Source organism: Rhamphochromis longiceps, linkage group LG8 (genome assembly GCF_057381845.1).
Source record: "Rhamphochromis longiceps isolate RC_006_pf linkage group LG8, R_longiceps_female_GT1.1, whole genome shotgun sequence".
Taxonomy (NCBI): domain Eukaryota; kingdom Metazoa; phylum Chordata; class Actinopteri; order Cichliformes; family Cichlidae; genus Rhamphochromis; species Rhamphochromis longiceps.
The window spans coordinates 24,215,851-24,473,096 of NC_140564.1; the positions used below are offsets into that span (position 1 = coordinate 24,215,851).

The following is a 257,246-nucleotide window of genomic DNA, read 5'->3' on the forward strand; positions in this document are numbered from 1 at the left end:
CAGAGAGATGCAAAGCAGCTGCTAGTCTGCCCGGCAGCTTGCGGGAAGAGCAGCGTCTGAAGTGTTCGGATGGTTAAAAATGAGCACACAAGTTTCACTTCACCTTTTTTTAAAAAGATGTGATTAATCTGGGAGCCCTGTGCAGCTCTAACAGAACTAAATCAACCCTGTCTGTTTCTTTGTATTTCAAAAACTATTGTTTTTCATTCAGTTTTGTGGGAAATGAATGCAAAAATTACACTACACTTCCTCTTTCTAGCTGTGGGTCCAGGTTAGGTATTAGGGCTTCTTTTAAATGGCAAGTAGGCGGTTGCAAATTCCAATTCTATAGAAGTGTGTGAGAAAACTACCCTTCTGCTGATTTGAATTCTAAACACTTTTCTGATTTTCTAGGGTCTGAGGTGTTTGTTTTAAGTCTTATTTATTTTGCTCATTTATTACAATCCCATTTATGCTAAAATAGATGATAAAGCAGGGTATGCTTGTGGCGACTGACCATTCCCTATTGTATGAGTGTGCAACGTTCTTGGCTTCTCACTCCCCCATCAGCTCTCCACTCTTACTGTTTTAAAAAACTAAAAATGAGTGACGCCGAGGGATCTTCATCCTTTTTTTAATACATAATTTATAAGTCTAAATAACACACTTAAGAATCTGCTACAATGATAAACTACTCCTTCTGCCCTTAGATTATCAAAAACATATCACGGAATACTACCTCTACCTTTCAATTACTGTTCATTTACATCTACATCTTGGGTCTCCGAAGAACATGTTTAGAATGCCATCCATCCATCTCTTTAACTCCTTATGAATCTTAGTGTCACAGGGGTGCTGGAGTCAGTCTCAGCTGCCAGGTGCCGAGAAGCCTTCTGTGCATTTCTGATAGTCTTGCATGTGTAATGAGACTCACTGACACTGACAGTGGCAGTGATGTGACATTGCTGTGACCTGTTCATGTCTGAAACAGAGTTATCTTTTCAACAAAGTCCAAGTTTGTCAGAGCAAGTCTTAAATCTCAAGTTCATGAGGGAAAGTTTAAGTTAAGTCACAAGTCTATAGATAAGACTGTTATCCAATAAAGCAAAAAGCAACAAAAGAATGTTGCTGATCTGACACCAAGGGTTGGTTTCATAAAAAGTATTTGTGACTATAGAAAGATTGAATGAAATTCTGTGATTGAATGTAAAGTTCACTGTATTGAATCACTAGCTTATACAATATTTAAAGGTTGCCAAACATTTGAATTATGCTCCAACATACAGAACATATCACTAAACTGAAGACAGCTTGGAAGAATAGCTGCTAAATCTGGTGCTATGTGAACTTCTATTTGTTCACCCGAAGTGCCAACATAGTTTTAACTCACTGGCTTAACAGCTTAAGCTTATTTGACTGATGTTGCACAGCTGAGCCTAAAACAGAGGACAAAAATACAATGACACATGGGATGAGTTATGACCAGAGGTGTGGACTCGAGTCACATGACTTGGACTCGAGTCAGACTCGAGTCATTAATTTTATGACTTTAGACTTGACTTGAAAAAATGTTCTAAGACTTGTGACTTGACTTGGACTTTTACACCAATGACTTGGGACTTGAATTGGACTTGAACCGGTTTACTTGAAAAGACTTGATATTTTACCCCAAATATAAAATTTAACATGCATATTATATAGAGATTGAAAATGTGATGTCATTCACGGGTAGAACCGCAAAGGATTCTGGGAACTCGTGGCAAGCGGTACTAGCGCATGCAGGCTTTCAATTGAAATCAGTCACACAGCGATAAAAAGAAACACAAAAATGTCAAGAAGCTGTTGTATTATTAACTGCAATAGCCGGTCGCATGACAGCCACGGGAAGCTGACGGGTAAAGAGATCAGTTGTTATCGGATTACGTCGTTGAAGAGAAATTGTTCGAGCCATGTTTCCGAAGTGACAAAGACGCGACGGATGGCCTGGATTGCAGCCATTCAAAGACCAAATATAACGTCCCAGAACACTCCAGCTCACAGGTTAGTCTGCTCCAAGCATTTCCACAAAGGTCAGTCTGCTGTTGTAGTTAATGCGTCATTTTTCTTAACATAATTGGTGATATAGGTTACAAGCAAGTCTGGCGCTGAACAGAAATTGTCGCGCTATGCTCCTTTATTTATTGTGCATAAATAGTAAATTGTCCTGACACAATATGGCGTTTCGCTTCTGTTATTATGGTACATTAACAAAAACATATACTTTTATTCACAGGATAAAACAGTTGTTTTGTATCACTAATTGTCCAGTACGATTACAGCATACAATATTATTGTCACTGCTACATTTCTGTGATGCATACCAGAAATTATTTCCACTACTAATTAATTACCGTTGAGCTCAAAGGTCCTATTAATAAACGGTTAACGAATGTGTATTTATGACGACGATTTGTGAGACTGGTAAACTTATGATACGTACGATGGTCTTCACTTTCTACACGGTGCATTTCAAGGTCCTGCACCCATCCGTCGGTAAACTGTACCTGGGCTTGTTGCAGTGACCGGAAGTTACTAAACTTCATGAGTGTGTGCACTCACTCCAAGAACCGTATGATTATAAATATGCATATAAATATGCTACGATGAGATAGCTGACTTCATCTAACTAGCAAATGTTTTCCAGGCTACGTTGGTGATGCAGTTTTTTTTTTTAAATGATATTTTTAAAAAAATATCATTTATTTATGTATGATATTTTTGTCATGCGATTTTAAAGCCGGTCCTACAACCGCATCCAAGAATAACATGCAGCTTATCTCAGAACTGTCGGTGAAAATTATTCTTGGAGCTAGGTTTAATTGAGCTGCATTTTAAAGAGGTGCAATTTCACAATTTGTGTATATTTTCTACGTTCACTATTTTGTCATGTGTTGAGAAAAACACAGATTTAAAAATTACATGGTCTAATATTTACATTTAGCATAACTGCAACATGCTTTTTTTCGGGGTTTTTTTAAAGACTCGAAAGGACTTGAAATTCAAAGTTTCAGACTTGTGACTTGACTCGGACTTTTACACCAGTGACTTGAGACTCGACTCTGACTTGCCTGACATTACTTGAGACTTGACTTGAGACTTGAGGATAAAGACTTGAGACTTACTTGAGACTTGCAAAACAATGACTTGGTCCCACCTCTGGTTATGACTGCAGCGCTGTTTGTGTTCCTTGGCATCACAACAAATAGAACATTCTGTTTCAGCTTTGAATCAGCTAATCAAGCTTTGTATAAATTAAATACACATTGTTAAGTTAACATTCAGGTATTGTTTGAAATAAAGGTCTAACTTTGCAATGTAGTTTGACTGATTACTATGCAGTATAAATACACTTGCCACCCACTTTGTTAGGTACATTTTGCTAGTATCGATTGGATTCCCTTTTGCTTTCAGACCTCATTTAAGTCTTCGTAGATTCAACAGTTTAGTGTTGTTTACACAGTTCCTGCAAATTTGCCAGGTGTACATTGATGATGCAAATCTGCCATAGTACCACATACCAAAGGTGCTCTATTAGATTCAGATCTTGAAACTAATTGGCTATTTGTTTTATTATTAAATGTTTTGAGCTTTACATGTGTTATCCTGCTGAAAGCAGCCATCAGAACACTGTTGATATAAAGGGACAGACATGGTCAGCAACAATGCTAAGGTGGGTAATGGGATTGATCTTCAGTTTTAAAGTGTCTGTGGTGGGGCGTGGTCTGTGGTGCCGTGCGGACGCACCTGCATGGCATCTGCAGATCCCGCCCGCGGTGGTAAATCACGGGGAAGCAGGGTTGAGAGTGTTGTTGTGGTGTGATGCATGTAGAATGAATAAAGATGGCTCAAAATGCAGATCTGTGGTCCCGCCGTGCCTTATTCACACCACAGTGTCCCATATACACTGGCTTGCAAAAGTATTCGGCCCCCTTGAACTTTTCCACATTTTGTCACATTACAGCCACAAACATGAATCAATTTTATTGGAATTCCACATGACAGACCAATACAAAGTGGTGCACACGTGAGAAGTGGAATGAAAATCATACATGATTCCAAACATTTTTTACAAATAAATAACTGCAAAGTGGGGTGTGCGTAATTATTCAGCCTCCTGAGTCAATACTTTGTAGAACCACCTTTTGCTGCAATTACAGCTGCCAGTCTTTTAGGGTTTGTCTCTACCAGCTTTGCACATCTAGAGACTGAAATTCTTGCCCATTCTTCTTTGCAAAACAGCTCCAGCTCAGTCAGATTAGATGGACAGCGTTTGTGATCTTGCCACAGATTCTTGATTGGATTTAGATCTGGACTTTGACTGGGCCACTCTAACACATGGATATGTTTTGTTTTAAACCATTCCATTGTTGCCCTGGCTTTATGTTTAGGGTCGTTGTCCTGCTGGAAGGTGAAGCTCCGCCCCAGTCTCAAGTCTTTTGCAGACTCCAAGAGGTTTTCTTCCAGGATTGCCCTGTATTTGGCTCCATCCATCTTCCCATCAACTCTGACCAGCTTCCCTGTCCCTGCTGAAGAGAAGCACCCCCAGAGCATGATGCTGCCACCACCATATTTGACAGTGGGGATGGTGTGTTCAGAGTGATGTGCAGTGTTAGTTTTTCGCCACACATAGCGTTTTGCATTTTGGCCAAAAAGTTCCATTTTGGTCTCATCTGACCAGAGCACCTTCTTCCACATGTTTGCTGTGTCCCTCACATGGCTTGTGGCAAACTGCAAACGGGACTTCTTATGGTTTTCTGTTAACAATGGCTTTCTTCTTGCCTCTCTTCCATAAAGGCCAACTTTGTGCAGTGCCCGACTAATAGTTGTCCTATGGACAGATTCCCCCACCTGAGCTGTAGATCTCTGCAGCTCGTCCAGAGTCACCATGGGCCTCTTGGCTGCATTTCTGATCAGCGCTCTCCATGTTCGGCCTGTGAGTTTAGGTGGACGGCCTTGTCTTGGTAGGTTTACAGTTGTGCCATACTCCTTCCATTTCTGAATGATCACTTGAACAGTGCTCCGTGAGATATTCAAGGCTTGGGAAATCTTTTCGTAGCCTAAGCCTGCTATAAATTTCTCAATAACTTTATCCCTGACCTGTGTGGTGTGTTCTTTGGACTTCATGGTGTTGTTGCTCCCAATATTCTCTTAGACAACCTCTGAGGCTGTCACAGAGCAGCTGTATTTGTACTGATATTAGATTACACACAGGTGCACTCTATTCAGTCATTAGCACTCATCAGGCAATGTCTATGGGCAACTGACTGCACTCAGACCAAAGGGGGCTGAATAATTAAGCACACCCCACTTTTCAGTTATTTATTTGTAAAAACCATTTGGAATCATGTATGATTTTTGTTCCACTTCTCACGTGTACACCACTTTGTATTGGTCTTTCATGTGGAATTCCAAAATTGATTTATGTTTGCGGCTGTAATGTGACAAAATGTGGAAAAGTTCAAGGGGGCCGAATACTTTTGCACTGTAAAATATCCCCACACAGCATCGCACTGCTAGCAGTAGCCTCAACTATTGATTCAAGGCAGGATGGATCCAAATGTTCATGTTATTAACGCTATATTCTGAGTCTACCATCTGGATTTTACAGCAGAAACGGAGGCTCATCTAACCTGGCAAAACTTTCGAAACGTCTATTGTCCACTTTTGGAGAGCTGGTGCAAATTGTAGCCTTAACGTAGTTTCCTGTTCCTAGCTGACAGAAGTAGTGCCGAGTATGGTCTTCTGCTCTTGTAGCCCATCTACTACAGGGTTCAACATGCATTCAGAGACGATCTTCTACATGCCTCATTCAGGGGTACTTGTTGTCTTACTATTAGCTAGAAGCAGTCTGACCATTCCCCTCTGATCTCTAGCATCAATAAAGCATTTTCACCCCAAAAAAACGATGCTCGTTTGCTATTTTCTCCTTTCCAGACAATTCTCTATAAACGCTCGCTGTGTGGGAAATCCCAGTAGATTCACACAAGCCTGTCTGACACCAATAACCATACCATGCTCAAAGTCACTTTAATAACCTTTCTTCCCTTTTCTGATGCTCAGTTTGAACTTCAGCAGGTCATCTTGGTTACGTCTGAATGCCCTGCAACCTAATGGAGACTTACTATAACGAGTGTTACCAGTGGCTCCACTATATTACTTTTATTTCCATGTAGTCTGCTTAAACTCATTCAACAATTCAACAAATCACCCATGCTTTGAACCTTGCCTCTAAATAAGAAAACCTTAGTCATGGGGATGTATCCCAAAAGATCAAATGGGAATAGGAATAAGCATTTAAAAGCTCACTATCAATCCAATCAGTACTTTTTATCATGCCAGTTGATACTTTACCTGGATCAGTAGTGTGTGTAATAACCTAACAGGGATTGTGTATTATTGCTCACGGTAAATGAAGGCCCAGACACGTATTTGCCAGAGAAGATTTAAGAGCAAGGTCTTAACAATCTTATTAATATTGATCAAATCCCTGAGAGGTTTGAGACTTGAGTTCCCGAGGTGTTTTTTAAGGCGGCCTTTATACACACAAGAACAATCAAAGAGGATGGCAATGCACCCATGAACCCCTTACACCGGCATGATGCCTCCTGTCCTCAGCAGCTCTCTCATCTGCAGGGGGAAGCTTTTCACATGAAGTTCATTACATCCCCTCTTGCTGCTCACCTCTGAATGCCACTCTTTGTCTGCTGCAATTTCTGGATCCTTCAGAACCACTAGCTTGAGTTTCACATTGGGGAGTATCTCAATGAGTTTGGAAAGAATTTCAAAGGCGAGGGGCCGCTATATCATCCAAGCATGGTCCTCATGTCCTGGGCTTATCTTGACCTGGAGTCCAGTTGGCCACATGCTGCAACTGAATAGACCTTCTCCATATCTGCCAATTTTTCTCCATTGGTAAAGAGTAACAGTGTACAATAAGTGTTATGGTGAATTTATCTGTGCCTCAGGGCCTGCCAACCCTCTCACTAAGAGGGATGAATTAGCTCATAAAGTCTCAAACTCTACAGGAAGCCTTTCAATCTGGCTCACTTTGTTTCCATTTACAATAATTCAGGATAGGCTGTGGTGTGATAAAGTCCTAACAACTTCCGTAGTCCCGAAGATAAGCCTGCTATGCACTTACAAGACGGGAAGTGATCTGGGATATCAGACTTTCAAAGCAGGCCAGCGAAGCCAAGTGTGCTTCACTGATGTGCCGGCTGGTGGCTTTTAATCCTCACACAGGCCTCCATTGTTGAAAGACTGACCATATTTTTTTAATTAAGACCTTACCTGTCCACATCAAAACGCAACTCAGATTAGTCTTTTGATCTGCCTAAGCTCTTTATTACTGTGTATGGAATATGTTAAGATTTCAGCCCAACAATGAATCATCTGTTTTGGGTAAATGTACGCTGCTCGATGCTCATAACCTGTCCTGCTCTCCGAGGTTGGCACCGACACAAAACAAAGAGGCCTCGCGGATATACGAGAGGGTTCTCAGCGGTGCGTATCTGCAGCAAAAGATGATGCTGAGATAAGGCGGAAAAAAGAAAGGAAACCGAGGAGGGAAGACAATCATTTGGCTCCATCGCAGGAGACTTCAGAAGCTTCAATAAAACAAGGCACAGAGGACAGTAGTGTGCAAAATAAAATCATAAAACCCTCCTACACACAAAAATCCGAATCCTTGGTGCAGATGGATAAGTTTTAGTTTTCTCCACGTAAAAAAAAAAAGATATCAAAAGCAGAAACTCTGTTAGATCTATCTGAAATATTTATTTTAGCTTCCAAACAAGAAAATAATTGGTACATACAGCAAATAAAAGACATTTACTCTGTGAAGAGCGCCTGTTAAAAAAGAAAAAAAAAACAATTAAATTAAAAGCCTAGCTAAGATATCAGGATCTCTTAGTATACAACCTCCACATTTGTGCGTTTAATCAAGAATCACAAAGATGGGTATTAGATGTTCCAACACAAACTGTGTATTTTAAATTTCTTCCCATTTTCAATCACTGCAATGTTTTTGATAACTTGAAGGGTGCACTTTCATTATGCAATGCCACACTGAAACAAACAAGAATGACAGGTATCTGGAGGAACGATTGATAATTTTTGATCCTTTGATTTTTGCTTATCTTTCTGGTTTTAAGGCAGGATTCATAATATAGCGGTAACATGCTCAAACAAAGAACATGTCAAGACTTTAAAGAAATCCTGCAGGGTTAAAGTTACTCTACAGATCTGGTGTTGTCATGCATTCAGAGAAAACAATGATGTAAATGTTTGAAAGACAATGCAACTTTAAACTCTTGTTCTAAACAGTGAATCATGCAGCTGTTTCCCTCCACTGAAGAAATGAACATCAGCTGCAGTTATGGAATGGTGTATTTATCCACATCAATAAACACTAAGTGTATTTAAAAAAAAAAAAAATCCAAGTCACACCAAATATCTGCAGATGCTGTTTCCATCCATAAATTTAAGCTCCCCAAGCCAAGATGGTATAAAAGTAACACCTCCAAATGTACACATCAAAGGTGCTTTAAAGCTTTGCGGACTTCTATTGCATCAAGCTGCAGGTGAGCAGCTTGAGGCTGTGTAGGAAGGCGGATTTGCATTATTGGTAATATGTATGTGGACCATGTTTTGACAAGAAGGAAGAATGCAGAATCACATCACATGACAGAAGTAATTTTACAGCTTTAAACAAAGTTTAAAAACAAAAAAAAACCACAGAGCGCTTCAAAGTCAAATGTAACACATAAAAATGTTAGTACCTGTATCATGACAGATATAATCAAACGTAAAAAAACAAAAAAACTAAAATCAGGTACAACAGAGGAACATATAAGTGCTGTCATATTTTAGCATCTTTGCAACGCTCAAAATCCTCTTATCAAATAACGTTTGGAAAACTCAACAGCACAGTTATTTAAATACTGACAGCTTCCATATGTACATAGGGACTCTTCTGAAAAAGTGGAACAGATGCACAGTGACATAAATTGTTAGAATTTTCTGATCTCCTCCTCCATAACAACATTTAACTCTAGTTCCAGCTGAAGTTTCAAAGAGCTGTCGCAAGTGAGCATAATTTTACTGGGATTTTAAGAAAAAAAATAACCTAAACATGTACAAATTAGTACATTAATAAATTCACTGATGTAAATGCACAACTTCCAATACAGAAGCAGAATCTTGCTGAGATTTAAAGCTAAAAACTGTTAACATCACAAGTGAGAAAAAAAGGAAAAAAGCAGTAACATTAAACAACAGGTGTTGTGAAGATATACAGAAAATAAGGGTAAATACAGAAGGCATAACTATGTTATTGGAAATGTCTTTTATTCTGAAAAGCACAGTACTGTTTTGGCGTATTCACAGTGATCCCCTCTCAGATGAACTCCCCGCGGAAAGGAAGTGACAGAATGTTTTGCTGTTGCCAGCGGCAGCGCAGCCTGGCCAGTGGCGTGTCCCTCGGGTTTTCAAACTCAGAGAAGCCCAGCTGGTTGAGGATGTCATAAACTCCGGCTCTGGCAGCCACCTACCACAGAAACGCACAAAATATTAATGAACAGGCGATATGGCGTGCCAAGATTTTTTTTTCTCTTCTTGTCCTTTGTGACCACACAAACACATGGACTTCCACTTTTTCAGCATGGTTTCTGATGGCTGCTAGATGCTCAGCTGTTATAATGAAAGACCAGGGCTCAACTCCGGGTTTGGAGAAGTGGCTGAAAAAGAATTCGGTTGTGTCACTTGGGTAAAAATATTAAGACCGTACTTATTTTCAGGCATAATCAGAGCAATAAAAAAAAAAATTAAGCGGAAACCAAATCAGCCTGTAAAATCAGCTGAATAGTGTCCTCATTGGTTCTGGAGGGAGCTTTAAAAAATCCTGATGACATTACGATGACATCAAGGTCATCAAGGACTTTTACTAGGAAATAAAGCGTTTAATGAAATTATTGAGAATTACTGACTTTGGATTGTGGGAAATGTAGGAACAAGCATTTTTCCCAGAACATAGCAGGCTCTGCTCCTTTAATTCCAGCATTTTTTACAGTTACAATACTACTGAAAGTAACGAAAGTACCCTTTTAGAGAAGCAGAATTGACTTTTTAAGAGTTATATTATAACATATCATCCATCCTCTTCAGTCTCAAATACTCAGATCATCTCATTTGGCAACCCCATGCAAATAAGTGAGCAGCCAAAACGAGCTTCCAGATGTTTAAAATGTAAATCATTTTAATTACTTTAAGCTTAATATAAAAATGTAAATATATACAAAATTGCATGTGGCACTGAGTACAACTAGTTATTCATTTAAGAGTCTTCCTCGGATATAGTTAATTAGCCCCACATTTATTGCATTAAACTTCAAATAGTTTGTAAAAAATAAAAAATAAAAAAAAGAATTGCTATTGAAGTCAATATAAATAGCTTGTATTTATTTTTTTAATAAGTGCAAGTAGCATTTGTACCTGTAGACCTGAGTATGCCCACGCATGTTCTAGTCAGGCTGAAGCAGTGATGGTGGCTCAAAGAATAGGGTGATTTTTCAAATCATCATAACAACAGTGAGTCACCCCTTATGCTTTCTGTCCACATCAGTCATCTCAAAGTTTCCACAATCATAAAAATCAAAAACTTTACCTCTTTCAAGGCCATTTTTAGATAATATGAACACTTGTGGTCTCATTTCCTTTGCAAAAGCGTGACCCCACTGCCAACTTGAATTTCATTTTGGGGTAAGAGGACAAAGTCACAGAGAGCCCAATCTGGGCAGTAAAGGTGGTGGCATAAAAAGATTGTCTAGATGTCACAAAAAAAAAAAAACACTCCTGCCTCCTCGGTCTGCTGAAGCACAATGGCACACACCACATTTCACATGGTTTCTAAAGGACACGCTCCCTCAGGGCATTACAGTTAACATCACGGTAAAAATCTGACTTTGAGTGACGAATTCACAGAATCTCAGCCCTATCCAAAAAAAAGAAAGAAAGAAAGAAAATGATGTTCTTCCTCCACGCTTGAAGTGCTATGTATTACGTGTTTCGTTTGTAACTCATTACAAAATGAGTCACGAAATGAAGCTCTGGTAAGTTTGACACAAAGTCAATATTTTCTTCCTGAACTCATGAAATTGCACAGTTCACATGCAAGTGGTCAGAACAAGGCTTCCAGGTAGGGCTCTATAAATAGCAGCCATGCTTAAAACTCACAGAAATAATGGAAGTTTGCACTAGGTGTTTTTTCAGAGTCCGTTAGCAGGAGATTTTCTTGAAATTTTTAAAGCCAATAACTCGCATGTCAGGTCACCACCAACAGTGTTTGTGTGAATGAAGTCAACAGCAAAAGCAGTCCAATATTTATGTGAGCCTAATTGAGTGCAATGCTTTACTTAATTTACACCAATTACCTCACTTATAAGTACCCAAATCCCTGCTGTAATGGAACAGCACCACGGGAAGAGTATATGCTCAGTGGACTTTGTCTGAATCTTTCCTGAATGAATGAGAACATATCTGCCTCCTGAGAGTTCGGTGTTAAGCAGTAGGTCATACTGACTCACGGTCTGCTACGACTGATGGGAAACACCAAAGACAACCAGAAACATCTGGCCATAAAGGTAAGCAACATAAACAAATAAAAACAAAACCCAGTCAAAGCCGACTTCCCTGCAAAAGCCTTTAACTGCCCTATGACGAGTGCCCCAGTTTGCCCATTTTACTTTGAAGGAGAAGCCTCAGTGCAATGCACTGGACTGTGAAGTTCAATTCCCACATGTAAAAAAAAAAAATAGTAATAAAGAAAAATTGTGCTGGATTCCTTGAAAGGCACAAAAGCATTCAGAGTCATCTCTTCCATTATGCAGGCTGAGACTGAAATCGATACAGGACTCAGCTGAACCTAAATCTGGTCTATATAGCCCTAAAGGACATCCAGGGAATGACTCAGTGGAAGTAACGTGGCCTAAAACGCATTGCCAATTTAACCTCTCCCTTTTTCTCCTGAGGCAGTCAAGGAAGCTGCAAATTTTGGAGTAGAGAGAGAGAGAAACTTTTTGAACATCAGGGTAAATAAGGACAGTGTTTGAGGGAGCAAATTTGCATACTAAACAAAAATGAGCAATATAATTGTGGTCATATTCTCAGGGCTACGAGGGAATCCTGTACGTACATGCTGCTGGAAACCCTTTTAAAAGTAGGCTGTCAGGTAAATGCTGAAGAAGACATATGGGAACAATGAAGAGGAATAATAGTATCAAGATATCCCTTTCACTAACAGTGATTACAGCTTAGCCGGCCAGCTTTGTGCAGAAATAAACACGTGCACCACAAAGTGTGGTCTGGATTATCTACTTGCTTACAATGCAAAATTCAAACCTTAAATACATATCACATAACTTCTGCTTTTGTGCAGTCGGCACTGGCTTGGTTCTTTAAGTTGGAAATGAGTGATCACGTAGCCTCTATTGTCCCGTCTTAATACAGCTTTTTAATAACTAGCTCATGCAGTCATGTACCTCTAATGTTTGTGTGCTATGAGTTCGTGGACAGCTAACAGTTCAAAAGCTGCACGAGTATTTTGATAGGAGAAACTGACTTAGTGCAGCGGAACCATTAGTCAGTCGATTTGACGCCCACATGAATCTCTGGATTTGTGCTGTTAACATGCATAGCCTGACTCATCCACCCCAGAGCCTGCCTGTCTAAATAAGTAATGTATGAAACATCAGAAAATACAAAACGTCAACTTAGGGAGGCCCAAAAGAGCATATCAGGGGGATGACAGTGACTGCATACGGTCTTTGTGGAGTCAAAGCTGTTGGTGTTGATCCAGTTTTCTTCATTATTCTCTTGTTTTACAAAAAAAAGATAAATCCAGTAAAGCGTGTGACTTCACAGTGGATGCCAGCTGCAGTCAGACTAATTCAGCTGTTGCAGCAGAAGGAATTTCAATGTGGCAAACAAAAAAGAATCCACTTACAAAACTCTTACAGCAAAATCCATCTGTCTGTTTTCTTCTGCTTATCCAGTGCAGGGTTGTGGGGGAGGGCGAGGCTTATCCCAGCTGTCATGGGGCAAGAGGAGGGGTACACCCTGGACAGGCTTTAAACTCTCACAGTACTCACACATAAAGACAGACAACTATTCACACCTACAGTAGATATAGAATCACCAATTAACCAAACGCCATGTGTGTTGCTAAGAATGTGGGAGAAAGCCAGAGTACCAGGAAAGAACCCCCAGACATGTGGAACACAGACATGGAACCTAAACCGAAAAAGACCCCAGACTATACTTGAGCCCAGGGCCCTCTTGCTGTGAGGAAACAGTGCTAAGCACCGCTTTAATAAAGTCCGATTCTGACACACTCGGTACTTTTAAAACTGACTCTCTAATCTGAAGAGGTTAATACATGACCACGTTCCTATCATCATCTATAGCCACAAGATGTGGGTAGTCACTGAAAAAGTAAATCAGGGTAGACCCAGTACCTTGAAGAAGTTATGTTTTTTGGCTAAGGAGTTAAGCAAGTGTAGGGATGCTTAGTTTACCATCTCCAAAAAACAGTCAGGCTCATTAATATTACTATATACAAATATTACAAATAATTTGTAATGTAAAGTAACTTTGTACCCAAAGACAGGACGACAAGTCAACGTAGAATCTAGTGTGGCAAGATAAAAGAAAAATGAAGTAGTACTGCCCTGAAATCAAATTTGGCATCTTGTTAATTATGCTGAAGGACGGCAGATTGAATGAATGAAGCGCTTGATGTACGATCACTGGAGAACAAGGGAAAGGGGGAAATCAAGGCTGTGTTGCTGCACTTTTTCTTCCTTTTGTACTGCTCACACCATTCCCTGCCCACACCACCAACATTAAGCAATGCAGAGGGCTGGAGGTCACTGAAAGCTGAGGTCATTTAACAGTGTCTATGTCATAGCAATTAAAGAAATAGATGCAAGTGTGAAACAATAGCGATCCCCTTCTGCAATAAGTAATTCCAGATATTCCAGATGTAATATTTATCTTCTTCAATCTCAGAAAACATTGCACACTGACATTGTGACGGTTTTCTTTTCATCACATCCTTTTCAGTCTCTGTACACCTGGACACAAAAGTGCTTGAAAACAAGTTGTGATACCCTGACAACTTGCTACTAGGGCTGCCACAAACGATTATTTTGATAGTCGACTAGTCACCGATTATTTATGCGATTAGTCGACTAATCAGATCATCATCCACTGGACGTAAAACTACAGCTTATTGCACCAGCAGCATCTGCTCTTATATAACTATCATTAGCTTACAGCTTTAAGCTTTTAAGGTGCTAACTAAAAATAAAGACAAGATGATAGTTTATTCAATTTTAATGAAATTTGCAGATTGTTTCGGTAAAGTTTAATAAACTCCTTGCTATCTAAAATATAACAGGACACCGGAGTATATTCTCCAGCATCTCACACTTCTGATAATCAGCTGTCTGCTTGACGTTTATTCAGCTGTGTAAAAACTACAACTTTAATCTCAGCCAAACCGATTTACTCAGGAACAAATAAAATACAAAAAAAAAAAAAAAAAAAGCCAAACAACAACATTTTTAATTTATCTAAGTGACTCATATATATTTAACCTGAGTCGCGAAAGACGGCGGTGGGTTTGAAAACAATTTGCCGGGAGTCCGGTGTTCTCACGGCGCTAGTGACCTAGCCCCCGGCTAGCTATCGAGCTAGTGGGTAACAGACGTCTCCGAAAACGTCGGAGCGCTTTTGAAAATATGTGGTGTCCTGATAAACTGAGCCGATATTTGAGGTTTACACAGCTACATTCTCGCCTGAAAATATGTTAAACGTTTATTTTGTGACCCAGAAAGAATAATAAGAGTAATATTAAAACTAACTAGCTACCGCCATTGTTGGAAACTAAGCTGGGCCGCGCTATGAATTCTGGGACACAGCTGCTTCTTCTTCTTCGGGGTTTAACGGCAGCTGGCATCCTTGTACATGCTGTGCTGCCATCTTCTGTTTCAGTCCGTTATTACACTCTTAAATCCTGCTATTATTCCTGCGTCTTTTGCGATCTTACAAAGCTTCAAACGACACGTCGACTATTAAATTAGTCGTCGACGATTTTGATAGTCGACGTAATCGTGACTAGTCGACAAATCGTGGCAGCCCTACTTGCTACCACACAAAAATCATTTTGAGGATTACAGTAACTCTTCTTACTTTTAGTGACTTTTATAACTATAAATAAAATGAACAACTTTAACGTTCTCATGGATTCCTGGGACATTACTGTAACAAAACTAAATTAAGTTCCCCTCCACACTGTACAAAAACAAAACAAAAAAACTCAAAGTCAAACAATTTAAATCAGATTTGTTATTTGAGGCTAAACTGTAGCATCATGCCTCCCTCTGGTGCTCTCTGTTTGTAAAGTGGCCTTGAAGTTGTTGGCGTGTGGCGACAAGCTTCCTGGGTGACAGCAAGCAGAGCTGCTGGTGAGATATCTTTCATGTTTCATTGAAGAGCTCACAAATGGTGCTGTGGAGCGGTGGGGGGCAGGGCAGCGAGGAGGTCTTTCCCACAGCCGGCTATCTCAAAGGCTGCACATACCAGCCCGGTGCAGGGGGGGACAGGGAGGCCTCTGTGCCACACATCAAAACAGCTGGAGTGACTGATAGGGTACTATTTCTGCAGGCATCTGCGGTATGCACTGTACACAAGTCGAGCTATTGTGTAAAGGCCCGCACTTTTGATTAGCAAACATAGATTTCAATTTCAAAATCTAATCTGAAGTTTTCACTCTCATCTCAATACGCTGCCATGGCCATTGCCCAATGAAGTACAGTATTTGTCCCAATGTGCCAATTTAACCTCTGGCTCTTTTCCAGTGAGCAACATCTATTTAAAAACTTTGACAAATATGCACGTTTATGTTTTTTATCCATCACACAATGCATAAATGTCACGGAGGCATCAGATCGCTCCCAAATTTCTTTAGCAGCATCACAATAAACCCGAAAATCCTGACACAGAGAGTCACAAAGAACTATCTTTAGCTAGAAGAAGAACATGGAGTCCTGCACCAAATGTTATGCCTATATCTCAATATCATCGAGCCGGTCTGGATTAACATGAAGTCACAGAAAACTCTGAAATAGTCTAGCTCAGAATAAATTCTCTGCCAAGTACCTTGAAAAATCTGCCTACAAGTGTAACTGTGGAAATAGTGGGTAGTTGTAATATTATATTGTGAAAGCATCCTCATCTTCAGAACATATAGTTATGACAAAAGCAAAAGGGCAAAATATATTAAATATATAAAAAGCAAAGGATGCTACCCTGAATGACTGGGAACACTGTGCTCTTGCTTTTAGTGGCTGTAGAGATCAAATTAATCCACACACATACCCACGTACATACAGCCAATGTAGGATGCAGGACAGAATGTACCACTCTGAGCTGACAGGTTGTGTAACCATGGCTTCAAAAGCGTGACCAGCGATAGTGATGACCCCCCGACTGCTGCCTGTGGCACTGCAGTTTGTCATTAACGATCCTGCCACGGTCACTGGTGATAGGCTAACGATTATGCCCCGAGGTTGGTTGGGGCCGATTGGCTGGGCTACTGCCAGATTGTGCTCCAAGTAGGCTAGTAAACACATCACAATACTGATGGTGGTGACAGAAATACTGATATTTTGAGATAATTCTTTAAAAAGAGGATAAAGGAAAAAACTGAGATATTTGGATGTTTGAATGTCTTTGTCACTACCGTCACAGCTGTAGCTGACATCACTGCAATATCTTCAAGCCTTCAAGTCCTTCAAGATCTCTTTAAGATGACATCTAATTCCCACCTTAATACCAAATGCTGCTCAGGCCCGAGTCTGACAGGTTTAAATCAATATCTGCCTTTTGTATGTATGGGGTGATAAAGGAGTGACATCATTCATTTTAATGATATACTTGCACTTCCCAGATATCATCTGTCACTCAAACTATGTCTGGTGCTGCGACAGTCATTGTCAAATGTTATCCCACATCTGCATATTATAATACTTTCTCACAGCTTCTGTAAATATACATATAAAATGTAAGTAGGAGAATGAGAAAGGCTAAGAAAAAACATGCAAAAAAGTTTCTGAGTATGTCAGTGCTGAAAATGCAGAGAAATCATCCACCGTTTGGCGTAAGTTGTTAACATGAAGCAAAGGAACTGTCACATTGATTATGCTGTCAGTTCTGGTCATCAGGGAAACTCGATTTATGTGAAGTAGCAGCTCCCAAAAGCGCAGCAGCAAAGAGAACTTTCTTTAAGATGAGTGTCAGTGGAGTGATCCGCATATTAACACTGCACTGTATGTAGCACTGATATGAGTTAGCAACAAACAAATTATCAGCTAATTATCAATAACGTGCCACAAGTCTGTAGTTTTTCACTTGTGATTACAGAATCTCACTTTCTGTTAACAACACAAAGTAAAATACATCTAAAACGGATTAAATAATAAAAACTGAAAAAGTGCCATTTGTTCATATCAGTGACAATTCAATTCAATTTGATCACAACAACAGTCACGTCAAGGTTTATTTGGTAAGGTAAAGACTTTACAATAATACAGAGGAAAACACCAACAATCAGACGACCCCTGCCGAGTAACCACTTGGTCACAGTGTGAAGGTAAAACTCCCTTTTAACAGGAAGAAACCTCTGGTAGAACCAGGCTCAGGGAGTAACCTCGGTTTTATCCTAATTTAGAGGCAAGAAATTAGAGATCATCTAGGTCTTTATGTCTTTAAGACCATCCTGTAGTTAAACTAATTGGTGTGTTACATGACTCCACAGCTGGATAAAGCTGGGTATCATCGGCATGAATGATGTATGCTATGCAATGAAAATGTATGCTATGCCTTCTAATAAAAGTGCCTAATGAAGCGTGTATAATATAAATAGAACTGGTCGTAGCACAGAACCCTGTGGAACTATCAGGCTTTTATTTATATTTTCCTCTGTTCCCAGTACGTAAAGTGCCTGTCTTTTTGAAAAATGACTATTTTCCGCAACACAAATCAATCATTATAGCATGAGATTTCATGTACTCCAGGATTTTCACATTATCTTGGAGATACTGGAGCTATGTGTAGGCTTTTTAAATGTACAAGAAAAACAAGTACATATATTGTACTAAATTTACATTGTTGATGCAGCCCCGCAAATTTTCATTTTATCTGATCTTTATATCTTGACAATGCTTTACATTTTAGAATGTCAAAAAGGGGGTTTGAATGTTCTAGTGAAAGCAGACAGACCTCAACAAAAGTCTGTGGCTCATTTGATGGCAGAGGTGTAGTTGAAAAATGGCTGTGATATACCTATCTTGTTTCCTTCTAGACCTGGCCACTGCCCATAGAGGTGACAGTTTACTGTACTGGCTCATCTAAATAGATGTGCTCAGTCATTTTTGGTTTTCTGCTCAGGCAGGCCCACAGCCATCTTATCACTTAGGTTTTAAGGTTGTGTTTTAACAAACTGAACCACGTTATAAATTATGACAAAAAGTCAATTTAATAGAAATCCTGATGACGCTGGGTTATCCTTTTATTAATCTGAAATTAATTTATAAGAACATTTATTATCTGCATGGAACTCATCCCAACTATTTTTGACTTCACAGCCTCTGTGGACAAGCTGCCACTGTAAGTCAGTGGGGTGTTAAAAGACAATAAAAATACAACCCATTCATCGCTTATCCAGTTGAGGGTTGCAGGAGGGCAGGAGCCTATAACCGCTGTCATGTATAGCAATGTGGGGTAAACCCTGGACAGGTCACCAGTCTATCATAGAGCCAACACAGAGATACAGATGACCATTCAACATCGCATGCCTCAATTTTATCCCACAACTTAGACATTCACATTACTCACACTCTCATTACACATACATATAGGATCTTGGGGGTGGGCACGATACACGGAATCCAAAGTACCATCAGGGTGTACACCCCACCCCTGGCGTCATTGCCCACCTCTCAATGTTAAATACACGTAGACATTGAGGGCCAGCAGGAGGGACTATGCACTTACCTGCTGCTCTCTGGCAGGTAGCTCCATGCCCTCCTGGGTTTTAAATGCACCTTAGAACACACATGCATCAACACTACAATGAGCGGGTGGAGGGAGGTTTGGAGTCTTCTCTCACCCCCATTCTCTGCGACCTGCTGGAGCGGGGGGGCTAGGAGGAGGAGTTGGCCGTCCGACTGCGGTCTGGAGTGTGGGGCCTCCCTGCTGCTGCGGAGTCGGGGCGGTCTGCCTCCCCCCACCGCAGGGAAAAGGGTAACACCACCTGGGTCTGGGTGCAGTTCCCCCCCTCCAGGGGCAAGGGTACCTAGACCCGGGGCTTAGAGTACGCTTGGGGAGTGTGATCGTGTGTACAGCGTCTCTTTATGTCTGTCTCCACGTTGGTTGAGTGTGGAGTAAGTGCATATGAGAGCATGAGGGTGGGAATGGATGTTTGTATATGTGTGTGCCTGTATGTCTGTGTCTATATGTCAGGTTGGGTGTCAGGCGCCACCTCTCTGGGGACATCTTAGGCCCTCCAAGGTATGGAGGCCTATCTCCCCCTACCACCACTTCCCCTGCCAGTGGCGGACTCCCTCAGACATCGGTGCGTTGGTGGTTCTTTGTGTCCGGGGATGGGCGTCTGGGTACACACCGGCTCACTCCTTGGCGGCCGCTTATCGGGGCCTGGAGCCTGGGGCTCGCTCGGGCCACTTCGGAGGTGGGGTGCCCCCGGCCTCTCGGCCTGGGGCTCGGTCACTCAGGCACGGCTGGCTGCCGGCGGAGCTCACGGGCGCGTCACTGCAACTCCCCCTGGCTTCTGCTCCGTGGCTGCTGAGTGAGCCCTCATCTGGGACTCTCCTCAGCTCTTACTGAGACAGTGGCGCGGCTGCCCCTCTGTTGGTCTTCCTTGATCTCTTGTGTTCTGGGGGCCTCTGGATGTCTGGAGTTTTGATCTCCTCCATACCTGCTTCATGCCCTGGAGGACGGGGCTGTGGCCCCCCCACACCCTCTAGCAGATTATTACATGAAGGAACCTTTTAAAAAAAAACAAGCGCGTCCATGCTCACAGGTGTACACACGGGTGATCACACCCACAAACTACACCCTTTTTGGCTCCTACCTCAAAGCACACTGTGTTCTGTTGATCTTATGTGCTGCACAATAATGTTTAATATTTAGTATTTACTGTCATATTCCCATATATCATTGTGATGTTGTTTATTCTATTACTCTTGTTCTCTTCTGCTAGTTTTCTTTTTTCTTTCTCAGCAGGTGACCCAGGTGATTGATATATGCATTTTTTTTTCTTCTTTTTTTTTTCTTTCTGCTCATTCTGTTGGTTTTTGTCTTTTGCCCTTCTCCCCCGTCCCTCTTCTCAGCTGTTTCTCTTTCCCTCTTTCTTTCTCCCCTTCTTTCCCCCAGTCAAGTCTGTCCCATATTCAGTAAGTGAAAATAAAATAAACAATAAAAGGTGAATCAAATGGACCATTACGGCAAGGCTGGGATGGTCAATTTGGTAAAGTAAATCCGTTGGGCATCTTTCTTTGCCTTTAGACAACAATTCTGATGGCAAAAGAGCCAAACGGGACAGGCAAAAAAAAAAAACAAAAAAAAACAAAACATCGCATTCATACATCTGACAGTCTTCAGACTGCGGAGGAAGCCCTAGTACCCAAAGAGAACCACAAGCCACGGTGAAACATCCAAACTCTGCACAGAAAAATCCTTAAAAAAAGATCTTCTTCTGTCAGCTGGTCCCATTTGGGGTCGCCACAGCAGATCAAGTTATGTTATCCCTAGCACTCACTTTTGTGACACCAACCTTCAGTGTGTCCTCCTTCACCTGGAGAATTTAGATGGGATGTCTTTCCTGATGCAACCCTCCCCATTAATCCAGGATTGGGACCCGCAGTAGCTACACACTACACTGCTACATGTGTGAATGCCCCTTCAGAATGAATTTAAAGAAAACCTTCCAAAGGACTCTCTGTTAAATAGTAAACAAAATGCCTCAAATCTCACTGCAAGGTAAAGTTTAATTAAAAAAATAACTGAAAGCCTTCATATTTTTTTTCCCTTTTTTGTAATCTGAAAAATGCTCTTTGGGACATACAATAAACTGAAGGGTGCATTTTCCTCAGTATGGTAGACATTTAAAGTAATAGCACAAAATGATTGTTTTTTTTATTATTTTTCCAACTCAACAGGTACTTTGGAAGGTATTTTTGGAATATCAACGATTACCAACAGGGTTAGCTATACATCAAAATACAGAAACATCATTTTTATATGATATTTTAACGGCATTAATGTGTCCGTTGCCAGCTTTGCAGAAGTATCTCCATATCCCTAGTGTGTATGCCTCTATTTTCTCATGGCATAACTGGGCCATTAGAGTCACCCTGATGCACCACATATATTTGCTATTCATAACAGGAAGAATATGCCCCGATTGACCGCGCATATTTCTGTGACAATTGTTTTCACAACGATTGTTCCAGTCTATTTTGGAATTCTCAGTTTTTCCTTTGAGTCTAATCCACCCCAAGAAGGACAAAGAAGGAAGAGATTTTCATTCAGCAATTTTTAAACATTCCAGGGCCCACCTCCAGACTGTCTCCTCATGAAGAAGAATGGGAAATAGCCTTTGAGCTCAATGTCGAACATATCATGTCCAAACATGACCAAGGCTTGTTTGATTGCTTTTGATCATAAGTTTTAGCGACTTCATTCTGACACGGTGATTCTAGACATTAAACTTTCATGATTTAGCCTGAGGACACAACATATTGTGACGTTGACAATGATGCCTGCTCCGTGGAAGGAGGCTGCAGGTTTTTGAAGAGCTTAGTGAAAAGGCGGGCAAAAAACAAGACATCTAACATCTTTAATTAAAACCGAATGCAGGAAAATTATAAATTAAACACAATGTTCCTTTATATTTAAAATCCTCCACCCGTGGGCTGATCACAGTAAAATTGCTTAGTCCGTTTTTGCTTTTCCTGTTATGTGATTTTAACATATTGCAAAATAAATTTTAATTGCTGTGTGTGTGTTTTGTGTAACACTTACAGACTACTCGTTTGCTTGGAATGCACATAAATTCTCGACTTTTACTGTAGAGGCACAGCTGGCTAAACGATTAATGTGACAACAAAAGCACAGAGCTGAGACAATATGAGGTTGAGTGTGTCAAGAATCAGGCCTCAAAGGAATCAGAACCAGCTTGTAAATTCCTGGAGGAAAACTATTATGAATCTGTGGTAACAAGCTTACAATGTGCAAAAATGGAGCATGCAGAAAAAAACATCTGTTACTGATTTCCTGTTTCCTGCTTTTTCTATATTAGGCTAATGATAAATGTCATTTGCATGTTACTGCGTTATATACCAACAATGCTAAGGTGCATATTAGACTTGAAAACCTGCATGTTTGAAGGCACTGCCAGACTAATACAGTAATGGCTCAATTATACTAGACTAAGAACAGAATGGTAATCTCCTTGTGACTAGGAAAAATTAGTGGTTGCCTCGTCATCAAATTGACTTTTTTTTTTTGCATTCAGTAATTGATTTCAGGTAGTTTCTGGGAAAGCTGGTTGCCAAGAGGGGTACGCATGCAGCATCCATAGCCTCTGAGTGACCACTTTCAATCATTAGGCGATTTCACAAGTCACTTGGTAGGAGCCAACCTCTCTCCAAAAAACTGCAGTCCGACTGCAATTACGCTCACAAAGATTGGAGAAGTCTTCCAAATGACTGCCATTTATTTATAAACGCAGACATATTGCCAACAAAATGCAGTCAATCTGAGTCAGTTTGCACCTATATTATCACAAATAGATTGCATGCAATTTCTAACTTGACCCCATTCAATCTCAAACTGATCGCAGACTGATAGCAGACTGATTGCTATCAGTCTGCTATGGTTTTATCCCCATCTTGACGCACAAAATTTGCTGGGAAGACAACAACTGACTGACTGTAAGTGGTCCCTGTCTTCAAAGCAATGATGTCAAAAATGACAAGATCGCAAGGTCACTGGTTCTCTGTTAGAACAATATTAATCGTGCTCTAACCACTGTTTTCCTTAGTGGGATATTAGCATTAGCAGATTCACAAACTAATGCTTCTGATATTCTGACTGTTTTTAAATGCAGTTGATTGTTGAATGAAGGAAACCATGAAACAAACAAATCTTTTTTTCCTTGCATCTCACTCACCAAACCTTTTAATCCATTGATGGACCTAAAACGAATCCAATCTCATGTATATAAAATGCTTATGTATAGACGAGGAGACAGTAAAAGCAGGGCAGAAATCTTGTACCTGTTCCATCCAAAGTGTGAAAGAGCGCTGCCACGAGTCCTTCTTCTCTAGATGCAGGTATGTGTTGAAGAGGATGAGGTAAATGTAGCGCTCCAGATACTGCAGGCTTTTCAGGAGAAGCTGCTGACACTCCTTCTCTGTCTTACCACTTTTGATCTAAAGAAAAAAAAAGAGTAAACAAAAGCATATTAGGGTAAGTGAGCAAAGGACATGACATTTTACCAATGTGGAAGAAACTGTTGTAAACAGCATCCATTTTTAGATTGTATTGTATAATATTGAGCATTCTTGCCATCAAATCTGCCTTGATGGAGGCACAGTTCCTTCAAATCACTGAAGGAACATCTTTAATGGAAATATTTACAAAATTTTACCGAACTACAGAAGACAATGACAGAAAACATGATAAGAACAGCAGAGTGATTTCTTGCGTAACTTTTTCTGATTCATTATCATCCCTGCTCACAAACTTCAGTTCTGCATGACACACCGTTGTTTAGTCACAAACTCCATCAAGTTATCACTTTCACCGATAGAGTGTATATCCTCTAAACTGCATCGACAGCAGCATAACATTTGTGAAGATTAGTTATCAACAGTTTTCTAATCTTGTTGCAACGGGCACAACATCCCTACACAATAATTTAGTCCAATTTGAACTTTTGCAGTTTTACATTTTAAAAATAAAATAGGTCTCAATTAGTGTCATGCCTAAAATAGCAGATACATGTTGCTAGAAAACTGTCCAAAGGTTTTAAATGCCAGACATTTAATATCTTCAATTCTTTGTGGGTTTCATATAATTTGTTCCGAAAAGTGGCAAGCTGTCATATCACAGTGTTCAGCTTCCCTAATTTAATCACAAATGGAATTAAATGTCAGGTTGCAGCCTGCGGATCACAGGGAAGAGTGGTGTTTCCTCACTCCCACAATTATCAAATCTCAAATGAAGGATTTGTGAGAAAAATACGTGCACAAAATGTAATAGAGGTTAGTGAGTGCAGATTAAGGCTGACATTAATATGAAGGCAAAGCAAAAGCAGATTATCATAATGGATAAGGGGTTCATATCAGTATTCCAAAGGGTAATTTTTAACTTCTAAAATTAAATAAGTAAATTTTAAGCCTTTAGTTAAAGTAACTCTAGTCCTAGAAGTCCAGCTTTGGTGAAGTGTTGACAAATAATACGTCATATATGGCCAAGGCCCGCCTGTTCATGGTTAGGTATTTGCGGATTTGCCTATTCAATTTTTTCTGTGGAACGTAACTCCAAATTATTCACGGAAAATTTGTCTCTTCGCCAATTTTTACATCGTCTTCAAGAAGCCATGAAAATTATACCAGCAGTTTTCAACAGCGATGTACAGGAAGCAGATTTCTAAGGCTTTCTGCCAAAGAAGAAGAAGCAGGACCACAGTCAACTCCTAAAGGTTTTCAGGTTAGCTTCCACCATTATAGGAGTGTTCGTGCATAGCTGTAAGATGTATATTTTTAAGGGTAATGTTGTAAGATGACTTTGAAATTATATTTAAGTGTTTAGAATGATAGTTTAAGATATATTTGGTTTTGAACTGTTAGAATAGGCATTTATAAGCGTTTTCAGAGGGGGTCTCAAGCATTCGCGGATTTCAGCTATCTGCTTGGTAAACAAAGAACCAGCTGTCAAAAATTATAATAGTCGTGTTGAACGATGCACATTTAACCCTCTCCTGCAGTATAAAAAACTTCAGTGGGATACAAATGTCAGGACACAGTACAGATTAACTAACTAGGGTTTGCACTATTAGTTGTGGAGGGGGTTGTTTTCTTCAGCCATTCTTCTAGAGAATTGCTGCTGTGCTTGGGATCACTGTACTGTTGTATGACTCAGTTACATCCAAGTTCCCATCGGACAAATGGCCTCACAGTTGACTCAAGAATATTTTGGTATACAGAAGAGTACTCAATGACTACAAGCTGCCCGAATCTTGTGGCTACAAAACAAGCACAAAATCAACCCTCCATCACTACGCTTGACGTTTGGTATGAGCTAATTGTGCTGATATGCTGTGTTTGGTTTTCACCAAACATGGTGCTGAGCTAAACACCTCCACTTTGGTCTCATCCGTTCAAAGGACATTTTTGCAGAAATCTTGTGGTTTGTTCCAATACAAACCAAAGAAGTACTGTGCTGGGTTCTGCTTCCTCAAGTGCATTTGATTAGCAAGCACCTGGCTGCTACTTACTTACTGTCTTAATTCCTATGGAAGCAGTAATAGTGTTTTGAGTTTTTCACAGGACTGTGTTAAATTAAAATACCTACTCTCTGTTTACTTCTGGTTTGGGTCATTCACTTTGTCTGTTTGTCAGTAAGATTTTAATGGCAGCAGATTCAAGCTAAGAAGGCTAAAAGCAGCACCAAAAACACTGAGGTGAGTTGACTCATTTGATTTTGTGTTAACATGCAGTATTGTAATTCATATAAACCGTATATGCATATAGAAAAAATATAAACTTCTTGAAGTTAAATTGTGATGAAATGCATCTATCCTGCTCATTCGTGACATCATATACAATGAAACAGACCAAACACCCAAAAATTCAATCTTAAATAGCCTTCAAATACCTTGCAATTAAACAATTTGGGTGACACATAAATTACTTGTGCCTAGACAGCTTCATGCTGTGTGTGATATACTTTCTCAACAGATACAATACCCAATGATGTTTTTCCATTTTTTCTTCCCTTTTATCTGCTGAAGAAACCCATTACCAGTTGGCAGTTGGTAAGTCATCAGGCGAAACTGCTCAAAACATGCAATTATCAACAGGTACAACCTAATTTTCACAATAGCTGTTTACCCCTGTGTTTTATCCAACTCTTCACCTCCACTCTTTTTAAATAACTACAATAGTTACATGGCTATTCTTGTGATAATTACTTTCATAGAGTACACTAGAGTACTTAGCAATCATCTAAAGTATATGATGCTCCCCTGTTGTTATTCAAGAGACAAGAAAACAGTATTTTCACAAATCCAATTCACTGTCTCGAGGAGGGAAAGCCAGGCAAACGTTGGACATAAAATGTATAAAAATGAATGTATTAATTAAATTCTTCTTTTGAAAAAAAAAAATTGGTTTATTATGTTTCTGACTAATCCTCTAAAAACCCTGCAGTAATTATTGAACAAATTAAAATACAAAATATTGGAGTTAAAGATAGACATAAAACAAAGACACCAAACAAAGGCAGACCTCTGTAGCAGATTTTGAGCTATTACATGCAATCTCTTTCAAAGTTTATTATTTGAGTTGTTTTTTCAATTATAGGCTGGGTGAATGCTGAAAGGCTTTCATCAGAGTGCCGAGACAGTGTTAAGGTGCTTTCCCTTTTTGGCTTCTTCCTTCTGATTACTTAGAAGCCTTTAGCACTGCCAGAAAACAAAGTGACAAGGTCTGCCATCCAGGCACATACTGGATTGAATACCATGTCAGTGGGGGTTAAGAGAAAGTAAGTGCTTGGAGAAGTGCAGTATGGTTTAATGATGCTTTTTCGCAGTGGTCTTTGTTTTTGATGAATGAAGCTGAATTAAAAGGTTATCTGTTCCCGGTGTGCAACAAAGGCATTTAGGGAGCTGTACAGAGAATATGAGTAGGTGGGCTAAAACTTTGGGTACGGTAATTTGAAATGTGCACACCATAATGCAATCATTCCAGAGCTAAATGACGCAGCAGACAGAAAGGGGGGTGAAAGGGGTTTCCTGTCCATTCCCAAACAGCTGTGGTTGGATCCCGGTTTTCCAAGCATCTGCAGCAGAGTGGTGGAGAAACCAGACCTAGGCAAACAATGGATGTGCTGTCTGTTTATCAACTCCCCCAAAGGAAGGGGAAGAAAGACGAAGAATATGCACACCTAGTTTTTTTCAATATTCCTAAGTTAACACTGACTACAGCCAGAGGGCAGGTGAACGCATGTGAACCTGATTACCCTGTGCACCCTGCACCCCCATGGGGCTTTCAGCATTTCCTTTCTTAGCCTGAAAAACTACAATGCCAAAGCCTGGCACCTACCACTGCAACTGACTCTCTCTCTCTGTGTCTCTCTCCCTCACTCACACATGCAAACACACACACTTACACACACAAGCTCAGTTTGCAAGGATTACATAATTCACACCTCAACAATCTCCTGAGCTCTAATTTGCTGGCTGCCATCTGTCTGTCTGCATCAGCAGTGCCATGTGTGCGGTTCAACGGCCTCTTGAGCACAATCAGAAATTCCATCAGAAGACAATGTTGGAAAGGTTGTGGTAAAGAAAGAGAGCTTTTTTGTGGAAACAAGTCAGTCTTGAAGGTTTTAGATTTGCGTATATAACATTTTTAGCTACTGGGACAATTCTTTAGCATTTTTCTTTTTTTAATCTAAGAACTACTTCTTGCTCGCTTTGTTGAGAAGAAGGTAGTCAGGTTTCTTAAAATTCTCCAGCTATTGCACGTTAAGTAGAAAGATTTCTCCTGAGTTGATGGCATTAGAAAAAAGGGGTGTAACTGAGAATTACACCAAAATCTCTGGTTTTTAAGAACAAAGGGGGTGACTGGTCAGCCCATTTGGACTATCAGAGGTTAAAGCTATAATTCAACCAGCTGCTGAGGTGCAATAATGAATGTCCTGAGTGATCCTCAGCCCTGAATGAGAAGGGAGACTGGCCAAACACATACCATTGTTGAGAGAGTCCAGGAATGCTGGTTGGCTGACTTCTGAGCGAGGACAATGTGAAAGTGGGAAAGCGTTTAAAAAATGTTATTACTGCACAAACACTCACAAGGGAGACACACAGTTAACTGCCTGACTGGAAGTGCCTTATCTAGGTCTTCTCAGCACTAGTATCCCAGATAATAAGAATTTATTGGGTTATGTCATGTTAGATGCATGTACAGCATGTGAAACACACTATATGCATACCCAAATCCACTGTCACCAAAACATACCTGAAAAAAAACAACAACAAAAAACGCATAACACTATGAACCACATAACACTGATCTATGAGTCATTCAAGCATAAAAAGGGCACCGAACTCAACGGATGAACCAGTGTTGTGATAACAGACAACACGCCAAACAACCAATTTTAAATGTTATCGTCAGGCTGTTAGTAGAGCCTGTCAGAAAAACACTTTTCTTTCCATTTCTTTAGTTGTAATTTTGACTTTCAAGGTTATTCAAATTATACAAATTCTGTTTTTGTCTTATATGCTTTATTTCCATGTGTGTTTGCACATATTTCAGTAAATCACTGCACCCGGCTCCTATTACTCTAGCAAAATATAAAGAAATGAGGGCTGCAGTTTTGTGTTACTCTGCAGAAAGTTTAAGTATATCAAAGAAAAGTGTAATATAATAGGAAATTTCCTCAACACTTTTAATAATTGTAATAGCACCCAAAACTTAAAATCTATACCAGAGGACAAAAAATGTCAAATAATAATTACCAACACCACAAGAAAAAATAATAAGACCTGTAATTAAAATCCAAAAGAGAAGCAGATGGGAATACACTATTCAGGATGGAGATGCTGTACGTGGCAAGATGTGGGCACAGTATATTAAAAAAATGACTCAAACATAGCCACAATATTTATCAAAACATCTACTGCAAACCACTATTCAGTAAGTCGTTCACCCTGGATGGGTCAGCAGTCTATCACAGGGTTAACAAGGGCTACTACAGCGAGACAGACAACCTCACACTCTCACATCCACTCCTACAAGCAATTCAGAATCACCAATTTACCTAACCAGTGTGTCTTTGAACTGTGGGAAGAAACCTGGGCTCAAGAAGCGAGCATACGCCATAAAAGAACCTTCTCACTATGAGGCCACTCCACCACTGTGCACGCACAAAGTCTCAGCAAAACAACTCCAAACTTCTCAGGTAATCTGACGCACACTCTGCTTCTTAATTAAACATTTGAAGTGGATGCAAATGCACTGTAACCACACCTGCTTAACATTTTTGAGTCAGATGTCTTACATTTCTTCTTTAAGTGGCACATCAATCAATTTAACAATGTGTTGAATTTTAAAGGAGCATTAAGCAGTTCATAAAAGGAATCCCTGTGTTTTACAGCATTTGTGATTTCAGCGTTTTATTCTTTGTCTCTCTTATTAGCTTTATGCTTTAGAAAGATGGTGCGTGCTGTAGGCAGCTTCAGCTCTATGCAGCAATTTCTTTTTGCATTGTCTGAAGTGAAACGTGCACTGATATGTGATTGTGAGTGATTTAATACAACAGCAGACACGTTTTTTCTGTCTCTGTTTTCAATTCTAACACATCAGACGAGGCTCAGACAAAGGTTCACGATAATCCCTGTATAAGCGTCATAGCCTGCAGCTGTAGTTACACCACCAACATGTGAAATATGCTGCCAGACCTGTGCCTATGTGTTGTGTAAATAGAAATACTGTGCCTCATAAGGTTTGGTATAAAAGTGTTCCAGATGTTGAGCAATCCCACGTTCCCGACGAAGGGTCAAATTGTCAATCTGAAAATCTAAACACAACACGAGGCAGCAATGATTGGATCTGTGCTTGCTTAAAGACTAAAATCACAGTGATAATGTGCACCTCCAGTCACACCTACACACAAACACAGGCTGACAGGCAAGTCAATTACTGTGTAGCTAGTGTTATTCATTTATCAAACCACTAACATTTTGCCCGCCAGGGTTTTTCAGGGTGATAGAATTTCTGTCCATCTCTTGCCATGAATCTCTCAGGCAAAAACTCACTGACAGTACTGACACATCACAGGCCAGCGTGCCATACAGTCTCTTAACCCTGACAAAAACATCAAGCAGTTTGAAAATGATTTTTCCCTTTTACTAGAGGATTAGAAAAGCAATTATTGGATATGTCGTCCTGATAGTTGTCTTCAAACGTCCATTTACTGGCCTGAACACACCAAGACGACTGAGCCATCGGCCTCTGTGGGACTGTAGCTAGGATGCTTCATCATCCATAGTTCTTGAAGCGTGACCAACTAATCTAGTCTTACTAGCGGCCATTCTACCAGCGGAGCATGTTAAAGGCAAATGACTTCACACATTGAAGTTGTTCAATATCATACAAACAGTAATAAAAACACCTAATATATTTTAGGGGTTTTGTTTCTAGGTTACAGCTGCTTACAAGTCGTGATGGTAAGGCTGGTTTGTGACGAGTGAAACATTTAAATTTGTGGGTTTTGACCATTTTCAGCAGAAAACAAGCAAAACAAAATATGTACACTGGTATTTTTTAACTTTCAATAAAGCATGACTTATCTAGTTTGGGAGTCCAGTGCTGAAGGTTGACCTGTCTCTTGACTCATATGGGTAAGGACCAAGCTGAGAAGTGCATATTATGGTCTGCCTGTCTGACATATGGTGCCAATTACCAGCTGATGGGGTTGCAGGGGTAAAAAGGCCCTCACCACACAAGTTTGCACAAACAGCCATTCATCAGATTCTACAAGAAAAACCTCCCACTCAAATCCTAAGCCAAACTCCAACTTGTCCAAGTGGACAGGCAGCCTACACACGGCTTCTCAACTCAATGCACAGACATCTCAAAGTCAAGCAGGCTGCACATGCTGATTTTAAACCAGAGGTGGACAGCAATTTAACAAAACTGCTTTCCATCCAGGTGAATGTTTTAAAAGATAACTTGAAAGTTGTTGGCACAGCTTACTGAAAATGTATGCTAACAGAAATTAAGACAAAGAAGTCTTATGTTCTTTTTTTATAGTAGAAGTAGAGCCAGGAAATACATAGGAAACAATATGAGGACACGCAACAAAGCTCCAGCTTTCCAGGATTTACACAATGTTGTGGGTATCCAAACCATGTCCTCTAACAATCAGGGCTGCACTAAACTAGGCTCTTTGTTTATACACACAAACAAATGCGGCGTGTGTGTCTGTGTAGATAAGCACACATACACACAAAAGAGACTGCATTAGAAAGTCATCCCCAGTAAGATCTATTGCTCTTGCCTTTTCTCAGATGCCACCATCTAGAATTCACTAGAGGTTGGTTCATAGTCAAACATGAGCACAAAGCATGTTTTTACATCTAATATGTTAGTTATAATGCTCACAAGGCTACAATGAGTAAGGCAGGTTGGTATGTTAGACCTTGATCTAATTAGAATAACAATTAATATGTCCTATAAGATATCTGAGTTGTAACATTGTAACTACTTAACTCTTTGATCTGCTCTAAGCCTATTGGTTGGTTTAGTTTTTATGATATCTTTCATATAACCTTGTGCATTTAGGGATGCTTTTCTGCAGACCTGGGTTGTTATACATTGCTTATTTGAGCTATTGTTACCTTATTATTAACTCAAAGCAGTGTGGCCACTCTCCTCTGACCTCAAGTATCAGCACGACATTATTGGCTGGTCACTGGATGTTTTCTCATATTTTCGGATTATTGTCTGTAAACCTTAGAGATGGTTTCTGAGGGAAAATCCCAGCAGATCAGGCAAGTCTATCTAGCATAAAAAAACATCTCACATTCAAAATCAACTAAATGACCTTAATTCTAATGTAGCATTTGAACTTCAAAAGGTTGTCATAACTATGTGTACATACCTAAATGCTTTGATTTACTGCCTTGTGATTGGCTGATTAAAAATTCAGCATTAGCAATCAGCTGAAAAGGTGTACTTAACAAAGTGGTCAGTGGGTATATTTTTTTCAAAACCACGCTTATTCATCCTCCAGTAGATGTAAAAATGAGAGAAGTATATGAATGCATTTCTTTTATATTCCTTTAGGCTGCTTGAGCCTCAGAACCTTTTTTTAACTTGCACTTTTTTATGAACACCTGAGCATCCATCCAGAAAGCCTCTGCCAGTTTGGCCATGGCAAAACAATCAAAGCTATACATCATTCGGCCTCCAGTCTCAGGACTGGATCAACATAATATGAAAAACTCCTTTTTAAAACAGAAAAGAACCCATGCCGCAGCCAGAGAGAGGAGGAGACGAAGGTGCCTTTATGTTAATGGTTTCTACAGATTCTAATCCTCCTTTTTTCCCAGTCACTCAGAAGTTAAAAGCAGTTTCAAGCCACATATTGTACAGTACATATATATCGGTATTCAGTCTTTCCATTTAGCCTTTAACAATCCATGAGGATTTTTAATTGTATCACAATACAGATTTTATTTTACTTGACATTTACACTGAACCTATAACAGTTATAGTTAACAATCAAAAGGAATTTAACCCCAAATTACACCTTAAAACAGAATTAATATGATGGAGAACTAAAGAAAAGAATGCAAAATAAACAGGCTTTTGATTAAGCAAGGTCAATCTTTTTGACAATAGAGCAAGCAGAAATACATGATTCGTCTGGGGAGCAGAGATTATAGAAGCCACAGGAGGAGACAGGGCTCATCAGCAGGGCCTACTCAGAGACTGGAATATCTGCCCACAATAACCACACCCATTATGGTACATTCTGTACGTGCACATGCCTGGCAACACAAGTGGTGACTCCCACACTGATCATTTACTGAGCTACCCAATATCTTATGCACGCAAACCCAATAGTGAGGCATTAAGATGCTATGTTGTTGAGCTAGCTAAACAGACATTCAATATTTTCAAACTAATTGGAGTTCTTTTAATCAAATTTGTACTTTTAGTTACTAATGACCTTCTACATTGATGTTAGTCAGCAACAGAAAGCATTTTGATGTAATTGATGTTTGAGGGGGGTTTTTTTTCTCCTTGTTAGGGAGCCACAAAGCTGCTTTAAAGACCACGTTGTTTGCTAACCACACTGCAGAGGGATTAAAACCTCATATTACTATTTAAAATGTGAAAACAGCCACTTTCTTTGGGCCTGAGCACCCTTAAGATGCACAGAGGGACACAGATCAGAAGCCATAATCTGTGACAGTGTCCTGTTTTTCAGGAAGGTCATATTTATTTCAGTTAAACAAGGAACAACCACATATTTTCCCCTCAACACGTCTGAGAGACGCGACTGACAGGTTGCAGTCCAAATAGTGACCTCCCATGTCTTTTTCTTCTCACTATTCCTCAACGTTGATGGAAAAGAATTCATGAGGACTGCACTTACACTAAGCTCCTTAATAATACTGTTGAAACTCGGACGACTACAAGCTACAAAAAATATATATATATACATTTTAGATACTTCCCCTCGTGTGGCTAACTGAAACAGGACAACCAAGTAAATATTATGATATTGCCATCACAACCTTTTTTAAAGGAAATGAAATGTATGCCGCGTAGCTATTAGTTGCTTGTTCTGTCTATTTATATTTTTCTCTTCCTCTTGAAATGATGATCCAGTATAACTCCTGCTTTTATTAAGACTTTCTCTGACAACCCTAAAAGCTGGCAATACTGCAAAGCCCAATATGAGTACATAACTGTTGCAAAGACTCATAATCTGTATTTGTCGGGCTTCTTTTTTTGTTCTTCGTGCAAGGTTACAACCTTATTAGAAGCAAATTTTACTACTGCGGTGTAATGTTTATAGTTCACCAGTGGGGTTAATATCCTATCGCTGAATGCTGAAAAAATCAGGAGCAGGAATTAACATTTGAATGATACGCATCGTTTACAACTCATGCTGATTGTTCACTTTCATTGGACACTACAATGCTAGAATACAATTAACTATGAACCATTGTATGCTATTGTAAAGAAGTCAAAAAAGGAAGCACAGGAGTAACTTTTATTGGCTATTATTATGGCTGGCACACAGGTAATTCACTCACTTTGGAACCTTTTTAAGCAAATCTGACTATTACACTGCAACCACAGGATGTCTGCAGCAGCACTACTTAAACTTACTTTTATGTACGACTGCTACAGGAACAAAGAGCCATTATGAGATCAGAGCAGCCGCGTGTAGCTGGCCAGCATACTAAACAAACCTTTTTAAATTATATGCCTTAAACGTATTTTATGTCCATACCTTAGGAAATGCATCTGAGTTCAATTGCCAGCATGTATAAAATGCTTTTTACTATGAAGATTGTGACGGCTCTGTGGGAGAAGGTATGCAATTGTTGACATTGCATTCATTTGCTGCACAACTGTCTTCACGTATGAAACATGGCTTCCCCAGTGAGGCATTCTCAAAGTTTGATTCCCGGAGCAACTCGACCCAGTAACGACTTCTTGCATAATCCACATGGTTGGCATTTAAGTCACTTCAGCAGTGAAATTGCGTTCCCAGTTTGTTCAGTGCCAGTAGCTAGATGGCGCAAATGCCAGAAAGGTGGACTTTTTCCTGATGAAATGATTTGGGACTGAGCTGGAACTCACACAGACCATGACCACAGCTACTGGGAGCATGCTTAAGCACGCTTGCATGGCTTCGGAGGCAGTTATTCCTGGTCTTTTGGCCTGAGGCATCGACAGGTTTAGTGTGTGAGGGGATGTAACCCATCTGTGCGGTGCCCAGGTCTGATGCACTGTCCCCGATTAAGAGGGAGACTGGAGGGACAGTCGGGGCAAAGGGCAGACGAGGGTAGTTCAGTTATTCAGGGTGAAAGCATGCTGAACAGTAATAATCGTTACTGATCAGCATGTAAATTCAGGCAGAGCATAATCTCTATTAGAGCAAGTGAAATGAGCAGACACAAGATAAGATGCAGTGTTTGGTCGAGGTTGCAAGATAAGAAAGGAAAAATAAATAACGCTAACACCACCTTTATTATACAGTAAAGTTAGCAAACTAAAGTATGAATGTTGAGTACAGAGCCGTATCTATCTTACATTTACAACAACAGGCTAGCCCCCATGGAATATTGATCTTATGCGATTAAACAAACCTGTCGCAGTAAAACTGTAGAAGGCATTTAACTGAGCAACAAGGCAATTTATTGCTTGAGCAGTTTTTTATTTGTAAGAGAAAGACTATGTTAAAAGCTGGGCTGTGATAGCAAGATGTGTTTATAAGGTATGCCAACGAAACTAATTAGCTTATCAGTTTTTAATGCTACAGTAAGTTAGTAACAAAATGAAATAACTCCCTTATGGCGATCCCAGCAGCTGTTTGCAGCTTTCCCTCGGCCGTATGTTTTTGTTAGCCGGCAAAAAAACAGAAGCTGTGCTGGTTCATGTAAATACCACGGTGAGCTGCCTGCTTTCACATCTCACACAGTTCCCACGACACAGCTTAACACTACCTGCCCAGCGTGAAATGGCAGTTGAAGCAAACAGGTGGCTGACGAGATAAAACATCTGGCGATACAAAGAGATATATATTTTGCTCAGGGATCGGAGAACAAAATAATGATACAATATTGAATTTCAAAATGCAAACAACAGGTGGGAAAAACAAAAAAAGTCACTATAATGTTGTGCATCATCTTACATACTGCCAGTTTACTCCTAATAGATGTAATATCCAATGTGGTAGTTAATTTAGGGAATGTTATCTAATATAAGGCAGCATAGTGGTGTGGCGGTTAGCAATTTTATCTCATAGCAAGAAGGTCCTGAGTTTAATTCCACCATCAGGCCAGAAAACTCTAGGTACTCTGGCTTCCTCCCACAGTCCAAACACATGCAGTTAGTGGGGTTAGGTTAATTGGTAACTCTGAATTGGCTACAGGTGTGAGTGTAAATGGTTGTGTGTCTTTAAGTGTATGCAAAGACTGGCAACAAACCCTTTCACAAATGTTTTTCTTTTAAGAAGCTCTTTGTTTCAACGTTATGGTCATATTACAGTGCGCTTTCATTGCGCTGAATACTTGATATTTATCAAGACAATTGATATCAGCCTAATGCAATTCAATAATCCTTGCGAACTGCATTTCAGGTAGGTGGGCTGATCTAATGGGAGGTCATATGAGCTGTTTTCCCACATGAACTCTGGACACTGTTGGGAGAATCTGGGAAACTATTCCAAGTTCATGCTTCTCATGAGTAAGAAAGAGTAAGTCTGCCTCAGAAACACCGTCACTATCAGCAGCACAAGTTTTGGTTCAGATAAAGGTGGTGCATGAGTAGAGGTAGAACAAATAATCCTAACTCACTGTACATCCTCTTTATAATTAGCTCCCATGTGCTCTCGTGGCTTTAAAAGGACATTAGACAGACTCTATAGTCAGATGCTGGCAGTTGAAAGAATATGAAGGCTTTATGACTAACTTATCAAAATGGCAAAAAACTGAAAGTGCACAGTTCAGAAACTGTGATTACAGAGTCTTATCCAGTTGCAAATAACATTTACAATCAAGTATGCCGGAAAACCTGCTGGCTTTGGATTCAAATAAGAGGTCTACAAAACACAGCAGGGCAGTATAGTACAAAGTAAAGATGTAATTAAACTTTGAACAAATCCAAGTAAGCCGCAAAAGTTATATAAGAATAATATAAGAGCTATAAAAAGTCTGAGAATATAATTCAGGTGGCTGAATCCTTCACTGGAAATACTTATCTGTTTGCTTTTTTTCCCCTCGATGACGCACTGCAGCAGGTGATTGTACTCATTACTTTTTCCTCTATACTAATCAGTGAAGTCACCTGGCACGGCACATGGTGCGAACAAAAACCTGCATATACTCTACCCACCATAGTATGTATGGCTATAAATACCTCAGAATCATCATTCAAAGGGAGTGTAGTCTGCTGAAAGGGAGTGAGACACGTACAAGAAGATCATTAAAGTCATCACTGAGCCAACTCTTTGCTGCCACTCGCAAGGATACGTGAAAATCAGTCTACTCTCTTCAGTTTATAAACGACAAGCATAAATCCCTAGTGGCTGTAACATATGAGGTTATATTAAAATCAGTGATGAATGCAGGCCTAGCTGCTAGCTAGACTTTAATAAACACTTTAAACATATAAGGGATTGTAATGCGCAGTTATTTACAACCATGGGAAATCCTTTAAAAATAAATCAGCTTCTAAATAGCAAGTGAAGGACAGCAATCGCACATAACTCATCAAACAACTTCAGAAACTCCCCAAACATGCGTTATTTCCCTCAGTGTGTATCTCCACACATTTACACAGCTATATCTCAACTCTGTGTAATAAGTGTCTGCACAATAAGGTCACCACATCTGTAATTTTGTGGACAGTCGCTGCTGAATAATATATGTCATTAATCAGGCTGGAAGTTATTAATAAAAACAACCTCCGGACCTCCCACCTCGCGCTGGATCTAAATAGAAGCTTCTTCTCAGTTCTTTAAGCATCTCACTCTGGTGGGCTCCCCACTTTTGTCAAGTGGTACCCTTGAGCCAAAAGAGTATAAGAGATAGGTGACGTTGAAGTTCAAACTTGCACAATATTAACTCCAAAGCAAAGAATCTTTGCTTTAACCTTACAGCAGGATTCCTCAGCTCACTAGTTATTTCACTTTCTTTCTTACTAATCCTGTGCTCTTAGTAAAAATTAATCCTCCTGTCAGTGCCTGCGGTGGTCCCTTCAACCTCTGTGAATTTGGAGTATTTAGCCAGTTACTCCCCCTTCTTCTTTCCTAAAGACATTCACTACCTTACCTCAAAAAAAAATCCTCACAGCAATCTCCTCTCCCTAGAAATATTTTTCCATTGCCCCGTCCAAACCATGAGGGCCTTTCTTTGAACACACAAAAGGAGCCTGATTTGCCACTCATTCAGTCTAGTTCTGTGCATCTCTGTTTTCTCACCACCTGTGTGGGAAAAAAAATCAATATGGATTAGGGGTTGGGTTTTTGGACAATCTCCAATTCTGCCACTCACTCCTCTTTCCCTTTAATACCATCTCGATGGAGTGGATGGAGTTTAGTGATCCTCGGTGATAACATTTTCTGTGAAGTCACTCTTTTAAGCTGCTTGGACCTATAAATCAGACAAAGTTATGCAACCTGCAGTCTTGGGTCTGAAAGGTAAAGCATGGAATTGAAGAGCTAACTGATGAACTTGAGACATATAACCGTTGGCAGAAATGGGGTTCGGAGATAAGGCGCATAACCACGATGCAGCCCACAATAGGCAAACAAACAAACAGAGCCAGAGGGTGGACAGAAATTATATCTTGACTATATAAATTAATAATTCTTTAGTGATAAACAAATTGTTAAAAAAAAAGCCCCACTAAATCCAAATAAGACTGAAGTGTACTCCAGTGTACACAAATTGCCAGAGGTGATTTTCTAATAAAAACTAAGCTGGACAACAAAAATCAAGGCCACAGCGGCTGCAGGAGACGAGACGAGATAAGTAAGAAGAGAAGAAGAAGACAGAGGAAGTGAGGGGGAAACTTCTGGAGTGCGCTGACCCTGATGTTGCAGAATGCATCTGCAACCTGGGGTCAAGTCTGGTCAGCAGAAGCAGTTTTGCAGGCCCTTTGAGAAGAGACATCCCCTTAGCCTTTGCTCCCCCCAAAGCCTCCACCCACCTTCCTTACCCCTCTTCCCAGGCCCCTCTGTGAGCTGGTGAATGGTTTGTGTCCCAGTGTAAATATAGTTTTTCTCTATCAAAGACATATTTTCCAACCACTGTCAAAAGGAGAGGAGGGTGCTTTAAGAGAGGGGGAGGTGAGGATAGAGAGAGTGTATGTGTGCGTGTGTTTTGGGAATGGGGGCTCCCCCCCTTCTCTCCCCCCTCTTTAGTCTGCTGCTGCCTGCCAGTTTTAGCCACATCTGGCACTGTTTATCACCTGGCCTGCTGGTTCAGGCAGAAGGAAAAACGCTGGAACAGGAACACAGTGCCAATCTGAGGTCCACTGTGGCAGCTCTACAGGATAAATCTGATTAACAACATTCTGGTTCTTTTTTCAGACTGGCCATCATTTACTCCTGTGACAATGATACCGTATGATACTACCTGCAGAAAAGTTAAAACCAGTACACTAATCAAAGCATAACAAAACATAAAAGGCTATTATTGTATGTGGTGTGCATGAAATGCAAATACCATTTACTCTTTACTCTTTTATGTAGCTCTGACTATCACTTAGTTAGTTTTGAAGTCTTTTCTCTTTGGTTCATTTCAATAAACCCTTACCTGCTCCAAAAACCCCCGTTGCCCACTACTCTGCAGGATGTATTAGTATTCAATGCAGGGCTATAAATCCTGCAGCCATTTGTTCAGTTGTTTTTTCTTCTGAATACGTTTGGCTAACACAGGACCTTGTTTGAAATATGACTGCAGTTTCTTGCCCCGAGGGAGATCTTTTTAGCAGTGTGCCCACATGATCAGCAGCTACAGTTATGATGTAGAGTTTTCAAACCAACTGTGTTTATACGTGAAAGCTAACAAACATGCCGAACGCATTGTTTTTATTCCTGTTTTTTTTTTTATTCTCAAGTTTTATTACCTCACAAATTTAAACTGCAAATTAAATTACATTGAGCACTTTTACTAAGTTCAATCCAAATATACAGTTACATTGATCCAAACGTTTATAAAGTGAGCTGAAGGGAATCTTTTTTTTTTTTCCGTGGAGCCTGACACCACAGAGTGACAAGCAGGCAGAGAATACACGTGAAAGACAGATTTAATCGGACAACGAGGCCCATTGAAAATGTGGAGACAGCACTGAGTGCAACCAGCATGAAGGGAACAGCTGACAGTGCACAAAGGCACCATGATTTGACTGCATTACAAATAGCTAAAGCACAGCATGAGGACAGACCCTGAAACCCCTTTTACAAACTGCTTCTGTCTTCTTTATATTTTGCATGGAACACCTTTCATATTGTTTTTTTTTCTCCTTATGGGGCGATCGTGGCTCAAGAGTTAGGAGTTCGCCTTGTAATTGGAAGGTTGCCGGTTCGAGCCCCGGCTTGGACAGTCTCGGTCGTTGTGTCCTTGGGCAAGACACTTCACCTGTTGCCTACTGGTGGTGGTCAGAGGGCCCGGTGGCGCCAGTGTCCGGCAGCCTCGCCTCTGTCAGTGCGCCCCAGGGTGGCTGTGGTTACAATGTAGCTGCCATCACCAGTGTGTGAATGTGTGTGTGACTGGGTGGATGACTGGATATGTAAAGCACTTTGGGGTCCTTAGGGACTAGTAAAGCGCTATATAAATACAGGCCATTTACCATTTATTTCTTGTTTTTAAAGGGTCTTTTTTTCTTGAAAGGCATTCAATGCAAGTAGCAATGAAAGCAGATTAGAGCCACAGGATATGTAACCTTACACCAAGTGGACCATTACTCTTCATCAAGAGATAAAGAGCTCATAATATTGTCATTTCCTGCCTTTTCTGGTCCCACTCTATTCCATTAAGACCTGAAAGGAAGTTCACCGAGTTGCACAGTGGATCCTTCTCATTCATCTCTGCGGGTTTAAGGTGAAGCTATAAAAACTAGTTTGTGCTGCCATCTATGGACCACGTGCAAAACTACACCGACAATCAATACAGCACACAAATCGACATTTTTGCCGATTTGTTTCAGTCTCCTAAGAGAAAGAAAAATGTTTCAGATCTATTTCACTAAAAATGGATGCCCCGTGTCTTTAGGACAGAGTAATGTGGCGTACCTGTCTGTAAGTGCAGATGATGATCTCTCTCAGATGGTAGTGCATGGGAGTCATGGTCTCGCTGACAGTGTCCAGGGCCGTGTCCACCTCCCGCTTCATCCTGTGGCCATCAGGGAGCAGACGCACCAGCTGCATTACAATCTGGAGAGAAGAAAAAATAAAAAAGCCTTGTTTTAGAGTACGTTTCCAACACAGATATTGAAGTTATGATAAGACTGAAATATTTAACCAGACTGGCTAAATCCACACCCGCCTAAGACAGATAAGAATAATTTTTTTATTGAATCAGCATGATACTGCAACTAGATTCTTTTTAAACAACATTGTAGAAAGCTGTTTAACTCATTCAAATAAAACTGGGATTGGTGCTTTAATACGTTATTTTTACTCTGCATTTGTGTTTGAAATTCAACACTTTGCATCACTGCAATGAAAAAGCATTAAAACGAATACTATGACTAGCTTTTAGTCTTCTTGTTATTTTAAGCAGCAAGAAAACTAACAGCTCTTTTTGCAACACACAGCTTAGTTTTTAGAGCACGGCCTGTCAGTCCTGACCTAAATGAAACGTTGCTGTGAATGTATGTCAGCATGCTGATTTGTGTGTTGACCTAGTGGAAATATGGAATGCTTCCATCACCATGTTTGGATGATGTAAAACTACAGCGCTGTGTAGCAGGTCAGCTAAAAGCCATCTTACTAAACTTTGTTTGTAGCCCCTCTGTGACTTTTATACTAACAATGACATCAAGATGAATACAAAGTTAAAAATAGGGAGAAAACTTTTTGTCCTATTCAGAGTCATTGGCGAAATACACAAAGAATGCCAGTTTACACCACAAAAAGAGGTGACCTGTTATCAGTCCCATATTAACTAACATGCCTTTTAATTAACTACAGGTCGATGGTTTGTTTGCTTAATGCAAAGTAGGCTTGTCTGTCCTTTTAGGTCAACACGCTAAGTTAATTCCTGTTACATAAAATATGCAAAGATGAAAAACCTTAAAATGATTATTGAGCTCATGTTGATTCAGACGAGCCTTTTAGCTAATACTGACACAGTCTCACTTTTTACCTGATGAAATGATGCTGCCGAGTTAGAGGTTTCATTCATTTGGAGTTATGTTTGGGTTCAACTAATGGCTCTTCAAATAGTGAAGATACAAAATATTATAGCTTTTTAGCGTCTAGATGGATCACTAAAGGCTGCCTCCATAGTGGCTCCAATCAAATCCCTCAAAATTAGTTGATTTTTTTTTTTTGTTTAAAAAATTTAATTAATTCTACCTTCCTATTAAGAAAGTCTTTTGAGTTATCTTAATATTTCATAAATGCAATGGCTTATCACACACGGTCCTGCAAAAAACAGCTGTACCCCTTCCTGATTTCTCAGTTTTTGTCACAATTACATGTTTCGTGTTTCATCATGGAACTTATTTTAATATAAGACAAAGATAACCTGAGCAAATAAAAAATGGAAATATTTAAATGACGATTTCATGTTTTTTAAAGATGAAAGCTAACTAAACCTGCCTGGCAACGTGTGAAACACGAACTGCATCTCTTGTTAAATCATTAATTAATTGTGATCAATCATATTTTTTTGGAAAACTGATTATAGCTAGAACTGTTGAAACCAAAAATCACTTAGACAGATGATGTCTGATAAAGTGGAGTAGGTTAAACGAACCCACAAAGCAACACATCATGCCACAATCTAAAGACATGCGGGAACAGCTGAGAAGTCAATGACATCAGCCTGGAAACTGTTACAAAGCCACGATAGGTCATTATCCACACTTGGACAGCATTTGGAATTGTGGCGAACCTTCCCACGAACAGCTGCCCTACCAAAGCTACTCCAAGAGCGCATCGACGACTCATCAAGGAGGTCATAAAAGAACCCAGAATAACATCTTAAGACTTGCTCAACAACAATGGCCAAAAACAGCATCCATGAGAGAGTTCCAATGAGAAAACCACTGCAACAAATGTTCAACTTTTTGGAACGTTTGAGTCACATCATTACATCGGGAATAAAACGAACACAGCTTTTCATAAAAAAGAACATCACACCAACAGTCAAACATGGTGGTGGTGTGATCATCTGGTGCTCCATTGCTGCTTCAGGACCTGGACAACTCGCTGTAATTGATGGAACCATTAAATGTGCTCCCTACCAGAAAATCCTGAAGGACAAAGTCTGGCTATCACTTTGTGGCCTAAAGCTCAAGCGCACCTGGGTTATGTAGCCGAACATGATTTGATGACCTTAAACAGGCTTTTTAAGCTTGCAAACCCTTCAAAGTGGAATTAAATTAATTCTACAAAGAAGTAAGGGCTAAAATTCCTCCACAGCAATGTGAAAGGCTCATTGACAATTATCAAAAACACCTTGTAGCAGTTCTTGTTGCCAGTGGTGGCTCAACCAGTTACGCTGTTTTTAGATAAACTTTCATGGGGTTTTATCAGTAAGGTGCCCAAGCAAGTTAGGGCATATGAAATGTCTCCTCTGTATCATCATTTTGATACCAGGTTCATCTTCTGAATGCAATTCCTTCCAGATTTTATTTATAAGTAATTACCCAATGCTAACCTTTTCTTCATGTCCTTTGGTGCTGAACTGAATGTGTAGAGTGCTTTTTTATTGAATGATGGAATGGAATTTATAGGATTCAGTTTTGGAACATTTGCCCTACACACTTGCTATAAAGACCTATGAATAATACCTTATGTATAGCAGTTTTTCAAGACATTGTTACAAAATGCTTTACACAAGGCAAACAACAAAAGTGGGGATAAAAAGCAATACAAAAAAAATTAACAGAAGGAACACTTAAAGAGCTTATTCTGCAACTTTAAATGCAATATTTTAGGATCTTATTTTGCCTCTTTTTCTCCACTTCTCCATTAATTTTCATGAAATCTGGCCTAGTAGTTTTTGCATAATCCTGCAGATAGATAAACAAAGAGTCACTGTTTCAGTTTACAGGGGCTTTGGGGAACTGTTAAAAAAAAGGATTGCTGAGTGTAAATGCTTTTTAAGGTGCTTCATAGACCTGAGGAGGGGATCAGAGGATTACCAAGCAAGACATCAAACCAGGAGAGGATTATTAAACTCCATGCCAGTTCGTCTGTTGCGTAATGCTTTGGACCTCACAGACGTAGCAGCACCTTTCTTCAGAGGCTAAACTGGAGGCAGACAAGGTTTCCGTGGTGACCAACCAGTGTATCCCAGAAACTCCGGCAGACATGCTGCTGTGATTGGCATGTGGTATTGTGCGCCTGCCGAGTATCGCCTCTTTCTGTGCGTTCATGTTTAGAATGCTATGGACTAAGGCAGCAGGTTCCAACCACTGATTCATTGTCACAACTCTGAATCACGAAAAACAGCCAGAGGCTCCAATTCACAGACACCATTCAGACCAGTAAAGAAAAGCTTCGGCTTTTGGCTATGCTGGGCCAAAGATTTCAATCACATGTGGAGAGAAAAAACTAAAGAGAAGTGTGCAGTACCTCTTTGTGAACAGACAGCATGGCATACTGGTGATGTGATTCATTAAAATGGCCACATGGGGGCAGGAGATGTTTACAAAAAGCATTACAATGCCCAACTAGAAACTGCCAGAGCTTTAGCAACAAAAAAAACAAGTTTAGACAAAAGAAAATTATCTCAACTCTTTTGATAAATAGACTTTGTTTCAGTAGGACGTTTTGCCAAAGTAGGGCAGTTTGTCAAAAGCCAGCGTAAAATTATCCTACTGGTAGGACGGTTTGCCAAAGTAGGATGATTTGTCAGAACACCAGCTGTGATTTAACGCTACTCCGTTTTCATATTTGGAAAATAGGTAAGTATTAGCACTTTATTGACGTGGATAGTTGATTTTCTAAGCCATTTTGAGTGTTTGTTCATTTTAAAGTGAAATCCTTATCTGCTTTTTGCACAAAACTGTCGAATTTGCAGCTTTGGTTAAGTCTGCTGTCAAGTTTTTGGACAAATTTGATGTTACCGACAAAGTTAGCAAGTTTGCAGTGCATTCTTGCTGAGTGATAAGACTATTAAATTCTAATTCATTAATATCTGTATGGTATGTTAAGTCTATTTAGGTAATGTGGTTATTTAATAGGTTATGTGCATTGTTTGCTGCACATATTGAAGCTCAAAAGAAAATGTCTATTTACATATTGAGAAGAAATGGGAAGAGATTTACTCGTTCATTTCTGCTGACTCCTAACCTTCCGGCTATGACAAGGCTCAGAGGCAAAACCTCGGACAATATGTCTCAAAATTCAGACTAAATGGTCAGAAATTTATTGTTAATACTAACAACTCATATATTTGGTTAAATTCATTTGTAAATATTTTTGATGAAGATGGACAACTCTTTTCTGGAACCAGAAGATTAGTAAAAACTAGGGATGGACCGATCCAATATACAGTATCAGTATCAGCCCGATCCTGACCTAAATTACTGGATCGGATATCGGGGAGAAATAAAAAAAATGTGATGTAACTATGACAAAATGCTGCAGGCCCGGATGCACTGTCTACACTGGCTGTCTCTCACCCTTTACCCATCCCTGTTGCTTGTCATGTGTTTCTTTGGTGTATTAGGAGTTTTTTCATGTGCTATGTGCAGAGGTGTTTTTTTCTGTTCTCAAACTGATCTCCCTGTTGGAGCTCAGTCTGGAGGGAGTTATTTTTTTCTCCTTATCTTTCCTCATGTTGTGCATTTTCCATGTTATACCCCTCTGACCTGTCTTCCCCATGTGATGTTTGTGTAATGTACAGTGGGGCAAAAAAGTATTTAGTCAGCCACCGATTGTGCAAGTTCCCCCACTTAAAATGATGACAGAGGTCAGTAATTTGCACCAGAGGTACACTTCAACTGTGAGAGACAGAATGTGAAAAAAAAAATCCATGAATCCACATGGTAGGATTTGTAAAGAATTTATTCGTAAATTAGGGTGGAAAATAAGTATTTGGTCACCTCAAACAAGGAAAATCTCTGGCTCTCACAGACCTGTAACGTCTTCTGTAAGAAGCTTTTCTGTCCCCCACTCGTTACCTGTATGAATGGCACCTGTTTGAACTCATCATCTGTATAAAAGACACCTGTCCACAGCCTCAAACAGTCAGACTCCAAACTCCGCCATGGCCAAGACCAAAGAGCTTTCGAAGGACACCAGGAAAAGTATTGTAGACCTGCACCAGACTGGGAAGAGTGAATCTACAATAGGCAAGCAGCTTGGTGTGAAAAAATCAAGTGTGGGAGCAATCATCAGAAAATGGAAGACATACAAGACCACTGATAATCTCCCACGATCTGGGGCTCCACGCAAGATCTCATCCCGTGGGGTCAAAATGATCATGAGAACGGTGAGCAAAGATCCCAGAACCACACGGGGGGACCTGGTGAATGACCTGCAGAGAGCTGGGACCAAAGTAACAAAGGTCACCATCAGTAACACACTACAACGGCAGGGAATCAAATCCCGCAGTGCCAGACGTGTTCCGCTGCTGAAGCCAGTGCATGTCCAGGCCCGTCTGAAGTTTGCCAGAGAGCACATGGATGATACAGCAGAGGATTGGGAGAATGTCATGTGGTCAGATGAAACCAAAGTAGAACTTTTTGGTATAAACCCAACTCGTCGTGTTTGGAGGAAGAAGAATACTGAGTTGCATCCCAAGAACACCATACCTACTGTGAAGCATGGGGGTGGAAACATCATGCTATGGGGCTGTTTTTCTGCCAAGGGGACAGGACGACTGATCCGTGTTAAGGACAGAATGAATGGGGCCATGTATCGTGAGATTTTGAGCCAAAACCTCCTTCCATCAGTGAGAACTTTGAAGATGAAACGAGGCTGGGTCTTCCAACATGACAATGATCCAAAACACACCGCCCGGGCAACAAAGGAGTGGCTCCGTAAGAAGCATTTGAAAGTCCTGGAGTGGCCTAGCCAGTCTCCAGACCTCAACCCCATAGAAAATCTGTGGCGGGAGTTGAAAGTCCGTGTTGCTCGGCGACAGCCCCAAAACATCACTGCTCTCGAGAAGATCTGCATGGAGGAATGGGCCAAAATACCAGCTACTGTGTGTGCAAACCTGGTAAAGACCTATAGTAAACGTTTGACCTCTGTTATTGCCAACAAAGGTTATGTTACAAAGTATTGAGTTGTATTTTTGTTATTGACCAAATACTTATTTTCCACCCTGATTTACGAATAAATTCTTTACAAATCCTACCATGTGGATTCATGGATTTTTTTTTCACATTCTGTCTCTCACAGTTGAAGTGTACCTCTGGTACAAATTACTGACCTCTGTCATCATTTTAGGTGGGGGAACTTGCACAATCGGTGGCTGACTAAATACTTTTTTGCCCCACTGTATGTATGGTCGGAAGGGTAAGATGGCGCTTGCACAGCTGGCAGCCTTAACCCAATTTCCCTCGAGATGAATAAAGTATGATCAATCAATCAATCAATCAATCAATCAATCAATCAAAAGCACTTTCACAAAACTTGCAACATGGCGTAACCCAGCTCATGACCTTAGACACAAAGATGAAGTTATTCTGCCTTTATGCTGCACAGCTGCCTCTTCTTCTCTTCTTCTCTCCCCACTCCCTCTCCTGTTGCTACTTCAATCATGAAACTGTTCAATGATCAGCTTATCGGCTTTTCTGTCGCAAGTCCCGTCTCTCTTGTTTCTTTATCGCCCACTTTCCACCAGAAAGAGGAAAACAGTGAATGAACAACAGCAGCACGTTTAAGCTTGATAAGCTGTTGCTAGAATTTATTTAATATTACTTTCTAGTATCAGCTGATGTTTGCTGGAGCCACAGCCGTACAAGCTGCTGGGCCATGATATTGGTTTGGATATGTGGTGCGAGTGAAACATGAAGATCATCTGAATCATCTGAATCATCAGAGCATTAAGTTTATTAGATTGGTCAGCATTCCTGAACTATGAAATATTTTGGGTGCAGAGTATTTTTTGCATGAAGGTATAACAGAATAGCTTTAGTGTTTGGTTTTTTAAAACTTGAGTATGAACTTATACAAAATGCAGCAAGATATATTTTTTTAAAAAACAGTTTTATTGATTATAAAATACACTATATCGAATTCATATCGGTATCGGCAAACTTATGAAATCGGTATCGGTATTGGACATAAAAAAGTGGTATCTCTAGTAAAAACCAAGGACGATGCCACGAGGATCTTTCATGAGTTTTATTCATGTCCAATTGGAGGACACGCTGGCATACACGAAACGCTAAATGCAGTGTGTTCCAGATTTTACTGGTTTAGTATGACAGTTGAAATTAAAAAATGAGTATGTATTAACTGTTTGTATTGTAGTTAAATAGTGTTTAAAATAAGCAAAGGTTTTTTGCTTCGGAGCGGATAATTTTACGTGTAGGATGATTATTCTATCGGTAGGACGGTTTGCCAAAGTAGGATGATTTTTCAGACGTCGTCGTAAAATTATTCTACGGGTAGGACGGTTTGCCAAATAGGATGGTTTGTCAGAACACCAGTCCAAACTCCGCTACAGGTCCCAAAGTCAAATGAACACTGCCGCATCACTGAGAGTTACAAACTGATTTCATTCTTTCGTCTTTCAGCTGGATCAGTGTAGCTGCTCTACCAGGTGTAAGAATTAAGTTTAACATCCAGGCATCCACTGTTAAAGTTCATAGAGTTAGAAGTTAGCAGGAAGTTAGCTCACTAGTTTCCACCTAAACATGATATACCATGATCTAACTGAGGGATTTCTGAAAGAGACAGAAAACTAAACAGCAGTGACCTTTTTTGTAGGGTTACTGAAGTTGGGGTAGCTGGTATATAATGATGTGCTACATGATCGCTAGCAACACAGCTATGTTAGTGTGATATATAAACACAGTGAAGCTGGAGGATAAAAGCTTCCTGATGGTTAAGGACAAATGCAATCGCATGGCAGGATGCTGTAAACGGACCAAACTTCAGTCAGGAGAACAACTGAGATAATCCATCCACAATACATGGTTAGTCATTAATATACCAATGCATGGGTGAGCTGTAGTTATGGTACATCGTAGGGTTTTAAAACTGAGAGAGGCCGACAGTCATGACTTTTTTTAGGGACTTGTTCAGATTGAACAGAACCAGATACAAAGCATTAAAACATGTTAAAAACCAGAGCTGTAATAAACACAGAGTAGTTTGGACCCGGACGCAGGGTTCATACGTCATCACTTAAAACCCGGATAGATAGCTGTTATTTCCCAGTGTATTTTGATTCCATTAGTAGCATGCACAACCAAAAACATCTCACCTACAGGTGTTCTAGCTTCATTAACCTGTGTTTAAACAAGTATTCAAGTGTTGCATTTGACTGTCAAGATTTGATTATCTTGTAAATTCAGCACAACAGCAGAACACGTATCAGGTAAGAGTAGATCTTAGCAAATTCACCCCAAGGTCAGACCACTCGGAGACTGCTCATAACAGTTAACATATTAAATGTTAAAAAAAATAGTTCATGACAACACAATTGGAAAATGACTCGAAATGAGTATGACTAGTTTGGAAGAGTTTCCAGGAGAAAATATCTTCTTCTGAAGTTTGCAAAGTCACATTTAAATAAACCACAGGACTCGTAGAGTATTTTTTAACTGGCCTCAGCATACCAGCTCAAACACCTCATCACAACTCAGTTTTGAGTGAATAAATTAGTTAATTTCCAAACAGATATATTGTTGTAATACAGGTAATTCAAAGGGCTGCTGACTAATCTCAAATTCTCTGTTTTAGTTTATGTAAACTTGTGTTCATTATGCAAAGAAATTGAAACTTCAAGATGTTTTTATGCGCTTACAAGCTGGTGAAGATACTGTTTTTTAAAGTGCACATACCTCAAATTCTCCTTTTGTGTACTTAGCATCAGGAACACTCACAATCTCATCTTCAGCAAACTCAGGAAAACCCTGCAAATGGAAGCCAAGTTTTTATTAGTTGAAGTGGTTTTATACAGAGTGGCTCTCAGTAAACATGCAGACAACTCAAATATTCAGCTCACATTAAAGTGCCAGAGAGTCAGAACGGCGACGACCATAGCGGTTGTGGTCCTGCCTTTGCCATTGGAGCAGTTAAAAACAAATGCTGAGTGGGAATCCTCGGCCAAGGAGCTCTTCATGCCCTCCAGTAGCTTATCAAAGTCCTGCAGATGGTTAAACATACAAATATTACCACAATATGTCTTTATTTATGCAGATTTGTATTGATATCACATGAAAAAAATGAAAAAAAATATTAAATATAACACATAAACAGTTTTGACAAATTGAAATCTGGTTCTACGATTATTAACCACTAGAGGGAGCAAAAGTCTTAATCATTCTCAGCTGTCTTTAATCCAAACACCTATCAAATGAACCAGAAGCTGTTTCTGCCTCTTGAGACTGCATGTTTGAAAGGACGCGTGTGTTTGTACACACACGTGTTTACACGCACAGGCTGACACATCATTACCTCCTCTCTGGGTGCGCTGCAGTCTGGCAGAGGGATGCGTTTGCAGACAAGGCCCTGGTGAGAGCTTTTGTGCTGGTTGAAGATCTCCTGAACAGTCAGGCAGGTTTTAAACATCTTCATCTGTTTCTCCTGCTCAAGGATCACCTCCAGCCACTTCTGCGCTTGCAGAATCTCCTCCTTTAGGGATGTTTCCAGTTTCTAAAGGAGGAGGATACAGAAATGTTTTCACTTGTTTTGAAGAACAGACTAAAATCCTTGGGACATTCTTTATTTATTCAACCTAATATAAAAACCATGAAAAACATTTAAAAAGACAGAAAAAATAATAATTTTCTCTGTACCTCTAGCAGCTCTGGGTCAGATGAGGGGATGGAGATGTGTTGGTCCAGACACGTGGGCTCCCTCACAGCAAAAATCTGGCCATTTCCTTCTAACACCAGCTCTTCCTGTAGGTTGACCCACAGCACGTGGGTGTGCTTCCTCTTTTCATCCGTCAGATGGGCCAAAACAGCTCCAGTAGCCTGCACGCAGCAAGTTAAGACGATTAGGGCAAGAAGCTGGAAGTCCAGTGTGAGCGTCTTGAGGTGGGCGAGTGGGAAGTAATCATGACTCATTCTGCTGAGTCTGTTTGTACTTATGAATAAATCCGACTGCATAAATGCATACTGATGATAACTATTACAAAACTGTCGGCTGAATGTTTAAATGATTTTATTTTAAGACAACTAAAATATCAAAGTGTGTCTTTTAGTAATTATAGCAAAGATTACAAAAACATTTCTTTCTTTCTGGATCAAATTAAAAAATCTCCCATTTTTCTTGCATTTATTTTGATTAAAGTAGGACATAATCTGCTGCACCTCAGATGTTGGCTGAGCCACTCCATAAACAGGCATCTTGGGCACTCGTCTGAAGTTAACCGCCTTCATCTCTTTTACTGTGCTGAGCACGTCAGGAGCCAAGTACTCATCAGCAACCTGCACACACACAGTCATTCACAGCATGTAATATACGGTGCTTTTAAAGACAGATAATCACAAATACAGATGAGGGATCTTGGATGAATGCATGAAATGTGTTTTCATACCAGCAGCTAGCATGGTGGCTTCTATGTGGAAATGTATTTAGTTTAAAGGGGTAAATGTAGGGAGATGATGATTAGATCATAACAGATTTAGGGAACTTGTTCAGGAATATGTTTACAAAGAAAAAGCTAGCCAAGGACATAGACTGAGAATTTCAGCTTCATACAAAAATATCCAAGCAATGATGCAACTCAAAACAAGCAGACTTTTCAATATTTCTATTATTTCTTATTTTATCAGTTTCTTTTAAGCTCAGTCTGCCAACATGTCTCAAAACTATATCTGAAATATGCGTTTTATTTAACAGCTTCTGATGCAAAAACAGGAATTAAATGACGCACTATTGCCCCAAATCCTCATCTGCTCAGCGCAGCCACACAAACCTAGCGACCTGGTCAGTTAGTGTGTCGCCTTAGTGGCACTGGTGACTTTTCTGTCTTTAGCCTGTGGCTAAATGTTGTATGGATTGTGACTGATTCTTGTAAATGTGTTCTGTGAAACCTAGTGGTGTTTTTATGAGGTTTAATCATTTACCAATGTGCTACAAATGACCATTTACCTATTTGCATTGTTATAAAATCACAATAACTGAAAGAACGGACACAGCTTGACATTTTCAAGTTAAAAGTTTACAGAACACGAACAAAAAGATCTGCAATGAAAAATAGCCTATAAATCAGGCTCTGAATGAAATGCGAGCAAAGAGCACATCCTTCCCCATCATCAGCAATGTTAACAACAATGATACTGTTAAATATAATAATCTGATTTTCCCACCAGCACTCGGGCTCCTTTAGTGACCAGCTCTGCCGGAGCGGACAGCTCTGATAGATCCATGCAGGCCAGTAACCTGTACAGCCAAGCATGGCAGCACATCCACTGGCTGAAGTTCGACACAAAGGCAAGAGGATACTGCAAAAAACAACACATAGTTACGACTTACAATTTCTTTTTCATGGTCCCAGAGAAGACATGTATGCTGAAAAAACTTTTTACCTGCTCATGAAGGTATGCATTGAATGCAATCAAGTAGAAGTATCGCTCCAAGCTCTGCATTGTTCTGTTGAGAAAGTAGTCTTTGGTACTGCTTCCCTAAGAGAGGAATAAAAGCTTGATTATCTGGTCACAGTAGCAGCTTCTGCAAGGTTTTTATAATTTTTCTAGTCAAACACTTTAACCAAACCTGCTTTAATAATTAAGCTTATTTCTTGAAAGACAGGAAAGAGATCAATTAATGATATCAACTTCTCAAGTCCTCTATCAGCTCGAGAGCTCTCACTGGTAAAAGACGTTTATCAAGGCTGATTGTGCTCTCACATGTCTTCTATTAAGCAGGACATAAACTGAGCAGTTTATGAGCCATTTATAGTACAAGCTGCTGCTTTTAAAGAGAAGTTCCAAGTTACAAACTTCAAAAATCTATATCATTACTAACCTGAATTTGATAATCTTCACCAATTCCCTCCAGCTTACTCTTGTTCTCATATATTGCTTCTTTTATGTTGTGCATTTCTGAACACAGGGCAATCGCCTGGTCAACCTGTGAAGAAGAAAAAGACAATGAATCACATATATGAACAATTTGTTTTTAAATACCTGTTTGGGTAATAAAATACTCTGTACCTCTCGTTTTTGCATAAAATCTTTATTTGGGACCTACGTGTAATTTATTATAATTTTTTTTCTTTCAAATCATTGTTATGTAGACAGACATTATCAGCTTTACCTCTTCCATGACCTGCTGTCCATTAGGCAGCTTGTTGATCAGAGACTGGATCACCTGGAACAGTGGTCTGGGTTCTGAAGCAGCTGGCTCCTCAACTCTGACAAAACAAAACAAATATTTTGCCTTTATAAAAAAAAAAAAATTAATTAATAAATACTTGTCATTGATTTTCTATTTGATCTAGACTTCTTACTGGGGTGGAGGCTGTGAATCACCCCTGAGGCGATTCATGACAAGCGTGCCCAGGATCATGGCTAGGTTGGTGCGTCCAACGCCCACCTGGCAACTGAACAGCAGAGCAGGCAGCTTCTGGGATGCACCAGGGCCCAGAGACAAGCTTGGGCTCTCCTGGAAAACGATGCACATAGATAAGAGTTAAGCTATTTTCACACATGAATTGAAGACAATGTCAGAAGTCCCAAATGCCAAGTTGTGCAACAGATCTGCTCTTACTACCAAAAATAGTAGGGTACTTCCTGTATAGGGTGCATTTTTTAACGTAGGACACGAGATGCCCACTTGTCACGTGATAGATAATACATACTTTGCACTGGAAAATGTCAGTTTACAGAGAAATCAAATTCGTTTCCAAGAAGCTATCCATTAAAATTCTACATCTGGGGCCATCAAACCAATGATATCCGGCTCACCGCATTGAATTGATCACTTTGGAAATATCAGTGAGTGACTAAGATTTACTAAAACAAAGCTCTGATCCAAACAGAAAAAATGAATCCGCTTTCAAACCACAGGGAATGGGAACGGCTGCTGCAAGCCACTCCAAAAAAGGTCACAACAAGAATAAAAGAACATCCTGTATGAGTGAAGGGAAGGACGGAAACCAGACAAAGTGGATGACCAAAGAATGGACATGAAGTGAGTCCTTACTGCCTTCTTTTGGGGGACTTATCAATAATTGATTACACATACAGGACAGATAATGGCATACATGTGGATTAAAAAAGCTAGCGTTACTTTCTCACTACCTCAGTGAAAAACTCCAGGCGCTCTCCAAAGCTCTGGCCATGAATAACTTTAATGGCGCATCAGAACAAGATCCAAATATAAAAAACAAGCCCAAAAAAGGACTATGTAACAGCTGGGTTTGTAGTGTGATTGGCATTTTTACATCTGCTTACCCTGAGTATGTTAACAAATGCGTCAAAGTCTTCTTCCAATGGTGCTCCCTCTGTGGGCAGCGGCAGTCTGTAGTACCTGCAAAACAACACACTGTCACCCAGAGTTGAACCCGTCCCTGTGTATGTTGTGTCAATACTGCCCTTATGTAGGTCAGAGCACATAAACATATAACCTTAAGACTTTACAGCCGAGCTCCCTAATGTTGTGTTTCCTAATCTCATCAGATAGAAACTATGCCTTTTCCGGCAAACTGCAAAGGATGATGGGAGAGATTGAATCACAGGATGAGCCCAAACACCTGCACTTTGAATCTATTTATAATAAAACATCCTATCGTTTACGAAACATAAAGATTAAGAGTAAATGCTTTAGGGCTCTCCTATGGAAGTAATACATTCTCTTGGCCTGGATACGCAGCGAGCGGTTCACAACATCTCAGCAAAGCCGACACCGCAGATCTGATTGCAAACAGGATGTTTCAATCTGTAGTTTTTACGCCCCCGTTTCTTCTCGTTTCCAAAAAAACGCAGGGCAACCAGTCTTTGCACAAACAAGCACCACTATTTATAACCTTCCCTGCATGTTCAGCAGCAGGCAGCCGCACGCTGCTTCGTGTAAACTTGTGCGTGTGACTTGAGGAGCTCAGGCATAATAAAGGAACAATGTAAACAACCTGTAGGCCGGCATAGTGAACATCGGCCTCTTGTAGACCTCTTCGGTCACATGGATGTCCTCCTCGCACGTGATAGATATCTTCTGCGGCTCGTCTTTAAAGAACTCGATGTCATTGTAGACGTAGAAGACGTTTTCGTTGAGCTTGGCGAAGTCATGGAGCTGTGGAGCGTGGATGAAAGGAGAGTTTTAGTACTGTTGCAAATGACACAAAAAAATCAGGGATTACGCATGAGTTTGTCTCTCACCTCCTTTCTGATGGTGAGCTCCAGGCTTTCCACCCTCTCCTCTTTTTCCAGGTCATGAAGGTTCTCATGTAGATTTTCCTTCCTCCTCGGGGTATATGGCACAAAGTCATTGTCCTTGTGCAGGAAAACAACGGGCTCCTCTCTTACACAGACGAATATAACCTCCTGTAGGAAGAAATATGGGAAAACAGGCCTCCTCCTTAAAACGACACTACTTTTAAAAATAGCTGGAAACAATTTCTCGTCATATGACACTGAGCACATGAATACAGAGTTTTAAAAACCCGATGTATAATTTTGTCAATTTCATTTTAATTGCGGCCGGTTTCTAGCTGCTCTAAGTAGAAAGATTCATTTTCCACTGGCGCACATGACCACAACTTTCTGTTTGCTCAGTTCTGCAATCCAGCCACAGCCTCCACCGAGCACTTGACTCCTCAAATATTTACTGACAACACGGAGCAAAAGAGGCCAAGCAGAGCTAAACTGGCACCAGCACAGGAAAATAGGATCTACAGAGAAACCTATCGAAGGCTTAAGAGGAGCACAGTGAAATTGTGCACAAGTTATAGCAGTGACCTCTTGTCCTTGCGCCTGGAGTCTCTGGAGAACCTGCTTGAACCCAGTCAAGCTGGGCTGACCCATGCCATACAGGGGGTAGGATCCTTTCACTTGGCGGAAGTTGGGCGCCCCATAACTGCCCGTGGTGTTTAGGACATCAGCCTTGCTGTAGACATCCTGGACCATGAAGTACTCCCCCTGGAAAAGAGAGCACATATAAATCTGAACTGAGCCAAACTGTTCCAACTTCCAGCACAGCCTTCATTGGGAGAGTAGCAAAGTAAACATTACAGTGGTTGACACGGTGTTTACATGTGGAAGTGCTTTGTGTCATCGCTGCAAGATTAAGCTAGATTTTTGTCCTCTGTGTTTGCAAACAACACCAAAAAGATAACGTGCGGTTACTGTGTCGTCTCAGAAAGTTCAATCTATGCCCTCCCGCCCAGATCTTTAGTAGACCTGTTCCCTGCACTGATCCAGAGAGCTTAACGCACTGAAACAACAAATACAGACACCCTCATGACCATTGGACTTTCCAGATTCTTCTTATATTTACATTATATACATATTTACGTGTCTTTCCCATTTCTAGTTGGTATTTCAATTTGTTATATCAATATGAGTTAACAGAGGAATAATATCAAATCTACTGTTTTAAAAAGAGCTCTAACTTCCTATGTGCACAATATACAAGTATATAAATATATAAAGAAGATTGATTAGTAGTTTTACTACTTTCAATGTCAGCATCAGCCCCAGAAATCAAGTTTTAATCAGGTATTAGGCGTTCATAACATTTCAGACAAACATTACTGGTAGAAAGAAAGGAAGTCACTTTTTAAGGAGATGTTCTCAAGACTAAACTCCTGACCTCTCTACACATATAAAAGGAGCTGTGAGTTAACACTGACAAAACACTGCATGCTTGAACTACCACAGCACAGTTGACAGAGCAGATCAAAGCCTTGAGAGGAGGGTGACAACATTCCCGTTTTAATGGCTGCCTCTGATCATAAAAAAGCGCATGACAATGTTCCTACACCACTCTGCAATTTGGACATGTAAATGTGAAAAAGAAAGAATGGTGAGATGACTCCACAGCTTGCTGTGACAGTGTTGTTCTTTGTCGCAGCTACAAGAAGAGCACGGCACCCTTACCTGCACGAGGTAGTGCTCGGGCAGAGTGTCTGATATCCGACCGACTTTGTAGTTGGTCTTGAGGATGTCGTCGTGAATCTGAAATTCCTGTCTGCAATTATATCTGCAATGCAAAACACAAAACAAGGTGTGGATGGTGCAGAGAGGCCAATTTAATTATCAGCTGCTATTTGCTTGGCCTGGGTTGACAAAAGAGATGATAACGGGGGCAAACACCGTGGCTGGAGGGTGAGGGCGGTGTCACCTCAGCGATCAAAAAGGTTTCACACCCGACTGTGAGGACGTAGATTCGGGGAGGGACTTACGTGATGACGACAGGTGCAACTTTGTTGGTGATGATGGACTTGGCCTTGTTGTTGTGGATGTTGACTGTCTGGAAGGGGCTCATGCAAAGAGACTGCTTGCTGTCAGCCATCGCGTTGCCATGGACACTCTCAAGCGGCGACGCAACAGAAACGGGCTGTGGTGCGGCACTGGCAGTTGTACCCATGCTCCACAAGCTGCTGTAAATGGCATCGCAGTGGACTTAGAAACAGGAAGCAATCACACACGAACGCACGCACACAGCGGCGGAACATACAATAGTGTGTATTTGGAGAGTGACATCATTTACAAACATACTTAAGGTGTGAAAAGTTATTCAGTACTAGTCTCACACTAAGACTAGGAATGGGTTAGAAAAAAGTGTTACTCACCAGCGTATGCTACATAAATAGAATTTTGAATTACTATGCAGATTTTTTTTATTTTTCACATCATGAAACATTTTTTTCTACGCTAGCATCACGGCTGAGGATTGCCCACCAGTGAGCTCATTAAATGTGACACACAGACAGACAGCGAAATTCCTGTAATAATAAAGAAATACATACATTTAAAAGGTGTGACGAGTTACACTTGAGCAGGCTTTGCTTGCTTGCTTGCAGGTAGGCCATATGTGTACAGGGCAAAAGAGGACTGGATTTGCTCAAAACCATGCACTTTATTAGATTTTTCAAATGTATCTGAATTAATAAACAATAAACAATAAACAACAAGGCTAAAAATTCTTAAAACTGACGGTGGTCTGTTATATTGGCCCCCAAAGGCCTTCTCTGTATCTCTCTTGTGTTTTGATACAGTGCTGCCATGAGGTTATTTAGGGTTTCAGGAAATTAGGTACTGACATTCATGGTCGCCAGAGGATTCGCTATCTTTGTGAGTGCTAAATAAGAAGACCGGTACCATTCTCATATCTGTAGAATATAGAAGAAGTGGAAACACGGTTAAAGGCTATTATGATCTCAAAGGGTCTGTTTGGAAGGTTTTTAACATGGTTAACCAGAGCCATGGTAATCAGTATGTTTGGATGGCACTGCTCTTAACATATAATCAGATTGAAAGAATCTACATGTTGAACTATATTTTTTCTGATTATCATTGCAGTTTTGCAATTCTTACATGGCAAGCATTCAAAGCTGGATATAGAAAAAATCTGCTTTTATTTTAGCCAAAAAATTGTTTTATCACATAAAAACCGCAGTATAATTGTATTCAGGATATGTGATCAAATAAGCTGAGCTATCATGTATTATGAAAAATATTATCAGTGGTAGTTTTCCGATGCATAGAGCAAGGCTCAGCCAATAACTCATAAAATCCGCCTTTTTAGGCTTAACCATTAATTTCATTTCTCTACAGTTTCATCGTGGTCATAGTGGTAGGGGTTCAGAGTCTCCAATGAGAGCCAGCCAGGTTTCAACAAAACCTTTTCTCCTCTGAATAAAAACCAAGCTTTCCAGGGAGCTCTACAGATAAACAAACAAAACTTCTGACAGCCTAGCAGGCCACACCATCAGTGCTCATTAACATCGCTTGTAAGACACAGCTGGCTGGGAACCTATTACCCCTAACTTAAATGAACAGAATAATACATTGAGTCCCCAAACACAATCAGAGAGAATGAATCCAACAAACACAAAATCTACCGAATGTCACACAGTTCAGCCGTATGGAAGCTTAGCCTTCTAGCTGAGCTCAAAGCACCTCTGTGTGATCATCAGTTTTGAATAGAGTGGGCTCTCAAGGTGCAGAGAGGCTGTGGGTGAGAGAAGTGCCGCATGAGTCACAGCTACTGTCTTCTTTGTTGCTTCTGAAGGTAAGAAGGTAGGTCAAGCCTTGTACTCGGAGACTTTTTGATTCAGCAGAAAGATTCTTCTCACAAGCACAACGTGTTTCCTGGTTTGGATTTTTTTTAATGTACAGTATAAATGGTTTGTAGTTCAAAGAGTTCAAATAATCATAGGATTTCAGTAATTATGCTTCTATCAAATAACAGCTGCGGGAAAAGACTGAAGGCAAAAGAGTCAGAAGCCCTGCCCGAGTTCAATAGGAGGAAGCCAAGTTTTCAATGCTGTGCTCCAGCAGCTTCACAAATCTATTTAAGTCCCCGTCACATACCAAAAGGTTCTCTGTTAGCATAATTTTGTGGCCACCGCAGGAAATGTAACAAAAAACACTCCTTGGCGTAACAATTCAGTAAAATATAATATCTTACGCATGAGATGAAGTGCAATCTGTGCTTCCAGAGCCCTTTCTTTGCTGCTTTCTTTCTGCCATGGTCCAAAGGAGTGTGAGAACTTGGCATCACATCCAAAAAAAGAAATCTTCCTTCTTTGAATCCACTCACCCACCCCCAGTCGGAGGGAAACACCCCTTGTGGGAGTTCAAAGTGCCAGGCTGCTTGGCATTCAGGCAAAACTTCAGAAGTTATACTTTTCAGACAACGTACTCCTCGTCTTTGCTCCGTCTCCTGACTGATGTTGGGGAATAGATTCATGCAGGAGACTGGAGTCTCAACGGAGGAGACCAGGGGAAGTAGCAATACATCTGGCAGCCAGATGGCTAACGCTTAGCTTTCTTTCACATGGGCAGGCTATGCACAAAGATAACACACAACTGACTCTTTCCAACGGACAACACATGAAATGATAACTTTATTATTCACTTGACAGAAGCGGATCCACAGAAATATTTTCATTTTTTTTTCAAAGCTTTTTAACTTCTGCTTTTATCTCATAATTTTTGCTTATGTTAGCAGGAAATTGCAATATTTCTTCTCTTTCCTTTGAAACTTTTATTTTTAATGAATAAGGGTGGCATGAACCAATCTATACTTGCAAATTCGACGTGTAGGCTACATAAATGATACAGAAACAAGCTGTGGTAAACATTGTACGCCCAAGTATACCACAAGATGTAGCAGATGTAAAAGTGTTGCCAGTTTTGGATTATCCATGTAAGATATGCCCATTTTTTTACAGAGCATTCAAGCTAGGAATACTGTGGCATCATGCCACCCCACTATTCTGTATACAAGCTACGAAGACGGAAAGGGGGGTGGCTTTGTTGCTGCGCATTTAAGCCCTTGGGAGAGATAGTAAAAGAGCCAAATTGACAGTAGTAGAAAGACATAGCCAGCACTCCGAATGCTGATGGTTTGGACATCACATGGATCTGATTCCAAAATAACGACACACGATGAAAAATGAAGCACATTTTGCAGGCCTGCTGCAGATTAGTGTGAACAAGCAAAGGTGTCATTAAGAGAGGTCTTTTTAACACTTTTAAGGCAAACCGTTCACCTTAACGAGTTTTGCTTTGTTCTTCTCTTAAAGTAACGGGTAAAAAACAGACTAATTTCAATCTCTGTCCCTTTAAGGGCATTTAATCAGTAGGTTTCTTTTACCCACCACCACAGTTATGCATGGCTCTGTGGTTTAGTGGAAGGCCATAAAACACTGAAAACTGATTCTCACATTATATTCAGCCACGCACTAGAACTTCCTAAATCTTATCGCATATGTGATGTGGTTGTTTGCGAAACATCTGATAATTGAGGATACGTGATACGTTGCTTTGACTTTTCAGCAAGTTAATGGTCACACTGTAGGCTCTGCTCTCTTACTTTGCAGCCTGTCACCACTGCTGCAAGACCACGGTGCACACACTTTGATACAGACGTTCTTGCTAGACGCAAGGGCAGCTCTTCAACTGCACTAATTTCAGCATGGGCAGACCTGGTCTCCGCCCCCAGGCGGGCAGCCGGGGTGGAGGCCTGTGTAGAAATAGCCCTCAGTCATAAACATCCTACTGGCAAGCCAATCAAGGCAACTCATTAGAGAGGCTGTTTATCCCACACATCAACCAGAGTAGTACTGCACACACACTGAAGCACTGCACTGATGCTGCACTGTGTGCGGGTCCGATGAAAGATAAGTGGAATTCAATGAAATAAGTAAATGCACACACAAACAAAAACAATAATCTTGAATTCAGCTTTCTGTGTTTGTGTAGGAATCTGCCAACAAAGCTGTGATCAGCTGGTGAAAGTTAACCAGCGGCACTAATATTTAAATTCAAAGACAGCATAGTGGGCTTACGACCATGGAAACCAGAAGCTACTGCCAGCCTATCAGTACTGCTCCATTCAGGACAGCCCCATTTAAATTCAGCCGGTGTCCCAACTTTGCTGTAGCAACGTCTTCAGACAAAAGGGTCTGAGCGCAGACAGGAAGGAGCTTGCAGCTGCAGGATGCATCTGTTGGTGGCCCCGAGGAAGGATGCAGAGCACCCTTTATTCATACGAGATGCAAGGGTTTAAGAGAGATGGGTATCACTTTGTAGTGCGCAGGAGATCTTTCAACACAACTTCCCACATTGAGGTTGAGAGGAGAGCCGCCAGCGTGTCAACAAAAGCCACATTAAAATTCTAAATTCAATACAAATTGGCATCACCTAATTCATAATCAGGGATCCTGTGTATTTTCTGGTCTCCATGGAGGCCACTCGTTCAGTCTGAAAATGTTTAGGCTAAAAGCATGCTGGGTACACAAAAATAAGCTGATTTAGTGCAATGCAGTCATGTCGTGTCTGGAAATAGCCACACAATATCCCCATCAACCATCTGATCTTCTGTGCACTAACTTAAAGTATGACATCTGAATGCTAATTTTATTTAATAATAACAATGACACATTGTCCCACTCTCTCTCATCACAGGCTAGACCGAGAAAACCCTTCGACCAAACTCAGTCACACCCCCACACAAGCTAAGGAAGCATAAGCACACCTTGACAGGAAACGCTTACATGTACTCTCTGAAACTTCCTCCCTGCAGCTGTACGCATATTTCACCAACGAGGTTAAGGGTTGCAGGCGTGATTCCACAGGACATTGCTAGTTCCTGCCCTAAAATGTCAGTTCTGCACGGAAATGAGCTCAGTGCTTCCTCTGCAAAAAATCTTTTTTGTGTTTTCCTTCAACTGTTCCAAAAACCTCATTGTGAATTTGTGTCAACTTGTGACTTTTGCTAATTATTGTACAAAAGAAATGGCCCGGCGATGTGCTCAGAAAGAGCACACTGTGGTAAAAAGAAGTTGCGTGCTGATGCATGGTGAGAGGATGCTATTTTCAAATCTGATCAAATGTGTGAAATAGCATTTCCACTGCAAGAGTTAGCATCCAGAGTGACAGCCGAGGTGCACACACTGACTGGACGACATCTAAAGGAAATAGCATGTAGCACTAGTAAGAGCTGAAAATCCACTGAGACACAAACAAACTCTGCTTCTGTTACTGCAGTGAGACAACATAAATCACGAGTAACCTTTAGCCTTGTGCATTCTTGCTTTCATCACAGCTTGACAGTGAGCTCCAGCTAAAAAGGGTTTCCAAATCTATTTTTAAAAACCCTGTCTGTAATTTATTTCATCTCAAGGTGCCAATAATATCTTCTTATTTCAAGCCTGCAGTGGTGTGGTTTTCACTTTTTGTAAACCTCAGTGTCTGGCCACAATATTCTGGTAGATCTGCCGGTTCAAGTGACAGCAGATAGATTTTACACCGAGTTGTTAACATGTTACATTTTGCTTGCAACTCGAGCTGAAGTGCTAAACTTGTGTAAGTGCAAACAGATCTTGACTGAGCAGCATTTTGTAAGATGGTCAAGGGTGTCTGAATCATTTCAAACAGGTGCTGGCCACTCCGGCAGAAGAATGAGAGTGGATAAACACTTAAGAGGAGAGCTTAGGCGTCACATGCCATTAAGAATGCAGTCCATGTAGCTATGTGAATGTCAGCCATGACTGGTATTATCAAAGAATGTTGTAAACAGATTAAAAAGATATTTTACATCTCTTAAGTCTCATGTAAAATCACAGCGTGCATCTAAAGAACAGCGCATGCCATTTCTTTTGTACCTCTTGAAAACATACTGATGACACGTTTTGCGACCACAAACCAGCAAAAGGAGTCAAGTGTCACAACAAAGAAAATGCAAAGTATGACAACTGTACCTGACATTCAGCTGCTCATTCCACCGTCTGAGAGGTGCACGAGTCTCAGAGAAACACAATCACAAAACAGAAAATAATGGGTTAAAAAGAACCAAAATGACAGCTCTCCGGCAGGCAAGCAGTCTCACTCAGACATCCCCACTGGCATCTCTGTTCTGTGAGGCAATGTGTCTCTGCCTCCTGATCAAACTACAGCAGGCGGCAGTCTTGCATCATTAACATGTCCTTATAAAGCAAGTCAATGAACATGTCCTTCAGTAAGGACAGATCCCAGACAGCCACTGAGTAGGAAAAGACGGGAGTGTGCAGGGAGGTGGGGTGGGGGGTGGGGGCTCCACTGTTGGTTTGTTTGTTACTTTTTTGTATGCATCCCCTGCACATGAGGTGCAAGGTTGCTGGGATTTGTGTGTGTATGAAACTGATTGCGCATGTGTGTGTGTGTGCGTGTGTGTGTGTGTTTGGGTGGGGGGGGGGGGGGGGGGGGGGGGTGAAGAGGATGTGGAGGCGGACCCAGAGGCTTACTCACCATCCATTTCGCCATCCAATCATAAACCGGAGCCTCCTGCCAGCACAATACCTTCTGAACACACAGACCTTTCAGCAACTGTATCAAACTAAACCATCACTTCTTACACAAATTACGAGCAGATGCAGCAGTAAACCCTCACTGTAGAATGTAAGGTACACTTGCAACACCGACAACATAAGCCTAATTCACTGCAATGCGCTAATTACTCCATTCATTAGCAGTTAACACATGTCATGCCGAAAGTAAACAAGCTTACAGCTGGGCAAATACTTAGATTTAAGCTTGAGTTTTAGCTGTAAATGCCTGCGTGCTGTACCCTTTGTAGTCATAACACTGAGGGTATGTCAGTTCAAACAGCAAGCATCCTAAGATTTGAATAAGGCACGAACACAGCCAACAGCATCTGCTTGCAAAATACCTGTATCGAAATTCTGCCAAACTTACCCATTTGGGTAAGATTTACACTTAGGACTCCAAATTATTAAACAAAACGGCCAACAACATCGGGCTTATCGTCTGAGTGAACTGCATATGAGAATGTTTTCTTACAAAAGTATGTGCGATCACAAATCTGTCACAAGATAATGTCCACATCAAGCTGATTTGCAAAAGTGGTAAGTGGTTTTTTCGAGATATGGATGTAAAATCTACTGCTGCCACACCTGTTCCTTCCTTCCTGCAGCCGCGCAGGCCAAAGATTCTGACGTTCTTGCAACACAGTGAATGTGAAACCAAACCCTCCCGTGGCCCGCAAACCTCAAAACATGAATGAATCCACCCAGGAAGTGAGAAGTAACAAATATTCGTTTGTTTTTCGGGGGGGGAGATTTTGTAATAAACTGTCATAAAGCTAATGAGCCTAGGCACATTTTCACACAGTTTGCTAAGAGACTTGTAAGAGCAATTGTAAGGAAGGAAGAAGTATTTCACCTGAGACAAGTTCTAAGCTTCCAAACACATTAGAAATGAAATTAATGCTTTCAGATAGTCTTTTCATCTTTCTCACAGCACAGGGACACTGTTCCCAAATCAAAATGTTTCCCTAATCAATCACTGTCAAGTTAAAAATAAATCAGCAGCTCAAAGCTCTTGGGAAGATGAAATGATAACTAATTACAAATACACCTTGGCATGTTCTGGGTGGACGTCCAGTGCAATATTCTCTTGAGTCCATTGATCAAATATGACACCTTGTGGTAAGAATTAACAACTGCATTTAGATAATTATCTAATTTCCAAAACACTTCTTTTCATTCAGACAACTATTTAATCACAATCAGAAAACAGTGCCCACTGGGAAATTAATTAATTTACATCAAATGTCCTCTGGGTAACTTTGGATATGACCAAAATTATATTTACTGAAAGGCATGCCTTCAAATATTTTGATATTATCAAATTTTTTTTACATCAAATTTTTCTTAGAATGTAAGAAGATCAAAAACATTTTTGAATGTTTCTTAGCAGGTCTTAAAATTATGTAAATACAATTAAAGGAACAACAAAACATTGGAAGCAGTACAGCCTTACTGCTTCCAATGGAATTAAGATGATTAGGTGCTTGTAATAAAAAATTAAGTGATAATTAGCAACCTTCTCTCTAAAAGCACTTTTGGCAGTCTGCTGGTGTTCAGCTGTTTGTTAACACAATGCAAAAGAGGAAGGAGGGTTATGTAATTTATAAAGATTATGAAAATGTAGAAAACAAGCTGGTGTGCCAATTATCCCAGGAGTGGTCATTGCAACAAATTCACCCCAAGGTCAGACCCTGGAATGCTCAGAGAAATCACAAAATAACCCAAGAGCTACAGAATCATGGGGTGTGCTAGTTTGCTAGTGTGGTAGTTTTCCACACACTGCTTCTGCATTTTGGCTTAGTTTGACACAGTGTAATACATAATTTTTATTGTTCATATGAGCATGTATTTACCTCGTTTGAAGACTTAGAAAGGACCAGATCATGTTTAATTATGTCCTCACTGAAAAGTACACTTTTTTCAGTTCTAAGGTCTTAGGGATCACTAAGACCTTAGAACTGAAAAAAGTGTACTTTCTTTTTCACATAAAAGCATATTATGACTATTTCACCTGCACTGCATTTTTAATTTATGTAGATAGTAACGGGCTGTATAACTAAACATGCATATGGTAGATTATAAGTATTTGATTAAGTCCTAGCAGTTTTATTGTAGTCAGCTGTTATTTATAGTTTCATTATGAACATGGGGAAGGTGAACAGTCACAGCTATTTTATTGTGCAACTTCAGAAAATAAGAAAAGAGAGTTGGGACCCGCAACACCCCATCCCGAATTTGGCCCCTCTCAGTATTGACTCAGTTGACCTTGGCACAATACTCTTATAAATGATTGCAAATATGCATCCAAATCAATTTCAAAACAAGCAGCGCTGGGACTTAAGGAAACTTGAACCTAACTGAACACCTGTTTTACATTTCTCAATCCCTATGAACAGATCTACTATAAATCATTTTGGAAACAAAGTGGGGGCTTTTCGTGGGGCATGTCCAAACAAACAACTTTTAAAATTGCACGTAGGAGTTAAGTTTCTCATCCAGCCCTCTTATCAAGATAAACTGAGATTAAAAGGCTCACCATTTAGTATTTGGCTGCTCAATCATCCAGGAGTTTCGTTCTATCACTCTTGATTAACTGATACTCGTGGTTTGATCGAGTCAATCAGAGGCAGTTTCAGTGCACCCCATCGCCACTCCCACCGCCCAACCCCACCCCCCATGACATCAGGTAAAGCGATATAAACAGAAGAGCCTGAAAGGATAACCAGCTGGAAGGACCAAAGTAAACAAAGACCTTGACACAAAACAAAATAAATCAAAGAACATCATGTGCTTTATATCAGGCCTAGTAAAATCTTACGCAGATGCAGCATGACGTCACTATTTGCCTATTATATACTGTATATGCTATAAATGCACATGTAAATACATGACGTGGTTTTAGATTAGGTTTCTGTTAGTGGTATTTGTATGTAGAAGTATTTGTTTTGGTTCATTTTCCTGTCTTATGAGCGCTAACATATAAAACACACCTATTATTAGTACATATCCAGTTTTTGCATAAGTGATGCAAACGCATTACGCAGAGCATAACACATTGTTTTTCTCAAACCTTTTATCATTTGCATGCATGTACTGTAATGTAATTTTCATGCGCGTGTAATCGTTGCACTGTAACACATCAGGACATCCTAGAAAATGTTTGTTTTTTATAAGCAAATAAAAACATAAGTTAACGGTTATCCATTTATGCATTTCCATAGTAATGAGCCCCAACTGCCTATCGTGCTTTGCACAACTTGTTTTTATTATTATTATTATTAATTATCACTGTCAGCGCCCAAAACACCAGATTGAATGCACAATGCAGTGCAGGCATGGAGAGATGGGGGGTGGGGGTGCCAAGCACATGTATGCCCCATCAGCCACACAAGCACATCATGAAAATATCCTTCACTGCGGAAGTCTAGTCCAAGCAAAAGTCCAAAATCCATATTTGTTGAAGATTGTAATCTAGAGGGACACTGGGGTCCAAAAACGGCACGAGTGCCAACTTTCTTTTTAGCTGCCATGACTCGTGCAAGAAAAGACCCGTAAACTTTAAAGCTACTCACCATTTCAGCACACGGTAGGTGAAAAAGCGACGGGCCAGTTAGGAAAACAGACCTCGGACCTCGGTAATTCCGGTGTAGACGTTGTCGACAAAGTGCACCGCTTTTTAACTATACAGGTGGATAAAAAATATCCATTAATTTTTATCCTTTCTCGGGAGATTCTCGAGGAAAAGGATTTCATTATGTGAATGGAGACGCATAGCGCATGCGCAGTTTGCGACAACCATCCACAGATGCTCTATGCAGGAACCAAGATTTTTGACGTGCAAACTTTGCGAAGATTTAAAAGGTTCATTGCTGTTATGCCACTTTGAAATTAAGCATTCTTATAATAGGTGTATACAGCTACTATTAATAAAATGAAAGCTTATATATAAACATTACAAATAAAATTAATACGCTGTTTAAGGAATTCTAACCAGAAAAACACCAGTGAGCTTTATATAATAGTATAGCTTTAAAAGTAAACATCTTAAAGTTAAATATGAGCGAGATAAGACGTGTTTCCTGCTTCATTCTATCTGTGCTGCTTGATAGTGTCCCCGAGGTCTATATTAAGTTTCCAGCGACTTTATCTCAGTTTGTGGTAGGCCTGTTTTATCCGTCTCCATCTTTTATCGTAATATTCTTGTCACAAAAGGCCATTTGAGGTATAATTAGAAGTTAAATTAGGCCAAGTTATTAACAAATGCATAATAAATATAGTATAAATGTCATGTGCGTTCCCTATATTACTGGTTGCAGTGATGTTTTAACATTAATAGTTCTGTTGCCATTGTTGTTGTTGTACGAAGACATGCCTGATGGGTAATAGAGCCCATTCATTGTCCCTGATGTGCATTTCAAGGGGCCCGTAGTAGACTAAATTAGACTATGGGAAAGCCTAACAATTAGTGCAAACCAAACAGATGAAACAATTAGTCTGAGAATGGGGAGTCAGGCTGCAGAAGCCCAAAGAACATGGTGCAAACAAAACCTGTGCGTCTTGTAAACACCAACCCAGGCGCCTCATTACCAATTGAATAGATGATGAGCTGTCAGGTAGCAAGTCTTGAGGACTCATGTCAATTTCCTTTAATGTTCTCAGCTACTTGTTAAACGTGAAAGGGGGTGGGTGAGAGTATAAAAGGCTCCCCTGCTCTTCCAGAGGAGGAATTTGTCATTAACCGACCTAAAACATGCGCTCATGGGGAGCTTTGGGTGTTGCGCTCCATGCATCTTTGCTGGCGCTGCTGGCTCAAGGGATTCATAAATCCAGCGATGGGGTGTTTATGAGGCCGCTGCACCGTTTTGCCGTGATGGACCGAGGAACTGGATATCACCTGCCGAGCTACATGATGCAACTTTACAGGAATTTCAAGTCGAATTTTTCCGGTCTTATGGATACGATGGAGCAAGATGCCGCAAGACAAGCGGACACCGTGAAGAGTATGATGGCTAAAAGTAAGATCTGGCTCATTGCTTCATAAAAAATATTTGGTTTGTTTGTCAGAAACGTGCAGGGAATCGTTTGACATTCGTGTTTTATAGCTTTGGTTCGGGTCAGATGTCTTCTCTACCATTAATAAATCCTCTCAGATGTTAAGGAGTTTAGTTTTTCTGTCAACGCTGCGTGCCAGACGACCTCAGAGGTTTTCAATCCACATTCCGCTTAGGGGGTGAATAACCATGCAGAGATCAGCGTGTGAAAAGGCCGGTATTCTCTCTAATTCTCAAAGCAAACCTCTTCTTCGCTAAATAGGTGATGTTGATTAGATACCTCGCCAGACATCCCCCTATACAAATCTCTTGCTTAGTCAAATCAACAACCTCCTTCAGTTCTTTTTCGCACTTGGTTTGATTAAATTAGAGCGCTGGATTTAACGGTGGCACAAGCAGCCAGCACAGGACACCCCCCAATCCCTGCTGCAGAATCTAATTTCACATCTCGGTAAAGTGTTAGAGTTACTACCTGTTTGTTTGACAGAGGATATGCAGAAGCCGTGAGAAGCAGGGATGTGTTAAGTGATTGGTTTCGGCTACGTGTTTGGTTTGAGTGGATTAATAGCGCGGGTGGTTTGCACTTTTGATCAAGAGTCGAACTCAATAGGCAGCGGACAATGCAAAAGTTAAATGTTTTAAAGCCGTTCATCCCTTAGATTAATCGGAACCACACCTGTTTAGAATCACAATGGGTCTCTTTACAGATGTGGGCGCAGAGCAGGGTGTCCATGGGTAGCATAATGAATGGGTTATGTTGGGGAAAAGCATAAGCAGCTTTGATTACTGAAATCCCCTAATCACGAAGTTCTAGATGACATATATTGTTATTTTCTCACCAGATGAGCCTGCATGTTCATTAAAGGTTTCATTTTTTGATTTTATCTGACTTCTGTTATGAGGTAAATAAACTTTCAAAAAAACATTTTAGGTTAAAATAATTCCTGTTGGCTGATTAAATCCACTAAACCAGCAAATTATATAAGGTTGAAGCTGTAGGCCTTCTTATTGATTTGCATCTTCTTTAATAAAGCTGTTACAGGCTGCACACTGAAAATGTCATGTCATAGTTAAGATATATGTTGCACTTATACCTTCCATAAGTTTATTTAATTTGGCGAGACCCTACATTATCAGAAAAGTAACCTTTAACAATTCGGTGATCACCTTTCAAAAGAACTTGGAGATTTTAAGGGAGGAGAAACGCTTAGAGGAATAGATTTCCAGCAAAACCAGGCTCACAAAGTTGCAGCTATCTACCACCTGTGTGGTGAGGAGGGAAAGAAAGCAATCTAATGTTTGGTAATATAATAATGGTGATGTTTTGGGGGGTTCATTTCCCGCACAGGTGGTTGTTTGTTGGTTTACATGCATCAGTAACACACAATCAGTCATTATAATCTGTGTCATACAAAGTGCTCTTCAATTATGCTAATTCTTCCATTTTTGCTATATCAGATTTGAAGTACAGACATAGATCCTGGGTGGCGACATTTGACCTCCATGCGCTGGGAGCTGACAAACAAATCCAGGCAGCAGAGTTGAGAATCAAGCTACCTTGGACAATGAATGTTTCCAACATTAGTGTGGAGGTGTATCACCACCATGACCAGGATCAGCATCTGCTGGCACTGCTCACAGAATCGTCACTAGTCACATCATCGCAGAGCTGGAAAGTATTCAACATGACAAATCCCCTCTTGAGCTGGCTTAAAGAGAAATCAACAACAAGAATTCGACACAAGCGAGTGTCAAGAAGAAGGAAAGTGATAAAGAAAAAGCGAGGCCTGCCTCTTCCCGATGAGCCTGTTTATGAAACAAGTTTGACAAAAGACCAGGATGTGAGTGACCGGGCCTTGCTGGTTGTCTTCTCACACACAGGGTCTGATGAAAACTCAAAGGCTAAAGCGAGCTTACTCCATACAGCTGAACAATCCAAGTTCTTCTCCCCTGCTGAAATCAAAAAGAGGCGAAGGAGCAAACGGGGCCAGAGAGAGCAAACAGCAAGAACCCCACAGCTGTTCAAAAGAGTGAGTGAAAAATCGCTCTGTCGCAAAGTGGACCTGCATGTCGACTTTAATCAGATTGGCTGGGGGTCCTGGATTGTCTTTCCTAAAAAATACAATGCCTACCGCTGTGAAGGCTCCTGCCCTAGTCCTCTGAGAGAAGACTTAAACCCAACCAATCATGCCTACATGCAGGTGAGTGCCTATCTAGAGTTTCTGTTCTTACACATATTCATATTATCATCATAGGAACATTGTATGCAGACCGTTTAAAAATTCATATGCACACAATCACTGGCAGATATATGCATCAGGGACAATTTGGGATAGGGACAATCTATCTATCTATCTATCTATCTATCTATCTATCTATCTATCTATCTATCTATCTATCTATCTATCTATCTATCTATCTATCTATCTATCTATCTATCTATCTATCTATCTAATAAAAATACCAATTACTTCACAATGGAAGCGGCTGAACTGTAGCTAAACCACTAAAGTACAACTTATGGAAACAGTACTTCAGACTAATATGTAATAAAATAAACTTTACGTGATCAAAAATGATAACAACTATGAAAAATCTGCAGGCAAGCAAAAATACCACTTAACTCAATTTACCGGAAGTCCTCAGTGGCTCTTGAGTCAAATAATGTTTATCTAATTATGTAATGTAATGTATTATGTAAGTAATAATGTAATAATGTTTTTTGTTCACTAAAAAGAAAAAATTGAGACATTTAGCTACAGTAATGTGTTAGATCAGAGACATATCATTGTGAAAATGCACTACATACTGGTCAAGTGTGTGGTGGTGGCTGTCTGATGGATGTCTTAACAATGTTAACTTGACACCAGTTAGGACTGAAGAAAAAGGGTGGAGGGCCTCTCTAAGGGGTTTCACAAACAGTAGAGAACAGTAATGGTAAACTATATATTAAAAAAAGGAAATTATTCCTGTGTTTTTCTACCCAAAAGTGTTGTCAATTACTTTCAAAATGACAAAACAAGTATCTCAAATACTTGAAACACTATGCAAATATGAATCGTAGTTACTAGGTTTTTTTTTTGTGTGTTTTTTTTTTGTTTTGTTTTTTTACATTTGTTCATTCATTCATTGGAGCTTATTCCAGCTGTCTTAGGGCGAGAGGCAGGGTACACCCTGGACAGGTTGCCAGTCTGTTGCAGGGCTATAATAATTGTTTTATTATTTTTTGTTTTGCTAATTTAGTAAAACGTGAGGATTTGAAGCGTTTCATCATAACAAATCTGTTAGTACTCCTTTTCCACACTATGAAAAAGGGTAAAACAAGATATCATTTTTTATCAGAACGTCTGTGGTTTAAAGTGGTTCAAAATGTTACGTTAAAAACAACAAAACATATAACAAATAGCTTAAATGAACAGAAATGTTCAACTTACTAAATGAAGTGAAAAGCAGAATAGCAAATATCAGATGACAGTAAGTGGGTCAGTATGTCAGTAAGCTAAGATAGGATAACGCTATTACTATATTTCTTTATAGAACTGCAGTTATCTACAATTGGCCTAAAGCCTCTCTCTTTCTTTTTCCAGAGTCTCCTGAAGCATTTCCACCCTGACAGAGTGGCCTCACCCTGCTGTGCACCAACCAAAATGAGCCCACTGAGCATGTTGTACTATGAAAATGGAGAGATGCTCCTTCGACACCACGAGGATATGATTGTGGATCAGTGCGGGTGCCAGTGAAAGCTAAAACCAGCTGCAGAGCAGGCTTAACACTGTACAGAAATTTTGACAGAACCAAGTAATTTCTGAAAATAAAATAAAATAAAATAAAATAAAATAAAATAAAATAAAATAAAATAAAACATTTATACAGAAGGAAGAAAGCACTGCAAGGCTGTGTCGGAGCGTTGCACGAAGACAACATTTTGATGTGTGATGTAGGCTTTGGTTTGTAAGAATAGTTGCATTTTGAGATGTACCAAAATGTGAACTCAAAAATTGGGTTCACCTATTGTCACAAACGGAAGTTCATTCACTTTAAATTATCAATTGTTATAATTGTAAATATTTAATGGTAATGTTGATTAATATTTCAGCACAGTTTTATTGTCGACTACCATTTGTGTATATTGTTATAATGGCTATTTATATTGTTATATTATTGTAAATATTAAAATAAAATTACATATATGTACATGTTGCACCCTTAATATGTATTTTGCTATGTTGGTTTAAAATTATGTGGTGTATTTGGTTTTTAAGATGCTACAGTTTCATGACAAATAGCATGGTGAAGCTTATGTTTAGCAACAGGATTGTGTGTGAACTGTGTTTCACAAAAGCACTCACACTCAAAATAGGTAGACTTTTCTAGCTGTTTCAGTCATCTACAGTAAGTGACTGCCAAATTCCTCTTACATTGAAAATATAGCATTGTAAAAGGAATATCCAGCCAACACTCTAAAGTTGCAGTTTGTTGTAACAATGAAAAACTAGGTTCTATTCTTCTAAAGCAATAGAGCTCATTGTATTCAAATCCTTTGAAAAAATACTGACTAACCAGGAACTTGCCAGATTCATGACTATGGCAGAGGTCAGACTGGCAATAGCTGACCAGGACTCAGAGGTAAGACAACATTTAACTTCGTAATGTCAGTTTCCACTCAGGCAGATGTGGTTAACTATTTAATTATAGTTGAATTAACCAGCAACTATTTAAAAAAATATTTTATACGTGTTCAATAAATTTTAAAGATGGTTTAAGTTATTTAGTTGTGGTATCTGCGCCTTATTACTCATGGAATTCGTGTATGACGCTATTTCTTTTGTTTTATATTTTAAATTTTCGTGTTCTGCAATTTCAAAGCGCAGGACTGACGCTCGTGAATATCACTTATGTTAGCTAGCAAGCTAACCGAAGCTCATGTTTTCCTAACCGAAGCTAAGCATTAACTTGCTTTTGCATTGTTTGATAACTTCTTTGCTTATATGAGGTGATGCTAACGTATCGTACTGACCGAAAAAAATAGCGCAGCAGCAAAGAGGTGAGCCAGCCAGCCTCTCCTCTGGTTAAAAATACACACTCATTAAACTTGCCTGGTGGGTTGAGAAGCTGAAGCTAAGTTAGCTAACACCGGCAGCTGCACGTTTTGGTAACACTAGCAGGCTTTTAGTTGAGGTAAGTGACTTTTTTGTATAGCTTCAATGACACAGAGCATATCTATATGTCTGTCAACCGGTGAATTTATATTAGTCTGGTAGTGTAGGTCTGAAGTAAGTCTAAAGATTTTTATGTTAGCATACATGCTTTATTTACTAGCTTTATGGTTAACCAGAAGTGAAAAGCGATCTTCGTGAAGGCTCAACCGAAGCAGCGTTTCTGGGGTTTTATGTTACTATTTCCACTTTGAGGACTTAATGGGTTTTAATAATGGGCAAAGGCAAAAGTTGAATTTCTCTCAAACACTCTGTAATTCAATGTAACAAATGTTTTATGAGTTGTCTTTAATTTACCACAAATTTTATATAGATACTTTATTGATCCCCATGGGGAAATTACTTGTTTTTCTCTGCATTTGACCCATTCACTCAGTGAAGCAGATAGTTTCAAATTATTATTATTATTTTTTATTTAAAGAACGGCACTGTGTCTTTTTCTAGATCTGGAGAAAGCATATGATAGAGTGCCAAGAAAGGAACTGTGGTAGTCTTAAGAGGAAGTCAGGAGTGATGGAGAAGTATGTTAGGTTGGTGTAGGACAGGGGTGCCCAATCCCGGTCCTCGAGAGCTACCGTCCTGCAGCTTTTAGATGCATCCCTACTCCAACACAGCTGAATCAAATGGTTTGGTTACCTCTTCAGCATGCCATCGTGTTTGGCAAAGGCCTGATAACAAGCCATTCATTTGATTCAGCTGTGTTGGAGTAGGGATGCATCTAAAAGCTGCAGGATAGTAGCTCTCGAGGACTGGGATTGGGCAGCCCTGGTGTAGGACATGTATGAGGACAACAAGACAGTGGTGAGGTGTGACAGAAGTGAGAGATGGGTTAAAGGCAGAGGTGTGATTCATCAGGGATCGGTTCTGAGCCTCATTCTTGTTTACAGTGGTAATGGACAGGCTGACAGGTGATGTCAGGCAGGAGTCTCCTTGGACTTTGATGTTCGCAGATGACATTTTGGTCTGTAGTGAGAGCAGGGAGCAGTTGGAAGGGATTATTTAGAGGTGGAGATATGCACTAGAGAGAAGAGAAATGAAAGTCAATAGAAGAAAGACAGATTTCACATGTGAGAGAGAGACGGGTGTAACAGCGAACCTGTAAAGGTAGTAAACATAGATGACTTTAAATACCTGTGGTAAACCAAACAAAGCAACAGAACAGGCAGTGGACAAGAGAGCTGAAAAGCAAGGGCAGCTTGATGGTGTGGGTGGAGACCAGTGTTAGGGGGGATGTGTGACAGAAGGATAGCCGCAAGAGTGAAAGGAAAGGTTTATAAGATGGTAGGGATACCTGAATGTGGAGCTGCCAGGCAGGAGTAAAAGAGAAAGACCACAGAGAAGATTTATGAATGTAGTGGAAAAATGGCATGCAGAGAGTTTGTGTGACAGAGAAGGATGCAAGAAGTAGGGTGAGATAGAGGCAGATGATCCACTGTGTCAACCCATAAAACAGTCAAAAGAAGAAGACAAGTCAACTGTTTAACCTGAGCTGTCTTTCGTTTATATTAATTTCTAATCTGTTTATTCAAAATTGTGAATACTGGAGCAAAACAAAAAACTCTTGACATGTCAAATATATTCATCAGTGGAGTACTTGAAAGTACAATATATGAGAAGAGCTAGTTATTTTCTGATCATTTTTTTGAGTAGGAATTAGTGCTAAACAAACATAACTAGTTATAAAAACTCAACCAGTTCAGAATGTAGATGTAGATAAGCAAAGAACTAAGACCTTAATATTGTGCCAGTACTAAGTTTATTAAGCTAGAAAAGAATATGAAGAAGAATATGAATCCATCTGACTTTGTGCTGTTAATACACTTGCAGGTCAGGTCTTTACATTAAATTCTGTTAGAAATTGCCTTAATGTACTTAAAACCAAAAGTGCACAAAAATTTGGAGTGTGTCCACGTTAAACAACTAAAGTGTGACATTTATCAGTGCTAGCAATCTTTAATGAGATTTAGCCTTAGAAGGTTCATTTTTAGCCTGTGGCTAAATTTAAAACAGGCGTCGACTGTGTTGTGCTGACTTCAGTGGGATGTCAGCATGGGCAGCAGCTTTGACTGATAGTGTAGTTACTATTTTATCATCTTATCATTTATATGTGGAGGTATGTGTAATGTTGTATTATGTCTCTTAGGAAAAGTTAAAGCAGAAAAATGGCTGAGGCTGTTGCAAAAGTGGCCCGGAGGATTAATGCTACTGTAGAGGAGGGAAAAGATAGTGTGGGTAAGATACACTTTAACATATTCTTTCCTTTGTCTCTCACTTAATCTTTGTTCAGAGCATATAAATGAATTTGTTGTCAGAGATAGTACCAGCAGGTGGCGACATAGGCTTAAAGTTGACTGCTACATAACTTGAAATGCCAGAATGTAATAATAAGAATAGTAAGTAATCATGTGTAATTATCAGAGTAATTATAGATTTACACTGTGTTAATGTTTGATTATTTTATAACTATGTTCTTCTTCTTCTCCGCAGACCTGTCAAAATGCATGCTAGCTTCTTTCCCAGACGGTGTGTTCAAAGTCCTGAGGACTGTCACAGAAAACATCCGAGTTATCACATTGGCTGACAATGAGATGAAGGTCGTTTCTAGCAAGTTCTTTACAACTTTCACTCAGCTCAGAGGTAAATGATGTATTTTTTTAAATCTCACATGCTATTCACCTCACAAACATTGACAGAATGTCTTCGTGCTCTGATGGGAAAAACAGCCAAGTGACCCTTCGATTTACTCGTGTCTTGAAATACCTTGCAGAACTGGACCTGCAAGGAAATGTGCTCACCAAACTGCCCGATTCTGTGTCGGAAATGAAGCATCTGACCAGCATCAACCTGGCTAATAACAAGTTCTCCATCTTCCCTGATAAGCTTACTGAAATAGCCACACTGGAGCGTATTGATCTTCAGGGAAATAGCCTTACTGGTAAAAAAGAATTGTTAATGTATCCTCTTTGTGAGAAAGGTACATATTTACACATCTCAGTCTTTTTGTCTTTTAAATTTTCCTCTACAGAAGTACCACTGGAGAAGTTGTCTGACATGCCATCGCTGAAGTGGCTGAATGTGAAGTCAAACCCTCTGGACTCAAACACAAAGTCAGCTCTGCAGTCTCCTCATAAATTTGACATTTTGTCAACAGCAGAGTCCTAAAATGCACGATAAATGTATTTCACCTCCTGTAGCATGGAGCTGTGTGCCTTTACTTGCTTAAATTGAATTAGTTTTGTGTTACAGGTAGGACAAAAATACTTCAGGATATCATTATACTGTACAAGCAACAAAAACAGAGTTGTGCGGAGACCTCTTTCTTTGACTTTTCAATGCTGCTGGGAACCCTGTAGGCTCTGCGTTTGGTATTAAGACTTCTGGAAATTAAATCACTCATTCTTGATACACCATTTGACATTGTTTCAAATTATATATTTATTATGGCTTATTTATTCTTTTTGATAGGGGAAAAAACAAATATACATTGAAAACTAAGCAGTCTCTGTGTATTTGTCCTTTTTTTACATGGTGACTTTGCTGAGATGGTTATGTTATATACAATACTGAGTTTGTATTAAATGACACAGAAGTACAAAAGTGTTCAGGATTGTTTTTAAATGTTTTAATGTTTCACAAGTCTCTCTCTCTCTCTCTCTTTTTTTTTTTTTTACCATTTTGGGTGAGTGTTTTCTTATCCAAATCAAGGATCTAAGTACAGATTGTATTGTATTAGTGAAGCACTTGGCTATGCAAATACAACTGACTGGAAGCTAAGATTGCACCTGAAAAATGTTTTGCAAGAAGAAACATTTGGCTAAATATTATACATAAAATCTAAAGAATTGGACTAGAACATAGATTACAGCTGGAGCAATAATTTAAACAAGCAAGAGAAAAGCAATTGCTAAGATAATAGTCTGTACACACAGAATGTCGTCTGTAGTTCACCCTCTGAGTGCAGGTACTTCTCACACAGGTAGATACAGTATGAGGAGCTCACAGAATAACATCCTTTCAAGATGCCTGAAGGTATTGTAGCCACATTCAAAGTTGGATAATTCCAGTTCACTGTAACTGTAATAGAAGCTCCAGAAGACGGAGACAGGTGCTCAGAAGAGCAACTCAAAGTATTTTACTCCTCAAGAACACTTTAAATAGCATCCCTGCTGAGTCTGGATTATTTCACCTGATGTTTGAGCGCAGAGTTTCAAGTCTGCGTGTATCATTAGAAAACCAAGAAGATCTGGTGAACGAATAATCCAAATAAACCTTTTCTAGGGTGAAAATTGGTTTGAATACACATAATTTCTGTTGGGAGAAGTCATCAGATACAGCATCTACAAGTCTGCCAAAGGAGAATGTTCTTGGGACATTTAGCCTGGTGGCAAGCTTTCAGTGCCACGTGACTTGTCTGCTTCCCAGAGTGTGACCTCGCACTCAGCTTCACGCTCCTCTTTAATTCACTGTGTTTTAATTACCTTACCTATAGGCAGAGGAGCATACTTTCTTTAGTGCTATTGTGCAGTTTGACAGGTTATATTAAGCAGTTTTTGGCACTGCACATTTTAGTTAGGTTTACAGCAGGATTTTTCATCTAAATAGCTGAAAGTTAATACTTTATATATAATAAAGAACTGTACAGTTACATGATTTTAATATAGAAATTGCACGACAAAGATATAAGACTACTCCCACACATGTATATTGTGTTTTTCTTCCTTTTTTCCCATAAGGTGCTTTAATGCACTTTTACTCTGACACTACTTTTTATTTGGATAACAATATATAAATGAAATGCATGATTTAAGTGACATAAAAAAGTTCAGCCAAAACAAAACAAGCAAATGAAAAAAAAAATTAAACTTTGGTACAAAAGATTAATATAAAAACTTAAAGGCATTCATGTAGAATAGGACTCGGTGCTCAAATGTATTACATAAGCATGCAAAAATCAAAACTAATTTAAATATTTTTTCTCAGTGTTTCCGAAAACAAGCTCATAAGTATGTTATCGAACAGTTAAAGTGAAACTTGAGATGTAAGAAGTCACAACACTGCACACCACCTAATCCTGCTGTGTTAATTGGCTTACAGCTAACACCTGTCAGCTCCATCTGTTTTTCTGTGAAAAGAACTCTCGGGAGCCACAGCTTGTAACGGGGAACTCGAAAACAAATCACTTCGCACACAGACAAGGCAGAAACTTCACGTCTGTGCTGCAGAATGCATGTGGCAGGCACGGAGAAGTGGCAACAGAAAGGATTAGTTGCTGATTACTATTCTGAGCAACTCTGCTTCACACGGGTTACTTTTGTAAGCTACAGATGCCAGTGCTAGGTGTGATTTGAACACAGCAGCCATACAGGAACAGGCAGAAGCCAGCATGGATCTGTCACCAGGTGTTTACGCCTTTCCCACAGCAGCCCCATTGTCAAATACAGGTAGTTGTCTGGGTTCTAACCCCATAGGCTTAAGAAGTGCGCATGTCTGCTCCCCTGTCTTACATGACTGCCTGTCTGCCGGGAGCTTCTTAGTCCTGCTGAATTAGTGAACAGACCACACTTGGAGGGGTTTAAACCAACAGCAGACATGAGCTTTACCATCGAGGAGAAGGGCAGGCCGAACACCCAGGAGTACAGGGTGTATTTCAGTAAGCACAGCTCTTTGAATGAACTAGTTTGACTGTTTGTGGGAAATAATTCCTTCATGGATTCTGTATAGTGTAATAGCTGCTTGCATAACATGTAGCAGTATATTACAGGAGCACTACTGTTAAGTAGATGTAAAGATCCCATATTATTTATTTGAATAGGGAGATGAAACTGTGTAATTCTTTTCATAGAAAACTCTGAGGGCAAATACATCTCTCCCTTTCACGATGTACCCATCTATGCAAATGAAGCAGAGGTGAGCATCATGTGTGGCTGTTAGTCTTTTGGGATATTAGAGAAGAACTTATATCATTGAAAACCTGCTGATTGTGCCGTATTTTGCCTTGTAGGTTAATTTATTCACATTTCTTAAATACATATGTCCTTATTTTGACTATTTAGACAAATCACTGAATAGATAACAAAAACTGTGGTAGCTGCTGGGTTTCTCTTGAAACTCCTTAGGCATATGTGCAATGATCTGTATCCTACCTTAGATAACGATTATGCCAGTCTATAAGTAGCACAATAAGCCACTAGGAGAATTCATCATCAGGTACGACAGTAACAAGGCTATGTCTCTTACCATTTTTAGAATATTTTTCATGCCATTGTTGAAGTTCCAAGGTGGACAAATGCAAAGATGGAGGTACATAACATATCTTGCAAAAATATGTATTTGTTGCTTTCTAAGATCCCTCCCATATTTGTGGTAATGTAGTGACTACAATCTAAGTCATTGCTTCTTTCTATTTTTATTTTTGTACTTAATGTCTTTGTTTCACAGATTGCCACTAAAGATCCTCTCAATCCACTGAAGCAAGACGTGAAGAAGGGCAATCTTCGTTATGTAGCAAATGTGTTTCCCCATAAAGGTTATATCTGGAATTATGGAGCTATACCGCAGGCGAGTCCCACTCAGATGATATATGTACAGCAGGAAACTAGGCCATGTCTCTGTTCAGTTAACCCCATACACTTCTCCTTAACAGACATGGGAAGACCCCAACCACAAGGACAGCGACACAGGATGCTGCGGAGACAATGATCCCATCGATATATGTGACATAGGAAATAAGGTACTGGAACAAGTCTGGCTGAAGAGACTTACTGAAATGGTGCTTTTTGCAGCTTTTTCAAAACAGTATCTTTAATCCTCAGGTGTGCTCTCGAGGAGAAGTAATCAAAGTGAAGGTTTTGGGAACTCTGGCTTTGATCGATGAGGGTGAAACAGACTGGAAGGTCATAGTGATCAATACTGAGGACCCAGAAGCTGGCAGTTTTAACAGTAGGGATAACTTAAAAATTAAAGTTATTTATGTTGCTGGAAAATACGCGAAGACTGTGCAAGCTTTTTGGAATTTTTTTTTCATTTTCTCCATTTCATGCAGATATTGATGATGTGAGGCGACTTAAGCCCGGCTACCTGGAGGCAACTGTTGATTGGTTTAAAAGATACAAAGTACCAGATGGGAAACCTGAAAATCAGTTTGCTTTTAACGGAGAGTTCAAGGACCGGGTACAGCGTTCAGCATTTTAGTCTAGGTCTTGGTTTGACAATCAGACTACACTTCTGATATTATATTTTTAGCTATACTGAATCCGTCCCAATACATACATGATTACATTTTCAGTTTAGAGACATATAGCTGGGGATCTTTGATTTTGTATTTCTTTTGTATTCTCCAGGACTTTGCCATTGAAACAGTGAAGAGCACACATGAGTTTTGGAAGGCACTGATTTCTAAGATGACCAATGCCGGCGAGTTAAACTGGTAAACAAGTTGATTAATTTGAAAAATAAAATGCTTTGTGCAAATATAAAGCTCAGCAACATTATGTGACAGATACTATTAGAGGCACTTCCTGCCCTAATTTTCTCCAGCCAATGATTGTGCATTGCATAGATGATAGAGCAGGAAGACAACAGAATATAATGTACAGTGTTGTGAAACAGCATTTGGCCCCCTTCCTGATTTGTTCGTCAAACAAACTTTAATTTGAGTCAAACCGAGGGAATGCAAAATGCATTAAACAATTTCATTTATTAACAGGAATATGCTACCCAATCTATATAAGAAACAAGGGAGTGGGCAAATACTTTTTCACCGCACTGTAGCTGCTTTGGTAATGTGTTTCTTGGAGCAAATAAAACACTAAGTAAACACTGTAAATATGTGCACTTTTTGGGGGGTGAGAAAGACATGCGTATAGGCAGAAAATTGCTCTATTTAAAAAAGTCTTCCTTTCTTTGATTAGCATGAACACCAGCGTTTCAGATAGTCCGTTCTGCTGCTCTGCTGGGGATGCCGAGGCAGTAGTTAAATCTGTAAGTCCATTTTATTTTTAAATTCATGTTAGCATTCATACCTTCCTATTTGATTAGTGAAGAAACTAGAAACAGAGAAATGCTAAAGGCAGTTTCTTTCATTTCACTCCAGCTGCTCTCTATAAGAGTAATGTTTTTGAGATCAAAAAGAAACCAGCATCTAATGGCTTCCTGTAAAACAGAAAATAGGCCCTGAGAACTTGGCAGCATTTAATTAGTCTATTAATGACATGCACATGTATTCCTCGTGAACTTTAAAGGTGATTAGTTAAGCAAATAAATATATCACCATTTAATCACGCTTACAGGCATGTGCTTTTGGAGCTGAAGAACCTATTCCAAGTTCAGGTGGGTGTTTATAGATATTTGCAGCAACTCTGTTTTGTTGCCTCATGGAACTTAAATCTTATGTTTTACTTTTTTTCAGTTGACAAATGGTTCTACTATGACAAGTGAGAAGGTAAAGCCTGGGTGGAAACAGGAAATATGTGAAGCCTTCCCATATCCCTCCTTCCTTGATTCCTGTGGATTTGATGTGTCTTGCTTATTTCATATAACATTTACTTGCCTGGTTGTTCAACCTTCATTGGCTGATGTGGTTATTTTTTAATCCAGATCACATGAAAGCTCTCATTATTTTTTGTCATTTAACTTTAATGCAATTTGATTTTACTTTGAAAAATAAACACTATATTAAACCATTTACCTGTGTTTATCAAAAGAATGTGACTCTAAAGTGGATAACAGCATTTGTTAAGACAGACAGAAAGAAACTTCTTTAATATTTGATAAAAGGCATATAAACCCATTTCTCTACAGTCTTACATTCAATAATTCATTGGGTTATATGACAATATTGACAATTCTACTACATGATGTATGTACTGTTCCTAAGATGTAATAGCTGTTTAAGATTATAAATGACTTCCTATTAAAGCCTTTAGCTGTGAGTGAAAAGGTCTCATGCTGTTTTTTTCTGCAGCCTGCAATTAAACAGTCACTTCAATAAGAACTGAAGGCATTTACAGTGTGGTTAGAAACTATACTTGCAAATAAAGGGTGCTCTAAACGGTCAAGTAATAGAGGCCCTAGCGCATAATGTATGTGTAACTTAAATCAGATATGGTGAAACACTAAATATAGTTTATATAATATTATAATATGGTCAAGAGATTCAAAGACTACCTCTAGCTGTGTCCTGCTTTTGCTAGAACAAGTGCATATCTAAACCCGGGAGCTCTTGCACCCCAAACGAGAAGCATACCCCTTAAAAATGAGCAATGCAACAGATATCACCTTATTGTGAAAGTCTGCAAAACGTTTTTCGTTTTTAAGCCCTGCTTTGGGTTCTTTGAACATACTCCAGGACGAAAGGCTAGAGTTTTATTGAGCTATAAATTATTCATTGAGACTGGAGCAAAGCAGACTTTACAAGCACAGTATTTATGGGTAGAGTCTTACTTGTAAAGTCTTACTTTATGAGTAAAGGAACAAGCTGCAACAGCTGCCAAATAAAGGTATAAGAGTATAAATACAATAATTTCTTCTCAATTCAGTATAAGTATAGAACAGAACAAAGTGAAAGTACTGACAAAAACTTCTGAAATTTTAAGAATAGTAACCTTTTCACAGCGCAGGACACATTAATAGCACATTTTGCTTTCAACACCATCAGGCCGACCCTCCTGGGTGATAAGTTAGCAGCGATGCAGGTGGATGCTTCTCTGGTGTCCTGGATTGTTGATTACCTGACAGGAAGACCACAATATGTACGTCTCCCACAGTGTGTGTCTGACAAGGTGATTAGCAACACAGGGGCACCACAGGGGACTGTCCTCTCCCCCTTCCTCTTCACCCTCTACACCACAGACTTCAGCCACTGCACAGAGACCTGCCATCTTCAGAAGTTTTCTGATGACTCTGCGGTGGTTGGATGCATCAGCAGGGATGATGAGACAGAGTACCGGGCTGTGGTCGACTCCTTTGTCACGTGGTGTGAGCAGAATCATCTGCAGCTCAACGTGGCAAAGACCAAGGAACTGATCGTGGACTTCAGGAAGACCAGGAAACACTTGACCCCTGTTTCAATCCAGGGGGTCAGTGTTGACATTGTGGAGGACTATAAATACCTTGGAGTACACATTGACAATAAACTGGACTGGGCTAAAAACACCACAGCACTTTACAGGAAGGGCCAGAGTCGTCTCTATTTTTTGAGGCGACTGAGGTCCTTCAACATCTGCCAGAAAATGCTGAGGATTTTCTATGAGTCTGTTGTGGCCAGTGCGATCCTCTATGCTGTTGCATGCTGGGGGAGCAGGCTGAGGGTCGCAGATGCCAACAGACTTAATAAACTGATCCGTAAGGCCAGCAATGTTGTGGGGATGGAGCTGGACTCCCTCAAGGTGGTGTCGGAGAGGCGGATGCTGTCCAAGATAAAGACAATGTTGGATAACACCTCCCACCCACTCCATGACATGTTGGTCAGTCACAGGAGCTCGTTCAGTGAGAGACTGAGATTACCGAAAAGCACCACTGAACGACACAGGAAATCATTCCTGCCTGTGGCCATCTCCCTGTACAACGCATCCACTTAACACACTGTTTGCTGCTACAACTACACATGTTTCTTTTCCAAATATTTATTTATAAGTGACTTATGTATGTATGTATGTATGTATGTATGTATATATATGTATATATTGTACTATTCTTAGTTAGCGTATTGTCTGTCTTGTCTTAATGTTCGTTTAAAATGGAGCACTGTAACAAAAAATAATTTCCCCCAGGGATCAATAAAGTATTCTGATTCTGATTCTGATTCTGATTTTGCAGCATCGGTTGCGTCTGGTCGACGGGAGGGGGCACCAATGCAAGTCATGCGATAAACTCTAAAGCACGAGGAAGAAGAGGAGGCCCCTGATTGACTGTTTCCAAGGAGACCAGCGATACTACCGAGAACTGTCAGCTTGTCAGTGCTGCAGGTAAGCGAGCTAAACTCAGAGAGTACTGTCGTTTTTATTTAACAAGTCAATGGGAAACAGCCTGTTCTGGTGTTGCTGTCTCTTATGTTGGGTTTCACTCGCGGTTTTTCGTTTCTTAAACAGTGTCTTGACCCACTTGTGGTCAGATTCTAGAAAGAGCCGGGGCTAACAATGTCAATGCTAACTAGCTGACCAGGGTAATCTTTCACAAGACTTGCCGAAGCAGGAAGCTAAATACTGCGGTGTCCTTTAAAACTGCACCACTGTTTCTGCTTTCGTTTCATGGGGAAACATTAAGTCAGATCTAACAATTAGTCTTTGTAAATATTTCATTAGGTACAGATGGGTAGCATCGCTGCTAGTTGCCTTGCTACACCTGTGGGTGAAGGAGATAACAGTTTGTTATGTCACAGATATGAAAAAACCCTATCGATGCCTCATGTTATGAGCTGTAGACTCATTTCGACCAGTGCCGAAAAGGGATTAGCTGTTGTAAGTGACTTGTTAACCTATAATAATGGTTAAACATATCTCTAATGAATGATATCAAGTAATTTTGAACCAGAAAAATTCCTGTCACATGGTAGAAGCTGCAATCAGCTTTTGGCAAAGTCACTTTATATGATTTTTTTTATTTATCCAGGTAAAAATTCTAATTGACATAAAAAAGTATTTTTCAAGGACAATTTGAACAAGAGGACAGCATAAATTGCTAAAATGCTAACAAAAACAGTTGTATACGGATCTTTTAAGTGGCCAAAAAGGTCTGGATTGAGCACAGTGTAGAACACAGAATAGGTATAATAACTCAAAGTCATAAAGACACTTGCAAAATTTCTTTATTTGATATATATTTCCTTTGTAAATCCTGTTCACTACCAATATAAGCAAAGATATTAGACTTGGCAGACAATCACTTTTTGGCATGGCTCTTACAGACATTATTACTTGCCCAATTTTAGGTATGATGACTCAGTTTGACCAGCCAAAATGGCATCTGTTAGAAAGATATGTTTCTTTGCAAATCAGAAATCCTGCAATAAATACTACTTTGCTTAAACATTGTATTGGGAGTTACTTACATAAATGTTGATGTATGTTTATAAAATTTATTTGATGCCATTATTGATTCTGTGTAGGTCAGAATCCTTATAGACTCCCTTATAACCGCTCCACTAGCATTAGTTGTACATCATTTCTCTGCTATGTGGAAACGTTGCTAAAAGAAATCGATAAGCTTGGAGTCTCCAGTCCACTGTGGATAAACAAATCAAACCCACTATGCTCTTAAGAAAATATGTAAACATTGCATCATAATGCTGGCATCTCTATGCTTTTCATATTTTAATTTGTCTAGTAAACTGCTTTGTTTCTTGTTTTAGGTGCACGCTGTCAGGATGTCATTTTTATTTGACTGGATCTACAGGGGGTTTAGTAGTATTTTACAGTTCTTAGGTGAGTACTGTGTGCTGCTCTGAAATGATGTACCCCATTCTAAGTACTCCCATCCTAAGCTTGGTGCATTTTGTTCAGGCACTGACATGTTACTATAATGATCACAGCATATGCATATATGTCTGTTCCCTAACTTCTCCTACACCAGTTAATCAATCTGGTTGAAGCTTATATAAACTGCCTATAGTAGCAAGATTTTCAACATATAGATAGCTTTGGAAATCAAATCCTTACAAACATGGGCATGCAATTCTTTAAGTGTTCCAGTCTGGGTTAAAAACTCACCACAGCACTATAATCACAAATTCAGGTCGGAAAATGGATCCTACTGTACAGCTCCATTCTCACGTAAACACGGTGGTAAAATCCTGCTTTTTACATTTGAGGCTGCTGTCAAAAATCAAGCCTCTTCTGTCAACTTTGTGCAACCTTGAAACAGTAATACATGCTTTTTTAAACATCACATTTTAATAACTATAATATACTTTTTATTTAAATTAGCCAGGCCTCCAATTGTTCGCCTCCAGCTGGTGCAAAATGTAGCCGCTCGATTTTTTTAAGATCCTTTTATTTGTTTTTAAGTCCCTTAATGGTCGTGCTCTTGTCTGAGCTGTTTCACCCACATGTCCCGTCTCATTCTCTGAGGTCAGCAGACCAGCAAACTCAGAGGTGATAGAGCTGCAGCGCAGCGTGAAGTGGAATAAAATAAGAATTCTTCTGAATCCTTTCAGGTCTTTACAAAAAGAGTGGGAAGCTAGTTTTCCTGGGCCTGGACAATGCCGGTAAAACAACGCTCCTACACATGCTGAAAGATGACAGGCTTGGGCAGCACGTTCCAACACTGCATCCAAGTAAGGGGATACTCAGAGTGCATATTACCCATGTGCTGTTTTTCCAGGTTTTGGATTTTTCTTTATATTAGGCCACAGGTTGTGATCGCGCTGTCTTCTAAAAATACCATGCTCCTAAAACCATGTGATATTGGCCTTGTTATTGTGCTGCTTATACAGTTATTATATGGTAAATAGATAATGGCTGATTTATTTTTAAGATGCAAGTATTTCATTAAAGTGTTGATAGTGTACTGTAGTGTTCCTCAACATATACTTTATTACTTTTATACATTCTCTTATAAAGGTGTCACCTGTCATATAGACTGTCTTATGTGTTGTGTAATAGTAAAAAATTGTCTTTATTAGTTAAGCGATTGACACCTTTAAGCCTTATCTTTGCATAAAGTGACCCCGCCTATTACTTTATAGCTGGCAGTCTTCCCACCCTGCTGTATGTCACCATCATTGGGGCTCCTTTAATTTGTGGCCTCAAAGTTGCGATTAGTCTAACATCATCTTTTAGCAGTGCAGGTCTCTGCATGTCATTGACATTCATCTGTCTGTGCATCTCAAATTTTCTCATGTGCGAAAACATCTCAGGTGTATTTTCTTTCACACAAAGCTTCTGAAGAGCTAACAATCGGTGGCATGACATTTACTACGTTTGATCTCGGAGGACATGTACAAGGTGAGATCTATTTCCATTTTTGCTGGCAGTGAGACGCTATTGAATTTTTTGTATCTATTTTGTTTGTGTTATTTATTTAAGTTATTTAGCACAGGATAGCAACAACACTACATTTCTGTGGGCTTAGAGCATCTGATTGATTCTCAAACCTTTAGCATATGTGTTCACATCGCCCCATTCATTTGGTTTTAATGTTTATTAAATACAGAAAGGAGAGGAAACGGGTTTACTAGATCACAAAATACACTTCTACTATTGTAAGTTGAAAAGTTGAAGATTAGTGACTGTTGCCTATGTTATCTTCAACGGTAGCACCTCCTGTCATCAGAAACATGTATAACCAAACTGACAGGTTGACAAATCAGTGCACATGGCTGCCACATGATGTCTCTGTAGACCCCCGTCACACTGATCTGTTGTTTTTCTTCAATTTGATATTTTTAGCGCATGCATTCACGCTTGAATGCTGAGTGATCTGATTCATTGTACGCATGTCAACAGAAAATCTAAAGGCAGGATGTATTGTAATTAGAATTTGTACCAGTGCTATTAAAAATAAAGATAGAGAAAACTAACCCTCTATAGTTTCATTTGAAAATCATTATCCAAATGATCTAAATCCGTTGGTAAGACAAAACCCATATTTGATTTGTACAGTCAAATTAAAATGCTATTTCCACATCTGTCCATTGCTGTCTAATTAGACTTTAAAATTAGATAAGTAACACTGTTTATCAGTGCTATTAGTGGCAAGCAGCTTAAACTTGACTTGAGGCGTAATTAGCCATATTAGCTGAAAATAGTTAATCTGTATTTGTGTGTATTTAGATGTGAGGATGTGTAAACTACCGCTTCTCTACAGGAGAAAGGACATAATTATATTTTCAAAGGTTTATAGTTAGACTGCTGCATTTCAGAGACTCATGTTGAGTTGTTGCAATCGCAGCTAATTCACAGCCGTTTTCCCTTCTTTATAGCACGAAGAGTTTGGAAGAACTACCTGCCAGCTGTGAATGGAGTCGTCTTTCTTGTAGACTGTGCAGATCATGACAGACTCACAGAATCCAAGACTGAACTTGATGTAAGGTTAAACATTGCTGTTACAAACGGTTTCCACCACACAGGACTGTTTTTGTGTGTTAGCAATGGATTGCTGGTTAGTTTGTCTCTCTTTTATTTTTTCTAGGCTCTCCTTGCAGATGAGACCATAGTCAATGTACCAGTGTTGGTGTTAGGTAATAAAATTGACCGCCCCGAAGCTATCAGCGAAGGAGGACTTAGAGGAGCTTTTGCTCTTGATGGCCAAGTTACCGGGAAGGTAGGCATGTCTTGAGGATTCTTTCTTAATTCACAGAAATATGCAGGAGCACATATGATCGTCATTCTAATTGATCCTTGTTGTAACTGACAGGGAAATGTGTTGCTGAAGGAGCTGAATGCTCGACCCCTGGAGATTTTCATGTGCAGCGTGTTGAAAAAACAAGGCTATGGGGAAGGTTTCAGATGGTTATCACAGTATATCGACTGACAAAGAGATGAGCTTAACCAAAAAGGATGTAGAAGTTTGCTCCTTAGTGAGTGTCAGCCCATCCAAATTTCAGGTCTTACTACTAAGAATATTTTAATTCCTAAATCCACATGAACTGTCCTAAATGTGTTATTAATTTGAGAGACAATTGAGTTGCATGAAATATAAATTAGGTTGCGTTATACCAGATTACAGCCATGCATTATGCAGTAATGCACGGTTCAGTGTTGCATTACTTCTGTGTTTATCTTGGAATTTAGTAGTGAGCGAGTGATGAAACAGAAGGGCTCAAGGGGATCGTGAGGGGCTAGCTAATTGCGTTAAGACGGTCTAGTTTAGATTTTCAGATTCTTGTAGATAAATAAGAAACTACAGAAGATATTTTTTAGTTCGTTTTGTCTGTTAGTGCACAGCCTTAGCATTTAAAACATAAAGCCAAAGATGTATGCTAATGACTTGGGATTAACAGGCCCAGATGTTGGGACTTCAACAAAAAAACATCTTCAATGCTGAGTGCTGAGCCAAAATAACATAAAAATCTCATTTTTGGTCATCAAGAAAGGTGAAAATTGTTAAATGAAAAGATGATGGCGTACACTGAGTGAAATTAGACATCATGTTGATAAGTGTGCTGTGATTAATGTGCTGCTTGCTTTCGGCATCTTAATGAAGCTGGCTTGTTGGTTTTTGTGAAATCAACCTGTACGCGTAGAGATCTGGGTTGAAGGCAGCTAATTTGACAGGAGGACCGACTTATTTATGGGCCGTCCAGTATAGAATTGAAAGATAAAAAAGCTGTCCTTTGCTTTATTATATTACAAAGACTGTAAGAAAAAAACCATCCCTCATAGAATATAGGTCAGACTAGGAAAGAATATATGTATTTTTGAGTCTTTTCATCTTCGTCTTAACCAGCACCCACTAAAAGAGTGTCTCATCTCTCTGCTCAGTATTTCCTCATGGTCTTACTTGAATCAAGCATAGAAAAAAGTCCAAGTTAAAGCAGCAATATTTGAATAAGAGACTGAAAAAAGGGTTTTATTTATTTATTTATTCATTCATTGTATCTAGAGCCTGAGATATAAATTAAATTCAATAACTACCCAGGTTCAAGTGTTGCAGGTACTTTATGACTGTCTGAAAAGATACAAGAGTGCACATGCAAACGTTTACATGCTTAACTACACAAATTAATCTGATCTTATTCAGCATACTTGAAATTTAAGTTTGCTTTTGATTCATTTTTTTGTTTTTTTTTCTTAGTCGATGCATGAAAATATTTTATTGATTTTTATTAATTAATTTTTTACAACACACTGTATACATTTATATCCTCATTACGAGAAACATGAAGTACAAAAACAGGAAGAGAGGCATGTGATCTTTGCACCATATTTTCAGCAGCCCTTGTTTACAGTTTAGATATGTGGTTTATTAATATGTGAAGGAATATTTACAACCCAGATTAAAAGATGTGTATAAAAACAGACTTCATACAGGGAGTCTCGTTTGTTTACTAAAATGTAGCATGCGTGTTAACAAACTGCTTTTCCTTTCAACAGCGTTGTGTACCACTTACCGAACACATGTAAATTATGTATAATACTGATGTAAATGCTTGTACAGTTACTGCCCTTGAAAAAAACACTATGAAGGACTTATTTGTAACTGTATAGTACTGGATTTGATATTTTCAGCAGTTATCAGTGAATATAGGTTCATGTTAAATAACATCACCCACACAGAACGATGTGAAAGTTTGATCTACTTAATAAGCAGTTGACATGTAATAAAACCTGCTTTTTATAGACCAAACTGGCCCTGTCTCTTTGATTGATTCTTTTTCCACTGGTTTTCACATGCTAGTATTCCTTTTTCAGGTGGAATTGCTATAAATATGGATTTTTGGAGCCAGGATTTAACTTTTAATTTAATGCCACTGGGAAACCTGATCTTTCCAGATGGAATACAATTACAAAACAGAATTATTAATATAGTTATTACAAGAAGTAATAAACCTCCTTTCCAAACTGTAATGATTAAAAAAACATTATTTTACTAATAAAATAAGAATGGGGATAGAATCGCAAGACTCGGGACTGCTGCTACAGATGGTTCCTAAATATTCATTTTGTGTGTGTGTCTAAGTTATCAGCCAAAATGAAGCCCCAAGCTGGTAATCTTGGAGTAATTTTTGATTCAGACCTGTCATTAAATACCCCAAGCAACTCAAGCAGATGCAGTCATGGTTTTTTTTTTTCAGCCGAAGCACATCACGGAAATTTTCCTTTCACTCATCGACGTGTAGCAAGGCTTTAATGCTTTTATCTCCAGGCTTAATTATGGTGATGCACCCCGTAATATCAGCAGACTGCAGCTATTTCAGAGCGCTGCCAGACTTCTAATACTCTCCAAGAGAAGTGACCACATTAACTCAATTCTTTTGGCCATTCACTGGTTGTCACTTTTCTGAGAAATTACTTTGAATTTTTTAGTCCTGGCTTTGAAATCGCTGCACGTTTGACGCTTGCATTTAGATTCGTCAGACCCTATTCACAACAAAGTGGTTTGATCCAAGGATTTTAACTGAGCAGGATTGCTAAGTAACGAAGTTCAGATCCATTCATTCCCAATTGCGTAATCCGTTTGACCTCAAACAGTGCCGTCTTAAACATTTATCATTCATTTAGCAGCCAGCTGCTGTAATTTGTTCTTCTAGCATGAGGTGGGACCCAAATATGTCTGTAAATATTCCCAGGCTGCATGATGACATTGGTTTTTGTCAATGCCTTGTTAAACATGATTAAATGTACTGACAGCTTTAGCATGCCTTAGCTGTGACAGCCTTCTGTGTTTCATGCACTATTTTGGGGAAAGTTGATAAGAACATAGTTCTATTCATGTTTACACAACCAGCTCATGATTTAGTATAAGCAGAAATGGCTGTGTGTGGCAGGCTAAGTTTCAGGTTATTTTCTCCCAGTATAATGAGGACAGTTAATTTAGCTTTATCTTATACAGTAATTTCCCCACAGGCACCTGAGCACAGTTTTCTTTGCATGTCTTGCAGGATCATCTAAAAATACTCACAATCAAATATAGTGAAAGACAGCGTGTGACTCGGTGCCACCGTCACTACGATTCCTAACACATCCGTCTCTAAGTGGTCATTTTAATCTGTGATATACTGTGTAAGAATAAAAGTCAACATACGACTTGGCTCCATTGCCTTTATTAGTAAAGTGCTCAGCCAAGAATTAAATTCTTATTTACTAACATGCAATACTAAAAACAAACAAATGTGTGGCCTATCGATAGCAAGAATGAAGACATGGCAACAATATTTTCATAGAAAAAAAAAATACAGTGTAAATTCAAGTATACACACAGAACTTCAAGTAATGCACACTTCCTTTTAGAAACACAAAATACAGTATTTCAAGTTGCAAAGAAAACAAATATCTGTGTCACATTCTTTGACATGATTTCAGAGTCAGCAGAGGACAGCGACTAGTGGTTTCTACTGTGGGTGACGTTTGGGTCATTAAAGTACATTCTTAAGGTTTTCAATAATCCATCTGGGAATAAAGGTACTGTATATAGTTCTGTGCATCCACTTAAATAGTAAAACATGTACAATTTAAAAACTGCTTTGACCTTCACAAAAATAGTTTGAAACCATAGTGACCTGAAATCCTCTAAGCTTCTGTCACAGTTGATTCACTTGATTTATATACATAATCAGTTTGGAAATACATAACTACATTGTGCTGAGCTGCTTCGAAGGAAAAGTTTGACATTTTGGAAAGCAAACTTAAAAAGCATTAAATAGGCAAGTTGGAGATCAGAATTACTGTGAAATTGTTTAGCCATCCGAGGCAGAGGAAACAAGCTGTGGGCACAGCTGACATAGTGAACTTATTTACATAACCAATGATAGAATATTAGCGTTTATCACATTCATGACTATCTTCTGGCAAATGTAAATCCAGTATTTACTCTGCTTTAGTAACTGTGTGATTTTGATCTACCAACTCCTAAGGGAAATATCTGGTCCTTTAGCTGCTAAATGCTCCACTGTTATCACCAGCTGCTACAGTAAATGTGTATATCTGCTGTTTGGTGCTGATCAGGAGGTAGTGCCTGCTTTTCAGGTGTCTCGGAGACAGGAAATGGTGTCATGAGAGTGGTGAGAAGGAACCAAAACAGATGTAGAGCTACTGGGAGAAGCAGATCTATAATTCTCTTAATGTGATCACTACTGGTCCATTTGTCAGATTGTTTCATGTCAGACAGGATCAGCTAGTGTAGCTACTTTTAAAGGTATCCTGACCCAGGCATTAGCATTTTTTAAGGTAAGTAATTATCACATTTTCATTTGTAGACAAAGTGGGAAAAAGAAAATGATGTGTCAGACTGTTTCTTCCCCTAGCGCTTTTTAAAATAAGGTTCAAACAAACTTGATATAAATGTTAACTTTTTTGGTCTTGTGATGTACTGGAGACCCCTTTAGATGGCTGGGATTGAGTCCAGCTCCCTGCTAGGCTATTAGGATGAATGTTAAATGTTTGGCTGTTTCTTTTTCTATACAGAAAGATCAAAGCAACTGTCTTCCCCTGGTCTTTATTCCTGTGATAATGAGCTTCTCATCTAACCTCTGCAAAAAAACCCATAAATAAGCTTATTTCCCAAAATGTCAAACTGTTTGTTTAATGATCTCTAGTCATTCCAGTGGGACAACAACTCTAATACTCAAGCAACAGTTTACACAATACAAAATTACTGGTAATCTCTATATGCATAGATGGCGCTTGAACAAGATAGGAATTCTGATGGACTTCAGCTACCAATGGTGCAGTAGTCAGTGGGTCCTGGTTTTCAGGACAGCAAAACAAACCAAAAAAGCTCTGTTGCTCAAAAAACAGAGAATAGAATGAAGCAATTACACATATCTAAGACAAAAAAAAAACTGGTCATCGTTTCATCACTGGACCTGCCAAGCACTACACATCCCACCAGGACAATCCCGTACCTCCCGAGCACGAACCCCATAAATTTTAGCTTTTAGGAGAGAGCCGTCTCTGTAGATTTTCAGGCCAGCAGCCATGCTCTCCATATAGGGGTCACACAGTTCTACCAGATGTATCCTCCATCATCTGCCTCACCTTCCTCCTCTTCCTCCTCTTCTGCCTCCTCCCCGTTGTCCTCCGCCTCCTTCTCCTCCTCATCTTCCCATCCCACTCCACTTCCAAAATCTCCAGAATATCCCATCACTTCATCTGTAAAAAGTGGATCAGATCAACTTAATTTCAGAAAGAAATTAAAAAAACAAGAACCACACAGACACGACAACACAAACAGGACTTATTTCCTGAAATAAGAACAATATTTTATGTCACTAAAGCTTTGATTTTTACTCTCTTGCATACACGAACACAGACAGCTGGAGACTTGATGGCCGAGTAGTCATTCCTGTTATATGTCTCTGAAGTCTGCCGCCTGGGGCATATTCACAATTGGTGCATTGTAATGTAAAGTCTCTCTGGGTAAGTCTGCATGATCACAGAAAATTGGCAAGCATGCAGACACATCAAGGACACTAAAGCTCTCCATCTGATGATGAAACATCACTCAGACCAAAGCAGAACCTAGTGGACTCATGTATATGGAAATTATATTCAAGGCCTTGCTGTAGGCTTAGTTAAAACCATTTTAGCTATAGTTTTAGAATCTATTAATTGCCACATAAATAACCAGTCATAAATGTTTGGAGTGCACCTGTCTATCTTATTGGCTTATTGTGTTTTACTTTAAAAGCATAACAAATAATCAGTATAATCTGGAGTAGGGGAAAGATAAAAAAAATCATCTGTAGACATGCAAAACAAGTTTGAAAGCACATTTGCTTCTGCGTACAACACTGGAGCTACACAGAATCACCATCATAGAGCTCAGTCCTGATGATCTGGCCCAAATGCCATATTTTAGTCACTGCTTGGTCTGCCAAATAGAATGAGAGAAAATGTTGCTTCTAGTCCTCAGTTGCAGCAGAAATCACTCCACTCTTTTACTACGGCATGATTAAGATGGTAAATAAGACTCTCCATACAATGCATATATATCATATTTTCACTCAATAAAAAGAACTGATGAACACCCCCGCCTGCCAGGATTCAAATATGCTCCTACCATATTTGTTGTTAATAGATTGAATACCAGTGATACATGACCCTTATAAGATAGTGTAGTGATAAACAATTCGCCTGTCCAAACTTTTTCATGCGTCAAGCAGAAACTGTTGTATCTTTGGTTCAGTACACATAAATCTGCATTTTCTTTATTTTTCTTATCAAACCTATCCAAGAGATTTGTTCTAATACTCTGGACAGTGTTCTGGTCCAGCCAATTGACCTGTATTTTTCTGCAGGAAGAGCTGTTTTCCATTAGTGCTGAATTGCCTGTTTTCTTGTCGGTAGCTGATTTTATTTGGATTTTGACTTTTGATCAAACAAAACAAGCAGTACTGACTGTATCTTGGATACTATTTTTCTTCCTCTGACACAAAACTAATAATTTGGTACAGCTCTTCTGACTCTAAAATCCACAAAGGGATTGAATGAGCGAAGCAATTAATTCCTGCACTGCAGAAAATGTAAAAACTTCTCAAGTTTGCAAGTGAGAGCTCAGAGCGTGTAAAAACAAATGGAAAACTATAGAAATGTAAGGAGAAAATTACAACCTGTCTAATCTTAAATATGAAAAGTGAAATTTCAAGTTTACCAATAATAAAAAGAGATAAAATAAAAATGGCTTGAGAAATCTATTTGAATAAAGCTGATTTTCATTAGAAACTGCCTAAAATCATCTTACTTGCGATAAGTACCTAACTTTAAGGATTTAAACAAAACACGACTTCAAGAGATGGAGATTGAAAGTATTTGTTTGCCATCCTCTTACCACAGTTGGGGTTGCCATGGATTCTGGTGCCCATCATCTCTCCACCGTGCTGGTCCGCGCACCAGCACTCCCCTCGGCTCTGGTCGCACTGCACTTTCCTGTAGTAGCCGTCCTCATCGCAGCTGGGAATGTACATCCCTGCAAAGACCCACACATACAAACACGCAGCCATTTCTTGAATACTGATACCCTGAGCACACACACAGCTGCCTGATACTGATGCTGGAAATGAGTGCAGCAAACGAGAATGCCAGCACGCTTTAGTGAACCTGTGATAAGACCATCAGTTAGGATAGAGAGGCAGCTTTTTGGCAGAGAATGCCATGGAGACAGTGAAAACTTTCCCTGTTTGTTTTACACAAACACACATATGTTTGGTGGATACGATTTGGTGATGTGGTGTGTTTCCTTCTATTGCCAGAGTGGCATATAAAAATATAGTGACAGCCTCTGTGACAGAGCTCCACTGTTTCAGCATCCCTCAGGACACTTGTCAAACCCAAAGCAAAGCTCTCTAACAAGCTCCAACCCTCCCCACCCCAATTCTGTGAAAAAAAAACCCAATCACAATAAGTAAGACGAGTGGGCTTCAGGGATTGGAGAACCAATCTCTAGGTCTGGAGCTGAAGAAAGAAAAGCCGCTGTGTTGTACAGTATGTTGAGCACGCAGTATGTAGAGCCTGTGTCGTGGTGTTTCTTGCTGGGCCAGACGGCCTTGCTCTGTGTCAGCCTTGCTCTCTCCCAAAGCCAAGTGCTGCCCCCTAATCCCCCCCCCCCCCCCCCAGCCTGAATAGGGCCTAATCCTAGCCGTGTGCTTGTGGTCTCTTTAATGAGCCTTCTACAGCTTCTTGCCTGCTGCTTCCAGTGCTTTGTTACATAAGTTCACCAAGAGACTCAAAGCCAATCTGAGGGCACACACCAGCTTGATGGCTGAGCTGTATGTCTTTGAAAGGATCTGAGTTAAAAGAGCAACAAGATCCTGCTCAACATATGTTCCTATGCAAGCGTAGTGGTTAAAAACCTTCAAATATATATTTAACAGCACAGTATTGTAATGAAAAATGTATTTACCCGGCTTCTTTTTGGCTGCCTCCTGCACTTGGATCCGCTCCAGCTCAGCAAGGCATGGCGGCTCTGTGAGAATCAAATGAGAAAAGTGATGACAGACAATACCTAAAAGTATTCTGCCTAAACTTTATCTGAATCAATGCTCTTCATAATTACACTTTTTGTCCATATCGATTTGCGTAAGAAGTCTTATATTTCATTCCCTTGAGGATGATCGATTGTCAAGAACTTGCCTGAAAGAACATATGGATGTAGCCCAAGAGTGACAAGAAAGCAAGCTGAACCTCAAGAACAGACAGAAATGGAAACAAAGAAGAAGACACTTTGTATTGACCCCCAATCTGATAAACCTTTCTCTGTACTTCTTCACAGAGTTGCTCTTGTGTTTGCACAAAACTAGGTGCATTATTAGATCTTCTTTACTCTATTATCAAGTCACACCGCAAGGAGAAAATATATAAATGTGCTGTGCTTTTAAAAAACAGCTTAAAGAGTAATATATTGCAGGTTAAACACTTGATCGATGGGTCAATCAGCCTGCAAATGAGTGTAGTCCCAGAAAAATCCTGTTGCTTAGTAAAGGTCAGATGGGGCACGTGTGGGTAGCTGAAGGTAAGGTTATGTGTGAGATAGCATCTATGAAGATCCTCAAGCTCCGAAAAATTTTCTGAGCACACCACCTCATTAATGTCAAACTCTTTTAACCCAGTTTGACCTCAAGCTGGCCAGGCAAGAAAATTAATGCATATTTACTTATATTAATAAGTGGAATTTTAACAAAAATGTCTCCGTTTTTCCACGTTAATTGAGTCTACTGTGATTACATGTTCATTAAACCTTACTGATCAGAGCGCAATGGCTCAAAACCAGTACAGACTGTTTGTGACTAAACAGAAATAGTTAAAAAAAACCTTGTCCAGCTCTATAAATAATATCTATGTGTTATTAATTACTACTGTAGTATAAAGAAGATTGTACTTTACAAACCCATATGGAAAAGATATATATAAATCTTATAAAGTTTGTATCTGTCTTGTGTGAAACTTGTATGAAAAGCATATAAGAGTGAAAACAGATATAAGATCCCTTGAAAAATTACATAAATGAAACTTGTATGTTTTGGATACTTACTAAAACAATATATGAAAGTAATGAGAAAGTGGCCACTTTCATGAGTAAATCATATAAGTTTTTACTATTTCTTTTCCATATGGGAAATAAACATAATGATGTATTCAGTAAGGCTTGAAATGATTAATTGAGGGTTCATTCCCATGAACCCTGTAGAGAATAAAATCAGATCTTTTTACAACAACACGACTCACCCCCTGCTGGCCAATTAAAGAAAATACAGATGTCTATCTTTTAGATACAGTCTGTATTTTATGGTAGTGACCAGCAGTGAGAGATACTGACAGCTAAAGAAGGGTTTTGAGGTTAAACCAAGTGAGGAATACATTTTCTTTAACAAGGTAGAGAGACAAAACTCATTTGTGGGCAAGCTTTAGGGAGGCATGAAGAATTACCTTCAATTGGTCAAAGACAGAAACACCACATGACAAAAACAGTCCCAAATTGGACAGCAGGAGATATGCCAATCATGATGGGGAGTTTTGTTTTCTTAGATCCGTCTACAGTTTAGTGATGAATAAACAGATTCAAACACATCTTATAAACTGACAAAGTCTAAAGTGAAGAGGACCTTGTGCTTTAAAGTATGTAGATGAAGTTAAAGAACACCATGTTAAATGTTATTGTTTTTTAAGTGCAAAAATATTCAAACTCTGGATTAAGAAAAGCTCTTTGCTTTCCCCCACTACAACATGCTAAGTGTGTCTGTTTTTAGCAGAACACTCTGTAGAGTATTTCCCAGAATAATGTTGGCCATGAGTGTGGATGTGAGTGTGAATGACTCTTTTCCTCTGTTGGCACAGTGATGAACTAGAAACCTGTTCACGGTGTATGCCACCTCTCGCCCAATGTCACAGATTGATGATACATTTATTTTACCACCTTCCAATATGTGGCCACATTTCAATGTGTTAATCCTTAATCCTTGACTTAGAATATCATGCTGTTTTTTAACAGATTTTGTGTATCACACTTCATAGCATTCATGAGCAGCCCATTTCATCACTTCAGTGCATACCCAGTGTTTCCTTTGATTAACCTAGCTTTTATTTCACCCGTTTAGAGCTTTGACTCAAAATAGACTCCGCTCTCTGTGCTTCTTCAGAGAAAATCAATCCGCTCACTTTCTCTCCAGAAGCAGAGGCACCACTCTGCTGTAGAGACCTTCCCATCCTTGTAGCTGTCACAGGAGTTGAAGAAGGGTCGGATGCAGACCTCATACTTGTCCAGGTTAATAGCCGCCAGCTCAGCGTGGTCAAGATACAGATCGTTGTTGGTGTCCAGCTTCGAGAACATCCAGCCGATGGAGTCCTTGCAGCTGGCCACCAGGCTCTTGTCCAGTGCTGTTGGTTATTAAAGCATTTTACTTTGATTTCTTTCTGTCTGCACAATTGAGTCGTAAGTTTGGAGGATGCAGAGAATAAAGCTGTTTCGTGCGTTTCTAACCTGAAGCGGTGCCAGCTCCAGGCTTGCCAGAGTTGTTCTGCTTCGCATTTCCATGAAGGAGTTGGAACCAGTCTCTCAGACGGTCACCCAGGTCTGCCAGGTCCTGCCCAGTGCAGCTCTCTGAAGGAGGAAAAAGGAAATTCCTACATTCAAAATCCTGGCAGACACTTAACAGCATCCTGAGTCACTTTCCCTAAAGGCAAGCACAGACTCAGTACTGCTTTATAATGCCCCTACAGTGAACAGAACTAAAGGGACAGATTTTCCTCACAGTAGAGTGGTTGTTGAGCTGTACAGCTGGATTTTCACACTGTGATTTATTTAAGTGCGTGATGTGCTAATCAAAGAAAACATTATTTCGCAATTAACTCTGTGGCCGCAAATTGCTGCTATCCAACAGAAATCCACTCTCAGTAGCTAAGCACTCACTCAAGACTACAGACGAAAAGCAGGAGTAACATTTCATTCGTTGGATCAATCGGCATTTTCACATGCTCAAGAATCTAGACAATCAATACTGTTTGGCTGCAATCATAGATAGTGTACACTCTAAATAATTAATTAGTACATGATTGAAAGACCAGTTTAACCACAGGGTTGGGGGGGGGGGATTTCAGCTAACAGTAATCTCTGAAATTGGTGAGTATTGATGCCAAATATTGAGCAAGCATCGGGCTGAGCTGTTCTGCGAGGCCTATCCATAAAGAAGAATGCGTGTGTGGCCTTTTTTGAATTATTGACTCACGAAGATTGACAGCGATGATGCTGGCTCCCAAAATTGAAATGCACAAACACGAAGGAGGTGAAGAAAAGACACTTGCCGTGCTTTGTGTCAGCATTCGTTATGGAAACGGAGGCTGTGGAGCAAGGGCAAAATCCGGAGCACATGACGCTCAGGTCTTTGCCTGTGAGGCAAGCCTGCTGCTCCAGCTTGCACTGTAAGGAGAGAAACAGACAGACAGAGCGAGAGAGGAGGATGCAGTTAAAATATTTATGGGGGTGACCGCAGGAAAAGAGATTGGTCATTCAGATGAGACACTGCACTTAGAGAAACACAGCAAAATTGAGTTGTCATTTTTTTGCTGTCTTCTCATGCAAGGTCAAAATTAAAAACTATACATAAATCAATAAAGTTTCCTGGCACTGGCCAGTATACAGTGATGCGCTCAAAGCGACGTCAGTCATTAATCACTTGGCCACATTGTGCCTTTGCACTCATCCTCCTGCTAACAGTGATGAATTGTGCTGCCCTGCTTCACCCACGTATATGTCAGTGTAGCAGGAAACAGCGCTTGACTGGCCTCATCTCATTATTTAAAATGATGTCACGTGTTTTTGGTAATAAATCAAAAACAAATAAAGCAATTATGTTGAGTGGGTGCTTTTACCTCTGAAGCGTAGTTATGTCCATCAGAGCCACACACAGGTGAGGAGGCTGCCACAGGACAAGGCTTGCAGCTGCCTTCGTGCACCTCCATCTGCCCTGACTGTTTGCCTCTGAAATCCAACGCAAAAAAATAATATATCAGAGGTATCCGTCCATTTCTGACTCTAAGAACACAAGTTGGGAGTAGCCACAGCTCACTAACCGAGTAGTTGGAGCTAAATGTTAGCATGGCACGCTAACATTCTGAGGATCAAATTAAAGTCTTTCTAGAAATCTCACCATCTTGAAACAAATCTGAGTACTTTTTGGGGCAGATATTATAAAGCATTATCTAAATCTACTTTAATTTCATTGGTCAGGACATAAAAATGCACATACACAGAATCAGCAAGCACATCAGATAAAAGAAACATCTTCATGTTTGTCCAAAAGTAAGGCATTAAAAAGTCTTTTCCCTCACTCTGGAAGTAGTGATCTGGGGCAATTCTCTCGGTTCCAATTCTGGATTGTTTGACTGCCATGTTGCTCTTAGAAAATCTTACAGCTGAAGCTGATGCCATTACTTTCACAGCTATTCGCTTTTTAGTCAATCATAAACTATCACCGAAGACTAGCAGTTTTGAGGTGAATTCCAGATGTCTGTTTAAAATCCAATATTTCTATATAGTAGCCAATACTTTTCTTTCAGACACACAAAATATAAACAGATTTTTTTTTTAAATGTTTTAAGTCTGGTTATTTATTTACTCATTTATCCTCTACTGGACTGCTGGGACCAGCTGGTTGTTGTATTTGTGGCTTTATAACAAGAGTGCCCCCTGGTGGGCAAACTCATAACAAGGTTGAAGGGTGTTTCTTCTTCTGATTTATCGGCTGCTACAAATGCATATAAAAAAGATCAGCAAAGAGGCAGTAGTGGCCAATAAGTTAGTCAGCCTCTACTGTATGATACTTTATCTATCATATAATTACAGCTAAACTAAAAGTTAAGTAGCTTTAAACTCAAAGTATGGCTTCTTCATAGTATTTCACTGGAGGTATTTACTTTTTGAACAAAACATTTCAAGCAACTACATTTTTATCTGATTTAGGTGCTTGATGAAAATTGGAAAAGGATTGCCAGCAACCGCAGATTCCTCTTCCTCATGTCTTATTTCTATTAAGTTTGAATGCATTTAAACTTCCTTGGACAACAGAGTCTTCACAGTGTGTGAAATGTAATGTAGCAGCAACTGCTGCTGAATGCATTAGGTGGAATTTCTCAAAGTTGTGAGCAACACAAAACAAATTCCATTCCAGAAAGCTCAGGGGCAAACTTCTGAGATCCTTGTTAAAAGAAACAGAAAATTTTCTGTATAGCTACATGTTATAAATCTGAAAGAGTGAGTGAATATGTTTTCTAATTTGGATGAATTGGCCCTATAATATTTGCCGGCTTGTACAGGTCAAACACATAGCTACAAATCTTCTGTAACAAGCTGTTTTCATTACAACTCTGTCTCATTTAATACATCCTGCAAGCTACAAAACACCACAAGGCACTTTTGATTATAACTGCTAGAAAGTCATAATGTGCCTGTTAATATTTGGATGCACCGTTCATGAAATCCCCCTCGGTTGCTTTGCCCTCACACATTGATTGACTTCATGTTTGGCGGGCACAAGCACAGGGCCTGCTGTACGACTTCTGCGGCTGCTACTTAATGATGCTAGGACGGTTTAGTGCGGTTGCGTTCCTGCTTATTACCCATTATTCGACACAGTCTCTCTCGTCTCTGGAGTGACTCTGTAAATGAAGCACTTTATTGAAAAAGATAAATGCCTGTCGCTGCAGATAGACTTTGCAGGTAGTAATAATTCACTCCATTAATTCTTTTCAGCCTCCAACTCTGCTCATTTGTTTTTCAGAGAAAGTGGAATGAATGGGTGAGAGAACAGATAAATGCTTCTCGCTGTTTCTCACAGACAACTAAAGGGTCTTTGTGCAGAGGGCAACATTTGAAATCAGAATATAAACCCTACTGACACATCACTATATTGGCAAAATTACAAAATTGTCCCTAGGACTGCTTTTGATCAAAGTATCTGGTACAAAAAATGATTAAAAGATCTCGTCTTTCAGCTCCATAACGCAATATTACAAATACAAGTGGCTAATGTTTAACCAACTGCAGCTACGTGCTCTGTCAGTCAGATGTGCATGTAAGATAAGTCACGACTATTATTATATGCAGCATATAGTGCTCTGAAATATGTGACAAAAGTATCTCGTACTGATTTAGAAAAGGACAACACGGGTCCATTTAAAAGATCAGCTCTTGCCATTTTTTCTTTAACATATCTACTAATATCTCTAATTTCAGAGCTTCAGCGCAAACCATCTTTCTCCTTTTGCTTCATATTCTGGTATTATCTCCATGGCGACTTTCATAAAGCACATTGAGGACCACATAGTGCTCACGTTTATCTGGGCCAGTGAAACTCCCCTTTCTGTTTTTGTAAAAGATATTTAAACTACACATTTAATCCTTGAGATATCTCAATATGCAATTTCAGCATAATGTCTCAGTTTTTCTTCATGATAAAGAAATGCTGCTGTAGTAACTGAAATAATCTATCAGCACAACTTCAATTGTAAGAAATAAATGTGTGAAATTACTTTAAAAGTTCTCATAGCTTATTGCCTAAATAAGCCAAATATTCCATTGTAGGCAGTGTACAAGAAAAAGCAATCCCATAAATTTCTATAATCGATAGTGAAAAACGAACTTTTCCGTCATTTGTTTATCTATTCATTCTATACTGTAGTGAAATTGGCCACGGGGAAGGTCTTTATCAGTAAGAAAAGCTGTAAAAACCTATAAAAACACAGTTAAAATTCCAAAACGTATGCCCGCCTTCCTTTTCCAAAGTCATCCAATTGGCCGGAGTCTTACCAGGCCAGTTTTGACTTTCCTGTTCTAAAGCAGTGCAAAATATAAATGTCATTAAAGCTGTTTGAGACATAAAAATAAAAACACTTTTGCTAAACAACACAGAGGATGTTTATTTCCATTTAAAAGTTGTAACTCATAGATTGTTTTCTACATGTCAGTGTTGCAGTGGGCAATGAAAACAACTTTTAAAAGTACCTTCAGTGGGCTTGAGAATTCTTTCAAATACCAGCAACACGTGAGTCTCAGCTGAAAACTTGTTTTCTTAACCTGCTCTTATTCATCTCTTCTCCCACTCACCAGCTGCCCAGGTTTTAGTCATTTCCACCAAGAAAGTGTTGACGTTACAAGTATTAATACATATTCTCACTCAACTTTATACACTTCCTGGACATTCTGTCACTTTCTCTTGTGTGAATCTTCCTCCCGAAGTCCTGAGCCATTTCTAACTAGAGCTTGCTCAGCAGGAGAGTTTAAGCTCCACTCATGGCACTTCACAGAGCCTCTTAAATTTGTTAGCCAATCAATTAGCCAATACTTAAAGCTTTATTTACATAGCCCTTTTTCAAGACAATAAAATTAAGGTGATAGTGATTTACAAATGACCTATGTACACCGAAACCTACAGAATTTAATCTGAGAACATTGGAAGAAAGTCCAAAATCAGCAGCAACAATGCAGAGTAAGACAGTAAAAGATTGGTAGATGGCCTATTTAACCATGAATTTTTCAAACATTATATAAAAGCTACTTTTTGTTCATTAACTCTTCACCTGATAATTCTAGTGCTTTTAACTGCTGACATCATCCTGTCCACTTGGAAATCTACGACACGTTTGAAAAAAAAAAAAAAACAAGCATCGAAGCTCTGCAGCTCGTCCTACCTGTGCTCCAGTTTTTTGCGATTGACACACATGGCCCTCTGGTAGCCCTGAGCAATGCACACCTTATGGCGACTGCACTTCACATTCTGGCATGGATCCTTGGTGGTGTCCAGGGCTGCAAACACAAAAACACGAAGAGTGAAAATCCAATGGTGTCGTTCACACCTAAGGTGTTGCAGTTTCATTCTCTATTTCGGTCACCTACAGCAGACAAATGGAGAGCTACCGGCTGTTTTTGTTACTTTTGACAAGGAGCATGCCTTCAGTAGATTTATACCAAACACTGCAACCCCACAAAAAGACAAAGCTGCTTTAATCAAGTTCTGTGTTCTTGCGCCATTTCAAATGATCCATTCTCACAAACCTCTCTCTGACACAGGCGTATACAATAAAAATCATGAAATGTGTATTTAAAAATATTCCACCAGTGTGAACAAATGAGTCCATTGATTATTTAGTCAGCACTACTGGGCGCCTAGCTGTCATTAGGCAGCCTATCATCAATAGTACAGCCTGCAGTCTCCAACTGCAGGCTGTCTGTGATTGCGAGAAAACCTGACAGCACTGATTGAGCATCTCTTTCTCTCAGCTTGTCACATCTCACTTCCCCCATGTCAACCTATCACTGTCTCTCCCCCGCTTGCCTTTTCTCTCTCACACAGAAATACACACTCCATCTTTGTCTTCCACGTTCCCATTCTTTCTATCCTCTTTCCCCTCCGCACGCTGTCTCCCTTAATGTCTCCTTCTATCTTCAGGGAGTTGAATTGTTCGATGCCAGTCTCCTTCCCTCTAATAGACTGAGATGGAAATAGAACTGTGTCCTCCACCTTTCTCAGCCAATGGTCAATGCCATCCGAAAGTGGATGTCACACCGTCCCAGTCCATTTAACGCCTTGCCGGAGCGAGCTGGGAAAACTCAAAGGCACAGATAAATTTAAGAGTGGCAAGCGGCAGTCGGCAGTCGCTAGGAGAAATTTAAGTTGTGAAATCCTGAGTCAGCTTCGAGCAGCTGCTTTGTAGTCAACACGGTCAACATACAAGGTGGCTGCCAGCCAGATTCCTGCAAATCCCACGACTAGGTAATACTTAGATGCTAGGGAAGTATGAGGGAACATTGTACTTTTATAGAATCAGTGGATGACAAGACAACTCACAGAGAATCTAGAAATACTGTCTGCCTGTGGTGTTTTTGTACTATAAGACCATGCAGGAGACCAAGCTGCTGACAGTAGTTAATAAAAAATAGAGTCTGGCAGCACTTTTGTGCTAGCTTGTCCTCCACAGGCCTTTGTTCCACAATGTACGCTTTGTTACAGAGAAAATGTGTTTGGTCCTATTGGCTTATTATTATTATTATTATTTTGTTGTTGTTGTTATTTTTCAGGAGATACAGTCATATAAAAGAGTTTTTCACACTGCATAGGGTCCTTTGAAAACCAGGTACATCTCATGATTCTACGTACAACCACCTTTAGCAGCAATAATTTGAAGTAGTGATGTTCTGTATTTATCAGACTCTCATATCATTGTTGGGGAGTTTTAGGCCCACTCTTCTTTACTATATTGTGTCAATTCAATGAGGTTTGCAGGGATCATTTAGGCTCAGCTCTCTTAACGTTCTGCCGCTGTGTTTCAATCAGGTTGAGATCTGGATTGCAACTCCTTTACTGTTTTCTTTTTGAGTCATTCTGTTAAATTTGCTGCTGTGCGTAGGATCGTTTCCTGCTGCCTAATTTGCACCGAACTTTAGCTGTTGGACTCTGCCGTTCTGTAAAACTCCCTCGAGCAACAGAAGTCGATAAAACAAAAACTAACCTCAAAGTAGAGCAGGATTCCAGATGCATTATCATTTCAAAGGGCAACAACTTGTAAATAGCCAAAAAGAAAAGAAAATGAATACAAGTGGGATAGGGCTGGTATTATTTTTGCTGTTTGTCTTAACTGAATTACAAACCAATTTGTCCAAACTGTTCTTCTGCTGAGTGGAAATTCATGACATAGCATTTATATTCAGCAGAGAAGCCCGAAGACAGATAGCAAGACTCTGTCAGCAGCGAAAGCTCATAAACTTTCCGTCATTCCATATAACACTTTTTGTGACCACTTGACTTTTATTCGCTTCATCTGGTCCAACAGGTAGTCTGCTCTGTCATTTTATTTAACCCCAGCAGCTGAATAATAGACAGACTCTACTGCTGATAGTACATTTGTCTCCAGCCTCTCTTTTGATTTAGGACATAAAAGCTCAACAAAATTCACCCCAATCTGTCACCCCATATATCATTTTGACTATTTCTTGACAATAAAGAAAAAAAAGCGAAGCTATCTAATATCTTCAGTATGACTCAATGTGTCACATCAGCTCTCCTTAGCACAAGTCATCATTCAAGTTTTCCCCAGGCTTTGTCTGGTTTGTCTTACATCATCTGTCACTGTGTATTTGCTGAGTGGTTACTATCAGGAAACTTTCATGGAGGCAGGAAGCAGAATTTGGTTTGTTTTACTGGTGTAATATACCATAAACTGTTCCCACTCAGCATCTGAGTATTCACTATGACCTGAAAGCACCTGAAACCACAGCTATGGGCTTTGCAGTGAACTATGCATTGCACCAGCTAAATGTTTGGTAGGAGATACCAAAAAAACAACAAAAACCACTAGAAAACACACACAAATTGTGTGGCGCAAATAGTAGCCCCTTCAGCATCCCTCAGTTGTAACAATTGGCTATTTGAGTCTGCTCAAACATGTCAGCTCAAAGCAGTCTTGCAGTTCTCCTCTGAATGCATTGATTTGCTGCCATGTTACTGGATGATTCGATATTTACGCTAACCAGCAGTTGAACAGGTGCACACAGAATATCTAAATATCTTTCATTCGACCTGCAGTGCAATTTTTGCCATTTAGATTGTTTTGTTTTAAGTTATTCAGTTCTGGAGATATGTTCCCTTTCTTTTACAATCTAAATAAGTGGCACATACATTTGGCACCTATGCCTGTTTTTTTTTTTTTTGTTTGTTTTATTTTGAGAAATCATGATCAGGATAATAAAAAAAAAACAAAAAAAAAACTAAAACACATCAACAACCAGAAAAAAGAACAATAAAAAAGTCACCAGCCATGTTATGACCAGTTTTGTGTAGGATCTACTTTCTTTTTACTAAACTACACCTGCAAACCATATAACAGAAGGAGACTTAATAAGAGTCTCATGTTTGTGAAAAAGTGACAGGATTTATGTTAGCAAAGAGAGGAAGGAATTTTCAAGTTAGATAGTTGTAAAATTATAAAAAAGCTTATGAAAGATATAATAATGTATTTTTGGAATCTTTGGGGTAACAGAAGCAAGCTTATAAAAAAATAAATATGTTACCATTTAGTGTGATTTCTTAACCGACTGGGTTCCATGTAGACCACAGAGGTTTATCTTTTGTCATATCTCAAAATGTGTGTTGTTTTTTATAAATTGTCCCCAGCTGGGACATACCCTGGTCATGCCACACATGGGAAGGAGAGCTGTTTCTGCTACACTGCAAGCCCCAAACCAAGCAGCAATGACCCTCCTTGGAGTGAGGAAAACTCCACCTGCTGTTGTGATTGTTCACTGCTCAGCTGGAAAATCTTCTTTAAAAAGTGTTACCTTTATTCCAAAAACAGACAGGAGGATAGCAACTGTTTGCTCCTCCTGTCACATGGCAGCATGCCCTGCAAATTGTGTGATATAACTGACTGTAATGTGGTTTTAGTCATTTCTGATCCATGTATAATCGTAGTAAGAGCTTGATTGAGATTAACAGTAAAAAGTTTGGTTCATAGTGGGTTTTGGTGGGTTTTGATTCTTTTTCGATTGTGTTCATAATATTTATGGACAGAATTACTAAGCATACCCCATAGATTGTGGGTTAAGGGTGCAATATACTCAGATTTTAAACCCTTCCAGCTCCAAAGATCTACAGCTCCTCCGTCTCCTCCCTTCTCTGGGGGAGCAGTTGTTAATTCCAGCAGTTCTTCGACATGGCCCCCACATCTCCTTGTTGTCTTGTCAAATCCTGGGCTGGAGTCCCAGCTGTCTGTATTGTTGTCTCATTCCCAAGAGCAGAAAATTTCCCACAGAACGCCCGCTCCGGAGTCCATTCTCTATAAGATTCCTCTGGTCTACCAAGATGGCGTCAGGGACCAGGAGCTGCTGGCCATCAAGTGGGCCTTGGAGGAGTGGCAGCACTGGCTTCTTGGGGCAAAAGAACCATTCCTAATTTGGACCAACCATCAGAATTTGATACACATTCAAACAGCCAAGCAACTCAATCCCACACAGGCTCTTTAGGCTCTTTTTTTTTAATCCTACAACTTTCATCTTGCCTATTGTCCTGGTTCCAAAAACGCTAAGGTGGAAGCGCTCTCCAGTTAGTTTTCCCACTCCTGCTGGTCGTTCCCTCCCAAAGTCATCAGGAGGCTTTGCACGCTTCTCCCTGCTCTCGGGGCATCCTGACCCAAATATGACCCTCCAACTCCTCCGACGTGTCCTTTGGTGGCAGTCAGTGGGTCGGATGTCCGTGAGATTGTTTCTGCTCGTGAGGTCTGTGCCCGGACCGAGGCCTCCACCCAACTTTCTGCAGGGCATCTTCAGCCCCTCCGTATTCCGAGACATCCCTGGTCCCACATCCAGCTTGATTTTGTTACTGGTATTCCATCTGTTAACGGTCTAAACACCATCCTCACCATGTCTTCACGCTACCTCTTCCTCTACCAGTCTCTCCCCCTTTTAAGTTTGTCATGGCTTTCATCCCCCCCACCAAGAGACAGAGGTCGTCCACCCTGTCTTCCATGTTTCGCAGCTCAAGCATCGCATCACCTCCCCGGCTAGAACCGCTGTCTGAGAGATTCAGATGCTGTACCAACCTGTTACAGTGAAAAGAGAGCTGTGCATAAATGCAAATATGTTTATTTAATGGCTAATCTACGTGTCTACCCTCAGATATGGTCATGAGCTGTGGGCAGTGACTGAAAGAAAGTTTCCTCTGTAGGGAGTCTGTGCTAAGCCTTAGAAGATAGGATGAGGTCATTTGGAAGAGATTCAGAGTACAGCCGACTACTCCTACACATCAAAAGGAGAGTTTGAATTAGTTTGGGTTCAGCCATGTAATGGCGGTACCAAAGCAGATCCATGACACACTGGGGAGAGTGCATCTCTTATTTCAATTGTTTTATATTGGGGTCACTGGAGCCTAACCTAGGTGTCATAAGGCGAGAGGTGAGGTACACCCTGGACAAATCACAGGGCCAACATAGAGAGCAAGACAACCATTCATGGTCACATTCATACCAACAGACAATTTAGAATCACTACTTAACCTAACCCCTCTGGACTGTGAGAGAAAGCCAGAGTATTCTGAGAGAATCCATGCATAGAAGGGGAGAACATGCAAACTTCACACAGAAAGACAGATGAGGGATTTGAACATAAAATAAGTTTTGCTATTATTATAATTTTGCTATTATATTGCTTCTTGCAATAAATTATTCTTGGGGTGCTCAGGCACCCAGTTGTTAGCTCATGTATGTTAAATATGTTGGTAGGATGAAGGTTAATTGCACATCCAGCATACACAGCACAACATTAGCACACCCAGAGTCGTGCAATATTTACTTGTCTTTTAGGTCCCTTTTGGTCTCAACCAATTTGTGAGAGAAACAGCTGAATTTTTAGGTCTGGCCACCTAGAGCTCCACTATGTTTACCAGCTAATTGCCAAATTTGTCCGCCTCCCATTTGATGAAAAATAATGTAACGAGGGTTTACAAAGAGCCTTTTTCCCGAGAACAGCTGGCTGCTGTGGCATCTGGTAAACAACATCAGTAACAGCAAAGCAAAACAGAGTTGCAGGCTACAAAACAACATAAAGATCTGATAGATGCTAAAATGCCCCACATACTGATGGAATAGGCGGAAATTTACAATGACAGTGTCACATTTCACAAAATCATTGTTACTATATAACTGCTGACTCTAGCAGTTTTAAAGTAGCTGGTGGATTCATCTTAAACAAGGTTGCCAGGAAACAAATGAACTTGGTGAACGATTTCCATGACCTAAAACTGTGTCACACACTACTTCGCTGCATTTCCTTACAGAAGCACAGCCCGGAAGATAATGGTATTGTTTCAGATAATGATGTGCAACCCGCTCATATGTCAAGTCCTTATGAAAACCTTTTGTAGTTCTCCTGTTATTTATTGTCATGTCTTTAAAAATGGCACTGACCTGAGCAAAATGCATTTCCCCTTGTGCACAATTTGCATATATCTAGCTGTGTAACTGCCTCGAAGCAGCAGCTAAAAAAAATCACACACATCTGTCATACGGCGCTCATATACAACTCCCACATGTGAAAAATGAAATTTAAACACTAGATTTAATTTGCAGTGAAGATCAAGTAGCTTTTCCAGCTCTACTCGTTTTGTTTAGAATATGCTGCATCGAGAATTCAGTTCAGGGCCAGGATGTGATAGAGCCATTATGGGTTTTAAATCCTCCTATAATCATGTCAACAAAAGCGACGCAACTGCACTGAGCCCCCGTGCAATCTATCAGAGATTATTATTATTATTATTACACCGCAATCAAAACCATTCCAGCTGCTTTCTTATCCACGATTAGCGTCGCCGCTGTTGTCTGCGCTCGCATCTGAATTCTTCACCGAGTATGGCGCCTTGCAGTTGGACAGGCTCATCAATCAAAAGCTGTCATCATCCATTACTTTTACATTTAATAAAGTACCTTAGCGGTTCTGGGGAAAAAATAAAATCTGCAGAGAGTGTGTTACTGGGCTGCCGGACATTTAAAGCATGAAACAGTAAATCATAAGAGAGACTGTCCCGTTTTGGTGGATTTCCATTTAAGTTCATTTTAGAAGACTCTTTCATGTTCTGAGTTTTAATTGCCAAGTTAGAGCAATTCGCAGCTACGTTTATTTTCTCACGATTATCACAGAATGCAAACCACAAGTTCACCTCAGTTTTCTTTGACAACACATTATGCTTGAACAATTTCCTGAGGTTGTACACGTTGACGTGTAATCACAGCCACCTTTTTTTCTCTTTTTTTTCTTAATCTAATTAGTAAAATGCTTCAGTAAAGGGACAAAAGTAGTCTAATTGTTCAGCATAAATAAAGGTTGAATATGAGGCTCCTCTGTTAAATCAGAGTCAGCGAGTGGGCAGCTTATTGTTTCAAAACTGCCCTTGAATAAAGAGCAGTCTGTGGAGCTGAGTTGATGTCTCAATTGGCTCACTTAAAAAGGCACCAGAGGTGTCTAAAGTCTCCGGTTAGGTCCTTTGCTCTACCCAGGGCTTGCAGGTACACCTTCTTGGAGTTCTTTGCTGTCTTGTTGAATTTGCAATGAAGAGAGCTCTGAATAATTAAGTCTGCAGAATTAGTCCCAAAGGGAGTTGTGATGCGGATGAAATCAATGGTATTCAAATAGAAGTCGCCCGCACTACAGCAAGCGAGGCGTTTTCTTGAGATTACATTAGTTATTCCCCTTGTTGTAGGCTAAGAACAGATGACTGGGATAACATCTCCAGCTGCTTCTTCTCACATCTTCTTCCTTAGAGGAAGCGTGGGTGTGGCATTACAACCGACCTCCCACTCTCACCTTGCAGCTAGAACACATTGTTAGGAGCTGCTAATTAGCAAGCGCGTGTATGATTAGTGCACATATACCCTGACCTGTGAAATGATTCATACCGCACTTTATTCCCCTGACCTTCTTAAAGGGATTCCTGTATGCTAAGATGAGAGTGACTGCTTTGTTAAAACAAGCACAGGAACCTAATCTGCTGTGATTTAAACTTAAAGGTCAGGCAGATACAACCTGACATAGCAATGGTTGACTTATGGTTGACAATGAATACACTCTCAGAAATAGAGGTACGAGAGAAGAACATTTTTGTACCTATAGGTACATTTTTTTAAAATGTTCCCTTAAAAGTACAATACTGGTCTTTAAAAGTCCAGAAATGCCCCTTTAAAGGTACAATTTGAAATAAAGTACAAATCTGTACCATTTTGACCTGTACTGCAGTGACAGTGGCAGAACGTGGTAATGGGTCAGCATGGGAAAATCTGGATGGGCCTGGTTAATTGTAAAATTCATATGAGATGTGAGTGTGCTCATAAAAGCTACATGTTATAATCAAATCTGTTGGTCCTCTCCTCTGTACGTAAATTATCCTATGATGCAAAGAATATCTGTAACCTACCTTTGTGTAAGTTATGTTAAATTATATTTTAAAAAAAAAAACACACAATGACATGCAGGCACAACCAAATGATGTTAAAAAAACTGGTCCATTTCCATTTTAAGTTCCAGTTATAATTTTTTAATGTTTTAAATCTTTCAAAAACGTGAAATCATTTTACTGTTATGTTTGGCCATTTACTTTTTTGCTTTTACTACATCCTAGAATTGTTCATTAATTGTGAGGTTTTTATGGAATTTGCAACATCAAGTTAAACCGAGGTTCTTTGGAAGTTAAAATGTCAAGCAGATTTTTATGTTACGGTGACTACATTTTGTAAGTTACAAATATAGTTCGCCAAGACAGCATAACTGTTTCTAAACAACTGCGCATTAATACCACAATGTTGTATTTCCATGTATCAAGTTCGCAACGCGCATTAATCCCAGAGGCTGAAAAGCCAGCAGCGATGAGTGCTCCGCCTCCGCGCTGACTAGCGTTGACACAGAAAATGACTCTCAGGGGGTTATCGATGGAGGAGCTCCTTAAAAAGTTGATGGAAGAAGGCGTTGATGTGTCAGACGACGAGGCGCAAAGGTTTAGAGGTAAGTCGGGTGTGATTTTGTGTTTTTATAAAAATTACAACGTGTAATTTTACAGTAGAGTTAGCAAAAGTCCGAAGAGCTAGCTTTAACGTGGGTGAATGCTAGCAGTTAGCTAAGTTTTAAACAAAGAAAGGTACAAATGTGGACTATTTAGACTGTTGGTGGAATGTTCAACGTCTGTCTGCCCGCCGTATTCCAGTGTTTTATCAATAAATAGTCAGTAACCGTGTACAACAATGTAAAAAAATCAATAATTTCTCAAAACATGCTAGTATGTAAATATAGCTATTAACAAAAATGTTTTCTAAGCAAAATTTATCGCATCTAACTTGTTTCCCGCTCAAAGGGATTTTAAACAATGGAAGGTACACATTTGTACCATTTCACCTACTTAGTGGGATTTGGGATTTTCGAATATGAGAGCTGTAAGCTCTGTGCAGGGACACTGTCTGCAACCCAAGAATTGTTAAGATGATTGGGGAAACAGCTAATGATTTTTTTTGTCTCTAAATCTGATTATTATTATTTTCTGTACTAACTGATTAATCAATCTGTTTATTAGCTTTAGAATTTTTTGTTCAAGGGTTAAAGCACTTTACATTTATCTCCAGTCTGTGTCTTTAAACATGTCAAAAGTTTAAATCCTCAATGTAAAATGTCATTCTTTTGTCTATTCTGCTCTTTTCATTTCCAGTTGTGGGATGAGGTTGATTTAATGCATCCCTGCCAAGACAACATCTGTCGCCGCTTTAGCAAAAACTTCACTGCTGTTCTTCAAATGACCAAGGATTTGCCACTGAAGAAGGTCTACATGGAGGCAAGAGAGAATGCACTGGCTGAAGACATTACAGGTGCTAATTTGACCTCATACAAATAGTAAATTTTGTGACAATTCATTTGCTCTCTCTTCCAAAGATAATTGATGTACCATAGTGTCATGTGAAGAGCATGTTAATGGGAATTTGCATGCTATCAAAATCTAATGAAGTGCATTTGCATCTGTATGACCTAGGAATTGACTTCAAGGGGGCACTTCTCTTGCCATCCATCTTCAAGGAGAAGATAGAAGATTTCATCATCCTTGGAGAGGTAAATGCATGATGCATAGCCTTTGGCCACAAGTTTCATTCTCGGTGTTTTGTTGGCATGGAGCTGAATTCAGCTGCGGTTCAGCATCACAGCTAAGCTAATGTAGGGGAAACACTGCTGTTAATCCACAGTGCTGCTGTGCTCTTGGGTTTTGTCTGGTGTTTATATAGATAGATAGACCTTTATTGTCCCCTTAGGAAAATTCTTCTTCACAGGTACTGTCACTGTCAGGGGTGATTGCTTTTGCCCTTGAATATTATGTCAAACTTTAGCAGCTTATCAAACACTACCACAACAGTCATTGGTCAAGAAGCTTTTTGTTTGGAGTAGGGGCCATGTTTACAGGTTATCAGAATAGACAGTTTTGTTTTGCAGCAAATAAAGAAGGTAATTTGAGGAATCTGTTGAAAATCCACTTGGCACATATTGCTTAAACATACTGTATACTAATGTTTTTCTTCCTCTTCTGCAGAATACTCCCACGAGTCCATACCTAACCATTCGAATGAAGGATAAGAGTTGGACAACTGCCCTCTTAAGACAGTGTCGCTGTGTTGTAACAGTTGAAGGAGTGGATGTTTGCTCGTGCCGCTCGCTGGATGAGGCCTACATCTCAGCATTCTCCACCTTCTTCGTGTTCAACATGACCTACCCTGCATACTTCAAGAAAACACTTGTCTTTCTTCAGAACTGCATTGTCAACATAGGAGACCAGGGAGACAAACCCCTGCCAGTAAGTGTCACCAGGGTACTTAACCAACTCTATTAAATATGCCCCCACCCAAGTGTCACTACCTTATTCACTACCCAAGGCTGATTTTGATGCATGGTCCTCTTCGCCCTTTGTGGTGTATGGGATATGAAAGCAAGCATCAATATTTCAAAAATCTAGCGAGTAAATGCAAAAACTTTGTAAACATCACTGCAACTCTTAACAATCGTCATCAAATGAAACAGTGCTGGGAGTTTTCTTCAGATAAGTTGCTTGTTGACTTTGAACATTCACTCAGCACAAGTGTCAGTGTGCCATTTTCATCTCTGCCAGGTGACTTACAGAATGCTCTGGAAATGAACAAAAGTTTTACAGATGTGCATTTTCAGGATAAAGTGCTTCAGTGTGTGTCTGCTATATCTGTCAGCAGTGTCAAATATGAACTTGAGGATGTTTTTGTAGTTGGCCATGTACACACTAAAGCCATACCTATATTCCTTAAAATCAAGTATATTTTGAATGTTGATACTTGTTGGGTATTGTGTGGGAAACTGTTACTTCCTTGCACTTATGAATGTCATTTCCATGCTTACCAAGTGGCAGTTGACAATGACTGGATCCTGTTCAATCCAGGAAATGAATTAGACTTTCAAGCTCTAGACACGTATTTAGTTGATGATAGGCTGTTTGTGTCCTTGAGGTATTCTGTGTGACGTGATTGCAAGCACATTTTCCATTGTGTTCAGGTGTTTAATGTCTTTATGTGATTGTTTACTTTTTTTTTTTTTTTTTTAAATGAATGTATTTTTCTTGACATGTCCTATGGCAATATACGAATGTAATCAAGGATGTATTTCTGTGGTTGTTTAAATGCTTTGATGTGATTGTATTATCGAAAATAAATGGTTAAATAACCAAATATTTTGGACTATTGGGGGTACATTTTTGTCTCTTTAGGTACGAAATAGGTTGTCGCTGGGGGGGTACCCTCATAGGTACCCTATTGTACCCTTTTCAAGGGAACATTTCTGTACTATAGTTTCAAGGTACATTTATGTCTTAGGAAAGTACATGATTGTACTTCAGATGGTACAATTTCATAAGGTACAAAAATGTACCAAGCCTAAAGGGTACAGAAATGTCCTTCAAAAAGGAACACCCCCAGCGACAAGCATTTGTACCCTTTTTGGTACACTTTGGTACCCCTATTTCTGAGAGTGTAACATTTGGACAAAACATCAATGAATCATAAACCTTGACATATTAATTTCAAGAAATGACCTGTTTACTGAGCAACACTTTAATATTCTTCAAAAATATGACTTAGAAATATGGCCTATATTACACATTTATGTTGTTTATTGCTTAAAAATAATCTCTGCCTGAAATTTTTTAGAGAAATCAGATTAATGTAAGTAAAGTTTCAAAACACTCGGATGAATCAGTGCAGCTTTTCCCCCCCGATTTACATAGTTAATCTCCGTATATAACAAAGAGCTTGTAATTAATTATTAACTTGATCCCATCCAATCATGAACTAATAGCAGACAGACTCCATCTTATTGCTTTTTTATTGCTATTTTGACATACCAAAGTCAATTTGAAAAAAGCAAGAGGTTTTAGACTTGGTCCCCTTTAAAGGAACTATTTAAAAGGCAGTGAGATCACAAGTTCATTTCAATAATTTTGTACGTGCCGTAGTCTCCAACCACTGTTTTCCCTAATGTGCAATTCCCCAATGATCTTATGAAATATCAAAGATTATAACATCTTTCCGGAGGAAAAGAGTCTTTTATGAGGAAAAAAACAAAACAGCATTTAACTGAAACATTACACAACTGAACTTCATGTTCAAATTGTCTATTCCACCTCCACAGCTGAAGTTCTTTTCTCAGCTAGGAACAGACCCCACGGAGAAAAATGGAGCCTGGTGGGAGTTCTGAGTTGAGCCCTCAGCAACAAAAGCAATTACAGCAGGCTTTTCAAACTAATGGATCTGACTGAAGGCTCGGTCTCTCCTTTCCTGAATCGCAACTGTGTTCTCACCCTTCACAATCTCTGACACCTCACACCAGCGCTCACCACGAGCTGGATGACCTCAGACAACTGTCGCAGTTAAAAGAAGAAGTTGGTGCTTTGATAGCGTGTGCTGCACCATTTCATTGTCTAAAGGAGATGGCTAAAGGCAAAGAGCACTTAGCTTTTCATTATTTCAATATGAAGTATTGAGCTGTGAAAATTGTCTCTGAATGCTGTACTTTACCATACACATAAGCTGAAATAGACAATAGGCTTTAAATGAAACCACTCATCAATCCTCAGCTCTTCAAAGACAATCCTTTCCAATCAGATAAAATCAGTTTTTATGACTTACTTTCATCAGAACCAACATTCTCCTCCATGTTTTTGATGTAGTCATCCTGCAAGGAAAAAACATATTTGCATTAATGGCTTTAATAATTTATTCCAGGCAACATCATAAAGGAGATTTGCTCTTGGATTTTTAGAGGCTTAATTAAAATTCAGAATAATAGAAATAATCAGGGAAGATAAGAGAAATGCATAATTATATGGAAACTCGAACGGCACTTTAAATCAAATATATTCATCTCATTCATGTTAATTGTAATTGAAAAGAGAGAGTAAAGATGCTAAAAGTAAATAATGGTGCCAACAAAACCTTGGGAGCTCTTTAGCCCTAGGTTTAAAAGTAATATAAATAATAATAACTAGAAAGAGTTTGCCTAAGGCCCAAAAACACAGTGGTTTCACCTTGAGGTTATTATTTATTACCACTGCTATTTAAATTGTACTTTTTAGCTGATGACGTTCTTTTATACTCTATATATTATTGCAAGTCAAAAGCACAACATCCAGTCAAATTCTGCATATTTTTATTATCTGGCTCCACATGTTGCACTGCTGTGGTGTCTATTTTATATCCATTTTGTTGTCCCTAGGTACAGGTTTGGTAAAAAACTAAACCCTAACAAATTCAGTAACAAGCTTGCTCTTAATTAAAAAAATTAAATCAGCCTTTTTTCAGACTCTGAGATAATAATATATTTGTTTATTTCTCTTGAGAGTTTACGCTTCTCTTATTTCATAATAAAATAAAATTTTAGTCTTATATGAGCCAGCCTGAGATCATCAAGCCAGACTTTCCAGGCTGTTCCCTGTCAGGGATTTGTTCTGGAGGTGACTTTGGCTCTGAAGGTCTCAGATTTAGTGTGAATTCCCCTGGAGAGATCAGGCTGACTGTCTCCTTACAAATCTCCAGATCTAATCGTTAAAAAAAAATATATTCTTTTGAAAAAGCCAAAATGTGGGTTTGTACAGAAATTTAAGTATTCCCTTCTTCTTATTTTCTTTTTAAACCACAAAATGTTTCAGTGTTTATAAAGAAAATGCACAACTGGAGAAGCAATACCGTGGTTTTGGAAATAAAACTTGATTAATTTTTCTCACAGAGGATTGTGCGTGACTCATAGTTGGAGTGCTGCTAAGGCTTGGATTAGCATGCAGCTCTCTCTGCTGAATAATCAGTACAGCACAACTATGACAGAAAATATCTGGTTCTTTGATAAAAACTTAGACTTTAGACCTGCCCGTCACGCTGAACTAAAACTAAAACTTAAAGCCATAACATGGACCCACAGGATGAAAAGCATTACAACACAGCTTATAAAACTAAAGCATTAAATGTCCTCTCTGTGAGCTAGGAAATTACAAAGTATTAAAAACGCGCTCCATTATTAGCAAAATATGTATCATCACAAGTCGCATGTAAGATTTTAACAGGATAAAAAAAAAACTGTTTCTTTTTCTATCCATCCATCCATCCATCCTCATCCGCTTTGTCCGGGGCCGGGTCGCGGGGGCAGCAGCCTAAGCAAAGAGGCCCAGACCTCCCTCTCCCCAGCCACCTCCTCCAGCTTATCCGGGGGAATACCAAGGCGTTCCCAGGCCAGCCGAGAGATATAATCTCTCCAGCGTGTCCTGGGTCTGCCCCGGGGCCTCCTCCCGGTGGGACATGCCTGGAACACCTCACCCAGGAGGCGCCCAGGGGGCATCCTTGTCAGATGCCCGAACCACCTCAGCTGGCTCCTTTCGATGTGGAGCAGCAGCTGCTCTACTCTGAGCCCCTCCCGGATGGCCGAACTTCTCACCCTATCTCTAAGGGAGAGGCCAGCCACCCTTCGGAGGAAGCTCATTTCTGCCGCTTGTATCCGCGATCTCGTTCTTTCGGTCACTACCCACAGCTCGTGGCCATAGGTGAGGGTAGGGACGTAGATCGACCGGTAAATTGAGAGCTTCGCTTTTACACTCAGCTCCCTCTTCACCACGACGGACCGGTGCAGCGTCCGCATTACTGCAGCTGCAGCCCCAATCCGTCTGTCGATCTCCGGCTCCCTTCTCCCATCACTCGCGAACAAGACCCCGAGATACTTGAACTCCTCCACTTGGGGCAGGAACTCATCCCCGACCCGGAGTGGGCACTCCACCCTTTTCCGGCTGAGAACCATGGCCTCAGATTTGGAGGTGCTGATCCTCATTCCCGCTGCTTCACACTCGGCTGTGAACCGTTCCAGTGCGAGCTGGAGGCCCTCACCCGATGAAGCCAACAGAACCACATCATCTGCAAAAATCAGAGATGAGATTCTGAGGCCACCAAAGCGAAAGCCCTCCGCCACTTGGCTGCGCCTAGAAATCCTGTCCATAAAAATTATGAACAGAACCGGAGACAAAGGGCAGCCCTGGCAGAGCCCATCACCCACCGGGAACGAGTCCGACTTATTGCCGGCAATGCGAACCAAGCTCTTACAACGGTTATATAGGGATCGAATGGCCCGTAGCAATGGGCCAGACACCCCATATTCCCGCAACACCTCCCACAGGACACCCCGGGGACACGGTTGAATGCCTTCTCCAAGTCCACAAAACACATGTAGACTGGTTGGGCAAACTCCCATGCACCCTCAAGTATCCTGGAGAGGATAAAGAGCTGGTCCAGTGTTCCGCGACCAGGACGAAAACCGCATTGTTCCTCCTGTATCCGAGATTCGACTAACGGACGAACTCTCCTTTCCAGCACCCTGGCATAGACTTTCCCAGGGAGGCTGAGGAGTGTGATCCCCCTGTAGTTGGAACACACCCTCCGGTCCCCTTTCTTACAGATGGGGACCACCGAGATACCCCGGTCTGCCAGTCCACAGGTACTGCCCCTGATCTCCACGCAACATTGCAGAGGCGTGTCAACCAGGACAGCCCTACAACGTCCAGAGCCTTCAGGAACTCGGGGCGGACCTCATCAACACCAGGGGCTCTGCCACCAAGGAGTTGTTTAACTGCCTCAGTGACCTCGCCCCCGGAAATTGGCGGGTCATTCCCCTCATCCCCAGACTCTGCTTCCTCCTCGGAAGACGTGTCAGTGGGATTAAGGAGGTCCTTTTTCTTTTTCTAAAGCTTTCATATTACTGTCATGAAAAATGTCAACTTTGTGACATTATATCTATAAGAAGTTAATATGTGAACCTCAAGCCAAATTTGTTTTTCCTTAGCTTTAAGCAAGGTCAGGGAAGAACTGCCAAACTCATCTTCACTGTTGCAGAAGTAGCTTCTAACATAAAGTAAACGGTGCAAGATAAGCCTCAGCAAGCTGTATCTCATAAAAGGACTTGAACTATCTTAGCTGCTGCACTGGTGCAAAGGGAATATTTGCAAACCAACTCTGTTTTTTTAGAGTGTGTCCCCGGCGGCACTGCGCTGGAACGATAATAAAAACTCTGCGTCCCCAGGCTGTATCCATGCTGACCCATTTCTCTGTGTGTCAGGACAGAGAGGATCAACTATTAAGCAGTTACAACTCGGCACAAGGCCCAGAGAGGACCCCGAGGATCAGGTCTGTTCAGTTTAGCTCAGTCTTACTCTGCTCAGGGGACACGAAGACTGAGCTCTCAAGTCAAGCTGAACAAGTATAGCTGAAGGCTTAAATACAGTGTACAGAGGGAGGAGGTAAAGAGATAGTGTTAGTGTTTATACCTGTTTTTCTACTGTTTTTCTTAAAGAATGCATTTCACTCAAGAAAATGAAATTTCATTAAAACTCTTGGTTTTAAAGAAGCCCCTTTAGTTGGATTTACTGAACAGAGTTATGAAAAGCGGTTGCACACTACAGAGTCACTTCTAAGTATGCCCACCCTTAAGGTGCAGGAAGCCGCTGCAGTTTTCTCCTGAACTATAGGTGTCAGCCTTCAGACTGATATAGGAAGAAAAGAAGTCAAAACCAGAAGCACAGACTTGCAAAAGTTTTTCCAAAAAGTTTTCAAACTGTTGCAACACTTCCCACTTTATATCTGCATATCTCTGAGCTTTGTAGTAGAATATCATTAAAATGGCAGCAAAAACCAACACGATGATTCGTGTCTTCAATGCAGCTGCAGCGGCCGCGGCACAACCTGCCAGGTTAGGAAAATCAAGAGGTGCACGACCAGTTGTTCATTGCCTAACGCCAGGCCACAGCGGTTTGCGGTGAACATAAAAACATGCTAAGAAACTTAAAAAGCCATTAGGTAAACCTGCCAAAACATAGCATTTTGGTGATAACATGAATAAATCAAATAAATGTAAACTGTTTCTTAGGATTTATTTAACATGGTTGTATAGAACCACTTGACATAACTTTGATGTAAAATGTTCTATTTATGAACCACAATTCAAATTATTTTAATATTATTTATTCAGAGTGTGTTTGACTTTGTCTGTACTCGAATTGGATTTTATATTTTTTAGCCATTTTTTCTAATCGTATTTGTGTCACACTAATGGAGCTGGATTGAAAGGGGGAAAAAATCACTACTATTAACAGTGATGTCGTATAAGTGCTAAGCTATCATGCAGGTGAAACCAAGGGTGTAAAAAGTGTCAGAGCAAAGACAAACAATGCGTTGCACAAAAGTACAAAAGAGACACTAACCTCAACTTCCTGTGGCGATTAAAAGCAGCAGCGAGGGAGACAAAAGAGAGACATTGTTAGAGACAAAAAAAAGACACTTTTCAGTTTTCATTACAGGCTTCCATTTAACATAGAAAGAGTTTATAACAGTTATGGCAGCAGTTAAACTGTCAGCCCTTAATGCATTCTGATTGCAAATACATGCCTTAGTCTCACTCCTCTCCGGGGACAACATAAGACATTCACAAAGGATTATGAGCGCCTATTAACTGAGGATGATCAGCTGCCACTTCTATGAGCTGGCAGGCGTCCTGAACACTAAGGGCCCATTCTCTGGATGTTTACAAGCAAGTGCCAAAAGCCAGCTTCCTGTAGCTCAGAAGTTATGGATAAGCCATGACATATAGTGTCAACCTTGGAAAAATACAGGCAAATTGGTGGAGGAATCTTCAAAGTCAACAGACGGATGTGATTTAGATGGGAGTTTTTTTTTTTATAGTTGCAGCACACACACGCACAAACACACACACACAGAACATTTACTAAGCGTAGCAGTGACAACACAGACAGATATAGCTTCTGTAAAGTACAACCTTGACTTAAAAGGGGAGTGACTGCTTTCCTTTCATTCCATTTTACCGTCTTGGCTTCGGTCCAAGGGCATTACATATCAATACCCACCACAGCCTTTCCCCGTGTGTTTCATCATTCAGCGCTCTGCTGCGTTTGAAAGAAATATAGCACTGCATGGTTTATTTCAGCAGCTCAACCCTGTAAAATATACCTAATTCACACACCCACAGCCATACCTGTCTACTTAACAGAGCTGTGACAGCATCTTAATATATCACCACGGACATTTTACAGGCCTCACAAGGACAAGCCAAAAAGCCAGCGAAAAGGCTTTAAAAGACTGAGGTAAGAATTCATCACCGGTCCACAGCAGGACTTTAGATTTCACCTCGGAGACAGTTTCTTTACAGTAAATACTTTCCCAGTGGCAGGAAAATGTCCTGGTGCTACATATACGAGAAGCAATATCGCTCTTTGCTATCCTCCAAATGGGCTGAATTTCTGCAGGGAATCATAAGAGGAGAAGAAAAAGAAACTTATAATGTGTCGTGTGAATCGTAAACACCCCCGCTGCTGTATCAAATGACTTTTTTATTCCTTTTTCAGATCTGCATCTTCGCATGACATTTCGAAGGTTATAACTGAATCGTTTAAGTTTCAAGTTGACACTGCGACATAAACCGAGCAGAAATAACTGCTAAGTGTTTAAATTAGGCACGAAATCAGGTTTTGCAAACATGTGGGAAGTGTCCGGGTAGAATATGATTTAAAAAAAAATCTGAAAACAAGTGAACTAAGATTCCAAGACTGTAAAAGCATCACATGTAACAATTAATTAATTATTTTCAAGTCTGCTGCAATTACCCAGCTCACAGTGCTGCCAGGACCAACGGGAGCCCGACATAATGTCCTAAAGGCTGGAGTGCTTATCGTCTCTCAGCAGCAGTGTGACAGCAAGGACACCAAGCTGAGGCTGTCTTTAGTCCTTCACCAAGGTTGAGAGCTAATGCTGTCCCACTGAATCCGAGCCAGGCTGCTGCAGTTCAGAGCGAGCTCAGACGAGAGGGAAGGAGGAGGGGAAAGATCAGGGAGCAAGAGGGTGTGATATTCATGGTGGCGATCCCTTGAGTTATGTGATTCATATCACACAAACCACCTCTTCTGCCATTTGTCAAAAAGGCTGTAATGCAGCCGGTGTAAAACAGAGCCAGGAGGCTAATGGAGCTTGACTATCCAGATGCTGCGACTGCTCCCCCTGGACTGCTCGCCGGTATTAGGCTGACAGCATTTGGCCGCAAGCCTGACTGCGTTCTCCTGAATTAACGTCTACCTCATGTCGCCTGAGCCCGTCTGCTGGGGACATAAATACCACTGCTAACCCTGAACCAGCCAGCCCCAACATCACCAGTGCAAGACAAGTGCACACTCATGTCCTGAGGAATGACACCAAAATCAGTGTGGCTGCTGCAATGGGTAGCATGCATGCACATCCTTGTCCTGAGCTGTGATGCCAAACCATAGAGGGAAGCTGAACTTACTTTGGCAGGATATTGGGATATAAAAAGCATAAAAAAACATAAGTTTGGATGTTTGAAAATGTGACGTGCATGCAACATTTGCAGAATGGCTAGTGTTAGGAGTGTCCGTAGTCACCCTACTTTCAACAAATGTGAAATGATAAACAAATATGTGATTTCATGTGATTAAAATAGTCATACGGCACCAAGAAAGTGGCATCGGGTCATGTGATGACATTACCAGCCACAAGAATGGCATCTGGAGGCTGTAGGACAATGGCTGCATCGGCGTTCGTTAAGCTAATGAAGAAAAACAGCTTCAACAAACATCTATCCAGCTTTTTAACCAGTTATAGGTTGTAGTAGGGCTGGAGCCAGTCCCAGATGTACACCCCAGACAGGTCGCCTGTCCATCACAGGGCTGCTTCACCAAACATATTAATCCTAAAATAAAAATGGCACCAAATTTCGAGGAGAAAGAGCTTGCCAGAACAGAACTGTCAGAGAGTGTGAAAACGAGAGAATCTCTCCCCAAGAAAGCTACAAAGCAAAGCTAACAGACTGCGAATGTCATAGGATTTATTTAGATAAATGGTTAACTGTACTCCACCTTCATAAAAATAACCTCTTGCACATTGCTAATCCAACACTTTTACTCTGAATTGATCCAGAGTTTTATTGCTGACCTTTAAAGCTCAAACATGTCTGTGATATCTCAGCTTTTTGGGCTTACAGGAATAGGCAGTCACAGCTAGCAAGCTCTGAGTGGTGTGAATCGTTTTGAGTCTTTGCTTATGGGATTAACATGTCTTAAAATGTGTACTTCGTGATTTAAGATGGGTATCTTTGGCAAAGTAGATTTCATGGCTCATAGCTGAGGAAGAAAAAAAGGCCACTGGATTACCATCAGACACTCAGTGTTGTGTAATTGATATCGTAAAAAGAGATTTAGAGCCATCTGTAAAGTTCACGCAAGTCGAGTGTCTGCGGTCAAGTGCAATTCAGTGGCAAACCCTACAGCCTTGACACTTTTAACACAGACTACATACTGCGCAGTAATCCAAAAATGACGAGAGTATTTATGTTCAAATAGAAGATTTATTAAAAAGGAAGGCAGGTTTGTGGGCTCTAAGTGAGAGATCTTAGCATCTATTCTACACCACTGCAAAGATCCATCATGGTGCATGCATATTGCTTGCTCCATCGCTGCAGCTCATCTGCATGTAATTGACATTGATGGTACAGTCTGGCCAGACTGGAAATCAAGTGGTCCTGCAAAAATCTAAAAATCCCATCAATCAGCATGTTTATCGCTAACTATATTTACTTTTGATTTATTTAGATCCAGATGCAACACTTTACACATCAACAGTAAACAAGTCTCAGCGCCGCCTTCTGCCGAAGTCTGCCGCCGTTCATTCAGAAACAGACACACTGATCAGGAATTTTTAGTTAGGAAGTTCTGCTTTCCAGGTGAAATCCCTCACTCTCAGGGCAATAACTGCATGCTACATCCTCCACAGTATTCCTTATTGGTATTCTGAAGATGATATTTGCAGTGAAGACATCACTTAAGCAGCAGGATATGAGTTAGAGGTTAAATGATGACTTGGACATTTTGCATTTCCCCCACTTGTCATTTATCCAGCTTCATGAAGTCATTTACTCTGCCGCCGACTGGATAAACACAGGCTGATGGATGGACTAGTGATCTGGCTCATGTCTGTAATGAACGAAGAACTACAAGAGGCTCTCCTCAGCTGATTGCTCCACACTGTGCTGGAGCTGTGTCATCCCATCAGATCACTCAGTCTTCGCCGCCTAGCTGACTGGCAGGACATTGTCGGCTCGTCATTCCTCCAGCTATCTTTTGCACGGTAATGTGCTTTGCCTGATTAATGTAGCCGAATTAGCTATGTCTCCTTACCTACTTTAAATTGCAGCAAAAGGGCACTCAGGCGGAGGCTTTCGTAATTTTACATTCCACCCTCCGTGTCTCTGTAGTTACCGGGGAGCAGCGGGAGTGTATCTTGCCTTTGCCATGTCATTATGGCGCCTTGAATCAGCACGCTGGGGCCTAAGTGGTGGAGGTAATGTCTCGTTCTGTTTGTACCCTGCCGTCTTTTAGAATGACAGAGAAATGAGCGAGACACTAATGGTGAAGACCCACCACAGACTGAAACACTTAGAAATGCATTAGAGTGTTCAAAAATGACGCTGTGAGCCTTACGGCCCGAACCCATCGACTTTAGAGTGGCAAAACATTCCGTTTTCACTTAAACATGCAGCAGAAATCACAAGGCAACAGCTAAGTACATATTTTCACATCCCCTCTGATCCCACATGGCAACTTATGTGGTTTTAAATGCAACAACTCCTCAAATCACTTTCACTTTGGCAGACCCTTACATGATCTTTGGTTGCATTACAGTTTGTTTAGGGTGATTACATACCGTCTACTCTATGAAAGAAGCATGAGATTTTTCATCACACTCCAAAGACAAAAATAAGAAATCCACAGAGAAAAATGGGGGGGGGGGGGTGTCTTGATTGCGGCAAAATACCAGGGCATTATGGGATTAAGTCGCAGCCCAGCAACACAGAGCTGGATCAAATTGATCATCTGAGCCGGAGTGCTCGGGGGGCCTGCAGGCGAAGGACGCGTATTGTTTCACAAGGTAAGACGCCTGCCTGCAATGCAGTACAGTACAGAGCACAATCTGCAGCCATCTCTACACACTGAAGGGCACGTCTCTTTTCCCGAGCCACAAAAAAAAAAAAAGGCAAGTGCCAAGCGTGCATCCATCTGAAACGCTCGGCACGGTGCTGCTGAAATGCAGAAGTAATAAGGATGAGTGAGGAGAGGAGATCAGCTCGTGCAGATGAATGCAGATAATTTAACCAACCGGCAAAAACATTTTCTAGTTTATTTATAGCAAAAATAAAGGAGACTTATTTCAACCCTGAAACAAAAGTCTGAAAAACATTAAGAGCTTCTCCCGTCGGCTAATAAGATGAAAATTTCAGGAAGTTGCATCACAGAAATAAACCTTTTCTTCTCAGGAGCCCTCTAGCTGTGGTCTCAAATCACTGATGAAGTGACACATCAAACACTGGTCAGGCTCGGTTTTCTGCAGTAGAGGCTCCATGGTTGAATCAAGGCACTGCATGCTCTGAGAGATGCAGTAATTGGAGAGGAGGAGGAGAGCACAGATGCAGGAAAATGGATTCTGTTGGGCCCCACTGCTGAGCCAAGCAGAACCCCAGAACAGTCTCTGCATCATCTTATCGCTCCTTCCACCCCATTTGCAAAACAAAGAAGCAGAAAGAGAAGAGGCGAGCCTTCAGGTTGAGCTCCACACACATATGCCCCAGGGAGCTTGCAGCTTATGCAGGGCCGTCTTTCCTGTGCTGAGCTATGCTGCTTCTGCATACAATATTAGCAGAAAAAACCCATAATAAGACGAGCTGAAGCATGCGGCTCCACAGAGACCAAAATATCTAAAGCCAGTGAGCTATTTTCACTTTGTAGTAGGTAGACTCATCGGTATTGATTGGCAAACACAAAAAGTTATCAGCATACATAAACAGATGAATGAGCTTAAATCTTGTTTGGTCCTGGCACCCTAACTTTACCACGGGAGCTTAAATCAATATTGGATGTGGGGGAGGCTAAGAAAATAAATTCCATGCCAATAAACTCTGAAAACCCGACTTTTTTGTCTGGAGGAATAAAACATGCCTTGCAGCTTTCACTACTTAAAATACAAGCTTTTCATTGATTTGGACATTTTCAAGGATTAAGCAACAGTTTTGAGGAGAAAATTCAACACTGCGTCTTTTAGTTTAATCCTCGGAAATTGTATGATATGCATTTCCAGATACAGTATCTCTCTTTATGTCCCAGAAGATTTTTTTTAAAGTGTATTATCAGTAGAAGAATTACTATTCCAAAGACTCCATGACTTTCTCTATCATTTACAGTGTTTTTACAGTAGTTTACTTGAAATACTTTTTTAGTCTTAAGTTAATATATCAAACTGCTTTTTCCTGGCTGTCTAAACATATTCACTCTTGCTTTAGAGGTTAGGTTAAAGTACAATCCAGGGAGGTAAGTGAGCAATGCTGTTTAGCCTTTAAAAAATATGTGAAAAAATGAAAATTCCATAGGAAAAGTAGCCCATCTACAACAATCTCCACAGCTGTGTCTATTCTGTGCATGCATGTGATCATTTTTCATCACTATTAGTACTGGCTGTGGTTTGTTGGCTTGCTGACTACCTTAATCCAACCTGCAGGACCTGAACAACCATCAGTGACCACAAAGCAGAATAATCTGAATTTAAGCTGGTAACATTAGTGCTGACTCAGAGGTTTTGAGCCAGGTTAACACGCTCACGAGCATGCCAAAAGTGTATTGACGTGCAGATGAAAATAGACTTCAATAAACAGCTGTTACAAGCTACAGCGCTCAGGTGTTTTAGGAGTGAAATGATGGAATGCTATCTTGTTTTAGAAGATTTATGTCTTTAAAACAAACCAGTGGGATTGGAGCTGAGTGAAACAGACTGACTAGGAAAGTCAGAATGTAAGAAGAGGCAAACAAACATTTTTGCACACAGAAAAAAAAATACCGACATAATTTTCTTTTACTTGGACGGATATGCAGTAGCCAAAAATCTGTGTAAAGCTTTTTTTTTATGCTGTACTGAGCAGCTGTGCAATCATTTGAGTGGACTGTAATGCACTGTCAGCATGTGTGTTCTGCAAACCTCTAAGAAAACTGTGATTACAATATACTTTTTATTACCATCTATCTTTGCCTGTGATTATTACTTTATTTGCTGTCTCCGAATTTTTAACAACTGTGCCTTCCGTTTGAAATAATTTGGGTCCGCTGACAAGTATGCTGAAGCTGCAGAACTCTTTTATAACTCTAAGTTTACAAATCAGCAGCATGGTTAAGAGAAGATAATTATGATAAGCATTCCTGTTGAAATGCCACGGGGATCTGCAGGGGTAGCTAAGTTAAATATGCTAGCTGGCTGATTACATTTAATTCCCCCCATCTGCCATGGCAATGAGAACAAATTGGGTTGTTGGGGCTGCTGATAGTACTAATCTCTGCAATGGCAATGGGATATTACAGTAAAACAGGAAGGCACATTGAGATGTCGCGTTATGGCTGTAGGAAGGACTACATCACGCTATAAATGAGATTCTGCTGGGTTCTTTCAACTGAGAAAAAAGCTATTAGTGCTTTAGCTCATTTCTCTATCCCTGCTATATGATTTGCTTGATTAAGGTAATTTCATTATGACTTTGTAGTGTATATCTATTACCCCGCCAACTCAATGAATTAACAGTCTCTGTCTTTCTCACACACACCAACAAATACATCTTCCAAAAGCCACACATACTAAATACAGCTTGAATATAGAAGGGATCGTAGGCCTTGCAAGCATGTCCTTGACACCTCTCTGTGGCTCGGCTCTCTTTGCTCCCCAGTATGGCTCCGGGGCAGTCAACCCCATCTCGTCCAACATGAAAATAAAACATACTCAAGACAGCAAAAGAAGCAGATTCTCTCCAGGCAAGAGCATGTCCTCTACGTTTTTGTAGCTGCCTGGCCTAATTGTAAAATACTTGCCCTGCTGTTTCAACAGTGAATTATTTGTGGCCTAAAGCAAAGAATCTATCAATGCCAGGTTGAACCTGAGAACCTTGCATTATTACACCCATTGTTACTGAACATAAGCAATACAGCTGTGTTTGCTTGGAGCATGTGTTTAGTGCAGCATGGACCTAGGCAATTCATAACAATAATGGGGTGGCCCCAAACACACATCTATAAAAATATATTAACAAAAAAAAACACCGTAGGCAGACCTAAATATATTCAGGACAACACTTTTCAGTAGCCCTAATGTATTTTTTCCTATCTAATGTATGCACTGTTATTTGTGTAGGCTTTTTTTTCCCCAGGTTTAGTACAATACACAGAAATAACAGGTCCCACTACTGCATTCTTACTGGAGAGTGTTTTCAGCAGGTGAAGCGATCCAAAGTGTTTACATTGTGTACAATAAGATTTGTTCAGATAAACAGAGAGGGATCTTATTGTAGTTTACTGGCGGATGAACTTCCCGGAGACAAATGCCAACCTCATCATTTATTTTGTCTGCGAGGACATGCATTATATTTTATTTGTCCAGCTTTTATACGGCTAGTGTTTAAAGCTATTATACAATTCAAAGTGAGCGGCCACAGTGAGTGTGTTTTTAAATAGACAGTAAACTGGTTATCATGTGATCTAAAGTACAGACAGTCTTTGGGATATTGGATCTGTGGTATTTTAATCCTTGTATGTATTATTAACTAGTAATAACTAGTAGCCCGGCTATAATTATTGTAGTTTTACATTTTCCCATCTGACACTTGACTCTAGTTGTGGTTGTCAAGATAGGTGGAAGTGAGAAATATAGAAAAGCATGCAAAAGTATATTACTTCCATTCTCTGGCTATAGGGGAACAGCTATAAAATGAAATATTAAGTAACACCAGATTGTACTTACTGAAAACAAAGACATGACAACCACCTGTTAGTACAACTAACTGTAACAAAAACAAATTACTTGCCAGATAATTCAGACAAAAACACTCCAAAAAGGCGTAAACAACCCAAATGCATTCAAGAAGTGTGACTCAAACTACCTGAAGTGCCATTTGGCAGACAGCTAGATACTATAGCCGCCTGTATCAGTATTCGTCTGTCATTTAAAGCATCAACACCATTAATCCAGCCTTAATACAATTTAAATGAGATTCATACAAAACAAAATAGTCAGCAAAAGAGAAAACAAATGTGTTGCTAAGCTGTAAACCTTTTTAATTTCTGCTTCAAGCTGTGAATTTTAACGTGTGATTCGGAAGCTAGTTTCCAGTGAATATGTGAGGAACTGCATTTTTTCTACTTGAACTCTGGCTGTATTTTTTCAGTTACTGAGACTCCTGTTTGTTGAAAGTGTAAAATTAATAATACTCATGTCCCTGAAAACATGAGTCAATGGGTTTTAGTGAATTGAGATCTTGCAAAAAGCACTGAAGTGTCAATTATCTTTTTCCAAACTAAAGATATAACTGAATAAAAATGATCTCTGGGGAGGATCTCACATTAGATACACATTGAACAAAAACACAGCCATTTCCATCAGAAACAAATTACCTGTTAAAATCATGCAGGGTCTAGTTTTGATTTTCTTTTCTTTTTAAATTTGTTTCCCTTTGTTGCTTAATTTTAAGTTTTCCTTTTTGCTTGTGATCCTGGCTACCAGCATAGCTGCAGGGATGGCAATGTTATGCTCAAGGACTCATAGTTGGTCCACAGCTCAGATATATGGAGTCAATTTTTGTGAGCAATTACAGATTCCTGATGATTATTAAACAGATTAAACAGTTTGGAGTAATAATTATTGGATAGATTGCCATCAAATTTAGGAAAAACTTCATTCTCCCCTTGTGAAAAGCAATAGTGACTTTTCATAATCATTATTATTATTAATATTATTATTATTATTATTATTATTATTATTAACTCTATGATTTTTCCCAGACTTTCACATTTTGCTATAGACTCGAGAAAAGCAGTGGTATCAGACTTTTTCTTCTTCTTCTTCTTTTGGCTAAAAATTGATCATTGGTTGAATTTTGGGTGTGCCGCCCTGCCTGCCATGAGAGAAGACAGACACACAAGCAGAGTGGCAGCATTCGTCGCTCTGTGAGCAGCAGGCATAGAGGAGCTTCACCAGTACAGAGACAACTCTCAGGCAGATGCCACTATAAATAATGCATGAACAATAGAGCCAGCAGAAGAACCTTGGAACAACTAATTATTCAGCCCGACATTTCAGCAACTCACAGCGAAGTTAATAGCTAAAAAAGATGGAATTCAGGCCATGATCGCTGCTGATGTGAGTTAACACTGACGTTGTAGGAACAGCCAAGCTCCATTATGAGTCGCATTAATCTACACCTAACACAACAAGTTGCTTTCTCTTGCTCATACTAAAACAAAACTAAAATGCATGTTTGGACTGTTCAGAAGATCTTTATGAAAAAGCAAATGTCTTTCTCTTGCTACCCAGTGATAAGTGCTCCTCCATAAGAGCAACTACAAAAAAAGCACTCTTTCCACTCAATTAAGAATCACCAACGGTGGTGCTCCTCCTACTATGAGTCGAATCTGAGTAGCCCCAAACACTCGCAGCAAACCTCGGCACCGGTAAAAGACATGCATGGTAATCACAAGAGGACAAAAAGGCATCTCATTCCACCACTTCTGCCATTTTGATCTCATTAGTGTGCAACGAGAAAAAAAACACAGATAGCTGATGTGATAGGCTGATCAGATTCACAGCAGAGGAAATACGGATAACTATTAGCTCGTTTAACGTTTATGGTTTGTCTCATCTTAATTTTCAACCCTCGCTCTGTCGTTCACTTTTAACTGGAAATAGGCCTCATTATCATATTTCCAGCAATTGCATACTGTTTTCTTCCTCTAATTTTTCATATCCGTAATTACATTGGCTGTTAGCGCAGGAGCATAAATCCTGTGGGAGGCTAATAAATGGCTGAGGTTGATGACAGGAGCAGAAAAAACCCACAGCTGGCAGTGTGTCTTTGAGCTAAGTAAAGGAGCTCAGTGTCATGATGAAACAGCATCATGTTTGCCGTTCATACGCAGAAAAAACAGGGTGAGCCCTGGACTTGCATTTATCAGAACCCTCACTTTGGAGCTGTGCTGATGTAGGATCAGCGGCCGGCTCATCGGCTTCGCAGAATGACTTTAATCTGTGAATGAAGCATTAGTTTGTTTGCTGCAGCACAATTAGTAGTCAAACACTGGTTTTCACAAGCCATTAGTGACTCCAGAGGGATTATGCTAGGCAGCACCACCTTAGCTTTGTTGCGGCCTGTCACAAAATAGATAAAGATAAATATGAAGACTTGGCCCATGGCCAGATCCAGCTGCTAAATGGGCAAATCTGGCTCAGTGGACAGTAATGTGTGAGCGTTGACGAGAAGCAAGCATTGTGTCGCAGAACATTATGAGCGTTTTCGCACCTGTGCTGTTTAGTCGGTTTAAATCAAACTCTGTGGACGTGTAATCGCACTTCGAACGTGAACAAACTACAGTTTGGCTGGCTGTCGAGATTTATTCTGACCCCTCACATGTGTTATACTCTGAGTTTGCATTGATAAACTCTGGGAGGAGGTACAGGGTGCCCTTATTTATGTATAACCGCCATAAATATTGTTTTGCTTCTCTGTCAGTTAAACTGATAAATGATCAGCTTGTGACTGAATGACAGAGAAGGGGAGAGGTGTTTGAGGTTAATTGTTTTTTAAATTATTCATTAATTGTTACTTATTCCAAGGTCTGTGTGTCCATTTAGGGTTTTTGTCTTCATTTGTGTCGATGTTTGAGTTTCTAGATGCTGCAGATGTCGTAGTCCTTCAGTCCTCCTGGTACTCCTGCCAATTTTTATCACTCTCCACCTCTCTCTCTGCTTGTGTGTGTGTATGTGTTGTGAATGGTATGGTAGGATAATTGAGAGAATCTCCCACTAAACATCAGGTTGGCATATTTTCTATTTCAATTATTGGATGCTTTTGTGTTTTTGTGTGAGATAGAGGCCACACCTATGTGGGAGTGGAGATTTCATTCTAGTCCAGCTGCCAGCTATTTGGAGTTAGTTGATTAGTGATGATTTCAGCCCTTTTCTATAAAGGGTAGAGAAAACAGGAAGGAACGGTGTGTGTTGTAACACATTACCTTTTAGAAGCAGGATCCTCTTGGTCCCCACTCTCCGACATGGCAACATGACATCAACTCACCTGCTCCTTATCTGGTGATCAGTCGGCTCCCTTCAAATACTGAGGACATCCCATCAGTCGGTGCTTGAGCATTAAACGAATCACAGTCCGTGTGTACGCACCTCTCACCATTCTCTCTTCTGTCCAGGAGCCTGCACTGTTTTCCTTGAGGAGGATTTGTGCATTTGAGTTGGAAAGAGAGAAGGCTATTTTGCTATCGAGTCTAAAGATGAAGTGGAATCTATCGGACAGTCGGCTAGGATACTGTACATAGAGACCCTGGATGTTTTCCCTTTTTTAAAATACAATGTAAATAGTTTTTTTTCACATCACTGTCAATAAATTGACCAATCTGCATTCTGGGTCTTTGATTGAGTCCTGCCTGCTCTCAGAGTATGACAGCAGCTGCCTGATACAGAATGATTTTCACCTATGGACGACAATAAAGTTATCTTATTTTAAAAGGCTACAAATGTACAAAATCATCAACTGATTCAGACTAGATTAAACAAAGTTGGGGGGGAAACACCATAAGAGTGGGTCATAAGCTAATTGTTCCTGATCAGCCCTTTGAATCTTAATCACATGGAGTAAAGTAGTTAACCCAAGAAGCTATGCAACAGCTATTTAATTTATTGCAGGAGACTGCCTGAATATGGAATAAAACAAGTATTAGTTTATGCAGTGCAAAAAGTAACGCTCAGCCACAACCCCAGGAGATTTACTGATCTTATTGCTAACCAGCTGATGGCTCATATCATACCCTTTTAGGCATCCTGTTTGTAAATCTCATATGTGGCAAGCTATTCAAGTTGCTTTGCCTGGTCTACATTTGCTGCCCACCTGCAAACCGCTTTGCGACCCTCCGACTGCAAAACATTTGCCACCATTGCTCCAAAAGGGAAGACGGCATGTATAATGTGCTGATTATTTTTTTCAGTTTGATTAGTTGATTGATTAATTGTTTGGTTTATTAAGTCTCATAAAGGCACTTTTGAAGTCTAATCAAATGTCAAATGAACAGCTTGAATCAAACTAATTGTGTGGATTAAAACTTGAGCTTGAAACTTGTAACTAACAAACACACTGCCAGGTATGTCAGACGAACCATCACTTGAGCTCATTGCATGTCTACATCTAAACACACTGCATTTATAAATAATAAACAGATTTTTAATAATAAAAGAAATTATTTTTGCTGCCCTGAAGCTCGAGCTGGTTCGGTTTATAAAACACTGTTGTTCTCCCTTTCTACAGGCATTCCTTAATGAATATTGAAAATGTAGATTTAAGCACGCTGAGAGGCTTGGGTAAAATTGGAGTAGCACTTGCAGTTATCTAATTATTGCTCTTATCACTATAGTAAATCAAATGAATTCCTAGCCAACAATAAGGCTAATGATCCCTCATATTTTTCTTCACTGTGACCACCTCAATAACCAAAAGAACCGAAGAGCTGTTTACCTAAAAAAATATGTGGCAATTTAGCCTCATTAAAAACAAAGCTGGCAGTAGAGCAGGTGCAAACTTTAAACAGCCCTCTGTGGTTGGCTGAAAGGCTGCATGGCTACTTAATGAGGTCCCTCTCTGCACTGCTCAGAGAGATGTAAGGAATCTGGCTGGGAATGAACAGCGCAGTATTGTTCACGCGAGTGATGGCCTGAGCTCCCACTGAGCAGATTCATCCGAATGCACCAGAATGCAAAGTGAAACTTGTGTTGCGATGAAGAAATACGACAAGTGCTCAAAGACTTCTTTTTTTTTAATCGAAGCTGTGGGCTAATTAAGCTGTGCGCCGTCATTTGCAACCTGTTCTCCTGCTTTGTGTGGCTGAATTTGTGCGAATCTGAGGGCAGGGGAGATTTGATATCTTGACACCAGCAGGATGTCATGATTACAGCTTCGACATTGACGCCTGTCATAAAGGAGCTTGTATAACATCCTGTGTATACCTTCTACATCTGCTGCTCTTATTGTTCTTCCTTTCAACGTTTCCTCATTATATCCCCATGCTGGTCCAATTGAAACACCACCCACCACTTGGTTTATAAAGCCCACATGGTGACCCCCGTCCTCCCCACTCTGTTTCATTTTATTTCGATGCAGGAATGAATATTCCTGTTTGCTGTTTTCACACCTCCTGTTTGCCAAGACAGCTAGTAAACAAATACAGCCCCTTCGCATTTCAGATGGTACGTCTTAGTGCCCGACAGAGCAGAGAATAGTCTCCTCTGAGTAGAACCAAGCCAACTTGGCTGCTTACAGTATCTCCTCCTGTGCTGTGGTTGAATTTACCTTCTTTTTTTTTCTTTTTTTTTGGATGAGGTGCCTCTATACAAATGTATGAAGAGGGTTGAATGAGCAAGGGCTCAAGCCATCCCTATGCGATTATGCACACCCCCATCTGCTAAGAGCTTAGCTAAGAAATAGCCATGGTCAGCAACAATAGGAGGGCCCTAAGTGTACCAAGAAAATATCCCCACATCATTACACTACCACCAGCAACCTGAACTGTGCCATCCAAATTAACTCATCAGACCAAGCAACCTTTTTCCAATTTTCTCCTATTGACCAATTCTGGTGAGCCCATGTGAACTGTACCCTTCCTCTCAGTTATAGGCAGTCTGGCTATTTTCTTCTAAGCTGTCGCCGCAACAAGAAAACTGCTGCTCATTGGATCTTTTTTTTCCCAGATCATTCTCTGTAATCCCCAGAGATTGTTGTGTGGGAAAATCCCAGGAGTGGAAATACTCAGACCAGCCTGTCAGCCACCAACAGCCATGCTACATTTAAAGCTGCTTAAATCACCTTTCTTACCCTGTTTGAACATGTTGGCCATGGTTATTTTCCTAAATGATTTGACTGTTGAGTTGTTGCCATGTGTTTGGATTACTAGATAACTTTATTAACGAGCAGTTGAACATATATACCTAATAAAGTGACCGCTGAATGTGTAAGTGAATGTTGATGAAGACTAGCTGCTTAAACAACTAAATGACTGAATTATTCAGGAATCATTAAGGAAGCATTCCACTAATTTTATTCTGTTTTCTATTTTTCAGTTTGCTCAACATTCTACTTGGATTGTTCCACTGAGGATTTGGCAAAAGGGATGTTTGTATATTTAAATAATAATGACAATGAAGTAAAGAAAAAAACAAAACAAAAATAGGATTGAGAATTTTTATCATCGAGTCTTTAATTTAATTACACCCAAATTGTCATGGTCCCTGTGCCTCACCAGCTGATTCTGTATTAGGCAACGTGTTTTCTCTCTCTCTCTCTCTCTCCTGCCGGGGCGATGCTCATTATGGGCTCCCGCCCCTGGCCCACGCACCTGCTGCCGATCGGGATAATCACAAGGCCGATTTAAGACAGCAGCACTGTGTCACTCGTCGCTGGATCGTTGAGTTATCAGCATCTATCCCGGACCTTTCCCTGCCTGCCTGTCATCCCGTGGACGAGTGAGTGGATGGTGTTTCCCCAGTGTGGGGAGTGAAGAGAGAGAGCCTTTGGAGGACGTCAGATTCCCGTCTTTTCCCTCACATACCCCGGAACCCTGGACCCCCCTCCCCTCCCTCCAGCACTTTGTAAATAGCATCACCTGGTGTCGTTGTGTAAATAAAATCTGTAAATCCTGTAAGGAGTCCCGTTCTGCGCCTGAGTCCGTTAACTGAAACCTGACAGAACGATCCAGCCATCATGGACTCAGCAGGTCGGGACCCAGCCGCTCAGGACCCTGTCGCTCAGGCACTCATCGCTCAGGGAGCTGCTCTGGTTCGACATGAGCAAATGCTCGAGCGGCTCCACCACGAAATGGCGGCGCTTACGCAGGCGGTCGCTCGCTTAACACCTCTGGAGAGTGATCCCCGGCCGGCGGCTCCCGCCCCCCAGGAGCCTGCGCCTGCCGCTGCGAGCACACCTCCGGCACCTCTGCCACCCTCGGACGGACCCCTGCCCACGCCGGAACCTTTTACGGGTGAGTCGGACAAGTGTGCTGGTTTTCTGGCTCAATGTACTCTTGTGTTCCGTGAGCAGCGGCGCTTCCATAACAACGACGGTGCCAAAATAACCTTTTTTGTCCAGTTGCTGCGGGACCGGGCTTTAAAGTGGGCTCAGGTCGTGCTTAGCTCGGATCCCGGGATTGCCTATGCTGATTTCCTGTCTAAATTCCAGACTGTGTTCAATAAAGGCTCAGGCGCTGAAGTCGCCGCACTTCGTCTGTTGAACTACAAACAAGGGAAGCGGAGCATGTCTGACTATTCTATTGATTTTTGGATTTTGGCTGAAGAGACAGGCTGGGGCCCGGAGGCCTTACGGAGTGCACTGCTCAATAATGTTCGTGAAGAGGTGAAAGATGAACTCATTATGCGAGATCTCCCCCACTCTCTTACCGAGTTAATGGCTTTATGTATTAAGGTGGATGACCGGCTGCGAGCTCGTCGTCTGCCGCGGCACTACAATTCCCAGGAGGCCACGGGGCAGTGGAGGGCTGGCTCCACCTCGGAGCCCAGCTCTTCCCGGCAGGCAGAGAGCGCAGACGGAGGAGAGCAACCCATGCAGATTGGAGGCTCGCATCTCTCCGCCGCGGAACGCCAGCGCCGTATCTCTGCCGGTGAGTGCCTCTATTGCGGCCACAAGGGACATGTGGTCGCCTCTTGCCCATCTCGAGCAAAAGGTCGCGCCCACCAGTGACGGTAGGAGTGCTGGTGGGCGGTCTCAGCCAAGACAAATCTCCTCCACGGTTAATGCTGTCTGCCCAGCTCACGGTCAACACCAAAGGTCATGTTCTCTCCGTTTTGATAGATTCAGGGGCGGAACAGAATTTTATTGACTCTGAGTTAGCAGACCGCCTTCAGCTAGGGCAGGAACTTCTTCCCCACACTTTGCATGTCACTGCTTTGTCCGGCCAGCGCCTACCTGACATTACTCACGTCACTGAGCCCGTTATTCTTACTCTGTCTGGCAACCATACTGAGGAAATATGTTTTTTTGTGTTTAAGGCCACTCGGACGCCGCTCGTTCTCGGGCACCCCTGGCTTCGTCAACACAACCCGTGCATTAATTGGCTTACGGGACGCATTACGGGGTGGGGAGAGGAATGCCATATGACCTGCCTTAAATCCGCCTCACCGCCTCACACACCAGCCTCCCTCGCCAAGTCGACCGCGCCCTCCGATTTGTCCGGAGTGCCCCCTGTTTATCATGATCTCGCCGAAGTGTTTCGCAAGGACCGGGCCCAGTCGTTGCCTCCTCACCGACCGTACGATTGCGCTATCGACTTACTCCCTGGCGCGCCATTGCCTACTAGCCGTCTCTACAGCATCTCTCTACCGGAGCGAGAGGCTATGGAGTCATACATCTCAGAGTCCCTCGCCGCCGGCTTGATCCGCGCATCCTCATCGCCCGTAGCAGCAGGGTTTTTCTTCGTCGAGAAAAAAGACAAGTCTCTCCGCCCGTGCATCGACTACCGTGGATTAAATAACATAACCATCAAAAACAAATATCCACTCCCACTTCTGACCTCTGCTTTTGAGCTGCTCCAGGGGGCGACAGTTTTCAGCAAATTGGACTTGAGGAGCGCATATCACTTAGTTCGGATCCGAGAGGGCGACGAGTGGAAGACCGCCTTCAATACTCACCTTGGACACTTTGAATACTTGGTTATGCCGTTCGGCCTCTCTAATGCTCCTGCAGTTTTTCAAGCACTCGTTAATGATGTTTTGAGGGATTTCATCAACAGGTTCGTCTTCGTCTACCTCGACGACATCCTGATCTTCTCCAAATCACTGTCAGAGCATGAGACCCACGTCAGACAGGTCCTGCAACGCCTGCTGGAAAATCGGTTGTTCGTAAAAGGTGAGAAATGTGTCTTCCACGTGTCCACAGTTGCCTTCTTAGGCTACGTCATCGAGCAGGGAGACCTACGTCCTGACCCAGCTAAGGTGAAAGCCGTGGTGGAGTGGCCTGAACCCCCCAACCGACGGCAGCTGCAGCGGTTCCTCGGCTTCGCTAACTTCTATAGGCGGTTCATCCGGGACTATAGCAAGGTAGCTCTGCCTTTAACACAATTGACCTCTCCCAAGGTTCCTTTTCAGTGGAACGATGCTGCCCAATCAGCCTTCCTGGAGCTGAAAGAGCGATTCGCCTCAGCACCCATTCTGGTCCAGCCCGACCTAACCCTGCAGTTTGTGGTGGAGGTGGACGCATCCGACACGGGAGTAGGAGCGGTCCTCTCGCAACAGAGGGATGGTAAGCTCCACCCGTGTGCCTTTTTCTCCCGTCGTCTCACCCCCGCAGAACGCAACTACGACATTGGCGATCGGGAACTTCTTGCCATCAAGCTCGCCTTGGAGGAGTGGAGGCACTGGCTGGAGGGCACTGCCCAACCGTTCATCGTTTGGACAGACCATAGGAATCTGGCATATCTGCAAACCGCAAAGAGGCTTAACGCCAGACAAGCAAGGTGGGCTCTGTTTTTTACGCGGTTCCACTTTTCAATCACTTACAGGCCAGGATCCCGCAACGTCAAGCCGGACGCCCTGTCTCGACAGTTCTCCACCTCCGAAGACCCGGCGGACCCTGCTCCCATCCTCCCGGCCACCTGTGTGGTGGGGGCTGTCTCCTGGGAAATCGAGTCGGCCATTCGCGAGGCTCAGAGAGCCGAACCGGATCCAGGAGGCGGCCCTGCGGGGCGCCTGTTCGTTCCCCAACCTGTCAGGTCTCAGGTGTTACAGTGGGCACACACAGCCCGTTTCTCCTGTCACCCAGGAATACACCGCACAATTACTTTCCTGCAGCGCTACTTTTGGTGGCCCACCCTGAGCCGGGACGCCAAAGAATACGTCTCCGCGTGTACAACCTGCGCTCGAAACAAGACCCCAAACCAGCCACCCTCGGGTCCGCTTCATCCCTTACCCACGCCTACCAGACCATGGTCCCATGTTTCTCTGGATTTTGTGACCGGCCTCCCGCCATCTGCAGGTAATACGGTCATACTCACGATCATTGACCGCTTTTCTAAGGCGGCTCACTTTGTTGCTCTGCCCAAGCTGCCTACAGCATTGGAGACTGCTCGCCTGCTCACCACCCATGTCTTTCGCCTGCACGGCATTCCAGATGACATCGTGTCTGACCGGGGTCCTCAATTCACGTCCCGTGTGTGGAGGGAGTTCTGCACCTCATTGGGATCTAAGGTCAGTCTCTCCTCTGGTTATCATCCGCAGAGCAATGGCCAGTCCGAACGGGCGAACCAGGAGTTGGAGGCGGCCCTGCGCTGCGTCGTCTCTTCCAACCAGGCCGTCTGGAGCGAGGAACTGCCCTGGATCGAGTACGCCCACAACAGCATGACCTCCTCCGCCACGGGCTGGTCCCCTTTCGAAGCTTCTCTGGGGTTCCAGCCACCTCTTTTTCCCTCCATCGAAGGCGAACACTCTGTGCCATCCGTCCGGGCGCATCTGCGTAGGTGTCGTCGGGTGTGGAAGGCCACCCGGGCTGCGTTGTTACGCACCAAGGACCGCAACAAACGCTTCGCTGACCGCCGCCGGTCCTCCGCTCCCGCCTATACTGTTGGGCAGAAGGTATGGCTTTCCACACGCTTCGTTCCCATCCGGGCGGAATCCAGGAAGCTCTCTCCTGCCTATATCGGCCCGTTCGAGATCTCGGCTTTGGTTAACCCTGTGTCTGTTAAGCTCAAGCTGCCTCGCAACATGAAGATACACGATGTTTTCCATGTGTCTCAGGTTAAACCTCTCCGGTCCAGTCCTCTGTGCCCGCCTTCCAGGCCCCCTCCTCCCCCCCGGCTCGTGGACGGTCTGCCGGCTTACTCGATCACCCGTATCATGGATTCTCGGCGGCGGGGGCGTGGCTTCCAGTACCTGGTGGATTGGGAGGGCTATGGCTTGGAGGAGCGGTCCTGGGTCCCTCGGGCGGCCATCCTGGACCGGCGCATGCTGCGGGCGTTCCATCTTCTGCATCCGGATAAGCCTGGTGGGTCGCCGGGGGGCTCCCGTTGAGGGGGGGGTACTGTCATGGTCCCTGTGCCTCACCAGCTGATTCTGTATTAGGCAACGTGTTTTCTCTCTCTCTCTCTCTCTCCTGCCGGGGCGATGCTCATTATGGGCTCCCGCCCCTGGCCCACGCACCTGCTGCCGATCGGGATAATCACAAGGCCGATTTAAGACAGCAGCACTGTGTCACTCGTCGCTGGATCGTTGAGTTATCAGCATCTATCCCGGACCTTTCCCTGCCTGCCTGTCATCCCGTGGACGAGTGAGTGGATGGTGTTTCCCCAGTGTGGGGAGTGAAGAGAGAGAGCCTTTGGAGGACGTCAGATTCCCGTCTTTTCCCTCACATACCCCGGAACCCTGGACCCCCCTCCCCTCCCTCCAGCACTTTGTAAATAGCATCACCTGGTGTCGTTGTGTAAATAAAATCTGTAAATCCTGTAAGGAGTCCCGTTCTGCGCCTGAGTCCGTTAACTGAAACCTGACACAAATAGTCAAATTAAAGCTTCTCAAATGAAAATAAAGTTTCTCACATCACTGCAACATTAACATCTTTTACTTTTGAGATTAAATTAAATGTTCTGCATGCTTATATTTTGAACTCAAGGAAAGGGGCTTGTGAAAAGTAAATGCAAACTTTCTTTCTACAGTGGACTTGCACTTCAGAGTGAGAAATAATAAAACAGCTGTCACTGCTGTGCTGAAAAAATGTTTCTACACTGAAAAATTCATCAGGAATACATAAAGAATCTGACCTTTAAGCAGAATCAACAATCACACTGATATCAATGAAATCTTATCATTGTCCTTCCCTAAATGTCATGAACCTTTTTCCCAATGGGCTTATGCTAGAGACAATAATAGACACTATATACTCCTTGTAGAGTATACTCTATACTGCTGGTTTTCAAACCTGTTTCTGGAATACCCTATCCACAGCCAAAAAAGGTTCATGCCCCATATCCCACAATTTGCACGACTCATTAACCATAAAAAGGATCCAAGTTAAACTGCAGTGAAATAAAGGTCAGCACAGTAGCATCTGCAAACTCCAAACTGGTTTTTTTTTTCCTTTGTAAATACTCTCCATTCAACCCAGTTTCAATCGATATTTTTCTCCTCATGGTCCATTCCCCGCTAGTAGGGCCTGCTCTACGGTTTGAGAACCACTGGAGTGAGCCTTAGCTGTAAGGCATTCACCAATCTTTTGCTACACAATCTTTTACTGAACTAAACTCAAGCTAAACTCAAATAGATTGAAGAAGACTCTCATGTCAAATCTTTTCTGCACACTATGGCTGGACGTGCTGCTAACTGCCCACAGAGAGGCCCCATATCGCTCTGTTCACCCTATCTATCACTCAAACGCTGATCCAATCTAACAGGAGAGCCGAACTCCTCCAAACACCCGTGGAGATAATATTTAAATCTGCATGAAAGCACAAATTTGCGATTCAATTACAAATTCTCTCCAGTCGGACACATTCCTGCACGTCACCAGACATGGTCAGAGGTGCTGAAGCTTCTCTCTCTGGCAGACTCTGATAAGACTATGTGTCTGAGGTGATATTTCTCAGCAGTGAGATCAAACAGCTGTCCGGTTGTCAAGGTAGAGGCCTGGATCTAAGCGTTGCTAACCAACTCATCCTCAGAGATCTCGTGCATCCTGATTTATGCCATGTGTTCAGTCTTTTGGCAGTGACTATTGCAACCATGTGGCACACCCAGCGTCATAGGCTCCTGACCCTTTATAAGCGAACTGTCTCCCCCAGTGCCCACGTATCCCTCTCTTGGCTGCAGATGTTTTAATATCAACCTTCCTATTTATATCACTGAGGGAGGATTTAATATTAGAAACACATCAGAGTGTAACACAAGACAATTCACAGCAACAACACAAAGTGCAGCGATTCAGACCATCCACAGCACTGAATCAATCAATCAATCAACAGCTGTAAAACTGTCTTAACCTTTATAGAGACAGGATTTACTTATTTTTAGCTAGTGATCTGAGTGCTGTGCACATCCTCCCTTCGTTCAACATGTCTACCCTGATTATATATGCTCTGACCAGTTATTATTGCCAGGGACTGAAATTGAAACCAGGTTCCAGTTGCCAAATTGTTCCACATAGTCCAAACCTTTGGAACTGTACGCCTCCAAGATCAATCAGTTCCAATAGAAATGCTGCCATATTTTTCTAACACAACCGTATTGCAAAACAATTGCACTGAACTCAAAGAAGTTGAGCCTATGCATGCATTTGTGCCTTTTTTCCTATCATCACAGCTAATAAACCTAAAAGAGGCCTGTAATGGCCTGCTTTTTTCCCAGGCAACAGACAACTGATCAGGAATCAATAGGAGAATCAATAAAGCATCTGACCTATAAGCAGAATCAATATTGGCTTGAGTGTCAGCATTTGTCCTTAATCACCACCAGTCACGGTGGGTGGGATTTGTAATTTGGTGATGAAAGAAAGAACTAATATTGTCAAATGGGTAATCAGTCAATGGGTAATCAATGCTGGTATGTACCAGTTGTGGATACTGGGATGGGATAAAGTTAGATAGAATCCAACTTTATATTCAGCTTCAAAAAGCAACACACAAAAATAAAAAATATACATTTGTGAAAGCACCATCATCACTGTCATCATTCCACCCAGTCCTCCTCAGTTAAAATGAGACCTTCATCATTACCCACCAACATTAAAACGACTTTCTCATCCTGAGCTTTCAAATATTTAATGGCACAAAAGACAGAAGAATTTGCCCACTATAAGGATCTGGATTGGTTCACACCTGTCTCCTTTGTGGTTTACAACAAGATAGCTGTTCTTATCATATCTCTTTGTATCAGTGTATTGTTGGCAGTGGTGGAAATAAATAAGCACGAATCTGATTTACAGGAAGCTGCACTACTGTGATGAAGAGCCTGCATTTATCAGGTGCATCATTTGTTGATGTTAAAAGGTTTCACAGCAGGATTTCGTGAAAATGTAGACCTATCCCGTCACAAAAAATATACGTGTCAAGATGTACCATTACTGGTGTGGTTGCTTGGACCATATACACAAAATGTATATGGTTGCTGTAACCTTACCCAGTTACCCTGCATTTAGGCCTATGTTCGTGATTAATATTTTAATCTACAAAATTCCAAAACAGTTCTCTGAAATTTGTGGAAATCTAAGGCACTATCTTCAAATAGTATTTATTTTGGTCCTTATAAAGCATATTTGTTTAGCTGCAATCTGCAAATGGTGTTTTTGCGTTAAAAGGTTTTTTTGTTTGTTTTTTTACCAATCATGGAGTTCCAGCTTTATTAACAATGTGACTAAATTTTGGCCTTCAAAATTTAGATATTTTAAATTTCATCACTTATTTTCCAGCTTTAGGGAGTATTACTCTTGAGCATTGGCCATGCTTGTTTTTTTAATATTTGATATTTTCTATTTATGATTTATTGACAACACAGGAGATGGCTTGCTGTGCTTCTTTTCAGTCTGAAAGCCCAGGAAGACTCCTACCTGTGAGCCCTACATTTACAATATGGCAGATCAATGGGAATTCATGAATAGAGATACGGTTCAGAGTATCACAGTTACCCAGAAGGAGCTTGGAAATAGCTTTTGAGACCATATGTCGTAGATTTCCTTTGGGTTTTACCGTATTCACTTGCATTCACTTGCAAGACGGTCCATAGACGAAAAGTGTCAGTTTTAACTGCAGGTATACGCAATAACATAGTTGGCATTCCCCCTTTATTAAAAAAGCAATAAATGTATAACATCGAATAGGATTAAAAAAATAAAAAAGAAGAAGGGTGAAATGAATCTGAATGGTTTCATGATCGATGCACGCACACGGACACACGCGCATTCATTCGGACCTCAGTCTAAGCTTAAATTCTAGCATCATGTGTAAATACTTTCATTTTTCAAAGTATTTCTCATGCACAAACTGATAAAACTGGGTATACGTGCACTTCGGGTTGACAGTTAACTGTGCGCAAAAATCACCTGAGAAACCAGCCTGCGCTTTCTCCACAGGGAACACCTCTGAAAGCCCAGTATAGGGAGAGCTAAAGACACGACAACGCATGCTTGTGTTAATTACACCAAATGCAACACTCACATCTCTGAAGCGATTCCAGTGTTTGATCTTACGGCTGTACTGGGAGATGGTTGACAGCCATTGCTCATCTTCCATGAAATTCCCGGCTTTTCCTGCCTCTTTCCCACTTTTCACGTCCACCTGGAGCGAGACGCCCACCAGCAGACACAGGCAAGCAATGATTCTCACAGCCACCATGGTGCTCGGGCAGTGTGGTCTGGGATGTATCCTCTTGCTACTGCTGCTGCTCCTGCCGCTGTCCTCCAGCCAATGAGCCACATACGAGACTGCTGCTGCTGCCTCAACAGACTGAATGGAAATGAGAGAGAGAAAGAGAGAGAGAGGGAGGGAGAGAGGGAGGGAGAAGGAGAGTTAAAGGGGAGATTAGATCCTGCGCTAATCATTTATTTGTGCTCACTTTGAATCATTATTTCAGCGTCTTCTTGTTGTTGTTTGATTTACTTTTTCAGCCCACACACAAACACACACTCACACACTCAGAAATCCTAACAGTCACACTGTAAATGAATCATACAAGTAGAATAAATGTTTTCTGGAAGAATGCCATTTAGCCTACGCCTACAGCTGGGTTCAGACAGTGAAAAGGAAATGAGAGGAAAATTGCTGCAATTTAGTTGATATTATAAGGAATTAGTGCCCACAACATGGTTCCTCGGACTACCAGTGGTCACTGAAGAGTCCCAAACGGCCTCATATCAACCGAGGTTTCATTTATGTTAAAATTAGCACCGGGAGAGGATGCCAATGTCAGAATCATATATTATCTCACTCTAAAATGTGACATCAGATATAAATGGACTCAAAACAATGCTTATTGTATTATATTGGATGTGTCATTACAGAAAATTTCATGATTCGCAACTTATTCCCTTTTCCCAAAACCTGAATGTGATGTTTTCAAGTTTATTAAATGTTGACTTGTGAAGGTGCTAGTAAGCAGTGCTGGGTATCCCTCTTTTCAGTTAACTGACAGAATGAAGACTGGTGCCATTGTTTTTATCAAACTCTCTGACAAGAACAAATGAAGGAAGCAATCATCACAGCGTAACACACAGTCAGTTAAACATCAGGCATCTCAGCCTGTCCACCTGGAAAGCTTAAACCTCTGTGAATCAATTTCATCTGCTTTGATGCAAATGAAAGTGACAAGAAGTGTAGTGAACAGGCCTTTGAGTGAAACAGTTTGTCTTGGCTACGCTTTGTTTAAAACTTGCCTCTAACTGGCTGCCCATTGCAGACAGAAGGTTAAAACAGCAAATGGGTGGTGCTTCTGTGCAGAGATGACCATATAAGATACAACCACAATCTCAGACTAAGATGACTCAGATACATGGACAATGAGCACAAACCAGTTTGCAGACGAGCCTGGGCCTTTGCTAGCTATGGCAGGTTGGTAATACAGTACACTGGAAATTTAACATTTCTTTGAACTGTGTTGAGTAAACGCTCAACTGTTATTGAGTAATGTAACAATTTGTGCTGCCAAAGTGATTTTATGAAGTTATGAGTTAGCGTACTTATATACTTTATATACCTTCAGCAACACATGGGAAACACTAGCTGCCTCATTATTGTGTTGTGCATATAGATTTCCTAGTAGCTTAATCTATAATTATAAATCAACCTTTCTGATGTTGAAATGCTGAGACTTTCATTGGTTTGACTGCCTGCACCAAATGATGTTGTAAAGATGGACTGTGGAATGAAACAAGTTTAAATGTGTTGCGTTGCGGCTTTTATCCCCCATTCTTTATGACCTCTAGTTCTGCTGTAGCTGCACATCATCTTAAGTCTATCCACGTTATTCCTGCTGCTGCCTAAACTCTGCATGCCCTCTCCTCCTTCGCTCCCTCTGCTGTGCATCCCATCCCCATGAAGATAAACCTAATCCAGCCCTCTGCTCAGATTCATTTATGTTTAAGATTACCAATATTGTCCGTGGCTGAGTAGCCAGGGGGCAGGATCACATTTCTGGGATGCTGCTTAGCAGGCCAAACCAACTCTGACATTGCCATTAAAATAGTTGATGTGGCAGTCGCAGGCTTTCCTGACTGTGCAGAGCTCGCGAACTGCGATGCAAGGGCAACAGGAGAAATGTCCCACAGTGCCAGCCTGCTGCGCACATCAGGAATACAAGGTGGTGGACATGATGTATTAATCAAGAGGTCGTCATTACTCACTTCTGGATGAATGTGCTGCAGATTAATGGTTACACAGCTGATCTGGGTCACCTAGAATTATTTAAAGACTCTATTCTGCTTTGCACCATTAGCTTTTAAAGATTTGTTTTTAATTTAAGAGGTTATTTGGAAGCATCTCTTTGGATCCTTGCAAAGGAAGTCTCCTATGGGAATCTTCAATGTGAATGAAAGGGAAAAAAACAAATAGAAAACATGCTGATGAGAGCTGTTCATTGGTTCAGATAACAGGCTTTAGGGAAAAGACTCCAAAGAGCCTTATTTTATTTATTTTAATTGCAGACAGTTTTTAAGAGTGCTGCTCTTCTATATACGAGTAGCAACACAGGGTCCGAGTGTTTTTACTTCTCTGAAAATCAAATACTTAGAAACATGTCTTACTCAGATGTGAAGAAACACCTCAGATTATCATGTTAGTTAACTCAAAGTGTCATGCTCTCACACCCTTCTGTGGCCAAGAAATATTTATTGCTGTTGGATGTTTTATAGTCATTTTTGATGACAAGAGGCACTTTAAAATAAATATACCAACCAAGAAGACAATGCTGTATGTATATAAACCCTTTTATGTTATTCAGAGCCATCAACACATGGCCGAATCACATCTATTACAGCCTTTCACAGAACAGAGCTCACGGTAAAGTAGACTACAATGCTCTTTAATGTGCTTAACATGACAATATTCATGCTCATTTAACCAAAACTTGTATAATCACACATATCAAAAAGCACAATGTGAAGCCTCTTGCATCTTAAACATAAAAGCAGCTCCATGCAACTTGTTTAACATCTTCTTCTACACATCAAGAGTCACGCTGTGGAAGAGTGCCTTTAATTGTAAAGGGATTAGCTGATGGCATTGGTTCCTCCTGCTCCTCTCTAGGCAGATAAACCATATCAATCCTCCACCGAGTGTAATCAGTCTACACAAAAGGAGCAGAGGGACGGGAAGCTTCATTTGAATATCAGGCAAGACTCCATGCAGCAAAAAACTTGAAGGCTTCCTTATCTGTTAATATTTCCCATCCACAAATGTAAACAACGCGTCTCTTTTCTGTCTCACAAACAGCTTGTGAAGCTCAACAGGAGCTTTGGACCTTATCACAGATGTACATTGGTTATAAGTGATGTAACCGCTCCGTAAAGATCACTTCAGGAATTTCTGGTACACAACAATTCATTTCAGAAGGCAATGGTTGGATGGAAAAGACATTTGTTTATTCCTGACAAATCAAAACAGAATATACAGCACGAGAAAACAACCAAAATCCTAATTTTCCAAATGAGTTCAACATAAGATTCAGGAAAGATGCTGTAACGTCGTGTCCGTGTCCAGCTGTCAGGAAAGAACTTCTTCATCAGCGAGCATTTCTTAACATTTCCAATCCTGCTGTCGTGTTCATCAAAGACCTGCAACACATAATCAGAGATGAATTTTGTACTTTAAAGCACCACCAGGGCTGCAACTGACCATTATGTTCATCTAAAAATTAGTCTGCTGATTTTCTTTCATTACTTGCTTATAAATTCTCAGATGTCTTGAGCCACCTTTTAAAGTCTTTTTATTTTCCTAAGAAAATGGGAGAAGCAACTTTTTAAAATGTGTCCAAGCGTACATACAATTTGAACAAGCTTGAAAGTCAGTATTTGGTATGATTGTTTGATTAAACTATTTTCTGCATTTATAAATCCATTCATCCGTACAGCCTGACAATGATAGAGCCTCCACTGTGTTTTAAGGATGGCTCTACACGCTCAGTGTTGTACTTCCATGTATGGCGATGACGATTTGAAGCAAAAATTTTAAATATGGATGTGTCACTTAGCAAGACCTGTTGCCACTGGCAACACAATGGCTTCTTGACAGCCACTTTCACTGACATCTTCTCCGATGAGATTTTGGCAAACAGGGTCAGATGCACCTCTCAGGTCCTGTGTCAGGTCTTTGCTGGATCTTTTCCAGTTTCTTAAGGACATGAGTTTTGGATACTGTTCATCTGCTCTAGATTGTTATATAGACCTGCCACTTCTTTTCCACCCTCCACTTGTCCAGTTTCCTTAAATTGCTTAAGGACTCACTGCACATCATGCTGAGATATGGCAGGTTTTCAGTTAATAGCACTTTGGGAGTGACCTTGTTGGTGCAAAAACTGTCTGCCTGTCAAACTGTGTTACCTTTGGCATTTGTTGATTCAATTAAAGAAATTCTGTATTTTTATTGCCAAGTTGTCTGTTATCTGTCATCCCTTGAATGAATTGCTCTTTTACCCTTGAATGATTCATAGGTGAGCATTAAGTTGCTTAAAAAGCAGCCGATGTCCAAAGAAAAACTTTGAAAGACCTTCCGAGATCCTGGAGAACCCTTGCTCACGACCACTTTTAAAAAAAAAAATACAAGATAGTTCTCCTTGGAAGCAAAATATAAAGAAATGATGGGTGGTTCAAGACTTTTGCACACTACTGTACAGGTGACTTTCTAAGTCAGTTACTTCATGCCCATATGCAATTATGCAATACAAATGTACAGAAAATAAAAATAAAAAAGGGACCCTAACACCACAGTAAAGGGCATTAAGGCATGAAATATTGATAAAGTAACAAACTACTTGTTTTCTTACAAAGGTCCCCTCTGTGGTTGTTTTTGTGTGTGTGTGTGAATTGTGTATGTCCAGTTGGAGGTACCCAACGACACGGTGAAGAAGAAAAAAAAAAGCAAATAGCCTGTAAACAGGATCATGGACAGGAAATCCCATCAAAAGAAGATATTTTGAGAAAATAAACCACACGGGGAGACATTTAATAAGTAATCCTTAGTGACTTACAGCTGTAAGTAGAGCTGCTATAAATGTGTATAGATTTAATTCAATAGGATTCAAACTGGGTCACTCAGCTATTAAAAGTGCAAAGTTAGTTGAGAGCAGTCTGACAGCAGTTTGCCTTTTCCTGGCAAGTACTGAAAGCTGCTGTTTTCCATTGCAGGCAGCTGCTGCAGAGGTGGAAGAGAGTGTAGCACCTTTTTCAATTAAACGTGCACAATAAACAGAAGATGGCAAATACTCTGAACTGTGACACGTTCGGTCTCAGTACAGGGTTTCATTTTTACTCAGTATTATTAAGCTTATACCGGCTATTATAAATAACAAATCCCCATCAGCTGCACTTTTATATACTAACAGTAAAAAAAACAATTGAGTATTAAGTGATGCACTAAGGAATTTCACATTGCGTGATAAACAGATGACACAACATTTATAACTTTTGTATAAGCATCCTTCGCATTTAGTGCTGAAATAAGAGTGTTGACCATCATCTGTGCTTGTGTTATTACATTATTTAGTTCTGTAAAGCAGCTCTAGTGATACAGTAACAGCACTCACCCACCTCTGCAGTGCTCTCCGGAACAGTTTAGCAACCTTGAGCATTTTTGATTTTATGAAACACCACCTTACAGTTTCCTTTGACTCTTAGTGCTTTCATTGTTCCTTCCTGGCCTAATATGCAGATATATTCATTCAAAAATCATTCATAAAAATAGACCATGAAGCACTGGGCTGCACATCTTAAAAGAAGAAGAAGGTCACAAGTACTCCAGTCACCAGTCAACCCAGTATTAATACTTTACTGGACCCCCTTCTGCCTTAACAATTGCCTTAATTCTTTGTGGCTAGACTTCGAAAAGTTGCTAAAAACATTCCTCAGAGATTTTGGTCAATGTTGACATAATAGCATCACATATTCAAAACTGCTCTATTAGATAGAGATCTGGTAACTGTAGAGGCCATTTGTACACAGATAAGTCACTGTTATGTTCAAGAAACATTGAGATCATTTTGAGCTTTGTGGAGTGGTGTGTTATCCTGCTGGAAGTAACATTCGGAAGACAAGATGGACACGGTAAGTAAGTGTACCAAGAAAATATCTGGCACACAATTACACCACCACCTCCTCCCCAAACCTTTGATACAAGGTAGGATGGATTCATGCTCTTATGTTGTTTACCCCTAATTTTAACTCTACCATCCAAGCGTTGTAGCAGAAATCGAGACTCATCACACCAGTCAACATTTTTTCCAGTCTTCTGGTGAGCCTGTGTAAATTGTAGCCTCCGTTTCCTGTTTTTAAGTGACAGGAGTGACACCCGGTATGGTCTTCTGTTGGTGTAGCCCACCTGCTTCAAGGCTTGGGGTGTTGTGTATTCTGAGATATTCATCTTTATAGCTTGGTTGTAACAAGTGTTATTTGAGTTACTGTTGCCTTCCTATCGCTTGAAGCAGTAAGTTCATTCTCCTCTGACCTCTGGCATCAACAAGATATTTTTGAGAGCTGCTGCTTGCTAGATACTTTATCTTTTTTTCAAACTATCCTTTGTAAACACTACTGATGCTTGTGTAGAAAAATCCTAGCAGATCAGCAGTTTCTGAAAAGTAACTTAAAATCACCTTTCTTCCCCATTCTGATCCTCAGTTTGAACTTCAGCAGGTCATCTCCACCGTGTCTGCTGATTGTGTATACACATCTGTCAAACATCTGGTAGATTTAGTCCTTTGCCAAACGTTTCATCATTTATCATTTACTACACAAAAATGTCAAAACGTTCACTAGCTACTGCTTCTTAAATGTGAGGATTTAATGACTGTTCTCTTTCATATTACTGTAAATGGAACATATCTAGATTTTGAGAGGCAATTTGGGTCCTTATATGCAACATGTTCAACAATTCCTGACATTTCATAGCTTAAAGTATAATTTTTTTTTTTAAGTAACAGAATGTAACTGGTGATGATAATCCCCATTTTAAAATCTTGTAGTGCTAAGTGTACATAAAGTAAACAGTAGCTCTGAATGACTTCTTACTGTTCAAACACTTTAGGCTTTTTGCCTTCCCTCCCTCTGTGAATGCCTCCAGCAGTAAACAGACATGGACAGCTGCAGGCAGCCTCCAGACTCAGCACTCTGAATGATAAAGAGCTGGTGCAGGGATCACCTGCCTTTTTGCTAGAGATACATATTAGACATTTCAAATACTCTAGCCTTGGCTCTCCATCAAGGCCCCGTTTACGTCTATTAGTGACAGAGTGATCAGTGTGAAATTCAGTCGGTGGTGACACACGACTGGAGAGTCAAACATAAGAGAGTTTAAAAAAGGCACGCCGTCATATTTCACCCATAATGATATCCAGTTTCGAAATTTCAGTTTTGTCTAGCAGGATTGTTTATAGAGCACCTTTCTACTTCCCGTGAACACAAGTGAATAAGTTCATACAACTGGATTCAAGTGTGTTAGAGGAATACACGGCACAAAAAGGCCCAAACCACCTTTCGATATGTCATATTTGATTTAAAATATTATTTGTATCAGTCTGAGTGTACACTGAGCAAACCTTACTGTGACCTTAAAAAGTAATTAGGCACTTAATTGATTTGATGCATGTCATTAGTTACTCCAAGCATGCAAATCAAACATATCTACTGTATTAAAGGTCATGTCTGTCAGCCAAAATCTATTTTTTCCCCCAGCAGACGTTAACGCTTTCCATATGGAAAGAAAGCTTAATTTCTAATTACCCTATGAAAAATTCCAAAGTGTGGCTCTGAATATCAAAATCCGAAATGTACTAAAAAGAAAAGAACAAAAAAAAAAAAAAAAAAAAAAAACTGACAGTGATCAAGTAAAACCCATTTAAAAACTGGCTTTTGCATTTAAAAAGGCTACTTTGAACATTGCCATGAAATTAACTATGCAAATCGGGTTGGGGGAGCGGGGGGTACAATACTTGGTCAAGATAACAAGACTTCAGTTACCAAATGTGATATGAATTTCTTATTACTGAACAGTTCAGTGCAAGTTCTAAAAGTGTTGCAGGCGCAACGAAATGATTGCTTTTGCTTTCAATCCTTTTAAAAATCACAAAAACAAATTGGCTGGAAAATAAGGTTTTATCAGCTTGTTTCTAAATGCTTATCAGTGCATGTAAACAAGCACATGCACACATGCCTGCATAAACAGCTAAAATGTGTAACGTTTTAATTAAAATCCCATCTCCTCTGTCCCTTTAGATCGTTAGAAATAGAGACGTAGATCCACAAAGGGAAAGAGGTCGCTGGTAACACCAACACACGCAGGGGTCTCATTTATCAGTCTTATTTAAATTGGCTCATGCTAGTTTTGAAATCTTAAGGGTCTAGTTGGATGTTCTCACTGCAGGGACTGCGGAGATGACTAATTAGGTAGAGGGATGTGGCAGAGACAGAAAAAACTATGTATGTCGGGCAGTGCGTAAGCAAGCTCACCCACACGGACATGCAAAGCCACATTTAACTATGTTTACAGATAAGCCGTGACATTCTGACCACTCAGATGAAACGTAAAATTGCTTACGTTGTGACAACAGGGTGTCATGGTGTAGGAAATATGACATGTGGTTTCATAGCCAAAATAAAGTTATTTTTCTGACTAGGACCTTATGGGGCATTACTAGGAATGTTAGCAGTACAATAAAGGCTGTTTTTGAAAAATGTGTAACTGTGTCCAGTCAAGAAACAATTGTTTCAGATATTTCTGTTTAATATGTTTGTCTCTGTGTGTAGACAACAGCTTTGCAAAAAATTGCAACAGATTAGAAACTCTTAGCAGACTGATTTTGTGTTATTGCCGTTTTATCGCCAACCTAATGTACCAAAGGTTCTTTGAAGAGAACAACTGACTGCGAGTGGTTGGAGATTTGGTCACCATCGCAGGCTGAGTAGTCATGATCATGCCACGATCTTCAACTACTGTTTTTCCTAGTTTGATTGGAGCATTAGGCCCTTGTCACACAGTCCTAGAGACCTATTGGCAAACATCTGGCAAGCACTGGTGGTTAGGGCAAAATGTATATTCTTTGGCTGGTGGCAAGTGCTTCCTGGAGGTTGTTGGCAGACACAAGGTGAAATTGGTCACAGTTTTCACTGCTTGCAACCAGTTTTAACGAGCAACTGTCTCCAACCTTGACTTGGTCGATATACATTTTTCCCTAGAGAGTGACGGTTGCAGGGGATTTACTGACCGGTCTTCTAGGCCTTTTTGGGACTTTAGCCTTACAGAAATCAAGTGATTTAAAGACAGACTGTAGTAATAATTTTTTCAGCAACTTTTTATATTATGTCCTATCTATATAAATAACAGACATAAAAAACATTTGCTAAATAATCTATACAATGTAGCAATCTATCAATCTTTTTGTGAGCAAATTCTTACTTGGACACATTTATAGCTGAAAACAGACTGAAAATTTATTAAATATTAAACACGAAGCCTTTAACTTAATTAAAACTAAATTACAGTTTCAAAAACCATTTACTAAATGTTTGCTTCCAACTTATCAATGTTAAATCTGGCATCCTAAATGTTACCCATGTTTCCAAATTTCCTGACATTTCATAGATAATTAACCAATTTATCAAGACAATATGAATGTCTGATAGTGAGAAATTATTCCTTCATTGCAGCCATAATCCAATATGCTCCCGATCTATACAGCTAAGAAGACATATGGCCATTTAAATAAACAGTCAGTCTGAATGCGTTATATTAAGTCTCAGGACAAATCGTATCTGTCTTCAGAGTCCGTGTCTACGGATGACGTATGTTTCCTCATGTGTTTTCAGTATAATCATTAATGCGGACATCTGTGCAAAACATCCTCAATCATGTCCCTGCCAAAAGAAAAACAGAGGCATAGTCTCAATGAATTCAATCAAATTTCAATTGCCTTGTGATGCTTTCTTTTTGTGCTTAGGAGCAATAGTATTGGCAAGTGTCAGAATTCTGTTATTAGCTGGAGTGCTTTTACGTTGGATGCAATCCTGACCCACTAAAAAGCATGCTGTCAAGAGCTCTGGGCATGATTAATTAGGTCCCAGGTCCTAGGTCGGAAAAGATCCCACTCCAAGACAATGAAATAGTGAGGGTATGGGCAGCTCAGCTGGCTAGTCTATATCCAATAACAAAATCTGCATGGGAATCTGTGCAAGCAGCTTCAAGAAAAAAGAGAAGAAAAGAAAATCATGCCACTGCTGGGATGGGAGGGTGGATAGGACAGGGTTGCAAAGCTGACAAACAAAAAGACCCCTTTGTTTTTATCAGTGTAACTTTTGGCTGCCTGGCAATCACCCTCCTGCATTCCAAACAGAGAGCATTGCCAGCTGAGGGGAAAGCGAAAATTAAAAAAAAGGCTGTGACGGCAAAACCAAGTGTCTGTATTCACTGACACTGTTGACAGTCGGGAGTGAAGACAAGGTTCATGTGGGAAAGGCAAAGATTTAAAGAAAAATGATGGAAAAAAAAAAGCTGGAGGAGAAAAAAAGGTCTGAAAGATCATATCGGTGATGCATTCATACTTTCATGAGGCAGTGCGTTGAAAGGATGAAAGGAAAGGTGTAAATCATGGCTATGACCTAGAGTACTGCAAGCAAGAGATTAGAGCAGCATGAAATTCAACCAGTGTTTGGACAGCTATAGAAGCCAGTTTGGCAGAAGATCTGCATTTGAATCTATTGGGATGCTGTGTAAAGTGTAAACATGAACAAGATGCAAAGATTGTAAATTGTTTAAGCCAAATATTTAGATGAAATTGTTACTGTGCTGCTGGAAACATTCCTCAAAGATTATGGTCCACATTGACTTGACAGCATCAGGCAGGTGATACAGACTGCATATACTTGATGCCAATCTTCCTTTCCATCACATCCCAGAGGTCCTCTATTGGACTGAGATCTGGTGACTGTGGTCACTGTGTGAAAACAGTGAACTCACTGTCATGTTTAAGAAACCACTAAGATGTTTTGAGCTTTGTGGCATGGCACAATTTGGTATTTATATTTCTGTGTAAAATCAACACCATAGGTATTTTGTAACAACAAACCCTTCTCTAACCCTACACTGTAACCTGATATGCACCTCCCTAGGGATATAACTACACATCCCCGTCGACAAAGCCAATACAGATAGAAATGTTGGCAACAGCACTGGCCACTTCCATAGGGTACGTCACTTGCTCTATGTAGATTCACTACAGCAGTATAAACTATGCACTATCCTGCTGACAGCAGCCAGCTACTGTTGTAGCTACTTTGGCCATTACAGAAATAGCTGAAGTAACTGCAAATTGCCTATTAATTTTCATAAACTATTCATTTTTACAATGATCAGGATTATAAGAGTGTCTTCTTCCTGTAACTTTCTGTTTCATTTGATATAAATATAAAAGTTATTAAAATTGTATACATTTTATGAGCTTTTTAGTCCTTAGGAATACATGAAAGAGCAAATGTTTTAATGTATAATCTTATCTTCAAATACTTGTCAGATAAATATACCAGGCCAAAAAAATGTGGAATAAAACTAAAAACTAAATAAAAACAAGTATCTGAAAATTCCATTTAACTAGATTTCTATGTTTCATTTGGGCACTGTGGTTTACAAAGTACATCTAATATTTTTTATTCTTCTCTATTAAAGGGATAACCATGACCCAATCTCCACCTCTCTGTTAACAGCCAAATGACTCAATCTATGCTGCCACCTACTGGACAGAACTATCACGAATGCTGCAGTGCTCTCAAAGCTATAAACTTTATTAATTTTCCCACCTCAGTATATGCTCACTCTTGCATGAGCTCAAGACAAGCTGATGCTCCCTGCAGAGCTGTAGTATCCAGTGCAGTCTGTTGAATATCTCTGGGACAGCTGGACAGTATTCAGCTCAAACTCTCCAAAACAATAAGCATCAAATTTCTGTAATGAAAACACATTAAATTCATAAACTTGTAACAATCAATCAATCCATCCATCCATCCATCCATCCATCCATCCATCCATACTTACATACATACAGTCAAGACTATTTCAGACAACCGTGTGAAACAACAAACCAGGACAACTTGTGTTGACATCAAACAGTCAGCACTGTGTTAGAAAGTTAAAAACTGCTTGTCAAATTCTATTGTGAAAACAAGGTAAGCTGTCGCAAACATGGTATTATCATATTTATAGGTGGCTGAGTGTTTGCCTGCTACCTTTGTGTCACTTCCAGAGGAAAAAAAAAACAGCAGCAACAATGTTGTTATTCAAACAAAGACCTTCTCTGTAGAGGAGGGGAAGGTGAATGTCAGAGCTTTTCATCTCCAGTGTCGCATTTCAGTTGTCAAAACTCCACCAGGAAGATTTTTGCAACCTGACTCTGACAAGTGTTTTTTTTTTAAACAACACAAACAACCAAGAGTCTTTGAGCTGTACTGGTGCGTTATTTTTATTTATTTATTTATTTTTTAACCAAAAATAACAACTGCTAATAAAGTATATTCTTAAGTAGTGTTCCCTAATATTTCTGCCAAAATAGCAGGTTTTCAGTAGTCAGTCAGCACAGACTGTATATAAATGATGGACATAGAAACACACATTAATTTGTGGGCTCACTTTGAAGCCTCAACTTTAGAATTTTGGCAAGTTGTTTTTTTGAAAAGTGTCACTTTCATGTAGTGTTCAGTGTCTGCTGCAGACACTTTTTTAGGCCTGTCACGTCTTATTTTGTTCACTTTGTCCAGTTTTCTTAAGATTCTTTAAGGACACACTGCTTACCAGGCAGAGATATGCTAGGTTTTTGGCTAGTACCTAACTGGGAACCACCTTGCTGGTACAAAATATTATTTTATGCCTGTCAAACTGTTATTTTTAGAATTTTTCATAGACTGAATTAAAGAAATTGGAACAAATAATGTGTTTTTACGAGAAGCAATTTCTAACAAAGTGCCTAAAGACACAATTGAATATTGGTTGTTATGTGTAGGCAGCACTTGTTCATTCCTTGAAACTCTTTTATGATTGAATCATAGGTCAGTGTTAAGTAGCTTAACAAAATTCCTATATAGCCAATGTCCAAAAAAAACTTTGAAGGACAATCAGAAACCCTGAATAACTACTGCTCAAATCCCCTTTAAAAATTACAAGCTAGTCGAGGTTGGCTTCACTTTTCAGACCTGAGGCTCACTCCTCTTTTAATATAAAAGGTCTACAGCTGTGACACAAAAAAAATAGGTGGGGGGAACCAATTTTGACATATCACACTAGGAGAAGCACATGAGGTAATTGTTATTACTGGTTCAGTTTCAAGGTGGCAAAACAAGAGTGCATCAGTGTTTCCCAACTGGACATGAAGTCATAACTAAACACGATTTGAGCCTGGACTGCTGTGAAGCAGGTCAGGTGGTTTAACGTTAAATTACATAGCTCGTATCACAACTAATGTGAGAACATAATTGATTTGTCCCAGGTGAAATGAAAACACCTTTTCCCTAAAGAAGATAAATGTAAATCAGAACCAAAAATCAATACAATACTCTCAATTTTCATGTTTTTTTCACTAAAAGAGCAAAGAAGCAATTAACTGACAAGATCACATGGGACGAGCTATGGACAAGTCAACCACAGCTGGAAAATCTATACACAATATACTTTAAACAAAAACAATGTTGCATCAATTGGATAGTGTAATATTGCTGCAAGCTCCTGAACATAGCAATTAAGATGCATTTGTATTTATTTATTTATGCATTTTAGAGTTTTTATACATTTTCCCAATTAGTATATACACAAAATTCTAACACTGTATTTTATTTTTTCCCCAATTGAAACTATGCATATTGTGCCAATACAGTAAAATGTTTTTTTGAATGGACTGGCTTTTATATAGCACTTATCTAGGCTTTTTGACCACCCAAAACAATTTTTACTGTGGGAGGAAGCCAAAGACCCCAGAGAAAAGCACAAGGAGAACATGCATATGCCACAAGGAAGCCTCAGGAGTCAAGGAGACTCAAGCTAGCACCTGTCTTACTGTGGCGTTGGCACTACTAACCACTGCACCTCCATCCCGCCCAGTGCTGTTGCCTACCATATTGTTATTAACTGCAGTCAAGAAGTGAGTATGTGTCTCAATCCAGTAGTAAATTTCAACTAACCTTTAGTATGTTTTTGGCATCAAAAGCCTCTCTTTCATTGACGGTTTGACGTCCTGCTGCGCCTGTATCTTCCACTGTAAAAACACGAGAGTGTAAAGAACAAGCTGATCAATAAAGCACAGAACACACAGATACAGATATGTTATCTCAGTGATAAACTAACATGTTTACTTGAACCTGTCAGTGGCTTTACAACAGTACGAGCAAAATCAAGGACATTTAGTTAGTAAAATTAGTTTGTGAAATAGGGACTAAGAAGATGAAAAAAAACCTAAATTTTAATAGGGCTTATCCACAAGGCGGTAAACATGGTCAGCAGTGGCACAGTCTCTGTGTTGTGTTCCTGGTAAGCCCAGTACAAATTTGAGAACTGCTCCTGGACTTGATCCATGTCCAAAATGAATGAAGCTTTTGTCAGAGTACTTGGAAAACATGCAGCTCAGTGCACGTAAACAGAACTGTGGCCAAACAGAGAACTGCCTCCCCAATTCCTCTCTGCACAATTTTGTTGTCAGAATTGGTCAAGACTCTGCTTTGTCGTCACTGCAGCTACACTCCAAGCCAAAAGATAATGAGGGAAAATTGGCAAACATCCACTGGGTGGCAGCAATCAATACGATCCCAGCAGTTCAATAACTTCTCTACTATGCCTTCGTGCGAGTTAGGCTGGCATGTGTGTGTTTATGTCTTTACCTGTGGAGTCTTTTCTGAACAGAGTGTTCATCACAGTACCATGTAGCTTTACTCTGTCCCACTCTCGGACCATCAGCCCTGCAGAGACAAAATGCTCTACCAGTCTGTCTGCAATCACCTGCAACCTATAATGTGATTCCATTAAAATAGAACAGAGATTAAAGAAATAAAGTTAAAACAGTAAAATGTTGGATATTTGTAATGTTGTTATTTAACTATTCACTGATGTACTAACCTGTCAGATCCATCTCGAACATTGACCTTCACATACAAAACATCCACCACTGCTGGGTCATCATTCATGTACTCTATGCCTGTCACCTCCAGTGGGAGAGGTTTTCCTTCAGTGATGTCTCTAATGAAAAATCAGACAAAGAAAACCATTGTAGTGTAACACAAACTGTATTTTTTTAAATAAGTGAAACTGTCTGGGTATGTAAACAGCTAATCAAGGTAGTAAAGTACAGTGACACAGGTTCTCCTATTCAGAAATAAGGCTGGAGATACTTGGTCAGAAAGTTAACAACGATGCAACAATTCAATCCACACACTGCATTCATAACTCACTGAATTTACATAAAGATTTCCTGTCAATACCTGAGGTCAGAGGAGAATGGCCAGATTGCTACAAGCTGACAGCAAGGAAACAGTAACTTAAATAACCACTAGTTACAACCAAGCAATGCCGAGAGCATGTCTGAATGCACAACCGCAGAAGAGCACACTGGGTGCCACTCCTGTCAGCTAAAAGTGAGAAATTGAGGCCACAATTCGCATGTGCTCAACAAAATGTTACAAATGTTGCCTGGTCTGAGGAGTCCAGCGACATTCAAATCAGAGTAAATAAAATGAAAGCATGGATCAATTTTGCTTTGTATACAGTGGCTGGTGATGGTGTAGTGGTTTGGCTACTGTTTTCTTGGCACGTTTTGGGTCCATTAGTACCAATCTGAGAATTGCTACTGACCATGTCCATTCCTTTATTAGACAGTGTACCCATCTTCTGCTGACTGTTTCCAGCAGGATAATGAATCATGTCACAAAGCTTGATCATCTCAAACTGGTTTCACAAAGTTGAGTTCACTGTATTCCACTGCCCTCCAAAGTCAATAGAACCCAATTCAATAAAACTCTTTTGCCTCTTTTGCCTCGCCTCTGTCAGTGCTCCCCAGGCCGGCTGTGGCTACAATGTACCTTGCCATCAGCAGTGTGTGAATGTGTGTGTGAATGGGTGGCTGACTGAATGTGTAAAGCGCTTTGGGGTACTTAGGGACTAGTAAAGCGCTATACAAATACAGGCCATTTACCATTTCACCATTTTGGGTAGAATGATGGATTCTCATAAATGTGCAGCTGACAAATCTGCAGCAACTGGACCACAATGTCAGAGGAATGTTGTCAACACCTTGTTGAATCAACGTCATGAAGAAGGCCACTTTTTTGCTTTCAGAGGCCACTCTGAAAACAAAAAAGGATGCTTGAAAGGTGTAACTAATAACTGATGTATAAGCATACACCAATGAACAAAACATTTTTACCAACCCATAAGACTGACAGTTACAGATGATTTTTAAATGATTTTTCTCCTTTTTTAAAGAACCACATAAGTTTTGAAAATATGAACCAATATGAACAAATAGGTTCTCGAGCAGGATTCTGCTAGTCGATCCTAAGTGCACAGCAAAAGCTTTAAGGGAGGCAGCTTTTAGTTTTTTTGCAATGGAACAGCAGCTGGAAATGTTGAAATCTTTAAACTTTACCCTGGATTTTCATTAGGAAGGTTAAACATTACTTTGTTTTGCAATTTTATTGTTTTGGCTCTTTAAATCTATAAACTAGTGTGACATTATTTTATTAGGATTATTTTACTGATTGTTGTATAATTTATAATTTTGTGTTTCATTTTATAATGTTAGTATTTTTCAGTCAGTGATTGTTTGACATATACATTTTTTTTTTTACTGCTCTTATTTTATTTACTTATTTTTAGATCGCTTATGTTTAACATTTCATTCTGTTTCACAGTGCAATTTCTTTTGTAGTCATACACCAAAATCATTAAGTGCTTTGTATAATGCAATAACCTTGTTCGAGCCTTACCTGATGAAGTTTTGACACTCTTGGAGATGTTCACATGCTTTTCTCACTTCCATTTCATTTAACAGAGCCAAGGTGCCAATGGTCAAGTGGAGCTTTGCAGGGTTCTGAAATATGCTTTCCTCTACTCCATGATCCTACAGAACATGGAATTTGTTAATGGTGTAAAATGCTCTCCTTAAGCAATACATTGCCATAACTGCCCCTCACTATCACCAGTTATATTTTGGTTCCTTTTTACAGAAGATACCTGTGAACATTGCTTCAAAACCTCATCTTTAAATCTCAGGAATCCCTCTTGAATTTTTGAGTCGTTTAAAGGGAATGACAAAAAGTGTGTGAAGGGCTGCTTCCTCCGGAAATTCTCAACAAGGACCTCCACCCGAGTGACAGCAGATGAAACTGCAGTTTTGGTGGAACCTGTAATGACTGTTACACAATGAGAGAGTGGAGGGAAATGAGTGAAGGGAAATATCTTTTGCTCTCTGTTCAGTTTTTAAGTGACATTTGCCCTTAGTCCCCACCAATCTGCCCTTCCACTCCTTGTTTTGGGATGTTAATAGACGTCTTTGTGTCAAACTCCAGACGTTTACGCGTTTCTCCTTTTTTCCCAATGATGTATCTACAGAACACAAAGAAAACAGAGAAACACAGACAGACGTTATGCTGCTTACAGAATCTTGTATTATTTTCAGAAAGTGAAAGGTTAAGGACAACCAAAGCAAGGTCTACTGTTGATGACACACTTGTAAAGAACACTTGGGACATCGATGGCACAGCGATATCCTTTATCACTCTGTTCAATTAAGTGGGTATCACAGGTTTCATCTTCTCCAAGCTCTTCATCATCTAGAAACACAGAAATATACTCACATTTTTAAAAAGAAACTGTGCTAAAATCTGAAAGCATTATCTGGAGCTTCTTACAAACATGTATTTTACCTGTTAGCGGATAGTTCTCGACTTACCTGGTGGTCCCATGTAAGAAAACTCTTCCTCTTCCTCATAATGCTCTTCCTTAATTATATTCCTGCGGTATATTCTTCCATTTATATTTATAAGAGGAGGACGTAAGACATCCATACTGGTAAACTAGCTAGTGTTAGCAAACCTGTGCAAATCTGACAACAGAAACGACGGTTCAGGCGATACTGAGGTGACTTTTGGTGACGTCAAAAACACTTAATAGATAATATACTAGCTTGTCAGCTAAGTGAAAATTGTATAAAATAACAAAGTCTGTCTTTCAAAACTTATTTAGCTAGCTAGTTGGAACTGTCCTGGTTATTGACGTTTTAAATGTGTCGGAAAATGTGTTAACAGATCTACAAAAGTGATTGAACAACCTTTTAGCAACAGACGACTGAGACGAGCCATCCCTATGATTGTAAAATCTGCGATAGCTGCAACCCCCTGTCGCGACAAACGTAAAATGCGGTCTCTGTCGTAAACTACTGGTATACGTCTGAAAAACAACAAAAACTGGCTGGATTTTAAGTTGTTATATTTGCTGTGACATCGACGGTAAGTTGTACTTTTGAATAAAAATGGAGACTTAATGCCATATTATATTTGTTAATATTTCTGCTGGGTGGTTATCATCAACAGTATAAGCAGAATAGTTAGCTTTATTGCTAGCAATGTTGTATCATTAAAAATAGTGAAACAGTCCTTCCAAGCTAACCCCTACCGGTTGGTTTGGATGTTTAAAAGCCTTTGTGATTACTAGAGCACGAACCACCTTGCTTTATCTGTGTTTGACACATTAAACTGGTAGTAACAACAGTCGTTGTTGTGTGTGTTGTTTAAAGTTTATCGAGGCAATGGCCGCGTCTTCTTCGTCCTCTTCTGCGGGAGGAGTGAGCGGCAGCTCCGTGACTGGCTCTGGGTTCAGTGCTTCCGAGCTCATCCCACCAAGGAAAGTCCTCTATACGTATCCAAAAGGCGCAGGGGAAATGATGGAAGGTACGATGAAGGAAAACCGGATAAAAGTACTTGTATAAAAGCTGCCCAAATGCTCCCAAATAGCCAGGAAATAGAAATCATATGAAAATCATATATAATGGTAGGAGGTTTGCAACATAATACCTTAATATCATAATATCTGCCAACTTTAGTATAACACTGAGAATATATGTGCCTGTGTTTCTAAAGTATTTAAGAAAGATATGTTACTACAAAGCAGAGTCTGCCTCTCTTCTTCACAATCAAGAGCTTTCTCTTGCACATGGTAGACAAATTAAGATAAAGCAAAACCCTTAAGCCTTTTAAGCTGTGTGGGGCATGGCATAGATTCAACAAAGGTGCTGGAAACATTCTTCCGAGTTTCTGGTCCATATTGACATGATGTTATTAGACAGTTGCTGCACATCCATGATGCAAATCTCTTGTTCCACCTGGTGACTGTGGAGGAAGTTTGAATACAGTGAATTCATTGTCATGTTCAAAAAGCCTGTTTGAGATCATTTGAGTCGTGTGATATGGTGTGTTATCCTGCTGGAAGCAGCCATCAGAAAATGGGTACACCGTTCTCATAATGGGGTGGACATTATCAACATCAATACTCAGGTAATATGTGGCATTTAAATCATACTCAAGAAAGAAAATATCTCCCACACAATTAGACCATCAATAGCGAGATCCAGTGATACAAGGCAGGAAGGATCCATACTTTCATATTGGTCCCGCCAAATTCTGACCCTAAAAATGTGGCAGCAGAAATCGAGACTCATCTGACCATGCAGCATTTCTTGATTTCGTGATTCACTGATTGCATGTTTGCGTTATCAAGCCGCTAAACAGGTGTGCCTAATAAAATGGTGGTTGAGTGTATACTAATGGATGTTGTCTCTTAGGCTTTGACATTGTAATGTTTTTTAAAAAACCCAAAACTATTTTAGCTGTATTTTACTGTTGTTGTACTTCTTATGTCATAAATATATGAAATATTTTAAGATCTCTTTCTGATGTAGCTTGAAATCTATGTTTTGGCTTTTATTACCCTGGAGACGAAAGCTTGAATAAGAATTCTTTATTTGACTGACCTTTTTTTTCATTTTACGTTTCTTTTTAGATGGCTCTGACAGATTTTTATGCGAGTCTGTATTCAGCTACCAAGTGGCCTCAACACTGAAACAGGTTAAACATGGTAAGTCTAACTATATTTGCATAGCTTCACATTAGTCTTGGTTGATCTAATACGGGTGCCAAACCCATTTTACATTACAGGCCACATATAGCCTACCTTCATCTTAAATGGGCTGGATGAGTGAAACTCCCGTTTCTCACAGTGTAACTACAAATTTAATCCCTGCGAGATATATAGACGGTGAAAAAACACATTTTTTGTTTTGATCCGTTACTTAATCACGTTGGCATCATATAAATGGTTAGCATTATTTAACTGCATTTTAACTGTATAAAAGGCTAAAATTTATGCCCACCTTCAGTTGTTCTAAAGCCATGTGGGCCGAATTAAAATCTTTAGTTCTGGCTCCCAGGCTTTATATTTGACACCCCTGATCTAATAGAAACAGGTATACTAATGAGTAATGTCCATTCTTACAGATCAGCAAGTGTCTCGAATGGAGAAACTCGCGAGCTTGGTGGAGGAGCTAGAAGCAGACGAGTGGCGGTATAAACCTATTGAACAGCTATTGGGATTCACACCATCTTAAATAAAGAGATTCAGATGTCTTTTGCTTATTTAATCAGCCAAATAGAAGGAAAATGTAACCTTTTTTTTTCAAGTTACACATGATATTCCTTCTGTATTCTGTATCATAAGTTTAAAAGTGTTATCTGGAGATCCCAAATGTGAGATGTGTTATTTTATCACTTCTATATGATTGTTTTATTTTTAAACCACTTATTACATTAAACCCAGCATACTAAATAAAATCTTGTCAACAACATTCTTATAAATTAGTAACTACACAATTCACAAGTTAACAGATTTTCCATCTGCTTTAGGCTGTTCAAGATGATTCTCTCATTGGAATTAGCCTTCATGTTAATGTAAATACTACATTTGGTATTAAATCCCTGGAAGAGAAGCATTGTGTTTCCAAATGGCTCCAATGTAACTTATAAACATAAAGCCTGCTGCACTGTTGGTCTCTTCTCCTTTCTGTGTATGTCCTTACTCCACCAGCAATTGGAACAAAACAAAGAGAGCTTGTAAATAAAATCAGACTTGGGACATTCTTCACATTGGTTGCTGTTTGTTTTGCCTGGTGTGTATTTTGTCCAACTCCACCTCACTGTGTTAAGTTTTGTTAAATCCAAGGATAGAAAAGTATTTGTGCTGCTTTTTTTGTGGTATGTATTTTGATATTGCTGTTGTTCATTCTGTTCTTTGAACGAGCTAAAGTCTGAAACCCATCAGTGCAGTTTTCCGTGCCACTTTTGTCTTGTGGTGACAGTGAGTAAACGTGCAAACTTGGTGTTTTCCTCAGTGAATGATTGTCTTCAAGCAAGTGAAGGGTGGGAGTGTACAGAGTGTACTGTACTGTACTGAGTGTTTCAGGACAGCCCTGAACACAACAGGACACACCTCTGGCTGGAGCCTAAATTTCTTTTTCTAGTTTGTTTCTGGCCACACTTTCTGAGAATCCAATTAAAAAGTGATTTCTCATAGTTTTTGTTGTTTTTACTCAAGCTACTAAATCTTCTTACTCCACGTCCCCTGCTAAAGATTTCTGATAACTTTTTTATAGCACCCACCTCAGAACATAGTGTTCCTACACGTGTTTATGTATTTCAGTTCCTGTCTAACAAAGTACAGTGTATTCCACGCCTACACACGTGCAGAAATGCAGCGTAGCCTCTGGCTGCTTTCCAACATACAGCTGTGAGCAAAATGTGTAGTATGTAGCCTATGGCCCCGACACAAATAACTTGCTTTTGCATTCTAACAAATCCGCTATATGTTTTTACTCTCATACACAGTTTGTGTTATGCCTTAAAACACTTTGCTATCTTTTGTGATGAAGTAATAAATGGTGCAAAGATGCTACAATAACAACCCCCCGGCGCATTTCTGCATAGAACGTTGCTAAATAACTCTAATAATAATGATGATGATAACATATGTAATTTCTGTGCAGTCTTTTTGTTTGTAACTCAAGGGTAAATGTAGAAAGAGGTGTCCCATAGCCGTTTTTATTATCTGTTTTGCCTTGAGCACAGCGCACTGAGTGTTCTCTGCATCTCTGTGTGCCAGATAAAAAATTCTGATGTAATGGTTTAGCAAAACAGGTGACGTAATGTGCACTGCAACACTGAACCTGCTCATCCAGGCCTACATTCTGTTAAAATGTAGGTGCACATACAGAAAAACGGTTTACCAAATACCCACATAAGATATCAAACAAAGAAACAACAAGATCATTTTCAAGCCCACTCAAGTCCCCTGAAACATATCCATAACACTAGGGTCTGCTATTCATCCCCCACCACCCCCCTTCCTCCTCCTCCCCCTCCTGTTTGTCTTTCTTCTCTGCTGGCATGTTACCAGGCAAGAAGCAGCGCTGGTGTCGTGCCTCTCTTTTTGATTGGCTGGTTAGGGAGAGACAGGCGTGGCCTCGCAGCCCACATATATAAACATTGTTGCAGGACAGACTGCAGAGCTTGGCAGCTGGTGAGAGAAAGAGAGGAAGAGCAGAGGAAAGAAGTTTCCATATACAAATTGCAGACAATAACCGTTAAAACTACGCATCTTAAACATCCACCGCGACCTTGAACCACGCAGAATTTAAATAACGAGTAAGTACAATTAATTTATTTGCCGGTTTTGCTAGTTTACAGCTAATTTTGACAGTGAAACAGCTTCTAGCTGCAGTCAAATTAAAAAGGTGTTCTTTTTGAAAATGTTTATTGTTCATATCTTTAGCAGAAAGCTATACCTCAAAAGCCTGATATGTATGTTTAATTAAGTCGTTAAACGTGGAATTAACGGCAGTAGTTGGGTGCTCATCTGTTGCCTTTGTTTCTCCTGTGACAGTTGACCACATAAGCAGCTGATACTGCAGGGAGGACAACCATGCCTGAACTCTTTGCATATACTGACATCGGCAGCTCACCTCCTTCTCCAGTGGACAGCAGCGACAGAAGGCTGTCCTGGGGCAAACTGGTTCAAAGACTGACTGATTTCAGCACACCTGCCAGCAGCAGGAGTATGGAGTCAGGGTCCAACAATAGCAGCAGGAGTGATCTCTCAGACTCAGGTAAGCAATGCTGCATAGGCATCTCACATCTCATGATTCTTTTCTTCTGTATGCAAGTTTCAGGTTCTAACTCATTCTTGCTTTTACACAGGCTCAGATGTCTCAAGTGACTTGTGTGCCTTCAATGAGGACCTGTTTTATGATCCAATGGAGGAGACACTCTTAAAAGAAGTAGTGGACCTGATTGCACGAAGTCTGAGAGAAGCCAAAGACACAGATTGCGCCTTAAGATGTACAAAACTGCTCATTCCAGACAAACTTCTGGAGCACATTGGACAAGAGCTCCTTCATCTGGCAGCTAGTGAGCCCTGCGGTTTAAGAGGGGCTCTCATTGACCTCTGCGTTGAGCAAGGGGATGTTTGTGAGAGCATGGGACAGCTATCTGTGGACCCATACCTTGTCCCTACATTTCAGCTCGCTCTGGTGTTGAGGCTAGAGTCGGGCGGCCTTTGGCCTAAAATTCAAGGACTCTTTAGCACAAAGTCGCCTTCTACTCCAGTAGTGAGACAAGCTATTAAACTTAGCACTGGTTTCCGTGTGATCAAGAAGAAGCTGTATAGTTCTGAAGATCTTCTAATTGAGGAATGTTAAGTAATACAAACACTGATGTGCTTTGATGCTGACAAGAGGACAATAAAAGCTCACAAAGGGGCCTATTACTGTAATTACATGTATATGAAGCATTCTGAAGTGTATCAGATGGACTTTGTCATGATGTAGTCTACTGTTCCCACTGTAAAGGGGCTGAACTTTATGGTACCTGGAGCAGGCAGTGCTCCTAATACTCACTCACTGACATTCAGATTTTAAAATGACAACATGTAACCATCATATTATATCTGGTGACATGGCATTTACAAGTATTGGAAGTGCATACCTCAGTTTCTATTGAAACTAAACAACGGCAGCTAGCTATATTGTTATAGTTATTATTGAAGTTCATTGTGTTCTTTTTCTTTTTATACATGACAGTTAATTGAATTGGACAAAGCCTGATGAAGTGGTACACCAAGAGAACATTTGGTAACCTTTGTGAAGTGTGAAAGGCCTACCCTTGCTTGCCTTGTGCATTGTTTTTGCAAGCCGCGGCTAAGATTACAAATGTAACTTGATCTTGTGTTGTGCAGCCCTGTCCTGCTTCGGTTGATATTCAAATACTCAGTGAACTTTTTTTTGTACCTTTATCGAATGCAAATAAATTATTGTTTTCTAACATTTTGTTTTTTCTTATTATTATTTATTCAATCTTTCATATCCAAATGATCCATAGTTGACTTCGCTGACAGAGTTAGGAGAGATCTAAGAATGAGAGAAAGCGAATGAACATCAAGTCTTCAAATGTGCGTGCATATGTGAACCCAGTCTGCAAAATCTACAAACGCAAACTACACTAGAGCACACCAGCTGGTGCGGTGAGGTACAGTGGTTAACGGTATTCCGATGCAGAACAGCTGACAGGAATATGTGGCAGCCATTAAAGCCACATTAAAAAAAAGCTAGTGTGAAATTTGAAGAAGTCAAAGTCATGAATCAGATGTGCAGCATCTGCAGTCTGCAAAAAAAACAGCTGAGTGTGTTTGTGCTGAAAGAATGTGACGCTGCACATCCTGCCAGGCACATTTTGCACGTCACTGAAGAGCTGAACGTGCACGCCGCCTTGTCTCTAGTTCCCTGTCTCTGTAAGCCAGCCGGCCGGCACACTGTACATGCCAAATGCGCTGACTGAGCTTTTATCTCCCATTCTGTGCCTGTTCTGTTCAAAGCAGAGAGTCACACTTAGCACGTTTGAGCAACCATGTTTATTTTCATCTAGAATTAAAAACATGGTGGAAAAACGAAGTGAACAAGATCTGTATGGTTTTCTTATCCTCTCTTTATAATCTATTTCTCCAAGAAATAATACAAAGAATAAGTAGCATACTATAAACTTAAAAAGTGAGACAAAAAATGGCTTTTTCCGACAGATTGAGTAGAGACGTGACAGTTCCCAACTTGAACTGGTTAAAGTCTGATTTTGTGGATCGCCACGTCTCATTCTCATGGCATTTATTGTGAAGTTGTACTACATGTTTGCCCTTAATACATTTAAAGGAGGTAAAGTGACAGGGACATGTCCTAGTGGCTATCTCACACACAGCAGAAGAAGACAAATTTCAGGTGTTCAAGTGTCTAAAAAGCCTAGACATTTGACGTATTAGATTACTACTGCATAGTCTGAGAATGTGCATCTAAAATCAAAACCCCTCAAACTTTTCTCCATTGAATTACAGCATAAAATCAAGGTGGCATTCAATGTGGCATCTGTTATATTGCTACATAAATAACATCCATATGACTACATATAACTTAAGTATGGTCTGTTTTCATACCATTCCCCCCAAAACAAATATAAAGTGTTCTTTATGTTCTTTCTTTAGTGCTTGGAGGTTCTCATTCTTAGTATCCGTTTTGACGTTTAGACATGGAATGCGCCTCCCTGTGTACTCAGAACCATTATGCCAATCCTAATTGATTGGTGATTACATCCTCATCAAATTAGCAAATTCTAAACATGTTTTCATGACCACAAATCACTATGATTTTTATTTTCCACAATAATTTGTCAACACAACTTCCAGTTTTTCATGTATTTCATGTAACAGGGTTTTTGGTATATGTGCCTATCTCTTAAATACTTTGGGTCAACTTCTGTTGTTTAAATGTGCTATAGGCTATAAATAAAATAGATGTAACAGTCCCCACAAAAAAATAGTTTCGTTTTTATACTATGGTATTTTTTGTAATGGAAAAATACACAAACAAAAGAATTCATTTAGGAGTGTTAGCTCACTGGGTGCTAGCTGCCTAGCTTATCTTGAATAAACATAGCTTATTTGTGCAAGCTACTTAAGGGTGGTTGGTTCTGAATGACATGTTTGTTACGATCATCAGCCAATCAGAATTGGCATAATGAAATAAATATTTCTGAGGAATACCCAAGGAGGAGCATCGCATAGTGAGCGATCGAAACGAATGCTTTTCTGAGAACCAGAGTTGCGCAAGTAACCTAAAGTTTTTCAAACCCACATTTTTTGAGGATAGCAAGCTATTTTAAGTACCATTTCCATTCTAAAACACTATATTAACGCTATATCTTTTTACCACATACTAGACTTCCACAGAAATTGTTTGAGTTAGTTTGTGTGATCTGTTTGGTGACGAGTGGTGCTGGTCTGCTCCTTGTTGAGTCATCTTCAGCCTCCAGATTGTAGAAATGCATCTTAATAAATTACTGGTAATCTTTTGTAGTGATTCTGGAAACCTGGAGACAAGAAAAAAAAAAAAGCCTCTTTCAAAACGTCTTCACAGCAAGCTGGTTGACTTTTGTTGACTTTACCACCATTCTTTTTAGAGGTTCAAGTGTCATGAAGCTGTGATTCTGGTAAGTAAAATTGGTCTGATGTGCTTGCATGATACAAGTATTGACATACTGAAGCCAAATATGGTATTGAGAAAACAGAGGATAACCAAGCGGAAAGCCTTCTGATGGGCTGTCTGTCTGGTTGTGTATTCAGTCTTTAGCCCCATGCCAGCTGGGATAGGCTTCAGCCCTCCTGCAACCCTAAGTTAATCAAGGGGAATCAATGCTATATATTGGAATGTCAATATTTTTGCCCCATCCCTGGTGCCAAAATGAGAAAATATTCAGAGTTTGAAGAACTTGCTTTGAATCATGAAAGCATTTTCATCCATGTAAAGAAGCTGTGATCTCGGACAACTTGGCGCAGCTTGGTGTGCGAGCCCTCTGTGCTCTTTGGTATAGATCGCTGTCCCCAAAATAGCGAGCTCTGTATAGCATTCCTTCCTCTGTAAAAAACAAACACACACACACAATTAAAAAATGATCTCAGCACTGATAATGACACTGACAATCACACCAATACTCATGCTTAAATTCAGATATAAGAATCATTTATTGTCATACTTTGCTGTTTCTCTTTCCAGCAGTTGTTGCGAAGGTTGGAAATATAATCATCCTCCACCGTCCGCTCCAGATTTTTCAGATTCACACCAGTGAACTCTTTGGAGAACTGCTCCCCCACATAATATGGCACCTTCAGGTTCTCAGTCAGCCTCTTCTGTGAGTAACCTGCTGACCTACGTGACAACAGGCCAGAGTGTGGGAGTGTTATCATATGACAGAATGCAGCACAGATCTTGCACCATCTGTCTGTCTTAACATGAGTCACTGCTGACAATGGTTTAAAGCAGGGCCCGAAACTGCAGGCGTATATCTGAACACACAAAGGCAGTGTACTGGGAACGGGACAAGACACATGACAGCAGCACAAACAAGAGGAGCTCTGTGATTAATTGGAACTAACAGAGGTAGCAGCAAATTAATACGAGGAGAAACAACCGCCAATACTGTGAAGGCAAATCTAACACAACCACCCAGCTTATGCAAAGATCGAGTGAAAGCAGAAGTACCGTGAAAAAAACCTGGGTTGGATTCTGCTAACATAGAGATAATCTTTTGTCTAAGTCCCTCGCAGTTTTGCAGAACAACAGTTAGTTGTGTTACTTTAGATTCTTGTGTTACAAGGATCACACTCACGGCCTGAAGCTGAGGCTGTAGGAGGGGCTGTTGACCATTATTTGACTGAGAGCTGACACAATAACCAGGATGAGGATGGGCATGACTTGCACAAAGAGGGCGAGACCTCCCTGTGGAAAAAACACATTACAAACAAACACACACAGTCTCTGAGAGAAGCCTCAGCTTGTAAAATGGCAGATGACTAAATGTCTCCCCCTGCAGGCAAAACATAAACAACTCTATACAGTTACAGTTTAGCTTTTTAAGTATCAAACTTACATCTTGCTGTCGCTCTCTTCTCTCCCGCCTTTGGTAACGCATCCGCCCATTATTGTATACGTGAGCATGGCCTAGATTGATTTAACACATTTAGCACATAAAAAACGCACCACAGAAATATATATTTGCAATTAAAATACTCCGTCTCACATGCATTATATGGAAACACCAAACTATGAGACTAACTTGATGGATAACCTCCTCCAAAGAACATATTAAAGAGCTCTTCAGGTGAAATATCTGGCTCAAAGTTTCCATTGTCTGGGCCGTGTCTGGAAGGATGTCTTCTCCCTTCCTCACACTGATCGTACTGTCTCCTTTTGTTAACATTGCTCAGAACAGCGTACGCGCTGCCAATAGCTGTTGGAAAGTTAGAACATGAAGCTGCTATAAGTTGCTTTCTGTAAGTGCTATATGAACCTTGGATGAGTTTAATCACCGTCTTACCTTTAAACGCCTCTGTTGCCCCAGGAGCGCTGTTCTTATCTGGATGGAATTTCAAAGCAAGTTTTCTATATGATCTCTTCAGTTCATCCTCTGAGGCATCTTTCGACACCCCGAGAATTTCGTAAAAGTCTTTACATTGTTTTATCCTGTGCAGAGAGCACATGATTACAAATTTCAATCACAATTGCAGTCAATATACCCATCAAGGAGTTTATTTTAACCAACAGTATGTTTATGTAATCAGCAGTCTTACGTACCTCCTCACAGCTTCTAGCTGATCAGCCATGTAGGATTTTGAAGACTCTGCAGGCTTTTCTTCAGGTCTGGCGTTCTCCTTTATGTTCTGCCGTTGTCGAGGCTCCGACACCCCGCTGAAGTCTGAATGGATATCTTGTCTGGGTGTAAATCCATTCTTTGCTATTACATCCAGCAATACTAGAAGATATGTTCAAAGATATTCTATCAAGTACTCAACAGCAGTTAAAAACACAAAATGTTCGATAGTGGGACTATCCATGTCATCAAGCAGATGTAAAGCTACCAAGCAATCAAGTTCAATGGTATTATAAGAGCTTCTTGGGGGCAGAGTATACAACTATAGCTATGTTTGAAAATCATTAAACTAAATATAGTTTTTGTTGGAGGATCTGTCTGCTTGTTGCAGCTTTATTTATTTTATTTTATTTTCAGATATGCTGTGGCTGCAGTTTTAACAGGTTTTATATTTATATGTGAGGTGGGTCATGGTCTAAGGCGTATCTGGGGTGTATGTGGGTGTCCACAGGAATCTAAGAAGAGGTAAAGTTGGGCACAAGCACATGCCACCATGTATAGTGGTGCAAAAAAGTATTTGCATCCTTCCTAATGTCATATTTGTTTTGCACATTTGTCCCACTTCTATGTTTGAGAATCAAAGAAAACTTAATGTTAGACATGGATAACTCAAATATAATACAAAGTGCAGTTTTTATATCAGGATTTCATTTATTAAGTGAAAAAACTAACCAACCTACCTGCCCCGTGGGAAAAAGTTATTGCCCCTTAAACCTAATAACTGGTTGTGCCATCCACGGCAGCAAGAACTGGCATCAAGCATTTGGGATAACTCACAATGAATCTTTCACATCACTCTGGAGGAATTTTGGCCCACTGTTCTTGGCAGAATTGTTTCAGTATGAATGGTCTGTTTAAGGTCATCCTAAAGTATCTGAATAGAATTTAACTCCAGACTTTGACTAGGCCAACCCAAAACCTTCATTTGGTTTTTATTTAAAGGTGGACTTGCTGGTTGCTTTTCAGTTACTTTGTGCGATTGAGCTTCAACGCAGGAACCGATCGCTGGTCTGATGTTCTTTTTATGAAATGCTGTGTGTTTTATGCCAGATGCAAAGGCACTCAACCTTTCTATAAAGTTCAGCTTTTGTCTCATCAGTCCACAGAATTTTGTGACCTTCTGGATGAGCCATTGATGTGCTCTTGGAGTACTATTGGTACTCCAAGAAGTACTCAATTATCAGAGAATTTTGTTTGATGATCTGAAGCATGTAAGTGGCACAAATGTACAAAAAAAATACAAAAACACAAAAACAAGAAAAAGACAAACTTTTTCACACCAATAAATATAGTACATTTGTTTGCATGTGTGGCTATATTGATCACTTTTCTGTTTTTATTCAGCTGAATGTTGTATTTCTGTATTTATTTAGTATTGAGCTACAAACCAGATTCCAAAAAAGTTGGGACACAAAACAAATTGTGAATAAAAACTGAATGCAACGATGTGGAGATGGCAAATGTCAATATTTTATTCAGAATAGAACATAAATCACGGAACAAAAGTTGAAACTGAGAAAATGTATAATTTTAAGGGAAAAATATGGTGAAATGTCATGGTGTCAACCAATCCCTAAAAAGTTGGGACAAGGCCATTTTCACCACTGTGTGGCATCTCCCCTTCTTCTTACAACACTCAACAGACGTCTGGGGACCGAGGAGACCAGTTTCTCAAGTTTAGAAATAGGAATGCTCTCCCATTCTTGTCTAATACAGGCCTCTAACTGTTCAATTGTCTTGGGCCTTCTTTGTCGCATCTTCCTCTTTATGATGCGCCAAATGTTCTCTATAGGTGAAAAATCTGGACTGCAGACTGGCCATTTCAGTACCCGGATCCTTCTCCTACGCAGCCATGATGTTGTGATTGATGCAGAATGTCGTCTGGCATTATCTTGTTGAAAAATGCAGGGTCTTCCCTGAAAGAGATGACGTCTGGATGGGAGCATATGTTGTTCTAGAACCTGAATATATTTTTCTGCGTTGATGGTGCCTTTCCAGACATGCAAGCTGCCCATGCCACACGCACTCATGCAACCCCATACCATCAGAGATGCAGGCTTCTGAACTGAGTGTTGATAACAACTTGGGTTGTCCTCTTTGGTCCGGATGACATGGCGTCCCACATTTCCAAAAAGAGCTTCGAATCGTGACTCGTCTGACCACAGAACAGTCTTCATTTTGCCACAGTCCATTTTAAATGATCCCTGGCCCAGTGAAAACGCCTGAGCTTGTGGATCTTGCTTAGAAATGGCTTCTTCTTTGCACTGTAGAGTTTCAGCTGGCAACGGCGGATGGCACGGTGGATTGTGTTCACTGACAATGGTTTCTGGAAGTATTCCTGAGCCCATTCTGTGATTTCCTTTACAGTAGCATTCCTGTTTGTGGTGCAGTGTCGTTTAAGGGCCCGGAGATCACGGGCATCCAGTATGGGTTTACGCCCTTGACCCTTACGCACAGAGATTGTTCCAGATTCTCTGAATCTTCGGATGATGTTATGCACAGTTGATGATGATAACTGCAAAGTCTTTGCAATTTTTCGCCAGGTAACACCTTTCTGATATTGCTCCACTATCTTTCTGCACAACATTGTGGGAATTGGTGATCCTCTACCCATCTTGGCTTCTGAGAGACACTGCCACTCTGAGAAGCTCTTTTTATACCCAATCATGTTGCCAATTAACCTAATTAGTGTTAATTGGTCTTCCAGCTCTTCGTTATGCTCAAGTTGACTTTTTCCAGCCTCTTATTGCTACTTGTCCCAACTTTTTTGGGATTTGTTGACACCGTGTAATTTTGAATCAACATATTTTTCCTTTGAAATGATACATTTTCTCGGATTAAACTTTTGATCTGTCATCTACGTTCTATTCTGAATAGAATATTGACATTTGCCATCTCCACATCATTGCATTCAGTTTTTATTCACAATTTGTTTTGTGTCCCAACTTTTTTGCAATCCGGTTTGTAGATTGGCGAGCTCAGAAGGATAATACCTGTGTTGTCAAAAATATTTTTTGAAATGATCATGGGAAAGTAGCATGTAGTAATCTTGGACATCTAGGACTTATTTAGCCTTTCTCCCAGTCCACTCCTGTTCACCTAAATTAAAGGCTTAGCTTTCTGTTAGAAAAGCAAATTAAAGCACTGCAGACACTTCATTTTAAAGTGAAATTCGTACAAAAAAAAGAATGAGAAAAAACGCAGAAGCTGCATAAATGAACCAGCTAGCTTAAGTGCTATCAAAGGCCCTGGCTACATGCGCTGCTCATGAGGAGTGCAGGTGATGCTGCAGGCTGTGGAGGTGATGATGCGCATCTTCGCAGCTGAATGTGCGCCCCCCTCCCCCTTTCCCCCCATATTGACTTACCTTTGGCTTTCTCTGTCGGGAAGAGCCTCTGCGCCTTCTCCAGGAACCTCTGCGCCTTGTCCGGCTGTTGGTTGGTTAAGGCGGCCGCTGCAATGTCAATGCAGCGCTCCGCTTCGTCCCTGTTTACCTCCATCGCAGCAGGCATCAGCAGCAACTAACTGGACCAGAAGTAAATACGGGCGCCTGATGATGACGCCAGATAGATGCTGCAGGAAAAAAAAAATGTATCAGTCAGTCGGTGATATGCATTCATCAATGTGGTGCTATTTTTTTTGTCTGCTGCTGGTGCATGGGGATTGGAGATTTTAGTAATAGGTGAGCCCTGTTTGCAGAAAATCAACAGTATCGGCTGCGTGCGCTGCCCCATTTTCACCATTAGATGGCGACAGATTGCCATTTTTTTTTTCAAATGTAGGTCAAGAGGGTGAACACCCATTGGTGTGTTTATCCATCCGTCCAACCATCCATCCATTTTCTGCTCCTCGCCCGGGTAAATATGGGCCGTGTGATCCTTAATTTGGCCATGCAGTGTGTATCTGCAATTTCCTAATGTTGTAAACCTGCTCAACATTTGGCAATAAAACCCTTTCTGATTCTGATTCTGATTTTGCAGCAGAGTCAAAGCTCTTCTTCACAGGGTGACGTAAACAGCCTTTTCGACCTGTTCTGCAGTGTTTATGGAGACTCAGTTGTTTTTTTTCCCGTCATGCCTAAAATACTTTTTCTGGTGTTCAGCAGCTTATGCTATTTTTGGGCACATTGAAAGTTTGTATCTCACAATTAAACTTCTATAGACGGAGAATGGGGATGACGTAACAGATGAAGCATCCTATTTTCCTACGTGGGTGGAGGACAGGGGGGAGGGGGCTCTACTGCCGGGGTTTGGGTACAGTAACTTGTTTTGTTCCACTTGCATCATTAACACAGTGCTTGTGTTTCACTTCACGCCTGATTTCAAAAGGAAAACGGTTACACTGTTCAATGTTTGTGCACGTCTAGACAGCAACAAGATCGGCTAGTCTCCAGAGGTGGCAAATATACATCTGGCAAACGGGAGAATGAATAAAAGGTGAACAGCAGATAAACAAACAGCCAATCAGAGCCCGAGCAAGAGGCGACAGGCGAGCGCTCATTGGTCGGCCACACCACGAGTTCTAGTTCTCATTGCGGAGCTATCACTCTCCCTTTTCTGGGTTACTGTAATTTTGGGTCAAGCAGACTGTCCTCCGTTTATCTCGTTTCTGCCCTTCTGCCTATCTTCGGTGAGTTATTGAGTAAAAATTTTCCCTCCCACAGGTGTTTCATCAGGGGTTTTTTTTTGGCGCGTTGGAGCGTCGCGTTACCGCTTTATAAGTCAGCATCGTCGCTACCGTCTTCCTCTTCATCCTCCGACAGCGCCAGCCAGCAAGCAGCTAACCTGCCGGGGCTAGTCAGCACATATTGACAAAACAGCCTCCATTACACACAAAAAGCGCCGAGGCGACTGACTTCTCTCCTCTGTTTGCCGCTCACAGCATCACAGCACCGCTGCCACAATGACGGAGGCGGAGGCGTTAGAGAACAAGCAGCAGCAGCGCAAGTCCAGCAACGGGGATGTTCTTCCAGAGAGCGCCAGAGAAGACGCGTTTGATCACACGTACAAAGAGAAAGAGGGCCCAAAACCTCCCCGGATCATCGTATGGAAAAATGTCATACTGATGACTCTGTTGCACATAGGAGCCTTGTACGGCGTGTTCGTCGTACCTTCAGCATCTCGTTTGACCTTGCTTTGGTGTAAGTGCGAAAAGAAAATTGCCTGTTACACCCCCTTTTCTCCTTTTTTGCATGTTGGTTTTGTTTACTTATTTAGTGGAAATCATATTTTATCAAATCAACAGCTGTTATGTCAGCAGCACGCCCTGCTTTTCTCGCCGGTGGTGAATGCAAATAGGCGGCTGCATATATCTGTGATCCTCCCAGCATCCTTCATGGAGATGGAGGATTATAGATCAGGAATAAAGTCATCAGAGATTACATGTCACAGCACGTACCTTTAAGATGGGCTGTCAGGAAAATAAACTGGCCTCCTTAATGTCAGTTTTTTTAAAAATAAAGGTCAAGTAGACAAATGAAGAATAGCTGGATAATTAGCATAAACTGCACTTTATTTATACAGTTTCTTCACTGCTGTGTCACAACTCTTTTAGCTTTTAGTCTTTCATGAACTCAACCATGAAATGTTTTTATTATTAGATTTGGCTTCTTTTACACTGTAAAGGACACAGCTTTACACTGTAATCTCCTTGGGAAACAGACAGGCCAGTGCTAACCAGGTGACCTGAGGGAAATTGTGCACAAAATCTAATCAAATCCCAAAGAGCCTTTTGGATCAAATTGATAAAGATTGTGGTAAACAAATACTCTAGTGCTTTAACAATTTATGCTATTTGGGGGGAAAAAACAGAAACGCATCTGTCTCGTGATCTGTCACTTGTTGCTGGATGTTCTTCCCAGCCCTAACAATAACAGTGCAATTGTGCAGAAAATAATGCACAAACACTGCAGTGTGCAGCATCTGTGCAACAAAGTGCTGTTGACATGAGCACAAAAGTAGGTCAAACTAATTTGCCCATGTGTTTCTTTCCACAGCTGTACTTTGTTTTTTGATAAGTGCGTTAGGAGTCACTGCAGGAGCGCATCGCCTGTGGAGTCACAGATCCTACAAGGCTACATTACCTTTAAGGATTTTCCTCAGTGTAGCTAACTCCATGGCATTTCAGGCAAGCAAAAATGACTGTTCTGCTGACACATCTTTTTAGTATACAAACACACACTTATGACCTGGAGCCAAGATAATAGCAGCTTTTGTTTCACTATAAGTACCGTGCTGTGTCAACAGTGTGCATAATCTTGATCTTAATTCCAAACCACAGAATGATATCTTTGAATGGGCTCGAGACCACAGGGTTCACCACAAATACTCGGAAACAGACGCCGACCCTCACAATGCCGTCCGTGGCTTTTTCTTTTCTCATATCGGCTGGCTGTTGGTACGCAAACACCCTGATGTGATCGAGAAAGGACGCAAGCTGGAGCTCACCGACCTGCTAACAGACAAAGTTGTCATGTTTCAGAGGAAGTAAGTGGCATGATTAAGGTTCAGACTTCACACTGCATCTAGTTGCTAAAAAAAACAAAGTGCAATGGGTGCAAATAGCAAGACAGTAGTGTTGCAGTTTCTATAAATATAAGTAAATGTTAGAGTACTGCTGTGGAGATGTTTTCATAATGGCAAGCTGTGTTAGTCATTCTGGTTTAACAAGATGACAATTACTAACGTAAGATTCACGGAGAGCAGGCCTAAATGGAAAATAGGTCAAGTGGAAATAAAGGGAAAAAAAGTGAGCATTTTCTTATCTGGCAAACAGAGTTTTTGTATTTAAATAATTTGTTTTTTGCTGATACCTACTCTCGCTATCTCCTCAACAGGTATTACAAGCTCTCCGTGCTGGTCATGTGCTTTATTATCCCAACAATCGTGCCTTGGTACCTGTGGGGGGAGTCTCTGTGGGTGGCCTACTTCGTCCCAACTCTGCTTAGGTACACCTTGGTGCTGAACGCTACCTGGCTGGTCAACAGCGCTGCCCACATGTGGGGAAACAGGCCCTATGACAAGAACATCAACCCCAGAGAGAACAAGTTTGTCACTTTCAGTGCTATAGGTATGAACAACACCCCAACACATGCTCATGGCAGAAATTACACACCAGAATGTACAGCACAGGACAGCGAATGCTTGTATAGGGATATTTTTAAGTATTTTTTAAGTAAAATTGAAGAAGAAAAGCCAGATTTTTAATGTAAGTTTGTTACTTCGGTATAGCGTCACCTTCAGAGCAAATGTAATTACATTGTACATGATACATGCCCTCGTTTTGCTTTTATTTGACTGCACAGTTGCGTCAAGCGTTCAGTGCAGTAAAAGTCAAATCATCCAATTATGCTTAAACAAATTTGCTAACCAGTGATTATCATCTCTCTCTCCCCTATAGTTTCTGTTTTGCCCTGTCTTCCTATGCTTTCTCTTTTTTCTTTTCTCTGTCCCCTCACCTCGCAAACGGTCGTGGCACGTGGCTCCCTGTTTCTCCCTGGTTCTTCTGGAGGTTTCCTGTTAAAAGCGAGTTTTTCCTTCCCACCGTCGCCGACAGCTTGCTCATAGGGGATCTTCCGATTGTTGGGAATGCCTCCTTAATACTGCAGGGTCGTTACCTTGCAGTATAAAGTGCCGTGAGGCGGCTGTTGCTGTGATTTCGCGCTATATAAACGAACTTGAATTGGACTGAATTGAACTAAAACAAAAGGAATGACTTTTACAGGCCCATGTAAACATTTTATTTACCAGATGTGCTAAATGGTGGATAAAATGTTTAAAAACAAAAAGTACATACTTGATTTGAACCTATTTTATTAACGATTTTTACCTGATTACCACTTTGTCCACCTCCTCCCCTCACTATGCATGCACCTTGTTCAACCAGTAGGAGTCAGCAGTGCAGTGACAAAGAGCACCCGATAGATATATCAAAAGAGCTGGATATTCTAAGATGGCACCCAGCTATTCACCCCATAGCAAGTTAAGTCTAGTTTTAGAAGAGGCACAATTTAGCAGCTGTATCTTTGGTAATGATTATGCAGGGAAGAAAGTCATCTTTTGTTAGGGAACATCACACGATGTCACCAATATACCACCACAGTCTGTCATTGTTCCTGCAGTTGCTTCTGAATTGTTTATTTTAGGGATGCAACTGCTGTGCAATTCTCGGATGATATTAACATTTAAAGCATTTTAGTCGATTCCAATATTTTTTTTGTAGTATTCCTTTTCCTTTAAATAACTGAACAGTTTTAAAAGCTGTCAGCTCGTCACACCAGGTTCAAACAATTAGTCAGTGCAAAACTGAATTAATGCAGCAGTTAGCTGTCCGACACTGACTATCATTTTATATTGGTGAACAAGGCCAATGCCAATCTCTTGATCAGTTTTTCATAAAGAATTTATCAGAATTTAAATGTAGAATTTATGTGCATAAAACCATATAAACTCCTAACAGTCAAAGCCTGGAAGACACAAAATCACTACAAAGCTACGTGGTTGCAAAAAAAGTTTTTCTTCAGGGGGAAAAATGTTTCACAAGGTTGTAGACGTTCTACAACCTTTAGGCAAGGTCCACATGGCCAAGCTTTAGTTGCATTAGCTGGCTGGACACACACTAAAATAGGATAAGATAAAGATAAAGGGTATAAAAAAACGCTGTTATCAACATTTTTGGGTAACCCAGTCTTTCTTCATCAGGCTTTGTGCATACAGCTATAAAAGGAACGTTAGCTAATCAAGGACTACCTACTAAACTCGAGCCAAAAAGGTCATGGAGGAATAAAAATAGAGCACTGCTGGCTGAAACATTTATTTCGCTGTCTCTCAGTGTGTACCGTTGGCAGCAGCACATGAGAGCTTTCCAACTTTCAGCTTGAGATAACATGATGATGAAGATGTGCTTTTAGGTATAGTTTTAGTATAGTATAGGCCTAGTCTAGTTATTTACTAAGATAATATGACAACGGAAATAAATGTAATTGTAAATTTCTTGTTTATACACTGAGCTCTGCTCTAATCAGCTGGTTATGTTTGTAGCCAACAGGGAAATTGAGTTTCAGGTGGACAAACTATGTAAGATCACCACTCATGATTGAAGGGTGTTTCCCCTTGTCCCTTCTTCTTCCTTATCAGCCAAATAGCAAATATTGGCTGATAGATCGGCGGTTGATATATTGGTCGGGTTGTTCAATAGATCAATACGTTTTCAAAGCTCAGAATTGCTGGCTGCAGTATTAGTTAAAAAAGGACCTATGTGCTACTGCGTCTTTACTCTCTAGTTGTGTGGTATTACCATGGTTTGGCTGAAGCAGGTTTGCATCTAGGGAATATCATCAGGAGAAGAATGAAACCGAACTTATAAACATTAGAATTCTGGTTTGACAGCCTTTTTTTTTTCCCTTTTATTTTGGTTTGTAGTACACCTCATAAGCAGGCAAACACCGACAAAGCTCAGAGACGATCTGAAAAGTGGGTGAGGTGGGATTATAAATACTGCAGGGAATGATTAGAGAATGGAAAGGAGGGAAGCGCGGCTCAGGTGACTTTACAGGTGGGAAAAGCAGACAGGTGGGAGCAGCAGTAATGACATCACAGCCAGTGGTATCGAACCACCCAAAACCTGTGACAACACCACAGGCTACCTGTAAACACAGATCCCAGCAGTGAAACAGTTGAAGAATCTTCTTTTTCTTTTAAAGACTGAAAACTGAAAACATGGAACGCGTTGCAAAGACGGCTTTTGACTGAAATCCAGTTTTACATGTTTTTTTAATCGTTCATTCCTGTTTCCTGTGCTTTGCAGGTGAGGGATTTCACAACTATCACCACACGTTCCCATATGACTATGCAACCAGCGAGTTTGGCTGCAAGTTGAACCTTACCACTTGTTTCATCGACTTCATGTGTTTCTTGGGCCTGGCCAAAGACCGCAAGAAGGTGTCCCGTGAGCTAGTCCTGGCCCGGATACAGCGCACCGGAGACCGCAGTGGCTAAGATCGCTAAACTGTGGTCAGCTTCAAGGCAAAACGACCGATATGAAGAAATTCCACAGTCCTTTGACAGCTATACATTTCTCATTCTCTGAGGATTAAAGTCAGCTTTATAAGGGCCTTGACCACATTTTTGCTTGTTTTTGTGGTTTTTGTAGCTGTAACTAAACAAATTATTCAAGATGAAAAGAAAAAAGATGTTTCAGATTTGAATTAGATGCATTTTAAAAGTCACCTCCATTTTCCGCTGTTTTGCCACTTTTGGTGTGCATTCTTCATGCAAGATCAGTTATGTAGCCGATCATTTTTATGTAAGTATGAATTAATTATTCTTCAAAACTGACAAGGAGTGGAGCACTTAAATATGGAGTAACATTTTAACTGTTAAGGTACATTACTGCTTCAAGAGTGTTGCCTTTATTGTAGTTTACAACAAGTTTTCAACTGTTCTCATAAATAGATTTAATTTCTGAGCAGTTTAGATTTGAAATGAAGAGGTGAGAGGTCATGTTTGTTTTGCTTTTTGCAAAAAAAAAAAAAAATAAATAAATAAAATGCTTGCTTTAATGAAATATGAGAGAATACTGAGGGAACCCAGACCTTCTTATTAGCCTGAGCATTCTGACAACCAGTAGGCCAAAGCTTTACACAACCTGCAGGGTGCAACACTGTGGTTGCTTTTAGCAGAAATCTACACTGGATATCTATTGAGAAAAGTTCAAGCACTTTGAAAAAGATTAGCTGTGCGATAATTGGACGGAGTTTTCTCGCGATAATATAGGGAATTTGTTTAACATTAGAATGAAACTGCCGCTTAGCGTAAGCAGTTAATGAGAATTGTAACTTTACCTTAGAAAGATAAAAAATTTCACTGAGTTTTTGGGTGCTGGATGAATATATCATTAGTGCCAAGAGCGTGTCAAATGACAACATTTTTACAACCATCTCTGTGGTCCACTAGAGCACACTAAGTCGCCTCTTTGCATAACATGATTGTTGGAGTTGTTTTTTTTTTTAACATTGTGGCATGAGCGGCTTTTTGCTTAACTGATTTTATCCAACTTGTGTGACTATTTTGTCCTTAAACATCTGCAGCATAGAGCTCCCTGATAGGTGTAGCAGCCAGTCATGTGGCAGTTCTGGCGTTACAAAACAACATGTCACCCATGCATGGCGATATACTGTAGTAGGTGTTGTAGTGAGGTGTTGTGTCGGTGACTGTGAAGGCAGAACTGCGTCTATTTTTGTAACGTGCTGTGGAGCTGCATCGCTTTGGATCATCAGAACCGTTGGCGCCGCGTTGATTTCCGAACAGGGTCTGGTTTCCCTTTGATGTGCTACAAAGGTCGTTATTTCAGAATTTTAGGTGCATCAGTGTTCATGTTAATCTTTGATTCTGATGTGTGGAATGCATAGATTATTTATGTGTTTAATTGTTTTTTCTTTCTTATCGACTTTCAAAAAAAAAAGCAAAAGAAAATATTGTTCGAACCTGATAAAAATATTTCTGCATTCCAATATTTGGCTGACAGCCTTGTAAAAATATATCTTTAAAAAAAATCTGAAAACTGGAGCAATTGTTCATTTGTTCTTAAGAGTCAGGATCAACCTAATGCCTTATGACTTGCATCCATTCCTTCGCTTCCTGTCAGTTGAGTCAAAAATGCTCGAGTACCGCAAAACAAATTTGACTTCTGAGTTCCGTGTTTACACTGAGTGGAACATTGTTTTTCTCCTAAAATCATGTTTAATTTTAGGCAAACGTAGCATGGCAACACTGAGGAAATGTACATGCAAACGGAGGATAGGATTTAAGCGTAAAAGAGTCCGGTACAAAATGAAAAGCTGGCGAGAATGTTACATCGTGAGGTTTAAAGCTGCAGTGCGAAACTTTTGCTTCCCTTTTATGGCCGTGAGAGCAGTTGTGGCGATCTGTGTTGCCCTAGCCGTTGATCACTTCTTCCTTTTTTTGAGATTGTGATCCTGCCCATGAACGCATTGGCTTTCATAGGGTTTTCCACCATTGCTTTGTCATTGTAGCTATGCCATGGGTGGTGAAAGCCGAAAGCAGGCAGACCAGCAGTAAGACTCCCAGTATAAAATGGAGCACCCATCAATTGCAAAAGTATGAAAAAGGAGCTGGGTGGAAGTAGGTTGCTTGTTGTAGAGACGGCAACTGAAAACTGGCTTTAAGATCCATGTATTTGTAAGTTAGATGTATATCAGTGGATCATCTTGTTTGGGCTTCCTGAGCTAATGCTATATTTGATATTTAATCCTTTAATTTGACTAAACAGATTTATCCATTCGGCTTACCCAGCTCCGTGAATGTAAATTAATTACTATCCAAAGGTCTCGCACTTTAGCTTTAACTTGGGCCCTGATAGATGGATGGTGCCAGCTTCTCTCAACTCATCACAGCATCTCGGCATAAAAACTTAAAACAAAGGTGCTGTCGTGAGGACATCATTAGAGCACTTACCAAAACAGATGGCATTATATACTATTACAACAACGCCGGCTGGCCAGAGCACCAAAAGCAGCGTTTTCCTAATGAGGAGAGAGAGGGGTCGAGCTGTTTTCAGTCTGATAATGTCTACTGTATTAAAAATCTGAAATAAATTCACAATATTTTCAATACACTTGTAATTCCATTAACAGTTGTTGCTCATTTATTTCTGTTTTCACTCTCTGTGTCTTTGGGTTTTATGATTCTAAATAAATTTGCGCTGTGCATGCCAAACATTTAGAGTAGTTCCATGAGACATTTTGGTTTACACATACTTAGTTCTCGCTTTCAGAATGGTTTTGTAGTTGGTGTCAGGAACGAAGCTAAATACGCCTGTGATTTCTAAACATTTCCTGGATATTTTGAATTGGTTTTCAAGATTTTAACTCCATAAGGACGTCTTATGGAGTTAAAATGCTTCTCGTTGTTGTTACTGCTGTCTTCTATCTTGAAATCCTTCACTAAAGTAACAGAGAAATAGTAAGTAACACCTTAAGCACTCATTGAAGAGATTTAGTCTCAGCGATATAGATTTAACCTCGAAAGTGAGTAATTGGTGATCTCCTCTCTTTCACGTCATGGTAAAATTTATATTTTGGGATTTGTAAGATTACCAGAAGCCACTGGGCTTTCTGATCTTCATTTAATAGTCAATAAAATAAAATTGATTTATGAGAGGGGGAAATGTATTAGCTACGCCCCAAATGTATAAATCTATCTTATAATTTATGTTCAAATCTTAAATCTGTCCATTAACTCTTGGAAATGAAGGATTACACATTTAAATGCCTTGTCTGTGTCTACAGTTGTGGTCAGAGTTTTACATCCACTGATCACAGATATGAATGTCATTATAATTTGGGGCTTTTAATAATCTCTTTCGAATGATTTCATTTTCCAGGGTGGAATTATTGTACAGCATATATTTTAGTGACTTTATAAATTAAGAATTGGGTGGACAAATTTGAATTTATTTTGGATTTTCTTTAATCCACATAGTGTTAAAAAATATACATACAAATATGTACATACACTCATTTAAATCTTAATAAGTGCTGCTAAAGGTGCTTCAGTGTTGCTTAACTTGACAAGGCCAGGGTTTATTGCTTTCTCATTAGTAGTTTCTCTTAAAAATTATTTGTTTGACAGCACTCATTGGATCGACTAACAATCAGAACAATGAAAGCCCAAGACTGTCAGGATCTAAGAAATAGAACTGAACATTTACACAAGTTGGAAAGGTGTCTTCAAACAACTATATGTAAATACAAGTTATTCACATGTGTCACCACTGCCAAGGTGTATACCAGGGGTGGGTGCCTCAAGGGTCAGTGTCCTGCATGTTTTAGATGTGTCCTTGATCCAACACAGCTGATTTAAATGACTAAATGACCTCCTCAATGTGTCCTGAAGTTCTCCAGAGGCTGGTAATGAACTAATCATGTGATTCATGTGTGCTGACCCAGGGTGAGATCTAAAACCTGCAGTACACTCCAGGCCTTGAGGGCCTGGAGTGTACCCCTGGTCTAAACTCTTGCGCTCAGATGAAAGAAAATTGGGTAGGATGTTCAGGGACAATCTAGGAACCACCAAGGCTCAAGCCTGCTGTGAGATGGAAACTGCTTTAACATCAGTGCGACTGTCCACAGTAAAGCCAGTTTTATATGGCCATGAACTGCAAGGGTGCTGACCAAAAAGGAAGTCTCTCTTTCAAAATTGAGAGGTTCAAACTCAACTGAAATTTTCAGATGCCCACATGAACGAGCAAAATGCCTTATGGAGAAAGGTTCTATGGTCAGACAAGACAAAAATTAAGCTATTTAGCCATAGCGACGAGATATGTTTGGATGAGTAAACGTGAGGCTTTCACACCTAAGACCAGTGTACCAGCTATCAAGCATGGTGGTGGTAGCATCACGCTCTGGGCTGTTTTGCTGTAAAGGTACATCGCACAAAGTGGAGAGAATAATGACAAGCAGGATTAACTTAAAATTTATCAACGTCACCTCAAATTAACAGCTAGATAGTTGAAACTTGAGACCAAACACAAATCAAAACTGATTTTGGCAAGCATGCTAACTTTAATCTTCTGGAATGGCCTTCCCAAAGCTCCGACCTTGTGGTCTACACTTAAAAGCCAGATCTGTTGAAGAAAACCAACGAATTTAAAAGACCACTACCAATTCTGCCAAGACATTTAGTCAAATATGCAGCTAGGATTATATAAGAAACTGGTAGAGGGCTACCAAAAGTGTCTGGTCACGGTGCAGTTTGCAGACATTTAGCCAGATCCTAGTGGGGTGTATGTATACTTTTGACCCTGTGGATTAGAGAAAATCCAAAGGAAATTCAAACTTGTTCACCCAATTATTGTTTTTTAAGTCAATAAAGACATATGCTATACAACCACTACACCTTAGAAAATTAACTGTTCAAATAAACATTTAAAAGCTCAAATACAAGGACATTCATGCCCATTATGAGTGTATTGACCCTTCTGACCACATCTGTACATCAACTTCATTTTGAGTTTAAAATATGTCGAAATGAAGGTTTTTGACATCGCAGTGTTAAATTGTCTCCAGTGATATCATACTCCATAACCCTAACCAAGTGCGAGTGTCTGTGAAGAAGCCAGCTGGAATGGTTTGGGGAATGGCATGTTCCTGGTTGCCTTTGGGCTTCTGTGGCAAAGAACTCATCCAGTGTGCTGCTGGCATAAGTGATCAAGTCAAATATAACCTCTGCCTGATTTCCACAGTCCAGAGAGGAATGTAGGACCAGTGTGGTCACAAGAGACCAGTTTAACATGTCAGACTGTACGAGGTTAAGGAGTATGTGTCTCAAAAGAGTGATTGCAAAATCTAATCATGCAATTTTATGCATTTTTTTTTTGTCTTTGTTCTTTATTTGCTCTGTAAGTGAAGGGTTGGAACCTCTTAAGTGTCATTATGTTGTTTGTGTATTAATGCCACATGACATTATGGAAAAAGTCTAATAAAATGTTGAAGTTTTACAGTCTTTATTTGATTATTTTGTTTTTTCCACCATCTTCCATTCCTGATTTAGAAGCATGAATTGCAAACCAGCCCCTGCTCATTTCGATCCTCAGATGGACCAGCCAAAGGGACACGAGTAAAAGACCTGCATTTCCAATTTTGCCCGTAATTTTTTCTTATCATCACAGCGTGGACAGACAGGAGGCAGACTGGGTGAATAAAAAGCAATCTGTTTATTCTGGCTATTGTACAAAAAGTCTAAAGCAAAGTTCATAAATAAAGTGGTGAAATCCAATGACACACAAGTGCACACAACCAGAAACACACAAGGGAGGTTAGCAGACACAAAGGCAAACACTGATGGGAAGACAACGCTTATATTTTCATACACATGAGGGTAATTAGCAGAAGTGGATGCGGGTGATAGTAATTGAAGACAAATGAGGCAGTAGAAGCCAAACTAAACACAAGTCACTAGAGACGAGTAACTACCAAAATAAGACAGGAATAAATACAAATACAGACAGTAGCTTCAAACTAAAGGGAAGCAAAACAAAACACAAGGAATTAGACGGGACTGACTGAAAACTAACAGACTAGGAACAAAAACTAAAAGCTAAATCAAAAGAATGGTCACAGCGACAAACTAACAAACACTATATATATATATTTATATGTGTGTGTGTGTGTGTGTGTGTGTGTGTGTTTAAAATAACAAATAGCTATTTAATTCAGATGATATAATGAAAATGCAAGTGCATTCACCTCTTACATATAAAAAGAGAGACAATGCATTGTCACAGACACTGGAAATACTGAACATTGTTGTGCCATATACTTAATACTGTCTGATTATATTTTCTATTAATGTGTCTCTGTAACATAACAATAGTTAAGAAAAACAGAGTAAAATAAAAGCATATTTTTCCTCTGAAAAGCACAATGACAGAATTATAATTGTTGGTAGACAGGGTTTGAACTAGTTTGTGTTTGCAGATAGGGATTATGTGTTTTTTCTTCTTAACAGTATGCAAAGAATATATTTTTAAATGGGACTGGGAGAGGACTAAAGTAGTGTAACTTCGAAATCCCAGTTGAGTGGCGTCTGGAGGCATCATAATTTTATTAACTATGAATCCATGTCATCGTCCTGCACGACTGCATCCATTCGAGTCAGCCCATTGCAGCTCTACTAAAATCTGAACCTAAGTTACCAGTGAAGGCTCAGCACGTCATGACTCAGCACGCTTCTGTGGTGTGATGTGGGGTGGTTTAAATTGCACGATATTACTGTCACACTATTCTGACATGACCGAGGTTACTCCAGTACAAATTCCCAAAACATTCACACCACGCACGTCCCGCAGCATCTGACTGAGAGCGACCAATCAGAGGGCGTGATCCTGACTTCTGATCCCTGTGGCCCCATAGAGGAAGGGCGGGTGAAACACCTGTGCCAACTTGCAAACTTACTGACACTGAACACTCGCGGATTGCAGTGAATTTTAATGAGTTGTGTAACGCTCCTCTAAGTGTGCAAATTGGGTCAGATAACAAACAAACAGGGGGAAAAAACCCCAAATCGTTAAGTGCAGACTTTGATGCATTCACGTGCTTTGTTGCAAACAGGAAAACGGATCAACATCTAAAATAGTTTACCTGAGGGCACTGATGCGGGAAGCACCATGATAAACACCCATATTTACCTTCAGTAGAGCAGCTTGACTACGCTACACAGAGCCCTCTGCTGTTCATAGTGAAAATTGCTTAGATAACCAAGATAACAATAGCACACTGTGAAAACAACTGCTTCTAAGATGTAAAAGCAGCAAACTTTTAAATATTTGCTCTCATTGTTCTCTTCCAAAGTGGGATAATATATATTGAAATAGTGAATAACACTTTGAACTGTTTAGTTTTTGTGTAAATGTTGGTATGACAACACATTTTGATGGTTGTTTTCAATTTAACAGTGAGCATCAGAGGAAGAACCAGTTTTCAACTTTAAAAGTCATGTATACACAATACACAACATGACTTAATACATGAAGCAATACAAGAAGCTGTGGAGCACCTTTTTATTTATTTTTTAATAAAAAAAATTTATTTTTTTTATTGCACGGGTAAAGGACTCAGACACTGTATTGGCAGCACTACTCCCTCACACTAAGAAGTCTTTTGGTTTGAATCCCGTCTCTGGTTTCCGTGTGGGGTTTGCATATTCTCTTTCTCTGTGCGCTCAGTCTGGGTACTCTGGCATCCTACTATTGTGCAAAGACATTCATGAGGTGAGGTTAATTGATTTTAAATTGGCTGTAGTTGTGAATGTGAGCGTGAGTAGCTGTCTGTCCCTGTAAGTGTTAGCCCTGCAATGGATTGGTGACCTGTCCGAGGTGAACCCTGCTTTTTGTCCAATGACAGCTGGGATAGGTTTCAGCCGGCCTGTGACTGTGGATACTTTGAATAAGATAGATGGAGTGAGGAGATCACCGATTAAAGAGATCAGAGTTCAACTGTTTTGCTAAACCACAATGTCATTGCCTTATTAGACGTAGGTACCAGTGACATTGTGATCTCTAGTGACAGTATGGAAGAGAGGTTTATATACTTAGCATCAACCCTCCAAAGCAATGAAGTGTGTGCAAGAGAATGCAGACAAGGTGGACTGGGTGGAGATGAGTATTAAAGGTAATTTGCAGCAGAAGGACAGCAGCAAGAGTGAAAGGAAAGCTTTACAAGATAGTAGAATGATGAGCTATGGAGAATGGTTTGGAGAAAGGAGGCAGAGCTGAAGATGTTAAAGATGTTCACTGGGGGTGATGAGGAGAGACAGCTCCGGTTTAAGAGTTTGGAGGCAAAGAGGGATAGTGGATATACTGGATAAAGGATGTTGAAGCGGGAGCTGGCAGACAATAAGGGAAAAAGAAGACCACACAAGTTCTTGGATGTAGTGAAGGAAGTCATGCAGAGGGTTGGTGCAACAGGCAAATGACCTCCCTTACAGGGATCACTAGAAAAAGGACAAAAAAATTGTATTGAATATGAACAAGGAGACAGATAATGTTTAGAAACGTGCAACCTTTTAAGTGAAATTTTATTTGAAAAAAGGATACCGAAATGAATAAAGTAAGCAAGATGGATTGTATAAATATCTGTGCAACCACAATGGGCACACTGAGGCACTTCACTGCCTTCTGCTGCCACAACACACCAAACTATAAAGTTTTATGTTCAGCTACAAAACTCTTAAGATCTTTGTTTTGTCAAATCCTTTAAGTCATATCATTATTATGATCTAATCTAAAACTTGTATGATTTAAAAATGGGAACTTTAGGTTATGAAAGGATAAGATGTGGCCTGGATAAAGAGGAATAGTGTATCTTTAACAGAAGGAGTGGCTAACACAGAGGGGATGTTAGTTCATGTTCAGTTTAACATAAAATTGTGTACTTTTGTTTTACAAGCTGCCCCGTGAGCAATAGGGGAAGTAGTTAACATGCATACTGAAGCAAGACTGAGAAAAAAAACAAAACAAAAAAACTTCAGTCGTTCACACAAGCTATCAGGAAATATTGTACCAGTGCTAATAAAGTGTGGAAGAGGAAATAAAACAGCAAAACTTTACAATCACTCTATGACATTCTTCTGCAGTACTTTGGCCCAAAAACACACATGGCACAATGAACTGGAAACAATCTATTACAGCAAGTGTAGAGAACAGTAAGATCTATGTTACAGTGTTTAAACGTGTTGATGCTTGTTGTTGTTGTTGTAAAATTATACACACCGAGTAAAGCGTGTCAGCCTGTTCCTCCCTCACACAAAGAACACCGACAGGGTGGATAGTAAGTGCAGCCCAGAGTTTATTTTCATGATTTTTAGTCTGACCTTTGGAGATGAGAGTTCCTAGTCAAAGATGTTTATTTCTAATGCTGAACTGGACTTCTATATGCACTGGTGTGCAGTGTAATATGGAATATGAAAATGCACCACTTTGTAAACTACCTCAATTCAGACTTTGCACCACTTGCTTCGTATATTACATCAACTCTTGAATGTACACAGAATCACAAATTTTGGAATACATTCAACTTTTTTTTCCTCTTTCTTGTTTTGTAAAATTATCACAGCAACATCGACAACTCTCTACAAAAACCAACCTCACTGCCCAAATCAGGCAAGTCTTCTGGCAAGGAAACTGTACGAAGTGATGAAGAACACGATCTGTAATATTATCAGCCATTATTCTCATTATTGACGCAAGTCATCAGGCCAAAAAGAAATAAATACATATACAACAATATGGTAACACTGAAGTCTGGTTGGTGGTGAACCTGGAGGTTACACGCCCAGCTTGTTGGCGATAGTCATGACTACTTTGAGGATCGGCATGAAGGCGGAGATCTCGCTGAAGTTGCTGCTGCTGACCACCTGAGTGTGGACCTCCAAACCCCGCTGGTAGTTCTGGCTGGCCACACAGCGACTGATCTCATGGAGTCCGCTCAGGATGTTGTGAGAGAGCTGAGAGGCAGTAGGGAAATTATATTATGTTTAAAGTTTTTACTGTACTATGTGAGAAAATTGTGAAAAATCTAATTTACTGTTGCAGTTTAAGTCACAAAAAACGGCAAATCCCAAGTTCTATATTTTCTTTTTTCTCCCACTTCTTCAGCATGGTAAACACAGTAGTTCTTAAACTGTGAAGTGACCCCCCCTGGTGGGAGCATTAGGTGTCTGCAGGTGGATGACTGAAGAAAAATGCAGAGTGCGATGATGTTGAATAAATATGATTTAAGTGAAGGAACATTAACATTCATCTATGATCCTTTTTCATGTTAATAACTATTAATAGCAATTGTGTTGTAAACAGTTATCCCTGTAGATCCCCCGAATCTGTTTACTGGTGTGCTCATGGAAAATGTTTAGCTTGTACTGCATACTTAATTCTGGTTTTATCCCCATTTACTGGACACTGTAAATGCATAGTTTGTCTTGTTTTACTACTTTATTTCTTTGTATTGCATTCTACCTAGAGCATCTCGAGTGCCCACTGATAGCAACAATTACATCAGTAAACTCAAATTGACGCTTGCTTAGTTACAAATACATATAATGGACTAAGACTGATCATTTTCTCAGCTATCTTCACAAAGACTATGCTTTTTTACTGGCTGAGCCCTTAGTTGCCATTGGATTCAAGTAGAGCATGTCCTGGGTCCTTTTTTTTAAAGTCATAACAAGTAAAAATATCAGGTTTACAACTTCATCCCGATGTCTGACATGCACTCTAGCTTTTAGATCTCTTGTAAAAAAAATTGTACTTTAAAAATTCAAGGTAACGTTAAGCACTTGGCAGGTTAGCGTACACAATTACCTGCTGAGATGGATTAAACAGATCCAGGTACGTTTCATATTGTCAGTGTAGTGAGTACACAATGGTTTAAACATTTTCTTTAGTCTTTAAATAGGTGACCTTAAGTGTGTGGCATGTTCATTTAACTCAAACCTTTTAAAGACCTAATATTTTATTGTATATATCCATAAACATTTATTCTTAAATTGACAAAAGCACTTTTTTATTTCAGGTAATGCAGTGCACCTCCACTGTACAGCACTGACTTAGAATTATAAACAAAGCATTGCTATGACAGTGGTGGCCCTTGACAAGGCTTAGCTCATCATGCAGGTTTTATGTCCTTTTTTCTGAGGTTGAGAGTGTGATATCTATTAATGCAACAAGAGTCAGCTGAATTTTATTTGTGGTGGTCAAAACGGAAATGGTGCAAACATGTCACCCATAGAAACACACCTGCTTTTTGTTTTTGTGGTTTTGGCAGGTTAATGTAAACAGCATTTGATCTTTTTAAGTCATTGCTACATAGTGAGAAGAAACTCAGTGGTTTTACCCTCACAACAAAATTTTAAGCAGACAAAAAGGGAATATCAAGAAAGACAAAGTGATATTGAGATTTATCAACTTTTACCTCAGATTCTGTTTAAGTACACAATGCATTTCTAACTGCACTGTATCATTTAAAAGCAGCTTTTTAAAGTCAAGTTTTTCTGTCAATTTTTTAAAAATAATTTTTGAATCTGATCACTTCTGATCCTTACCGACTGCTCTCTCAGCTTATCATACAGGTGCCCCAAGCGCTTGGCAGCATCATCAAGTTTTCTTTTAGTTTGCTGAAAGAGAAACACTTCTTGTCACTTTGTATCCAATAACAAAATAATTTTGTTTCAATCAACAAAAACATTTGCACCAGAAAAACTGTGAAACCTAGATGCAGCTACAGACTGTGGAACTTACTGGGTCTCCTGCAGCTAGCTGGCAGCGCTGCACCAGGCTGTCAAAGGTGGACTTGAGAACCATGTGCTCAGGAGGGATTTCTTTCTGCTGCACCTTCTCTGATGGCAGCTGCTGGAGGAGCTGAATAACACAAGCACAGAAACATAAGGTGACAAGGTGTTACTGTTGAGAATTCACAAAACAGCCCCCTCGTTTGACACCAACCTGTACGCTGGGCTCTTGAGGGGCTCCAGGGGGTACCTGGGTGTTGTCATGGGGCTGAGCAGCCTCCACTGGGAATCTCATCACAGGTGCTGTGATGGGGGCTGGTGGAGTATAGTTATCAGGAACCTGAATATACAACAAAGTATATTATAATGAGTGAGGAAAAAAACAATGAACCAAGCAGTTTAGTTTTGGTATATCAATAAATGACACATTTGTTACATTTTTGCTAAACTGTTGGTGTAACATAAATTCATCTGCCTTTCTTGCCTGCAAGAAAGAAGAAGTGCTTAATGTGAATGTGCTTGAGTTTTCAATAAGGGTGAACTAAACTAAGAGAGTCTGCTAGTTTAGTTTAGTGAGCTCTCGAGAGAATAACAATGCTCTCCTCAAAGGAACGTGGTGCCGCACAACAATATAGCTGCTTTTACTACATTTGCAAGCATACAGCAGAACAGTATTTTGACAGTAAGAAATGCAGGCTTACCTTCTTCTTCCTGGGTCCACCTCGCACTGTAGGTGGGTCATTCCAGCCTTCTTGAGATCCTGAATCAGAAGAATAATGACAATTATTAAGGAATTACTAACATCCGTTGTTTAGATACACTCAAGCAACCAAGGATTGTCTACAAGAGACAATCTTTTTGGGCCCAGGTGGTAAAAACACTGCAAGTCAAGCCATACAGATTTGGCAGTTTATGCAGAAACAAACAAGCAAATTTTCAGGCAGCATTATTCACTCAAAGGCAAAAAAACAGAAAGAAAAATTCTATGAATATCATACTGAGTCTATTTCAGGTTAATTATGTAGCAGCTGCAAGTGTTTAAAAATGTCCTACTTATGCTTTAATTTCAAATAGCAATGTATATATATGCGCGTCATCTTTAATTGCCTGACACAGAATCATCTACAGTCTTGTCTGAGTCTGGAAAATTCATTTAGAGCTCACATATAAAAAATACACCAGGTAAGTCTTTACATTTCCCTTCAATATAGGGTAACACAAACAATCATCAAGAAACCAGACAAATGGAGAAGATCTGCATGGATTGCAAACCAACGCATATTAACTTTGAGGTTAATTTAGGGATACTATATTGTTTTGCACAGATATTTTTTTTCTGGTTCTTGAATGGATTGTTTGATCCTCCCTTATTCCATATCCAGCCCTAACCCTGTCACCTTGGTTGTCACACTGGGAATTCAGCCAGGGAAAGTATCCTGCAAGTCAAAAAGGAGTGACAGCGGAACAGATGTAAATCACCACGAGCAATACATTCCTGCTGACCTCTGTAATTTCTTTCTTTAAATTCATGACTAAAAAAATGTGGAACGATGTCAGGAAACAATGTAGCTGTGATCTCATACCAGTAGGAGGAGGAGCCACCACTGGAGCTGGGAAGGGCTTTGCAGCAGGAGCTCCAGGTCCACCCTGTGGATATCCAGATCCAGGAGGAACATAGGGAACAGACGGAGGTGCAGTACCCTGGTTGTGAAGGCTTCCTGGGTACACTGGAACCGGGGCTCCAGGCTGGGAGCGAGGTGGTGCAAAGCCTGAGGAGGTAGGTGGCATGAAGCTTATTGGTGGCACCCCGGGGCTGGGCATGGGGGGTAGGCCTCCAGCAGCTGACGATGAAGGTGGCAGTTGAGGCCCTGATAAAGTAGCAGCTGGCATAGAAGGACCTGGAGGTGGAAACGCTGGAGGTCCAGCAGTGGACGGTGACTGAGGCTGGAATGGCTGGTGAGGAAGGAAACCTGGGAAAAGCCACAAATGATTGCCATAATATCAAGAAACAAAAAAGGGCAAAAAATACAAATAAATTCAAATATTCTACAAATGGTCAAACCTGGAGCCACAGCAGGATGTTGGGGGTAGGAGGGTCTCAGGGCAGGGCGGGTCGTACTGGGTGGCAGTACATGAGAAGAAGGCTCCAACCAACCAGGCCCAGGGTTGGTTGGAGCAGCTTGAGGGGTAAAAACCGATGGCAAAGGAGGCTGCTGTTGTGCAGTCATCTGAGCAGCAGGAGAGGGCTGGTAATGACTCTAAAATACAAATGAATACAAATTAAATACAAATTCATTTTGGAAAATATATTTAATATTCATTGTATTGCTAACAAACTGATACCGTAAACTGTGCTTTTGATGCAGGAGTTGGAGCAGCAGGAGTGGGCTTTGCAGTGGACACACTGACTCTGTTGAAGGTGTTTGGAGGTTGCTGTTGGACAGGAGCCTCTCCCTGAGCGTGAAACAGCCTGTTTCTTAGCATCACGATCCCAGCCTGACAAGACAAAATTGGACAAACATGCAGATGCAGTTATTACAAATCAAACAAAGCAAAGAAAAATGAATTGTGCCATTAATAATTAAATCATTTATAGCTATTTTACTTGGTCTGAGTTCTCAGGCAGGTAGCTCAGGGCAGTGGTCAAGCTACCCTCTGCAGCCAGTATGCCAGCATAACAGGTTAGCTTCTCAGCCAGGACTGGGCTTTGGACCGCCACCTCACAGTTACGGAGACGTTCAATGGACTTTCGCAGCATCATGACTTTCTCAACCAAATCCTGAAACACAAATAAATGCCTTTAGACTAATAGATTCTTCGCTGGCAGGTAACTGTAACTATTTTTCACCCCCGAATCATCTCAGTAAGTGCACAGCGACTCATTAAAACTTTGCTCAAATAAGCAGAAGAGTTTGTTCATCATTGCTAGAGGCAGATTAGAACAAATATTAAGATTATACCTCTAGACCAAGAGGAGAAGAGCAGTCTCTATACAAGGCCCAGCATTCCACTAGCTTCTCAATGTTTCCAGAGCAGATGTAACACAGACATGCCTGCAGGCAACGCTTCTCTGTACCCTCACACTCCAACCGGCTTCCCAGTGTATCTACCATGATGAATAAAAGAAAATTACAATTTTTTTGAATAGAGGGACTGAAATTAGAACAGATACCATGAGCACAGGTAGATTTGGTATGAATAAGGTGGATACTAACCGCACAGGCGAGCAAAGTCTTCAGGGTGAGCATAGGTCAGGAGAGCAGCGAGAGCTTCCTTCCAGTTGTCCAGCTCACAGCTTTGGACTATGTCTTTCCAGTTTTGGGTCACCACTGATGATATAAGCTGCAGTTGGAACAAACACGTTAGGTATACATTCAGGAAAAACATTCATTTCATTGTGGTTGTATGAGCTGGACCACTATTAATCATAATCTTACCATTGAGATGCTATTCTTTTGTTTGCTTAGGTATTTCTGTTGAGTTTTCTTCAGCAGTTCTTCTCCTCCGCTTATAGAAAGCAGGATTGCTTCAGCGTAGCGACCATCATTCAGACACAGATCCACAGCTCCCTCAAAGTTACCAACCAACAGCGCCTGACTTATCAAACCATTGGTGTCTTAAAAACAGAAGGAGATAATCAATGCAATCATAAAATCACAAGTAAATATCAGATAACAGTAGATTTTCAGAGGAGAAATTTTACCACATGACACTGGGATCTGAAAGTTAGAGTTTTCCTTTGGGGTCTGGCTGAAAAAATCTGCTGGTGACACAGAACCTGAAGTTCTAGCTTCAGCTGCTTCATCAGACCTCTGAAAATAACAAAGAGTGTTTTAAATGGAACAGGAGACACACAGCTTGAAAATAGATACCGTACATTTGCAGAAGTGCTGACCTCAGTGGAGAGTCGCTGCATCTTTTCTGCCAGATCTTTGGCATCCACTCCATGTCCATTGGGTTGGAAATTCTTCCCCAGACATTTTGAAATCTGAATAAGCACAACAGGAAGTATGTGATATGATTTAGAGAACCAGTGCATTCACAGAAATTTTAAAGTTAATGTTAAATATCAGTGACTAGCTACAGTCAAGTAAGAGCCATGATACCTTTCTTTCCAATTCATCCTTGCTAAACCCCAAAAGTTTAAGGAATTTAATACGGGCTTCATCCTCAAAATTAACCTGTAAATTAAAAGAGTGAATCAGCATACAGGATAATAACACCCAAAACTGACTGACAGATTTAACATTAGGTTTTAGTAGCTGGATGGCGAACCAGAAGGAACTTCCATATGTCCTGCTCAGCATCTGACTTGGAGCTCTGAATCTTAGCCTGGCAGTAACTGTTGAAGGAACCTGACTGCAGCGCTGTCTGCAGCTCCCTAGAGCGCTGTAGGAACTCTGTCTCTGTGGTAACTTGGCTCACAAACACTTGTCTAGGGACGGGTTGGGGGCTCTGGACTGGAGGCAACTTGGGATTCTCAAATGTGATCAGCTTTCCACCAAACTAAGAAACAAAAACAGATCATATATAAAGATAATTGTTCTGTTGTTTTTAATGGAAGAAAATTGCTACAAAAACATTAAATGCTGCACTTACAGCAAAGGAAGCCCCCACTGGCCTGCGCACCCACTTGGGTGGCTTCTTGAGAGGAGGAACTATGGTGTCCTGCACTTGAGGCTGAGGAACTTGCAAAGGAGGCAGCACCTGCCCCGTACCAAAGGGATCCATTGTGTCAAATGAGGATGATATCTGTTAAATAAAACATAAAAAAATGTTGAAACAAATATGCTGAAACAATTAACTGACTGCAGCTATTTTGATAAATAGTTCATAGACCAAGCAGACAAACAAGACATTTAAACATGTCAATATTTCTGTTGTGAAACTGATTAATATTTGTAGCAATTTTTAACAGCTGATGATCAATCAACCATTTTAATGAATAAATATAATTAGCTGTGACCCTGCTTCATGTGATAGCTTTCAACTATGATATAGCCATCGTTCAGACTTAATGTACAACGTGTTTATAAGTCAATATTAAGTGCTTTACATGGGCACCATCTTGTGGACAAACAATGGAGGTCAGACACGGTTTAAACAAATAAAACCGTAAATACAAACACAGTTAAATTCAAAATCTTTTAAAGACAGAGCAAACATTACTCTTTCAGCTGTGCTCTGCTGCTGAGCCTTCAAGCTCCCTCCCATCACAGAGTAAACAGTGATTCTCCCATCAAATGATGCCGTTGAAAGCAGCGCTGGATTCCTGGGGCACCACTCCACATCAAAGCACCACTGGTTAGTTGTTGGAAGCTCATAGATTACCTGAATAGAAGACACAGCTTTCATGATTGGAGTAACAAATATAGGTAACAACAATGAGGGCTTATTCACTCATAATACACAGGATTCTTGCCACAAAGTTACCAGAGCAGCTCCAACTAGCTTGAGGGTGAGGTAGGTTGGGGAGTTGTATATTAGGTACTTAGCTAATTATGTGTCACAGATACAACAGTGGTGCTGTATTGCTGCAGCTCTGCAGTCAGTGAGAAAGGAAAGACAGACTCTAGCTTCATTCCTGCTTCAAGGCTATATCAGGGTAAAGCATGAAATGAAGGTTAACCTTTTCACACACAGCAGTCATTTAGCCTACCAACTAAGGATCAAGTGTAGTTTATCCCATAAGTGGATGGATGACAGCTTAAAAGGCAAAATGATATTACGTCATAATATTTGCCTGGGTTTTTTTTTTTAACTTTGAAAACTATAGTCTTTAACAGCTGGTTTATATGTGTAAAACCTGTAAGAGAAACATTAACCTAATAAGGTGGAATAGCTCAGTAGCTTAGAGGCTTGCCAAACAATTGCAGAATCCCTGATACATGAGCAGTAATTAAGATTGTGTACCTCTCCTGTGTTTGGATTCCAGCAAAGGATCCGATTGTCTTTAGCACTACTAAGCAGGAGCTCAGAGTCAGCCTGGCTCCAGGATATAGACAAAATTCCCCTTGTATGGTTCTCCAGTACTTTAAGAGGTGATGTGGCAAAGCGAAGGTCCCACATCTGGATCACTGGCAGTCGGTCATCTTCAGAGGCCAAGACCAACTGAGTGGCCACATCAGGGTGCCAGAGCATTCCTGAACAGTGCATCTGAAATCACATAAAAGTAAAGAGTTAAAAATATGAGAGTTCATTTCTACAGGATGCAACATTAAAATCTGCATTTTTGATTAACAAATGAGTCAAATTACTGAGCATCCAGAGCAAAACAGGATAAAAGTGGGATTTTGCATTCTACAAATAGTCTTGTCTCAACACATGTTGCTTTAAAATGATAGATAAGCCTTTTTGACTTGTTCACATGATTTCATTACTTTTACAGAAGGAACTCTGGACTTTATTTAAGCCACCAACCCTGTTGCTATGATCACTGATCTTGATGATGGGCTCGTTCTTTCTCAGGTCCCAGACGACTGCTTTCCCGCTGGGGTTAGCAGAGGCCAGGATGTGCTGAACCTGCCGGTTCCATGAGACTACACTGATATCTTCAGCAGGCTGAAAAAGAAAAGAAAAAACAAAAGTTGTTAGTCTAAAATAAAAACAAGTCTACCTGTGAGTCTTACTACAACAGATCCCTCATGATATAGGGACGGTTTGACATATGAGCAAAAAATAAGTACTGGGTGACACTATTCATGTTGATTGCCATAGACTTGGAATGCTTCCAGTGGTAAAAGTGCTATGTGAAAAACATCAGTATTAGCCAGAACTTCACAATCATTACACCCAGGAATGCAAATGCCATGCAAACACTGTTTGTTTCTGTTATGGAAATATCATGTAACCATGGCTTATTCTAACAGCAAGGACTCCCATGAAATATAGACAGCCTGTGCAGACATGTTTTATTCAGCTATCTTGATACTGAGGAGAACAAGGTTATACCCAAATGTTGGTAAGAAGTATAGACACCAAGGCTTAAATTTACTCCTTAGCAAGCAAGTATTATATAACTATACAACCACAAATAAAATATTCTTGTGATTTCATTGTTTCTCACCGATATTAAAACTATAAAGGCAAAAAAAAAGAAAAAGAAAAGTCAAAACCTACTTACTGGGGAATTGTGGTTTGACTCATTATAAACACATTGGTTTAGAAGAGAATAAGATTTCAACACCATGACAAACCACGTGATCCCATCATGTACTCACCTGTGTCTTTGCTCCTGGAGTCATAGGACTGCTGAAGTTGTTTAGATCCCAGATGTATATCTCTGAATCATTTGCTCCTGACGCAAGGAGGTTACTCTAAAAATTAATAAATTAAAACATCAATCTGAAACACAGAGGGACGTCTGTACCGACTGTCTTTGAATGACAAAGGAAATCACTAGCAGGTTTCTATTTACCTGAAAATGGTTGAAATCTAATGCTCGGACAGGTCCTGTATGTTTGTCAGATTGTCCCACTACAGCCTCCCCACTGGAGTTCATTATTGCCTCTGGATCATAGACAGTCAGTGTTCCATTTTCACTACCACCAACCAGCCTTCCTCCAGTACCATCTGCTCCACTTCCAAAATTTACCCACACTATACTATGCAACCTATAAATGACATAGCAAGTTATTAGCACCCAGTCATAGACTGCATACTACAAAGGTTATATGCTTTATTTCTTTAACATGCTGTCTTCTGAACAAATAACTACACTAAATATCTCAAAAAATAAAAAAATGGAAGAATGATTCTAAATCAAGATGTGAGAACAATTAAAAAGATAGCAAATGAGCAACATTAATTTAATTATTAATAAGTAAACGTTTATTTTAAGATTGCACTAGTTTTATCTATGTGGTATCAAATTAACTGGCAGGCCTGAATTTACTTGTTGATACAACCATTTGAAAACATTCAGTTTTATCAGTGTAAGGAATTTACGGGCAAGTCACAACATGAAGTGTCCCTTCTGTGACAGTCACTGTCTGCAGCTTGTGATAAAACTAACCGAATCAATCAGGGAGCCAATAATCATATCAAAGCGGCATAACGTGGTAAACCTTTTCCATGGTTGCTGATATAGGCTGTGTGGAAACAATCAGTGGCTTATACTCTTGCCATGAATGTGTGGTCTTGTATGGTCACCATTTATCTCTTCTTTACGTTACCTGTTTGTAGTTGCCAACGACCCTTTGAGCTGCATGTCCAGTGAGGGGTCAGAAAAATCCATCTCAAATATCTCTATAGCAGCTGTGGTGTTGAAAGAAGCATCAAGCTGTTGTGCTGCTGTTCCCAAGGCCAAGTATATAGGATGGTGCCCGGCAGGACTCCACGCCTGGTGGGCAGTCCTCTGGATCTCTTTCAGCCTCATCTTCCTCTACAAGTGTTCAAATTCCAAATCCTGGACAGCAGAACAGACTCCGCTAAACCAATTACACTATATCCCAGTCCCTAAAATATATAATGTTGGCTTATTAATAACACAAAATTCGCATTTATATCTCGAATATTCTTACTTTCCAGAGTACCTCAGGCTATTACCTGTAACAGCAGTAACTTAATCGTCTATACATAAATCTAGCTTTCGAATACGGTTGTGCAAAGTTATATGTTAATTATCACAATGAAATGAATGTAGTTATCCTCTAAATTAAACTATCGTTAAGCCCCCTTTTAGGCAAGCTAACATAACATGTAGTTAGCTTTTATTAGCATTTAGCAATCATGTGTCAGAAACCGTAGCGTTAGCTTTTGTCGGTTAATAACTTTGTAAGAGCAGACTCTTCTACTGGTAATGATCTCATTATATTTGTTTTAATGCTAAATTAACCTCTCATACACGTTGCTACTCATTTTTAAATCCCGAGCTAACGCCGGGCTATTTAATTCCGGTGCACAAACGGACCAGATCTTTATTGCACGCAAGCTAGCTAACAGCCACCACCCCAGTTAGCATGTTTTAACAAAAAGGACCACTGGGCGCCTTAAAACTCAGCCCAAAAAAGATAAATATGGCCTTGAGAGAAACTTACGTCAATTTATTTGTCAGAACTTGACTGCCCGCATCTACTACAAACTCGAGAGCTACTTTACAGCCAAGCTAGCCAGCTCAACCACAGCCGGAGTCGGACCAAAGTGCTTTGCCGTGTTGTCACTACGGTACGGTAGCTGACAAGGACATTCCTCACAGTAACCTGAAGTTAACCCAGTAATACTGAACCAGAGAAAGTGTATAGACTTACACCTATAGATCATGTTCATTGCTAAGAGTACATTTCATTTGAAAATTATTCTGTTTTATCAAAAGTCGAAAATTAACATTTAACAAAACAGCAAGAAGGCAAGTTAACATTCTTTACAGACATAAATAACAACAAATCACGCAAATACAAACTTTTAACTTTGAACATAAGTCTTTATTCTTGACAGAAATATATATACACACAAGTAGAATCACATTTTAGTGATTATAATTCATAATGTTTGACTTCTTCAGGCTGTTTTTCAGGATCTCCTCCTTTCTCCAAGTACAGGTCATTGAAGGGATATTGCTTCGGTGCCTGGAAAAAAACAAAAGACAATTACTTTAATGAAACCTTGTACACCAACAGTGTTACTGTACAGAAAAGGTGATTCTAACTTTAACATACACTGTTATATAATTACTGAAAATAAAATATTTAGTAAATATAATTATGGAGATCATGTGTTTTGCCACGTTTAGTATCTTCCTCTGTATCAACAATCATCAAATTGGCCACTAGACTGCAAAAGAATCTAGTGTTAATAAGAAATCTTTATTAACTAGGGTTAGTTTAGGGGTTTTGCCTTGATCCATGCTCAACCATCCAGATAAGACTGAGATCAAACTGAAGAAGTCGCTTGGATAAGTGATGCAATGTTTTTCTTACTGATAACAGAACGTCTAGATCAGGGGTGTCAAACTCAAATACACAGTGGGCAACAATTCAAAACTGGAACAAAGTCGCGGGCTAACGTTAGTATTTTTTGAAATATATTTATTCCTCCAGATATAAGAATGAATCTTTTCTTATGTGCTCAAACACGTTTTGCTGAAAAACTGAATATGGAACAAGCAAAGCTTAATACTAAACAATATATATATTAGCTGTATAATACCAGTAGGCCAGCTCTAATAGTAATTTGGTATGGCTTCGCGGGCCAAATGTAATTAGGCTGTGGGCCAAATTTGGCCCGCGGGCCAGAGTTTGACACCTATGGTCTAGATGAACAGAAATAGCTTTCTGGGGGTTTAGAGGGGTCCATCCTTCTAACTCTGTATCTGGCTCTGACACCATGTCAATGTCAGAGACATTTAGATTTTTTTTAAAAAAAGAAGAAGAAGAATAAAAAAGAAGGAAACCATAAAGAGTAAGTAATAGTGACTAAACTAAACTATAAAATTGAAAGAATGATGATCCAGCCATTTTTAAGCTGCTGAAAATTGTAACAGTGAGGGAAAAAAAACACCAACAAAAAAAACAAAGAAAACCGAATTCTTGCATTAAGGTGTGTACTTACAACAGGTTGGTATGCTGGAAATTTCTCTCCAACATAAAACATAAACAGCATGAACCCAATGAAACCAAACAGTTGCTTGCACATTGTGGACCATGGCACAGGGCTGGGAGATGTATCCACACGGTTCCTGATGTACATATCAAAATCCCAGTGCATCTAAGAGGTAGAACAATCACAGATTAACTCTCAAACGCAATCTTAAATTGCTTATTTTATAATTTTAGTCAATTTGTGACAGCTCAGAAAACTGCATTCTGCAAAGAGAGCTGGGTCTCAGCCAGGCTAAACTGAACACAGTTCCTTGTTAATGGTGCTGACCTCATTTTAGTTGCATTTTAGCCTGGGCCCTATCACAAGAAACGGGTTTCACTAAAACAGAGGGTTTTTAAAAAAACAAACAAAAAACAAACACAGAAATCTGTGCAAATCTAGGTTTTCTGTTCCTGAAAGAGAGTTAACTTAAACTCTGATTCAATTACCATGGTAACATACTCTTTAAACCTATCCTGCTCACTCGCAGATTTTCTTCTCTGACTCATTCCCTCCTGCTGTACCTGAATCAGCTGAATGACACTTGGTTTCATTTCATCATTGAAATGTGTTTAAGACTACATGCATTTGACTGACTTTTTAAAATGCAGGCTTCAGACATTCTGTGTTAAATGGTAAACAAACTGGTTCTTATATAGTGCTTTTCTTCTTTAGCTGAGCACTCAAAGTGCTTATACAGCATGCCTCATTCACCCATTTACATGAGCAGCTTTTTCTATGCTCAATTGCTTTCTAGGTTAGTATTTTGCCCAAGGATATCTGGCAAGCAGACTGGAGCAGCCAGAGATCTAACCACCTTCTAATTAGTAGATGACCTGCTCTACCTCCTGAGCTACAGTCAACCGTGAACATTGTGAAATGTGTTGACAGGTTCAGTTATTAAATGATATCAAACAATATTTTTTAAATGTCTGTCTGAAATTCAGAGTCTGAACCTTAACACATTTTCTACTTAAAATCCTCTCAATCACTCTAAGTGGGTTTATCCAGGTAGAAGTGACTCTGAATCCAAGTGCATTTGTATGGCTGGACAGTAGGGCTGGGCGATATGGCCTAAAATCCATATCACGGTATAATTTGAAGCATGTACGGTAACGATATATATCGCGATATATTCTTTTCTTCTGTATAACGTATTTTACACACTATAAGGCACACTTAAAATCCTTTCATTTTCTCAAAAATCAACAGTGTGCCTTATGTATGAATTCTGGCTGTGCTTACTGACCTCGAACCAATTTTATGTAGTACACGGCGCACAGAAATCTGTCAAAAAATGTTTTAGTACGACTTTGGTAAGCTATGAAGGCGCACTGCTTGATGGATTGCCGGAGCATTACGGTTGCCGTAGTCAGGAGCCACACGCAGTGTTGCCAACTCCTCAGTAAGGAAAATTGCTATTGGCTGTCCTAAAAGTCACTAAATGACATCATTGCCTAATTTGCATAATAGGTCATACTAATGTAATTGTAACCTACGTTGGTGGAGAGAGAAATAACATTGTGGACGAGACATAAAGTGAGTAAAAAATGTCCTAAATGCATTTAGAATTTATTTAGAACTACAAATTAAATTTCTTTTAGGAATTATTGTTTTTTAATGTCACAATTCCACCCATACAGGATTAGGCCTGTATAGCTCTATAAAATCTTAGATATTTCTCATAAAATGTTTGCGTTTACTGATAAAACGTAACATTCTTTATGGACTCGTAAAGTTGCCCTCCATATTTTGAGTTGAATGTAAAACAGCTAGCATTACTTATAAACTATAAATCAGTAAATGTCTGCTATGGGCATAAGAGAGTTATCATTTATCAGTGAAGGCTGCTATTAGATTAGACCATAAATGGTGGAACTGGGGAACATTAAAGCAGATATGCTCTTTATTTACTTGTTGCCCAGGTGAATCCTGATATCTGGGGCCTGTTCTTCGTACGTCGCTCACTACATCCAAGATCACATGACACATCCAAGACCAAACCATCGCGCTAACCGTGAGCTCGCTAATCCGGTTCCCCGAACACACCTGCTGTTGACGATTAGTACAGCTGGACGCAGTAATGTGACATCACTGGGTGTCGTAAAAGGGGCTACGCATCGATAGTAGAAACATTGATCGGCAACCCGCTGATTGGTCGGCGAAAATGTCGAAGGGGCGTGCACGGTATTTTCCGGCAGCAGAGCAAGAACTCATGAGTGCGGGATTTCAGGAGTTTCAGAGTTTAATTAAAACGCAAGAGAACACTGCAAAGGCTGCAAAAGCAAGGAGAGAGGGCTGGCAGAAAGTTGCTGACAAATCAAACTCGTAGGTAATTTAATAATAATAATAATAATAATAATAATGGGTTCGGTTTATATAGCGCTTTCCAAGGCACCCAAAGCGCTGTACGATACCACTATTCATTCACTCCCACATTCACACACTGGTGGAGGCAGCTACGGTTGTAGCCAGGCTGCCATATCGCGCCATCGGCCCCTCTGGCCAACACCAGTAGGCGGTAGGGTAGATCTATCATATGACACTATATTGTCCAATATCATATGGCATTATATTATATTATAATATGTTATATTATATCCCCTTTCACATTAGAGCCACAACAGGACCCACAAGAACATGGGAACAAGTAAAAGTGGAATACAGGAGTATTCTAGAGAATGGTAATATTTATCTCTTAGATTGCTTTTCGTCTCTTGGCAAGGTAATACTGGCCTGTAATACTCTGTTAGTTTGTTCATAACAGCAACCAAGAAAAGGGCAGAGGAAAAAAAGACAGGTGGTGGTCCTGCACCCCCTCGTCAACAAGTTGGTTAAGTAAATAATACCCTCACGGGAATATCGATATCTCTCAATGAGCACACTGTCGCGCTGAGCTAAAGGATCCTGTCTATCCCGCAATATACGCTGAATTCTGAGGACTCTCCTTATCAATCTTGCACCTTCCGCAATGGGTTGGTCGCGTATACGGACAGGACATGGCTGCGACAGACTTCCCAAATCCACCTTCGCTTTTATAGCCGTGGTCTCTCATCTTGATTACACGAAGTAATTTACTATTACTACTCTAAAATATGAATTACATCTGTAATAATCAAATACATGAAATAGAATGATTAATAGTACATTTCCCTTTTTTTAGGAAATGACCTGTATGTATCTGTGTGACATCAATAAAAGGATCAGGTGCTGCATTATCTTTAGTTACATTGATAATATTTATTTATGGTGAAACAGTGGTGGAATATCGCTGTTGCTTTCGTATAAATGAAGCGGACATACCTGCGTGGCCGCGATCTAATCCTGTTTACATAAAGTAAACCTGCTCCCGAGCAGGTTTACGCTTACGGCTCTGTTGCTATGACAGCAAGTCCCGGATGAGCTTCGGGGAACCGAACGATCCAGGAACACGCGAAATCGTCAACAATCTAATCCAGCTAACTTACTTAGCGAGGTACGAAGAACAGGCCCCAGAGCTACACCGATGATGTCTTTCTTTCTTTGTCTACTCATACACGTGCTAAACTCAGAATTAGTTGACTGAACTAAGTCTGATCAGCTGTTCTGGAACTGACAACCCAGACCTGTCAATCTCAGAGTTAATCACCAGAGACTAGACTAGACTAGAGTTTGTTTAACCTGCTTCCTGGAATAAGGCCTATGGTGGGCATAAACTAAGACTTTTAGACATAATGAGAGAGACACCCACATCTATTACCTCACTCAATTATATTTCATGTTAGTATTAACAAAAAAAAAATCTGAACTCATGCTAGAAAATATTAGTGTGATTGCAGCCTAAATATCTGAAAGAAATATTCTATATGGACAAGTTTGTTAAATCTTACATTTAATGGATATATAGTTTTAATTTTAAAAACAATACAATTCAGTAATGACAACATCATAAATAAAAGACAGGGTTTTTTCTGTTTTGAAATGTGTTTTGGGGGCTTGACTACACATGCAAGCACTATTGGTGCATAAATACCTAAAGCAACATACTTGTGTCCATTTGATAAACAAAAACGTAATAGGAAAACCTGTAAAAAGGTTCCACTCAGACAACCTAGACACAATTATTCAGGTAAAACTGCATAATTACTACTGCAATGCATTTCAAATAATCAACTGCTGTATGAAACATCATCATTATACTCATGATTTATTCAGAAAAAGGACAACAATAGCTTTTAATGTCAGTCGGTATCTTACCGGCTCTCCCCAGTTTCTCCTCAGGTCAGGGTGGTCCCATTGGTACCAGGGGTCTCTCTCTTGCTGAGATCTTTCTGGCAGTTTTGGATAATCACCAAAGCTACAAAAACACAGTAATTGCTCATTATTTTCTTTGAAATCTTACAGTTTGTTTGTGACTTAATGTTATAAGAATGAATGGACTGGACAGTCATTTTCGCCGTCTACATTAGCAGTACCGGCAAAAGCAGTTACAACAACAATCATGAGACTTGTTAAAATTAAAGCTCACCCCTCTCCATTGTCGGGATATGGTTCATAGTCCTCAACCCTCATGTTGTACTTCTTTGCAGCTGCAGCTCTTTCCTCCGGGGTCTTCGGATATGGCCCAGGCAGGCTATCCTTTGACAAGCCGGAGGCTGAAAGAGCAATAAATGCATACGTGAAATCGCGGCAGTCAAAGCTCGCAGGCTCAAAAAAGGAAATATGAGAATTTTATTTTGTCTGCCTGCACCCTCATAGAAGAGCAGCCGCCAAGCTAGCCTAAGCCAACCTTAGCATGTCAAGGTTACGTCCATAGGAGGCTAAAAACGTTAAACCCTGATATACACCTCCAGAGAAATTCATTGTACAGTACTACCAGACTAAGACACAACTAACCTGCTCTACATCCCGACAAGAGGGCTGAAATACCAGACCCCTTTCCCTTAGACAGAGCCTGGGCCCACCGTCGGAAACCAACACCAGCCATGTTTACTGGCTGCTGCTGTTCGACATACTCTGAAGTGCGCATGCGCAAGATTTCAAGTACGGTTCGGCAGAAGGAAAAATTCCGTACTCACAATTTGTAAATAAAGGTAAATAACCGTGCACTCCCAGTGCACTTGAAAAGTAACACACTAATACCACTGATGCAAAGTGCTTCAGCACATATATTAAAACATTATATTTATACACAGTTTTAAGTATTTTGATTTTATGTTAGTTCATTATTCTACACCAATGATAAAGAATATTGTTTTCTCTGGTCATTACCAGATTAAAACTGTTTTATACATAAAAACATATATGAAGATTTAATACAATTTAAAACGTACTAAGCTAGATTCAAACTATTTGTTTTTAGACCTCACAAAACCGGTGTTTTTGAGTATTAGAAGTTCCATCAAATAAAAAAGTGGGGGAGTCATAACAACAAAGAACAAAACTCCATCCATTCATCCATTTCCATTTTCCAGCAGTCATAGGGTGAAAAGCGGGTACCACCTGGACAAGTTGCTTATCTATCGCAGTTTTAATAAATTCTATACAGTGATTCATCTGTATTGACAGTCTAGTAATGTAATATATGTTAAATGTAGAAATAATACTGAAATTCTATTGGCAAACTAAAGTAACAATAACCATGTGCATATTTTTCATATAGTGTTTTATTTACATCTGTTTTTTTAATAGCAGACACCATCACATTAAAGAATAACGTGGCAGTGACATGAAAACGCATTAAGTGGCAGAAGGGAACTTGTTCTCAAAGTGAATGCACTGAAGCTCCAAGACACGTTCCTCTTCCCATCAGATCCAGCTCAGGTGCACTTGTGCATTTACTGGGGGATCGTCACTCTGCCACCAGCGACATATTGAAAAAATCCATCAGAGAAGTTCTGCTATGTCTTTTTCCACTTGCACAATGGGACAGTGAAGTTCATACCTGTAGCAAAGGGAAAATGCTGAACTTAGTAAAATTGAAATCACATGAAGGGTTTAACTCATGGTCTATGGCTTTACCTTTTGAAGGGCATGCCATTTGCAGTTATGAGAAACTTCTCAAAATTCCAGCGAATGTCATTGACTTTGATCGGAGACCAGTAGAATTTCTTTATGTCTCCAATAACAGGGTTGACAAATGGCAAAGATTCCTGTGGTGAAACAGGGAATGACATGGTATCTGAGTTTTTCAGGTTTAAGCACCTGCAGCGCTGATAGGAAAAAAATAAACTATATGGGTAATAAATCCATTCAGTGAACTTATAACTTCCAGCCTCCAATAAAACTCAATGTACCTTCAGAAAGGTGAAAAGAGGATCTTCGTTTAAACCATTCACTTCAACCTTGCTGAAGACGGGAAACTTTGGCACAAAGCCCCCACCAGGTCTGACATACTTCAAAATATTGAGCATTTCATGATTCACCTCTGCACAGACAAGCGTAAAAAAAGTTAATACTTCTGTTTTTTGCACGTGTGTATTCAAAACCTTGTCTTTAAAATAACTTGTTAATTAAAGTATCCACAGTGCATCTAATAGAGCTTGTATATGGTGGAAAGAGTTTTTAGATTCCTTAAGTACAAATAGATTAATGTATTATAAGCAGACTTTTAACTTCTATATCGTTACAATGATGGATAATAGTAGTAGTATAGTTGCTCATTGCTTCAAGTTAATATGGCCGTTGTTTTAAATAAAACTTTTACAAAGTTTTTTTATTCTATTGTGTGCTCTGTATCATATGAAAGACAGGGAATGTCCTTAATATGGTCATTTCAAGAACAAGCTCTGCAGAGTCTCATGCTGTTCAAACCTTCTGTTTGCGAGGGGCAATCAATCAGAAATTAAAGATAAAAAAAAATCTGGTTTGTTTTGAAGTGTGGCATGCAAAGCTCCCATAACAAAACAATACAGGTCCCTATTATCCACCTTACCAGGTGATTGGAGACCAAACTGGTTGCAGGGGAATCCTAAGACAGTGAAATTGAGGTGGCCAAACATTTCCATGAGTGCATTCAGTCGGTGGTACTGGGAGAACAAGGCATAAAATCATTCGCCTTCAATATAACGAGTTAATGTGGTCTGACAGTAATCAGTCAACTCTTGCAGAATATTACCTCCTCTATTGTTGACCCTCAGAATGTTGCAACGTTGACGATGAGAAGCACTTTACCTCTGTAGCTACTGAGTGGAACCGGCTGTCCATCCAGGGTCTCAGAAGAGAAATCATAGACTGATTTATTTGCCATGCTTGTTCTTTAGCTTGTCTATGTGACTGCAGTCGGTCAAGAGTGAGTATTCACTCAACTAGCCTGTTGGCTCGTCTCATCCACTGAAACACAACTCATGGGTCAGCAATTGTTCAGCATGACTGACTTCATTGTTCTTCTGGCCAGAGGTGAGCAGGCAACATGGTTAATTGTTCAACACTTGTATACCAAACATGTGGTTGTAACAAGTAATAGGCAGCCAACTGCAACCAGGAAAGTACATATTAAACATAAATATGGATCTTTGCTTTTAGCAGTAATTATCTGAAAATCTTTGCTTAAAAACAGTATGCATATGATATTTCAAACTACAACAAAGCTAATAAAGTAAGCCCCTGTGGGCTAACAAAACAATTTTTGATTATTGTATGATATGGTAACAGGGTTAAAATTAACAGGGGTGCGCAAGTTCTCATGGCTGAATTAATCTATTACTTTTATTTGTACTTTTTCAACAACTTTTTCAACAACTAGTTCTACATTCTGTGCCAGGACAGGTTTTAGATATAGTTTTTTGTGCATGGATTTGTTTCAAATTCAAATTTGTATAGAGTTGTACAATTACAAGATGGAAGTTATTTCTTTTGTGTTTGAAGTGAGTACATTATTTTTCTTTTGTTGATAATCTCTTCATAAATGTTACTTTGTAACTTACTTCGAGGTACTGTATTAAACTGGGGAAAAAATCAATATAATATTTTTAAGAAATGCGCATGAAATGAGCTAAATATTTGATTGTAAGAAGATCCAGAGATCTTGAAAAATCAATAACAAGTTTTCATTTATTACAGTTATGGCAAATCAATCTATAAATTGTTTTGAATATTACCATTGACGTCAACCCGGAAAATTACAACTGCTGAGTTCAAGTTCTCCCTGTAAACCACAAAGCCACGACTATATCAAAGCTAAGATGTTAATTCTCGGGCATTCTAGTGCAGCACACTGTAAATACGTTTAAAAAATACAGTCTCTGATAGGATGGTGTTTTAGTTGTTACTTTAGTTAACAACACAGCGCAACCGTGCAGAACTGGGTCTCTTTAGATTCATTAAACGAATGAATTAAAAATCAAATACAAATTCATAGAAAAGCAATAGCTCTAAGTTGCTATAAGAGTTTGAATGTTTCCCCCGTAAGTTACTACTTCCTTCTTTGACTTGTAAATTTACATCACTCGGCGACACTTGGTGAGCCTCTTGTTATTTTGATCTATATCCTTCTGACTGTCCGTTAATGCACCATCAGGCTTAGGTTACACCTTGATTGCTTTAGAAGATGCTAAAGGAAACTATTTTATTTTGTCATCCATGGGAAGAATGATATGTTCGTGGAAACGTACTGTAACATAACGGGTTCATAATGGATGAAGAAGCTAAGATGCGAACGTAAGTGCTTTTCAGAGGGGATTTCTTTTGCGTATAAAACGGTCTGGATTCGTGGCCCCGGCATGCTAGCTTCGCGGCTAACAGCGATAGCTTCCAAGTCGCTGAAATGTAGATGGCTGCTCCCATTTATTGATTGCTGCTAACTTTCTATAAACTACCCATCTCCTTGACAAAGCTGCCATATCGTTATCTATTGCTAATGTTAATTGCTGTTCTGTCTCCCTGTCAAAGCGCTTGCTGAAATGTAACGGTGTTTATAATTCCGTTAAACTGCTTTGCATCAGCACGCCGAAGTATCAAAGTTCATCTGTAACAAGGTTTGCTCCTCAGCAGATGCCATCTTTTGGACTTGCCCTGGGAGGATGTACTTGTTCCACATATTTTGTGCTATTTACCGCTGCAACACCTTGTCAGCCTCCAGAGGGTGAGCAAGCAGTTCCACAACCTCATTAAGGTGTACCTATCCAACTGCAGGACCTTTCATCTGTCCCCGGTAAGTGCTGATAAGAAATGACGTGATTTCCAGCTGCATTACATGCTCATAAAGGAGGCTGCCCTCTTTCTTCTTATGTCATATTTACAGACCTCACCATGCATTCCCAGGGAAGCATTTTGCTCCATGTTAAAAGACAATAAAGTTCTGCAGAACTTGTCACTGCAGAATTGTTCAGACTGGGTGTCCGATAAGGAACTGCTGCCAGTTATTGGCCAGAACCAACATCTGCAAAGGGTGGACATGAGCGGGTGTGCATGTCTCACCCGCCACTCCCTGGTGGCTGTGTCCTTGAGCTGCATGCACCTGCAACACCTTGGCCTGGCACACTGCGAATGGGTGGACAGCCTGTCCCTGCGCAGCCTGGCTGACCACTGCGGGGGGCTGCAGTCGATCGACCTCACCGCCTGTCGCCAGCTGAAGGACGATGCCATCTGCTACCTGGCCAAGAAGTGTTCAAATTTGAGGTCTCTATCGCTGGCAGTCAATGCCAACATCACCGATGAGTCAGTGGAGGAGGTGGCCAAGAACTGCAGGGGTCTGGAGCAGCTGGACCTGACAGGTTGCCTGCGGGTCAGGAACCAGTCCATCAGGTATGCGGTATCTTATTTTAAAGAGTAGTCTAACTGACTTTGAGCTGTTCCTTCCCACGCTTTGTTATCAACTAGCTCACTTGTTCACCCTTCCATAAAATCTTCTGCATGCTGTGCTCACAGGACTCTTGCAGAGTATTGCCCAAAGCTGCAGTCGCTGAAGGTGAATCACTGCCACAATGTGACAGAGTCTAGCCTCGATCCTTTACGGAAGCGCAATGTAGTGATTGATGTTGAGCCGCCCTTACAGAGGGCACTTGTACTTCTGCAGGATGTGCTAGGATTTGCACCATTCATCAATCTCCAGATATAACAAGTTGATAGAAGGTAGATACAATCGGCCTTATATACACAATTATATATATATATATATACCTTCCAATCATCTTTATATAACTTATATAAATATAATAACAACAGATAAGACTGACTGATTTCAACCTGTTATTGTGTTACAGGTGTCTTCATATCTCACTTTCATCTGCATCACATGGGCATGTGTTGCTCTGAGAAAGTTAAAGAACACACGAATGTGTTGCACTCAAGCTTTTGTGGAACGTGATTAATGATACATGTTTAAGAAGGACTTGAAAATATCATCAGTAAAGTAAGCCATGTACTTTTAAGAACTGCTGCCTCGTGTACAAAAGAAACCACTGCACTATTACTTAATCATTTGGTGTGATGGGTATAATGTATAAACAAGGTACAGTGGAATTTTTCTTTTTTTTACCAACCTGTCACCTTATGTTTCATTTGGAAACATTAAAAAAAAATGTTTGAGTTCAATTAAACATCTCATTTTGCATGTGTGTGCCAGCTTAAAGGTTCATTTCAACCAAATCGCACAAAAAGCATACTCGCACTTACCACTTAATTGTGTAAATATTTGTTTTGTTTATTCCGATTTTATTATCTCCACTTCTGCGTCTTCTGCTGCCACCAACAAACAAGGAAAGTGGATGCAGTTTTTGTTTCCGGTGCTTACTTAACGTCTTCCAGAAATGATCCTGGCTCCTCAGGATCATCTGTAAAATCTCACTGTTGTCAACAATTTCCCAGTGAAAGCTGAGATGAATTGCATGGTTACATGTACAGTGTAATGAGTAGAATTTTTTTTTTTTCTGTGATGTGGGTGAAGTTCCCCTTTAATTCATAATATTAATAAATACATAGCTTTTGAATAAGTATAAGAATTTATTATGACTATTTCCCATTAAATCCCTTAAATGGCTTTTGTAAAAATGACCTGTTGACATGTTGTTGGCCTATGAATTATGGAAGTACTATTAAATTGTGAAATACTGCCAAAAATGACACTTGACTTTGCTGTGATGGAGTTGTCTGTTTACGCCCTTACCGCCTCCTATAAATTTGAAAATACCTGTTTGGTGCAAGTGCTTCTTTTTATGAAAAAAGAAAAGAAATCAGGATAGTACTAGGATAGTTTCGTTTTTTCCTTCTTTACATGTAGGGAAAAAGTGCTGCTTTCCTGCCACTGATGTGAATAATTTATAATTATATTAAATAAAGTGAGCTGAAACTATCTGAATTACATTTTGTGGGATCAGACGCTAAAATAACGAAAATATATCTTGTTTAAGATAAAGGGAAAATGCCCAGGCCCACATTTTATTTATGTATTTTTTTCAAATCAGTGTAGATGAGCTCATATATATGTTATTCCGTACTGTGAATGGCATCGCTACAAAATTTTATGACTGCAAAGTGGCTTGGCCTCTTCCCTTCACCGGCACAAGGTGGCAGCAGTGAGTCAGGATATTTGTCAGTTTAATCCTCTTTGCTTGACTTTTACACTACAGAACATGAAATGAGAGAAAAAGCGCATGGTGTTAAATTTCCCACTACAGCATCAATAGTACAGGAAAAACACCAGTTCTATCTTTTTCAAATTTAGCAGAAACTGTGTTTGACAGGTAAGTCTGTCTTAAACCGAAACAGGCTCTTTGACTCAGTGAATATAAAGTTAAGAATAAAGGCTTCATATTGTTGCTACTGCTACTTGTTAAAAATCCCCCTTACAGTTTCCTCTGGTGGTCCAATTGGCAGACTGTTGTATCTTGTATCTTGTCTCCGTGACAACACAACAGGTCTATTTTCCACTTGATGGCATGGTTTACCCCATCTGCTGTGTGCTGTCCACAAGCTGAATTTGCACCAAGAGAGTTGCTTTTGAAGGGCTTCAGGGATCGACCGGCATCCTTCTGTTGGCTGTGCTGATCATCATATTGTATCGCTGTCCCTCAGCGGAGGCTTCACTATGTCATTAGTTATAAGGTAAATCTTGAAATTTCAATTCATGTTGCATATGGTGGTGTAAACATCCAGATTTAGGCAAACAGAGAGAGAATTTCTTTCAGCAAGATTTTGAGTTAAGACTACTTCTCCTGCAGAACAGATGAAGTATCCTGATATATGCAAATAGGACAAAATACCCACCTTCAGCCTTAACTTAGCCCAGCAGTTGCTTATGTTTGTTGCTGCTCAGCAGTCAGTGGGTTAAAAACATTTCAGACTACATTCATCATGTAGGACCTCAATTAGCATTGATCTGCAGGGGGGGAAAGAAACATTGCTGCGATATCATATACCGCGGAGCAATTTCAGTTCTAATGATTGAGTGTGTGGGGGGATTTTTCAAACATAGGCAGCCAAACATATTTTGTCTTCCTGTCAATAATCTGGCACTTGTCTAAATTATTGATCAATAGCAACTGATCATTTTATACCAAGGCACAGGAGTGAAGTTGGTTCATTCTGCTGCAGTTTTAGCCTTTGGCATTGGCTAATATATTGTACTTATTAATACAAAGAATAAATCCATCTTTAATCTCTGGCTGCTTTTAAAGTCCTTGCTGACATAGTAACTTACCTGTTACTAGAATACCTGAGTTTCATTTATATTTGCTGTGGCAGCTGATTAACTAACAAGGATTAAACAGAGGCCTTCCTCACAGCAGACATTATTAAATGCTATTGCAGAAAACATAGATGTACGGGTATTATTGATGGCTCAGTTCTCAGAATCTCTAGTTATGGTTTATTTCGTTTTGCAAAACAAAATCATGTCTAGATGGCCAGTGCCAGTTTAGATAGTTATTAAAAGTTTTAATAGCCACATAATAAAAAAATCTTGGGCCCAGGAGATAGATTCGAGTCTGTCAGACTCAGCACTGCAATCTTTTCACCCTGAATCTGATTCTAAATATTCAAATTGATCTCTAATATTGCCAGGGACTAACTAATTAAGCCAAATTTTGAAGTCACACCTGCTTTTGCATATTTGAAATGCACTTTCAGGACTTCTCTGTTTCCATTATTTGATCTTGACTTTGTCGGACGCGCGCCATACAAAATCCCTTTAACCTGAGAGTGAAGCAGCTAAACGCAGTCCAGTCACCATTAATTGTATTATTTACACCTGTGCCGTTCCAACTGTGCCATGTCAAGATGTTTTCACTGGAACAGACCAATTAAAGCTGTCATCTTCTCTTATATTTGTCTCTGATTTTTCTGTGTAAGGGAAATCTGGAAACACAAACTAATCCCGCTTTCATACTAGTATAATCAGGAATTACTTTCATCCTTATGTTTTCTCTGACACTGACAGAAATGACAGGAACCATTCATTTACAATAATCCAGATTCTTATTATTTGCTTCCTTCTGCAAACAGACAAATTAGCCACAGTATACAATTTTTATTGATTGTCTTGTTTTTACAGTACATTAAAATGACAAAGATCCAGTCTTTGTTTTCCTTTTGCTGAAGGATCTGGAGACAATCATATCCTTGGCGCAAACGATTTCCTGGTAAGGAAGTATCACTCAGAAAAAATAAAAAAAAGAATTCACTACTGTAGCAACACACATCCATCCTTCTACACATACATCTAGTGGCATGAACATTACCCAAATTCTAAATGCTCACTGTAAGGAGTGATTAAAAACAAGTAAATATGTATACAAATCAGCAATCCTAGAAAGTAAAACAAGTTTTAAAACAACAGATGATGTCTGTAAAAAGTTGAGTTACTTAATTAATTGTTCTTTAAATTAATGTTTGTAAAAGAAACAATATCACTGTTATTGCAATTTGAGCCTCATTAGCCTGTAACAGACATTTACTCTATGAATTCACAATGTTTTACACTGTACTTTTATGCATGCGTCTGTTGACATTATACTAATGTTTCCCATTTGTGCTCTATCCCCAAAGCATTGAGTTAAATACTTAAGCTAAATCACGTATGAATTGGGAAGAACAAGTGAAAAAATCCACTCACAGCATCAGTCAACTGAGTAATAAAAGTTCATTTAAATGTATCCAGGAATATTTGTAGTTATTTACTTGAATGCAGAATATTATTTTCATCTGCAGCGTGAATGAAAACCAGATCCTGCTCAAGAAATCAGAAATTGGTTTAGGATACTTTTCAGCCCTCTGTTAATTAAATGAAGTTCATATGAGGTGAAGAGAGAATTACTGTAGCTGTTCAGATGGGACCAATACTGTGTCAGAGATTTTGTTCATTTTCATATTTTTAATTAACAGGCCTTTTCCCTTCGTCTTCTTTCATTTATTTGATGTAGTTTATCTCCTCCAACCATTCATATACAACCTTATTGGATCCTGGGACTTAAGGATCCATCTTTTGGCCACCAGAGAAGCATAACTAATGACAACATTAAAGTGCCTTTGTGAGCGTAGCCATCAAAATGTCGATCAACCAAGCAGGAAATAATGTTGGATTTAAAAATTCAGCATGAATAAACATGTATGTTAGAATCTGCGCGGCTCATTTTAGGAAGAGTTTGAAGGTGTTGATGTACTTGTGAAACATCCCGATGAAATCACCAGGTCTTCAGAGTTCATATGTGTGGCATGGATGTGAGACTAATGGAAAAAAAAGACTGTAGTGTGGAGAATCAAGCTAGGCACTGTTGAATTTTCAGCCTTTGAGCGGAGTGAATGACGGTGCCACACAAGACGTCTTCAGTGCACCATCCAATTGAAGCGACATTTGAAGCTTTCCTTGGACTCAGACCTGTCAGACCCATTAGCATCTGCTTAATTGCTGCACTCCTTGCTGCAGACTGGACAGGAAGCACATGGTCATCTAGTTAGAACTCACATAGTTTATCTCTTCATTAAGACATTTTTGCCATTTTCTTCAATGAATAGAGCATCCCGGCGAGCGTGACTCACAGCGATTTACTACTTGCCTGGAGAATGTGGGCTGTTAGTGTTTGGGATTAGATTTATACAGTCAGCATTTGTGGTGCTGTGTTGTAAAATGAGTGATTGTGGCAAACTATATATAGTTTAGATTTAGATTTTAAGGACAACAGTTTTGCACTAGATTAATTATATTTGTTATGGTCCAGCTAAAAAATGTGCAAATTGTTTTGCTTCATACAATGCAAATGTAAAATTTTTTGTTGTGTGGTTGGAGAAACTGATCAAACATGGGAACTACTATTAAGACTGAAACAGTAAATAAATAGTAAATGAGTATAAAATCTAAATATAACAGATAATGAGAATAAATATTCGTTGTATCAGTGACCTCTGCTGTAACTAAATACTGTAAATGTTGTAAGGGATCTTTGTTGCAGGCTTTGTCTTTCTGATTGGTAATTCGTGCAACCTACCAGTCAAGTTCATCTGACTTAACCCAGCAACTCTTCCATCTGAGCTCAAATTCAGCTTTATAACCACTCATCAAAGCCCACATGTGCTCAGAAACAGTGAACCTGACATTGTCAGTATGTTTGTTCTTTCTTCTTCTTCTTCTTTATTTATATATATGAAGTTCACTACTTTCCTGCACACTATCAGCTAAATCTAACCGATAAGAAAGCCACTTCTTGGGCTTTACATGTGATATTTATCCCACCTATCCCTCTCTTTGGACTGAGGCCTTTTTTTAAAGCTTCGCTCAATTTGGCTGCACTATAAACACACTGATTTACCTAATAGAGAATACAGTATGCATGATGAGGATTCATCTTGGCAGGAGCATTTTGCCCTCTGACTAATCTGAGCTGCTAAATTGTAAGTAACTGTGTTGAACTTGTGTCCTTCAGGCAACAGAGATCAGAGTTCAGCATTCTGGCGTAATCACAGGTCACATCTTGTTATGCCTAGTGGACGCTGAAAGATGCTGGAGGCTCGCTCATCTTTTCTTGTGGAGGGAGACAAAGATCTGACTTTAAAAAGGTAACTTAAATACACTTCACAAAGGTTAGAGATTTGAATTGTGCAGACCACCAGCGTGTGTGTAATTTGTACAGAATTGAGTGAATATGATAATTTGTAGCTTGATATTGTCAACACGTTGGAAGGAATAATTAGATTAATGCTACATGGACTATTTTTTAAAAAAAGAGAGCAAAATATCACCATGGCATCTCACAGTGCTTGCATCCTCTGTCTCATTTCTCTTGCCTTGCTTCATTCTCTATAAAGGAGGCTCTTAGCATTATTTGACAAATGGAGCACAAACAGCAAAATATGTGTTTAGTACATGCCTCGGCCCATAGATTAATGACATTAACGAAGTTTCCATTAGCTCAGCGATCAGGGGAGACAGAGGCGTCCATGCGTAAATCCACATGACTGAATCACTGATAAAAGAAAATGAAACACATCTCTATGGGCCAAGAGGGGCCAAGAAACGCCACTCCAAATTAGTGTGCGGCCCAATTTGTTGTTACTTCATTAACCAACCAGCATCTGTAGGAGTAGGGGAGGGAAGTTGTGACCCATCTCTCCTAAAAATTCCCTTTGTCGGGCCTCTTAGATTAAAAAAAAAATATAATCCAAGAGTAGGACTGAAGGAAACGTATGCTAGAAAGGAGATTAGGTTTTCATATCTCTGTCCTTAAAGTATCAAATTTAAGATGAGGAGATATTGTTGTCATCTAGGATTGACGAAAACAATTACTCTTGGACAAGGCAATAAATTACTTTAACACAAAATTATCTAGTTGATATGATTATAAATGCCAATATATATATTTTAATAGTTTTAAAGTATTAAAGTTTAGCTGTAAAAATCTCTTTAGCAACTGAATTTGAACATAAAATACTTAAACTTTTCTAGTCTAATATTTAAGTGAAGACAGCGTGTCATTAATAAATGAAAGAATATGGCTTCAAGTAGTAAAAGAGGATAGGAAATTTTTTTTATATAAGCACTATTAATAGATTGATTTGCAAACAATATTCATAATGAGCTGCTAAGAAAATACTGGATGAATGCTGTAAGATTAAAGTCACAGCACACCAGGCCTGTAGTGCATCAGTGGAGGTTCAGCTCTTATCTGCTGATGGAAACTGGCTGTCTGGGATGGGTAGTTCCTTATCTTCCATGGCCCAATAATATCCACAGGGGACCAACACTGTTTGGCACCCTGAAATCCTTTTTTCTACACCGGATGGGAAATCAGCCTGGGTGGATCATGGGGGCTTGAGACATGGAGGCCATATGGCTCAGTTTTATTCTCAGTGGAGTACAGGAGTTTGGGGTTCCCAGCTTCTAAATGTACACAGGAGACTTTGACAATATGTGCGGCGACAAAGACATTGTGACATTTTCTGTTTGTCGTTTAGCCATTACTGGCATATCACTGTGGTTGCAGTTTTCAGAACTGTTGAGGTCTATTTAACTCCATCTGTTGATGTGAATGTATAATACGCATACACAGACTAAAAATATCAGTGCGTGTTTTGAACTTTTAAACTGCCAGTCTTGCTAAGGTAAATTTAATTTTCAAGAAAGCCCAGAGAACAAAGGAAGACATCAGTCAGACATTAAATGAAACCACTCACTCACCTGTGTACAATAAAAAATAACCATACTCATTAAATTCCAAGTCCGACAACCAGCAATTAACACAGCCAATTACTATGAAACCTCATGGAGAAAACCTTCCACAACTGGATGAAAAATCTAGGTTTAGACTTCTGGGATCCTTATACAATTAAAAGGACGATACCCGTGTCGACTTTATCTCATAATATTTCACTGCATAAATATGGATTGTTTAGGTTTAGGTAAATACTGTATTATGTACTGTACTTATGAGATTGTAGTTTAATGATGAATCTTTTTTTATAACCTATATTTCACCAGGAAAGCATCACTGAGATTTAAAAATGTATTTTTTTTTGACTGATCCTGACCAAATAGGTGGCAAAAACAGTGAATCAAAGAGACACAACTAATATTTTACAAGTAATAAATAATAAGACTGTAAGATAATACCAAGAAGCAAGTAAATAATTAAGTAATAATAATAATTAAGTTAATCAAGTAAGTACTGTACCTTTTAAGAAGAATGTTTCATCCCTTAAAAGTCAATTTTCGTACTATGAAATTAATTTATTTAGAAGTGCAAGACTTATGTCTTTGCCGGATGTTTTTTATGTTCATTTTGAAGAATAATAAGTTTCCTCCCCCAAAATTCCCAACAAAATAGCTCAAAAATTGCTTGACCTTTTAGTATAAGTTGAAAGTTAAATATGAAAACAAAGCTAAAGAACAGCTCCATCCTTAAGGCTTGACTGACAGGTCTAAAAAAGGGAAAGGGTGCACTACTGTTTCTGGCCAGCTGAGGACATGCTTTCCTTAGACTGGAAAAAGGGGAACATTTAGCTTCAAGTATTCTCATACATCCACTGTAATCCAGCATTTAGTTGCAGTAAGAAGTAGCTTTACTACACAACCGTCCAACAAAATGTTGTTTAGGATCCACAAAGTGCAAGTAATAACAAAAACAAATAATGCTGAATAAAACGTCTTGGGATGCTAAAGTAGGATGGGACGATACAAACTAAAACAAAGCAAAGTATAGATTAGACAGTTTGAATTTATGTGGCAAAAGTAGCTATAACATGACATATACCAGAATGAATCTGGTTATGTAGTAAACATGCATGTAATAGAGTAAAAAGGATTTTTAAAAATGTGGATGTTTAGAATAAGAATAGACAATCGCTGCCACTGTTGGTCACTTTATAATTAAAAAATTGACTTTTACATGCTTTTTAATATTTTGCCCCCGAGCCCATTAGTGGAGTACATGCAGACAGGAATTTGACCCCACTTTCTGAAGCAACCAAGTTTTCCCACGCAGGTGTAAGCCACAGTGAGGTGAACCTACCACAGCACAATATGTTTAGGACGCAGCCTGAGAGACCTCCATCGAACATCTTTATGAAGTAGATTGAGGACAATTTTCCTGCTGAAAGGTGGTCTACCTGGACGGCCAGGACTGCCTGCCAGCTGCATGTCATTTCTATCAAATGTGGCCTGGGTCTGTCAATTAAGAAAACACAGGGCAATCTGTGGCTGCTGAAAGAGATCCCCTTGGCCTGCTCCCAGGCTGAGAGACGGCCTTTTGTTCCCAGGCATGTCTCACATACTTTTAGAGCCCAGATAAGCTCAGGCTTCATGAAGCCCTGCTTTATATTTGCCCACTGTAATGTCTCTGTGGGGTCAGGGAATATGGGGAAGCACTGTCTGCGAAACGGTAATATCCCCCCTCCCACACACACATTATAGGGTCAGGAATAGAAGCCACAGGTTAGGTGGTCCAGAGGCCTGGCCAGGGGACTTTTTTTGCTGAATGATCCCCTCCACCCATGTGCCCACCCTTGATCCGTTCCTGCCTCTCATACCAGAGACATAAACTGCACAACAAGCAGGCAGCTTTAGCCGTTTCCTGAAATCGGATAAACAGGTACTCTATGCTGAGATCTGCCAGCGTGGGGGGAAGGGAATTTGTTTTAGTACCAGCCGGACCACCCACAGACAAGAAAACAGGTACATCAAGGTGACTTGAAATATAAGAAGAGGGCAAAGGGAGGTTTGAGCCAGCAGGTTGAAGGTTGAGAGGGGGCCTGGACTGCTCGATGACTTAGTGTTACTGTGGTTTATCAAAAAGTAAGTCCTTAAAAAAAGGAAGAAAAATACTAAATATTCTTCTTTGACAATATGCTCACACATGAATCACATTGACCAGGCCTGCGTCGAACAAAAGTTTAGATCATGTATGAATTTCGTCAACTGAGCTCTATCTGCGGACAAGATGATTTTAATTTTCAAGGTTTTATTTGATGGTTTTATTTAGGCTGGGATTATTTCTGACTAACTTGATTGTATTAGCTTTGTTTCTGCCTGTAACTGTAGCGACATACATCCATATTCGGAGTGACCAGCAGAATTGAACCTTCATTTTCACTGTTCAGGGCTTTCCTTTTCTTCATTTTTTTCGGTGGGGGTGAGGTGGGCTTGTGGGTAATAGGGATGTTTCTCAGTAAGCTTTGTATATATCTAGAAATAAATTGAACTCGATTCAGAAACAAGCTGCTTTTTGCAATCACTCTAAAAATACTTTTTTGAGTGAAATACAAGACATAATAAGATGCAATAACCACTTCATGTATCCTAATATATATGAAAAACAATCTAACATGATAACCCTCTTTGGTTAAATCACATTAGGATGTTGTATTAGAGCCTTAAGTAGCAAGTGAAGTCCCATCATGGAGCTTCAAGCTGAGTGTTTTGGCCTTTTTAGTCTGGGTGTTTTGAAACTGGACAAACGATGGGTGGATCTGACTGATAAACTGAGAAACAGTGCGGGCTCATATAGTAGCCACTGATTTATCATAACCTGCTTTGTAATTCTTTCTGACTCAGATAAAGAGCAAAAGTTACAAAACTGACACTATGTTGTGTTAGATAGTGTAAAACCAGAGACTGAGATGATAAATTCAAAATGGTAAGCGTAAAAAGACCTCAATCTTATTCAGCATCTTCAGTCTGAACTGGGACATTGACTAAGAGCCAGACATCAGTAACAGACCTTGCTGAAACCCTTGTAGCTTAGTGAGTGAAAAATATCTGCAGCCTGTTTCCAAAATCTTCTTAATCCAAGTTTAACAAGTTTACCAATCAAATATGGGTTTAATATCAGCCCTCTTCCACACTGGTGACCTGTCCAGGGTGCACCATGTCCCTCACCGGGTGACAGCTAGGATAGGCTCTAGACCACCACAATCATAAATTGGATAAGCAGAGGAAAAGGAATGGATGGATCTCAGTGTAATATTAAGATGTCCACATACTTTTGGTCATGTAGCATTTGTTAGAGGTGTTAGACACTGTTATTTGCATTGCTTCTTATGTTTTTTTCTTTTAAATGTTAATAGCCGACATGGTGATTTCCTTCATCATTGTCAGCAAATTGCCCATGCAGGAGTGAAGTATTTAACGTCCAGTAGGGGTGTGGTTCCATTAGATAGCTTTAAGACCATGCTGAGTGCTCTTGAAAATTAGTTTTTTGGCAACTTCCTAGGATGCACAGCCTCCCAGCAAGCCACCAAGGCTTTGTCAAGACTGTGCTGGTTTAAGCTTGCAGCTTTTCAAGGCTCCCATTATGCCTGACTCAGTCGGGCAGAAAGCGAAAGAGCCTTTTCTGCAGTCATGTGGGCATACTGGCATTATACACAGTTCAGTATTAGATATTTGTGAGTCATATAAACAGAAGGGAGGGCACTGAGGCTTCGTAAAGAAAAAAAAAAAAACTTTATAATTGGGGAGTTATATAAGTGCCTAAATCCTCCTCCAGGGATTTAATTTTTCCCCCATTGTGTGTTTTCAAAAGCAGGAAGACCTCACAGCAGCGGTGACAAATCCTCTGACACAGAAATCACTGTGGTACAGTTTAAGGACTGTAAATGAAGTCTTTGAGTCTTCAGGTGAGGGATATTTAACTGTCTCATAGTCTTCATTTAAAATGTTGCACTATATACCTATAACTAGTTACTTTTGCTACTTTTTTCTTTGTATGACAATTAAGAAAATGGAATTATAACAAGCTGAGAAGCAATGCCAAGAAAAAGATTGGAGACAATGTAAGTGTCACATTTGATGGATTGGATATATTTAGATCATTTTCATAACCCGCCTTCAAATATATATTTACCCTCTCCTGAAATCACTCCAGTTTTTGAGTCTACTTTTAGACATTCAAGTCTATTTAGCCTCATGCACCCTTGTGTAGATTTGTTATGGTTCTTTTCTTCCTTCTGTAGCCTCCCCCAATTATAAGCTGTATAGATTTCCCAATGGTGAGTCCCTGTCCTCTCTACACGTCTACAGTCTGCATGTGTATCAGTGTGTTGGGTCCGTGTGTGTGTGTGTGTGCGCGTGCACGTGCATGCGCAGCTCCCTGTTGGCCCAGATGCTGGGGTGTGTACAGTGTGTAAATCTGGGGCTAGTCGGGTCACTCAGGCATGACCTGGACTATGTCGAGGCTTGTCTTCTGAGTGCCTCCAGCAGTGTTCCCCTCCTCAGTTCTGACCAGCCAGCCTCACAAACAAGGATTTAGGTCATCTTGACCCCCCTTGCATCACCCGTGAGTTTGTTAACGTGGCTGGGAGTCACTGCCTCTGATGGTCTGTGGTTGCAGAGTTCAAGATACAAAAAGCGTTTGCCTTGTGCTTTCTACACCAGAGCATATGCATTAGGTGGTTTCAGTTATTTTTTTGCTCAGCTGCCTTAGTTTTTTTCTTCAGGAAATCCAAAAATTTGGTACAGCGCCAACAAAATTTGTTACATGTGACGTCTCTTGCTGTAACAGAATCGGGCTGTTTGTAAGACAACACATACTCTGTGATCTGAAATGACCTAGTGTGTGCCTAGTGTGCTACTGACATAATCTCTTATGAGCCCTAATAACAGACAAAGTTACAGTGCTTAACAATTTTATTAGACCACCTGCAACAAGAAGCAGAAATATTCTAGAAATAAAAAAACCTGTTGATAACTAAAGTAATATTGGTATTTATCAGGCAAAAATAAAATAAATTCACATTTTTTTTTTAAACCAAAATTTGAACTGTATACATATAGATAGATAGAAGTAAATAACTCTAATTTGGCATCCTGATCAGAAAATAATAATGCATTTTACTATTTTTTCTACTTTTTGGTCAGAAAGCAATTTTTAGCATTAAAAATATCATTTTGTCTAAAGATATTACTGGTGGATTAACCATTACAGAAACATAAGTTATTCTGGTAATTACCAATACTGTTTATTCAGGGCAGCTGTGGCATAAAACTTACATTTTTTGGTGGTCTAATAAATTTGTTAAGCACTGTATTTTTGCAATGAGTCTGGACTGACTGTTGATGTTATCTTAGATTATATGGGAGAAGCAGCCTCTTTCTTATGCTGGTCCTGGCTGGTCTGTAGCACTGTTAGCAGTGTGTCCCCCCCCCCCATTCACAGTAGCAGAAGTGAATAAAAAATAAAAAAGTTCTTGTGTTTTATCACCTGTGTGCTGCTTTGTGCTAGGATACCATTATTATATGGTAGCAACACATGTTATACTTTGTGTGGATTTTGGTCTTCTTTTCACCCTCTCACTCCTACAAATACCAACACACCACTTCACCTAAGGGAGTGCAAAGGCCTGTCCTGGAACAAGCGTATCACTAACATTTACATGGTGCCTCTGAAATCAGATTATGTATGGGTTCAATTGACTTAATGGATTTGAAGAGACTAGATCCTATTAATGAATAGACTGCCCTACGGCACTGCCCCAACCAATAGCAAGCTAATCTGGCATGCAAATTAAATCCTGCCTCAATATGCCTGCCTGTTTAATGCGATCCATTACACAGTTTCACTTATTTATATATACTATTATAAAAGAATAGGCTCATAAACAAACCGAGGGAGGGGTTTGTTCTATAAATGGTGCTGTGCTGTTTCCCCATGCAGAGCCCCTGGGGCTGGTGGAGGCAGCAGTGATATCATCCATTGACAGTCAGTGAGGCTGTGGCTGCCAGTGTTGTAGAAAATATGGAATTACACCCACAGCTACCTTAACCTGTAAATGATCAGTCCACCTTTAACCACCAGTTCATTTCATTTCACAATATGTTTTCCTTTCAGTACAGTCTTTTATTACTGAATTTGCTGTGATTTACACAGCAGGACGTGGAGCTTTTTTCTTATTGGGCTTATATAACACATCATGAGAATATGTTTAGGGTGAGATCTGATCTGTTTCAGATTTGATTATATTTGAAGCATTTAACCCCCTGCGTCTTCTTTTCAGTTTAAATTCCCACTTTCAGTCTTTCAGCTGCTGCACTCGGGTAAATGATTTGACGGCTGCGGTGTGTATTCAGAGTCGTAATCTGGCACATGATCACACTGATGGCTGAGCAGGACATCTGCTAAGGAACTCCAGCATTTCTAGCCTCTTTGCTTGGCTTTTCATGCCTGGTTACCTTAAAGCCCACTTTGTTAGTGTTGGAGGGAATAGGGGTCAGGGGGAGGCCAGATATAACCTGACCCTTACTGAAATATTACAGCCATGTTTACTTCAGTCTCCAGCCGGGAAAAGAGCCTCTAAAGCTGAAAGGCGTTGGGAGGAAAGACAAGGGAGAAAGTGACAAACTAATGAGGCTGTTTTCCTCTGATGATGTTAAATCATTACTCTGCTGGTATTATTTCGGTCAATCCCTGCATCGTATTGCTTAAACATGTTCCACAGCAGCCTGTAGTCATATGTAACTCTGGCCTTATTGAGGATCAAAGTCTGATTCAATCTGGTTCAACCACCTTCTGAGCATACTTCAGCACAACTGGCTTTTTGAGCAAAATTGAATAAGACGTGAATTGAATATTTGCTGTTTTTCTGACACGTGTTCCTTCACAAATATAAATAAATAAAGCCTTCCCAATGCAGGTATGCTCGAGTGTGTGCACCTCATTTCAAGCACAATTAACTTGAAATGGAGTGCTGCAGGATCAATAGTCCCCATTTGATCCAGGGGGGTCTGTCACTCCATGGAAATGGCACACATATGGTAATACAGCCAGCTTAACAACAACTTGGAGGATTTACTGTTGCCGTTTTCAGGCCAACATGAATAACAAACAGTGGGCCACTCTTGGGACCCATCTTCTTTTATTCCAGCTTCAATTAATCTTAAAGAGAGATACGATTTAAAGCTAATGAACAGGGGTAAAACTAATGCATTTTGATAACAAGAGGTGAAAGCATCAGATTGTCCGTAATATTCAGAACCAAAGGAGTCATGGTGCACAATTCACTGCTATAGGCAGCCTGGCTTTAGTAGTTTGCCTCAGAACACAGCATATAAAGATAAATGAAGACTGAATGACCCTGATGTAGCCCTGTTCCTTCATCATATAAATAACAAAAAGCAAAGCGAATAAAGCAGACTGTGCTGGGACCAATTCCCCAATGGGTGCTTATATGAAATGCAACTTTGAGGCGATCTCCCTGCTCAGAATGTAGCATTTATTTGCAGGACTCTGTTTCAATTTAAAGGGAATGGCAGCTGAAGGAGGCACAGGGGACAGTGTCTCATCACCGCCACTTACCTCTCTTATAGGCCTGCAGCCGAGGAGGAAAACCTCAGCAGGCAGCTCCACTTAAACAGTGAAGACCTCCACCAGTCAATGTAATGTGTACAGCTCTGATAGCCCCCGTATTCTCAACCCTGCTTCACTGTGTGGGTGTTTGTGTTTTCTAATGCTTAATAGAGCTAATTATTTTATATATTTGGTCTTTGACCACACCAAGAACCTAATATTTTACTTTCACTTTTACTATTCTGTAACAGATATTTGCTTTAATGTCACACGTTAAATAAGAGGACTGTTAAATACTATTAGGATACAGTCAGCAGCTAATTATCTTAGCTAAGCACAAACAATGAATACAGGGTGAAATAGTGTGCCTAGCTTCTTCTAACAGCCTACCAGTAGCTTTATAGCCCACTGATTAACATTTTATATGTGGTTGTTATACTCTAAACAGAGCCAAGCTAGCATTTTCCCCCAGTTCTCACTGTGTGACACTAAGCTAACTATACTTCTTATTATATACTAATATAAAATTACAATAACCCAAGTGTATTGCCGGAATAAAACACTAATAAAATGACTAAGTATGCAAATTTAGTCCTATTCAGACTCCTTGGGTTTGCGGTTAGGATCTTAGAAATCAGTGTTTTCAGTATTTTCATTCATTATCATCAGCTTTATTGTTCTTTTGAAACAATAAACCGCAAGGATTAGCTACAACATATCCTTCTTCTAACATGAATAAAGAAGATCAGCACATTGTAGTGCTATGGTGAAATGTGATTACAGGGTAAAATGACCTTAAAATGTCATCTAATGGCAAGGTAATTTTTTCACAGAGATATAACACAAGTTCCATACTATAGGTCACATATTCCGATACTGAAAACACAATTAATTATCTTGTATTTTCACCGCAGGAATCACTGAGGAACCAGACTAACGAAAACAGTGTGACTTCCTGCCCAAGGACGTTCCTGGGCCTGCTCTTGAAAAGACAGCATACGGACGTTACTTGCCCAAAGGGTTAATGTTGATGAAAAACAAGCAAACATGTCCATAAATAGGTGCTTTCCCTGGAAGAAAGACTTTATATGCTACAAGCTCATTTTAAAATCAGCTGAATGTTTCACACAATGGTCGAACATACAGTGCTGACGACGGGGGGTAAATTAGAGCTCGGAGATGAATTATCAAACAATTTAAAAAAAAGTGAGGCTGAGCCAAAGGGAAACAGAGCACAGATGATATTGGCAATAGATGGAGATGCGCTTGTCTTTCTGGGTTAAGTCAGTTTATCTTCTGATTTGTTTTATTCTCTAGTTTGTTTGTTTTTTGTTTTTTTTAGGGAGGAGGGTGGGGGGTTGCTATAACAAACCATATCATGGGGTGTTAAAAGTCCAAACCATGGGGAAATCAAAGCTTACTTCATAATCTATTTTTTGGCAATCAGCAAATCAAATATAAAGTCACATGAGCTGACAGCAAGACCAGTAAAACGGCAAAGGATGTGTCCATCCCCACCCCCATTTGTGCTCCAGCCTGCCCTCTGTGTTCCAGCGATACTCATTTTGATTTCAATTAAAGATCCTGAGTGTGACTCTCGGAGAGAAATTGCCTGCCTTTAATTAGGTAGTCTAAGTTCATGGAAGCAATTGTTGTTTCTCCACCACTTTCAATTTGATGAGCCAAGGACTTCCATTTTATAGCTATGAATGAATATAGTTTCATACCCCTCAGGTTCCTTGTCCTGCTAACTGTTTTGCAACCAAACAGCGAATATTACTTGTGTGTTTGTCATTAGTCGCTGGGGGTATGGTGCTGTGGGAATCAATGTGTGTGCATTGTGCGTCTGCATGCTCTGGACTGCAGGTGGGCTGCTCCATCTGTGATGAAGAGGTCAGTAGCTGGCTAGGACCACATGGTGCTGCCAGGCCGCTGCCCGCTGGTCAATAATCTATTACAGGATATCCCTCCTCCTCCTCTATGTGACTAATGCACTTCACAGAGATGGTCTTCCAGAGGTTAATGCTGCTCAGCTGACCCTGGTCCCCTCTGACAAACACTGTCAATGCTTGATTCAGAAAAGCTCTTTCTCAACCGAATATCAGATTGGCCTCTTGTGGAGGTGGCATGAATATGTTTAAGGATTCATGTTTGAGCTCTCAAGTCTAGTGGGCACTTTTTATATAAAGTGCAGTACAGTGTAATTTTCTTCACATACATAAAGTGGATATCTGATTATGAACCTTAATTCTTTCTGCTTAAGTTCTGTTGGTGTGATTGGCATGTTCATGAGCTAATGTAAGGCATGAGAAATGAAGATTAACTCTAACTTTATAGAAGAAATTCTTCCAGTTTTCCAGAGGTGAACTAAGTCTTTGGCTCTTGTGTTGGCTCTGTAAACCTGCGCATTTGATCCTAAGTCAAACTGATTATCATATCATTTAAAAATACATGTTTTGAGACCATTGGGTGAAGGACTGCAGATTCCTGAAACTCCACAAACACATGGCTAAAATATTCACCCTGCGTGAATTTGTCAAAGTGATGTAGCTGCTACATGAACGTAAACATGTCTTTTAGTTTAATATCTGCTGTAAGACCTTTTTGCGTAAGGTTTTCAGCACATACACGTCAGCAGATGTTTAACGTGGGTGATGGTTGTCTTCACTCTGTGATCTTGTGAAGCTGAACCACTGATCAGCTGGACCGAGTCATGTGAGTTGGCGTGGTAACAATTTGCTCTTTCACCACAATAACTCCTTGGACGAGACCACAACCCCTACAGTATAAGCAACACATGTAAATCCACTGAAACTGTAGCTAAAAGTCAGCGCTTTAACCTCACGGTTTGTGTGTCATTTCAAATGTAGCATGCTGGTATATGGAGGCGACACAAGGAAAATGATATCACTGTCCTGATTTCACTGTAACTGTCAAGTATTACGTTACTGCACTCAGCTGTGACTGTGGTTTGGGGTTGCAAGGGTGAAAGTATCTCAGCAGAAGATGAGATAGGCAGATCTCTTTATAGGATCCTGATTGGTAAGAAAATCATGTTATTCTCACACCCCTCAGTTCCAACCAATTTGCCACAAATTTTATCTTGCAGGCACTCAAGCATTGCTGGTGGCTTTGTTCCTACTTTTTCTTTTTCCCTTGTCAGCTCCTTTAGTATTTTTTTTTTCTCTGGCTCTGAAAAAGATTAAATGTTTATCACTTGTGATTTCCACCCAAATCTATCCTTTTTTTAAACAAACGAGCAAAAAAAAAGTTACAGTTTGTTCTTCCATCTCATTTGCATAGAGTGATATTTGAGCTGCCATTATGAGTCTCATAAATGAATTGGATTGTGAACACTGTGGAGTCGCAGTGTATTCTTTGTTAATCCATAACATTATGGTGATGTCTCTTTGTTTCACTGTTCTGTTTTAATAAATCACCTGCTGCCTCTCCAAGATGCTGTCATTTGAAATTCTAGCAGCGGGTCTCGTCTGAGTCCGATGAGGACTACAGGCAGACCTCACGTCTGCGTGTGGAGCAGAAGGAAATTAGCCGCACCTGAATGACAAGGCAAAGGCTCCCACCCCCAGAGGGACTGTGATCTACACACAAACTCCCTTTTAATAGACTTACACCTCATTTGGCCTCTAAAGCTTGTTGAAGGGTCCCAGAGGACAGGGAGGTGGGGGGGAGACCCCTCAGAGGTCAGCCCACTGCTCGCTGTAAACCAGCTGCAGTGAAAGGGAGAGCTTGATTAGATGGCCATTCACACCCAGAAGGGGACCGCCATCCGGAGACAATGCCACATTTTCCCTTGCAAAACAACAGGGACATTTTGTCTGGGCTGTCGCGAGCAATATCTGTTACATGGAGGATGTAGAGACAACTGGCTGTTCAAACTATAGCCACTTCTGTTTAAAGAAAAATCACTTTTCCCAGTGGGTTTGGAGGAAGCTGATATTGCCTATTTATCTAGGTTTTACTTATTTAGCTAATATGCTGTATTCAACATGTCATCCTGGTGGTAATATGTTACAATCTCTCTCTACTTAGCTCTTTAGTCAAGTTTAATTTAAGATTTAGCGAAGGTATAAAATAAGATATAAAGTAATCATATTAAATTATTTAATAAAAAGGAAGATTAATATCACCTTCATGTCTCACAATACTGCTAGCTAAATTTGGTTAGCAAAGAGACAGAAAACAGCTAGCCTGGTTCCATACGTCTCTTTCAGATGAACATACCAGACAAGCAGTTTCTCCCTGTTCAGCCTTTATCTTAAGCTAATTTACTTTTCTAATCTTTCAGGTTCTGTTCTTTATCAACCACAAATGTTTTATTGTTTCCGTCTCCATGATGCTGCAGCCTGCTATGATAGGCTACTATGACAAATAGCCATCCCTTTCATATGTTCAAGCAATAACACTTTAACATTTTTCCCCAACATAGAGGAACATCCTACTGATTTGAGTATGCACTCTTTTACCTTCATAACTGCCTTAATTCTTTATGACATAGATTCAACAAGATGCTGAAAACATTCCTCAGAGTCCATGCTAACATGACAGCATCACGCAGTTGCTGCAGATTGATCTCCCCTTCCACCACATCCCAAAGGTGCTCTACTGCATTGAGATCTGGTGACAGTGGAGCCATTTGAGCACAGTTAACTCTCTGTCATGTTCAAGAAACCAGTTTGAGATGATTTGAGTTTTGTCATTGGGCACATTATCTTGCTTGAAGCAGCTATCAGAGGATAGACTGGTACACTGTGGTCATGAAGGGATGGGCATGGTCAACAACTATACTCAGGTAAGTTACGGCATTTTATCAATGCTTAGTTGCTATTTTTGTCAGTCCCTTAATGTCAGAAATTTTGAAATTGTAGCCCAAACTATTGTCATCCCCTAATTCTGAGTAGCATTGCTAGCTTAACCAAACAGTGACTGAAAAACATCCGTCCGAATACAGCAGTCCTAAATGATGTATATAATGGCATTTTATCAATGCTTAGTTGGTGCTAAGGAGCACAGAAGTGTGGCAATGTCCTTGACACTATTACAACAGCTGTTGATGCAAGGCAGAACAGATCCATGCTTTCTGATTTATGCCAAATTCTAGTCTTGCAATCCAAAAGTCACAGCAGAAATTGAGATTCATCTGACCAGGCAATGTTTTTCCAATCTGCTTTTGTCCAATGATGCTTAGCTAGTGTGAATCATAGTCTCAGTTTCCCATTCTAAGCTGACAGGAATGTTCTTCTGTTGCTGTAGCTCACTTGCGTCAAGGCTCGGTGTCTTTAGAGATGCTGTTCTGCACATCTTGGTTAATATGAGCGGTTCTTTGAGTTACTGCTGCCTTCTTATCACCTTGAAATGGCCTGGCCACTCTCCTCTGACCTGTAGCATCTACAAGGCATTTTTTCAGAGAGAACTGCTGCTTCCTTGATATTTTGTCTTTTAAAGATGATTCTCTGTAAACCTTAAAGATGGTTGCTAGTGAACAGCAGATCAGGTGTACCTAACAAAGTTGCTATTTTTGTCAGTCCCTTAATGTCAGAAATTTTGAAATTGTAGCCCAAACTATTGTCATCCCCTAATTCTGAGTAGCATTGCTAGCTTAACCAAACAGTGACTGAAAAACATCCGTCCGAATACAGCAGTCCTAAATGATGTATATAATGTCATTGGTTTTTCGGACTACTAATTTAAAGCCTTGTACCACCGTCTAAAAATCTTCTCATCTTCAAAAAGAAAGCATGTTGCCCCTACCAGAGAAACTAAACAGCAAATTCTAGTGCAACCAACCATTCAGAAAGAAAGAACGACACCCAGCTACCACTAACAGCAGGCACACCCTTAATTATGCTTAAGTTTAATCCTTAGTAGTATTATTTTAAACAAGTCATATACTTTATAGTTCACCACATGTACAGTTGGGATAAACAAGGCAAAATAGATCTCAAAATTGGTGGCATTTCTTCTCTCTCTTAATTTTTCATCCCTGGAATGAATGACCTGTGATTTATGAAACCACCACATCTCCAGACTTTTGCGGGAGGTTTTACAAATGGGTAAATCTGACAAATAAAGCAACAACAAGAGGTTCTAACCAGCCATCAGTACAGTTTGCAACTAGCTGGAAGGAAGAATGTGTGTGTGAAACAGACAGCAGACTATCCAGCTGATAATGTAACCAAAATGTGTTACATATCTTTAAAGACTACAGAAAGTCAAAGAATTCTTTGTTCTTCAAAAATGAATGTCCAGATTGACTATAAAGTGTTAAGACTCATTTGTTTTGATTAAGAGACTTTTGGGAATACGTTCATCAGATTTATTTGAAATGTATGGTACAAATCTCACATCTAAATGTCAGCCAGTTGGGATGGATTCAACCTTGATGCATATTTAAAGAAAAACACATTACACGTGTAAGACATTTGAAATAAATGATTATTTAGTGGCTGAAAGATTTTAAATAAATGTCATGTCAGCAATTTTTCTTTACTGAAAAAAATGCCTCAGATAAAATACATTTAAAAGAAATCAGATATATCTATATTTCACTGCCTCTCAGGCTGGTGCCTTTACAATGGTCGGTTTGATCACATAAAAAGTCCCACATTATATGCTAATATTGTCTCCCAAAGCAAAGGTTTGTAGTGTCAGACATGACATCAATTCACTTTAGATGTATTTGAGCATCAAAAGCCTAAATCCAATGGTGTGGACAGTTGAAAAATGATAAGAACTAAAGTATTTTCAAAGTGAATATTGTATTTAAATGATTTTCAGGGCTTTTATTTTGATAGCACAGGTCAGTAGACTAGAGCTATCCCACTCCTGCATATTTTTACAGTGTTTAAGCAAAAGCTGCAATAAAAACTGAATTAGTATTCGTGAGCATAGGATGGGATGTATGTGAGCATAGGATGGGATGTATGTCATCAAATTTAACAAAAAACATCTTTTCAGATAGAAAATATACAAACCTTTGAAGATGTTTCACAGCTGTGGAATATTCTCCTCAGGTTGTTACTTTTGACAGTATGGTTACATGGGTTACTAAACAATAGACCCCAGTTCTTTTATTGTTAACCAGTGAAAATATTTCAGGTGAGATGCGGCGATAAACCGGCAACTCGTTGTGTTTGTGTGCCTCTCTGGATGCTCTCACTGTCAGTGTTTTCTTTGCACATAATTCAGTGACATCCAAAAACATTGATGGTTAATTATTTCAGAGCAGGCTTTCTGCATAGCTCCTGTATCCCCGGGTTAATTCAGAAGCATCCCCTTATCTTCCCCAGGGTATAGAGTTTGCATTTTAAGTGAGGCACAGCACAGACACTCAGCAGCATTTTAACTTCCTAAGTTGAAGTGCGGCTGGGGTTAAGTGGTCCCTGTGCTCACAGCACCTATCTCAGCCCAAATATGACAGCTGGGGACTTGACTGTTGCTATGGAAATCCCTCCCTCCTCCTCCTCCCTGCCTGTCCACCCCTCAGTGTGCGTGAAAATGCCCCAGACTGCTCATTTGAGACCATACAAGTCCTCCTCCTTTTCCCAGTGTTAACAAGTCAACTTTTCTGTTGTTCTGCCCCGTTTCAAACGGGGTTTATTGCAAATGGAAAATGGCTCGGGGTGCGCTCGGGTGCTTAACAGTGCTCAGCTCGGCTTTGCAACTGGAAAATTTCCTAGAAAGGGCTCCTATAAGCTGGCTTGAAATGGAGTATGAGAAATTGTTTGCTTCACAGTCTCGCGATATCATTTTTAAACAACAGTGCAGTGCAAATAAATGTATTGATGAAGTGATATTTCCTAAGATTGTTAGTAATAAATATCAATACAAAATTGATTGACAGGAAACAGAAGAACAACAAGCAGTATGACGTTAAGCTACTGTGCCTGAAGAATATTTTCTGTAATAGTTTCTTTAAACAATGTGTTGACAAACCGAAGATTGAAAAATGGTCACGTGTTACTTATCAAGTGATTGTTACTGAATTCAAAATTGTTTTCAGTTATTTTACACTAGATATTATAAGTCCTTTATTTTAGCAAGTTGCTTGTTGCTTTGCATTTCAACCCTGTCGAGAATTCTCTAACGGATGCATATATAGTCTTTGTATAAATAGAGGCCATAATTATGCATAAATAAACATGCACATCTTTATTGTTTTACTAATTTTTATACTTTTTAATCGCTGGACCTATCACATTTTGGATCAGTCAACATCTTTTGTGCTGAAAAAATAGCTGAACTTTGGTATGATCCAGTGAGGCTAAGGAAAAGACTTCTAATAATAATAAGAATAATGATAAAGGAGTAATAATTTTAAAAAGAGGCAGGCAGATTTTGAATGTTTTGGTAGTGCACAGGATAGCAAAGCTAAAAACAACAACAACTCCCCTTCAAAAAACATCACTTCAGCCATTTAAAAAATTGTATGCATTCGTCAAATATCTCTATCTGTTGTGATGTCAAGACAAACTTTCTTTTAGAATAAAGAGGGGCTGCGAGTTAACACAAGTCACAAAAAAAAGTTTTTCAAACTTATGGTGTAAACAATGTTTATTCCTCAACAAGCTGCGTGGAAAAAAATCGCCAGGAGGAGCTTCATACAGCCACCATAAATAATTATCTGCTATACATTTCATCACTCCCACTCCTTTCCTGTCTCAATCAATCCTCAGCCGAGGAGCCTTGCATGCTGCTGTAAAATGACTAGAAGCTGATGGATACAGTCCCCAGCAGAGCACGTGACCTGTCTCCATTGGCGCCGTTGGCACCACATTTAATCTAAATGTAGTCCTTGACAACAGGAGGATCCTCACTTGCAGTTAGAAATGTTTTATGTATGCTTTCTTTGTAGTGGTGTTTAAGCTGAAAATGGACAGATTGCACCATCTGTTTTTCTATCTCTTTTTAATTTAAGCATTGTAAAAGGAAGAACAAAAATAAATCCATTCATGCTTCTTCCACTCTTATGGTTGTAGTAAACGGTGTGAAAGTTGTAAGCTTTTAGGATGCAGGTGGGAGCTGGCTATTCTCTTGCCAGCTCTTCTCCACTCAGCTTCTTTCTCCAGGGCAAAGCACTAGCCCTGCTGAGAGCACACATGAGTGGTCCACGGAAGGGCTGAGATCCCGACAGCTCTAACCCCCCGCCGACATCTCATCCGTCTTGCAGTGTGTTGGCACTGTGAAGGGTAAACTGGGATGATCTGTGGGACAGGCGGGGAGGGCACAGGAGAGCAGCCTTCCCACTGGAGCTCTAGACCAGCACATTCAGATTAGAGGAAATTTGTTCCACAATATTGTGGCCTCCTGTCTTCCAAGGCTGGGCCCGCACAGAAGGCAGAGGCAGAGATTTGGGCGGTGGCCAAGCCTTTTTGTCGGGCTCCTCGTTCGCGCCACATGTGCAGAGCTCGACTCCCCACTGATCCTTCTAGCTTTATAGCCTCCCTGCCTGATGGAACAAATGCTACATTGCAGAAAATAAACTTATCTCATTTGGATGACAACACATTCCCCCAGGTTATAATGTTGCACCATTCTGAAAAAGGCAGACAGGGTCAATTGTACATTTCCAGCTCAACCAGGGAGTCTTTTGCTTTGAAATGCCTGTCTCACCACATGCCTGACAGTGAATTTGGAACGATTTGCCTTATTGACTCCCTTGGTGTTTAGTGTGTTGTATTCCCTTTTGAATGTTGTACATGTTTTTACAGAAAATTCACATGGACATGCATCCTCTTTTTGTAAAGAAAAGAAGGAGGAAGGTATGTTTAAGCACATTACACCAGACAGTCTTTTTTCTTCTTCTTTCTTTTTTCCAGAGAAGGGTACATGGGATGATTGATGACCTTTCTAGATTATCCCCCAATACAAAAGCCATCATTGAACAGCAGGGCTGCCATTGTGTGTGGGATGTCTCCCATTGATTTAAGTAGTATATTTTCATGATCTATAAAGAGGCCAGCTGGAGAGAAAATTGTTTGCTCTCAAACGTTTAGTATCTATAAGGCATCATACTCGTGATTAGGAGATGATTATCTCTCTTTGAACTCCTTTACACTTTTTTCCCCAGAAAAACGGTGCTTCAGTTACAGCTTTGTGCATAGTAAATTAATTATAACCAACAAAAATTAGAAGGCCAGATAGTCCAAATTACAAAATAAACAAGCTATTTTTATTTGTTTTAAGGTATGTTCCTTAGATTATCTTCTCACTAACATAATGGAGAGAAATGGGATTTAGTTTGTAGCACTTTGCACATTTACCCAGCCCGTCTATTTTGAAATATGGCTATGTAACAATAATTTATCTTACCAAATAAGTTTTGAGGCAATATGATTACTACTGTGATTCATACTGGATGAAGTCTCATGAAGCACAGCCCAGTAATTGGCTGATACCTGATGCTTGCTGTTTGCATACCCCATCCATTGTTTCGTTAGCTTTAATTTAACTTAGGAAGAGATGAAACTGAGAAATGCAGTTTGCAGTGAACATTTGCATATCAGTGATAACATTTTGCACTGCTGTGAACACTGCAGAGTTGCTCAGAGTAAGTATTTCCCTTCTATGCTGATTAAAAACTGTAACGAGGACGACTTGTATTTGCTCTCGCAAATTAATTGTGTGTATGTTATTTGAACTCAATGCTCCAAACTTTGGCAAACATTTGTGATACTGCAGAGTTCATCATAATGCATAATATTGTAATAAGACCAAATGTAATGTCTGAGGGTGTTTTATAAATGTATGAGTATATACTAAATTAATAATAATAAAAACACATAGAAAGATGTTGTTTAGGTCTAAATGATGCGTTGATAATTAGAATTTCATTAAAAGCATAGTTTATAGTTTCCTCACAACACGACTTCCTTATATCTCTGTATATTTTAAGGAAAATAAAAATATACTATATAGGCAGCGTGAACATGAAATATATGTTATAATATGTTATGCACCTGATCCTTTGATAATGCTTTGCTAATGAGGATCAGCTGGCTCTTTCACTACATGGATTCACTAATCAAGATCAGCTGACTCACTGTGAGAGTTATAAAACCTCCATGATGCATCATGCAGCACACATGGCTGTGCTGCAAAGGTCAAAGGCATGTAAGTTCAAAGGTAAACAAAAGAAGTCAGATTAAATAATCTTTAAAAGAGCATTAAAGATATAGTAAATCTAAGAGAAAGCTCCAAGAATAAATAAACAACCCCCAAACCACTGTTGCAAAGACAGCATACTTTCCCTTTGAAGCCATATGGTTGTATTTGGCTAATAAGATGGGAAGCATAAACAGTGTTAACTGAAGGTTGCGTTTGAACCTTCTCAAATCCTTGAGTCCTCTCCATTGAGTTTGACTGTCCGATGTAAAAAGAAATCCTTAAAAAAATGGAAAATGTGCTGGTAATTTTCTGCCAGTGTTAACACTGATTTCTCTATCTGAGTGGCATTTCCACTCTTATCCTGTTTGTTTATCACCAACAGTTTCAGCAGCAAATAGCTACTTGGTAAACTAAAAGCCTTTCCACCACCTGTTTTAGCTGTGCTACTCAAGTAATAGTTTTCTTGGCACTTTGCTCTCTTGGCAAACAGAACTGCACTGTGGGAGTAAAACCAACCAAAATATTGATTGTTCTGTAGTCACTACACTATGCAATCTGTATTTACTTTATAATGATAAGCTAAAGTGAAGAAGTAACTATACTGTGTTTGACTATACAGTTACTTAAAACCCACTACAAGCATGAATAGGATTTAGTTTCAAAGATACTGTGTATGTATAGAATCAAAATATATCAAATCATATTAATTGCTTAACAAAATGAAATTGCAGTTGCCTACTGACTGGGAAAAACTAATTTCCAGTTGCTATGTGCACTAAGGGCCAAAGGGTCCCAAAAAAGGTGTTTTCCCAAAACACTTTTAACTGGACGTTTTTTGGCCAATCAGCTGATAATTTGCCTGGAGAAGTATAGCCCACAGTGGCATTATACTGTGATGTCTCTTAATCCTCAGATGAGTGCAGACAGCTGTGCTGTGTCAAAGTCAGTTTCCAAACTGGCTTGCAGTGGGCACACAAACAGTCAGCACCAATGTTTAATTTTGGCCTTTCATCACATTACATCAAGGACAGCTGCTAGTCAAGGACAGTTGTTTGTCCAGTGAAAAGCATCAAGCTGCCATGTCAATATAAGAGCTGGTGTGTCAACATCATCATTCACAGGATTTTTAATCACTTAAACCGAATTTTTGTTTTTGGTGCACGAGAATAGACTATCAGCCTCAGAAGGGGTTTCTATGATAAACAGTTCTTATGAAATAGAAATGGAACTAAACTGGAATGAAATGATTAAAATCCTCAATCAGAAGTCTAAACCCAGCCATTGGTTGTTTAAATCTTTTCTCCTGGTGTCTTCAGCCAGTCCCATTCATTCCTCTAATAGACCTCTTCTGTCCACAGTGGACCTATTAAGCACAGATTTGTTTTCATCTCCCTGACATGCAAAGAGAGGCGTGCACTCCCCATACAAAAGAGCCCAGAAGAGCCATGAAACAAAATGTGAATAAAAAGACTGGATGATATCATTATATACAAATTAATTCTCTCTTGAGTCATTGGTGCCCCATCTTTTGGCTAAGAATTGGAGTGCCTTAATTGCTTTCACTTAGCCCTGTGCTTCCCAGCAATCAAGTTGCTTCCATTTAATTCAAGTGCCACAAGATGGGGAGAAAGTGGCCGCTTCCCGTCCCCGGAGCATAATAGACGGTGGAGAGTGAGGATACACCCACAAAATTGGAAAACACTGGGATATAGATTAACAGAAATGAACGCCATTAGCCTGGCAATGAGGAAATCATTTTCCCCCTCAGGTGTTTTGAAAGACAGAGACAGGCTGTGAATTGGGTGACAACTCTGGTTGATCAAGTTCCTTTTAGGTGACCCTTGTGAATATTCAAGAGCTGGGGGATTTGAAGCAATGTTAAATTTCAATTTACAGCTTTAAGAAAAGTCAAAAGGCAATGATATTTGTGAAAACAAGTCCAGATTGAATAAAAATGTAGATAGACCCACATTTAGACATACCAAACTTTTATGAAGGATTATTACTTAGCTGTCTCTGTGTTCATGGGGTGAAAGGTGTTTGACTTTTGCATTTACTTAGAAAAAGGAGGGTTAAAATAATAAAATAATGTGTAAAATCACCACAGGCATCAGTGCTAATGTTAGGAAGGTTAGCTCATTAGTTTCAACTAGAACCCATCTGTGGAGAGTCCATTCACTTGTGAGTATTTCCACTGTACCAAAAATGGGCTCACAAGATTACCTTCAATTAGCTGAAGTAAAGGGCTATATTTTTTTTAAAAATCTAAGAGGCACTGCTAGATCTTCGACCATGCACTCAATAACCAAGCAAACATTTTCAATTGAGTACAACAGAATATCCTGGCATGTTGGCACTCTTTTGCCAAACAGCAGGGCATCATTTCTTTGTATGTTTCCCAAAGTTTACATCTCAGTTGTTTATGGATTATTTACTGTGGTTGCAAATGTTCAGACATTTTCCAGTTTCCCATAAATGCCTAGCTTGGTGTCTTTAGTGATTATTAAGTGAAAAAAAAGGATCCAGAACAAAATCTTAAATATTTTAGATATGTGTCTTAAACCTCTGGTGATTTTTTAAAATGAATTTTGTTGGCTCTCCCGGGCTTCTTTATGCAATAACAGGCATTTCTGAGATGTCAGTCGTGCACATTTTCCAATAATAACACAACAGACATCTGCAGACATGAGACTGTTCACTGATCTTGATCAGCAAGGGCTGTTCTCGCACTTCTGCGGCTCACAAAATGGAAGTGAATGACAGGTGGATGATACCAAATCCATCATCTGCGAGAGCTTGCATTTTATTTTTAGCTGTAGCGACTGATGAATGTGTTTAGCTGGATTTTATTTTTCCTTTGTGCAAAGCTTTGCCAGTAGACTTCAGGAAAGTTGACAGGATTTGTGGTGAACCAACTGCATGTTTCTTTTCAGCCTGTCCAAGTCCACCAAACTCCTCTTCCTCCTTACTTCAGGTTAATCAGGTGTAATTTAAAATCCAAAATTCCTGACAGTACATTTTCTGATGGTATTGCCTGTATGTTCTGCATGGCTGTTTGGATCAAAGACTGGTTATCTCTTCTATTGAGCTGTTCTAACCTCTGTCCACTCTCATTACAGGAAGGCAGTGGTGAATTTCCTAAGCAATCAGGACTAACGCTTCCTGGCAGGTATAGACTACCACACTCTAACAAGTAAAAATGCAAAGCCAAGTAGAATATTAAATAAGAGTGATATCAGTAGTGACATCGCTGTATATGCATACAATAGGGGAGTGAATGCAGCACAATTCTAAATTGTCCATGAACATCTGATCCACATTGCTTGAAATTCAACTAATCAAATCAATATATTTTTCATGACCACTGTATTTCTCTCAGCCCAATCGACTTTAAACTTACAATTTAGTAAAATATCCTTCTTACAGTGTACGTCTGCATATCTATCAAACATATATCTGCCAGTTATTATGTTTTTACATTTATTAGTTGCTACTGTGTATAGTACTTTATATAGTGTGGTGGGGTCTGCTATTTCCATGCTGATTCAAAAGGCTTTCCCATGCACAAATACTTCAATGAATGATACATTCATGTACTGGACAAAATAAGGAAAAACACTAATTAGTGCACGTGTGCTTTACATGTAACTTGAGCATACGCATATGCCCTATAATCATGTCACTCTTAAGTGCAAAATAGCTGGCGCCAAGCGTTTTGAGGAGGAAACGTATAAGTACAGTGCAAGTACGGCTACAGCCATTTGTAAAGAAGATATCTCGTTTTCATCATGAAAATGTGTATCCTGCATTTATGTAATAATAAAGCTGAGTACAGCTCTGACACTCGGCCTTTCAATAAAAAAGTCCTTGGGAGCGAACAGCATTTCCCCCTTAGTTACCATAAGAGAGAACTGTTCAACACTTCAACAAGAAACCTCGAAGCATTTCTGCTCAAATCAAGCTCTTTTAGCCTAGATCTGAATTTTCTTTGAACGATTGTTCAAAGCACGTAAACATCTTTACATTCATCTTTAAAACTGATATTTTATTTTTTTTATTTTTCTTTGATCATTGTTTTTTTAATCTCTACTTTGACACAGACCAGCGTTTGTAATCGGTGTTTCTACAGACTTTAAAGTGATTAAATTAAATTTTATTTATATGATCACAACAGCAGTCACCTTAAAGCTTTATATTGTAAGGTAGAGACAAAGACGCTACAGTAATGCAAGTTTGTGGAGGCTACAATGTTATAAGCCTGACTGCTCATCTTATCTTTGCTGAAAATTTAAGCTCAGGGCCTGTCTGCTCGGCTGGGATCAGCATGCACTCAGATTTAACATCAATTTGAGTTCGTGGCTGGTTTTGTGTTAGCATACTGTTAGTGGATGTTGTGATGTGTACTGGACACAACCTACATTTCACCATGGCACTCTTGTTCTTTCATGCAACAAAACAAAAGTAATGTCCTTATCTCCACTCCCCAAAAGCTGTAGACCACTCCACCGTTTCCCTCCTCCCAGCACACAAACTAAAATCAGGTGATAGCAGCAAATGCACAGAAAGAAAAAAAAACATGCTTCTTTCATTTTCTTCTTTTGCTTTTTCCCAGCATGCAGGCAACTGAAGAACCCTTGTTAATGATTGGAGCACTTGGAAAAACTGTACTGTAATTAGTGAATTTAGCACAGTAACACATTGCATTAATAGGTTACTAAAAATATAATGTGATTGCAGCAACACATTATTTTGGCACATCTTACACCCAACACTGGTCACAGGTTTTAAAATCAAGCATGCAGCCATGCAGTCTGGCTTTGCAAACATTTATGAAATAGCAGCTCCTCCTCCTCTGGCATTAACACCGTCACAGTAATTGGCATAGGTATGGCACAGGTTTCAGTGGGACCTGCAGTTACAATAGATTTCACGGACTTTTTATCTTATATATCGCCTTTTAATTTTTTTTTAAAATATATTTTGGGTTTTTAGTTTCAATTTGCTTCAGTTTAAGAACTAAAGCTTCATATGTTTTCAAAAAGTTCATGGTTTGGAAAGGTCATGAAAAATAGTTGCTTCACAATATTAACAGTGTAAGAAAAAAACATAAGGGCTTCTGCACACAGGTAATGTTTTTTGAGGCATTTGGTGCTCCATGTGTCTGGTTCTTATACATTCACTGCTTCTGCCTAACAATGACAAATAAAACTCTTGTTCTGAACTACAGGTGTTGTTTACTTTTCTAAACTCTGATATTTAACATTTTGTATGTATGAAATTAAGAAAATACACTGAAGCAGTGTGTTTATTGTTGTGACTAAAGTGTAATTCTAATAGAAATAAAAAAGAAAATCAGGTGAGGCAAGTTAAAAGTGTCAGGTTTAAAGTTTAAAAGCACGATCATGATCATTCTTGCACAAAAACCAGATGTTTTATATTGATGCCATGACATTGACCACCTAACCTCAACAAAATATTACTCCAGAGTTCTTGTACTTAGTTGACATCAACACTTTTCTTGCATGCACCTTTGTTAAAAAAAAGAAGAAGAAAAAACTAGCAACATGAATCTAGGTTATGTGTGGTATTTCTTGTGTTGGGGTGAGGTGCGAGGTGAGGGTAGATGTAAGGGTTTTGATGCTGAGACGCACCAGCTGTGTTTATAGATTCCCACTGCACCTGCTGGGGTTACAGAGCAAGTGCACTGAGGGATTAAGCACTGGGGCACTGGGAGAAGTAGAACAAGAAACAACATATTCATAGTAAGGGAGCATGTCAACACTTCTCTGGTGGGTGTCCGTACTTAAGCTATTCATTGTTGTTGGTTGCTATGTAGGTTTCAGACTAATCTGTGCTTCTTCTTTTTCTTTTAGCTCTTAATCAAATATGCCCAGCTGAACAGGAAATGTGCCAATTTGCTAAGACAAAAACATATTTAAAAAAAAGATAGATCTAAGAAGAAGAACGCTGTCGGACATTAACATTTAGCATCTGTAGACATTTACATTTTGCTGGAGTGTGCTAGTTCTTGATTACAATGTTGACATTTTACTTTGAATTAACCTGATTAATGTCATTGAGCATAAAAGCCCATAGCTCAGCATTTCTCATGATCACAGGAGATGGATTAAGAAAGAAGGCTTTCAAATTGAATATACCTCTCCCTGCTCAGCCTGCTAATTGTGCCATTTACCACTACTTGAGTCACTGACCGATGCTACTTAGTCAAACTAATGATGATGCACACTCCAAGCCATCCCTTGATAATTTAACGAAAGCTCTGCATCTTTTTTAGCAGCTGTTTTTTTTTTTGTCTTTTGTGAATTAGCCAGTCTACACAAAAACATATCGAGCTGTGGTTGCTTTGTATTTTTATATAATTTGTGGCATTTTTAGATGGGAAATTACTTTTCTTTTCAAAATCCATTTCATGTCACCGGTTATTGATTACGCAAAGTAAGAACTGTTAACACAAAAATTGAGTCAGGTGAGGCTGTTTATTGACTGCACAGCAATATCTCCCAAATCCTTTACTTTTCAAGAGTTACATTTCTTTTTAAAAGATTGTCTTAATAATTAATTGTTCTTATTTCTTTTCATCGACAAGTTTTACATGTCTAAACCAATCAAACACTTTTCAGATATTAACCAGAAAGGTGATTAATCTGAAAAGACCCATATTTATTCAGACAACGTACACACATTTAAATATATTAAGTGGCCTTTCCCAATTAATTTGACCTGTTACAATTTTAGAGTATATATTGTAGCAAGTCTTCAACATTTCTGCCACATTCCAGTACAGAAGTTTCCCTCCTGGGCAGACATGCTGTCTGCACTTGCAGGTTTTATTTACGCTTTATGGATATGTAAAAATGCGGGCTCCATCCAGATTGGGTGAAGAAAATTCAGCTGTAATGCTTTTCCCTTTCTGGCCTGATTGACTCTGATATCACCAGTGCTTCTAAAATGAAATACCCATGTGTCTCTAAACACACAGCATTTGTTCTGAGGCAGAGTGGCACTACAGAGAGGAGCAGAGCTCCTCTCCTCCAGCAGCACTGAGCCTGACCGAGCCAGGGAATAAGTAAATGAATAAATAGGCTGATGTTGAATTTTCCCCTCACTTGCCTCCACTGACACAAATAGGATCTACAGTAATTTATAATGCTGTTAGAGAGGCGGCTCTCTCTCTAACCGAGGTGTCTGTCACCTCGTGTGTAGAAGGCCTCTCAGTGCCAGAGAGGAGGACCTGCAGCACCCTGACATCCTGCTTTACTATTCCACACACACACGGCCCAAAGGCTAAGTGACATCAAGCCTCATTATTGTCATCACATGCCACATTTGTAACTGGTTAGTGAGCAAATTGTGATAAAATAGGCTGATGCCCCTTCTGAGTGTCTCTGACTGAACAGGCTGGACTTTCCATACTGTTTAGAACCAAATGGTAGAGCAGAAAAAGAGGATGTGGGGTTTTTTGTGCGGCAAAAATACTGTTGTTTCTTCCATCTATTGCACTATTTAAGTAACAGAATGATCCATCAATAATGTGATGTTTTCGTTCTGTCTGAAACTGTGGTTAATATGCAATCATTACTTTTATAATCCAAGAATGACCAAAAATTGCATTTAGCTGTACAGGTACTCTGTTGCTTGAATTCTAAATCACCAGCTGGTGTGCACCGAGTAATACAAACCCATTTTTTTCATGCATAACATTCTAAATGTGTGACATCTCTATGGTATCTCTGGTGAGCCACTGCACACATTCATATGTGAGTGTCTCAGTTGCACCGTCTTTCTTTTTTATATATTATTTTAATCCACATGCAGGAATAATGAGGAGGAAAATCTCTTGCTTGCATCAACCCCAAATTGGTGAAATGAAAATCTGTCTTAAACAAAGGGAGAGACCCCCATGGTGTCTGGGTCTACAATTTCTGTCACATATATTCCTTGGAGGTTTCATGTGACAAAACACAGAAAGTTGCTTTGTCCCTCCTCTTGTCACGTTACACCCCTTACCCATAGGTTTTTTTCCCCCCTTCTTGTTGTCTAGCTGTCTTTGCTGTCAGCCCATAGCCTGGCACCTGCTCTCATGTTCCTAATTAGTCTCATTTAATTAATTATATACTGCAGCACATCTCCTTATTCCTGGCTTCCTCAGAATTTCATCGGCTTTGTTTCAAACTTGCAGAAAAGAGCAGTCCTCAGGTGCCGCTGCTCAGTTAGTTTTGTGACTTTAATGCCATTGTGGATTAAAACCACCTTCTTTGAATGCATAAATTAACTCACTGCAAGGAGTTTGTAGGACTTGCAACTCCCACAACGTACCACTGAATGTTTTACTGGATGTAATTTCTCTGTATTTCCCATTTCATAAAAGTGCTTTGTAATGCTGTTTGGTACATTATTGACATTATTCATGCTTTCAGCTGTTGTTTGATCTCAGTAGGGCATACCTGATAGCAAAAACAGCTTTCCAGCTGCCTCGTCATGCTCCCGTTACACCGAGATGCTTGATGTGCTAAAGAAAAGGTTCCATCAAATATTTACCAGCTGATCAACACAACACAATAGGGAAAGATCAAACCTTTGACTGAAAAGGTCAGCCACAGGCTCATTGAGTTTCCAGCAGGGAAAACAGAATTCTATCTGCTTGGCAAACGACAACATAGGATGTTATTATTTTTTAGTCTTCAAGAAAATTTTTGTTATTGATTGCTTTCCTTTCGGAAACGGTTTCTTCCTTAGAGCAATTTCTTTTATACTAAGTGACAAATTTGATGCAAATATAGAATAAGTTGCAAGGAGATGTAGCTGAAATAAGCTTAATATAATAGTACATTACGCAATAATGATTATGATCTATTTTTCTGCAATATACGTGTGAATTCTTAAATAGCTGCTTGTGTTGCTTTTGTATCAAGTGGCTGTAAGACGGACCTGACTCTTTGTCCTTTCGCTACTGACAGACGATCAGCTGTCAAAACTCAGGGCAAGATATAGTTTCCTCCATCATGATTAGAATCACACTTCTGAAAAAGTCCAAGCACCAAAATAGATTTTTTTTTGTAATGTAACAGCTGCTGCAATAAAAATATTTATCTGCTCTGTGAGTAATTACATTTTCTCCTCCTTTGATTCGGGTTTGTTTCTAAAGGACCTGTTTGTGGAAGGGAAATGACAAGAAGTCGAGTTGACAGGCCTGGAGTGAGACAGTTAAATGCCCCTTGCTGCTCTGGATAATTAATAAATAAAGTACCAGGGGAGTCCTGTCATGGCTTCCTCTATGACAGGGGCTGTCTCCAGTGCGCTAAAGCATTAAATGACCAATTCCTGTCAGGCTAACTTCCACTGCACTCCCCTGGCACCCTCTCCTTCATTCTCCCTCTCTCTCTTCCCCTCTCACACACACTGTCTCTCTTTCTTCCAAAGAGAGCTACTTTGCTCTCTTTGCTCTGAGTTTTTCAGCGACTGATGGCTCTAGTTCATTTCTGCTGAATTAATTGGTCCCTGAATGAATTCTGTTGACAGGGCAATTCATCATGTGTTTGGCCTGACAGTGACTGGGGTGTTGGGAGTGTGGTGGTGGTGGTGGTGAAGGAGGAGGAGGAGGAGGGGAGCTGCAAGAGAAGCTGGGGTTATAGGGGAGAAAGGATGGGGGTTGATGATTCTGCCCTCTCTTCCATTATATCCTCTTCTGCTAACTGGAATAGCTTGCATCAAATTCTGCTTTCCCTCCTCGGTTCTCTCTGAATATTTCCCAGTTCCCTGGTTGCAGGCAAACAAACACACCTGGGTGACAGATCCAGCTGATTAGGAGAGCTCTTCTGTCTGCTTTGGAGGACATCCCCTTTACTGGGCAGTCAGGTAGCTAGCCCTGTTAGCTCAGGACCACCGCTGCCTGTTGTGTGGGACCTGACACGTTCGCTAAGTGAGGTGCATTGCATTAGGCTTTAATTGCATCATGTATCACACAATAGCCATTAGGGTAATTATTTACTGGTGAAGGGTAAATGAGGTTTGGCGCTGGGCTGAGACAGCCTGGTTTTGGCAGTGGTGTGGGGCTCACCTATACGCTAACCGATCTAATAACTGGTCAATTGGAAATATGCTTTCATCCAAACCCCACTACTCACCCCCCAGTCTCCTTTCCTCCCCCCCTTTTCTCACTCGCTTTCAGTCAAGCAGGGCACTTATTATGTCCAATCAATCAATGCTCACTCATTAGGAACCTCCCCTCAAGTATCCTCTAGATGGCCTCACACAGCAAGAGTCAAAAATTACCTCATAATTGCTGCTCAGGCATCATAACAAGCTAGGCTGCCCCACTGACACGGCCATACAAACAGGTCTAACACAGGAATTGATGGATACTGGAGAATCATATTATATATTGCCATATCCAATTAGATACAGCACATAAAGCAGCAGATCCATTCCCTCTTTTCATAACGTCCAAACCACTGCTCGGATATGAAGACGTGAAAAGCATTTTCATATTTTCTCTACAGCTCCCCCTCCCCTCATCTTCTTCTTCATGTGTCACTGCAAATGATAACATCCTGAGGATTTATTGTACATTTGACACACCAGTAACCAAATTATAATTCAGTTGCTGCAGCATATTCATGGTACGGCTGTACAAATCACACAGAAAGGGTGTTCAGTCAGCAAGTATTAGCAGCTCAAAAGGTCAACAGTTAGATTTGACACTGTGGTTTGGAGGTATATGAGCAATACGGTTCACTGTTATGATACCCTGGGAGGGTATCTTGTTACTGTCAAAGCTACATTTTAACACATAGTCTACCACGTGTAAAAGTCCAGCTTGTTTCCTTGAAACAGATCGTACATTTCTGAGATCATTCCAAATAGAAATATTTTTCTCTTGACTTGTACAATTTAGACATGCTGATCAAGGAGAAATCTGTAGAATGAGTTCTATGCATTTAAGTTATTACAGCTTATTGAAGTGAGGAGTAATTGCATTAATGTCGCTGTTAGATAAGGAATAAAAAGTAGATTATAAAAAGCTTTTCTCTCTCTCGCTCAAGTAAATTGAAGTTTCATGTATATAATTAATCAAACTTTCAGCACTTGTGCACTAAATTGATTACTGACCTCGTTTTCTTCTTCTTTTTTGAGTACAAGTAAGAACATTTTTGTTCAAACTTTGCCTTACTGGACTTTTTTCCCCCCAAGATCAAATACTCAATTTTATTTATACCCGCAAACTTGCATTGGCTGAGAATATATGAGGAAATGTCTGCACTTGTGTTTTCAAACCTATTAACTGAATGTTTGATGCGCAAAAAGCGTGACAGGTGCTGATTACAGCCAATCAGATCACCCCAACATTTTTATATATACAGTAAATAATATATATATTTATATTCAAGAGGATGGTGTTGTCATCTGGCATGCTGCAGTCAATTTGAGCTTGATTGACAGATTCGTCCAGGTTCACAGTTTATTGGTTTCAGAAGAGAGAGCCAGATATGCCAATTTAGACAGGAGAGTGACAAAAAAGTTTCCATCTAAATAGAACAATTCTGCTTCTGGGAATTCTCAGCTGGGAAGAGAAAAAGAGTCAAGCTCTCCTTTTTCCCTTCTTCCTCTAACAAGGGCTGTGAATGACAAACATGTACGACAGTTAGGGGCTGACAGAACATCAGCTTCTGATGCTTCACAGGGGAGCTATGAAATAAACAACAGCCAGAGAAATTGAATTACAAAGTAAAAAAAGAGTCTCTGCTCCAGAACCCAGAGGTATCAGGGCGCACCAGAGAACAGCTCAGCTCAGTATGTTTTAGAGAAGTGTGTTTTTCGGAGTCGATAGCTATAGTAAAATTGTCATTATATCACTCCTATCCAGAAGGTTAAACTCACTTTGTGCAATTAAAAGGAGTTTGAAAAAAGCATTTTGACTAAGAAACGGATGTTTGAATTATTGTATTACACTTGCACATTCTGGCTCCTGTGCTTCTGGAGCCCAAATCCTTTGCAAATCGCACAACGTTAATCAGGACAGTGTCCACTTGTTGTAAATCAATAATGATATAAGTAAGTCATACGAAGCGGCAGCGGTGGAGGGATTACGGAGCGAAGAAAGAGTGAAAATAAGCTCTAAGAGGGATTTCATGCATAAATCTCTCGCTGCAACTTAGCACAAATTGAATTCAGGCACACTGCTAGAAAAATTAATTCAGCTTTACAAAGCGAGGAGAGGTTAAACACTTTATGTGCTGCTCAGTGATCCAAATCATGGAGAAAACATTCAGAGGCATTCTCACTGTAGTCTCTTTGTACTATGTGATCTTTATACCTGAAAAGTAAATACATTTATCTGAAAACAGCCTCATTAAGAGCTTGAATTCACTGATGCGTTCAGCTTTCTTTTTACCCATCAGCACGCAGACCTATGTTAGGAGAGATCCAAAACAGAAAAT

General features: G+C 40.0%; 16 protein-coding genes across 28 annotated transcripts; 9 read left to right on the top strand and 7 right to left on the bottom strand.

Annotated features, from left to right (window-relative positions):
* Positions 1-8,401: 8,401 nt before the first annotated feature.
* pald1a (phosphatase domain containing paladin 1a) lies at positions 8,402-67,786 on the bottom strand. Of its 6 annotated transcripts, none has more exons than XM_085416623.1 (20): positions 67,567-67,786; positions 57,359-57,553; positions 57,054-57,156; positions 55,914-56,093; positions 55,335-55,499; positions 55,088-55,248; positions 54,414-54,489; positions 53,468-53,622; positions 53,275-53,371; positions 52,984-53,088; positions 52,545-52,640; positions 52,326-52,460; positions 51,324-51,440; positions 50,805-50,984; positions 50,464-50,661; positions 50,012-50,152; positions 49,848-49,919; positions 40,939-41,079; positions 23,436-23,591; positions 8,402-9,565 (listed from the first exon to the last, which is right to left on the bottom strand). In XM_085416623.1, the coding sequence occupies exons 2-20, from the start codon at positions 57,541-57,543 to the stop codon at positions 9,416-9,418; spliced, it is 2,613 nt and encodes an 870-aa protein (XP_085272749.1). In that variant the 5' UTR covers positions 57,544-57,553; positions 67,567-67,786; the 3' UTR covers positions 8,402-9,415. The 6 variants fall into 6 exon arrangements, with proteins under 6 accessions (XP_085272749.1, XP_085272747.1, XP_085272750.1 ...); XM_085416621.1 differs by having other exon boundaries at positions 57,359-57,556; XM_085416624.1 differs by lacking the exon at positions 67,567-67,786 and adding an exon at positions 63,389-63,608.
* A 415-nt stretch (positions 67,787-68,201) lies between these two features.
* On the top strand, positions 68,202-73,181 carry ndr2 (nodal-related 2). Its single transcript, XM_085415304.1, has 3 exons — positions 68,202-69,009; positions 70,504-71,246; positions 72,633-73,181. Exons 1-3 carry the CDS (start codon positions 68,745-68,747, stop codon positions 72,783-72,785), a joined length of 1,161 nt encoding a protein of 386 aa, XP_085271430.1. The 5' UTR covers positions 68,202-68,744; the 3' UTR covers positions 72,786-73,181.
* Positions 73,182-73,612: 431 nt separating this feature from the next.
* On the top strand, positions 73,613-77,877 carry lrrc20 (leucine rich repeat containing 20). 4 transcript variants are annotated; one of them, XM_085416627.1, is made up of 5 exons: positions 73,613-73,671; positions 76,405-76,493; positions 76,749-76,898; positions 77,029-77,196; positions 77,287-77,876. In XM_085416627.1, the coding sequence occupies exons 2-5, from the start codon at positions 76,424-76,426 to the stop codon at positions 77,421-77,423; spliced, it is 525 nt and encodes a 174-aa protein (XP_085272753.1). In that variant the 5' UTR covers positions 73,613-73,671; positions 76,405-76,423; the 3' UTR covers positions 77,424-77,876. The 4 variants fall into 4 exon arrangements, with proteins under 4 accessions (XP_085272753.1, XP_085272754.1, XP_085272751.1 ...); XM_085416628.1 differs by lacking the exon at positions 73,613-73,671 and adding an exon at positions 73,925-74,089; XM_085416625.1 differs by lacking the exon at positions 73,613-73,671 and adding an exon at positions 73,925-74,223 and having other exon boundaries at positions 77,287-77,875.
* A 1,892-nt stretch (positions 77,878-79,769) lies between these two features.
* On the top strand, positions 79,770-83,153 carry ppa1a (inorganic pyrophosphatase 1a). Its single transcript, XM_085416630.1, has 11 exons — positions 79,770-79,911; positions 80,104-80,168; positions 80,508-80,561; positions 80,700-80,819; positions 80,905-80,991; positions 81,074-81,200; positions 81,304-81,431; positions 81,602-81,687; positions 82,172-82,241; positions 82,550-82,589; positions 82,669-83,153. Exons 1-11 carry the CDS (start codon positions 79,851-79,853, stop codon positions 82,695-82,697), a joined length of 867 nt encoding a protein of 288 aa, XP_085272756.1. The 5' UTR covers positions 79,770-79,850; the 3' UTR covers positions 82,698-83,153.
* Positions 83,154-85,150: 1,997 nt separating this feature from the next.
* sar1aa (secretion associated, Ras related GTPase 1Aa) lies at positions 85,151-91,635 on the top strand. 2 transcript variants are annotated; one of them, XM_085416631.1, is made up of 7 exons: positions 85,151-85,225; positions 86,608-86,680; positions 87,412-87,531; positions 88,136-88,201; positions 89,179-89,282; positions 89,388-89,519; positions 89,613-91,632. In XM_085416631.1, the coding sequence occupies exons 2-7, from the start codon at positions 86,623-86,625 to the stop codon at positions 89,727-89,729; spliced, it is 597 nt and encodes a 198-aa protein (XP_085272757.1). In that variant the 5' UTR covers positions 85,151-85,225; positions 86,608-86,622; the 3' UTR covers positions 89,730-91,632. The 2 variants fall into 2 exon arrangements, with proteins under 2 accessions (XP_085272757.1, XP_085272758.1); XM_085416632.1 differs by lacking the exon at positions 85,151-85,225 and having other exon boundaries at positions 88,114-88,201; positions 89,613-91,635.
* A 1,319-nt stretch (positions 91,636-92,954) lies between these two features.
* LOC146663736 (testican-2) lies at positions 92,955-118,600 on the bottom strand. Its single transcript, XM_085416633.1, has 9 exons — positions 118,559-118,600; positions 105,536-105,650; positions 101,720-101,828; positions 101,153-101,267; positions 100,332-100,451; positions 100,010-100,228; positions 97,758-97,820; positions 96,687-96,824; positions 92,955-95,008 (listed from the first exon to the last, which is right to left on the bottom strand). Exons 1-9 carry the CDS (start codon positions 118,584-118,586, stop codon positions 94,863-94,865), a joined length of 1,053 nt encoding a protein of 350 aa, XP_085272759.1. The 5' UTR covers positions 118,587-118,600; the 3' UTR covers positions 92,955-94,862.
* On the top strand, positions 114,043-117,175 carry LOC146663737 (uncharacterized). Its single transcript, XM_085416634.1, has 4 exons — positions 114,043-114,383; positions 115,078-115,234; positions 115,396-115,472; positions 115,945-117,175. The coding sequence occupies exons 1-4, from the start codon at positions 114,351-114,353 to the stop codon at positions 116,239-116,241; spliced, it is 564 nt and encodes a 187-aa protein (XP_085272760.1). The 5' UTR covers positions 114,043-114,350; the 3' UTR covers positions 116,242-117,175.
* Positions 118,601-150,647: 32,047 nt separating the features above from the next.
* On the bottom strand, positions 150,648-165,539 carry ascc1 (activating signal cointegrator 1 complex subunit 1). 3 transcript variants are annotated; one of them, XM_085416636.1, is made up of 10 exons: positions 165,206-165,538; positions 164,984-165,086; positions 164,762-164,859; positions 164,488-164,666; positions 164,241-164,374; positions 162,376-162,495; positions 162,141-162,265; positions 161,448-161,521; positions 159,081-159,225; positions 150,648-150,860 (listed from the first exon to the last, which is right to left on the bottom strand). In XM_085416636.1, exons 1-9 carry the CDS (start codon positions 165,318-165,320, stop codon positions 159,109-159,111), a joined length of 1,065 nt encoding a protein of 354 aa, XP_085272762.1. In that variant the 5' UTR covers positions 165,321-165,538; the 3' UTR covers positions 150,648-150,860; positions 159,081-159,108. The 3 variants fall into 3 exon arrangements, with proteins under 3 accessions (XP_085272762.1, XP_085272763.1, XP_085272764.1); XM_085416637.1 differs by lacking the exon at positions 150,648-150,860 and adding an exon at positions 155,406-157,145; XM_085416638.1 differs by lacking the exon at positions 150,648-150,860 and adding an exon at positions 157,154-158,221 and having other exon boundaries at positions 165,206-165,539.
* A 74-nt stretch (positions 165,540-165,613) lies between these two features.
* anapc16 (anaphase promoting complex subunit 16) lies at positions 165,614-168,447 on the top strand. Its single transcript, XM_085416640.1, has 4 exons — positions 165,614-165,761; positions 166,049-166,202; positions 167,311-167,385; positions 167,805-168,447. Exons 2-4 carry the CDS (start codon positions 166,061-166,063, stop codon positions 167,912-167,914), a joined length of 327 nt encoding a protein of 108 aa, XP_085272766.1. The 5' UTR covers positions 165,614-165,761; positions 166,049-166,060; the 3' UTR covers positions 167,915-168,447.
* A 1,425-nt stretch (positions 168,448-169,872) lies between these two features.
* ddit4 (DNA-damage-inducible transcript 4) lies at positions 169,873-171,668 on the top strand. The gene is made up of 3 exons (XM_085416639.1): positions 169,873-170,003; positions 170,242-170,464; positions 170,556-171,668. The coding sequence occupies exons 2-3, from the start codon at positions 170,281-170,283 to the stop codon at positions 171,053-171,055; spliced, it is 684 nt and encodes a 227-aa protein (XP_085272765.1). The 5' UTR covers positions 169,873-170,003; positions 170,242-170,280; the 3' UTR covers positions 171,056-171,668.
* Positions 171,669-172,120: 452 nt separating this feature from the next.
* On the bottom strand, positions 172,121-179,781 carry dnajb12b (DnaJ heat shock protein family (Hsp40) member B12b). The gene is made up of 9 exons (XM_085416641.1): positions 179,470-179,781; positions 176,027-176,204; positions 175,770-175,915; positions 175,509-175,682; positions 175,323-175,393; positions 175,062-175,171; positions 174,429-174,601; positions 174,169-174,310; positions 172,121-173,765 (listed from the first exon to the last, which is right to left on the bottom strand). The coding sequence occupies exons 1-8, from the start codon at positions 179,612-179,614 to the stop codon at positions 174,189-174,191; spliced, it is 1,119 nt and encodes a 372-aa protein (XP_085272767.1). The 5' UTR covers positions 179,615-179,781; the 3' UTR covers positions 172,121-173,765; positions 174,169-174,188.
* Positions 179,782-180,573: 792 nt separating this feature from the next.
* Positions 180,574-187,179, top strand: scd (stearoyl-CoA desaturase (delta-9-desaturase)). The gene is made up of 6 exons (XM_085416642.1): positions 180,574-180,731; positions 180,984-181,242; positions 182,098-182,228; positions 182,382-182,587; positions 182,938-183,170; positions 185,907-187,179. Exons 2-6 carry the CDS (start codon positions 181,005-181,007, stop codon positions 186,095-186,097), a joined length of 999 nt encoding a protein of 332 aa, XP_085272768.1. The 5' UTR covers positions 180,574-180,731; positions 180,984-181,004; the 3' UTR covers positions 186,098-187,179.
* A 7,498-nt stretch (positions 187,180-194,677) lies between these two features.
* On the bottom strand, positions 194,678-207,090 carry sec31b (SEC31 homolog B, COPII coat complex component). The gene is made up of 24 exons (XM_085416643.1): positions 206,941-207,090; positions 206,077-206,309; positions 205,320-205,515; positions 205,123-205,218; positions 204,323-204,463; positions 203,816-204,058; positions 203,072-203,233; positions 202,502-202,654; positions 202,178-202,408; positions 202,009-202,083; positions 201,798-201,890; positions 201,606-201,714; positions 201,340-201,518; positions 201,118-201,244; positions 200,863-201,008; positions 200,508-200,681; positions 200,246-200,398; positions 199,965-200,160; positions 199,486-199,872; positions 198,604-198,662; positions 198,117-198,242; positions 197,913-198,032; positions 197,717-197,788; positions 194,678-196,123 (listed from the first exon to the last, which is right to left on the bottom strand). Exons 2-24 carry the CDS (start codon positions 206,277-206,279, stop codon positions 195,944-195,946), a joined length of 3,621 nt encoding a protein of 1,206 aa, XP_085272769.1. The 5' UTR covers positions 206,280-206,309; positions 206,941-207,090; the 3' UTR covers positions 194,678-195,943.
* Positions 207,091-207,302: 212 nt separating this feature from the next.
* ndufb8 (NADH:ubiquinone oxidoreductase subunit B8) lies at positions 207,303-213,496 on the bottom strand. Its single transcript, XM_085416644.1, has 5 exons — positions 213,356-213,496; positions 212,988-213,114; positions 212,717-212,816; positions 208,451-208,606; positions 207,303-207,468 (listed from the first exon to the last, which is right to left on the bottom strand). Exons 1-5 carry the CDS (start codon positions 213,486-213,488, stop codon positions 207,376-207,378), a joined length of 609 nt encoding a protein of 202 aa, XP_085272770.1. The 5' UTR covers positions 213,489-213,496; the 3' UTR covers positions 207,303-207,375.
* A 192-nt stretch (positions 213,497-213,688) lies between these two features.
* On the bottom strand, positions 213,689-215,771 carry gpx9 (glutathione peroxidase 9). The gene is made up of 5 exons (XM_085416645.1): positions 215,577-215,771; positions 215,394-215,487; positions 214,756-214,886; positions 214,481-214,611; positions 213,689-214,403 (listed from the first exon to the last, which is right to left on the bottom strand). The coding sequence occupies exons 1-5, from the start codon at positions 215,706-215,708 to the stop codon at positions 214,346-214,348; spliced, it is 546 nt and encodes a 181-aa protein (XP_085272771.1). The 5' UTR covers positions 215,709-215,771; the 3' UTR covers positions 213,689-214,345.
* A 1,202-nt stretch (positions 215,772-216,973) lies between these two features.
* Positions 216,974-221,683, top strand: fbxl15 (F-box and leucine-rich repeat protein 15). 2 transcript variants are annotated; one of them, XM_085416647.1, is made up of 5 exons: positions 216,974-217,117; positions 217,448-217,610; positions 217,701-218,203; positions 218,327-218,530; positions 218,662-221,683. In XM_085416647.1, exons 1-4 carry the CDS (start codon positions 217,092-217,094, stop codon positions 218,514-218,516), a joined length of 882 nt encoding a protein of 293 aa, XP_085272773.1. In that variant the 5' UTR covers positions 216,974-217,091; the 3' UTR covers positions 218,517-218,530; positions 218,662-221,683. The 2 variants fall into 2 exon arrangements, with proteins under 2 accessions (XP_085272773.1, XP_085272774.1); XM_085416648.1 differs by having other exon boundaries at positions 217,451-217,610; positions 218,662-221,682.
* Positions 221,684-257,246: the final 35,563 nt, after the last annotated feature.

Coding starts and splice junctions, on each gene's coding strand:
- pald1a (XM_085416619.1), bottom strand. CDS start 59,651: ATGGCAGAAAGAAAGCAGCAAAGAAAGGGCTCTGGAAGCACAGATTGC. Junction 57,557..59,589: donor GATTGCACTTCATCTCATGC/GTAAGATATTAT, acceptor TGCCATTTACAG/CAGCTTGTGGAGCATGGGTA. Junction 51,441..52,325: donor CTAAAGGAGCCCGAGTGCTG/GTGGGAAAATCA, acceptor GTGTGTGTGCAG/GTTGCTGATGAGTACTTGGC.
- ndr2 (XM_085415304.1), top strand. CDS start 68,745: ATGCGCTCATGGGGAGCTTTGGGTGTTGCGCTCCATGCATCTTTGCTG. Junction 69,010..70,503: donor GAAGAGTATGATGGCTAAAA/GTAAGATCTGGC, acceptor TTGCTATATCAG/ATTTGAAGTACAGACATAGA. Junction 71,247..72,632: donor CCAATCATGCCTACATGCAG/GTGAGTGCCTAT, acceptor TTCTTTTTCCAG/AGTCTCCTGAAGCATTTCCA.
- lrrc20 (XM_085416627.1), top strand. CDS start 76,424: ATGGCTGAGGCTGTTGCAAAAGTGGCCCGGAGGATTAATGCTACTGTA. Junction 76,494..76,748: donor GGAGGGAAAAGATAGTGTGG/GTAAGATACACT, acceptor TCTTCTCCGCAG/ACCTGTCAAAATGCATGCTA. Junction 77,197..77,286: donor TCAGGGAAATAGCCTTACTG/GTAAAAAAGAAT, acceptor TTTCCTCTACAG/AAGTACCACTGGAGAAGTTG.
- ppa1a (XM_085416630.1), top strand. CDS start 79,851: ATGAGCTTTACCATCGAGGAGAAGGGCAGGCCGAACACCCAGGAGTAC. Junction 80,820..80,904: donor ATTATGGAGCTATACCGCAG/GCGAGTCCCACT, acceptor TCTCCTTAACAG/ACATGGGAAGACCCCAACCA. Junction 82,590..82,668: donor AGAACCTATTCCAAGTTCAG/GTGGGTGTTTAT, acceptor ACTTTTTTTCAG/TTGACAAATGGTTCTACTAT.
- sar1aa (XM_085416631.1), top strand. CDS start 86,623: ATGTCATTTTTATTTGACTGGATCTACAGGGGGTTTAGTAGTATTTTA. Junction 88,202..89,178: donor TCTCGGAGGACATGTACAAG/GTGAGATCTATT, acceptor CCTTCTTTATAG/CACGAAGAGTTTGGAAGAAC. Junction 89,283..89,387: donor AATCCAAGACTGAACTTGAT/GTAAGGTTAAAC, acceptor TATTTTTTCTAG/GCTCTCCTTGCAGATGAGAC.
- LOC146663737 (XM_085416634.1), top strand. CDS start 114,351: ATGTGTCAGACGACGAGGCGCAAAGGTTTAGAG. Junction 115,235..115,395: donor ACTGGCTGAAGACATTACAG/GTGCTAATTTGA, acceptor TGTATGACCTAG/GAATTGACTTCAAGGGGGCA. Junction 115,473..115,944: donor ATTTCATCATCCTTGGAGAG/GTAAATGCATGA, acceptor CCTCTTCTGCAG/AATACTCCCACGAGTCCATA.
- LOC146663736 (XM_085416633.1), bottom strand. CDS start 118,586: ATGGAGGAGAATGTTGGTTCTGATGAAA. Junction 101,268..101,719: donor GACATAACTACGCTTCAGAG/GTAAAAGCACCC, acceptor CTCTCCTTACAG/TGCAAGCTGGAGCAGCAGGC. Junction 95,009..96,686: donor CCATGGCAACCCCAACTGTG/GTAAGAGGATGG, acceptor CACTTTTTACAG/ATGAAGTGATGGGATATTCT.
- ascc1 (XM_085416636.1), bottom strand. CDS start 165,320: ATGGATGTCTTACGTCCTCCTCTTATAAATATAAATGGAAGAATATAC. Junction 164,667..164,761: donor AGGAGTGGAAGGGCAGATTG/GTGGGGACTAAG, acceptor ATTGTGTAACAG/TCATTACAGGTTCCACCAAA. Junction 162,266..162,375: donor GTTCGAGATGGATCTGACAG/GTTAGTACATCA, acceptor ATCACATTATAG/GTTGCAGGTGATTGCAGACA.
- anapc16 (XM_085416640.1), top strand. CDS start 166,061: ATGGCCGCGTCTTCTTCGTCCTCTTCTGCGGGAGGAGTGAGCGGCAGC. Junction 166,203..167,310: donor CGCAGGGGAAATGATGGAAG/GTACGATGAAGG, acceptor GTTTCTTTTTAG/ATGGCTCTGACAGATTTTTA. Junction 167,386..167,804: donor ACTGAAACAGGTTAAACATG/GTAAGTCTAACT, acceptor CCATTCTTACAG/ATCAGCAAGTGTCTCGAATG.
- ddit4 (XM_085416639.1), top strand. CDS start 170,281: ATGCCTGAACTCTTTGCATATACTGACATCGGCAGCTCACCTCCTTCT. Junction 170,465..170,555: donor GAGTGATCTCTCAGACTCAG/GTAAGCAATGCT, acceptor GCTTTTACACAG/GCTCAGATGTCTCAAGTGAC.
- dnajb12b (XM_085416641.1), bottom strand. CDS start 179,614: ATGCCTGCTGCGATGGAGGTAAACAGGGACGAAGCGGAGCGCTGCATT. Junction 175,916..176,026: donor CAGCTAGAAGCTGTGAGGAG/GTACGTAAGACT, acceptor CTCTCTGCACAG/GATAAAACAATGTAAAGACT. Junction 174,311..174,428: donor CTGGAAAGAGAAACAGCAAA/GTATGACAATAA, acceptor TGTTTTTTACAG/AGGAAGGAATGCTATACAGA.
- scd (XM_085416642.1), top strand. CDS start 181,005: ATGACGGAGGCGGAGGCGTTAGAGAACAAGCAGCAGCAGCGCAAGTCC. Junction 182,588..182,937: donor GTTGTCATGTTTCAGAGGAA/GTAAGTGGCATG, acceptor TCTCCTCAACAG/GTATTACAAGCTCTCCGTGC. Junction 183,171..185,906: donor TGTCACTTTCAGTGCTATAG/GTATGAACAACA, acceptor TGTGCTTTGCAG/GTGAGGGATTTCACAACTAT.
- sec31b (XM_085416643.1), bottom strand. CDS start 206,279: ATGAGGCTGAAAGAGATCCAGAGGACTGCCCACCAGGCGTGGAGTCCT. Junction 201,009..201,117: donor AGACTTTGCTCGCCTGTGCG/GTTAGTATCCAC, acceptor TCATCATGGTAG/ATACACTGGGAAGCCGGTTG. Junction 198,033..198,116: donor CTCAAGAGCCCAGCGTACAG/GTTGGTGTCAAA, acceptor TGTGTTATTCAG/CTCCTCCAGCAGCTGCCATC.
- ndufb8 (XM_085416644.1), bottom strand. CDS start 213,488: ATGCGCACTTCAGAGTATGTCGAACAGCAGCAGCCAGTAAACATGGCT. Junction 213,115..213,355: donor CTTGTCGGGATGTAGAGCAG/GTTAGTTGTGTC, acceptor TTGCTCTTTCAG/CCTCCGGCTTGTCAAAGGAT. Junction 212,817..212,987: donor TATCCCGACAATGGAGAGGG/GTGAGCTTTAAT, acceptor GTGTTTTTGTAG/CTTTGGTGATTATCCAAAAC.
- fbxl15 (XM_085416647.1), top strand. CDS start 217,092: ATGGATGAAGAAGCTAAGATGCGAAC. Junction 217,611..217,700: donor GGACCTTTCATCTGTCCCCG/GTAAGTGCTGAT, acceptor TCATATTTACAG/ACCTCACCATGCATTCCCAG. Junction 218,204..218,326: donor GTCAGGAACCAGTCCATCAG/GTATGCGGTATC, acceptor CTGTGCTCACAG/GACTCTTGCAGAGTATTGCC.